General features: G+C 37.4%; 2 protein-coding genes across 7 annotated transcripts; both read left to right on the forward strand.

The window, feature by feature from the left end:
- Positions 1-36,697: 36,697 nt before the first annotated feature.
- Positions 36,698-74,413, forward strand: Tbx20 (T-box transcription factor 20). The gene is made up of 8 exons (XM_020155566.2): positions 36,698-37,310; positions 40,556-40,808; positions 41,838-42,002; positions 45,617-45,725; positions 50,017-50,175; positions 58,724-58,800; positions 73,089-73,201; positions 74,016-74,413. The coding sequence occupies exons 1-8, from the start codon at positions 37,184-37,186 to the stop codon at positions 74,354-74,356; spliced, it is 1,344 nt and encodes a 447-aa protein (XP_020011155.1). The 5' UTR covers positions 36,698-37,183; the 3' UTR covers positions 74,357-74,413.
- Positions 74,414-93,012: 18,599 nt separating this feature from the next.
- On the forward strand, positions 93,013-232,538 carry Dpy19l2 (dpy-19 like 2). Of its 6 annotated transcripts, XM_074065298.1 has the most exons (22): positions 93,013-93,543; positions 99,201-99,225; positions 100,417-100,504; positions 102,054-102,195; positions 113,793-113,909; positions 119,587-119,680; positions 125,134-125,191; positions 127,096-127,187; positions 129,327-129,426; positions 162,761-162,838; positions 163,471-163,557; positions 164,975-165,034; positions 170,591-170,671; positions 172,538-172,639; positions 174,314-174,385; positions 176,998-177,044; positions 190,371-190,395; positions 191,773-191,892; positions 193,105-193,279; positions 196,042-196,141; positions 197,473-197,598; positions 229,683-232,537. In XM_074065298.1, exons 1-22 carry the CDS (start codon positions 93,054-93,056, stop codon positions 229,831-229,833), a joined length of 2,430 nt encoding a protein of 809 aa, XP_073921399.1. In that variant the 5' UTR covers positions 93,013-93,053; the 3' UTR covers positions 229,834-232,537. The 6 variants fall into 6 exon arrangements, with proteins under 6 accessions (XP_073921399.1, XP_073921401.1, XP_073921400.1 ...); XM_074065300.1 differs by lacking the exon at positions 197,473-197,598; XM_074065299.1 differs by lacking the exon at positions 174,314-174,385 and having other exon boundaries at positions 229,683-232,536.
- Positions 232,539-271,243: the final 38,705 nt, after the last annotated feature.

Genomic DNA, 271,243 nt, shown 5'->3' on the forward strand with positions numbered 1-271,243 from the left:
AGATAATGTAACTCTCTCTGAAATGAAAAGGAAGGCCTCAGAGGACACACAGTTTGTCTTCTGAGTTGTTTAGGTACCATCCAGAGATACGGGAAGAACTTTGCCGTCCAATAGCTTGAACAAGTCTTACTGCCTACAAACCCAAGCCAAGCTGCTAAATTAGTTCTAAATCTTTTTTTTCACAAATTTAGCCATATCATTCTATTAAAATACTTATCACTGTTTAAATGGGTGAAATGCTCTAAATTAATAGAAAAAGATGGAATCTGGGGATGGTGGGGTTACATGCCTGTAATCCCAGCTACTCAGAGACAGAGACAGGAGGATCAAAAATTCCAGGCCAGCCTGGATGAAGTTATTGAGACCCTATCTCAGAAACAAAATATGAGCAAAAAGCCTGGAGGTGTGCCTCAAGAGGTAGAGCACTTATCTGGCACATGAGAGACCCTGGGTCAATCCTCAGTACAACTAGAAAGAAAAAAAAAAGATATTCTGGGTTTAAGAAAAAAATGTGTATGTGTATGTGTAATTTATAAGACACATATCTAAAATATAAGGAAATAAGAAAGGTAGAAAGTAAAATATAATTTGTATAATATCCATATTATATATAAGATTCAATATATTCTATGGAAACAATAGCCACATGAATGCGTGTGGCTATGTCAGTTTTAAACTCGGTGCACATTTTTAGGTGTACCTCAATAAAGGTAAAGAGAGATTCTGACAGAGCAAAGAGGAAACCTAAACAAATCTATAGTCATCTCTCTCAGGAACGGATAGTTATTTGTAATGCTGTTGAAATCTTCTGCAACCTTTCTTTTTTTTTTTTTTATTTTTTGGCTGAACTGGTGTTTGAACTCAGGGCCACACAGTTGCTAGGCAGGCACTCTACCACTTGAGCCACTCCACAAGCCTTTCTGCAGCCTTTCTGACAGAAGAACATCAGGAACAACATAAAAGACATTAATAGCAGGACTATATACTTTAGCAACTAGCATATAAAGAATATCACAAAATCCACATCTTCATTTTTTTCTTTTTTGGCAGACATTCTACTTCTTGAGTCATGACTCCAGCCCTTTTTAGCTTTAGTTACTTTTTAGATAGTATCTCATGCTTTTTTCCCCAGGCCAGTCTTGGACTGTGATCTTACTACTCACACCTCCTTTGTAGCTGGAATTACAGGCATGCACCACCACACCCAACTCCCAAATCCACATCTTTTAAGCACAAATGAAATTTTTACAAAAGAAAGGAACACTTACTAGGTCAAAAACAAAGGCTCGTCAAGTTTCAATCTGAAATTATACAGAAAATTAGAAAATATCCATTGGTTGGAAATCAAGAAGCATATTCCTTAATCATCTGTAAATAAAAGAAGTCATAATGGGATTACAAATTTAGTATGAATATAGTAATTACAGAATAAAAACTACTGTTGGAATTTGTGGCTACAACCAACAGTTTCAAAGAGGGAAAGTGATAAGCTTAAATGAATATATTAGAAAATGAGAGAAGCCTCTCCTGTTTCTCTTATCAACTTTTCAAATTGATTTCTTGATCAATTTTATAAGTCTTTTAGAGAACAAGTTTTTTGTTTCATTGGTCCTCTTTATTGTACATGTGTTTCCTAATCAATTAATTTCTACTCTCGTCTTTATTTATTTTTTCCTTCTATTTTATTTGGGTTTGTTTTCTTGTTCTTTTCCTGTTTGATGTGGATTTGGGTTTAGGCAAAACTGCTTCCTACTCACCCTGATAGTTTTGCTGGAAGAAGCTGATTCCAGCTCAGCTATCTGGATAGTGATACTCAGTTAGCACAAGCTAAAAGTACTCATCAAGAGTATTCTTTCCAAAAAATTTTATCTTTCTATCAAAAGCAGTATGAAACAAGTGACATGAGAAGGCTAAAACTATATCACCCTTCATCCCGGGCTGAAAAATTTTATATCAGAAAGAAATAACAAGGACAAAAAAAAATCACACTGGAAACATCACTAAAAAGCTCAGTATTCACAACTAACTAGAACTGCCTCTTTCCGGCACCATGAGCTATATCAGTGAGTGTACCACAGTGGCAAGAAGGAGCAAACATTCTCTAGACCTCCTCATAAACATGAAAGGAAGATGAGTGCTGGGCTCACTTGTGAATTTGTAGAGACATCCAGAACTTGATGTGAGATCGACGTTCATTCAGAAGGCCAGAGCATCAAGTGGAATGTTCCCCTCTCTGGGCTTCTTAGTCATTTTCCTCCATAATAATAATATACAAAGGAATCACTTGATCCCCATGAAACTATCTTCCCTAAGCAGACTGAGTCATTCCCTTACTCCTGAGAAATTTCTAGAGGTACCTAAGCATTGCTAAGTTCTTCCATGTCTTGTAAACAATCAAAATCACAAACAGTGATTTATTTTAGCTTTGCAAAAGATAAATGTGCCTGGAAATGAAAAACATTTATTGGAGTATGTGGAGATAAATAATTCTGTCTGTACACAATTGAGACCAAGACTAGGATGTTAGAAGCCTTGGTTTCATCTCTGTCACCACCAAATTATGTGACCACCAGTGTACTTAATGGTCAGGTAATTTCACTAACTGCTGTCACATTCAAACCTCACCCTTTCCAAAGCTTCATGGCCTAAAACTACAAAGGTATTTACTCATTCATGGGTCCTGCCTTCCATGTGCTAATTCTTTCCATCTTGTCCTCCTGCCATCTTCCAGGATTTCCTGAGTTCCCCACATTGAATGTTCTTTGCACTCAACTCAAGAAAGAAGAGGCTTGTCAGGCATTGAATGGCTGATATCACCTTTGCCCATATCCCAAGGGTAGTCACCTAACTCTAATCTCAACACGAGTTTGGGAAATGCATGAGAAATGAGACAGTCTGCCATAGCAAGGAAGCACATCATTCCAGCACCCTGGCACTCAGTTTACTACGTATAAGCTAGCTGAAGTTCACCCCGAATTCTGGCATTCTGCCATTCTCACAGAATACCCGTGGTCCCAAATTTACAATGGATTTAGGATTTTTCAACTTGAGGATAGTGCAAAAGCAATATACATTCGTTAGAAACCACATTCTGAATTCTGAATTTGAATCTTTTCTTGGGCTAGTGATACAGGAGCTGATCCTCTTTTCAAATGCTATGAGATCTCCAGGGGAAACAATGGAAACTACAGGATATTTTGTTGCTAACCTAGGATGTTTGGCAAGGTAGGTGGATCAAATCCATTTTCAACTTAAAATATTTTCAATGTACAGTGGATCTACAAGGATGCAACCTTCCATAATTCCAGGTGCATTTGTATCTATCCCTAGCTTGGGTTCACAGGGAGAAAAGAAAAAGGTGTATTACTCCGCTATTATCTGAGACTTTTAAAAACTTCTTGATTTGACATTTATCTTCATTGCTTTCACTGACACTCAAAAAGGTCATCATAGAAAACCAGAAGAAGTATCAGAGAATACTGGAGATGAAGCCAGCTGAGCTGTCAACAACAAATCATGGTCCCTTCCCAACCCTGACATTCTTTGACCCACTGAGTCATGCTCCTCATTTAGCAGAGATGTGAACAAAGAATCTTGGGATTGGAAAAACCGTGCATGTGTTTCCATGGACTCAGTAGCAGTGATTTTGCACAGGCTGAGCTGCATGGTTATTGCTGCAGTTGTAAGAAATTTAAAAGTTAATGATGTTACTGGACTAGATCGCCAAAGCTTGATTGTTTCTATGGCTTATAAACATTTCTGAGATGAGCATAAATTAATAATCTGTCATTGGTGTGTATCTAAGTATTACTATCAAGATTTGAATAAGCATTTAAATCAATAACAAATGCAAAATAAACTGGTTAACTGCCAAATAAATCAGCCCAATGCAATTTCCCTGGTGTCTTATTTTCTTTCTTTGTTTTTGCATTATTAAGATAACAGATATAGAATATCAGCCCTGATGATGTTTCTACTTTGTTATAAAAATTTGTCAAGCTCTATTGTTTATATATTCTAACAATCAATCTGAGAAAAAGTTTAGATATCACATTTTTTAGCTAGGAACATGTGACAAGAAACAGGAAGGTGCATTTCTTAGTAGATATTAGATGTGGTGTTTTCACAACTAGAACTGTAATTATGTATCAGAAAAAGATTTTTATACATCAGTGTTTTAAGAGTGGGGCTAAGAAAGTAGAATTTGCGAACAATAATTGTCAACATCACTTATTTAAAAAAAAAACAACCCTTTCATTGTCTCATTTTGTAACTGAACTTTAAGTTTTACCTTTTTCCATAATACTTATTGCTACAACTGACGTGCACCAACTGAGATTTATATGACAGAAGTTTCCTTAGACGTCTTCCTGGAGCCTGCTCCCCGCCTTTTTTGGTTCAATTCTATGCATACACTGTTGAATATTAAAGTAGATTACCAGTTGACTGAAATCACCTTGACCAGAGCTGGGCGGTTTGATTATCTAATGGGAACTAAAGCACCCTGAGAGAATTTGGTGAAATGCTCATCTGCACAAATCTGTTTTCTTTTAAGTGTTTTATGACAATACATCTAATTATAATCATCTGCAAGTCAGCAATTACATTAGCTTGAAATTCTGAAACCAATTAAGGTATCACATCAAGGTATCATGACCAAGATACTATTATCCTAAGAATGTCATGGTCAACATAAATTGTTGAATTAATAATTCAAAGGATTAAATAAATCATGATTATCCCTATAGAAATCAAAAAGGATTTTGTTAAAAATCAACAGTCATCTCTGTTAACACTTTAAAAATTAGAAATAAAATGTTGTTCTTAACATAATAAAGGATGACTTTCTCAGATCAAAGCTCAACATCAAATTAGAAGTGAAACACCACAGTATTTAAGTCAAAAGAGCCAAGGATCCCCATACCGTGACCATATTTACTTAATATGGCCAGTGAATTTTTGCTAAAGAACTAGGTTAAAAAAAGAAAAATTAGGTTTAAATATTGAAAATGAAAAAAATAATTATCACACTAGAGAACATAGGCACCATTAATGCCACCTTCTTTCCATTTATCCCTGGTGTTAGAACTACTTCTCCTAATTAGTGATTTAAGTCATGAGTCCTAATCTCTGAAGATTTTTTTACTTGGGATTTAAAATTGGTTTTATTTTTATGTTTTCTAAGTTTCTAAATATTGGGCTTAGAAAATAAAAATATAAGCATCTTGGGCCTGAATATCCCAACATAGATTCTTTGGAACATGAATATTGAGTATGCTATGGAAATGGATTTTGTGATTAAATTAAGTGGATGAGTTCTACATAAAACAGAACTTTTCTCATGCAGGACTTTTCAGAACCTATCGTGAACAACTCTGTGTTCTGAATATCTAAGAGGGAGTCACTGTACAAATGTTCCCAAATGTATTTGGCCATAGAGGCCCTCCCACTGCCTCCTTTTCTGAGAAGTGTCTCCAAGAGTCAATGTTCATGAGACATACTTTGGGAAGCCTGCTCCTGGCCTTATCCCTATGTCACAGAATACTGAAGCCTGGAGAGAAGCAACTTGCAGAGGGGCCTTGGGTGAATTAACAGGCTGGCAGGGATTCACAGCCTGTCCCCTTCTTATTGGCTCTGCTACAGTTCCTGCCTCTGTCTGACATGCTTCCCCCAGTTGCTGTCTCCCTGCCCCCACCCAGTGGGGTCAGTGCTTTGTTAGCCAGTTTAGGATGCCACAGCAAAAACGCCACTGGCTAGGGTGACTAAAGCAACAGAAGTTTATTTTCTCACAGTTCTGAAGACCAGAAGTCCAAACAAGGTGCAGCTGGGTTGGTTTCTCCTGAGGCTTTTCCCTTGTCTCATAGATAGCTGCCTGCTTATTGCATCCAACATCCCTGTCCTACTCTCCTCTTCCACAGGACACCTGCCATTTTGGATTAGGACCCAACCATATGACCTCATTTTACCTTAATCACGGCTTTGAAGGCCCTAGCTCCAAATAGTCACATTCTAAGGTACCAGGGGTTTGGGCTCCATCATACATATTGTAGTAGGGAGAAGAGACACAATTTAACCCATAAACAGGAGCCATTTCTCAGTGTCCAGTGTGCTGTGCTTCTCTCAAACACAGCATACATCTCATACATGATTATGATAACTGTCTATTTACTAATGTGTGAGCAATTTGAGAGCAGATTGTATTGATATGACTATCAAATAGTTCAGCTCCTAGAATTTACCAGATCCTCAATGATTGTCTTTTGAGTGCATGAATTGTGAACTCAGAGGTCCTGACTCCAATCTGTATTCTACAATAATAGTGTGATCGCTGAAACAAATAGAGATAGTACTGCCCATGGTTTTGGTAAGAAATCAATGAATACATCCCTGAAAAAGTGCCTAGCACATAAACAGAGATCCATAAATGTTAATTGAATCTGAGGTTGTATCCTCTTCCTAGATATCTATAAAAAGCTAATTAATAATAGTGATTGCAAATGCTTAATAATTAAATTGCTTTATGAGAACAATACTAATGAGGCATGCTAATCTAGGCCACATAGATGCATAAAGGATTTGCCATTAACAACATTTCATAAGTTTTACCTCACAGGTTGAAGCCAATTTCAAATCTAGGTAATTGCAAGACTCTTAGGCAAGGACTTGATTTGTTCCTGGCATGTCATAGAGGGTACCATGTAGCCCTTCTTAGGCAAAATGATAAATAACTTACATATTCCTTTGTCCTCTAGGGAAGTGGAAGGTTGGATTTGTTGAGGTTTTTTTTTAAGAACATTTCCCATTTATGTGCTGCAATCATCAAAGAACACTTAAACTCATATGAGAGGGGCAGGGTATAAGAAAGTGAGTATGGTTGATGTATTCTCTATACAAGAATGGATATAGAATTTTTAAAGTGGTTGAAGCCACCATAAGAAAGGGACTAAGGTAGAATGAAGAAAAATAGAAGAGATGAAGCAATCGGGGTTATAATACATATATACATGGAAATGTCACAAGGAAAATCCCTATATAGCTACTTTTATCTTAAACAAGCAAAAATGTCATTTTTTTTTCTTCTACAACATTGGAGTACAGGAGGGCAGAATAGGTCCTGCAAGGGAAGGAGATACCAGTGGTAGGAGGGAGGTGGCAGGGAAAGGGTGTGGGAGGGTGAACATGGTGCAAATACTGTGTACACATGTATGTAAGTGCAAAAATGATACCTGTTGAAACTATTCCAGGAATGGGGGGAGAGGAGGATAAAGAAGAGCAGTGTAGGAGGTAAATTCAACTATGCTATATTATATATTGTAAGAACTTTTGCAAATGCCACAATGTACCCTCAGCCAGAACAAGAATTTTTTTTTAAAGTAGGCTGTGAAGAGGAGAGGCTCACAGTTGCATGTAAAGGACTTTTTTAAAGTAAAAGATGGCAATGCAAAATACAGGGAGAGGACACCCTGATATAAGCTGGTGAGCTTGGACCATCCATGCCCACAGCTGAACAGTATGAAATGAGGTTTGCTCTTGCTTGATAAGGCATTCAATGGGCCATAGAGAGCAATCTACTAGATCATTCTAGATTCAAACATGGCTGAATCTTCTTCTTCCTTATCACAGACAGAAGAGAAAAACTTTACAGTATTTTTACCTTGATAAAGTACTTTTGCCAAGCCTATATTTTGTCAAGCCATATTCTTTATAGTATGTCTATGTATGTGAAAAATAAAAAAAGAACCACTGTTGTCAATTTATTGATAATAAATTAATTTGGGAATAAAAAAACTCTGATGTTATTCAAAGGAAAGATTTTTAATTTTTAATAAAGCAGCAATTAAGATGAAGAGAGGCCAAGCTCAGGTCACAACATAGATCTCTGGAGGCCCAGAGCCTTTCCACCCCACATATCGGTTATCTACTGCCCCAATATTGCAGAATGGCAAGCCACCTTGTGCTGCTGGATATCCTGCTTAGGGACTAATGACTCCAGTTGTTGCCCTTCTGGATCCATCCCCAAGTTCATAGTGGGGCCACACTTCCCCAGTCTTCTCCTAGTCTGTGATTGAGCACAGTGATGTTACTAATGCAGATTCACTTATAACAGGTTCCTTGAACAGTGACCTTGGCTCAAGGCCAACCCATGAGGTTGGCTAGAACTTTCTTGAAACTGCTGCAGTCTGAGACTCTTCTTCCTAATACTACTTTCCCTCAGAGATATCAGACTTGTATCTGAGTTTGAAGGTTCACCTCTCCTTGCTATCCTCCCCTTTACCCATCACAGGCATTCCTTCTAATCACATCTTGCACATCTTATTCCATCTTCACGCCTACTGCTCAGAGGATCAAAATTAATACGTATCTCACAGTTTACTCATTTAAACCAATCAGCATTTCTTTTGTTTATAAGCCCATGGGTTGGCTGGGTCATACTTACAACTCCATCTTCTGGTTTTTGAGTCAAGCTTAGTTGATGCTGGCTGGGGTTGTTCATGCATCACAGTCAGATGGTGGGTCAGCTTGGCACAGCATGGTCTAGAACGGGCTCAACTTGGAAGCTCCAGCCTTGATTCACGGGACCTCCTATCCTTGACTTGTACACACAGCCTTTTCTCAAGAGGTAGAGTCCAAGTGCTCAAGGCCTCTCAAGATTTGGGCTTGGAACTGACATAAAATTACTTCCACTGCATTTAACTGGTGCTTACAAGTCAAAAAGCCAGGCTAGATGTAAGGGTGAAGAAACAGATCCCACCTCTTCAAAGGACGAGCTGCAAAGCCACATGACAAAGGATATGGTGAGAGGAGTAAGGAACTGCATGCAGCCCTTCTTGCTACCAGTCCCTCACACTCTGTTTCCCAGAACTGTCCCCTTATACATGAACCACATCTGGTGGGAATAACTGCCTTGGCCTGACCAATCAGCTTCTCTGGTCTCTTTTGCTAGGTTTGGCTGTCTATCACAGAAGCCTATGATCTCCTGGGCAGAGCTCCTGCCTCGTGTGAACCATGGGAAGTGAAAAGTAACACAGCCCCTAGGACCTGCTGCTCCTGGTCCAGTCTTCCTCATGGGGAACTTGAAAAGGTTTACTCTGAGTGCAATGAGTCTCTTTCCTGGATGTTCCCTGTCACCCCACATCAGTTTCAGGTTAGAAATCTAAGAGAAAACAAACCACATTAGCATTTGAACTCAATCTTACTTTCCAGAGGAGCAAACTGACAATTAGGACTGGTCCTGCTTCAAAAAAGAGCAACCCAGCATGAAGTCCGTCTAATTAGTCATATGAACGGAGAACTTCCCCTCCACTTCCTCAACAGCATACGCTTGTCAGATCCCATAAAGAGGGCTTTGCTCCCTGATATACTATTGACAAGAGATTGGGAACAGGTAGGTTCACATTAATGCCATGAGCCTCCCTCTCTGGGCCTCAAAATGTTCCTCTAAAAATCACATCTACATTCAGATTTGGCCTCTTGAATAGCCAGTGAATCTGTGAAGTGAGCTTTTTAGTTACGCTGCAAAAAAAAAAAAAAGACCTGTAAGGAACACCCAGAACACTGTGGTTCAAAACTCTGGCCTCTTTACTACCTTGTCTTGCATAAATGTGAAACTGAGCAAGGCGAAGGATTCAAGATGAAGGCTAGACATGGGCTGCTAATCCTGGGGACTGGATTGTTTAGGCTTCTGTACTTGGTGATTTTTTTTTAACCTTAAAAAATCTGAGTGCTACAAAAGGTCACCAAGCCTGTCCTCAGAAAAGATTAGGGAAGATAGCCACCAAGCACCTTGATGAGGCTCTGGGCATTGCAAAAACAACTCTCCTACCTTTCATGGCTCATTGAGATCCAGATGTGGAGGAAGACAAGACCTGAACGCAGATGCCATCCTGCTACTACCCACATTCTCACCGTGGGACAGCTAGGCTTCCACTGTGTGTCTGTGTTTTATTCATTTTAATGCTCAGCTTTTGGGCAGGCCATGTCTCTCAGACAGCTCCTGACCCAAGCCTATTGTGGCCATATGACGATTAATGTGATATTAATCACTTATTTTCTAACTTGGAGTTTATGCCTGTCATGTATAAAATGACTCTTTACTGTAACCACAAGCACACTTTTATTTTCTCATTAAATTGTTAAGGGAAGACACATAAAGAGCATATGCTGTAACATGGAGAATGAGAAGCAGAACACAGCACCACCTCTTCTGGCCTCTTTTCACTTTCCTACTCTCTCTTTCCTAGTTGGATAAAGCAATCTGATAAAGAAGCTCTTGCTTCATCAATTCAAACTGCCTTTTAGCTAACTGGATTGCAAATACCTAGCCACCTTTCAAGATTTTCTCTAGGAAGTGTTCCCAGGCAACATTTCCACATCTTCCTCATGTTTCTAGTACATAATATCTTGTTATGACTGTTTCCTTTTACACCTAACTCATCTGTGGGGCCCAGAATACAAAGCCTATGTTGTACCAGTTATGCAGTCTGGGACACTTACAAGCTGTCACTATACATGTGTGCAAGGAAGGAAGAGACATACTGCAACACACATATGACAACTAATTATGCTGAAAAGGATCAGAAATCATATAGTTGGAAGCTGTCCATAGCACTGCCCAACAGTTAGTAAAATGTAGACTGCCATGGACCTGCCCATAGATACTGTGTCACCCAAGAGCTAAAAGATGGTCATCATAAAGTCACCTGGCAGTAGAGGCTCTCAGAACATGTCAGTGGAGCTCTGAAGTATCAGTATGGCTATCTACATTCCAACTTTGATGTCATACAGTGCCCAGAGTGATTCATTTTCGGGATGGAACGTCTCAAAGATGAGGTTCACACCTGCCACTCCCATTTGCTCACCAGCCACTCAGCCTCACACTCTGCTGCAACGTGACTTCAGCCCCAACTACTCTCACAACTGTTTTCTCAAAGGTCACTAATTACTTCCCTAATCTCCAAATCCAATGACCCCTTTCTTTGAAGCACTTGCCACTGTTGGGCACCCTTTACTGTCTGGAAAATGCTCTCTGGGTCACCCTCTCATGTGGGTTTAGCTTTTGTCTCCTTGGAATTGCCTCTCTGTGCAGGTATATGTGACACTAGCAGTTAAAATTAGGAATTTGTACCTCTGTTAAGAGGGATGGGTTGTATATGTGTGTCTGTGAGATAATCACTTCTAATATTGTCATATAAATCTACAATGGAGGGAGTTGTTATTTTGTATAATAGCTGTTAAAAATCATTTTTAAATCTGTGAAAAGAGTGGCACACAAGGTATGTGGTGGCTACAGAGATTATATGGTCTCTATTGGTCTGAGAAGTAAGAAATACAATGAGCTCTTTGATCCTTAGTTTACCTCTTCTCCCACTCTGCATCTACCCCCACATACATTAAAAAGTGACTTTGTTCCCTGATTTGACCAGAAAAGTGATGGCTCCTGGCATCAGAAAAATTGCCTCTACCTTAAAAAGAATCTTTCAGGCAAAGATTGTTAAAATATGTAAGGACAGAATAAGGCTTTTCCAAGCTTATAAAAACAGCTGCTTGATATAAATATGTGAATCTGCTAGAGGTTTGGCTTTCATTGTCCATACTGTTACAGTTTGTATCAAAAATGTTCCCCAAAGGTCTATGAGTTGGTCCCCAGTCTATAGTGCTATTGGGAGATGATGGAACCTTTAGGAGGTGGGCTTAGTTAGAGGAAGTTAGATCACTGGTGATATGTTTTTGAAGAGAATATTGGTTCCTCTCATTGAGGAAAGTGCGTGCCGTGAGATGAACAGCCACATGTTCCTTACCATGACATACTGTTCTGCCACAGGCCCAAAGCAGCAAAAACAAGTAACTGTGGATTAACACTTCTAAAATTGTGAGCCAAAATAGATTTTTCCTCCTTCTAAGTTGATTGTTTCAGGGTTTTTATTTATTTGTTTGATTTTTGGTGGTACTGAGTTTGACTTCAGAGCTTCACATGTGGGTGCTCTGCACTTGAGCCACTCCACCAATCTTTCTTTGTGTTGGTTATTTTCAAGATAGGGACTCCAAAACTATTCACTCTGGCTGACTTCAAACTGCTTTCCTTCTGATCTTTTCCTCCTGAGTAGCTAGGATTATAGGCATGAGCTACTGACTCCTGACTTGATTCAGGTTTTTTTCACAGTGATGGAAAACTGACTAACACTTGTACCATCTTTTAGACAGTTGTGAGGAGAAGGAAGAAACTGCACTTCACTAGCCACTAATCCCCAGAGATTATTCCCCCAAACACTAACAACTGTTGTTTCTGTTCCTGTTCACAAGTTCTTGCTCATTCCTACTATGGCCTATGTTTCATTTGCATGCAGATATTATGAGAAACATAAACTCAAACCAACTCACCATCTTTTCCACAAATGGCCTTCTACCCTGAGTTTCATGGTTCTAGACTTAGGAAAGTCATTTTTCTGTCCTACTAGGTATAAGCATGGGGAATCATCTGGACTTCCATTACTTCCATAAAAGCAACAGTAGCCTTTTGTCTGACTTTTCATCAGAAACTATACATACCAGAAGATAATGGAATGATATTATTATTGACATGTTTACTTCCAATTTCATGTAACATTCCAATGCCAATGGAATTTTGAATTTACAAAAAGAAATCCTAGAATTCTGTACCAAGAGAGATAAATCTTCAAAACAAGAATGAAACTGTCAAGACCAAGTGAAAACAAAGGAGAATGATGATTAAATGTAATGTGACATTGTAGATGGGATCATGAAACAGAAAAAGGACATTAGACAAAAACTAAGGAAACCTGGGTTGGGATATAGGGCAGTGGTAGAGAGTTTGCCTAGCTTGATCTCAAGGTTTAATCCCCAGGATGAAGAGGAAAAAAAGAACACTAGCAAATCAGAATAAAGCATAGGCTCTAGTTAATAATAATAAAGCCATAATAATAATGTATTAAATGGTTAATTATCTGTTACAAATGTACCATAGGTGTTAATAATAGAAGAAACAGGAAACTGAGTGTGGTTGTATTAGTTGTTTTTTTTTATCACTATGAACAAATACCCAAGAAAAATAAGTTCAAAGGGGAAAGATTTAACTTGGTTCACAGTTTCAGAGGTTTCCAGGCAAGGTTGGCTGAACCCAATGCCTTAAGCCTGAGGCAGAGCAGAATGTCATGGCAATGGGGTATATGGCACAGGCTGCTTACTTAATTCATGACAACCAGGAAACAAAGAGAGAGAGGAAGGGGGCTGGGGAATAGGGGCAACCTTCAAAGTCATGCTCCCAGTGACTTCCTCTATGTAGGCTCCACTTCCTAAAGTTTCTACTGCCTCCCAAAATAGTACCACCAGTTGTGGACCAACCATTGAGCACATGAACCTGAGGGGGACATTTCATATTTAAACCATAACATGTCTCTTCTGGCTCCCAAAGGCTCATGGCCATCTCATAATTCAAAATACATCTAGTCCGTTTCTAAGAGTCCCATAGTCTTAACATTTTCAATATCATTCAAAAATCCGAGTTAAAAGTCTCCTCTGAGACTTAAGGCAAACTCTTAGCTATGAGTACATGTAAAATAAATAACAAGTTACATACTTCCAAGTTATAATAGGACAAAGTGAGCACTCCCATTCCAAAAGAGAGGAATGAAGACACAGAAAGTAGGACTGGGACCAAAGCAAGACCAAAATCCAGCAGGTAAGGCACTAAGTCCTGTAGCCTGTGTCTGAGATCTGGGGCACATGGTGTTGTAATGTGAGCTCCAAAGGGCTTGTACCACTCCTATGGATTTGCCAGTTGCAGCAATCATGGCTTCTCTCTTGGGCTGGCTCTGCTCACTGCCTCCAGCTTTCCTTGGCAGAATTCTACGTTTCTGGCATGTCTAACTTCCTGGTGTCTCCACTGTGACTCTGGCTTTACCCTCACAACTTCAGGCATTGCGCTCTTAGAAGCTGTCTGTAGGAATCCTGACCCTGCCACACATTGCCAGGATCTTCCTTTGAAATCTGGGTGGAAGCCTCCATGACTCCTTAACTCTTGCATTCTGCATGGTTACAAATCAGGCATCATGAGGATGATAACAAAGCCTTCAACTCAAACAGTAGCCAGTCCTCTTTGAACCAAATTTGCAGAAGCCTTGGAGTACCCATATGGCTGAATGCAGGGAAACAATTCCCAAGGAGGAGACGCTTAAGCATAGTTCTCTGGAGCTCTCTTCTCAAAGCAGAGTCTTCCAAGTGAGTTAAAACCTTTAGGCCTGTGCACCTGCAATGGGGTAGGGGTCAAGTCAATTCCTAAGATGCCTCAAGGACGTCTTGTCTTGATGGAAAGGATTTTTTAATGGCAGCAATCACACCCTCCTTTGTGCTTTTCTCTGGGCAAACTGCAAGTTTAAAAAACTTCCCTGCTCTGCATTTTGCTCAAAATTTTCACTCCAATTTTGGCTAAAAGCAGTCAGCAAAGCCCATGCCACAGCTGGTATGCCTTGAAATTTCTTCCACTAAATTAATTAGTCCATTATTTTAAAACTCAAACTCACTCAAAGTCTTGGGGCATTGAAAAAATGTAGATAATCTCTTTATAAAACATAACACATGGTCTGTAGTCCAATTCCCAAATAGCATCCCTATTTTCATCTGAAACCTCAGGAACACAGTCTTCACTGTCCATATTTCTTCAGCATTTTGGTCTTTTGAGCCCTCCGCAGAATTGCCCATAAAGCTCTGCTTGCAACATTCTAGGCTTTTTCTAACCCATTTCTCTAAACTTTTCTAAGTTCTTCTATCAAACCATTTCCAAAGGCTTAAGAAACAGCAGGTCAGGTGCACACCTATGTTTATTTCAGCATTACTCACAATAGCTAGGCTAAAGAAACAGCAAAGATGCCTTGCTACTGATGAGTGGATCAAGAAAATGTGGAATTTATATACAATGTAATTTTATTCAGCCACAGAGAATGAAATTTTGTCTTTTGCAGCTAAATGGATGGAACTGGAGAACATCATCTTAAGTGAAGTTAGTTGGGTGCAGAATGCCAAGTCACATGTTTTCTCTCACATGTGGAATATAGACCTAATACAAATATAGCAATACTATGAAAAACAGGTCATTCTAAGGGAGGTCACATACTAGAGGGTAGGGTAAAAGAAGGAAGTTAAGAAGGTGAATATGGTTGATATACTCTATATACAAGAATGAGTAAAGATTTTTTTAAACCTGTTGAAATCACCATAAGAAGGGGACTAAAGCAGAAAGAAGAAAAATAGAGGAGATGAGTCAAATACATATTAACATGGAAGGGCCACAAGGACACTCCCTGTGTAGCTATCTTAACCAAAAATATGATTTTTTTTCCTTCTTCTTTTCTTATACAAAATTGGAGAATAGGAGGGCTGAACAGGTCCTGCCTGGGAGGGTTGGTACCAGTGGGAGGGGGTAGGAGGTAGGGAAATGGTAAAAGAGGATGAATATGGTACAAATACTGTGTACACGTGTATGTAAATAAAAAAGTGATATCTGTTAAAACTATCCTGAGGGGGAAAGGGGGATGAAGGAAAATGGTAAATAGGGTGAATTCAAGTATGATATATTTGATATATTATAGGAAGTTTTATAAATGTCACAATGTACCCCCACCCAGCACAATAATAAACAATGTTTTAAAAAAAAGGCCATCAATAAACTTTTTTCTAGTAAATGAAAAACAAAACACCTGGTCAGGTGGTGAAACAACAAGGCCACTTCTTGGTACCAATTTTTTAGGTAGTTAGCTTTTTGTTATGATGAACAAATACCTGAGAGAAACAATTTTAAAATTTCAGAGGTTTCAGTCCAAGGTTGGCTGATTCCATTTCCTTGAGACAGAAGTGAGGCAGAATATCATGACCATGGGAGCATGTGACAGAGACTACTCACCTCATGGTGGCCAGGAAGCAGAGAAAGAAGAAGGAACTGGGGAATAGGAACAACCCTCAAACTCACAGCCATAGCAGTCTACTTCCTCTATATAGGCTTTACCTCCTAAAGCTTCTGCCACCTCTCACAACAGTGCCACCAACTGGGACCAAGCATTGAACACATTTGATGTTCAGACCATAACAGCGGTGTATTTGTGAATTGTATACTATGTTCTCAATTTTTCTGTAAATCTAAAAACTGTTCTGAAAACTAAAGTTTACTTAAAATGCAGACATTTTCAGACAAAAGAAAGCTGAGAAATTTAATGTCATCAGATCTGAACCACAAAACGTGCTCAAGAAAGTTCTTCAGATGAGATGCAAGAATGAAAACTCAGGGAAGAATTTAGAGTACCATAAAAAGCAAATGTGTAGGTAAATATAAAAAATATTGTTTTGAGACAACAATGATATTTTTATTGTGGGGTCTACATCATGTGTAAAGTGAAATATATGATAGCAATGGCACAGGAGTTTAAATCTCAACCCAAGGCATGGTCAGAGAATCAGAGATATTCTACAACAGCCTTAAGTGTTTTATTGCTCATAGCCAAGGAGGACATGTCTGTATGTCTGGTAACTTGACAAATCCAGAGTCTTTGATCTGAGGGGCAAACAGTAAATCTTTGATCTGACTTGAATTCAAGTGTGCTGGGTTGTTGCTAAAAGTTGACTGTATAGCCTAGCAAATCGCTTAAGGTTAAGCCCATCCTTCCCTTGTTTAAAGTTGTTTTGCAAGGAGGTATCTATTTTCCTCAAGACCATCCCCTGATTCTTTCATTGCCTCCAGATCTATAGATAAAGTCAGATCCCAACATACCACAGAAGGAGAATTATAAAGGCTATTCTGGGAAGATAACGCTTATCCACCCTCAAAATTTTAAGTCATCAGTGATTTATACTGGTTAAGAACATGATGAATACTATGAGAATGAATAATCATTGAACCAATACAGTATAGACTCATGTATTAATAGGAATGCATTTATCTAACTTTCAAAATTTAATGTGTTAGTTTTCCTGACTGCAATGGCTCTGACACTTTCTTGTTGGATGACTGAATAGCCTGATGGCCTATGTCCAAAGAGATCAAGATGCCAGAAATGCTCTGGTACAATGTGGAAGAAGGAATCCAGAAACTCAGGGAGATGTAAATATCTTAGTAAATTTATTGTAAGCAACTCTCCCTGTGTACCCTGGGAGATGTTAAAGGGTAGTCCATTATGGAATTTTAAAATGCTTTGGGGAGAGGAGAACCAGCATCCTTGGAAAGTTCAGTGGTAGCTGTCCCTTACAGTCTAGGGAGATATTGCAACTGAAATAAGCACACTAATTTCTGTGGAATGAAGAAAAGCAGTGGCCAAGTGGCAACATAGTGTGTGCAGTTACCATAATGAGCAGTAGGGCTGAGTGGTAATCAGAGGGCTTAGACACATCAGGATCTATAATGGTGATTAATGATGATGGTTAATTGATTGTGGCACTCCTAGGAAAGAAATGGGCTGCCTACCAAAGTATTACCTGATCTGTATTATCAGAAAAGTTGTAGTCAGGTGCCGGTGGCTCTTGCCTATAATCCTAGTTACTCAGGAGGCAAAGATCAGGAGGATCACAGTTTGAAGTCAGCTGGGACAAACAGTTTGAGAGACCCTATCTCAAAAAAAGAACACATCACAAAAAGGGCTGATGGAGAGGCTCAAGGTGTAGATCCTAAATTCAAACCCCGTACCACAAAAGAAAAGAAAAGTTGTAGGTTAAGTGAGCATAATCCTATGCTACCACAATAGGAAAGAGAAAGGCCTCTTACCTACTTTGCAGACCTAAGCAAGTTGGCAGACCCAGACTCTTTGATTTGAGGGAAAAGCAAGTCCCATTGCTATAAAAACATTGTAAGTCTTTCTCCACACCTTTCTAAAAGAAATCATCCCCGTTTAATTAAGTGACAATGTACCAAGAACAGGAAAAAAACAATAATACCAAAAGCTTGCAAAAGTTATTACATACTGGCTTTGAGTTTACATTACTTTCAGAGAGCCCAAAATTTCTTTGAGGTCCACTGGTCAGCATGAAAGTTTCGTGAAAGTCTCAAGTGGTAATAGAGTTTGGGTCCTAGTCAATCTTAGAATAGTCTTAGAGAGACTGTTGTCCCAGCCATGTGTTTCTTTTGCCAGTTATGGCATAGTTGGAGAACAAATAATACCAGGAAACTGATGGACATCTTCATTGGCTCCCAGACCTAACATAAGAGCTACTGTAGCGGGAAGAATTGAAGATCTTATGACTATCCTTTTCTGGCAAAATAGTAAAGCAAAATAATACTAACTATGTGAAGGAATTGCAGAGATTAATGTCAGCATCCAAAACTTGAAATAAGCAGGGGGACCAGAGGCTTACACCTGTAATCCTAGCTACTTAGGAAGCTGAGATTGGGAGGATCACAGTTCAAAGCCAGCCCAAGCAAATAGTTCATGAGACTCCATCTCCAAAATAATGAGAGCAAAATGGACTGGAGGTGTGGCACAAGTGGTAGGGCTTTCTTGCAAGGGAGAAACTCTGAGTTCAAATCCTAGTCCCACCAAAACAAACAAACAAACAAACAACAACAAAAAAACCTTGGAATACACATAGATTGTAATTCCTCTACATGCCCATTTTAACCCTTGTTTTTTCTTTTCTTTGTTCTTTTTGGCCTGAGAAAAATCCCTGTAGAGAATGACTCAATTCAGAGAATGAGATTATTATTAAATTAATAAAGTGACTATGAATTACAATGGTATCTTCAAGGTGAATGTGTATTTATTGAAAAATTGTAACAGAGCACCTGGCTTATTATGCACCTAATGAGTTGACAAATTTTTTTTTCTTCTGTATCAATTAGAAAATTAAATCAGAAGCATTTAGCTTTCACTTGGTAGGAATAGCAGTATACCTTCACTGTCTTCACTCAGGGCTCTGACAGCTGTCCTGCTCTTTGTCATAATATTGTGCTCTAAAGTCCCTGATCATTTTGACATTCCAAAGGGCACCATGCTGGTCTACCACACTGATAACAGCATTGCTGAACCTGGTGTGCAATAACCACAAGTGTCTTAGATGCCTTAGTAAACCGTGTGAATTCCATCCATAGAAGGCAATTCCCATGAAACTTCATGGGCCTGCTACTCCATAACATTTTAAAACATTCATGTATAGAATGGTGAAAGACAGTGAAACATTTTGGTGAGGATGAAAGACAAGTTGGCTCACCTCACTTGGTGGTACCATGCTTAGTGAACCTCTACATTTTGAGAACAATAGATCTTTCATTAAAATTGCTGCCTCAAGTTATCGGCTGAGCTACCCATAAGACTATTAGTTTTGTTAGGGCTCTTTCGTTTGTCAAAACTACAGTACAAGTTACTAATACAGCTCACATTTTCTGAACTTGCAGATAAAATAGTGCTGCAGAGTCTGTTGCAAATTAGGATGGTGTATGGGCCCTTTGACAAGCCACAGTAGAATGATCCTGTACACACCCTAAGTTTTGCAATATAACCACATGAGATTCTGCCAATAATTCTTTTCCTTCTGAAAATAGCTTCCAGCTCACTACTAGGTCTAGAAAACACTGAACACTTAAGTATATGGCACCAAATGACTGTGCCAGAGTCACTCAAAATGAACTGTGTTATGTGACCCACGAAGCCATATATTGGGGTGGACAAAAAAGTAACACATGTCTGTTTCTCACTCCTGGGACAAAGACCTGAGAGAAACAGTCTAAAAGAAGAAAAGCTTTACCTTAGCTCATAGTTGCAGTCAATGGTCAGCCAGCTCTATTGTTTTTGGGCAATGGTGAGGCAGAACATCATGGCAGAAGAGCATGGGGGAGCAAAGATGCTTACCTCATGGTAGCCAGGAAGTAGAGAGAAGTAACACAAAAGGGCAAGGCCAAGATACACCCTTGATCCAAGATACATCCACTTCCTCCAACTAGGCCCCACCTTTCACATTTCTACCACTTAACTATTATCTATTCAGATTTTGAATCCATCAGTGAATGAAACCATTGATTCAGTCAGAGCCCTCATAACTTAATAGTCTCTGGAAATACCCTCACAGACACACCCAGAGGTGTACTTTACTGCTCTCCTAGGGTTCTCTCAATTCAATCAAATTGACAATCAAGATGAACCATCCACATAGGTTTGGACTCAAGCAGTCCTGGAAGGCACAAAGAAAATGCCTGAACAGGCAGGAGTTTTGGACCTCCTGGGCACTTTCTTCAATGCATCACTACCTCTCCCACAGTCTATTCTTACAGCCTCATGAATACTTCCTTATAATCAGTCATTGAAGGAAGAAAATGGGCCTGGTTTACCTATACATCTGCATAATCAGCTGTTTCCAGCTTGGAGCTTCAGCTGCCACCCTTAAGTTCTATTCCAGGGTGACCTTAATAGAAAGTGGAGAAGGAAACTTTCAGAAAAAAAAAATTAAGTAGTACATTTGGTTGTCCAGGCTAGAAGAAGAGATGTTCTTAGTTATGGATCTCTCCTTATTCACAGGCAGTGGCTAAGTTGCCAAGCTGAACAAAGGTTTGGAAAGAATAAGGTTAACAATAAGAAGGTATATAGAAGAGTTGCCTAGAAGAACTAAAGAGTGTATCTATTACCTGGTGTTTTTGACTTTTAAGTGGGTAGAAATGGACTTTGAGGTATCACCACAAAGTTGATAGTTAGGGAAATGAACACAGGTACGTATGTGAGAGCAGATTCTGAGTAACAGCAAAAGAGGTGAACTGTGCTAGTCTTTTGCTTGCTCTCTGACCCATTACCAATCCTTCTCCTGCTCTGTTTCACAAATAGATGACTCTTGAAAATTATACTCCCAAGGTTCTCTTTATAAGTAGATTCCAGTTAGGTTGGCCAATAGTGGAACTGGTGGAAGATTAAGGCCGCCCAAGAGAGCAGAGACTCAGCATTAGTCCCCATCAGTCTTTACTTACAGCAGCATCTCCAGCAGGGCCTGTTTCTCTGTGGATTCATTTCTAGCCTCATGGTTTTCATTGTCAATCCAGTCCCTGCCACATGGCCCAGCTCTTATATTCGCCAATCATAGAAACAACATCAACTTCTTTTATTACTAGTTTGGATTTCCTGCCATTCCCTGCTTGGCTTTAGGGCTCCTTTAATCTCTAAAGCGGGGGTCTCCATATTAAATTCTCTCTACTGAGCATGGGTTCTATTTTTCTGGCTAAGCCATGTTGCTTCAGAGTGTGCATAGTTATCTCACCTGTATGCTATAATTCATTAAGAGAAATGTCAACATTAAAATGTGTTTTTAGATTCAATGTCTCTATGTTGTCTGTTTGCTTCTCAAATTCTTATCAAAGCCAAACTTATTAAGTAAGGAAATGTGTTTCCAACAGACTATTTTGGTCAAGTTCTCTCTGGTTAAAAGTCTTCATCACCTGCATCTCCACCATTTGATCTCCCTGACAGAAACTATATAAGCCATTGATTGCTGCATAACAAATTATGCCAAACTTAGCAACTCAAAATAGTAAACATTTACTATTTCACACTGTGTCCAAGATTCAAGATTCTGAGAGCAGCTTGCCTGGGTGGGAACAACACAGCATCTCTCATGGACTTACTGTAGAACTGAGTGGGAAGACTGAATTCATTGAAAAGCTTCACTTGTGCTGCAGGACCTGCTTGTAAACTCAGTTATTGGCAGGAGACTTCAGAGTCTAGCCACCTGAACTTCTGCATGTAACTGTTACATGGCAGATTGCTTCCTTCAGGGAGAGAGAGGGACTGCAGCAGTTTATAATCTATTCTTGGAATTGGTACAACATCACGTCTAGTGCATTTTTTTGGTCACACGGACCAACCCTGGTCCAATATAGGTATGTAAGGAACTACACAAGAATGTCATACCAGGAACTGGTTCCTTAGGGGCCACTTGGGAGACCCCAGAACTTATGATCAATCAAGAAAGATCAGTTTCATTCTTCATATATCATTTTTTATAGCAAGAATGCTGAGGCCAGGAGGGGAAAAAGGAAAATGGAATGTGACTTAATGGTAAAATACTCACATCAATGCTATTAATTAAAGTCTCTATCTGCCTATTTCAACTTTCTAAATATCTTTTGCTAGATTTTATAATTTTTTAAGGAAAATTTTTTATCCATTATTTTATTTGTGCCACACAAAAGTACAATTACCATGATTAATTTTTTAAAAATCTCATGAAGAAGGCCAAGAGGGTACTCAGAAGGAGCCAGGAGAATTCTGGGTTTCTGACTCCTAGTCTGACAGTCTCTTTACTGCACTTTGTTACTTATCTCTGAAATGTAAACAGATTCCAAATTCATTTGGTTTTTGTTTTAAAACAACTCCCCTTGAAGGATCTGAGGTGGTTATTTTTACTGGTGTAAAATCACTAATGTAAAATAAGACTTGTAATTGACCTTATGGATTCCCTTTCCAAGGTAGTAGTTAAAGTGGTTATCTCCCTTTTAAGAGCGCCAGTCTGTGTACTTAGCCAATTCACATAATTTATTCTAAGAGGTCTAAGGGGATTTTCATTTTCAGGTTTCTTTTACTCTGTGGCCTTTTAAGTTAGGAGGCTAATCATTCTGCATTGCGGTAAGCATCAAGTCAAGAATGGAAGGCTTTCTGTAACTCACCATTCCCATCCTGACAAGTAAGGGGTGTGTGTGTGTGTGTGTGTGTGTGTGTGTGTGTGTTCATTGTTTTGCTTGGTAGAATATTGCTTTTTCCCTGTTACCATGACTTGGTTAAATAAGAGTTTAATTATTTGAGAACATTCAAGATTGTCCTCCTTTTCAAAACAAAAACTATCATCATAAATTTCATCTACTTGGTTTTGTCTTTCCCTAAGAAGTTCTACTAATTTAAATGAAAATCAAAATGCCCATCAAGGTCCATCTGAAGCAAGCAGAACCTAGATTAACACTAAGTTAGTAGTTCCTTGCAATATCCTAGTCCTCTGTGTAGACTCTAAATGTACAGACCTACCTCTCCATTCCCTAGTCATCCATCTTGGCACCATAGAAGTAGATAGTTCTGTAGTGACAGGATTGTAGTAGCAATCCTGGCTCAGATGACCAAGTGTGTAGGTAGAATTTGAATGCCAGCTTGGAATCATTGGTAAGTACATAAAAATTTGGAAGCACAGGTGGTGTTTGTTCCATTTGCAGGGCCCATTGTTGTGAATGTGGTTTGAACAGGATGTCTGACACATCACACATCAAAATGCAGAGTCCTGGTCAGTGAGGAACAACAGTATTCTGTTTCCCCAGCAGCTTGGTCTCCATCCTTCTGGTCTCCCAGGTTATTTGGTTCTGGCTAGAACTGGAACCACAGTTGATTATTTTTCTCCAAGCTCCCAAATACATGTCTGCCAAAGGCTTTCCATTTCTCTCTCTCTCCCTCCCTCCCTCTCTCTCTCTCTTTCTCTTTCTCTCTCTTTTCCTCTCTTTCTCTCTCTTTTAGCTCTAATATAAAAATCACATTAAAGTTGATTCTTCAGAAGTTTACTAAAGTTGGAAAAAAACTTCCTCAAGAAAGGAAGGAAGAGAGGCAGGAGGGAAACAGAAAGAACACAATAAAAGTGTTAATAGGATTTTATAGAAAGTTGGTTTGCTACTATATGGAGAATGTATAGCCCAATCCCTGCTATCTGAAGCTATCTGTGCATTAATTGTGTGCACATAAACACACAACTGAATTAGGAAAGACAGAGGGGGGACTAGTTAGCTAACAATCAATATGCTTAGGTTACTGCCTTCATGTAAAATCAAGAGACTACAAGCAGCATTCACTCCCTGGAGATTAACCAACAAATAGGTAATACTTCCGCTATAATCATTAGATGATTAATAACTTTAAAATATATGCTAATAATCCTTTGTTGAACCAAAAGACACTAAAATCCCATCAGTGCTAAGGGTAATTGTCTGGCTGAAACCCAGTCCTTAATGAATTTGTCATTAAATCTCTGTTAAAGCATCTAGATCAATGGTTCAACTGTTCTCCAAATAGTTAAATATCTTGGAGGTGGGGTAAGAGAGGAGTTCCTCTGAGACTTGATATAAAAGACTGAAAAATCCTCTAAATGTGGAGGAATTTTCCACAAACAACACCAGTGTTATATCAGAACTTACTGAAATGTAGAATCTCTGGACACATCTAGACTACATAGTTTACATGTAGATTACAGAATCACACTCAGCATTTTAACAAGATCCCCAGGTGCCTTGCTTTACATGCAATTTAAACCTAGAGAAATACCGTTCTGTAGTAAGGCCAGCAAATTTTTGTAGAAGGCCAACTGATAAAAAACTTTAGTCTCAATGAGCCATGTGGTCTCTGTCACTCCATCACAACTACTCAGCTCTGCCACTGTAGTGCAAAGGCAGCCAATAAAACAGAGATTTGCAAAGTATGGTCTATGGGCTAAATCTGTCCGGTCACCTGTTTTTATGCAGCCCATTATCCAAGAATGGTGTTTGCATTCTTAAATGGTTGAACAAAGATCTAAAAAATAAAACACCTTATGGCATTTAAAAATTATCAGACATGCAAATTTCAGTGTTCACAAATGAAATTCTATCAGAACGCAGCTATGTTAATTTGTTTACATGTTGTCTATGTTACTTTTATCCTATGAAGGGAGAGTGGAATAGTTGTGAGAGAAACCATGTGGCCTGAAAAACCTAAATATTTACCATTTGGACCTTTACAGAGAAAGCTTGCCAACTCCTACAATAAACCTTATTTGTAGGCACTGAAATTTGATTTTCATATAATTTCCATATCACAAAAAATTATTATTTTCCTTTTCCTAACTACTTGATGCCAGTTTTAACTCCCAGAATGTACAAAACTAGGCAACATTTGAAGCAACCTGTGCTCTGTAAAACCTCATTAGGAAAATGCTATCCAAGTTTCCAGAGTGGGGAAACATCTTAAGGAAGATTTTGCAAGTTCAAATATGATTATGACCTCCCAGAGTGTCAGACACCCCTAAAATGAAACTTTTTACATGAGATGATTCTTATGATCCCCCCTTATTTTCCTTTTTTTGTTTTGAGATGTGCTCTCACTATGTAGTCCAGGCTGGCCTTGAACACAGTGATCCTCCTGTCCCAGTCTCCTGATTGCAGGAATTATAGGCATGCACCATTGTCCCTTTTTAGCATAGACATTTCATATTCTTGCTACCTCCTCTACCTTTTGTGGAACTGGGAATTGAACTCAGGGTCTCAACCCTCCTCTACTTTTATTTATTCCCAGCCTTTGTGACTTTTCTCCCATTAACATAGGGCCACTTAAACTATTCCAGAAGGAGATGAGGTTTGGAGGATAGGATCCTCTTGTGGCCAGTCTTTATTGACTGCTATTTATGATCATTGTAGAGAGTTTTGAAGGAATGTTTTGAAAGATTGTTACTCCAATCTTTTCAACAGCCCAAGAATAATTATATTGGCGGCTAAAGATGTTCCATTCTGTCTTTTCAATCTTCTTTCTGGAGCACTAGCATAGCGATGGTCTTTCGTGGTCATATTCCCCTCTTAACAATAGATATCTCATTTCTTTTTAATGAATTCACCCTCGCCTGCTTTCCATCACATAGCTTTGGAGGACTTCTTTGGCCCCAAATTCTAGAGGTGGGGGATTGATTTGATTTGATCCCAAATCAATGTCAATGAGATATAGAGATATTTCCTGGACTCCTTTCTCTGCAGGTCTACTGAAGAAGAAAGATTTTCTTAATGGGTACAAATAAGGAAGAATATTAGTTGTATTGAGGCCATCTGGAGGAAAGCCTGTCTAAAAATAGCACCAATACCAAGCAATGAGATGGAGAGAAGATTCTGTCTGAGCTTTGGGTCACACTTCAGTGAAGCTATCTCTAAACTATGTAAGTTGATGAGCCAAAAATCTTCTGTTATTATTCAGAGCATATTGAAAAGAATTTTTCATTGTTCACAATATAGAGTCCTAATGGTTGCACATATTAACTCAAACTACCCCTATCCTTTAAAATTTTGTTTCATATAAGGCCCCTGCATTTTATCTTGTTATATGAAATGTTGCCCCTCCCCAAAAAGAGTGACTCCATCCTGACAATCTGTCAACCTTAAAACCCAAAAAAATCACTGTTGTGCAACTCAGATAACAATGTGCTTCTCCAGCAGTCAAGTCCTTGAAGGCAAGCAAGGACAATGCTCCAAATTTTCTCTAAGCTCAAGGCCAAATGAGCCCATTACACAAAATTCACTTTCAGTTCTCAGAGCAATTGGGAGGTCTACATGATCATTACTATAAAGTCCAATATATATGGACCACTTCACAGGAGAGGGGTAATCGCAAAAAAGTAGGAAACCAAAGGTAAAGAATAAAGGGCTTTCTAATGAAAAGAGTCAACCATAAATTCAAAGTCAAGTTTCAGAGGACCTGCAGTGCAACTCTTTGGGCATGACCCAGGCTTCAACATTGAATTCCATCATCCATAAGATGGGAGGTAGGGTGGAGTTTAGTGACCCTTCTGGTCTTTTCCATCATTCTCGAATGACATGGTCTCTGTTCTATAGTAATCCAAACTAAAGCTGGTCACCTCCAACTAGCAGTACCTTCTACATATGTGCATGTGGTGGTGATGGGGGGTGGCTTTTTTTTTTTTTCTCAAGTTTCACAGGGCCAGTCATGTTCTTTCAGTATCCCACTCAAACAACAATCATGTCAGATCCAGGAGCCACCCTTTGGGGTGAAAGGTGTGTCAGGAAATTATGAAGGTAATAGGTTAGGTTTCAATGTAAGACTTTTGACTCATCACAGAAGGCCTCTCAGAGAAGGTGGGAAGTTTTTCTTCTTTCTAGTCAAATTGAAAGCTAAATGCACCCAATACAAAGACTGTATTGTCATGAGGAACACTAGGAGTTCAGTAGCCTAATGGGGATACTTATTCCAAATGCAGATTCCCCTTCTTACCTTAATCTCAGGGATCCCAAGACAAGTGGCTCTGGGTAGAGCCAAGAAATGCACAAAATTCTTAAGTGCTTTGGATTCAGAAAAACCTTGAACAACACATTAAAAAGTCACTGTCTGGGCCAGGCATGGTGGTACATGCCTAAAATATCAGCTACTCAGGAGGCAGAGATAGGAAGATTGTGGTCCAAGGCCAGCTGAGCAAAATCAGAGACTCTACCTGAAAAAACAAAACAAAACAAAACAAAACCCTAAAGTGAAAGGACTAGGTGTGTGGCTCAAGTGGTAGAGCACTTGTGAGGCTCCTGAGTTCAATCCCCAATACTGGGGGGGAAAAAAAAGTCATGGTTCTAAGAAACGTATTTTATCAGCATGTTTAAAATAAATAATGGTAATTTCTAATAAACTCTTTTAATATTTCCAAATAATTTGTTTATTGGATCATCACAAAAGTCCTGCAAAGTAGACCACATTTATTAAAAAGTAAAATTTATGAACTCTATTATAAAATCAAATAATATCTAGCAATATATATTAAAACACCTACAGAGACTTTGACATGCATTAAGTCTCACCAAATGATATGACAGTTATACAACATAAATAATAGATATACAATCTAAGAAGTACATAGTCACTTTACAAAGGTAGGTGGTGGCACAAAGGTGAGAAGTCAAGAAGACTAGTGAAGGTCCTCAGAACCCCCCAACCACTATTGCAGACCCTTGGTGCCTCCTAGAAGGAGAGGAGTTCTGAGGTTGGTTGGCCGTTTTTCTCCTGAGTTACCATTTCTTTCAAAGTGTTTTCAAAGATGCAGTAGAGTAGGGGCTAATAATGCTTAAGAGCTTTAGGACAAAGGCCAACCTGAGTTTTAGCCAATGCTCCAGCACCTCTCAGCTGTGTGGTTGTATGTAGTAAATTTCATCTTCTCTCTGAACCTAGTGTCTTCATCTGTAAGATGGGGAAAATCAAATCAGATGGTACAGGTAAGGTCCTATGCTGTTTCCTGGGACATACAAGCACTTGAAACACATTGACCATGATTATGAAACATTGTTTTTTATAGCAGAGGGACAGAGTAGATTCAAAACCAGGGCTATGATTTGGGGGAAGCTGGAGAATCCGCCAGGAACTGGCTGAAGCTGAGCACAGGATGAAAGAATCCTGGAGCAGTTCCTGGGGTTGGGCTGTGTGCCCAGCACGTCCCACTTAAGGACCATTCGCTAGTTAGAAGGTCACTTTAATAATTAGCCCTGTTTTGCTAATTATACTTTGCTGATTAGAAACTATGCTGACAATACTGGGTTTGCTGTGAGTGAATTTTTTTTTTTTTAAGCAGCCATCTGATAATAATGGTGACTGATTTTGATGCTGGGCTTTAAAATGAACCATCAATAGAGCATTGTGCTAGAAATGTTAACAAGGGTGATTCACCTCCCCTGTCCCCTAAGCCGGAAGCTGAGCACCCTCCACACGGAGAAATACCCTTTGGGATCAGAAGATTGCTGGCTGCTACTGAGGGAGATTTTAAAGAGTCTAAAGTTTGTAAAAATCTTTTGCTAATAACGATTTCTTTCATTAAGAGTGCCTGTTCAGTGCTCAGCATTTCTCAAGCATCATTTCACTTAATGTGCACAAGGGTCCAATGACATAGGTGCTAGTACTTCATCCATTTTACACCTAAGACAGATATAAGCACAGAGAGAAGTGATTTGCCCCAAGTTACACAAGTTTGCAGGTGGCAAACTTGAACCCAGTCAGTACTGGTGAAAACCAGCAAGTCCATAATCACTGAAATTCTTCCAAACATTTAACCTTGGTTCTTCTCTCCTCTTCATTTATAAATAAAAAAGGAACTTTTTGAAACGCCAAATTCTAGAGTAATAGTAGTAGTAACACCACTGATACCGGACAGGTCCCACATCTAACACTGAAGATGTCTCAGTCTTATTTGATCTTTACAACCTTATCCAGACCCATATTTTCAGATGAGGAAACTGAGGTTCAGTTCAGAAAAGTTCAGTGATGGACCCCAACTGCACGGAGCTAGTAAACATCGGATGGAGAGCTGGGATATAAAATTCTAATAAAATGTCAACCTGAAAAGAGGTGAATTGAGAGGATCCACGCCACCGCCAGACCCCAAAGCGTCCTCCTTTCTCACAACACCCCCGACGCGCTGCAGCTGCGGCCACGACCCAACCCCCCACTCTGCCCTGTGCTAATGGGGGTAAAGCTCGGCCGGCGCCATCCGGCAAGCCGACTCTGATAATAGCCCTGATTAAATGGCGGGGCAGCCAAAGGAAGGCCCCCGCCGCCGCCAGCGCCACCGTCACCGCGCCGACCAAGCAGGGACCCGCAAAGGCGGGGGCTCTAACTCGGCGTCTGTCACCAGCACAGGGCCGCGGCAGCTGGGGTCCCGGACACAGTCTTTGGCCACCGGTCAACCGATCGGAGGGGGACCCGGGGACAGATCAGAGAAAAGAGTTGGGTCTGCCGCTCCACTATTCCGTCGCTTCCAAGGGATCCCCAACAGCCGCAGCCTGGGGAGGTCTTTAGAGGGCAGAGACCACCTTTGAGCCGCCTTGTCCGGTCGCAGTTGGAGGTCTGGACCCCAGGACCGATGCTAAGGATGGAGTGTGTTGGTGGGAGGGAGAACCAGCGGATCCCAGCCTCCAGAGGTGGGAGCGCGCCTTGTATGGCCGGGTACTGTCCGCGCTTTTCCAATGCCCTGGAAAGCCGGGGTCTGAGATGGCCCGCGCAGACCCCCAACCAGCACAGCCTTTCCCCGAGGGTTCAGACCGCGCTCGGTTCTTTGAAACGCGCAGCCTTTTGATGAACTCCAGGCCATGGTTCCTTCCTTCCCCTTCACAGATAGACAAGCTAAGGCTCAGTGTAGTACAGACAGCTCAGAGTCACAACCCAGCAAAGGACAAAGTTGGTTTGCAGAGACCTCAGAGTGCTGCGCAAAAGGGTGCCTGACTAGCACACAGGCCACGCGGTAGCGAGCACCACCCGCTGTAAGCCCGCACCTACCTGCAGACCTGCTCTGAATAGTACGGGATCCCCACCTCCCAACCCCTTGGTTTTTGCTGCCTCAGCGGAACCTTCAGATTTCTAGGTAATAACCCCCAGAGAAGAAAAATAATTACAAAGTCTGCCTGGGTCGGTGGTGCACGCGTGGCAGCGGAGACCCTTGGCTCTCCTTCTTGCGCTCTGGGAAGGTGTACTCTGGACATGCCTGTCACAGCTGCCCACATTCAGCCAGTCTCATCTCAGTGGGTAGACAACAAAGACATGCGCTTGTGTCTGGGTTCTGAGACGACCACTTACAGGCAAGGCAAGAAAATTCAGCCCCCTCTTCCTAACAGTTCTTTCTCCCACAACAGCAAACCTTTAAAAGTGGGAGAAATCGATATGTACTGGAAGTTAAGATTGAGGAGTGACCAGATCTATGTCACATGGAAGAAGGTCGCATCCTGCTCCCTCCTTAGAAGTCATCTGCAGCTTCAAAATGCACATAAAAATGCTATCCGACTTACATTACTATTAACGTTATATTTTTTTCACTGCAAGTCTCTAAGGCAAAGCCTGGGAATACTAAGTGTGCAATAGATGCTCTCTGGAACGCATCGAAAAGCTGGCATCCAGGATTTGAAATGTACTCAGATACTTTGAAGTATGAGTTAACAGATGAAAACTCAGTGATCCAGCAGATTGTGGGTCTCCAGCCATTCTACTGTGGACGTTCACAGCAAAAGCCCCCCCCCCCCCCACCCGCTGTCTGCACCTCTGCAGGAAGCTTCCTCCTTCCTCTCCTCAACACCGGGGTTTCTTCCCCACCCAAAGCTCCAGAGACCCACCACATAGATTCCAGAGAGGAGACCATTTCTCAAACTTCTTTAGTCCATGGTTGAGATTTTGGCTTTTGAAAAAACCTTTTGGTCAGATATACTTTTATTTTATCCCTAAGTCAAAAAGGAGCCCTCTTCTCGGGTCCAGGGTTGGCCAGTAGGATGCTTATGAAGTTCTTTGCTGTTGCCATATTTTATAAACAGATATGGAAACAGAGGTAGCTCAGCCTGGTGCCAGACCCCAACACCTTCCTCTGCTAGGGATTTATTAAAGTTGTTTTATCTGTCTTTTCTGTATATTTAACATTATACCCCTACAGCCTAAGCCTAAGAGTTCTCTTAACAAAACATCCAGGAATGTTAATAGTACGTTCCATATTGATTTCTATTCTCTCTCTCTCTCTCTCTCTCTCTCTCTCTCTCTCTCTCTCTCTCTCTCATATTAGACTTTGAACCCCTGAATAGGCAGGAATCATATGCAAATTTTTGCACCCCAAGCCACCTCAACAAGCCATTGCCATTGTCTGGCTAGAATGCATGGATGCCACAGATTAAATTCTCTAAATCCTCTCCAAGTTTCCTCAAATCTTTGTCACAATTTCTATATCTTATATCCATTTGCATGTTTACTATCAGTGTCTCTGTGAGTTGTGCCGGGAAGGGAATTCAGGGTTCTGATCACTGTTTCATTTCTAAGCCTGGCACAGTACCCACCCCAGAGTAAGTAGTAGGTAATATTGGTCAAGTAACAAATACTCCATATTCTTTATTTTTTATTAGATGCGTAGGTCTTTGTTCTCCTATGAAATACATGCTTCGCATTGCCTGAAGCCTGTTGACATTTGGGAATTGCCATCAAGCCCTTAATGGATGATGCTGATTGTTGAGAATAGGAAGAGTCTTAAGCCTAGATTTCTGGAATGAGTTGCTATGGGGGTTACTGCCAGGTTTTCCCCACCTCAGCTTCCCACATCTCCTGATAAAGACATGGGTGGATTGCCCCCCAAACAGCTGATTCTGGCTTCTGAAAAGGAAAGCTGGGAAAGGGACTGGAAAATGTATGAAGCTTCTCCAGCAGTCACCAGATAGGACACTGCACACAGTTGCTGGTGGCAGCTTGGATCATCTGAAATACACGATTGCTGTAAGTTTAACTGGGTGACAGTTTTTCCTTTGCTAGGGAAAAGAAGAGATCAACAGGACAGCCCTGGTTGCTTCTTTACAGAAGGTGTGTCATTTAGTTTGAGTTTGTTTAGTTTTAAACACCTAAGAAACCGCAGCTTAGAGAGGGCCCTCCAAGTCGCAAGTCGTCCACGCAGGTCTCATGCGTCTACCGGAGGCACCAGGGAACCTGACTCGTGGGACCTTCACGGAAGACTCCCCCGCGTGTCCTTTGCCCACTTTTCTTCCGCTGGTGGGGGTTCCTGCTTGATTATCCAGCGCGTGCTATAATAGCAAGAGCCACGCTTTCAAAACTACAGATTTGCGTTGGAGTTCTCGTTAATTATCAGGATAGTTTCCATCAAATTCTAAGGCCTGGACACAGGGTGAGAACCCAAAATTTAGAATGGCATCAGAACAAAACAACAACAACTAAACAGTCAGTAAACAAGAAAACATTTTAATGTAAGAATCTTAAAAATCGAAATTCGTACGCAAAACCCTGATGTATAAAATACCTAAATTTTAAATAGCAGCGGACATCAACCAAGCAGTTGGAAACAGGAAGGCAACCAAGGCCTGAGAGGAGAGGAGGAGAGGAGAGAGCGCGAGTGGGTTGGGGACCAGGAAGAAGGAGGGTACAGGGGCGGGAGGAGAGGAGTTCTGGATTCCATGTCCACATGAGAACAAGAACCCTAGAAATGGAGGAGAACTGACTTGGCTCTGTCCTTGGTTCCACAGCAGGACGCATGAGGGGTCCAGTACCGCAAGCATGCGCTCACACACATCACTGGGGCCACAGGGTGACAACTCCTGGAGGTGACTTTCTGTTTTGGCTTTAAAGAGAGAACTGGGCAAGGTGGCCTCCAGGGGAAACGCCCAGGGGCCACCGAGGTTCTCTGGAGAGGTCTGGGTGTTCCATGTCACTTCTTGAAACCAGGGCTGGGATCCAGGAGTTTGCTTCCCCGGGCCCACTTGCGTTCCAGAAAACTTAACCCAGCCAAGACTAAACCCCCCGCTCCTGGGAGAAAAGGCTCAGATCCGCAGGGTAGCCTCACTGTGCAATCCCGCGCCGCGCGCTCCCACCCGGCACGGGGGCGGCGTGCTGCTCCTGGGCGCCTGGGGCGCACTCGGCTGCCTGGGGAGAGCTGCTGCCACTCTCTGCACAAGTCTGGGACATCCTCCTCTTCTGGAAAGAGAATTTATGAATCCAGAGGCACCAGAGGCACCAGAGGCCCGTTACTGTCGCTTTCAAAACTGTCTACCAGAAAAAAGCTGGAAGGGGGATGGGGGCGGTGCTACGTTCGGGAGTAACTGCCCGGGTGCTGAGAAGTGGGTCTCCTTTCTGCACCCAGGTGCAGCTCTTGCCCCCGGCGCCAGCATTTGGTCCGTCAGATATACCGGGATCGGGTCTCTGCAGCTCCGGGCAAAGGGTTCTGAGATAGCATTCGTTAAAGCGAGGGACCGTCAGTCAAAAGCGAGAAGCCGAGTACTTTCTGGACTGCCGAGGGAGCTGACTAAACTTCTGAATTGAATTGGAAGACACAATCCAATCCTCCACATAATGAAACTCAGACGGATAACAAAATCTTAACATTCCTAGGTTAAAACGTTTAACAAGTCCAATATCACCACGTGGTCCCAATTCCTTCTGCACACATTCCAAAACTACACAGTTGTACAGCGGCTCACAAGGAACGTCTCTGCGATCAAGAATTTGCAGTTCAAGGGCGGGAGGATTGCCTCAAGCGGTAAGAGAGACTGCCTAGCAAGTGTGAGGCCCGAGTTTAAACCCCAGTGCTGCCAAAAACCAAAACAAACAAAGAAAAAAACCAAATGCAGTTCAAAAATTAAATATAATGATTAAAATCCTGTATTATGTTTTACGGATACAGGGGTAACTTTGGTGTTACTTATGGGTTACTTTGTGCACGTTACACATTTTCTTATTCACTACCAGGTAGGAGTGAATTAATATAGATGACGAAACTGAAACTTTGGAAGATTTAGGGAACCTATAAAACCAGAGCGTTAATGCGTGTTAACGTCAGGATTCAAAGCCCTTTCCAAGTCCAATGCATACCTGTATTCCAAAGCAACCCCTGCTGCAGGTCATCAACCAGGAAAGGGTCTAAGGAATGGAAGGAACGGGTTAGTGCGATTGCTTTTTTCCAAACTCCAGGGTGGTTTCACCTGTTAATCCTTACCTTAGGGTTTTGAAGAGACCTCAGAACTAGGCACTCTGCTTGGAAGAGAACTTTGACAGTATCTCTCTGCAGTGCACCATTTTTTTTTTAAATAGCACCACATTGATTTTCAAAGGCAATAAATCTAAGAGGAGGGACAGTGTGCTCCTGATAATAATGTTGCAGCATATGTTTTACTGCTGTGGTTTCAACACCAGCAAGATGCATAGCTTAGGGACACCCAAATGGCTCACCTCTGGCACTAGGATTTGTTTCAAATGGCCTTTTCCGATTCTTCTGGCTTACCACCTGCCTCCTCCTGGTGGATTAGCCTTTCTTGTTTGTATGTTACCTTTACTAGGATGTTCACTTGGGATTTACTGCCCAAAGGAGTCCCATAGGCACTTGGAAATTAGATGGAAACTGATCTGTGGCAGTCAGTTTTCCCCTGCTCCATCAGTTTTTCTTAAAATATCCCTCTGGCGATATCATTCAACCTTCAGTCTGAACCATTAAGATAATTAAGAAAAGACACTTTTTCCCCTCTACATGACATGCAATGGCAAGCTTTCCAAAAATTCAAGTTTAATTCCATGGCAAGTTATTGAAAACTAAGTTCAGTGACCAAAATATGTGACATTCTGTTGAAGTATATGTCAAGATCTAACCCCCCCCCCCCACCTTCCACCCAAACCACACCCATTTACTGAGGGAAATCCTCCTTCCCTGACAAACCCTAAGCATTTGAAGCAGGAAAGAAATCCCTGGGCACATTACTTTCAAAAGAAGGAAATACAATATGTTGTATGTGGGAAGGTGTGGCTTTAAGACCAAAAGGCTTCAGATTAGGTCTGGGTTGTCCAAAACTAGCAAAAGCTTCAAGAATGGAAACTGATTCTCAGATGCACCTAGGTTTAGCCTCTGTTCTTAACTATGGGTTAATCTGAAGGCTTGAAATCCTCACAGCAGGAGTTGGCTCTGCTACAGAAACTCCAGGGCCTGGAGTGGGAGTCCAAAGCTAGGCAGTGGGATGAACTGGAGGGGAGATGAGCTGCTCCACTAAGCCCTGTTAGTTTTTATTCTCTTAAAAGGAAACGGGTTGTAATGTATGAAAATGTCACAATGAAACTCATTATTTTATGCAATAAGAATAATCTTATTTGGGGAAAAAAGCACATGGAGACCAGCTAGACAATGGTGTAAACCCCTTTCCAGCAGGAAAGTGTATAGTTTTATGAATTTCCTCTCACTGACATATAGATATTTTGAACATAGGTAGAGATATCAGAAAAAGCATGTTAGTCACCTTCATGCAGCACTTTGTTAGAAAGTATCAGCACACTGGATGGCCCAGACAGTCCATTGAACTCTCCCCAATGTCATCGTTTTGTTTTACATGAATGCTCTCAACAGCTATTTTGACTTTCAGTTTTCTCCCATAACTTTATTTCAGGAGTTGAGGGGGGGAGCTGGAAATAGAAGCTGTTTGTCTGTCATTTTTTAAAAAGATCTATCCAGAGGCTCCTAATCGCCAGACCAACTGACTGGAGAGGAGAGCAAATATTTACATGTATAGCCTGAGTGTGTGTGTCAGCCTGAGTTTACACGGCTCTGAGCGAAGCGGATTACCCTGCGAATTCGGAGAATTTAAGTTATTCGGACTGAGCAAGGCCACTGGACGCCCCCCACAAGGCCGTGGGAAGTCTTGGCCACAGCGGAGTTTGCAAAGGCTGAAGGTTCGGAGTCCGCTAGGCCAGCACGCTATAAAGGTCACACTCTCCCGCTACATGTCCTGTGGCCCCGGCCGGGCTGCGCGCGCCCTCACCCCGAACTTCCCTTAGACGGTCTCCCCACTTTATAGAGTCCCTGTCAGGAATAGATACCCCAGTCTAGAAACTGGTTTTAAAGAGCAGCATCCTTCTCCATAGAATTTCTTTTTCAGGGCTGTGTTTCCCCAGTCCCATTGTCAAGGAGATAGAATTTGTGGGGGGGGGTCTTAGCCTGGGAGCCCTGTAGAATTTGAGACCTGGACGGCTAGCGTCAGCTTGGTGGCATGGGTTTCCGCTCTATTTAGCACTTCTCAGCAACTTTCTGTAGGAACTTGGAGCGCCAGTAACAGAAAGAACGAAGAAGCTAGAACTCCCCGAGGCCTCTTCAGGTTTAGGTTCCCTAATTGCGCCACGCCCGGATCCCAGGTCCCGGGCCGCGATAAGCGCGCTCTCCATACAGTGCGCCCGGGCCTTCCCGCCCCAGGACGGCGAGGCCAGGAGCGGGTGTCGGTGGGGGCACCCACACCCTGATGGTGGCACCAATTACGGTGAACGGGTGTCAGGCTTCGGGCCCGCCCGAGCTCACCGCCACGAGGGCGCCGCGCCCTGGGCGCGCCCTCCCCGCCCGGCCCGCGGCCCCGCCCCCGGCGGCACACTCAGGAAGCGGTGACGTGAGACGGCTCTGACTGGCTGCGGGCCTCCGGGACCGCCACTGCCAGCAAATTAAGGCGCAGGGCAGCGAGTGCCCGGGAGCAGTGTCGGTCGCGCCTCGCCGCTCTCTGCACCCCAGCGATCTGGCTCCCAGGTGCCCGCACCCTCGCAGTGGCGCACGGCAGGTTGCCACCTCCCGGCAGCCTGGGCCGCTCGGGCTGTCCCCAGGAGGGGGAGGGAGGAAGAACTCGGAGGAGGGCCGTGAACTCTCAGCCTTGCGCGGTTGATGCGGATTCCGGGTCTTGGGCAGCCGGTGGTCCTGCCGCGCTTCTCCAGGCTCACGCACCTTCTTGGGTCCTTGGGTCCTCTCCCTTCTTCTCCCTCTGGTTCCAAGTCTCTGCGGTTCCCGGGCTTTGCGGTAGGGGCGAGCCGAGGCCAGTGTGGAGCTCTGGGGAGGTTGGGGCTGACTCTACTGGAGTCCCGACTCCGCAGTGACTGCACTTGGGAACTTTGCGCTGTGTTTCGGGTTTTTATCTCCCTTGGGGAAACTGGACGGCAGTTCGGCAGGCCCTGTCCCTGATCAGGACCGCGCGCTGGGGGCCATGGAGTTTACAGCGTCGCCCAAGCCCCAGCTGTCCTCTCGGGCCAACGCTTTCTCCATCGCCGCGCTCATGTCGAGCGGCGGCTCCAAGGAGAAGGACGCGGCGGAGAACACCATCAAACCCCTGGGTAAGTCCGGCTGCCTGACTGTCGGGGGAAGACGGAGATGCGAGTGCTGCGCATCTGTTTCCATCCCTATGTCTGTCCCTCTGTCCACTGGCCCCGGGCGGCTTCAAGGCTGACCGGGAGAGCAGTGAGTTTTCCTGGCTCGCGGCTTTTCTGTCTCCCAGGCCATAAGCCAAATATTGGGAGGGAGTTCTTTTTGTTTTTGTTTTTTTTCCTTCATGGCCCACGTTTTTTGGGGGGCTTCAGAGTCTGTTAAACACCACGGGGATCAGGTATTGAGTCTCCTGTTCAAGTCAGTTGCTCTTCCTTGCCTGCTATCAGTGGATGTGTGTGTGTGTGTGTGTGTAAATTTGTTGGGATAAAATAAAAATCAAGGGCAAAAACTAAACCCCTTTAAGACAACAGGATTTTTGGCGCGTGTAATAAATACCTACTTCTGCTTTCGAAACTACGGAGCGCGACTTTACAAAAAATCAAGTTTAATTTTGTTTTCCCTGTGACTTGAGTAGTCTGAACACCATTGAAAAGTGCTATAGAATTAAGGCGCTTCTCCCCCCACCAGGAGTCATTTCCTTCACAACAGCTCCAGACTTACCAGTAAAATCCATTTTATAATTGTCGTCGATAAGGTTGGCAAAAGCATTGGCTGGTAACCATTTCCTAAATTCCTCAACTTTTAGTTTTATTGTTTATTTAACAATCTTTGCTATTTATAGAAGACGCAAGGCTTATTTATAAAGGGAGAATAGCGATTATGTTCTCCTTAGTATGAGTGAATTGCGTGTTTAAAATATTTAAAAATCCCTTTCCAAATGAAGGACAAGGTTATGTTCTCATCGTCCACTCTTGTTCCTCAGAAATGATTATTACACATCCTGATCATTTGATGTTCCTCAAACAATGACAATTATCATACAGCAAACTTAAGGTAATTTTCCGTTTTTTTTTTAACCTCCCCTAGTTTTCCTTTCCTCTTGGCTTCCTGCCCAAAATCTTTAAACCATCACATCCAGAATAGTATTAATATGAAAGAGGAAATATTAGAGATGAAAAATATTTTCTGCATGGGCAGAGAAAAGAGAACTAAAATCGTAAAGCAACGTGGAACAAGGAAAAGGAACAGGAAGATCCTCAGAAAACCAAATATCAAAAAGTCTGTCTCCTGAGGGCTTTGTCCCCCACTCCCTGGTTCTTCTCACCTACCTTCCAAGGAAATCTATACCTGTCAAAGAAACTAGAGCAAGTCATCAAACCACAATTGTTTAGGGAAAAAACAAAACAACTATACTCATTCAACGTTATATATGTGAGACTTCCGAAATGATCTGCTCTTATTTAGGAGGCCCCTGAATTGTTTTCTCTTGTTCTTTATGAACACTTTCATCTCGTTTTGGTACCTAGAAGGAAAAGAGGATTTGGGGTTAAAATTCCTGACAGATATGTGTGCTGTGGATTGGGAAACATGCCAGTCTGCCCTCATTGTGGTTTCTACATTAGTTCTTTATGTGTTTATTTTTCTGAGAAAACTCACCTTCCATCTACATTTCTAAATTCTAAACTATAAAGGTATTCCCATCTCTCAGCTATGCTGCACCATCACCTGTCCCCATCTAACCTACAAAATGAGCATCCTTCTCCTGGCTTTTGAAAAGGTCCTTGAAAGAACTAGCAGGTGCTCTCTTCCCTTACACTGACTGACCAGTCCTATGGAGCCCAGTGAGGGTGAATGACTGACTATAAGCAAGGACTGCAACAAGAAGCACCTGGACTTACTGTTAAGAGCCAACATAGTATCTTTGTTGAAGCAAACTTTGAAAGAGGGATCTAATTTGTCCCATGCTTGCCTGGTTAAACATAGCTATTTAAAAGAACCATTTGTATTTCTTTTTCTCAGCTTTGATGCACTGGTTAATCTGGGACATAAGGGGTTGTCTATCAGTTGTTGGTCACTTCCTAAGTCCTTTCAAAGACATGTGAATGTGACTGAAAACATTATAAGAAAATAAAATTTTGTAATTGTCTGGCCCCCTTTTTGATTTTGAAACAATTAGCATGACAGTTAGATTTGATTATTCTTAATTTAAAACATTTCCATTATTTGAATTATCATTGTATGAAAAGAAACAGTAAAACTTCATTATTTTCTGCTTGCCCCACATCAAGAAGAATAAGAAATAACAAAACATTTTATAATATAAACAGGTCACACATACACACATACATCACGAACACACACATTTAGAACTGGCTTGCTTTCCTTGTGGACACTTGGAATAAAGTTGTTTGGAGATCAGCTTCACATTGCAAATTCAAGTAGTTTCTTTTTTAAAGGGATGGAAGGTATTTGGGACAGTTAACACAAGTTCCTCTGTCCCATGAAACGGACTAGTGGAGTCCTAGCCCTTATCAGCAGGGTACGTGAATGCTTGGTTCATTGGCAGTGGTATTCCAACCTGATGGTGGGTGGCAAAACACTCTTTCCACTCTAATTCCTGCTAGCCTGGGGTTGAAGTTCTCATTTCCAGGACCTTTCTGGGAGAGAGAAAAAAAATTGCATCTATCACCTATTCCAAAAAATAGTCCAGAGAGCCTGCTACCAGATTTAGCAAGCTGTATGCTGTGGTTTTGCAAAAGATTCCATGTTGGGAGGGAGTATAGGCTCCAAAAGTGTAAAAAATGAACAGCCAGGCACAGAAATGAAGTGACTGCTCCACCTCATCTACTGCTGTTATATCACATCCACAGCTTTCTCCCATTCCTGTCTTCTTTTCTTTTTCTTTTATGGAGAAGAGGGTTGTGGGAAGGAGAGGAAAATTCCTCTTAACATGGGAAGGTATTGATTGATCTCTTCACTCCCTTGGTCTCCATAGAGAAAAGTGTTGTGTTTGTCAAAGAAGTGGAACTAGTAAAGATTTTGGAGGGATAACCATAGGAATATTTGCATGTTATCCTTCATAACCACAGCTTTTCTCTTCGTCATTGCTCACATTTTTATTTCACAAAGCAGGTGGCTTTAATATTGATAACAAGCCATGGTTCTTAAACTCCCTCATTTGGTGTAGTAAGCAGGCACTTAGTAAGTCTCTCCATGGGGGAACCCAGGTACATTTTGTACAGTATAGGTCCTCCCTAGAGGTGGAGTTTCTAAACTTACCTTTCACAGAATCAAATTCAGGTGTCTATTTCAACATGCTGTTCTTCCTGAATCTTTCTGTTTGACAGTCTTTCTCCATTTTCTTTGCCTCCAGAACAATTTGTGGAGAAGTCGTCCTGTCCCCAGCCCCTGGGCGAACTGACCAGCCTGGATGCTCACGGAGAGTTCAGGGGTGGAGGCAGCAGCAGCCCATCCTCCTCCTCTCTGTGCACAGAACCCTTGATCCCCACCACCCCCATCATCCCCAGCGAAGAAATGGCCAAAATCGCCTGCAGCCTGGAAACCAAGGAACTGTGGGACAAATTCCATGAGCTAGGCACTGAGATGATCATCACTAAGTCGGGCAGGTAGCTGGGGCCTTGGCGGGTAGGGGTGGGTAAAGGAGGAGATGCCCGAGTTCTTAGGGCTTCTGGAAGAGGTGAGGGCTGGCTGGTCTTGGAGCACAGAGGCAACTGCGCTCACAGACCGCAGCTTCCCACCAACTTGCATTTGGAAAGACCTGTGGGAACTCAAGCTCACGTTTGGACCATCTGGCTGGGTGAAGCCTCAGCAGGGCTATGATGAGAAGGGCACAAGGGCTAGTGACCGTTCTGCCCACCGCCCCCTTCCCCCAAGGTACAGTCTTTGCTCCTGCACCCTGAAGCTTTGGGGTGCTGGATCAGCATCTGGAGGGAGACCTGGGTGGGCGACTGGGTTCTGCTGCAAGGGAGGGGTTAGACTCCCTTTTATCATCCTGGATTTGCAGAAGCTACCAAGCTCCCATTAGAAACTAAAATGAAAACCTAGACAAAAGAATAAAATTCGAGAGAGAAAATTTCCGGTAGGAAGGAGCTGGGGCGGTGGCCCCTTGGCGCCGCAGCCAGGCGGGCTTGCTGCCTCCATGAAGCCGCTAGGGTGCAGAGGACCCTAGAAAGAAAACAGGATTCGTGTCTCCAGCTCGCTGCAGCTCTCAGGACCCTGCGTCATCAATACACCAGGGTCTCCAAAATTTACTGGGCGAGTCCTGGCTCTCGACTTCCCCCGCCCCCGCCCGACTTTGGGTGGGTTGCACCACCGGGTCAACTCTGGGGATTTTCCAGAACCTGATGTGTTTGATAATGAAAACACATAGGGTTTTCCCTTATGTGTTTTTTTTTTTTTTCGATGTTGGAAAAAAAATGATAAAAAGCACAAAACTTTAATGGAGCAATGAGCATCCACTTAAAGCTATTCTTTGGGGGAAGTCAGGTCTATTTCCATCCCTGCGGCTTTAGGGGAAACCAAAGGGAAGTTTCTGGGCTGGATGAAGGGGGGAAACCAATCCTTTCTCTCCCTCCTTAGTTTGGGTCAGTTCCTTAGCAAATGTGAACCAGGCTGGTTGTCTGCCTCTCTGTCAGGAGGATGTTTCCTACCATCCGGGTGTCGTTTTCGGGAGTGGATCCTGAGGCCAAATACATAGTCCTAATGGACATCGTCCCCGTGGACAACAAGAGGTATCGCTACGCCTACCACCGGTCCTCCTGGCTGGTGGCCGGCAAGGCTGACCCTCCGCTACCAGCAAGGTTTGTGCTTCTGGATTTTTTTTTTTTTCAGAGCAAAATACATATTAATCCTTCTGGCAGAGTGTCTCTGGTTGTGTGAGGTTTAAGCGGGTCTGTTTTTAAGCCACGGGCTCTGGCTCATGAGAGATTTTCAAGCCTTAGTATTTCAGGATTGAATACAAAAATGTATGGGCTGGTCTCTAAGAAAGGCAGAGTTTGTGAACAGAGGAAACACTGTCTTTAATTCTTTCGCTATAATTCATTTCAAAGTTTTTGTTAAATTTTGATTTGAAGATTCATTACACATGTGACCCATTTGATATGTATTAAATTTCTGACAGGCTACTTAAAACCAGACTAAATAAATCTGCTGAAAAAATGGTTGACTTAAAATCCCTTTTTTCCCTCCAAGGAATGTGTTTTAACACAATGTTGTTAACAGTGTGCCTGCATCTGCACATGACAAACATTATTTAAGTAAAATTTGTTTGTTTTTAGCCAGGAAAGGGATCAGCGATTTTTAAGTGAGAAAAGCAACTTTTTTCCCTCCACATTTTTAATGGCTGAATGTAATTCAGCAAGTTATTATTCATTTACATGAAATGTAAGAAATACTTTAAAGATTACAACTTGTTTTTAATTGAGGAAAAGGTACCAGCTTGCAATAGATATTAAGATTGATATAATTAGTGTTCTGTACTATTTACTACTTAACAGCCAGTTTACTCTTACTCTTGAGCTTCCTTCCAAACATTTTGTATAAAAATTTTCTGAGACAGGGTCTCACTATGTAGCTCAGGCACCAGACTCAAACTTCGGATCCTCTAGTTTCATCCTCACAGTGCTGGGATACAGGCATGTGCCACCATTTGTGGCTCCCAAACTTTTCAATACTATTTTGACAGAAGAGAGAGAGAGAGAGAGAAAAGATGGAATTTATTTTTAGCAGATTTGTAATTATTTTTTATAAGCAAATGTTTTTATTTTCCCAGTCTTCCTCTAAGAAGTTAATTACTCTTATTTCACATACATTTTCTTCCTATCTGAAGGTATGGGGGAAATGGTGCAGACCAACAGGACTTTGGAAATATGACATGTCTTGTTTATGTTACTAATCTGTTCTGGTGAGAGGAAGAAAGCGAGTACCAATACACTATCTTAACTGAAACATGCTTAAGCTATTGCTGGAATTTTAAGTCCAGGGTGGGGGCAACTGGGGAGCAGAGGGGCTTGCTTCCTGTATGGTTTTTTTCCCATTTGTTCCACTTGAGCTTATTTATATTAATATTAGATTAAAATGTGCAGTGCATTATGGAATAGAAGTATTCTAGATAATTCAAGTAACTATTCTTTATTATTATTTACAGTGCTGGGAATTGAACTCAGAGTTTCATGCTCACTAGGAATTATTACCACGACTAAAAGAAATAGTCTGCTATATTTTCTACCTCCATTAAGGAAAGGGGAAGAACTTGGGAAGTAAGAATTTTTCCCCTGGTGGTAGAAATTCCTAGTGGTTCTGGGTCTTTGAAGTACTTTATCTCAAACTGAACTTCATTGGTCAAATCATTTCTTTTTCTTTCTGTCTTCTTTTTTTTTTTTTTGTGGTTCTGGGGTTTGAACTCTGGGTCTACACCATGAGCCACTCCATAGCCCTTTTCTGTGAAGGTTTACTTTTCTGAGATAGGGTCTCAGGAACTATTTGCTGAGGCTGCCTTTGAGCCAAGATCCTCTTGATCCCTGCCTCCTGAGTAGCTAGGATTACAGGTGTGAGCCATTGGCGTTCAGCGGTCAGTCATTTCTATTCAAAAGAAATAAAACATTTTTATTTGAATATCAAAGTATTTGTGTCAATGTGATTACATATAGTCAATGTGACCAAGAGGAAACATTTCATCACCTATAGGCCTTTTTGAGGGGGAAGTACGATGTGATACTTATCAACAAAATAACTGCACCTACAAAAAGGTAAAACTTGAAATGCTATCATGTTCGTGCCATCAAAGAACACTAATTGAAAGGCAGTTATGAGCACCCCTCCTAAAAACCATCAAACAGACAAACTCCCAAGGTCTTTTAAGTTCTTCTGTGCATCTGGTAAGAATCTTTGGTGCTGTCACTTTTTCTGTGCTTTTTTCCTGGTGGGTTTTGTGAGTTTCAGCCCAGATAAAGGATTCTTCTTGTGTAATATATCATGACACAGACTGCTTTTTCTTTACATGAATATTGCTAGGAAAGATTTTTGTAACTTTTTTTTGCTTTGTATAAAGCAAGAAATATTTATGTTTAATTATAGTTATAAGGTACACACACACACTGTTATATGGGTAAAGGACTTTGTCAGGGCCAGGAATGTAATTCAGTTGTAGAGAGCATGTTTAGTATGTGCCAGATCTTGAGTTCAATCCCTAGGACCAATGAAAAAAAGCAGGGGAGGAGGGAATTGTCCCATTGAAATACGGATTTCAAATCAGGTGTGATGTTATATGCCTGTAATTCCAGCTACCCAGGAGTCAGGGGGATTATGTGTTTGAGGCCGACCTGCCTTGACAAAGCTAGCAGCAAGATCTGGCTCAAGAATAAAACATTTATTAAAAAGGGGCTGAGCCTTTGCTACCTCAAGAGGCAGAGCCAGCCGTTGCTACCATATGCAAGGCCCTGGGTTCAACCCCTAATGCAGCACAAAACAACAACAAACAAACAAGGATTTCATTTTGCCCCTCATTAGTTTTGTCATCTCAACCTGATTTTGGAAAGATGGTGCCGGGACTGGGAGTTAGAGCTAACTGTAACAGTCATAGGTTTAGTGAATTGTGCTGTGAATATTGCCTTGCACGTAGCAACTGGTCAATAAATGACAAAGTTTTTTTTTTTCTTAAGCTGTTTAGAAATGAATCAATTGAATACTTCAGAGCTTATCCAGATTGTTTAAACTCTCATTTGGAGAGCATGTAAACAAATGATGATAGTATATGGTACCATTTGAAGTAGGAGGAATGACTCTCAGTCTGATCTGTGGACTATGAAACATTCTCCATGCCCCTGTATTAAAATTGCTTTGTTCTGTATTTGCAAAGGACACAAACTTTAAATGGAGTCATTTTAGGTTTAAATAAATGGATTCCCTAAAATTGTTTCCAGTGCTCTTTAGTGATGATTATACAAGCATCTCTCTTTTGAAAATACCACAACAGTAAGATTCTGTATTTGATAGATGCAGACATAGCTGACTTAGGTGAAAAAACAACCCATCTTTTAAAAAATGGCTTGCACAGCAGTTAATGGAAAATTTACTAAGTATACATTTAGATCATTGACATGTGAAAAAAATACATGAGATGTTTTAGAGTTATTTTGGTATTGTTGTATTAAAATTTTGAGGTGTGTGGAGCAAACAAATGGGTCACTTATATGACATTTTTGTGTTCCTTTAGAATCAGAACATTTTATAACCCACAAAGACAGATTTGTTTGTTTTTTGAGACATGGTCTCTCCCTCTAGCCCAGGCTGACTTTGAAATCTTGATCCTCCTCCCTCAGCCTACTGAGTGTTGGGATTACAGGTGTGACACCAATCATGACTCAAATCAGATTTTAAAAGGTGTCTCAATAAAGCTCTCTCATACTTTTCTTAGGCTCTACGTGCACCCAGACTCTCCCTTTACTGGTGAGCAGCTATTGAAACAGATGGTATCTTTTGAAAAGGTGAAACTCACTAACAATGAGCTGGATCAGCATGGCCATGTGAGTATAATGCTTTGGACTGTGCAGGTCCCCTGGACGCAGTGTACCAGTCACACAAAACGCCCTTTCTCTGAGTTGCTTTCCCCTTTCTTTATCCACTTCCTCTTTTATGTCTCTGAACTATTGTATGCACCATCCCTGTGTTCTTCAGGAACCCTTGACTGCTATTGTCAAGATGTCATTTACAGGGACTCTGTTTGCCACTTCCATGAGGGAGAGTCAGGGGGTCTTCTTGCCATGACTTTCCCAATACTTCTGCAACTGCTTTACCACCTTTGCTGACAAATGTTAAAACAGAGAATACCTGTAGTTAAAACCAAAGCAGGGATTAGGGTGTGGCTCAGTGGTAGAGCACTTTCCTAGCAAGCATGAGGCCCTGGGTTCAATTCCTAATACCACAAAACAAAATAAAACAAATAAGCAAAAAAAAAAAAAAAAAAGTTTGATTTTTGCATAAACAAAGAGTTCATAAAAATGTAAAAGAAAGAGAAATGACAAAATTCTGAGCTCTTAACAATAGTTAGTAGAACCAATAGCCATTACTGGAGGCCCTTTCAGATTTGCTAAAATTATTTTATTATTATTGTTTAATTTTGTATTCATTAATAGTACAAGGGGCTTTCATGTGAAAATTCCATATATGCCTGCAGTGTATTTAGAGCAAATTCACTCCCTCTATAATATTCCCTTAGCCCCTCTCCCTTTTAAAAACAGTATTTGTTTGTTTTTTGTTTTTTTTAATTTTTATTTTTTTATTATTCATATGTGCATACAATGCTTGGGTCATTTCTCCCCCCGCCCCCACCCCCTCCCTTACCACCCACTCCGCCCCCTCCCTCTCCCCCCCACCCCCTGGATACCCGGCAGAAACTATTTTGCCCTTATCTCTAATTTTAAAACAGTATTTGTTGAGTTTCTTTATGCTATCTCCAAACATACATAAGAAACATAATTTGATCTTCTTTACTGGGGGAACCCTCTCCATTTCCCCTTCTCCTCCCACAGAACTCCCTCTCCTCAAAAATTTCCTTTTAAAAGTGTTATCTGTGATGTGACTTAATACTCAAATAAAATTTTACATATAAATTCTGTTTCAGATTTAATGCTATAAGAAAACTTTGTATAGACCACAAAATTCCTTTTGATGAGTAGAATATTTATTTTTGCCTCCATTGTCAGAAACTATGGGTATTTTCATAGTTTCTTTCTTAGGCTTAGATATTTTGGTATAATTATTCTCTCTCATACCCTGTTTAAGCAAGGCTCATGTTACTTAAGGTTTTAGTTTTACTGGATCTGTGTAATTTGGAGGAAGTATTTCAAAATCTTTCTCTGAGAAGATGGCTTTACATAGCTAATGAATTAGAGAGTTCTAGATATGGTTTCAAATGGTTGGGTTGATCCTGAAACCAAACAAATCACTTCAGGCCTAAGGGCCATCCATTTACCACAAGGACTTTATTATGATAGCCATATCAAAGTAACCAGGGTAACTGATGACTATTGGGGCACTGTTGAGATGTTGGCAGTAGGTTAATAAGTTTTTATTTTACCTATTAGAAAAGATAATTGACCTTTTTGGATATTGGCATAATTTCCATCATTTTTTTTCTTTTTTTAATTTTTAAGATGCTTCTCCTCTAAAGATTTTTCAGGTTAAAATTTATGAGATATCTGAGTGATATTTTTTGAAGGTCAGTGATCATTCTTAATGTAATTCATAGTAAAATATTTTGGGCTCCAATTGAAATCTTTGCAAGGGAGAAAAATTATTTTGTGGTTCTGGTATTTTCCATATGAGAAGGTTTTAGAAGTATTATTTGGGTCTTTCCAGAAAGACTTGGGATTCATTTTGAGATGAGCTATTCAGAATTTAAATGTTTTTCTTTCATCATCAGCTTTATGAGTAGGAATAGCACTAAACTGCACTGTAGGAGCTCTGGCTTTTAGCCTGATCATGCCATCATTAGATATTGACAGATTATTTAGTCTTATATGGTTCTTATATCCATTTTAACTTGAAAACTTTTCTGACTTAATATAACCATTTATCACAAAAATGAATGTGTTCTGAAAACTATGAGGAAATATTTTTAAATACTGTACTTTTTTGTTTGTTTTATTTTTGGCAGTACTAGGATTTGAACTCAAGCCCTTGTACTTACTAGGCAAGTACTCCACACTTGAGCCACTCTTCCCCGACCTTGCTTTAGTTATTTTTCAGATAAGATCTCAGGTTTTTGCCCTAGCCAGCTTCATACCTGGATTCTCTCATTTTATCTCCCTTGAAGCTGGGATTATAGCTGTACTGTTTTGCCAACTTTAGACCGTTTTTTTTTTTTTTTTTTGGCTTTTTCTTTTTGGTGGGACAGGAGTTTGAACTCAGGGCTTCGCACTTGCAAAACAGGTGTTTTATAGCTTGAGCCACACCTCCAGGCCTGTTTTGCCAAGTTTAAGGCTTAGAGTTGTTTCATTTTGGTATGTGTATGTGAGGGTTGGGTGGATATAGGATTTGAAAATTATTCTTCTTAGTAGAACCTATAAGGAATGTTGAAGTTCTTTTCTTATACTGGCATTAGGAGACAAATGCTTGCTTTTGTTGCTTCAAGTTTATTTCAGATTTGTGATTAAGTATCAATATCTTGAACTCCTTGGAATAAATGCATTATACAAAGAGGTAAACTTGTATTTTAAAAGTTTATTTTGATTCATTTGAATAGCTCACTTCTTTAAGTTGTTGCTATTCTAGGATGGAATCATAAAAAGTGGCAGGTGCAAAGTCCAGTCCCCTCTTTAACTTTAGGTTGTGATACAGGTTAAAGAGGTAGGCAGTGAGATATTGGTTATTTAGTTGTTCCCTCCACATCCGTGGGGTTTTGGTTACAGGATACCCTGTGGATGGTGAAATTCAGAGATGCTTGCATCCCTTATATAAAGTGGAACCATATTTGCATATAACCTCCTGTATCCTATAAATCACTTCTAGATTACTCATAGCACCTTACCCAATGTAAGTGTTATATAAATGGTTGTTATACTGCATTGCTTAGGGTACAACGTCAAGAAAAATAGTCTACATATTCAGTACAGATGCAATTTTTAAAAAAAAATTTGATCTGAGGTTGGTCAAATATGCAGAGGTACAAAACACAGATACAAATGTGCACTGTATCAATTATCTCACAGTAACCAGTACTTAATCTGTTAAACCAATCAACAGAAACACTCATCCAGTTCATCCATTTAAGACACCATCAGTGGTTCTGCCACCCTGCTGGCTATGGAATGTTGCCTGAGAACCAGGCTCTCTGCTGGTTGAAGAAGAGCATACAATGTGAGCTCCCAGTCCTGGAAAGACCAAGGACTTAAGTCTCTGTCTTCATAGCACTGGGGAAGATGTGGGAACATTTTTAAACCTAAAAGTTACTTTTGTTGCTCAGATTTCATAATGGGAAATTTTGATATTTAAAAGATAAATGAAAAATACTATCTCTTAGCTGCCATGTTAACCAGAGTATACTTGCAGAATCTAAGAATTTGGCAAATGTATTAGCTATAGAATGGAAGATGGCCATCATTGTGATTCAGGTTTAGTTTTATAACTGTATGAATCAAAGAAGTTGTCATAAGACATAACGATAATGTAATTCACATATTTACCGGTCACGTCCTGTTTCATGTGTGCCTTACAAGAGTTATATCCTGTAATTCTCACTACAGCCCTATGAGGTTGGTACTGGTCTTGCACTTGAGAAAACCAACAGTTGGCTCAAGATTAAAGAGTAATCAAGTAGATTACTTGATTACAGATTTGGGATTTAACCTTGTCTATCTGATACAACACTGCCTTTCTAAATCATTTTTATTCTCCATAAACAGCAATATGGCTGCCTAGAATGTTATAAATTTTTTATTTTAGAAAATTTAGACCTACATTTTTTGGCCTAACTAGACTAACAAAAAAGAAAAAAACATTTTAAAGACTTGATTTTAGAAAATAAAGAAAACTTATCCTCCTGATGATTCTTCTCCTCCCACCCCAACCCATTTCAGAAAGGACCCTTGAAACAATCTGTATTATTTGCAGTTGTTTTGGTAAAATGTGATTCACAACACTGAGTCTGTAGTATTCAATGAAAATGATTTGCCAGAAGAATGGAAAGGGTGGGTCCTAACCTTCAAACTGAACTTGAAGTTGAAGATTTTGTGGTTCTTGCTTTGCCTCACTATACTTTGGCCTGTTCAGTAGAGTGACCATGTACATTGAGGACTCCTCATCTCTTCACTGTAGATAATTTTGAACTCAATGCATAAGTACCAGCCACGGGTGCACATCATTAAGAAGAAAGACCACACAGCCTCATTACTCAATCTGAAGTCTGAAGAGTTCAGAACGTTCGTCTTTCCAGAGACAGTTTTCACGGCAGTCACAGCCTACCAGAATCAACTGGTGAGTGTGCAATTCATTCCCAGTTCCTGCACAACATAGGGACATAGGAGGTTCTTACATTTTCCTGAAGAGAAAGGACATCCTATACTCAAAACGGATGTTCTCAGAAGAGAGAGCTGTAGAATATCATCCCCAGGACATCCAAGAGTATATTGAGTTACCCTCTAATACACTGTTTTATTTTCTATGGTCTTTATACTCAAGGTCAGGTTGTGAGGTACTGGTACCCACTTCTTGACTCAAACCTGCCCCAATCTGTCTTCTCAAAGTTTCTCCTCCAGAAAATTTCCTGTTGCCTTTTCCTCCTCCTGGTAACATGCAGAGCCATATTCTCATTGCTTCATAGAATTATACATTTTCTAGACAACTACCCAAACTACTGATACTTTAGATATTTTGTGAAGCATATTCAGTTGTAATTTATGATAATTCTATTAAAATGATCATAAGTGTCCCTTTAGATAATAAACTACAACTGTGTATTTAATTTACATCAAGATATTCAGTTTATAATCTTGGGTTATACATTTTCTGTTCTTTGTTGTACAAATGTATGCATGGTTTTCACAGAGGAGATTTAGTCTAACTTCATAAATATTTATCAAGGTCCCACTAAGGGGTTAGTATTATTAGATACTTGTCGATACATTTTCTTCTTTTGTGGTCAGCAGAAGCTTGAAGGATTTATAGTAATAGTACCACTTTGTAGGTGAGGAAGCCAAGAGAGAACGGGTAACTTTTCTACAGTGAGGAAAAAACAGAAGTAGAATTCCTTTTGCTATACTTCAGTAAAAGAAACTCACAATCTCAGCTTATTTAACAAATTCATTAAGTCTCTCTAGGACTTCATGTCTTTCTTTTATTTGATTAGTTGTAGGTAGCCAGGGTGATTGCTCTGCTTTTGTTGTCATGTTGTTGTATTTTCGGTTTTGAGTGAATAACCATTAGGTGCTGCCTGATAGCTGGCTCAGGGTTCATCATGGGATGGCCAGCAGAGGAGTTACCGTGTTGTGTCTCAGGAAAGCCAGATGAAGTTGAGAGCATAGGTAGCCCTATGCAAATGAAGTAGAAGCCCAGAGAAGGGATGTGGATGCATAAAGCTTAAGCACCTATAGTTTCTGTAGAACTTTGAGAAGATTTCGAAATATTTCACCACTGTGACTGCCATTTGCCTTTCCGGTAAACTAGGTTAAGAATTGACCAGGCCATCTTCGGGTATAATGGTGAAGATTAAATGTGATGTCATGAGTAAACATGGCTTTGGAAACTCTAAGGTTGGGCTATCTCTGGAATGTCAAAAGAGAATTTGTCACCATTTAGAGTTTAAATTTTTAGTGGTGTGTTTTTTTATGTCAATAAATAGATGTTACTATGCAAATCATGTTATTGAAAAGTAAAGTGTTGTAGCTTTTGAACTATCTCCACAATGAAAACATGGGAGAGAAACTTTGAGGGAATGCCCAAGCTGAAACTTTGTGCATAGACTTAAGTTCACAAAAGCCTACAGCCCTAATGCTGTTTCCCTGGAGATCTGGAACATTGAAACCAACGGTCCCATTTTTATTTAAAGGCACACAGATTGCAGATGTTACAGTCTTAGAAAAGATTCCTGAAACAGTTAATTCATTTTATATTAACTGAATTAATAACTTTTCTAATATAGATACTGAATTTATAAAAATCCAAGAAACTCTGTTGATGTTTAGAATGAAGTAAAAACTTATTGTATGGAAATTTCAGTGCTTTTATCAGAAATCTCTATAAAGAGGAAAAAATTTCAAATGTACAAAAAATAAAGCAAATGGTAAAATGAACCCATATACCCTCCACTTATATTCAACAATCAACATTTTGCCTTATTTGCTTCACCTCTCGTCTTCCCTCTCTCTGTGTGTATGCATACTTTTCTCTCCCCTTAGTCATTTGAGACTAAGGTGCATGCGTCATGACGCTTCACTTCTAAGGACTTCGACAAGCAGATCCCAACAGTAAGGATATTATTTTTGTAACCATAATGTCTTTATAGCAGCTAAGAAAGTTAATTAGAATTATTCCTTAAGATCAGGTGATATTTAGTTTAATTAGCAATTTTACAATGGGCCTACAATGTTTTTTATTTGTTACCTTTCGTTCTTTCTCTATACTTGAATTCACCTAAAGTCCATGGTTTGGATTTATTACTTTTATTCCATATTGTTTCTTAATAATCTTATTTGATTCTGATGCTAATATCCAAAGGAAGCCCTATGAGTGCCATTTTCTAGATGAAGAAACTGAGGTTCAAAGTGGATAAGATACTCCACCCAAGGCCACAGACTTGATATACGACAGACCAATGGCATGGTTTTGATTTTCTAGATATTATTTCTTTCTTTTTGGTGGCATCAAGATAGATTGCAAGGTCGAGGAAGTAACTACTGCCAGTGTCAAAGGTTTGATAGCTGAAATTGAAAATGTTGGTAAATTAAAATAGATTAAGATACAAATTAATACATCTTGCAACCCTAATTGCTTCTCTTACTAATGTTTATTTCTAATTGCTATTATAAATGGGCTCAAAATCCAGCCACAAGAATGCAGCTATTCTTCATAAAGAGTAATATGATTAGCATGTCATCTCATTGAATAACCCATAATAGAAGCAACTACATTCATAATTAATTTCCCAGAGACCCCTCTATGTCTGAGTTTGTCTCTATATCTACCTTTAAAACCATAGTCCTTAGCATAAAACCATATATAAATTTGGTTTGGCATACTAACAGGCCAGTTTTGTAAATGGTTTATAATCCCACAAGCTGAATCAAAACTCATATAGCAGATGCTCAAAAATATGCATAATGAATAAACCAGTGTGGGAGCATTTTTATTAGGTCTATACTATTTTTTGAACTCACTCTTAATTCTTCCTGGCCTTCCTACCATTGATTGCTCTGTTTGTTTGGTTGTTTTTTTTTTTTAATCATTATACTATTTGTGTATTAGTTTTCCTGAAGTAAACATGTAATAAAATAAATATATGTAAGATATAAGCAAAGTAAATATAAACTATATATAGTATAAATGTTAGAATTTTTTCCATACACAAAGAACAAAAGGAAAAGAGGGGAGGATTTAAAAGTTCATATTTAGGGCCACTTTCATATTTAGGTCATTTTGGCTAGGACTGTTATTTTTATGTGTATTAAAATTCAAATCAAAGTTTCCAATAGAATTTGTGAAAAATACTTTATTATGGCAATTTATTTATTTATAAGCAATAAAAATGCTTTTTTTTGCTACTTCTTTCTCTGCTTTTTGCAAGAGGATGATTGCATTTCTTTACATTATTAGATAAAAGCTAAATACATTACACTTTCAACAAACTATTTCATAATTTAAGATTTAAAGGTCATGCATTGTTTTTGAGCAGGCAGATCATTGCTGTAGAGTTGAAGTGTAGGTCAGGTTTCATTTTTAAATGCCTTTGGTCAGATCTTTTTCTGATAATTGGAGAAATGGTCTCTGAGGGCCAATTTAACCTTGTGGCTGGGAACCCCAGCTGGGTTCAGAGTCCAGGAATATTCACGGGAAATAAGAATGGCTGTAGAAGCTCACTTTTCTTCAGCACAACTGGTGGTGTCAAAATTGCCTTCCAATCATGTATGTATTTATTTACAGATAATAGAGATGTTAAAAAAGTGAATTTTCTGACTAGGAATGCATGACATTCTATATTATTGCAATTGTGCATGAAAAAACACAGCTGTATTTTAGCCTGAATTAGTCAGTAATTTGAATATATTTTGAAACACTCAAGTGCAGGATTTCTTAAGCTCATTCTACTGTTCTTCTTTGTTAATATTTTTTCTTTGCTGCTTTTAATTCTCTTTCTCTCTCTTTTTATTTTGTTTTTTTTTGGGGCAGGGTCTTGCTATGTAGCCCAGCTGGCCTCAAACTCCTGATCTTCCCGTCTCAGTTTCTTGAGTGCTGGAATTATAAATGGTTAAAAATTATTTTCAAATGATAAGAAGCCATACCTTCAATTTCTCAACAAATGATATTTGGTGGTTGATTCTTTTTCAGTACTTTTTTTAGTATTACCTTTGACAAGCGTAACGTAAGGTAGCATTACAAGCTACAGGTGTGGTATGTTAGAGCAGCAGCGAACTGACATTCACCTGCAGTCACTGTCTGCAATTCAGCTACTTTGTCTGATCAGTTCTCAAGCGTGCTACTTTTCAGATTTCCCAGATTTCATTAAGAGATGTCAAATATACCTTTAGAAGTCAACTTCTTTCTAATTGCTGCCAGTTTTTATTTAAATATCATGAAATTCATGCCTGACCTTTTAATGTATGTGATTAACCTAGTGTGTTAAAAGTTTGCTTTCTTAAATAATTTTACCATAAAATTAGAAAGCAAAATAAAATCCTTTTTAAGTAAACTTATAGTTTCACTTGGTCTGTAACTGACAGAAAGATGAAGTCATATTTTTGGCCGCTTGTTCTTAAAGTAAAGCTCAGCCAATGCTGGTGGGTTAGTCATTGTGGATGCCTGGGTCAATTCAAAGTCTAGTTGAGACAGCGAGCATGGTAGGCTCACTTTGATGCTTAACACATAGTCCCTGTGCAGTCTGCAAGACAGCTCAGGAATGGACATCTACTCAGAGATCCCATGCAATCTTAGTGAGACTCACTTTCCCCTCTAACTTCCCAAAGTAGTTATTTTCTCTGAAATTAGATAAAGTGGTCCATAGGGAAAGTAAGTACCTGATAATTGTCTTATGTTCCTTTTCTAATGAATAGTCTAAAATTAAATAATTGTTGTGCCTAATTAGTAAATCTGGGTGTACAGAGCACCATGTACTATTCTTGCAACTTTTCTGAAGTTTGAAATTATATTGAAATGTAAAGAAATAAAAGCTACCATTGGTACTTCTTGGGACTATGAAAGTAAGGTTTAAAAGATAGCAGATGTAGATAATTTTAATAATGAAAGAAAACTCAAATCTGAAAACTAGGGTGTGTTTAACTCACTTCCTTGGTCAAAATTATGGCAGTAATATTAGACTTGTGACACATTGAACAGTATGCTTTCTCTATGTGGTATCAGGACACTGAAGGATTTAATATAACTCCATACTCATCACATTAATCTTTGCCTTTTGTAAACTTGAACAACAACAAATACAGATTTCAAAATCCCATCATCCTTTCAGTTGATAAGGCCCAAATAAAGCTTGGTATGGTTTACATTTAAGAGGGATGGCCATAAAAGAACTTCTTTGAATATTAGCTTTCTTATCAGATATGTTATCTGCTATTATCTCCAGAAAATTTTAACTATTGGCCAAGTCATTACTTTTCAATTTTATAAATGTACTACTTGAAGGAAGATTTTCTATGTTGTTATATCCCATAGTTTGAGTTTGAAGGTTTCAATAGGGTTTGAGTTGCCCTTTAATGTTACTAACCTTGCAGTGGCTGCACTTGGTGCTACTTTCCTGTTCTGTTCATGGTACTCCATGGGATTTTAGGCTCCATTAGAATATAGGCCCTGTGTTCTTTATTTTTGTATTATCCAACATCCAGCACAGTGCATGTACAAGGTAATCAATCCTCATTAAAGTTGTTTTTTGTTTTTTATTTATTTATTTATTTATTATTCATATGTGCATACAATGCTTGGGTCATTTCTCCCCCCTGCCCCCACCCCCTCCCTTATTCCCCACCCCGCCCCTTCCCTCTCCTTCCTACCCCCTCAATACCCGGCAGAAACTATTTTGCCCTTATCCCTAATTTTGTTGAAGAGAGGGTATAAGCAATAATAGGAAGGAACAAGGGTTTTTGCTGGTTGAGATAAGGATAGCTATACAGGGAGTTGACTCACATTAATTTCATGTGCATGTGTGTTACCTTCTAGGTTAATTCTTCTTGATCTAACCTTTTCTCTAGTTCCTGGTCCCTTTCTCCTATTGGCCTCAGTTGCTTTTAAGGTATCTGCTTTAGTTTCTCTGTGTTGAGGGCAACAAATGCTAACTAATTTTTTAGGTGTCTTACCTATCCTCATATCTCCCTTGTGTGCTCTCACTTATATCTTGTGATCAAAGTTCAATCTCCTTGTTGTGTTTGCCCTTGATCTAATGTCCGCATATGAGGGAGAACATACGATTTTTGGTCTTTTGGGCAGGCTAACCTCACTCAGAATGATGTTCTCCAATTCCATCCATTTACCAGCAAATGATAACATTTCGTTCTTCTTCATGGCTGCATAAAATTCCATTGTGTATAGATACCACATTTTCTTAATCCATTCGTCAGTGGTGGGGCATCTTGGCTGTTTCCATAACTTGGCTATTGTGAATAGTGCCGCAATAAACATAAAGTTGTTGATGAATTATTATGAAAGCTGTATCATGAACTATAAAGTACTTTAGAACTAGGAAATATTTTAAGTTATAATTATTCAGTAGAAAGAGACAAAGCTCTTGTCCTTAAAGTCTTTAAAATCTTCTTGGTACTTACAATCTTCAAAATAAGTCCTAGCTGAATGAATGGCTGAGACAGTCAACTCTTCAGAAAGTGGCAGCCCTGTGAGAAAAAGGTCCCTAGAAACTGTGGATGGGTACTTTGTAGAGGCCACCTCAGACCTTCCTGATGTACTTGTTGCTCACCCTTGCAAACAGGTTTCTTATTTGTCTGGTTTATTTCCTTCCCTCCTTACCACTTTCCATAACTAGGCCGAAAAGGAAATTCGTCATTTTCTTTAGCTGCTCTACACAGTGAATGCTCATAGATTAATGGTCAGCATTTCTAAGACAGTTTCAAATGTCCTTAAAGGTTGATATTATCAGTCCATCGCAGGGTTTGCTAGTGTCACTGATAAAAGAAGAGCAGTGAGTTTGGTGGGATTGTGGGGGAGGGGTTTCCATTTTAAAGGTGGTGAAATGCTTCTTTGGAGCTTTGTAAGTTTAGCTCACATTAAGAAAACTTGAAAAAGAAAAAAGGCATCTTTCTTTTATAGTGAAAAAATTCTTTAGGTGTTATAGTTTAAAATAAATAGTTCCTTTTTGGCAAAGTAGTATTTCAAACTGTATATTTTAATTGTTTGCTCCTTATGTGGAAAGAAAAGGGCATGCTTCAATCCATAACTTTTTTTCCCCTGTTAAGAATATTTTGTGCTGGGTATGTGATGGTACATACTTGTATCCCAGCTACTTGGGAGGTGGAGATAGGAAGATTGTGGTTCCAGGATAATCTGGGAAAAAAGTTAGAAAGACCCTATCTCAAAAACAGTGCTGGCTGGTGGCATATGCCTGTGGTTCCAGCTACTTGGAAAACAGAGGAAGGAGGATTGTGGTCCAAGGCCTGCCCTGGGCAAAAACAGCACAAGACTCTATCTGAAAAAAAACCTTAAAAAGCAAAAGAACTGTGCGCAAGGCTCAAATGGTAGATCTCTTGCCTAGCAAACATGAGGTTCTGAATTCTAGTTCTGCCAAAAAGAGAGAAAGAGGGCGCTGGAGAAGGAGAGGGAGAGGGGGAGAGAATATTTTGTATGTGTCTCCTTTAAAGATTAATGCGATTAACACACTATGACACTCTAGAAAGTTTTCATTTGTTGTAATTGAATTCTGACTAGCAATGTCTTGGTTCTTACTCTCTTTGTGTCTTAGTATGACCATCTGTTAGATGAGGGCATGGGCTTGCTGATTTCTAAGGTTCCTTTCAGTTTTAACAGGGATTTTCCATTTTGGGTATCTTTTAATCAGTGTTTCCTTTATTTTTTGCTCTACATTCTAATTTATTTTGCTCTAAAGGCATGGTACCCAAAGTTTAATGGATTTATACATTAATATTAATATGATAAGAACTACAAGTACCCTGGCACAGACACTTAATACTCAAGACTGTGGTTCTCGTTAGAAAGTATTTGTTTCTATATAAGCATATAGTACTATAAATAAAACTGTATGGAAGGATGACAAAAGAGGGACTAATCTGACTCTAATTTAGTCAAATGAAAAGGGGAATGGGTATAACTTTATATTCTGAAGGCTTTATATCCTGGTTTTATGTCATGTGTATTAATATTAATATAATAGGGAACATGTAGCAATTATTGCCCACCTAATCTTTTTATCTATTATGATATATATATATAATTATTATTACTTATAGCAATTAACTGTGAGAAGTTGCCAAGTCAGAATGAGACAGCATCTTGCTTTTATTCCTTACTCTCCATCAGTGTGGGACTTCTGGCCAGCTCTCACATTTAGGTCGTTCCTCTTTCCCATGTAAGCCCTTGCATTTCACTACTCTGTTAATATTTCACACCCCAGTTCATGTCTACCCTTGCCTGAAAGTTCCCCTCCAAACCTACTTTTGTTTATCTTGGCTGTTCTCCTTCCCTTCTTTGTACTTGTGTAGCACTTAAAACTCTTCTCACGATGCTTAGAGACATTACGATATTCTTGGGGTGCTATGGAAAATAAGCAAACTATTTCTGACTTTACTTCCTTGACCTCAGAAATGAGATTGTTTTGTACCCATTCTTTCCTTTTCAGATAACCAAGCTGAAAATAGACAGCAATCCTTTTGCCAAAGGATTTCGGGACTCCTCCAGGCTCACTGACATTGAGAGGTAATGAGAATTTTGTTTACTTTTTTTTTTTGTCCAGATAAGAGTAAGTTTGTAAGAATGCATGCATCTGCAGGCCAAAGAACTGTAACTTTACTGCATCTAGTCTCCAACTCTGTGCCCTTTCCCTCCAGCTATAAACCCTCTAGATATGTGGCTGCTTAAGTCTTGACAGCTGCTGCAGCTGAGTCTCATATGCTCATTTCTGAGTGAAGAGATTTCTTTGGTCAGAACATGTACTCCACTGTAAAAAAAATGGCTTTTTTTTTTTAAATCAAAGACTTAGATATCACATGTTATTAAGTTTCATGTCTTAATGAGTGACAAACTGCAGAAAATGGAACCTTGATAGCCTTTTGTCTTCTGAAGTAGATATATTTGCTAACACAAAGAGTGCAAGAGTAATTTGGTATTTGAAAGAAGGCAAGGTCACATTGTTTTACCTATAGAGTAGACTGCTTATCTTTATAGGAGAAGCATCAGGGTTCAGGACCTATAAGAACAAGTGAAATCAGGTATCTGCAACTTATCCCACTTCTCAATTAAAATGGTTCATGCAGTTTGAGGCCATTTAGGTGATGGGTAATAAATAACTATTGAGGTCTGTCGTTTGCCTAGCGTGAATGTCAGTGTTTTTCAAAGAGATTTGCAACCTGATTATTTGTATTTCTTAAACACACTAACTTTTTATGAGGCCTGCTATTTTTACTGACAGGTTGAGTTACTCTAGCTACCAACCTTCTAGTTTATTATATTTCCACATCTCTGTGTAACTTCCCTTCCAACTACTACACATTTCTGTCACACTGTATTACCTGCCACATGGCCACATTTTACTTCAGCACTTCTGGGAAACCTGTCTTGGCAGCTCAAACTAAGGGATAATTACAGTTTTAGCAACCTCTGTCTGATTCTTCCTAAGCTTTCCCAAGTGGCAGAGCATAGGGAGATGGTTTGATTAGAGGGACTGAATATAGATGCTGGCTGGGGAGGCAGAGAAGCCAGAAGGACAGGAATTGTAGGGCTTAAGTCAAAAAGAAATTAATTCATTGGAGAGCTCCACAAATGGTTGGATCAGGGAAAGACACTTGGACTTTTGGTTGAAAATCCATTGCAAAATGCACAGGGAATCAAGTAGGTGATTCTCCAAATAGAGGGGACATGAGTCAGTGAGAATGTGTAACAGCAGACTGAATGACAAAGGAGTCTCCTGGCAAAGACTACTTCCTTCCGGCATGACTTTTCCATTTCCTTTTTCTGAGCGCCAGGCTCACTGATGCAGATGAGCCTGTGCAGCTGACATGATTTGAGAGAACTTGTCCTCAGTTTTATTTCAATGTCCAGTAGGAACGAAGTCGGTGACTCTGGGGCAGTAGTGATGTTGTTTTCAAAGTGAACATCTTATCGCCTGTCTCAGATAAAGGGGTAAACATGAGCAAAAGTTATGGGGTAAGGAGCAGCTTAGCCTTTACCTGGTTTACCTGAGTGATCCTGGGGAAGTTGCTGAACCTGGAAGTCTGTTTCTGTGTCTAGAAAATGGAGACAATAACTGCTCGCTTCAAAGGTTTATTGGAGAATCAAGCAAGACAACATTTATGAAAGTACTTTATAAATCTAAAAATGCAAGACACTAATTAGATGAGCATTGCATCTAACAGTTTGTACCCCATCTAAATTACTTTTAATGGTCTTAATGAACTGCTTCTAGAGTAAAAATAGCCCTGCAGTTGCACACGTGTCCATGAGATAGGAGTACCGGCCTGACTGCTCTTTGGAACGGTAGATTTGATAATGCACGTGGCCACATTTTCCACTTATTGAATAAGCATCCTGATGTGGGAACACTCACATGTACATGAGGTAAGTAGCTTTCAGTGGTCTGAAGGCCAAAAGAGCACTCTGATGTGACTAGCTGAAAGTTTGCAAGATGACCTAAGTAGTGTGAAACTGGCCAAGGTTTTGGATTTCATTTCCAGGTATTTAAGTCTGAATTTTTCCTAAACAGCCTTTGGGGATGGGACAAATCAGATCAATTGATCTTTAGAGACCTAAAGAAATTAAATTAGTCTGGAGTCAGTTACTGCACTAAACCATCTAGTAATTGAATTGCTCCTTGTAACTGATTGAAAACAGCCCTATCTATAACAATATTGGGAGCTTTTCTTTATAAGAGATCTGAGAGGAAAACACATCTTTTTATGACATGATGACAGATATTGCACTTTTCTAACCTAATTGAATACAATGTTATAAATATGTGACCTTAATGATTTCAAGTTTCCTGTTCCAGATTTACAACTTACTGTGTGGGACAACCAAACAAAAATGCCTTTAGGACTGGATCTGATTGCCTATGCCTTGAAACTCACACTATTATTCCTTCTAGAACCCCATAAGCTTTGGGGTACTCTCAAAGGCACTAGAGTTTTCTTGCTCTGTTTTCACTAGGTTTCATTACAAAAGGTGAACTTCTCACATATTTCATATGCAGCCTTATTCTAGAGGGACAGCATCCTTCTCACTTGTAAAAGAAATCCATCTTTTTATCAAGAATAGAAAGTATACTTACTATGGCCCAATAAGAAGCAGACTCAAAAGTCCAAAGAGATGTCTTAATATAATCGAATTTCTGGTTATTTAGATCAGGGGGAGAATTATCTTCTGATTCCATACCATAAATAACCTACAGACAGTCTGCCAGTTACGATTTTTTTTCTCTCTCTCGTTTTTTTTTTTTTTATTTTGGTGGGGGAGGGAGGAGTTTCATAGAGAAAATAAAGTCACAGTGTTACATCTGAGAAAGGAAAAATAACTGGGAGTTTTTTATGTTTTCTTCAAAAATACCTCTTTACTAGTTTTTTCTCTTTTACAAAAAGAACTCATGCTCACTGAAAAAAATCAGAAAATATTGACAAGCCAGAAAAAAAAAACATAAAAAGTAACATAAAAGCATGAGAAATCCTATTTGCTCAGAGGTAATAACCTTTGACAAATCCTGTTATCTATTCATTCCTCTAGAAACTTAACTATGCATGTGGGAAACATGTACTTTCTTTAACATTTAACATACTGCCCATAAGCCATTCCTCCTGCATACCTGTACATGTATGTCTGCACTATACTTTTTAATGACTACCTAATTCTTCATTATGTACCATAATTTATTTTACCAAACCCATATGTTAGTTATTTAGGTTCCTTATTTTTTGCCATTACAAACAGTGCCAGGAAGAAAATTGTTTTTCTTAATTACAAACATAGGCTAAATACACACAAATAAAAATGCTTGTTATCAAATAAAGATGCTAGTCAAGCATCTATTTTTTGTTTTTGCCACAGTGCTTTTTAATGTTAAAAATTTAGGAAAGAACCTATTCAATACTAGAAGATTAAGATTTAATAGCCTTTTAGTCATGTGATTGAATATTTAATAATAGTGGTACAAGGCTGGGCATAGTGAGGCATACCATAATCTCAGCTACTCAGGAGGTGGATATCAGGAGTATTGTGGTTCTAAGCCAGCCAGGCAAAATTTAGTGAGGATTCCCCAGTTTTCTACTGGCTCTTAAAGCTGCTTAGAGTTCTCTGTGTTTCCCTTCTCCAGTTCCTTGCTTCCCTCTCTTCTACTCTGCCTTTTGACTTTCACCCCTATTCCCCAACCAGACTACCTTTGTCAAGGTCAGCAGTGACCTCCCCATTGTTAAACCCACAACATACAGGTCAATTCTCAATGCTTATCTTACTTGGTCTATCCCAGCATTAAGCCTAGCTGTTCCTTCCCTTCCTTTTTCTCCCTATCTTTCCAGACTTCTCACTTTTGGCTGTTCTTTCTTCATCTCTCTTGCAGATTCCTCCTTACCTCTCCTTTTGTGAATGGTGATGTCTCTCAGGCTTTAGTTCTTTGTGCTTCTCTTCTCAGTCTGCCACTGAGGCAGCACTGGGGCATCTGACTCAGTTTCATACCATTATAGCGGACACTATAATTTACATGTCTAGTTTACATGTCTTGTTTGGTCCCATCTACATTCAGATATCTGACTGGCTATTTCTTTGACTTTCCCTTCCCCACTTAGAGCACCTCAGATTTTACACACCTCAAACTGAGCTCCCAGCCACCTTCCTCCACTCCTGCTCTTCCCTTACTGCTTGCATCTCCGCTGTCAGCTGCATCCTTTCCATGTGCTGGCAGAACAACTAAGGGTCACCTTGACTCCTTTTTTTCTCTCCACATTTAAACAATTGATAAGCCTAGTCAACTAATCACTCAAAATATGTCCAGAGGAGTCCATTTTCCGGGCTACCATTCTGTTCTAACCACTGCCATCTCTTTTCTACATTATTACATTAATTTTCTGATTGATCTGTCTACCTCCACTCTTACTGCCCTTCGGTCTGTTCTCAATATAGCAGTCAGAATGACCTTGCCAAAGAAAGGAAGTTGGATCACATCACTCATGCTCATAGCTCTCCATTTAGTCACCTTCTCATTTAGGGTAAATTCAAAGGCCCTGCAATTTTCAGCACCCTGCCCCCATCTCCTAATTCACTTCTCCTCTCCCTTGCATACTTCAGCCATACTCCTCCCCTTGCCTTTCCTAGAACGTGCCAGGCCCCCCCCCCAGGCCTTTTATCCTTACCTTCCACCAGCATTGTGCTGTCCTGATATCTAATTACATTCATAATTTGTTTCTGACTAGATCCTCAGGACTTAGAAGACTGTCTGGTACTATTAAGCCCTCAAATATTTGTTAAGTGAATGAATGATGTGTCTTTTTAAAAATATCATTAAAAATATCCATATTTTAAAAATTCTTATTTGAGGGTCTTCATTTTTTAGTACAAAATTTTAACCTATCTCCAAGCGTTATGATATGTTTGATGTTTCTTTGAACTGTGTCTGCTTTCTGTTTAATACAGCTATTTGTGTTACACCTTTAAATTAATACACCTTTAAATTTCTCTTCTAGTTTTTGTTATATTTACCAAGTTTTTCCTTTTGTTATTTCTCATGGTGAATGCTCCATATTTGTCATGCATCAGATAATGAACTATATTTTATATCAGGTCATCTTCAAACTTATCACATAAAAAGAGTTATTATCATCTCTATTTTATAGATAACCAAAGTTTACAGACAGTGAGCCTCAAGCCCTGTTTAATTTGTCAGTAAGTAAAGTTGTGAGCAAGTTATGCCATCAACATAGACACATGTCTTTCCATGGTTTCAGGATTTATTAACAATACATTCATGAACTACATCAGTTTCATTGGCTGAATAGTCACTGAATACTCACTGGGAGGTAATGACCACCAAATTCTGTGTTCCATTCTGATCTTAGTTACTAGTAACAATACCATTCAGGGCACACTTCCCATAAGGATATATGTTTAGCTATAGCATTGGTTATTATGATACAGAATGGCTAAGGTTGGCAGGCTCCATTGCTTTGGGTCTGAAGTGAGGTGGAAGAGTGAGGCAGCAGGAGTGTAGCAGAAGGAGGCTACTCACCTCATTGTGATCAGAAAGCAGAGAGAGTTAGAGAGAGAAAGGAGCCAGAGTCAAGATATACTCTTCAAAGGCATGTTCCTAATGACCTGCTGTGCCAATATCTGTCAAGTTGAAGATTATTTTCATTAGTATTTAGATATGATTGAAGCTTTTGCGCTGACAGCTCAAGTCTCTTAATTGAGCTTAGGAAAATTTTCTTTTGTCTTTTTCCCCTGCCTCCTGTGTCTTCTAGCTTCCAATTAGCCTGCTCTATTCGGACCTTCTAAAACTCTTGTATCGCCATATCTTGTATCTCTCAAGTCTTTTCCCTATTTCTCTGAATTTTAGGAGAATTTCTTTTTTCAGTCTTAATTTCTTGATTCTGTTTTCTTCAGCAATAGTATTCAGTCTCTACTGAGTTCCTATAAAATGTGACAGTTTTTAGTTTGTCATTTACAATTGGCTTTCAGCATGTTCAGAATGTTTCAATGACTCACTCCCTGTCTTAAGTGCCAGAAAGTTTGAAAACACAAGGTAGACATTGTAAACTGTGTCTTCCTGTTTCTTGCAACAAATTTGTTTCAAAAGAAATCATCTGTTATGCCTTACGAATTAACTTTTTGTCTTTTGAATTGCTGTATGTTTTGTGCTAGCCAATTATTTTTCTTCAGATCATCTATAGAATGGAACATCTTTGTTTAATATTAGAAACTAAGATTAATTCTGAATAAAAACATGTAACACATTGTAAGGTCTTCAAATGCAGACTGAAGAAAGGAAAATAAGTTTATTGCCATCTCACCAATGTGGAAATAAGAGAACTTCCATGTAGGTTAGAGATTTATTGCAGATAGATGGAAGCAGCCTCTGGAAATGGATCATTACCTTTGCACTGATGTAGCCACTTTTGGTCTGCCTTGGCAGCTACAAACCAGTTGGCACAAAGCTCCATTCCATGACCAGCACAGTGACCTTATGCTTTTCTCCAGACCTATTCCTGGTTATGGCCATGGACCACACCCATCAGTATACCAGGTACACTGTAAGCTGAGAGTGGTTTGATGGGATGTCTTCTTCCTAGACTCTAGCGTTGTGAGAATCTGCTCCCCATCAACTAATCAAAGATCTGACTTCATCTTTAATCTCTGTTGCTTCAAGTTGGAGTGCAGGTTAAGCTCAGACAGAAGGCTTCTGCTTTATCCATCCCTCTCACTGCTTGACAGCTTCCCTCCTTACCTACTGATGAAGGGCATGCTGGTGGATGCATCTGTCCCCATTCCTTACCTGTTTGTGACTGAAATATCTTAAGTATGTAGATTTTCTGGGTTTCTCTTGTTTTCTTAGTCATGTCAGTGGGACAGGAAATTAAATACATAAGCTTATGTCACCCTGTTGATTTGGAATTGATTTTGAGAGTCTACGAAAAGTGGTTTGAAAACCCCTTGCATTGAATAAAACTTTCAGACACACGAAGTTTGGACTCAAGCCCAGTATGATACAGGCGTTTTTGCTCAGAACTCAGACACTCTATTAGTTTAGATATGGAAGAAGACTTCGGAAATCAAGTCGCAAATCTAATATTCTGGGAATTTATAGAAGTTTTATCTATATCAGGGCAATAAAGCAGCAAGTGTTTTGGCAGATTTGATAAAGAGGCTCACAGCTTGTAGATATTTTCCAGGTCTTTCTTTCATAATGATTTACAGGGCTAGAAAGAAAGTAGCATTTAGTCTAATAACAGAACAAGGCTGGTTTGTAGTTTTTGATACAGGAAGGTTTTCTTTAGGAGTTGTACAGAGTCAGTGGAAATGAGGCAAACACCTGTGAGAAGGGATTGGCAAACTACAACCTGCCACCTGCTTCATATGATCCATGAATTAAGGATGGCTTTTGCATTTTTAATGATTGAAAAAACATTTAAAGTAATATTCCCTGACATGAAAAAATAATGTGAAAGTAAATTTTGTTGTCTATTGATAAAATTTCATTGGAACACAGTCATGTTTTTCTTTTACATATTGAATATGGCTTCTTTCCTGCTATAATGATAGAGTTGAGTGTGGGTGAAAGGGACCATATGGCCTGCAAAGATTAACATATTTACTATCTGGCTCTTAACACAAAAAGTGTGCTGATCTCTGGCTTACAGCTTTAAGAGGCTGAGAAATGTTGGCAGCAAAGGAAACCTCCTACCTAGAAATTTTACCTGCTTAGGGTGAGTTTTCTCTTTCTGGGTCAAAATGAAGAAAATTGTAACGTCATTATGAGGCTCATCTGGTGATGCTAGTTGACAAAGCTGGATATAACTGATCCCTGCTAATACCTGTTCTCCCCGTCTTCACGCTGGTAGTTGAGACATTGTTATTAGAGACGTTTTAGCAGGTGTACATCAAGCCATAACGAAGATGTCAGAATGGGATGGAAAACTAACCACTTGGAAGTGCGTATTTTCAAAAGATTTCCTATTGAAATCGTCACAGATGATTTCAATCATCTATGTTACTTTTGTCCATTTTTTTAAATCTTGGGCTTCAGTTCTTTTCTCTAGTACCTGTTCCCCTTTTCCTATTGGCCTCAGTTGCTTTAAGGTATCTGCTTTAGTTTCTCTGCGTTAAGGGCAACAAATGCTAGCTAGTTTTTTAGGTGTCTTACTTATCCTCACCCCTCCCTTGTGTGGTCTCGCTTTTATCATGTGCTCAAAGTCCAATCCCCTTGTTGTGTTTGCCCTTGATCTAATGTCCACATATGAGGGAGAACATATGATTTTTGGTTTTTTGAGCCAAAACATAGAGTTTTTAGATGGGATTATCTACACTTGTTGCCTCTCTGTTTCTGTCACCCATAGATGATGGTAAATGACATAGAGAAGATAGCTTCAGTCCTCTGAAAAATTATTTTTTCTTTCCTTCACACCTGTGCTTCCTTAGAATGAATAGACAATCCAGGACTCTCCTCCCACACAGAATTCTGTTGAGCTTCCCCATGAAATTCCTGTTATATTGTCAAAAGCCTGCTGATAACTTCAGAAGTGAAGAGGACAAAATTCGTGAATGACATGAAATGTGAAGAGTAGGCAGATTTCCGTTCTCTACATTTTGGATCTCATCCAGTCTTCTGTCACTTGAGCCACTTCGGTGGGCTCAGTGGGATTGCTAAATGCTCACCCATGTCTCTGGCTGTCCTGCAGTAGAGATATTTCTTTGAAAATCCTCATCCACCTTGGAATTTTGGATGGATTAGACATCTTTCTCTGCGGTTTGGTACAGAATGAGACTCTCTGCAGTACAGTTTTGTACATTTAGTTCATCTCTCATGTCTTCACCTTCTCCCACTCAGGATATCTGCTTTTATTTGGGCTTTCTTCCAAGCACTCAGTCTAGTTCTGAAAGACGAGAACTCTGCAACTCTGGGCTTCTGAAGAGGTCAGGCATGTTGTGAACTAATTAGTTCAACCTAATAGTTGTTACCTGAGTAGCCAACAAAATAAGTTCCCATATCATTCATATCTCTTTCAAGGAAAACCAGTAGAATAGATTTGGGCCCAAAGATGGCTTATATTTTTTAGGGGGTGGATGGATGGGTAGGGAGCAACATAACTGCACTGGCTGAGAAAAAAACAGATTAATCTTAGCCCAGTGAATAGTAAAACTGCTATGGTTTGTGCCTTGGTTTGCTAATTCCCTTAATCTTTCATAAATGCAACTATATTTGGGTATTAAAAAGACTTTTACAAAATAGATAATGAAATGTCTGCAATAAAGTAAAAGTAAAGTATCATTTCAATGAATAGCACCAGCAACAGCCCCTATGTAAGAGACAAGCTACTTGAATGTAAAAATATTAAAAATGGTGGTCTAGTACCAATGGACTACGCCCTTTAGCTCTTTCCCCTGCTCCTCCTGACCTAGTGCTCTCCTGGGACCCACATTCTGTAACAGAAGCCATAGACCAGACTAGAGCTCTGAGATAGGAGAGGACAGAGGACATCTGTATCACCTCTGTTGGAGGGATGGGATGCAGAGTACAATGTTGTTTGCTTATGTCTTAGTCCATTTGTGCTGCTGTACTTAGAGATCATAAACTGGGTAGCCTACAAACTACCGTTAATTTCTCACAGTTCTGCAATTTGGGAAGCCCAAGATCAAAGTGCTGGCAGATTTGGTGTCTGGTTTATACCTCTCTCTCTGGTTCATAGTACCCTCTTGATGGAAGCAAACAAGTTCCTTCAGGGCTCTCTTATAAGGAACTAACTTCATACATGGGGGCTCTACCATCATGACATAGTCCCTCTAGAAGCCACACCTTTTAATATCATCACATTGGGGGATGAGGCTCCAATGTATGAATTTGAGGGAAACATAACCATTCAGACCATAGCCAGTGTCTGAACAAACAGACAGAAATTGAGGAGTTTAAAATTGAATGTTATCTCTGGGACTATAGAACAACACTTAATATTCTAATCTTGTAGGAATGAAAATAACTTTATTCTTAATTATTATTATAGTTAACTCTCAAATAAAGACTAAAAAGTAAGAAATTATTTTAAACTATATTATGTGTATTACAGTATGCCCTGGCACTGTACTTTTAACATGGAACTTTAAAAAGAAGCGTTTATTTTGAAGTTAGAATGAAATTTAGGAGTTATTCAGTTTATCCCTGTCATTATGCCAATGAAGCAGCTGGGGCACAGATAGCTCAAGCAATGTGCCTAGGGCTAACCACACAAATAGTAGGAGATTTGGGATTAGAAGCCAAGGTTCTTTGCATCTAATACTGGACTTTTACAAAACAGCTATTGAAAAAGTTTTATTTTCGTTTATATACAATCATGCCTAATGACAGAGATATATTCTGAGAATTGCATTGTTAGACAATCAAACAGTTGTTCAAACATCACATAATGTACTTACACAAACCTAGGCGATATGACTGACTACACACGTAGGCTATCACACATAACCATCCTCATGTATGTGGTCTGGCATGGATGGAAATGTCATGCAGTGCAGCCTGTATTTAGAGATTCATAAACCATTAGAGCCACAATGATCCTTCAGGATCCCCTAATTCATCCCACCAATTCTCCACCACACCCTCATTTTATAGAAGAAATCGGAATCTGGTTGTACAGTTTCTTATGAAAGAAACAATTTCTAAAAAAATCTCCAATGAAGGTAAACTTAGTATGAAAGTCTTCATGCATAAAATAAAGGCATTTTGTTTGGTAATTAGGCTAAATGTTGCTTTTTAATACAATCTATTAATTTAATAAAAAGAAAATAATTTGTTAAAACAACAGAGCTAATTTCTTTTTTTTTTCAAATTATGAAAATGGTCACTACAGAAATCTTTGAATTAGCAAGATGTGTGTCTGCATTTAAAGGGTTACTTATTTATCCACAACTTCTAAGAGGAAACATTTATTTTACAAAACTTAACTGGAAGTGCCAAACAAACCAGTGAGTCTCAGAATGAAATTTAGGGGTCTGAGAATGAAATTGACTTACAGTCGTAAATTATCCTACTCTGTTCTTGCTTGTGTCTGTCTGGGTATAAAGAATGTTTGTTCCCTGTTTCACAACTTACTGAAGTTTGTTTATGTGTTGAGTAGTCTGTACTTTGCAGAAGACCTTTTTAGTAGTTGGCATAGCCATGAGACATAGGAAACTATGCATAATAGTTTTGGGGGTTTTCCCCAGTGGTATGTTGTATTTCTTTAAGTTGCTAATGATAATATAAAACTAGAAATATATATTACTACCAAAAAGAAAAATCAATAGGATTTAGTTAAGTAATAAAATAATAAAGTCTAAAAGCTTTTAAAAAGATTAATTTGAGGTTATTTTATTTCTCCAGAATGGATTGCATAATATATTTCAGTTCTCAAGTTAAAATTAATGATTTATAATACATGTCAAATTGAATTATCTAAAAGTTTTCATTTATTAAGAATTTGGTGGACTCGACAAGTATTGATGTATTGTAACTTATAATATATCTACATGAATCTTTAGCAAAATATTGTGACAAGGAGTTATTTATAAAGACCCAGTGAGACATGATATAATCATGAGCAAATTGAAGGGCAAGAACAACTTTAAGTATTTTGCTCCCTATAAATTAAATTTTAATGGATTTGACATCTCCTTGAACGGAATTTCTGCCAGGTTCAAATCTGGAAAGAAAAAGATAGAATTTAAATTGGTACATTTAATTTTTATTTAATTTCCTTTCCGATGTATGTATTGGAAGGAAGGCTTAAATGAATCATGGAGAGATGTAGGTAACAGAAGTTTCAATTTCATCTGAAACAAATATGATTATATAGCCAGCCAGCTTTCAGAACACGTAATCTTGATACTACCAGTTTTGTTACCCGTAAGTATTTATTGAGCACCCTTGTGTCACCTACTAAGTAAGCTCCCTATGTAAATTAATTCACTAATCTTAATAATAACCTTAAGAGTGAGATCATATTAAAACCCTCATTATACAGGAGAAAAACTAGAGACATAGAGAGGTAAGGTACTTTGTCCTCGGGCACACAGCTCACATGTGGCCAAGTTAGGATTTAAGTCATTCTAGCATAAATGCTCCTAACTTCCCCATTGGTCCTCTGAGTGTGGCCTCTAGGCCAGTGGCATTAGGATCACCTGGAAATCCATCAGACATCACATTCTCAGGCCACTCCTCACCTGCTAAAGCTATAGGGTGGGACTGGATAGTCTTTGTTTTGAGGAACCTTGTAGGTGATTCTGCTGCATGCTGACATCTGAGAACCACTGCCTAGAAAGCATTGTTCTTTTCCTGACCATGGCCCCATAGGCTCATAGTGGAGACAATCATGCAAGCACATAATTGCCATAAATATAGTAAGTGCAGTACAAGGGGAATATGTTCAGAACTGTGGTAATACAAAGGAGAATGTGAAGGGAAGGGGAAAGTTTTGCTTTTTTGAGCATTGAGAAGTTTGCACTTTAGTTTCAAAGATAGTGGAAGGGCAACCAATTCTAATACTGGTAGAATATGCTGGCTTTGCTTGTCTAGAGTTTGAACAAATAGTCTGACTTTAAGTGGTTCTAAGCATTTTGGGAGGAGAAATAAAATTATTACTGTTACCCTCTGTTTTGTCCTTCGTCTGGTTATGATAGTGCCTCTGGATATTTTATTCCTAGAATGGATGGTTACAAAGAAGTCGAAAGGGATCCTTTGACGATCACCTAAAGCAATGATATACTCTTTTTTGCTTAGACAAATAATTTAGAATTAGGTGCTAGAAAGACTAACTTTCAATAGTGATACCATTTTATTTACAACTTAAACACAAAGATTAGTCTACCAAAACTACTGGGACATAACAGAACTGAGCATTACAAGATACTGTCAGAGTTTTTAATACCTAAATCACTCAACCCATTAGGTGAGTCATCCCTCATTTTTCAAGGTACAGCATTTAGAAATCCTTGCAATAGGCTTCCAGGCTAAAGAAAATTTTTGCACTTTCCACTCTGCTGCAAACAGGGATTAGATACAAAGTAAACAACATAGGCTGGCTACTCTTTGTAATGTCTTTGAAGAGATGGCTCTGATATGCACCACTGTGTTCAATCACTTAAAAGACAATAATGCAATTATGCCATCCTTTATATAAGAACTGCCATTGCTTTCAGTTCACTTCCAGGTCTAACACAAGTAAATCACTTTGATAAAATCCCTCCTCCTAGAGACTAGCATAAGTAATGATACCAGCAATCTAGCAAGGACAAAATGAATATAATGTACTTTTTATAGAAAAGCAAGCTGTTTCACAAAGCAGTGATTCATTGTGTTATTTGGAAAATGAGTTTTCTTTTGTGTGTATATGAAAGATGTTTAAATGATCTTCAATAAAGGCACTTTTGGAGAGGCAAATATTACACTCTTTTTGAATTTAGATGCTTGGATTTAGTATTTCACATACAAATTATGGAAAGAGGAATATACCATTCATAATTTGGGCCCATCTATGGCTATCCCTTTATAACGATCCAAAAAGAAAATATTTTCTAGACTATTGAAGCAAATTCTTTCCTTATGTGAAAACAACCTCCTAATTATTTTCTAACTTTATTTGAAATACTAACAATATCACCTGTGGCTCAGACTTGAAGGACATCAGCTTGAATGTATAATTGTCATTTTATTCTGGATCATTCAGGTCATTGACTTCCTTTCTAATAACTCAGGTTACTAATATTGTAGTAAATTAAGTCTTTGAGTACATGATATTAGCTGTTAAGGCTGCTAGATTCAACATTACCAGATTAAATAATGATTGAAATTTATTGCTGTCAGTAGTAGATTAATTAGGGCCCATGTTATGCTAAGTTATCCTTCTTTTTTTAATTAACATATACCAATCATAAACGCTGTTCTACTAATTGTACATATTAGTGAGTTTCAGTGTGATATTTCAATACATATATACCACATGCACTAATCAAATCCAGCCTCTTTTATTATCTACCCTCCCACCCCTACTTCCTAACCTCTAGTAATCAATATTCTACATTCAGTTCTACTTTTTTGACTCCCATGCATGAGAGAAACCCCTGTCCAGTTATGTTTGCTTGCATTGATGAGCCTGAGGTGCATAATAGAATAAGTTTAAATGTTTGAATGTCATCTTTCCCTGAAGTGGCTTCCTTTTTGCTGAGAAAACAAATTCCTTGAGTAGTGAATTGTCCTTAAGACTCCTTCTCTATCTCTGAGTTTTAAACTTTGCAATGAACTCATGATTTGCCATTCTGTAACCTAGGGAAAGTGTGGAGAGCCTGATCCAGAAGCATTCCTATGCCCGCTCACCTATCCGTACCTATGGAGGAGAAGAGGATGTCCTGGGGGATGAAAGTCAGACAACCCAAAATCGAGGTAAGGCAGCTCCAGGGCTATGGAGCTGCTGGGAGCCTGAGCACCTAAAGGAGAACGAAGGGAGGCAGTTGAGATGTTTGACCCTCAACTTCAGGCCTTTTCAGGAGGGCTAGCATCCATTGCCAATCCTCATACACTACATTATTTTGCCTGAGTTGTAAATGATTATGCTGCCTGAGATCTGGTTTTCTAGTAAAAGAAAACTGAGCATTTGAGCCACAGATCAGCAGATACTTGCCTGCAGTTTACTACAAAGAGCTATTGAAACTTGGGGGGACGGGTCCTTAGTCTTCCTGAAACTCAAGTTTATAATTTGAAAATTAGGGAATATATCTGTTCAGCCCAAATTAGAATATCTTAGTAGAATCAAAGACCAAAATGGAAAACACTTTTAAAAGAGGAGTGTCCTGATAAAGGGTATCATATGAGAGTCAGAACCAAACAAACTTTCTCTATTAGGAAGGCTCAGAGAAAAGAACAAATATCAGATATTTGGAGCTCCTTTAAGGAGAATCAATCAGGCTGTTACCTGCAGGCAAGGTATTAGTGTTTTGCCATTCTGTGTGATTATACAGGTCATCTAATGACTTAAGTCTTTTTCTGTAAAGTAAATTCTTCCTTCCATGCATGGTGTAAATGATTTCTTCTTATCTAGAAAGGTGGGTTTTCCCTATGACAAATCTCATGTAGGTTTGTCTTTTAAAATTAGATCTATTAGATATGTTTGAAAATAAATAGATCTTTACAGATAATTTAGTTCTTGATCTGTACATTGACATAGCATTTCCTGTCTAATGAATGTTTTTCTTTACAGGGTCAGCCTTTACAACATCTGACAATTTGTCTCTCAGCTCCTGGGTGTCATCTTCTTCCAGTTTTCCTGGATTTCAGCACCCACAGTCCCTGACTGCTCTTGGCACCAGCACAGCGTCCATAGCAACACCCATTCCTCACCCCATTCAGGGTTCTCTGCCACCATATAGCCGACTGGGAATGCCTTTGACCCCATCAGCCATTGCCAGCTCCATGCAAGGGAGTGGTCCCACATTCCCTTCATTCCACATGCCACGATACCATCATTACTTCCAGCAGGGGCCCTATGCTGCCATCCAAGGACTACGCCATTCCTCTGCTGTGATGACACCATTTGTATGACTCTTCTGGGACTGGAAGAACCTAGATCCAGAATGTGCAAATGGGTATGAAAATATAAGGCAGGGTTGGGTGGGTGGGATGTGGGATATCAGAGCTGGGGCTCTCAAGGAAACATATGATCTATTGAAGACGAGAGCTGGACTCACAATGAAGCCTACAGTTAAGGGAATGCATCATGGACCAGGATTCATCTTTAGTTGGGAGATAGCGCTTGGGTTTTATACAGAATCAATGTAAAGTTCTTACTAGCCTAAGTCCTGCAACTAACAAGATATCAGTTTATCCAGAAAGCTTAATAATATAAGGAAGGTGAATCTTAAGGTGCGTTATTCCTAGTAGTTAATAATGCTGTTGATGCAGTAATGTATAAAATCAATGTGTATAGGTTTTATTTCTGCTTTCCACAGGTTTAAAGAATCTTCAAAGAGGCAATACTATATAGCATACTGATCATATTTCTCCCTGTACAAAATGGGAGCCAATAGAGAAATGTTTGTAGTGCTAGAACTTAAGCATGTTTAGTTTTCCTTTGTTAGTTTGCTGGGGAAGGAGCTGAGATAATGCTAATGCATCCTGTTTTGTGGATGATTTGTGGTAATGCCACCACCAAGTTCTTCTTTCTCTATCGAAGGGCCAGTACTCCAGTACTCAGCAAGCTTGGTCTTTAGTCTTCTTTCTTCCCAATTCTCCTTCTTATAATTACTTGCTAGTGATGTAAGAAAAAACCTTCTGTATACACCTTTGAAGAAAAAGCTCTTTGTTTTACATTATAAAACTGAGGTTGATTTTTTTTTTCTGGGCTGCATTCTAGACATGCTATTGATTTACTCACTGAGCTACACTCCAGATCCTCTGCATGATATGTGAGGCTTTCTTTCACTTATAGCTGCAATACAAAGATGGGTGTCCTATTCTGAAGGGAATTTCTCTAACATGGGAGCCAAAAGCCCCTTCATTTTCACTTCAGCTTTGGGAGACCTTATGAATGTTAAAATGCTTTGGGCCAAATTCTCATTTTTTGATAAGTCTGCTTTGTTGTTGCCACTCTTGATTGACATGAATTTGAGTACAACCACTCAAAATGCTTGGATGGACATGACTTAATGTGTGCACATAAGAAGCAATGTGCTTACACATCGGGTTAATTCTTTTCTCTTACTATGTTGTGCTTTCAGACATCTTTACCATTTTTATCAGCCCCCAGTATGAAATTGCATGTTAACTCAATGACTCCCTGACTGAAACACTGGCAGTTCTATAAGCAAATTAAAGCTTCATCCACTTTATTTTCAACCCTTGCTATCTTATGAAGCCTTTCTCTTATGTGAAGAATAATAATTAATTATATTTTAGTTCTATGTAACCTATGTTATTTTTGAGTAACACATATCTTAGTAGTCAGTAATGCAATTGGCATTTTGCAATAGTACATTTCCTAATAATAGAGATTTTATGAAGTTAATCATCTTTCAACTTTGGATATAATGCATTCTAGCTACAGAATATAAACTGTCTTCTTAGCAAATTTCTCTCCAAACTCTATTTTAATTTAATTTTTGTATCTAATTTTCATTATACTCTGTTCTTATTGCAAAAGTATTGAATCTGTTAGAAGAAATGGGAACTATTGCCACTGATAGTAGAATTGTATTTGGGGGTAAATCACATCTAACTCCCATGGGATTTTATTTGGTTGTCTCAAAGTTAGGCTTTTGCACATCAAATGCCTTTCTTGATCATGTCCAGTCGAGGAAACAAGGCATATGGCACATCCTGACTATGTGATGCTGTTGTTGGGTTTTTAACTTGCCATCATCCACCCAGTCACAAAGTTTACTCACAAAGAAGTATGGACTGTGTAAACAAAAACATTTTAAAGTCCCATGGCAGACATTGCTGGTTAATTTTTGATCTTCTTGCATGCTATGCTGTAGTATCCATAGGTAGCTCCTTTTCAAAGTACAGATGTGCATTTCTTTTAAAAAACAGTTATGAATAATGTTTAAAATAAATATCCGTAGAGTTAGGATAGGGCTTTGAAATTTAATAGCTGGCCTGTTGCCAGTGCTCCTTTGAATAGAGTGTCATTGCTTAAAGCAGGAAAAACAAAAGTCATTTTTTTGTATGCTACTCATTACCCTGATAAATTACTGGTATACAAAAGTGAATTTGTATCTGAATTTTCTTTCCAAAGAGAATGAAAAGATTATTTTAATACTATTTTGGCCATTCTCCCAATCTGCGTCTCTCAAAGTAGGTTTGTGTGGGTTTTTTTGTTAACTATGTATGGTTTTACACCACTATTTCCTACTTTATAACTTTGTTTTGTTATAAATCACTATGAAACTAAAAATAAGTAGAGTGCTTAGAGAAATACAAAGCAAACTCCTGGAAGAACCATCCATGAAATTTTAAATTGGATATATTTTTCAAGTATTGGAGTTACTTGAACCAGATACAAGCCACACAAGTGAAATGGAGCTCACCTGAATCAATCACTCTGGCTAGGAGAATAAGGAGTAGAAATTTACCCCACTTAGGCTTTCTGAGCTGTTCTGTTTGTTGACTGTTATTAATCTTTGGGACTTTACTATTTAAAATTCCAAGGCCTGTTCTGCCAAAAGTGATTTCAAGAACTAGATATTTAATGAGAAAACCAATTGATTAATAATGACCATGAATTATAATATATTTGGGACAAATTCACCGTTTTCTCTCTATGTATATTATAGTTTCAGAAAGCAATGTTGCTAGAAAGAGTTCCTTTCAGACTTGTTTTATAAAACTCTAAGGAATTAAATCATATGATGCTACATCATAATGTAGCATCTGCATTTGTGACTTGTTTTTAAAGCATTCATTAGTAATTCTAAGTTAGTTATTCTTTTTACTTATTTAGTAAAACTCCCCCCACTTCTTCTGCCTATCCTTAGAAGTTCATAGGTAAATATATCCAGATTATGAGTTTAACATACCACAAATTATTAGGTAAGAGGTCTAGATGAATAACTTTGAATTCAATTGTTAGTCCCTTGTCAGGGCTATTGGCACTCCTAGTGGGTGGGCACAGAATAGGTGGCATTAGGAAGCTTCCTGATAGAGATTATGTAGCAAAAAACTTTTGAGTAAGGCTTTGCTATAAGAGTCACTCTAACTTTTGGGGTATTCCAGGATCTTCCCTTTTCCATATCACTATCATTTTGTTTCTCCAACTGCAAAATCCCATTCCCAAACCAAAAAAAAAAAAAAAAAAGAGGAAACCCTTTAAAAGTCCAAGAAATATTTGGAGAAGTGAAGTGTCCTTATCCCATACTGCTCATAATTTTTTCAGGCAGATGTTAGAATATTTATCCCATTTCCATATTTCACATTAGCTTTTCAGTCTGTCTTGCTTATATAAAGCTGAAACATATCAAGAAAAATCACCTTCAAATAAAATGGATGGTATAACTTCACACCCCATTAAATACACAGACAAGCTTAGTGGTGACTCAGTAAATAAACTCCAAAAATTCAGTATGTAATCTGCCAGTTAACCTATTGGAAGAAAACTAGTGTTTTTATTCAATATTCTATTGATTAAATAAGGAAAACTGTTTTCATTATCAAATGGGGAGGGAATTGATAATTATTACAAATAAAGCAATACTATGCCCTAAATCTAGACAAAGCAATAGACAGCTTGCTCCTCTACAGAGCTGTGCCTGGCCGATGATGGGTTTTATGTAAATTTTAAAATTATTTTAGAATGAAAAAATGTTTTTTTAGAAGCAAGCAAAGGGAAAGTTAGACTTCTAAAACTCTATAAAATCATAAAACCCTTTCTTCACTATTTACTAGTCTATGCCAGTTATAAAATATCCCAATACTTATTTTTTGCCTGCAGGTTTAAATATAGAAAGATTTGTTTATAAATATTTGATGGGTAAATAATTCATAAGTACTTTCTAGCCTTCTTTTATTGTCCCTCCCTCAAATAATTTCAGTCCTTTCCCCTTAAATAAAAATATCCTGATAATAAGAAAATAAAAAAATTGTGTGTGACATTTGGACAAAAAATACAATTTGTTGTATTTTACTTCTGGTACATTAACATATTGTATTTAGATTTTAAATATTTTTTCAGAAACCTAAAAGTTCTTTTATTTGCTAAAGAATGAAATTGGGTATAGCCTCTTTAGTAGACTCTATCACAGTTTTGTTGTTTGCTGTGTCTTCATTTGCTTAATGAATTGTGTGAGAACAGTCACTGTCATGAAGTGTGTGTGTGTGTGTGTGTGTGCGCGCGTGTGTGTCTGTGTGTGTGTTGGGGAGGGGGGCAGGGCATGGGAAATGTTTTATGGAAAAAAAGAATACTATGAAGTAACATCTAATGAAGTTCTTTTTAAGTGCAATATATTTATTTCTGCTAGAAATGTATTATCAACCTTATGTAATATTTGAAGCATAATATGTTATTTGTAAACAGCTTAAAATTATATATTACCCTAAATTGTACAGAAGTACAAATGTGTGGATATTTCTTTCATTAAAAATGGTGTGGTTTTGATACATATGCACACATTTACACCTTTCATTATCTTGCACACTATGACTTTTAGACCCGTTTCCTCACCTGAAAGAAAGACTAGGATTGGATGAGATTGTGGGTCACAACTGGCCACTCCTGGACATAGTCACTGGATTATGACACAATGCTGTGGCTTTCTTTTTATCACATTTTAAAACCATTATTGAAAATTGCTCTCATATCCCCACCCATTTTCCTGCACCCAGTCCCTTTCACTCATTTGTGCTACCTAATGAACCTTCACAATCCCTTGATTTTGCACTTCTTGAACTGAATTTTCCTGAAGACTCCATAAAGCTTAAAAACTCCCTCTTACAATTCTAGCCACAAGCACTGGGATATGCTGCAGGATGTTACACAAAGCAGGATGACCTACAATAACATCAACTGCATTCAAAGTCTTAATCCTTCTTCCACACGACAGACAGCCTGCTTTAAGATCCTTAATTTTTGTGCATGTTAAACACTGACACTTTTAAAAATAATTTGGAAGGATTTCAAGCTACAGAAATGTTGTGAATACAGTATTAGAAACTTAGTACATTCTTTGCCCAGATTCACTAATTATTAACTTTTTGCCCCATTTGTGTGCACAGGTAGCTTTCATATATATATGTGTATATATATATATCTTTTTGAACTATTGGAGAGTAAGTTGAACATACACCTCATTTCCCCTAAATAATTCAAAGTGTATTTTTTTGAAAAAAATTCCACAAAATAACCAAAGTAGCATTAGCAAATTCAGAACACTTAACAATTATCTATTCAAATTTCATTTTTTAGCACTTCTTCAATTTCTGGCATAGTAAGATATTTCAAGCCATCTTGTGCATTCCTTGCCACAGTCCTGGGATCAGCCATTTCTCTGAGGAACCTATGTTGTCTTTAGTGGGCAAGGGTATTAGAAACCATGATTTGGGTGCCAGGTGTGCTCCTTGGGATATGTTTGTCCCTAGGCCCTTTCAGCTATCAGGGTTAGAAATATATTTTTATGTACACACATATGTTTGTATGCTGTAAGTGTGCATGGGTATAAAATATTTTGGAAAGCAACCCAATGCACCCCATAGGGTCTTTTTGCCTTGTTCTGTGCCATTCCATCTCTATCTACCTTCTTCCACAGTGAGCATTTTGGCTCCCAACCACATCAGCATATTTATTTACTTAATTCTATCACACACTTAAACTAATTTCAATCATTTCACCTTTATAACTACCATTAACATACCTAGAAGAGAAGTCAGTATGTGTTCACTGTTGTTTCCTTATTACTTAACTGAGAGAATATAGCCAAAGACATTTTCAGCAGTTTTAGATTAGTTTTTTTGTCCTCCTTGGTGGTTATGTGGTTCATTTGTACTACAGTCAGTTTGTTTACTGTTTTAATAGATTTTTCTTCCTACTCTTACTGATTTAAAATATACATAAAATTAATGTTTCCGACAAAATCTTACAGAACAAATAAGAGAATATAGCAAGGTTGTAGAGTACCAGATTAATATAAAAAGTCAATTATTTTCCTATATACCAGCAATGAACAATTGGAATTTGAAATAGAAATAAAACATAATTTGAATCAGCATCAAGAAAAAGAGAAGAACTTAGGTAGAAATAAACAAAATACACATAAGATCTCTATGAGGAAAACTACAAATGCTGAAGAAAGAAGCAAAAGTCTAAATAAAGAGATATTCCATTCTTATGAGCAGGAAGACTCAATATTGTCAAGATGTCAAATCTCAACTTAATCTGTAGGATTCAATACAATCCCAATCAAAGTTGCAGCAAGTTATTTTGTGGCTATGAAAAAAGGTATTTTAAAGTCTATTTGGAAAGGCAAACTCAATATTGAAGAATAAAGTCAGAGGACTGGCACCAACTTCAAAACTTACTACAAAGCTACAATAATAAAGCCCATGTGACACTGTTGACAAAATAGACAAATAGACTGATGGAACAGAATGGCCCAGAAATAGATTCACAGGAATATAACTAACTGATCTTCGACAAAGGATCAAAAGCAATTTAGTGGAGAAACAGTAATCTCTTCAAAAGATGGTACTGGGACAACTGAGCAAAATAAAAAAAGTTTATACATAGAAATTTCAACTTCTGCAAAACTTAAATCAAAATGTATTATAGTCCAAAATGTAAAATGTAAAACCATAAAACTTTTATAAGATAACAAAAGAAAATTTAGGTAACCCTGTTTTTTCTGGGTTTTTTTTAAGGTGTAATGTCAAAAGCATGATTCATTATCAAAAAAGTTAATATGATAGACTACATTAAAATAAAAAGCTTTTGTTCTTTGGTAGATACTATTAAGAGAATGAAAAGACTAGCCACAAATAAGAGGATATATTTTCAACATATATATCTGAATAAGAGCTTTGACTTAAAATTCAAAAGACTTCTTAAAACTCAATAAAAAACAAACAACCTAATTAAATGAGGGTAAAAGATCTGAATATATCACCTAAAGTCATATAGATGAAAATCAGTATATGAAAAGATGCTCAACATCACATGATTATAAATTAAAACAATTCCAGATACCACTACACATCCATTAGAATGGTTAAAATCCAAAACACTGGTAACACAAATGTTGGTGAGGATAAAGAACAACAGTAACTCTTAATCATTGCTTGTGGGATACAAAATGGTACAGTCAGATTCTTGCAAAGTGAACATAGCCTTATAAACATAATCCAGCAATTGTATTCCTAGGTATTTACCCAAGTGAGTTGCAACTTTGCCACATGAAAGCTTGCACATGAAGGTTTATAGCAGCTCTATTCATAATTGCCAAAACTTGGGAGCAACCAAGATGTCTCTCAACAGGTGAATGGATGAACAGACTGTGGTACATTCATCACCTATACAATGGAATATTATTCAGTGATAAAAAGAAATGTGCAGAGCTGGGGACATAGCTCAGTAGTAGAGCACTTACACAGCATACATAAGGCCCTGGGTTTGATCCTCAGCACTGTGGAAAACAAAGAAGGCATTTACTATCAAGATGTGAAAAGACTTGGAGGTATCTTAAATGCATATTGCTAAGTGTAAAAGCCTGTGTGAAAGTGCTATGTACTGTATGACTCCACCTATAAGACATTGTGGAAAAGGTGAAATTACTGAGACTATAGAAACATCAGTAATTTCCAGGCTTTGGAAAGAGGGAGAGAGGAATGAATGGATGGAGCTCAGGGGATGTTTATGTAATAATACAATAATAGTGGATACATAAAATTAAGCACTTGTCAAAACTCCATGGTACCATTTAACTCAAAGAGTGAATTATAATGTAAAAAATGGATTTTAATTAATAATGATTCATCAGTAATGGTTCATTAATTGTAACAAATGTACTGCAATAATGCAAGTTGTTAATAATATGGGAAACTGTGTGCAAGAAACTGGCAGAAAGGGAAAAAACGAGAATTGTCGTTCTGCAAAACTTTTCTGTAAACCTAAAACTGCTCTCAAAAATAAAGCCTATTTGTGAGACAACAGTTGCAAAATATCATTTCATTCACTAGGATGGCTAAAGCCATAATGATGGACAGTAATAGGTATTGGTAAGTGTGTGGAAAATTGGGCTACCACCTTGTAGATTCGTGCTGGGAATACAGAATGGTGCAGCTACTTAGGAAAATATCTGGCAGTTCACTAAAAAGATAAACAGAGTTACCACATGACCAAGAAATACCACTCATAGGTACATACTCAGTATGAGTTCATACTCGGGAGGTTCATACTCATAGGTTCATCCTCAGGAGAAATGAAAATATATATCAAAATAAAAATTTCTACATGAATGTGTACAGGAAAACTCGATACTGTCAAGATGTCAATTCTTCTCAACTTACTCTACAGAATTCAAGACATTCCCACTCAGAATTCCAGCAATTTATTTGTGGCCATGAAAAAGGTATTCTAAAGTTGTAATTCATAATAGGCAAAAATGGAAAAATTCAGCTGGCAAATGGATTAATAAAATGGTGTACATCCATACAATGGAATCAGTAGAATGTTACAGGATGGGTGGACTTTGAAAAAATTATTTTAACAGAAAGAAGCAAGTCGCAAAGGACCACAAATTGTATGACTCTATTTATATGGGATGTCCAGCACAGGAATATCCATACGGAAGATAGATTAGTGCTTGCCAAAGGATGGAAGGAAGGAGAAGTGGAAACAATTGTTAATGGGTATTGGCTTTCTTATAGGAATAGTGAAAATGTGAAATAAGATAATAGTGATGGTTGTACAATTTTGTGACTATACTAAAGTCACTAAATCACACATGATTTAAATGCATGAATTTTATGTTATGTGAATTCTATGTCATGAACGCTATGATTTAAAACCTAAAAAAATCCCCAAACTCCTAAGTTACCCAGCAAATCTTTTAATTCAATTCTTTGGGCTCAACTTCTTAACTTTTTAAAATTATTGTTGTGCTGGATGTGGGTACATTGTAGCATTTACAAAGTTTCTTACAATGTATGAAATATATCATACTTGAATTCACCCCCTCCACTGCTCTCTTTCTTCCCCCCTCAACTTCTTAACTTTGAAGATTTCCAGTGGGGTAAGTTTTATCTACTTAGAATTGAGAGTGGCTGCTTAGCGTTGGTGTTATAGTGGTGAGCATAGCTGCCTTCCAAGAGTGGCTGCTTAGAATCTCCTCCATCTCACATTTTGTATCTGTGAAAAGAAGATATTTCTCCCTATTTCATAGCTTTGTGTGGGAGTTAGTGCCTCCATTTATATTATTTTATTATTATCTCCTCTTTTTTTTTCCTCCTAGGAAAAATCATAGCCGGTTCTTTGGTCTACTATTTAAAAAAGAAAAAAATCTATAAAGAACTGCTTTTCCACTCTGAGCCTCAATATGGTGATGATTGTTGCTATCTTGTATAAAGCATTTGTTATGCATATGTACTTTATATATATATATATATATATCATGGTAATCTTTGTAACGACTCTATGAGGTAGGTACTATTATTTTTCCCACTTGAGGTATGAAAGGACTGAGTCTTAGAGAGATGAGGTGCCTAGAAACCCATGTGATAAATGATATAGCAGGACTCAACTCCCATCTGTATTCATAACTGAAACACATATATGTGTATTTTCAATAACTTTCTTATAACTTGCCCTTAAGGGAACTAATCCATTCCTACCACATGACCCACATTAATTCAGTCATGGAAGTAGAGCTCCATGACTACCTGATGACCTGACTACCTTCCAGTAGGCCCCATCAGGTTCCACCACCTCAAAACTGCCATGCTAGAGACCAAGTTCCTGCACATGAACCTTTGAGGAACAAACCATATACAAATCATAGCATTTACCTTGCTTTTTCTGAACCCAGGTATACATCCTTAATTCAGTAACATAAAAGTCAACAATTTTTCTTCTAATGTATTATAAATTGTTGCTGGTAAGTATCTCAACAAGGATTTCAACAGATCATGGCAAAGATAAGAGCATTTTTAAAGTTTTAAACTTTAAATAACTCTGCTGCCTAAAACAAAGGTCTGATAGTCTTGGTGTAAACATTTATCATTTATTCAGGGATGTTTTTTCCCTCTTTCTTATATTTCAGTTGATGGTTAGGCTGCTAGTGGATAGAAGTAATTAGAAAATAGTAACAAAGCAGCCCACTACAGCAAGTGAACATATAAAAGAACTGGAGGGACAGAAACCAGGAAAAGTTGGAGGCCAAGTTTGGGCTGGGCTGAAGAGGCAGGGGGAGGCTCTCAATGAGAAGTATAGAAACTGGACAACAGTATGGAGGACACTCTTCCAGGCAGGTAGACTGCAGACACCCAGGTTAGAGCAAGAACATGTAGCTGGAAGCAGAAGAGAGAAGGGAAGCATTGGTAAGAAGAGAGGGTACAAGGTGGTCCGCATGACTCAGTATCAACTGTGCAGCTATCCAAATGTGTGTACAAACACCAGTTTGAATCAAGTAAGTTTAAGAAACCTTCTTAAGGACATGCAATTCAAGGTCTTTATTCATAGTTGAGTGCATCAGAGCTGAAGAAGCAAATTGCCCAAAGCATATTGGGCCTAGTTTAGTGACATTTCTAGGTCACTATATATAATGAAAGTCAAGTCTTAAATTAAATCAATCTTAATATGATGTTATACAATACACAGTACACAGAATCATTATGTATCATTGATATTTTTGCTGTTTTATATTTAATCCGCCCATAGATATTCTAAAATTTATGCTTTAATATACTGAAGTTTTGCTTGTTAATATTGAATATAGTTTTATACTAGTTACTTTGGCAGTAAGTAAAAATAAACTCAATATGATGGAGTTGTGTACAGCACTATTACCACGGGATTCATGGAAAATGGATTTTTGGAGTGTGGTATATGTAATATATATATGTATATATGTATGTGTATATATATGTATATATATATATATATATATATACTCAGTGATCATTTTTAAATGATTACTGTTCAAGTCTATATGTACATAGTAAGCCATTATAAATATCTCCACTTAGGGATGAAGGAATTTTTCCAATTAATTCATGAATCACCTCCTCCCCTTTGAATGAAACATGCCTTTATATGGCTGGCTGTTCAAGGTCCAGGAGATCCTTCTTTCATTGGAAATAGACTAGGAAACTACAATGACCAGAGCACATATGGCTTACAGACTCCTAATATTTTTCTTTTTTGGGGGGTTTGTACACCCTCATAGACACAAGAAACAGACTGAAACTCTTATTACATATATATTTTTTCCTATGGTCCAAAAGGCAGTGTCATGTAAAGTATCACAAAAAGATGCATTTAAACTTGCTGCTTGCTTCACTGCATGGTGCCTTTCCATTTTATTCTTTGAAGAATACCTGGATACAAATAGGAATTTAAAAGGCTGTATTAAACAATTCAATACCAGCAATATACTATCTAAAATGAATCAAATGGACTTAACAGACAGCTACAGAATATTCTATCCAACAGCTGCAGAATGCATATTCGACTTTATCCAAAGTAGACCACATTTTAGGCCTTAAGCCAAGTCTTAACAAATACAAAAAATTGAAATTATTTCCTGTATCTTATCAGATTATAATGGAAAAATTTGAAATCAATACCACGAGAAACTACAGAGAATATACAAACACACACCATTGAAGAAATCAGGAAGGAAATTTAAATACTTGTTTAAAGAAATGAAAAAAAACCACATATACTAGAACTTATGAGATGCTAAGAGGGAACTTTATAGCTATGATTGTATACATTAAAAAACTAGGCAGATCTGAAATAAAATACCTAATGATGCATCTCAAGATCTTGGAAAACAAAGAAGAAGCCAAATTCTAAATTAGTAGACGGAAAGAAATAATAAAGATCAGGGTGATAACTAATGAAATAGAGACTAAGAATAAAAAGGATTAATGAAACAAAGAGTTGGTTCTTTGAAAAGGTAAGCAAAATCCACAAACCCCTAGCCAAATTAGCCAAAAGAAAGAGAGAAAAGACCCCAATTAATAACATTAGAGATATAAAAGAGAATGTTACAACATATATCAGAGGTTCATTAGGGAATATTTCACAAATTTATATCTAATAAATTGGAAAATCTAGAAGAAAAATTTCTAGATGTATATGATCTACCAAAATTGAGCCAAGAGGATATAAAGAACCTAAACAAATCTATAACAAGCAGTGAGATTGAAGCAGTAATAAAGAGTCTGTCAACAAAGAAAAGCCAAGGACTGGATAGATTCACTGCTAATTTTTACCAGACCATTAAAGAGGAACTAACACCAACACTCCTCAAACTATCCTATGAAATAATAGAAAAGGAATGCTACCAAACTCATTCTACAAAGCCAGTATTAGCCTGATACCAAAACCAGGTAAGGGAACAAAAACAACAACAAAAGAAAACTGTAGATGAATTTCCTTGATGAGAATACACACAAAAATTCTCAATAAAATAGCTGCAAAATGAATTCAACATCATACACCATGATCAAGTTGGTTTCATTCCAGGCATGCAAGGATGGTTCAACATATGCAAAGCAACAAATGTAATGCAGCACCTAAATAGAATCAAGAGCAAAAATGACATGATTATGTCAATAGCTGGAGAAAAAGTGACAAAATTTGACACCTCTCCATGATAAAAGCTATGAAAAAACTAGGAAGAGAAGAAACATAACTCAATATAATAAAGGCTGTATATGACAAGCCTACAGCCAACATCATACTAAGTGGGGAAAAACTGAAAGCATTTCCTCTAAAGTCAGGAATAAGACAAGGATTTATACTCTTTCCACTGTTATTCAATATAGTGTTTGAATTCTTACACAGAGCACTAAGGTAAGAAAAAGAAATAAAAGGGATACAAATAGAAGTTAAATTATCCCTATTTGCAGATGATATGTTAAAAGATACAAAATCAACATATAAAAATCAGTATCTTTTAAAATATTCTAATAATGAACAACCCAAGAAAGAACAATCCCATTCACAATAATCTCATTTTTTAAAAGTGGGAATAAATCTAACCAAGAAGGTGAAAGACCTCTACAATGCAAATTAAAAAGTATGGAAGAAAGAAACTGAAGAAAACCCTAGAAGATGGAAAGACTTCACATGTTCATTGATGGGCAGAACCAACATTGTAAAGATGGTTATGCTCCTGAAATCAATCTACAGATTCAATGCAATCCCCATCAGAATCCAATGTCATCTTCTCATATATATGGAAAACTAATCCTGAAATTCATGTGGAAGTATTTAAGATCCTGAATAGCAAAGCAATCCCCAGCAAAAAGAGCAATGCTGGAGGTAGCACAATACTTAATTTCAAATTATATTATGGAGCTACAGCCTGTTTTTGGTAGGGCACAAAAACAGAAATGTAGGCCAACAGAAGAGAACAAAGAACCCAGAAATAAACTCATGTAGGTACAGCCATCCGATTCTTGACAAAGGTGCCAAAAATACATGCTGCAGAAAAAGCTTCTTTAACAAATAGTACTAGGAAAACTGGATAACCATTTAGAAGATCATTATCTCTCATCTTGCGCAAACATGAATTCAAAATGAATCAAAGATCTTAATGTAATATGTGAAATTTTGAAACCAGTACACAAAAAAATAGGAATACACTTGAAGATATAGGCATAAGCAATCACTTTCTGAATAGGACTCTAATTCCTCAGGAAATAACAGCAAGAACTAACAAATGGATTGCATCACATTAAAAAGCCTCTGCACACCAAAGGAAACAATTACCACAATGAAGAGACAAAGCCTATAGAATGAGAGAAAATCTTCATTAGCTATTCATTATTTGACAAAGGATTAATATAAGGAGCTAAAAATTAAACATCAAAAGAATAATCCAATTTGTAAATGGGAATGAATAGTTCTCAAAAGAAGAAACACAAGTGGCCAATAAACGCATGAAGAAAATGATCAACATCCGTAGCCATCAGGAAAATGCAAATCAAAATTATACTGAGAGTCTTAATCATGCCTGTCAGAATGGCAATCATCAAGAAAATGAACAACAACAAATACTGACGAGGATTCAGGGGAAATGGAACCCTTATTCACACTGGTGTGATTGTACATTAGTCCAGCTACTATGGAATTCAGTATAGAGATCCCTCAAAAAACTAAAAGTATAACTACTATATGATTCTGCTATACCACTCCTGGGTATGTACCCAAATAATCTATGGTAACAGAAATGGATCAATCCAAGCTCTGTAATAATTTTATTTTATTTTTAAATTTAATATAAGTATTATCTTTTTTGTCTTTTTTTAAAAGGCAAGGTCTTGGTATATATAATCCAGGATGGCCTTGAACTTGTGATCCTACTGCCTCAGCTTCCTGAGTGCTGGGATACAGGCATAGACATCATGCCTGGCTTGTAATGATTTTAAACTGGAGCAGGCTGTAGTGTCCAATGCTAGGGCATAGAACTAAGTTGCCCAGAGATAGAAGAAAACACTGGGAGGTGGCTGGTGAGATATAAGGTTTATTGAAACTTACTAATAGGGAAGCTAATAAGAGAGATAAACTTATTCACACTGGAGTTTGACAATGCTACATGACAGGGAAGGTCCATGAGGAGCATGTCCAGGAACAACAGTGCTGTTCAGAAGGTCCAGTGACTGCCAGCTGGACTAGTAGCACTTGTTCTTTTCATAGTTCATCATACTGCTTACTGCAGGGAAAGGGGAATCTATAGCTTACTTTACATATCCAATGGCATCATTGCCTTTTCTTTGCATGACCCATATCCCAAGGAATTGCTGCCTTAGCATATGTGCAGAAAAGCATTTTCTATTTACAGATAATACTAGTTTGTGTGGTTCCCAGTACACATGGGGGGGATTTAACATTCATTCTTCAGATAGTGGTCACAGCCTACCCTCACTGTTCTTTTTACCTGGTGGGAGCCTTGGGAACAAAACAGAGCATTTTAGAGACATGGCATCTGATGTCCTACTTAGCTTAGGGATTATACACAGGTGTTTTATATAATCCACAAAGTGCAAACACATCTTTTAGTAGAGGCAGAAGAATCTGAAAGAATCTTTCAATGCATAAAACCTGATTAATTTAAAATTACTAGAAAACAAATAGACTTTAAGAAGCAAAAACTTGCTGGGAATGGTGGCACATGCTCTGTAATCCCAACACTCGGGAGACTGAGGCAGGAGGCTCTTGAATTTAAGGCCAGCCTGGGCTACAAAGTGAGAACCTTCTAAAAAAATGAAATAAAATTAATAAAGTAAAATAGAAGCACATTCCTATGGTTATCCTTATTTTTGGAGACAAAAATAGATAAAATAATAAAAAAGATTTTTTAATATTTGAATTTGTAGGAAATCTCACAAAATGATAATTGAAATTAATAAGATTACTAATTTAAGTTGTTCTAAAATTTGAAATGTGGTTCAATTACAGTTAACATAATTGTGATATCCTAAGAATTTTGTCACTATCTTTGGGAATAACTAATTCTGATATACTAGAGATAAGCATATTGATTGTCAATCCTAACTCCTTGTGCTGTAAAAAAAAAAACAAAACAAAAGAAAAAGTACCTTAACATAGAACAAACCATGAAATAAAAACCCACCTTTTATGCAGAAGAGTATCAACTAAAGTGAAATTAGTATTTTGAGCAATCAAATTGTAAGTGGATAAGTTTATAACATTTTCAAAGTGGTGTTTTCTGAGCTACCTCCTTCTACCTTGATCCATATAACCACACTAGACATAGATATAACTTAACTACCCACAAATTTATATCTGTGTATTTGTGCAAAGTTAAAACATTGAAATTCAGTAGATACATTATCTGAACCAAATAAAACAAAGTCATTATTATTTGGAAAACTAAATATTGGCTATGATGAATATCATAATTATTTCCATATAAAATATTCAGTGTGGTTGTTTTTATGTGGGGTTATATGTGGAATTTCCCTTTGTTTCAAATTTAGTGAAGTGATCCATTATAAGAACAATAATTTTTTTAAACTGAATTTTAAATTTTTATGTAGTTTTAAAATTCTGATTTACAGGTCATTATTGCCACCTGCTGGTTATGTTGTTCAGTTGCGTTTTTTGGTAAAAATTACTGATTGTCTTACTAAAAGACAAAGGGAAAAATACAGGGAAGTTTTAGGTACATATGACTGAATTAGAAACTTTTATGCAAGAAAATCTTGAGGCATCTCCATTTTAAAGAAGGTAATGCAAAAATATGTTGGATTATATTAATTATATTGCATTATTTTAATTGTCACTTCATTATAGAATAAAATATCATCCATACTGGTTTGTTAGGGTTGTTAATACAAATATAGCTAAAATGCGACTCAAATAACTATTTAAAATAACTAGGTCAAAATAAGAAACCCCATTAGAGAATTTATAAAAAGTTGAAAGCATCTGTGATTCTATGCCACTGTGAATAAAGCTAAATGTCAGGATTTTCTTTCATATACAGATGTACACTTCTTGTAGTAACAGAACACAAAATTATTTAGGCATCTTTCAAGTTTTCTCAGTTAATAAACCTAGAAATTGTATTACTACCTAAAAACAGAGCTAACATATAACTTGATGACAGAGAATCCAGGTGAACAAAGTATTAATTGGAAGTAATACTCACCAGTGTCCAATAAAATCATCCATCTAGAACAAAGTAACATTTGTTTATTAAGCCTGTGTCATGTGTCAGTTGCTTTACAATCATTACTTATTAAATAATGCCATCCAGTAAAACAAATGTAACTTTATTCATCTTTCAGATGCAGAAATGTATCCTAGAATGGAAAGTTATAGAGTCAACTAACTCAAGGTCCCACACCAGTAATTTTTCTATGTGAATCCTCTATGTAAAAGATTTAGAGCAGTGCCTGACACATACTCAAGCCTGTGTTTGCTATATATCTGATTCAAAAAAATGTCTTGCTTCTTTTCCCTTTAACATTGTATCATGGCTATTTTCCTATATCATTGAATATTCATTCAAAATGACTTCATGACTCTAATACTGCATTGTATGAGTGTTTATAATGTTAATGTTTGATGTTGAGGCTACTTCTGAATTTCCCTAATAAAAATAGCAGCACAGTTGATATTCATGTAAATATTTTTTAATGATAAAAATGATTAGATTTATACTTTCAAGGATTATGCCACAGGTAAGAACATATTCACAGGCAGTGAAACTGAGGAAAAACAAAACAGGAAACATAACTACTGCACTCACTGCAGTGTCTCAAGATACAGAATTAAAATACTCATATTAAAAATGAGCTTTATTTTGACTTTGTGTTTTCATTTAAGAATATATTTTTGCCACTTGGGCACAGTGACACATGCCTTGCAATTAAGCACTAGGGAAGCTGAGGATCTCAACTTTGAAACCCTGTCTCAAAAATCCAAAAAAGAAAATAATAATAAAACACGTGTGTCTTTGTCAACCCTCTATTTTAAAGTCAGTATTGAAGAGAGAGAATTTACTAGCTGTTGAAATTTGGGCAAATTACCATATTCTGTATCCTCTATTTCCTCTGAATTAAGTAATAAAACACCTTAAGCGCCAAACATAGTGCTAAGAACGTAGAAATGCGCCTTGGTGGTGGTCGGGGGGAGACTTAGGAAACAACAAATTAAGTTACAGCACTTACTGATTTTTGCACTTCCTGAAGTTAACTTAGTGACCAGGTGAACAGTACTGTCAGTAAATGCTTTGGACTTTAAGAAGAAGGCATAATCAATGTGGGCTGAGGCTCAGAATGCAGAGGCCCAGGAAGACAAGGATGTAAGAGGAGATAGACGGCTTTTCAGCATGAGTGATGACATAATTATGGACTCTCCTGTTGTGGACTTCACTTGGAATGACTTGGATGGAAGATCTGTGTTCGGGAAGTGGGTAAGTGAAGTTGAAAAGGTAAGACTGGGTCAGATTATTGGAAGTGTTGATGGGCAAACTAAGCAGTTTACCTTTTGGGGTGATGAGAAGCCATTGACATTTCTGAACGCATTTGCCTTGGGGAGACTAACCTGAGGTCATGAAGAGCCATGGTTTACATGGGGGAAATGGGGGTTAGGGAGTTCAATTCGGCCCACCAGAAAGTGGATGGGAGATGGAAGGATATGGGCTGCTGTGTTGTGGTTTGTGACAGGGGACACGAAGCATGTCAGCGCCCGTGTCCATCTGTGGACAGTGGCCTCTCTAGGACTGTGTAATAACTGAGGACACTTGGGATCTGGCATAGCAAGGTGTTGGCTGCACGGAGCCCGACCCTTCCAGGACTGAGAAACATGAGAAACTCTGTAGAAACAGCTGGTGTGGCTTCCAGAGTGGATCGGGTCCTCCATGGAAAGCCGCGGGGACGCTCTGCGAGGGGAGCTCCTAGACACACTTGGGGTAGCCGGCAGGGGCCGCGCCAGCACTGCGCACGTACGCACGCACGCACGCCGCAAGGCACCCTGGGACGCACGCCCTGCTCCAAGCATCGCGGTCGCCATGACGACCAGGCCGCCCGCAACGGCGGCGGGAATGAGTCGTTGATGTTGCAAGGCGAGCCAGGCACCTCGGAAGCTCGCCGGAGTCGGCTGGGCCCGCACCGGAGAGTCCCCAGCTCCATCCACCCGAGCACAGATTATGAGAAGATGGTCGGGCGAGCGAGGCACAAGCTCACGGAAGCCGGCCCTGAGTCGCCGCAGTCTGCCCGCGCCGCGCCGTCGAAGCGGCGACGCCGGGCCACCGGAGCCGGAGAGCCAGAGATGGAGTTGGAACCACCGGCCCAGATGGAGAAGTCTGGACCGCCTGGGCAGTCTTTTCTCATGGGCGGCAGGAATCTGCCTGGAGGCGCCCGGGACTTCTCGCCACGCAGGATCCGGAGCCTGAACGCGCAGAACTGCCTGCAGCTCGAAGCGGTCGCCCGCAGCCTCCTCGTCGGCCGCTTCCAGTTTCTGCACTGTATCCTGGAGCAGCTCCGCGAGAAGATGCAGGGGCTGCAGGTGCACCGCTTCTCCAGCAAGACCACCCTTGGCATAGGTGAGCCCAGGGGCGGGCCGAACCCTCTCTGCCACAGGGGTTGGGGGCGTGCAGGGAGCAGTCAGGATGACATCCAGTCGCTTGCTTGCAGGAATTCTCAGTTTTAGTTCTAGTGTAAACATATTTTGCAGCCACTTACCACAGTGCTAGCTCTAGGACAGACACTATGTTTCTGTGCATTTTAAGCAAAACAAGATGAAAGTTTTTTAAGTTGGTATCTTTTAAAAAATGAGTCGAGATCCTTAATTTTGGAAGTAGGGTCAAAGTAGACAATATAGTACCTAGTTTTGATACCCATTTACTTCTATCTTGGTGTGGAATTTCGATGTCTAAGATTGGGGAGCCTTTCTTATGAAAGCACTTGAAAGGTTTTCTTGCTCTTTTTACACCCCCTCATTTTTCTGTAGCTTAAGAGGTACCTTAAATGCTGTTTTTGTCTCAGTAAAATCAATTTTTGGCTTAGTCCTTGGTCACATTGGTTACTGATGTAAACTGATATATATATATATATATATCTCAATGCAGTTTATTGTAGTTTCTTTCCAACATATGCTAGCTGACTGTGTATGTCAAAGTATAAATCTCCACCCGTGTTAACAATACCTATACTTGAGGAATAATTGAATTTCACACTTAGATTTTATCATCTGCCTAATTGTGCCAACAGACACATTCCACATCCCCAAATCAACACTGGCTTGGAAATCAGCCATTTTCCAAAATCCAAGTTCCAGAGCACTGACATCTGGCATATTTGCACCATCTGACACACGCCAGTGAACTAATGAGTGGTTGTATTAAGTGTATGGGAGCTCAGAAGAGGGAGTATTCATGTTTTAGGGGATGAGGGGATGGGAACAAGATGAGGGACGACTTTTAGGAAGGGGTTAATTTGAATTGTGACTAAAGTATACTGCTTGTAAGTGTGGTGATGAGAACAAGTATTAGAGGCTGATAGAACAGCAGGATCAAAGTCATGGAAATGAGACATCATGTTGTGAAAGGATCTAAGGCTGAAAGGATTTTTTAAGTTGAAGAGTAACTTGATTAGAAATGCGCTTCAGAGAAATTAACTCAGCAGCAGTATATATCATGGATTAGTAAAGGACTGAAAAAGGAAGCAGAAAGATTAGTTGGAAAACTATTACTATAATCCACACTGTAATGGTCTAAAGGATATCAATGATAGGAATGGAGAGGAAAGATCAGAGGTGAAAGTTGATGAAACAGATTGCCAGTGTGAGGTAGAAGAGAAGAGAGAAAGTTAGTTCAGGGATGAAGATTATGGATTTGGGAATTAACTGTGTAGAAATGATAGTTGAAACTTTAAGATCAAGTGAGATTTCCAGATGATACCAATGTAAAGATGGGGGAGCAAAATAAAGACACCTGGGCAAAAATTTTAAACTTAGTTTTAAGAAATGAGAGGAAAAAGGAAAAATGAGATAAATGTATAAAAAGAAAATCCTTAGAAAAATAGAGCTGGGAGAGTTCAATTGGTGTTGACAGAACACTAGAGAGGGGAAAAAAATCCAAGAATCTGATCAAATGCTACTGGAAGACTTAAAAGCATAAGAATTGAAGGCCACTGATTTTGATAACTAAAATGTTATTGGTCACTTAAAATAGTTATGGGAACTTTGAAGAAAGACATTGACCAAGAATCTTGTCATTGAATGGGAGACACTGAGAGGCAAAAGGGTAGTGGGTAGTAGATCACAGTTTGAGGGGCGGGTCATAAGTTCTAGTGGAATTAGAGAATTGAAAGGAAGGATGAATGAGAGAGGGGGAGATGGAGGATACAAGAAAGGGAAGAATCTATAAAGCAAAATCTTAGAGTATTTGGGAAGAGGGAATTAAAAGCACAAACTTGAGAATCTAAATGTAGAAAGATCTTCTTCTGAGGTGGTAGAAAATAGAAAAGCAAGGATTACTATATAAAGAAATGTTGATTTAGATGTAAAAGAAGTTGGGAGTGCTTCATTGGTCTTTGTTTCAGTAAAGTGTAAGGCTGTGCCACCTTTAGAAGTGACACTGATAGAGACAGGATGTGAGAGCCCAGGGGATGTGCTTTTCATCACAACTGTAAGGGCTTTCATATATTGGATATGTTGACATAATTACACCATATCATTTGGGAGGAGGGGTATAGGGTGAGAGGAGGAGTAGGAGAGGCAGGTGTTTGAAAAGGTAGGTGGATTAGAAGCATACTTCATCTTTTCCATTTCCTTAAATACCATTTTAAACATTTTTGTCTATATATTTGATTTTCAGGAGAATAAGAATATAAGAACATAGGATATAAATATAGTTGAATAAGCCAGTCTCCAGGTGTTAATGAAGCCCTATTAGAGGGGTATTTCTTTCAAGTTGAGAGAGAGGGTTATAAAGTTTCATTTCAGAGTGGTTTATATGTAGTAAACAGTATTCTTTTCTGTAAAGAGCCAGTGAGCAAATGCTTTTCAGGCCAAAGACAGTCTCTGTTGCATCTTCATCCCCGTTTTCTTTTTTATTGTAGAAAACCTTTTAAAGCTTTTAAAATCCTTTTTTAATCCTCTAAAAACAATAACTGTGTTTCGCTTGTGGAAAGCAAGAAAGCAGACCATGGACTACAGTTTGTCCATCCTAGTATAACACAGTAAGTCCAAGAGAAGTATTTAAATGAGCCCACCGTATGTGCTAAGTAATATAGGCAAAAAGCTGGAGAGAAGGATTGAAAATTTCAACATTGCAGTTTAAAATTTATTTATTGAATTAATTTGCATTTATTTTGTCAGTCAAGCCGAGTAATTTTTGAATTTTTAAAGAGGTTAATGGTGGTTTATAAGATGACTTGCCAAGTATGTTTGCGACGACCATAAGAAATACCATACAGAAAGATGTCCCATGCTCATGGATTGGCAGAATCAACATTATGAAAATGGCTATACTGCTAAAAGTGATTTTTTTTACATGTTCAGTGCAATTCCTATCAAGATCCCAATGACATTCTTCACAGAGATAGAAAAAAAATCAATCCTAAAATTCATATGGAAATACAAAAGACGTGTAATAGGCAAAGCAATTCTGAGCAAAAAGTCCAATGCTTGAGGTATCACAATTCCTGACTTCAAACTGCACTACAGAGCCATAAAAATAAAAACAGCATGGTATTGGCACAAAAACAGACCAATAGATTAGAATAGAAAACCCAAACATAAACCCACACAGCTACAGCCAACTGATTTTTTGACAAAGAAGTCCAACGCACATGATGGACAAAAGACAGCCTCTTCAACAAATGTTGCTGGGGAAACTGGATCTCCACATGTAGAAAACTGAAACTAGATCTCACTCTGTACCAAAGAGTACAGCTCAAAGTGGATCAAAGACTTTAATATAAGGCATGAAATTTTGAAACAACTACAGGAAGGAGTAGGAAATACACAGAATAGATAGGCATAGGAAACAGATTCCTGAATAGAACTCAAAAGGCTTAGCACCTAAGCAAAAGAATGAACAAATGGGACTGCATTAAACTTAAAAGGTTCTGCACAGCAAAAGAAACAGTCACTAGACTTAAGAGACTGCCCACAGAATGGAAGAAAATCTTTGCCAGCTATTCATCCAATAAGGAACTAATATCCATAATCTATAGGGAACTCAAAAAACTCAGTCCCCTAACAATCAACATCCCAGTGAAGAAATGGGCACATGAATTGAATAGGAAATTTTCAAAGGAAGAGGTACAAATGCCGATGAATACATGAAGAAGTGTTCAACATCTCTGGGTATAAAAGACATGCAAAGCTAAACTAAGGACCCAGTTAGAATGGCCATATTCAAGAGCAAAAACAACAAGAAATAATGCTGAGGATGTGGTGAAACAGGAACCCTTATACACTGTTGGAGGGAATGCAAATTTAGGAGACACTTGCACACTGATGTTTATCGAAGCACTGTTCACAATAACCAAGCTATGAAAACAACTCAGATGCCCTACAACTAATGAATGGATCAAAAAAAAATGTGGTATATACACACAATGGAGTTTTACTCAGCCATAAGAAAGAATGAAACCATTAGTTTGAAGGTAAATGGATGCAATTGGAGGACTTCATGTTACATGAAGTAAGTCAGGTTCTGAAAGATCCAAAAGAAAAGCATATACACTAAAACAAATATGATTTACAAATATATATATGTAGAACATGTTTGTAATAGTGGAACTACTCTATGGAACTGGGGGAAGGAGGGAAAGGAAAAGGGAATGATAGAGCCTCAACAATATCATAAAACATGTTATCTGTGAAGGTAGAGGATATAAGGATATGTATTGAAAGCTGTTGAAAAATGAGGGGTGGGAGGAAAGGGATAAGGGAGAGTAATGGAAGGGGTTGAATGGACCAAAGTAAAGTGTACTCAGAGTGGGGATACAGTGAGAAACCCTTTGAACATCGACTTAGAAATTAATAATGAAAGGCAGAACTATAAAATAGATACTTGTGGGAGGGGGAAGGTGAACAAAGATGAAGGTGAGGGAATATGGTTGATGGATTTCATGTACATATATGAAACAGAACAGTGAATCCTCTTGCAATTGCTTTAAGTGAGGCAGGAGGGAGTTGAGGGATGGTGGGGGTGATCTAATGAGTATATAATGTAAGCCTATTTGGAATTGTCACAATGAATCCACCCTGTACAACAAATATATCCTAATATACTTTTTTAAAAAAGAAATACCATTACAAAATCTTGGAGGGAAGGCGGACTTCTGAAACAGTGAAGTAAATTCACTCTTCCGTGACAAATAAGGTTGATACTTGGAAAATACCAAAATCAACTTTTTCACAACTGGAAATTGACCAAATTCTGAAGAGCATTAATTCAAGAGGAGCTATGGAACCTCTCTAAGAACAGTGGAGTTTGAACTTGTTCTAGCCCCATCCCTTCTCCCCAGCAACATGGTATCCTTGAATGCATGCAACTTTTCAGTCATCATAGAGCAAATTATGCTTACATCTCTTCAAAAAGCCCCATCCCCAGAGTGTGTCACTATTGCACCTGTCTCACAGACCCCTGGTAAAGTGCAGAAAAGCCTCATGCATGGTGCATGTCCTGTGCCATCTAGGAGTGCCTACATCCAGAAGCTTGCAAAGAACTAACAATTCATCAAGATTTGCATTACACAGTGAAGCTTGCAGATGTGCTGCCAAGGAGTGACGCTCTGCATTTAATCATCTTCTGATGAGCACAAGGGACAGTGTTGTATGGTAGCTCCTTTTTTGTTAGTCTTCTGAAAGAATCTAGTGGAGCAATGTGTATAGAGTTGCTTCTTTTTAAAATTGTATATGAAGGAATAGAGAATAAGAAACAGAATGCTGAAAAATTACAGAAAGGTCAAGGTGATCCATTTCGTACAAATTATCTACAAGGTAATGTGTAAACCTTTCAAGCCTCTCCCTTTGCTCAAGTGTCAAGTTCTGAAGAGTTCAGCATTGTTCATGATTTGCTTTTTGTTCCAGAGTTTTTCTTGTGCTGGTTTTGACCTGAATAGCTGCTCATTTGGCTTTGTGTGCTATCCCTAAATATGTAATGAGTGCATTTGATATGCTTGTTTTACAGGTATTTTATAATAAAGCAGCTTTTAATAACTGTTTCTTTTTCTCTTTTTCCAGCTGCCTTTGTAGGAATTTTGCACTGGTAAGGACTTAGTTTCAGTTGGAAATACATTAAAAATTGGATTAAAATTTGTTATCACTGTTTGCATGCAACGAGACAAAAATTTCTGGCTCTGTGTGTAGAACATCTACATGTGCACCAGTTCACACACATGTATTACTTTTTCTTTTTTTGCAAACTTTGTGTGTAAAGCAGCATTTACAAAATAGATGCATTGGGGGAAATAGTAACTTATGGGTTAAAATATTTTTACCTTACCAAAGAATTCACTATGGCATTTCCTTAAATATCTAGTCTTCTTAGTGAGTTTTGCAGTTTATTTAATCTGAAACATGTCTATTTTATGGTATTTTTATGCTGTAGTGATATAAGTTTAGAGAGAATATTATGTTAATACCTACAATTGGAAAGCAGATAAAAATGAAAAATAAAGATTGTTTTTGAGGTGAGACACCTCTGTAATCTCAGCACTCAGAAGGTGGGAGACTGAAGCAGGAGAATTGTTGCCTGGGTTGCATAGTGAGACCTTGTCACACACAAAAAAAGATTCTCTTTGCAGTAATGAAGCATACTTTAATGCCTCTGAACCTTTCTGTGCAGTCATAGGTACTTTACTTACAAAAGAAGTAATCTCTTTGTAAAAATCATATATAAAATAATAGTGCTTTTCCTCTGGAATATTTTCATTTCTACCTGAGCTCAAGGGTTTCTACTCTTGGGAAATAGAGGATCTGCCCCATATTTGGTACATAAGTTGATACTTCCTATGACATTATACTTATTTTTAAACATATTTAATCTTAAGTAATTTTACTTAAAATTATATTCTAGTGCTTTTCAACAGTTAACAGAGCTGTTTCCCAAAACTGTTATATTTGAATAACTTGTTAAACTTAAAAAAAGAAACAAAACAGCTTGTGTTCTGATTTAGAGGTCTGGGGTAGAAGGAAAGATGAAGAGAACCATAGGAATTTTAGATACATAAATATAAGTTTAAGAATGGATTTAGGGAATTTGAGATGTATGCTACATTGAATTATAAATGCCCCAAACATAAAAGTTAATAAGTTATAACATTACTTCAATATTTATTGTACAATTAGTATTTTCCTTTTTATGGTTTTCTGACTCTGCTTATGTAAACCTTAAATTGTTTTGGTACTGGTTTGAAACCTGTTCTTATTATAATGTGGTATTTCATTTTTTTCCTAGGATACATTTAATAACACTTTTTGAAAATGACCGTCATTTTTCTCACCTCTCATCTTTGGAACGGGAAATGACTTTTCGCACTGAAATGGTTAGGTTTCTTTAATGGTTTAATTTGTGGTCTAAGAATAGTTAAGTCTATAATGTAGAAATTTAATAGGAACTGATGTGAATTTTTAGTGAATGGCATTGTTTTTACTTCCTGTCTCTGAATTTACCAGAATACCAGCCACCCCTACCACAGGCTACTACTTTTTGATTTTCATCCCTATAACCCTTATAAAGCTTTAAAGAATTGTGTAGGTTAACCTTTGTGTGGCATTTGAATACTTAAAGGTATTATTTCCAATGACGGCAGATAAGGATTTATTTAATGATAAAATTAGTCCAGCTATGGCAATCTGGACTTCGGTGACAGATCACCAGATTCGGATAGAAGTTCTGTGCTTCATTGTCTGAAGGCTAGTCAGTTATCTTTTTGAATCTCTGTCATCTTATCCAATAAATAGAAAAAATGGCAACATTACAAGGTTTTACTGAAAATGAAGGTAGATAATGAATGGAAGCATATTGCTTAGTACTTGGCATTAAACGATAGCTTTTATTAATAAGAACTTATGTATTTCTATTCCCCTAAATATAGGCTTTTGCATATTCAATATCTCTTAGTTGTTGTATCGCCTTGCCCTTAGAAGCTGAAAGGAAAGTCCTTCTATGAACTCATTTTGTCATTGAAGGCTATGAGAAAATGCTCCATCAGACACCAGCTAAAACGTCTTCAATTTAGAAGCTACTAGTGTTGCTTAGTCTATAAAAATAAAGCAGTTGGGTGAAAGAGGAGTGGATGTAGAGTTGCAGATGGTTCCTGATTTTTTTTAGAGAGTGCATTATAAACAATGTGGCTCTGAATTTGCTTCTATAAACAATTCAGTCCTTTATTTTCTATTTTACTTGAAAGAAGCAAATTGATGAGGAAAGTGATTTGAAACAGCCCAGCTTCTAAAAATCCTTGAGTTTAATTTAAAATTGACAATATTCTTACTCCCCTAAGAAGGGCATTACTTCATGTGCTGGTCATTATAGGAGGACAGTCCCCTTCTCAGTACCTGCATTAGTGAGCATCAAACGTCAGTTGACATTTAGCTTTCACTTTGTGCAGACAGCAGATAGAGCTGTGAAAGAAGTTGAAAGCATGGGTGTTTACAATCACCCATATTCTCCTGATATTTATGAGCATTGGATGATATTGCTTAAGAGCATGGAAGGAAGTGATTTCCTACATGAAAAGTTGCATTGGGTTGTGAAGGTATATGCTAACCTCCAAGCAAATGGGGAAATACTAGATTTGGTAAAATTAATAGTATTTGTCTACATATTTTAAGGCACTATTAGTAAAGTTTCTTATAATATATGGCCATCCTTCTAACTTTTTTGTCGAAAATTTTCAAATCTATAGAAAATCGAAGTAACAGTACAGTGATAACCTAAAAATATATGTTGTTTGGGCCCAAGAATGTGAGTATAAGGAGTAATTATGAAATCTTCTTAGTGACCTTTTTATCAGAAGAAAATGTTCTAAAAAGAGTATTGCCATTTTAAAGTTTTGCTTACATTGACAATGTGTGACTTTTTTTTTAAAGGGACTTTATTTTTCCTACTTCAAGACCATTGTTGAAGCCCCTTCATTTTTGGAAGGACTGTGGATGATTATGAATGACAGGCACACTGAATATCCCCTTGTAATTAATACAGTAAAACGCTTCCATCTTTATCCAGAGGCAAGTACTATTTTGAGGCAAATAATACTCAGACTACTCTTTTTATTAGATAAAAATAGTAAGTTTGGGCTAGAAGTATGAATCAAGTGATAGAGTTCCTGCCTAGCAAGTGCAAAGCCCTGACTGAGTTTAAACCCCAATGCCACACATATACACACACACTCAGCATACACACAGTATTTAAGCATAATGATGCTAAAGAAAAAAGAGGAGGGGACTTTAGGTTTACTGATTTAAGATGTTCTTATAGTTGAGCACATTATCAAAAGTTCCTCTCATAAATTTTTCCTTTTTTTAATTAGGATGTATTTGTTGTACAGGGGGGATTTATTGTGACAATTCTGAATAGGCTTAACATTGTATATTGGTTAGATCACCCCCACCATCTCTCTCCTTCAGCCCCCTCCCTCCTCACTTAAAGCATTTGCAAGAGGTTTCTTTGTTCTTTTTCATATATGAAGTCCACAACGATATTCCCTCACCTTCATCTACTTCATTCACCTTCCCCCTTCCCACAAGATGCCCCCCCCAACTGTACCTATTTTACAGTTCTGTCTTTCCTTATTAATTTCTAAGTTTATGTTCAAAGGGGTTTTTTGATGTGTCCCTGCTCTGAGTATACTTTTCTTTGGTCATTTCAGCCCCTTCCATTGATCTCCATTATTCTTCCTTCCCACCCCTTATTTTTCAACAGCTTTCAATACATATTGTTGTATCCTCTACCTTCACGATGTTATGTACTATGGTGTTATTGATGCTCTATCATTGCTTTTTCCTTTCCTTCTTTCCCCAAGTTCCACTATTACAAACATACCCTACACATGAATTTGTATATGATTGTGTTTGTTTTCATGTACATATCTTTTGGATCTGTCTTCCACATATGAGAGAAAATATACGATCTTTATCTTTCTGAACCTGTACAAAAATAAGGAAACATAGGGAATAATGGTCACATATGTGTGATCAACCATCTAGAATAAATAAATGCTATTATTTTGTCATTTTTGCTTCATATATATAAAAATAACTAACTTATAAATATTATTAAAATTGTCTTTGTTCTGCTTCTAGTCCAATTTGTTCTTTTCTTCACACAAGACCCCCTTGTTATAAATTTGATGTACATATTCATCTAATCCATGTTATCAAGGATTGTTTTATGTGTTTTTAAATCCACATAAATGCTCTCATACCTAATGTGTCACTTTACAACTTTTTCTTTAATGTTATAGTTTTGAAGTCTATGTATGTAGGTGTATTTATTTCTTTAATTTTAACCATGATATAATTGCAAATTTTATTTATACACTTTCCTGTATGTACATGTTAAATTATTTACAGTCTATTACAAACATTTCTAAAATATGTATTTTTGTATTCTTCCTATATATGTGCAATATTTTCTCTAGGATATACTTAGAAGTACAGTTGCTAGAGTGTGTACTCTTTGTTAGTTTTACTAAGTAATGCTAAATTGGTATTTTCATCAAATGTAGCAGTTCATACTGCTATTAGAATTTGCTTCTCATATCCTTATTAGATCTCAGAGTATCAGATTGTATTAGTTTTGGTCTTCTCATTACTATGATATGCTTTTGGTTTTGTATTTCTTTTATTATAGGTAAGGTTAAATATACCATCATGTTTAGTAGATATTGAATTTTTTTCTTCTATCAATAACTTGTATAAATCCTTTTTATCTATTTAGTGGTGGTTTTCTTATTGACTTGTTAGCATAATTAACATATTTTGTTTAGTTATTTTAAGTACTATGTGCTGAGCCTATCTGTTCTCATTCTGACTTCTTTTTATTTAATGAGCTTTGAGGTATAACTTACATGCAATAAAATGCATTCATTTTGAGTATGCAAATCTTCAAGTTTTGACAAATATATGAAGCTATATAACCATCACTAGTCTAATTACAAAACATTTTCCTAATGCCAAGAAGTTCCTTTGTACTCCTTTGTGGTAATTATCTTTTCTTCATTGAATTGTTTTGGCACATTTGTTGAAAATTGATGGATCAGATTATGTGTGGATTCATTTGAATATATATTTCTGCCAGTCTCACACTTTCTCCATTACTATAGCTTTTTAGTAAATTTTGAAAGAAAGTAGTTCTTCAACTTTGTTTTTCCTTCTCAGAATTGCACTTTTATATAAATACTAGATTCAACTGGTCAGTTTCTCCAAAAAATTTGGATATGTATTGGGAAGAATTGGCATCTTAGTAATATTGAATTTTATAATCCATGATATTGGTATAAATCTTTAGTTAATTGTTTTTGTCTCATCAATGTTTTATATTTTTCAGTGTATAGTTATCCTTAAATACTACTTTTTAAAAACTATTGCAAATGCTATTATTTAAAACTTTTATCTATTTTTGTTGCTTTTATATATTGATTTTGAATATTGACTTTGTATCTTCATCTTGATGAAGCCACTTAGTGGTTTTAGTAACACTTTTGTAAATTCCTTTGTATTTTCCTATGTACTATGATGTTGTACATGAATATAGACAATTTTACTTCTTACTTTCTAATACATAAACCTTAAAATATTTTTAAAACATTTATTGAGGAATAATTAGTCATACATAAAGTATACAATTTGATAACTTTGGGCACATATGCCACCCATAAAACCATGACCACAGTCAAGAAAATAATCCTATCCATCATCCCAGGACTTTCTTTGTTTCTTGGTAATCTGGCCTTCCTGTACTTCTCTGCCCAATCTCATCCCCAGGGACCTGCCAGTATGCTGCCATTGTAGCTGAGTTTGCATTTTCTAGAATTTCGTATAAATAGAATCATAGAATTGTTCTGTGCCCAGGTCTTGTTTATACAGTTTATTGTGGAATAGCACAGAGAGATCATCAAAAGACATTTTTATTTACATATTCCCAGAGAAAGGGACACACATGTCACATAGGGCCATAGGGAAAAACTAGTCTGATCAGGCAAAAGCTGGAGTGAGGGGAGAGCCTAGGCTAGAGATTTCCATGGGAAAGGCAAAGCCTGACAGAGTTAGAAACCCATCAGCAAAATCAAAACACAGCTGAAAAGTGGGAGAAAGTATTTGTAATATATATCACAGAAAAAGGACTAGTGAATTTAATATATAAAGAACTTTTAATTCTGTATATATTAAGCTTCTGGAGGCTTCTGGATTCAGTTTGGAGATGAAGAAAGCTGGAAAGAATGATACTGCCATCTCTAGAACAAGAAGAAATCTGGACAGACTGCAAGTTAATAATGTCTTTTTTCAGTCCATCAGAAAACAGGTCACAGAGCAAACAACCAACACAAAATTTGGAGAGGAACAGTTGTCTGCGGAGAGAAATAGTACCTGAGCACTTGCTTGCTGTCAAGCCATAGAAACCAGTAGGAAGATTAAAGTAGAAACTTTAATGAACTACTAAAGGCTCAGGGTGAGCTAGGACCTCAGGGTCAGCAGGCTGCCTCTGGAAAGACTGGCGAAATTCTAGAGAAAGCTTTCCCCCTGCTGCCAGCGAGGGGAGCTGCAGCACTATTCATACTCCATACCCGTGTTCCCAGTCTCCCTCCCTTATTAAAAAAAAAGAAAATAGGCATAATATTCAGGGAGGAAGGCCATAATCTGAGGATGTTGGTGAGTATTCAGTGCAGCAGGCAGAAGAGAGCTGGCAGGAGAAAATTAAAAAGCAGCTATATTCCTGGAGGAGGAGTAGAATACTTGTAAAGCGACTTCTACAGGCCAGAAAACCTCTTGGCTTCCCCTACACTGTATTAACAAGCCTTGTTATGAATGAAAAAAAAAAAAATCTGAGTGGAATAGTATTGGGCAAGAGTGGGTTTTTAAAAACTGCTTTGTTTTCTTCTCAGTACTGGGATCACACCTAGGGCCTTGTGCATAGTGGGCAAATACTTTATCATGGGCTTTTCTTCCAGCCCATGGTCGGAGAGCTTTGAGGGTAAGTCCTTTCTTTCTAGGATGATCTTCCAAAGGGAAAACCCAATACCAGGCTAAAGACAAGGCACCACTAGAGGAATTTGAAATCCCTAATGTCATAGCAACAACAAACTCCAACTCTGATAATCACAACAACAATGAACTTTAAATTATAATCATGGCAACAACAAACTTCAAAACCATCCTAGGTCCTGACTGATTACTGTTGGAATTAAAGACCCTCCGGGGCTGAAAACAGACACACAAGAGACAGAAAATCTTGACAAGGCAATTTCTTTTGATCAAAAGGGTGCAAGCATGTGCTCACTACAGCTAAGCGCAAACACAAGCACAAAATGGCTAACAGTGGCTCTTCCTTATATCCCTGATGCAGTTGTACCTGCCCTTAACCTGGGATTTGTTCAAGTCAAATGTTTATAATCTTTTCCGATTGGCTAAGAGGCTTGGGACATGGGTTAGGGCATACAGTTTGGCAGGCATTGGAGTTGTACAGGAATCTGGAAGAAGCAGCAAGGGCCCTTTAAATATGCAAGTTGTCTAAGATGGCAATCTGAGGAATTTTTAAGTAATCTAAGAGAGAAATACTTTAATAGAAAAGATCATTTTTCTTACAATTTCCCCCTTATAACTTAAATTCTTTTCTTCAAACTCATTTAGGAGCCATTGACTCTCATGTTCCTGCATTTCTAATAGAAACAAGTTATTTTGGTAGGGTGGGGGTGATTGTTTTTGTGAGAGTTGTCTCATTTAGCCACTGTATTAATCCTTGAACACAAGGAATTATGCAGCCTCCTACTAAAATTAAAACTCTGGCCACTACGATCAAGGAGGTTAAGATTGAGGTCAGCCAGCCCTTCCATCTTCCAAACCATTTTCCATTAAGTCAGTGAAAGGATCATTTATACCTGAGTTTTCAGCTAGCTCATTAGATAGCGTAGTTAATCCCTGTAGGGCCTTAGTAACAGTTCCATCAGGGGCTGTATTATTTGGTATATACATGCAACACAAAGCTCCAATCATTATGCAAACTCCTCCCTTTTTGGGCAACATCATGTCTAATGCTAGCCTGTTCTTCCAAGCCATCTGGCTAGTTGGTCCCAATTGCTCTACTATTCCTTTAATAGCATCCCTGGTATAATTAACAAACCTTTGTTGGTTATAATAAATACAATTAATCCAATTGAAATTTTTATTTATAGTGGACCACCAAAAGAGTCCTGATTCAAATCCTGCTTCAATTTGGTTTCTGGCTTTAAATTCTTTTGGCACCCTCTAGGAACCCCAGTGTCATCAATGTAAGCATGAGGATCAAAGGAGCCTCTGCTGTTAGCTGCAGTGTCTGTGTCTATGGCTCTCTTTTTTATACATATTGTGGCACGGGCTGGGGATCTAAGTGCTAGGGTGAAAGGGATTGCCAACTGCACCAAAGCACAGGTGCCTGCCCAGTTACCTGGGAGATTCTCAAGTAAAGGTCCTCCGCCACACCAACAGACATCAGCTCTGCCCAGTGAGAGTGTGGCCTGGTTTGTGAGGCTGTTGAAGGACTGGCTTTCACTGCATCCTGTCAGGTTTCCTCCATTTGCCAATTGTACCCCTGTCTGGTGAGACATGAGGTATAATTGATGTCTAGGGTGGGTGGCCTAATAGTCTTCAGGGGCTGACCTGCAGGACCTCTGACCTCTGGGAACAGTAGTGATAGCATCTAGCGGGATTTGTTTTCCCAAGTCTTGGCATCCTGAAACAGAGCCCACATGCAATACATTCCATCTGGGTCCGAGGACCATCCTAATGAAAATGGGACCACTTGAGACTCTGGTCTTCCAGTAGTACAAACATATCAATCACTCTTATTTGATGATGTGTGGACAGAGTATTTATCCATTCCATCCAGGCATTTGCATCCCCGTACCTGATTTCAATAGCCACAGTTTGTCTTAGGTCCTTGACTTCTATTGTGGTTGCCTGAGTTCAACTCTTATATAAACATGGAGGTAACATTGGAGCAGAGGTAGAACTGAGTATCCCCTGAGAGGGTTTGGGAGCTAGATGGAGCTCAAGGCACCTTAAAGGGTCTGTTCCTGAGACATCTGCCCTCAACCCATATTTACAAAATATGAATGGTTCTTTTGTCATACTCCAAGAGCTTTCTATGATCAATCTAAGTGGGTCACACTGTTTAACTTTGCAAGAAGGAGAGGGGTGTGTCCAAAACAGCTGTAATTTTGGCTGTAGTGTGTTAAAAGATTGTTGATTATTTTGTATGGTGGAAATCAGAATCTTTCCAGTGCCTAAGATCTAGTCCAGCTCTTAGGATTTTCATAAAAGGGGGAAGTGTATCCTTTATACCCAGTGTTCCACCCCACATCCATCTGCTCTGGACAGATACCAGGGTTCCCTGTGGGGCCCAGGATGGGACACATATAAAGGAAGTATCCTTGGAGTTGAAGTTGGGATGTAAGGTCTCCACAGGGAAGGACCTGACATGCATTGGATTCAATAATTAAGGGAAAATTACTCTTGAGTTACATTAATAATAAGTATACCATTTCCCAAATGAAAGAGAAAGAATATTTTTACTATAGTCTTTTTAAAGTCACTTTAGTGTTGCCTGGATATGAGCGCACAGCCCATTGTTCCTTCTGGTGGGGTAGGGGCACCTTCTTTACCCATGTGTAGTGACTCCACCCCTGCTCTCCGGTCCAGACAGCTGTGTCCCTGGTCAGCAGGACCAGGAAGGGTCCTTCCCAAGCTGGCTCAAGCTTATTTTCTTTCCAGGTCTTGATCAGCACATAATTGCCAGGCTGGTATGGGTGAACAGGAAAGTCAGGTGGAGGAGCCTGTGCTAACAACCCCTTTTTCCTAAGAGCAAGTAAGGTAGAGGACAATCCAAGTATATAATTTTTGAAGAAACAGTCTTTGGTTTCAAAGGTAGGCACATCAGTAACAGAGCTAAGGTGAGGAAGACCAGAAATCGCCTCATAAGGGGAGAGGCCAATGTCCTTCTGAGGGGTCTTCCTTATCCTGAATAGTGCTATGGGAAGGCATTTAATCCAAGGTAATCTGGTTTCTAAGACTAATTTAGTGGGCTGATTTTTAAGAGTCTGATTTAGAGCAAACAATTTGCAAGCCTGTGCTGACAAATTGTTATGGAGTCAGACGGATTCTATTATAGTCAAGGCCTACCCATTATGTCTTTTTCCCTCAATTACCCAAGAGGATTCACCCACAAAGAAATGGAACCCAGTCTGGAAATGAGTTTCTCCAAGGTCTGGCCTTACTTTCATTTGGTATTCAATAATACCTAAACATTTATGTGTGGGGCTCCTCCTTCCTGCTTCCCCTTCCAAGAAACTGGCTGGCTGGACTTAGGGCCTTGTCAGTAGTTAGAGTCAGGTCATCCTTTTTTAGCAAGATAGACTTACACTTTAGGATCCTAGAATCCATCAGCCATCTACCCACCTTCTGGTTTAAGATTGTTCTAACTTGATGGGGAGTGCTAATAATTAGGTTTACCCCAAAGGTGGTTTTTCTATTTTCTTCAGTTAGAAGGGCTGTAGCTACTACTGCCTGAATGTACTCAGGCCAGCCTCAGGTGACAGGATCTAGGAATTTAGATAAGAAGGCCACACATTGATGTTAGCCACCCCCCCCCCCAATATTTTTGGGTTAGCACCCCGAGGGCAACTCCCTGGTTCACATTTAGAAAGAGATGAGAAGGCTGTTCAAGAGAGGGCAAGGCTGGCATCGGGGCTGTGATAAGGGCTTGTTTTAGCTCATTGACTTGTTTTATCTTCTTGGGGGTCCAAAGAAGGGTATCTGGTCCCTCTTGGGTCAATTGAGATATAAAGATTTAGTTTTAAGGGCATATGAGTTTATCCACAAATGGCAATATCCCACTAAGCCAAGGAACTTTCTCAGTTCTTGTTTTGTTCCTGGGAGAGGGAGACCAGTGATTCCTTTTATTCTTTCTGGACCCAGACTTTGTTGGCCCTTACTGATTAAATGTCCCAGATATTTTACTTCAGTCTCAGCAGATTGTAACTTATTCTTTGAAATATGAAGTTTCTGGCTTCCCAGGAAATTTATAAAGCTAATGGTTGTGTTAACCACCTCCCCCTGACTATCCCCTCATTATTAAATCTCTCAAGTCTCTTATATTTTCTCAGTGCCCTGGGGTGCTGTTATCCCATCAGGGATCTTGATTAAGAGACTTTTTGTCCCTAGGGGTGTTCACACTCCCAGATAGCCATTCCTCCCCTGAGAAGAGAATTCCCAAGATAGACATTAACTCAGCACAGGTATATATCTGTGGTCCCAGAAATTGATCAACCTGTTCTGAGACCCCCGAAGGGATCCTCGAGAAGAGGTCAAAACTTTTAAAAATTTTGGACCTCAGAGCTGGTAAAAGGGGTATTTACTAACCCAATTTCACCTCCTCCGAGGGGAACCTCCTGAGAGGAAAGAGGGAATAAGGTTTTTCTTCTTCAGACTGAGGAAAAGGTAGATTCTCAATGTCTTTATGACATTGTTCTAACTACCTTTGGAGTCATGGTGGGGAGGGGGTTCGGGTAGGGAGGGAAGGGGGAGATGGAGAGGTGGAAGCCTGGGGTGGCGGCATGCCGGCTCTGGCACCTGAGCTGAGGAACAGCAGGGTTATAAGGGAGGGGGAAGAGAGGAGAATAAATCCCAGTTAGAAGGGGTTTGGGGGTCTTTTTAATCTTTTTTTTTTCCTTTCCTTTAAGTGGAAACAGGACTACAGGACTCTGTCTCCAAAAGAGGGCATATTCCATCTCCTCTGAGTGACTGGGCTCTTGTCATTTACATGTTCAATTAATAGTTGACAGACCCAGTCCTTGTCAGACCCAAATTTTGGCCAAAAAACCAAAGGCTTTTTTGGCTTATTGCTTCTTGGGTCCAGATAAAACAGTATTTAACCATTCTTTGTTTCTCTTTCCTTTAGTACAGGGGCTATCATCCTAATATTTTATCATCTGAATTGCCAACCTTTTTCACTCGAAATATGAGAAAATGAGACAAAATCACAGGGGTCTCACAACCCTGTTATTATTTGGGTTCCTAGTCTGCTTTCTTCTCTCTACCTTTCAAGAGTCTTCTTATGTTGCTTTATGTATAATTCAAAGGATTTTTAGTTGTACTTGGAGGGAATAACAGGCAAAAGCACATGTATTCCATCTTCTTAAAGCAAATAGTTGTATTGCACACACACACACACACACACACACACACATAAATTATTTTCTGATTTCCCATGTGATTTCTTCTTTTATCCATTGGGTATTTAGAATTGTGTTGTGTTGTTTAATTTTCAAATATTTAGAGGTTCCCCAGATCTTTATGTTTTTGATTTCTATAGATTTTTAAATGTAATTTGTAATAGTAACAATTATATAGCATAGTCCTGCTAAGATGACAGGAACATTTTTCTACACCACCTTTCTCTGAATCTCAGCTTACTCCTCAGCACTACTCTTCGGCTTTTTTGTTGTTGTTTATGACTTTTTTAAAATTTATTTTTTATTGGTGTGCTGGGTGGGGGTACATTTGTGGCATTTACACAAGTTCTTACAATAGATCAAATATATCATATTACTCTTCTGTTCTTATTTGCTCCAAAGTTTATCTCTGTAACTCTAGTATAAGTACAAAAGTCAAAGAGACAAGAAACCCATTTCATGTGTTTTCAACCTCAGTTAATGTTGACTTCCTCTGCATTTGTAAGACGAAGGTTTAACTTATGCTAGCCCTATATCTTCCACTTGATAGTTACTACTTTTAGTTTTGTGGGTTTGGGCTGTCTTGATTATATAATAAAACCTGTATTTCTTGTTCCACTAGTTTCCAACAGTATAGTCTTAGAGATTTTATTGTTTTCTTTTTACTTATTCAACACTGGTTATTTTAAATAAGCACATTATTGATTTCTTTGATGTTATTAAAAGACAATTATAATAATATAGTAAATATGTTTTTAAATCTTGATAGCACTGTGAAGGACAAACAGGTTGTTCTGGTGTATTTTTGCATTGCGTAAATGCAAAATTAAGAAGGCCTGGATTTACTGCCAACTCTGTGTAGTATGAGAATGTTAAGTTGTATGTTCATACTTTTTGTGTTCATGAGATTAATGTATCATTTTAAGCCAAAAAAGTTTAGAGCAATATGTTTTGAAAGGTAAAAATGTTTAATGCTTACTATATGCCAGCACTTTACATATAAGCTCTCATCTCATCTCATCTCTCTTGCAAAATGGCTATCATTAAACTCGCTTAAAAGATGAGCTGAGGGTCAGAGGCTGAAGGATCATGTGAGCCCATGGACACCATAACTTTCAGAGTCAGAATTTTGAGTTCAATCCTGATTTCAAAGCCATGCTTTCCCTACCATGTTAAAGTGCATTCTTGAGAGGACTATAATTCTAGATTTAGCACATACATGTAATGTAGTAATTTTCTGTATGTGTATGACAGCAATAGAAATGACAAATTTTAGCAGAATGCTAGTTTTGAAAAATAAAATGATAAAATAGTAAATCTACACTTTCTGGACATGGAAAGATGTTTATGATGTTTAGTATGTATGACCCTAGTGCCTAAAATATGATGGCATTCTATAATATTGAGTAACTAGCTATGTGCTTTAATTGCCCAGGGAGATGATGGGAATGATGACCACCCAAATGTTGAAAGTGTTAGCCATTAGGTGGTTCTTACTTTCTCTTTTCAATTCTTTGTATTTTGACTCTCCCCACAATGATCTCAGATTATTTTTTCAAACTTTAGGTCTTTTTTTTTTAAAGAACTCTCCCAGCTATGAACATTTTCTCTGTAATTTCTTCTTCTTTTTTTAACCCCCTGTCTTTGAGTTTTTAAAAGTGGATTGACATGGTGGCTCACACCTATAATCCTGGCTACTCTGGAGGTGGAGAACAGGAGGATCTCAGTTTGATGCTAGTCCTGAAAAACAGTTAGCAAGACCACATCTCAACAAATAAACTGAGTGTGGTGGCACACACTCTGTCATCCCAGATCTGCAGGAAGTGTAAATAGGAGATTTGTGGTGCTGGCCATCCCAAACATAAAAGTGAGACCCTTTTAGAAAAATGACTAAAGCAAAAAAGGGGTGGCAGAGCACCTGCCTAGCAAGCACAAGACCCTAGTTTGACCCTCAAGTACCATAAAAAGAAAAATAATAGATTGAAGATTGCTAGGAATTATAGTTAAATCTTCTGCTTGGTCAAAGTTTCCATGGGTATAGGGGGTGTTATTCTACTTCATTCCCGTTTTTCAAATAATATACTTCATATATTTTAATGAAGAAAGCAAAAAATTTAAATGAAATGCCATTAATTATTTCTGTAAATATTTATATTTTTCAGTAAATGCCATCATATTTTAATTGCATACTTTTATATTTGGTTTTTGCAGTTATAGAATTGGTTAGTGTGTGTGTGTGTATATATATATCCTAGAATATATATATGTATAAAATTTTAAGAGTAATCCTTTAAAAAGTTTGTCAGTGTTTATAATACTATGATAAAATAGTATTTTGAGAAAAATTATTATTTGGAAGGGAACATATTCTGTTTTGTCTTTCTATTTTTATCTTTGTAGGTAGTCATAGCCTACTGGTATCGCATGTTCATGGGAACAATGAATTTATTGGGGGTAGAAACGAAGACCTGCTGGAATGTCACCAGAATAGAACCTCTCAATGAAGTTCAAAGCTGTGAAGGCATGTCTTCCCCAAACACTGCTGATCTGCCACCTGCATTTCCATAAACCTTGCTATGGCATAACTCATCTTAACAATCATTGAAAACTACCGAGATTAACTTTTGTCTTTAAAACACCGTAGAAATGATTCATCTCAATAAGTATTTTACACTTTAAAGGAGTTTTCTGAGACGTCTATGTACTTAATAATTTGAATATAAGTTTGGAATTTGAGTACTAACATACTCCAGTGTAAAGCAATTTTGAGTAAAAGTCTTCCATTTCAGAATGAGATAATACAAAAAAAAGTGTTCTGGATGACTTAAATATATAAATTTTGAGGCTAGATTAATCAGTCAAATATATCCTTGAAATAGTTAATGAATTCATTTGGTAAGTACTTAATCACGTATATAAAAATAGATTGTATTAGAAATATTATTTTACTACTTGCTCACAGCCCATGGATAATTTTAAACAAACTTTTCTTCTGTATCTTCTACATTGGTGTCTTGGTGAAGAAACTACTTTTGGAATTATGTAACAGTTTTCCAGGACATATAATGGTTAGTCACTTCTGTTTAAGGTTTTGTAGTCCAGTGCTTTTACAATTCATGTATGATGCTGTCTTTTGAGACTCCTATTCAGTGCTACATGTCTACTTGCATAATATTTACACAGTTGTTTTTATTTCTTCAAAGTTTCCACTATCTGACTATTTACTATATTTTATAAACATATCTTATTTATAGTAATATAAATAAGAAATTTGTATTTATTACATTTTTATTGATTCCTTTAGATCATCTTTATAAGATGTAAAATAACATTGATAGATGTTTAAGGAACATAAAGGAATGGACATAATGCCACATAAAATTAGAGTATTGATAGCTATGTAGAAAGTATAATTTTTTTTGAGGGAAGAAAAACCTCACTTTCTATAGGAGTACATAGAGTATTAAGTTCCCAATGAATGATAAGTTAGTGTTTGGCACTTGGGACATAATGAAAGATGGGTGGATGTGGTCTTCTCCTCAGAGTTTACATTATATGAGGCCTGTAAGCACTTATAACTGTGATGGATAGTGCAAATGACAAACTAAGGCTGCTGATGTTAGAAGTAAGAAGTATTTCAAGAATGGGGACCAACATATTTTAAAATTCTGAGACAAAAGGAAGCTGAGAGACTAGACATCCTGAATAGAGAACAGGGAAGAAAACTGTTGGAAAATGATGCTGGAATGGAAGCAAGGGTGAGATCATGACAGGTCATATGCTGGTGAAGGATTTTTTTGTATTGAAGAACTTCAACACATTCACACCTTGAAACACTATTTTAGCAGTTCTATAGAGAGGGTATTAATAAAGGATGGAGATGAGTTCCGTGAGGCCAGATAGAAGACTGTTGTGCTCTCAACAAGTGAGTGTAGGAAAGATAACTGTGAAAACCTGGATTTGAGAGGCATTTTGGAAATAAGATATTTGGGAGAGAGAAAGGAAAGTGAAGAGTTGTGTGTAACTCTCTGCTTGGTTTCTAGCTTGAGTCATTGAGTCCCTTTGGATGGTAGGAAATGTGAAAGGTACCAGTTAGAATTGCTATTTCATTGTGAATGTTTTAGTTTGAAGTACTTGTAAGACATCAGCTATTTCATTGTGAATGGTTTAGTTTGAGGTACTTGTAAGATATCAAAGTGGAGATGTTAAATGGTTACCTGAATATATAGTTTGGGAATAAGAAGAAAGTTCCAATCTGAATACAGACTTAGTGTCATCTTTATAAAGATGGTAACTGGAGCTATGAAAGTGGAAGAATTTTCTTTCTCCTTTTATTTTATCATTTTTACATTTACTTACATGTGTATATATTGTTTGTGCCACCTCTCCACCAACCCCCCCACACCCCTAACCATCTGACACCCCCAAGCCGCCCCCTTCCCCTCCCCTCCCCGCTTCCAGGCAGAACCTGTTCTGCCCTCTTCATCTCTGATTTTGTTAAAGAGAAAACATAAGAGATAATAAGAAAGACATAGCATTTTTGCTAGTTTGGGATAAAGATAGCTATATAGAGAGATTCCTAGTGTTGCTTCCATGCACTTGTGTATTGCAACCCACATTGGTTCATCTCTACCAGACCTCTTTGCTACTTCTTGTTCCCCTTCTCATAGTGGCCTCTGCTAATTTAAGATTACTTTATTCCCTCCTTAACAGGGAGCACATCAACTACATTCAAGTTTTAGGTTTCCTTCTCTTTCCCTATTCCTCCCATGCACATACTCCCCTTTGCATGTGACCCGTTTCCAAAAATACTACTGCATTTGTTTTATAATCTGCATATAAAGAGAAAATTTTTGGCCTTCTGAGCCTGAATAACTTCACTTAAGAGGATGTTCTCCAGTTCCATCCATTTACTTGCGAATGATAAAATTTCATTCTTCTTTGTGGCTGAGTAAAAGTCCATTGTGTATAAATACCACATTTTGTTGATCCATTCATGAGTTGTGGGGCATCTTGGCTGTTTCCATAGCTTAGCTATTGTAAATAGTGCTGCAATATACATAGGTGTGCAGGTGCCTCTGTAATAACTTGAGTTGCACTCCTTTGGGTATATCCCTAGGAGTGGTATTGCTGGATCATATGTCAGATCTACGTTTAGTTTTTTAAGGAGCATCCGTAATGTTTTCCATAATGGTTCTACTAGTTTACAGTCCCACCAGCAATGTATAAGGGTTCCTTTTCCCCTGTATCCTCGCCAGCATTTGTTGTTGGTTGTATTCTTGATGATAGCCCTTCTAACAGGAGTGAGGTGGGATCTTGGTGTGGTTTTGATTTGCATTTCCTTTATGGCCAGGGATGGTTTGTATTTGTTCATGTGTTTTTGGCCATTTAGGTTTCTTCCTTAGAAAAAGTTCTGTTTAGTTCAGTTGCCCACTTCTTTATTGGTTCATTGATTTTGGGGGAGTTTAGTTTTTTGAGCTCTCTATATATTCTAGTTATCAGTGCTTTGTCTGATGTATAGCTAGCAAATATTTTCTTCCACTCTGTGGGTGGTCTCTTCAATTTAGAGACCATTTCTGTTGTTGTGCAGAAGATTTTAATTTCATGTAGTCCCATTTGTCCATCCTTTCTCTTAGTTGCTGGGGTGATGGAGTTCTACTGAGGAAGTCCTTGACTATATCTATTGTTTCCAGGGTATTCTCCACTCTTTTGTGCACTAACTGCAAGGTTTTGGGTCTGATATTAACATTTTTAATCCACTTTGATTTGATACTAGTACATGGTGACAGGCATGGATCTAGTTTCAGTTTTCTGCAGGCAGATAGTCACTTTTCCTAGCACCATTTGTTGAAGAGGCTGTCTTTTCTCTTTTTTGGGGCCTTTGTCAAGAATAAGTTGGGCATAGCTGCATGGATTCATAGCTGGGTCCTCTATTCTGTTCCACTGGTCTTCATACCTGTTTTTGTGCCAGTACTGTGCTGTTTTTATTGCTGTGGCTCTGTAGTACAGTTTGAAGTTGGGTATTGAGATACCTCCAAAGTTGCTTTTTTTGGCTCAGTATTGCCTTGGCTATTCACAGTCTTTTGTGTTTCCAAATGAACTTTAGGGTAGATTTTTCAATCTCTGTGATGAATGTTATTGGGATTTTGATGTGAATTGTGTTGAACAGGTAGATTACTTTTCGTAGTATCCCATTTTTACTATGTTGATTCTACCAATCCATAAGTATGGGTGAGCTTTCCATCTTCCGTAGTCTTCCTTGATCTCTTTCTTCAAAGGTTTGTAGTTCTCCTTGTAGAGGTCATTCACATCCTTTGTTAAGTTTTACTTAGGTATTTGATTTTTTTGAGGCTATTGTAAGTGGAATTGTTTTCCTGTATTCTTTCTCAATTTGTTTATTGTTCATGTATAAAAAGGCTACTGATTTTTGTAAGTTGATTTTGTATACTGCTGCATTGCTGAAGCTGTTTATGGTGTCTAGAACTTTGTGGGTAGAGCTTTTTGGGTCTTTGAGGTATAGGATAATGTGTCTGCAAATAGGTATACTTTGACTGTTTCTTTACCTATTTTTATTCCTTTTATTTCTTCTTGCCTTATCACTCTGGCTAGGAATTCCAGGACTATGTTGAATAGGAATAGAGACAGTGGGCACCCTTGTTTCATTCCTGACTTTAGGGGAAGTGGTTTCAGTTTTTCCCCTTTAAGTATGATGTTGGCTATAGGTTTGTCATATATAGCCTTTATAATGTTGAGGTACATTCCTTCTATTCCTAGTTTTCTTAGAACTTTTATCATGAAGTGGTGTTGAATATTATCAAAGGCTTTTTCTGCATCTATTGAAATTATCAAGTGGTTTTTATCTTTGCTTCTATTAATGTGCTGTATTACATTTATTGATTTGCATATGTTGAATCATCCCTGCATCTCTGGGATGAAGCCGACTTGGTTGTGGTGAGTGATCTTTCTGATATGTTGTTGGATTCGGCTTATTAAGGATTTTTGCATCGATGTTCATTGTGGAGATTGGCATGTAGTTCTCCTTTTTGGGTATGTCCTTGTTTGGTTTTGGGAGGAATGTAAAACTGGCTTCATAGAATGAGAAGCAGCTGGGGACTTTTCTCCCAGGGCCAGAGCTGGATGTGCCTTGCTGGCTGTGCCAGGAGGGATTTTCGTGGCTGTTAGGTGCAATTAAAGGTTATTTAAGGGTTAGTCTTTGAATTTTTATCTGCACCTAATGTGTTGGTGGTTATTATTTTGGCTTGGAGCAATCAGAATTACCCAAGTGTGGCTCCATCATCTCAAGCTTTGGAGATCTGATTTCCCCACCGTAGCTGCCAATTTTTTCCCAAGAATTTTCTTAAGGAGAATATGCAAACTGAGAGAACAGAGCAAGTCACAGGGTTAAGGTGATCCAGTGTTGAGGAGGAGGTTTTTAGAACACATTGAAAGGAGTTGTCAGAGAGGGAGAAGGAATCATAAGAGCTAGCTTGCAGAGTTGACTCCAGTGTGGAGCCAAGTACCCTTTGGTGAGTTTTCTATGCTGTGTTTCCTCAGCCATAAAAAATACTTTCATACCAACTCACCGCATTAATTTCATCTGAGAATTACGTGAAATGGTGATTATAAAACATAGGAAGTGCTACACATACAAACACAGTCTTATATATGGGATACATTAAGATTTTGTCTATACACAATAATAGATCAAATAACTGACCATCTCATATAGACTGAAGTACTACTTGAGGTCAAGAATTATGTTTTAGTCATCCAAGAACTTGTCAAAAGATAAAAATACTACATTGGCTTTTCTCTGGGACTTCACTACATGGCTCAACAGATGGTTCCAGACACTGAACAATTGCAGAACCACCTAAATCACTGCAGTCTAAAAATACTTCATTAAGGGAAAGTATAAATATAACTAAATGTATATTGTAGGGGGTTGGGGGTGTGGTTCAGTGGTAGAGCACTCAACTGGAGTATGTGAGGCCCTGGGTTTTATCCTCAGCACTGTTAAAAAAAAAGCTGTAGAAAGATGAAGATTATTATAACTATTCAAGCAGCAATCAGGAAAGCAAATAATTTCAGCAAATTCATGCTCTTGATTGCAAAGCACTGAAACAATTATGCTCAATTGCTTTATAGCCATTTGTTCATTGAATACTGAATACTGAATCATGTGTATCTTTTTAAAGGATTGGGAGACCCTGCTTGCTTTTACATCGGTGTGATTTTTATTTTAAATGGACTAATGATGGGATTGTTCTTCATATATGGTACATATCTGAGGTAAGACTGCCAAATTAAAAGATCTTAACAGTGAGTTTATAGGGACCAACACATATTTGTTGATCAAATGAAAAGGAGAACAAATGAGATGAATTCATTCATAGGAAAGTTTGTAGAATTACTTGATTTTTCAGGAGTTTAATACCATATAGTCAGAAACTGGAGCTGCTGCTTTAAGAATGTCTTAAAGACCTCCCTCCCTTTATCCTTGTAGGGATATTTTTAAAAACTAAAGAAGATTTTAAAGCAAAGGTTTTAATGAAAATACCTCTAGTTTGTGTATAAAATCATTACAACACCAGATGTCATCTCTGGTTGGCATTAGTAGTATATTATTTCTAATTTTATTCTATTTATGAGATTAAGTCACCTATTTAAAAAACCATGCATCACCTGTGGTAGACACTTGAATTTGCTAGCCTATCTTTCTTGATAGTAGTGCCACAATTTTGGAGTATCAATGTACTTAGTCTCAGATGACAATTGTGTTTTCTCCTACTTTTCATTGCTCCTTTGGAGAGCCATAAAAACCAGCTTTTGTCAGTGAAAAATAAGGCATAGTCAGCCTTGGTTACACCTAGGAAAGCATTTACCTTTGCAAAAGGGCAAATTCAAAACGCCCCTTCTCTATTTCTTCATGCTTTTATTTGGATATACTACCTGGAGTTACATCTTGTGACCATGAGAGAAAATTCATAAAAGTAGCAAATATATATGGCATAACTGCTGAACAATTATGCCAATAGACACTTATTTTTTGTTGAATGACATATTGTTAAGCCACTGTTATCATTTTTTTGGTTTCTTCAGTGGAACTGCTAACATTCTGAAGTTAAAAATGTAGATGTATTTTTTTCAACAAGTATTTATTGAGTTTTACAGGATTTATGTTAATATAGACATTAGTGTTTATACAAACCCCTTGTTTGAAGAAGTTTTCAGCATAAAATCAATGAAAATTAGTAACACATTCAGCACTGTGTCAGATATCCTACCCAGCACAGTAAGTTAAGAAAAAGTAATAATAAGTATAAGGATTGAAGGCCAGATATGGTGGTACATAGCTGTAATCCCTGCTACTGAGGAGGTGGACATCAAGATGGTTCGAGACCATCTGGGCAAAAAAAGTTAATAAGCCCCACCTCAATCAGTAAGCTGGGCCTGGTGGTGTATGTCTGTAGTCCAGCTACATGAGTTGTACAGGTGGGAGGGTTTTGGTCCAAGGGTAGCTCCTGACAAAACATGAGACCCTATCTTAAAAAGTAACTAAAGCCAAAAGGGTTGGGTGTATGGCTCAAGTGGTAGAATGCTTGCCTATCAAGTGTGAGGACCTGAGTTCAAAGCCCTGTTTCACCAAAACAAAAAAAAAAGGATAAGGATTGGAAAGAGAAATAATTGTTCTGAAAAGCATGTTCACATAATTGTGAATGTAGAAAAAATTTTAATTTATACATTAAGTATTTGAAACAAGACAATTTATAATGTTACTGGGTACAAAAATTAATACAAAACATTATAAATTCTATACTCTATTATCAAACAAATTTTAAATGGATGCTATTTATTTTTTGAAGTAAGTAATTTTCATTTAGTTTCATTATTACCTATTTATATGTGTACAAACACATATACACATATTTTTACATAGTTTTAATCATAGTACAGTCCAACTTTTACATTCCTCCTTAATTTTTGCTCACATACTTTTAAGCATTTTCCATGTTGTTTCAGAGATTAGGTATTTTTACAGAAACAGAAATAAAATTTTGATGGACAGTAGTTTATATCTAGTCTGTTTTAGGCAGATACTTTGCTTTCCGTCATTTATTAATATCATTATTACTAAGCACAATGCCTTTATAAATAAAGTTAATATATTCTTCTGAGCTATGCAAGTTATACTTTGCAGTTTCTTTCTAAATATTCCCATCTACAAATTACATTTAGTCTTACTCTACTTTTTCCTTTTATAAACTTTCCCTAGAAAATCTCATCAGTTTTCCGGATTTTAAATGCTAAATATTCACCAGAAGCTCCCAAAACTTAGTCTGTATCCTGCATCTGTCTAAAATTATTCATTTGTGTGTTTGTTTGCTTTTATTTGAGACAGGATGTGGCTATGTAACTTAGAATGGCCTTGAACTCAAAATCCTCCTGCTTTGACATCCTGAGTGCTGGGATTCACTAAATGTTTTGTTTTTTTTTTAAACTCAGGGCTTTCTCACTAGCAAAGCAGATGCTGTACCACTCAAGTCACGCCTCCAGTCCATTTTGCTTTGGCTATTTTGGAAATGAGGTTTAGTGAACTATTTGCCCAGGCTGACCTTAAACCACGAAAGGATGCTATTTACATTAGCAGTAAAAGCATGAAGTTCCTAAGAATAAATCCAGCAAAAGATATATATGACCTTTGTGGGAAAATGGTTAAAACTTTATTGAGATGTATTTAGGAAAATCTAAAATGGATAGAGATGCTCTTTTCTGGGGTCAGAAGACTCAATATTGAATAATATTAAACATTTTACTGTTAAATGTAATGCTAGGTATAAACCAAATAGAAACATGCACATATGTTCCCCAAACACATGTACATTTTGTAAAAGCTTCATTCCACACAAATATCCATCAACAGCAGAACTGATCAATAAATTTATACAGACAAACACCATATAAGCAAGAAGAATGAACATACTAAAACTACAGACAACAATGTGAATATATCTTCAAACGTAATGTTTATGATCTCATTTATGGAAGCCAATAAGTCATCCTTGCAGAAGTACAGAATGGAATATTAGACACTAGAGACAAGAAAGGGTAATGGGGATGGAGAGACACAAAGAAATCAAGAGGGAACTCTAGACACTGGGAAGGGTCCCAACGGGGAGGAACTGGGATTGAGAGTAGAAGAAAGGTAGATGGACATGACCACTGCACAGTGTATGCATGTATGGAAATACCACAGTGAACCTCATAAATTTGTACAATTAATGTCTTAATAGTTATAATAATAAAATAAGTTCAAAACATAATGTTGAGTGAAAAAGGAAAAGAATATACACTCTATGTTCCCCCCAAATATCAAAAAGATGGCAATTATCCCCAAATTGATTTAAAGATTTGGTGCTGTACCAGTCATCATCCCATCTCCATAACATTTTTCACTTACCTTTATGAACTGTTTTAAGAAGTTACTCAGAGCCCCAGCCCTATAAAAAAGTTACTCAGAAATGCAAAAGGTCAAATACAGTTGATGCATTCTTAAGATTAGAGTTCTTACTTTAACAATTATTGCTGTATTATAAAGCTAATGTAAATAAGACTGTGATATTGGCAAAGGGATAGGCAAATGGATCATAAGGAAGAGTAGAGCACAGAAGCAGAAAAACATATTTAAAGACACTTGATAGCCGAGTGCAGTGCCTCTCACCTGTAATTCCCCTCTATTTGGGAGGTGTCCATAGGAAGATAGCAGTCTCAGGCTGGCTTTGGTCAAAAACATGAAACCGTAGTTGAAAAAAATAAATTAAAGCAAAAAGGGCTCATTTGGTAGAGCACTTGCCCAGCAAGTGTGAAGCCCTGAGTTTAAACCCTAGTACCTTAAAAAAAAAAACCAAGACAATATATTGACGGAGCAGATACTGCAAATTGGTGGGTACAAATAGTGCTAGATATGTACATTGATGGTTCTACAGATAATCTCAAAAGTCAGGTAATTGTCTCAGGAAAGTCAGGTGAGGACTTGGTGAAACCATTTCTCTTTTTCAGCTACTTAGATGGTGGCAACCTGCATGTTCATGTTTTTAAGTATAAACAGGAGACTTTATATGTTTTACTACATGCTTTATAGGAAAGTTTATATGCATGCATGTATGCACACACACTCATGCTAATCAAAGTTTTTTTGGGGAAAGGATTACTTTGAGATTATTTTGTCAGACTTAAATGTTCTATTTTTGAAAATAGGGTTTTTTTTTCAGTATAGAAAATGTTAAACAGCAATGACTAAAACTTCTAAAAATTAGTATTTTTCACTGGAAGGGTTGCCCAAGAAGTAATAGTCTCTCAAAATTGGTTGCATAGTTCTGAAATACCAAATCCATCATTAGTCTCCAGTCTCCGCATCCAGAAGGATGCATAGATATAATCGATACTGGCTATAACAATGTCACCCAAACTATGAAGAGACAGGAAACCTTAGATATAAGAAACAAATGAAACAGAAATTTGGAGGAATTTTTTTTGTATTTCTTACCCTGGCCACTTTCCTTTACTGGCACTAACTAGGAATATAGATAATCTGTTTCTGTTCCCTTAGTGACTAACCATAAAATGCTAACATGCACCTCTAACTTCTAACTTGATCTAATCTGAAACAAAACCTAAAATAAACTGACATCTTTCCCCTTCTTCTGACCAATACAAGGAATTTTAGAATGCTTTACTCCACAACATCCCCTCACATCTGACATGTTAGTAACATAGTTTAGTACTGCTATTACTCTCCACACCAGTCAATATTATTATTACTTTGTCATCAGATGTTTAGGTTCATCCACATGTGCCCAGTTCCCATATTTACAATTTGTTCTTAATTCTCACATCTTCCTTCTTCCAATTTCTTCTTTCTTAAAGTACATCACTTGAATTCCTTTACTTAAAGGCTTTTTATGGTAAATCACTTCTCATTAACTTTTCTCTGCTTGTTTTTTTTTGCACTCCTTCCTTTTTACATTCATTCAACCAATATTTATTGTCTTCCAAGTATGAAGTTGGAGATACAGTGAACAAAACATGTGAAGCATCTGTTGGCATGGTACTTAGAACGTGGGGCCTGGAAGGGTGTGTGAGGAGACATGAAAACACTACACAACTTTGGGTGTGAGCATCCTCTGTTCTCCCTCTCACACACAGCAACAAAATGGGAACATGAGAAATAGTTCTTACTCTTCCATGACTAGTTGCCATCTGATTTTTGTATTGTAAATTGTTGCTTCCTGAAGACTTAAAAAGCATATTTGTAGTCATTTGTACAGTTCTAAATTGCTGTTAAATGAAACCGTTAGCCTCTTGTCTCCATCTCTTAATTGCTTAATTACAATTTCATAAGAAAAATTTGCCTCCACTGAGATTATTACAAATTGTGATTCAAATTCCTAAGTGCTGGTTTGTTGTTAAAAATATTTTGTATTCACAGCTTACATGTTTTATTCTGAAAATATTTTAAAGGTAGTAAGTTTTAAAATTTAGATTACCTTATACCTGTACTTTGCATGCTTGTACATTTAAGATTGAAACACCAACCACATGGATACTTTTAAAATATTTACTAGTACATGATTAGGTACTACTATGTTTTAAATATAGAAAACTATGATTTTAATTTCTGAGATAATTTTGTGAAAAATTCAACATATTTTACATGAATTAAGATTGCATATTTGTTTTTACAGTGGGACTCAATTAGGAGGTCTAATTACCGTGCTATGCTACTTTTTCAACCATGGAGAGGTTTGTTTTCTAGAAAATAATATTTAAGAAATAGAGGGACTACATAGGAATGAGGAAACATAGCCATTAAATAATATATACTTGAATATTATTTATGATTTTGCAGTATTTTAAAGAACCTTATGTTGTAAGCTGATATTTTAGTTGTGTTGATCTAAAATTTTAAATCATTAGAATTTAAAATATATGAAATACCTAGTTTTTAGTAAATGTTTGCATATACATATATTCTATAGGAAAAGGAAATGCTATACTCAATGAGTCAGGTACTTTGCATACATTATTTCATTTATTCCTAACAAACTTTTTGGGAGGTGTTTATAATCCTCATCATAAAAATTATGAAATTGAAATTTAGAGAGGTTAGGTTACTTACATGATATTCCACATTCATTATGTGATGAAGCTGGGTTTCCCATTCTATATCTGTCTGGCTCTAAATACCTTTTCTCTCTTTTAAAAATTATATGCTTAACTTTTCTTAAGGTAGGAACACTTAACATGAGGTCTTCCCTCTTAATAGATTTTTAATTGTGTAATAGAGTCTTAACAAAATTTTGTGCAGCTGATCTTTAAAACTTAATCATTTTGCATAACTGAAAGCTTATGCCATTTCACTTTCCAAGGGATGGTAGTGGGCCCAAGCTAACCACATACATATAGTTAAGGCTTGGCCACCTACTGCCTCACTTCTGTCTATCACATGTGCTTCCTTGTCAGTAACACAAAATGATTAATTCAAAATAGAAATTAACTCACCATTTCATTCCAAAGGGACAAAGTCTGTCTAAAAAGAGTTTATAGAAACTTGTTTATCATAGATTCATTCTACAATATAGTCTGCCATGTGCCATACTCTGTGTTAGATGTTGAGGGTACAGCAATGAAAAAAAGAAGTGAGACTGAGCTTTGCAAAGCAACATACATCCTTTGTAATGGCACAGGTTATACAGGGCAGAAGCCTTTCATCTATTGCTTATGGATTAATTTTTAAATCATATAAGGGAATAATAAAAATTCTTTGCAAAAGGCTTTAGATATATTATTTTAACTTAAAGCAAATGAATGTCTTATCATCCAACAGTCTGTTGACATAAAAGAAAAAAAAACCCTTTCATTTCATTATGCCAGATACTGGAGGGCTGAGTTGCCTTATTAATACACATCATAGCTCATCTTCCAAGGTTTACAATTGTGGTTTCTTAGAAGAGATGTAGCTTTTAAAACTCTTGGAAAGTAATGAAGAATTTAAATCCTTTCCAGAATTTTAGATTTTTTGATATAGAATTTTATAATATGCTTACCCATGTCTTTGAAATAAAGTATATATGAAAATTTTATACTTTCATTATGTGTATCACATAGTGATTTTAATGCTTCCAGTTGTTTTTTAAATTTATAGTCAACTCTTTTAAAGGTGTAGTTCATAAATTCATAGGAAATATTAATAACTTATAATGTTTATATATATACTAACTTGAACTTGTTATGTATAAACTCTTGGTGTTTGCAAATACCTTAGGTGACATTTGTTTAGATATGTTTTGGGACAGGTGTACATCTAAAAGTCTTGAGATGCCAGGATCATACCTGCAGGATTGGGATGTGGCTCTGGCCCAGGAATCTTCACAGCTCCTATTCCTACCATCTTGTTTTTCCCTTGGGCTTCCTTATGCTTGGTGTGATAGATCTTTCCTTTGTTTCTGGGTGTGGCAGTTGATTGCTCTATACTCAATGGCCCTGTGTGAGAGAGCTCCAAAAACTGAGAAGCTATGCTAGGCATTCAGAAATGGGATCTAATGAGCTTAGTGTTAATTTTAAAGTAAGTCAACCCCTGATTTGTTAAATTGACAATGTTTGTTGTAATGGAACATGATATGAGTTGAGCATTTTATTGATTTTAGGCCACCCGTGTGATGTGGACACCACCTCTCCGTGAAAGTTTTTCATATCCTTTCCTTGTACTTCAGATGTATGTTTTAACTGTAATTCTCAGGTAATTTTGATTTATAAAACAAATATAAATATTTTAAGTAGTTTTTCTTAAAATTTGCTTCAACCCATTAAGTTACAATTGCCAGATTTAAGCCGTTAATTTTAGTTATTTAAAAAATAAATTATAGGGTTAAGAAGATTATCTAAAACTTACTATGTAAAATTAAACTTCATTGAAGACTTTAGGCTATAGGTTTTAAGCAAGAATATTATGTTTTAATAAATCAAAATATGTGCTCATGTATAGTTTGCAAGGCTTTTGAGAAACAATTTTTTCTTAAAGCTTATGTTTTCCAAACAGAGATTTTGATGGAACATTAATATATGTGTCATATAGAAGGGTTCTATGTGCAAATGAATATATAAGTGTGTGTATTCTTTTGTGAATGATGTTTCTATCAATCCAGCCAGTTTCATCTCACCTTACTTGTTTTTCTTGGGCAGATTTCTTGTTAGGATTAAGTTTATAAGCCTTTCAGAAATGTAAGAGGTCAGAGAAACAAATAGTAGAATATTACGAATAACTGTAGCATAGAAATAAATTTCATAGAATGTTAGTGAGATCTGTCACTGAGTGAAATAATAATCACTATCTTCTCCACACTTCCAGGGAGCTTCACATACTGATCTCCTGGTGATTCCACCTTATATGAAAATCATTTGTGTACATGTCTCATTTCTCTTTCTTTCTCTTTCCTTCCTCTTAAAACTGTAAATTTGCAAATCATATTGCTGGAGCTGGGTATGGGTGATGCACATCTGTAACCTTAACAAATGGAAGACTGAGGCGGGAGGATTGAAAGTACAAGGCCAGTCTGGGCTACGTAATGAGGACCTATCTAAAAAAAAAAAAGTACTACTGGAAGTAGGGACCATGCCACATTTATCTTTTTAACCACAGAGCGCCTGGCACATGCCCATGCAAGTATTTAAGGCACTCATATATGACTAAATGAAGGTAAATGGTGCATCCTGGAGTAGCTACAAATCTCATGGAATGAAAGCATGCACTATCTATCCTCTCTATCTTAGCCAAAAGTAATTTTGTTTGATAAAATACAAGATTACCAGTTGTTTAATGAATATTCTAAACAATATGCACATTAAAATTTTTGCTTTTAAAAACGTATCTACCCTTATACAAGGATTTATCAAAACCCAGTATAACCTTTACAAAAAGAACAGTTGCTGTTTTATTATTTACATTTTTTTGCATATTTTAAAGGATACTAAGCACTTCTGTGGTAAAAGGTGGAATCCAATATGTTTTGATATTGCATATTGGACAATTTAAACTGCAGTAATCCAACTGTGTTTAAAATTATTTTTTGTTGTTTTAAAATATTCTCCTTAATTATTTGCATAATTGTTAACTTTGTCAGCACTTGTAATTTTCTTTGCTGTTTTCTGAACTATAAAAGCAGTGGTATATGAAAACTCTTGTTAGGCCTACTGGATGAACATCTTGGGGCATGCTGGGTCATGATTGTGTCTTCTTTTCTGACCATCTGTTAGGACATTAAATTTTGAGTAGCATGTATATTTACAGGGAGATAAACTTTATATTTAAAATATTTAAAGACCCCTTGTAAGGGCTTATGCCTGTAATCATAGCTTCTCAGGAGGCAGAGAGCTGGAGGCTTATAATTTGATCCAGCCCAGCAAAAAGTTCGTGAGGCCCCCAAGAACCAATAAGAAAGCTGGATATGGTAGCATATGCCTGTCATCCCAGCTACACAGGAAGCATAAATAGTAGGATCGCAGTCCAGTCTGGTCTGGGCATAAATGCAAGAACCTTTTAGATCAATAATTAAAGCAAAAAGAGCTAGAAGTGTGGCTGAAGTGGTGGAATGCCTGTCTAGCAAGTGCAAGGCCCTGAAATTCAAACCCTAGTACTTCCAAAAAATTTAATGATAAATCATACAATCATTGTTTCTAAAGCTCTAGTTTTGATTGCTTTAAGATAGATATTTATAAAAATTTAAAAAGGTCCAAACTTTCAAAGTTAATTATGTTTTATTGTGTTATTTGAATGGAAAGGGATCATTCAGATTTTGTCATTTTGTAAGTACTTTTTTTTTTTCAGTGATTGGTTTATCTTCATGACAAAAACTTACTCATATTATTTCTTTCCATTAAGGACTTGGAACAATCATAGCAGACATTACATTGCACTCTGCCTTTCCAATGTTGCTTTTATGCTTCCCTGGCAATTTGCTCAGTTTATCCTTTTTACACAGGTAAGATGGTTTTAAACTAACTTAAGTTGAATAAATGATGTACTTAGTTGTTTCTCTAAAAGTTTTAAAATGTTATTACATTTATGCCCTAAAAGATTTTCAAAATAAGGAATAATTATAAAATCTGCATAAATGTATTATTTAAAAAGTAATAGTATTCCGCATTCTGTTAGTTTGATGAATATTAATGATCAACATGTAAAAAAGTTTTTCTCAGTTGTTTTTATTTACCAATAGTCTTGTGAGCAGTTGAAGTAATGTCTGCGTATCTGTCTACCAGTAGGTTTCCTTTTGCTTTAGGACATGCTCTGGTTGCTATGCTGCACAGACTGCTTCATTATCAGGGGTTTCTACTCCAGTCTAGCTAATTGTAGACTGTTTGGTGTGGCAGGCAGAATTTTATAAGGAAACATATCTCAGAGCTTTAATCATGGTAGTGATCTAAGTCATAGCTTATGTGAATCAAAGTCATATTCTATTTCCTGTAACAACCAAGTAACTACTGGCAAAACTGAACTGTGGAAGTGCAGAGTAAAAACACAATGTTGGTGGAATTTTGTGATAGTAACTAAGACTTCCCAGTAGGGCTCCTTTCTCTTACCTAACACACACCAAGACTAGTAAGTAATATTCTGTGTCAGAAGTGAGTTCTGCCAAGAGAACTCATGCTGCCAGCTACCCACAAAGAATGAAACTATAACCTCAACTTGATTACTGCTGCATGTTTAAAGTATTTCCATTGCTTTACTTCTTAAGTTGGCCCCTTTCAGGTAGTAACACAAAATAGTCTATGGTTTTCATTATTTGCACATGCCAACACAGTAGAATGTATTTTTATGAGCATCACCTCATTGCAAGCAAATTTATTGATCCCATGCTGCTGATGAAATTAAGGAGCGCTTTGGGTAAGTTAAATATTGCCTTAGTGGTTTTCTAGTCATTCAAGGACATAGTAGGCTTTTATTTTTCTTAACTAATGTATAGAGTTTTTTTTTTATTATTGTTGTGCTGGGTGTGGGTATATTGTAGCATTTAAAAAGGTTCTTACAATGTATCAAATACATTATACCTAAATTCCCTACCTCCACTTCTCTTCCCCATCTCTGCTCCCCTGATTCCTGGAACAGTTTCAACAGGTATCATTTTCACATTTACAAACATGTGTATACATTGCTTGTACAATATTCATCCTCCTACCCCTTTCCTGCCACCTCCCCCCCTCCCACCGGTGCCAACTCCCCCCACCCCAGAACCTGTTCTCTGATTTTGTAGAAGAAAAAACATAATACATAAACAAGAAACGTTAAGTTTTGCTAGTTTGAGAGAAAGATAGCTACACAGGGAAATTCCTGTGTTGTTCCCATACATATATGTATTACAGCTCTAATTGATTTGCCTCTTCCAGTCCTCTTTACTCCTCTCTAGTCTGCTTCCTCCCATGGTGGCCCCAGACAGTTTAAAATTTCTGTATTCATTCCTGTACTGTGAGCACATCAAACTCATTCAAATTTTTGGTTTCCTTCCTTTGCCCATACCTCTCTTGCACAGCCTCTCATTAGTGTGACCTGTGTCCCATAATATTGCTGCATTTGTTTTAGGTCTAGAGTCCGCGTATGAGGGAGAACATGAGGCTTTTGGCCTTCTGAGCCTGGCTAACTTCACTTAAGATGATGTTCTCCAGTTCCACCCATTTACCTGTGAATGACAAAATTTCATTCTTCTTCATGGCTGAGTATAAAGTTCCGTTTTGTATAAATACCACATTTTCTTTCTTTTATTTTGTGATTTTTACATTTACTTACATGTGTATGCATTGTTTTGGACCACCCCCACTATCCCCACCCCTGTTTCTGTTCGGCCCTCTTGTTCTCCAGTTTTGTTGAAGAGAAAACATAGGAGATAATAAGAAAGGCACAGCATTTTTGCTACTTTGAGATAGAAATAGCTATACAGAGAGATTCCTAGCGTTGCTTCCATACACTTGTGTATTGCAACCCAAATTGGTTCATCCCTGCCAGACCTATTTACTACTTCCTGTTCCCCTTCCCATAGTGGCCTCTTGTCAGTTTAAGATCATTTTATTTGCTCCTCTACAATGGGCACATAAACCACATTCAAGTTTGAGGTTTCCTCCCCTTTCCTTATTCCTCCCATGCGCAGTCTCCCCTTAGCAAGAGACCCATTTCCAATAATATTACTGCACTTGTTTTAGGTCTATAATCTGAATACAAATGAGAGCATATGATTTTTTGGCCTTCTGAGCCTGAATAACTTCGCTTAAGATGGTGTTCTCCAGTTACATGACAAAATTTCATTCTTCTTCATGGTTGAGTAAAATTCCGTTGTGTATAAATACCACATTTTCTTGTCCCATTTGTCAGTAGTGAGGCATCTTGACTGTTTCCATAGTTTGGCTATTGTCAATAGCACTGCAATAAACATGGGTGTGCAGGTGCCTCTGGAGTAACCTAAGTTGCATTTCTTTGGGTATATCCGTAGGAGTAGGATTGCTGGGTCATATGACAGATCTATTTTTAAGGAACCTCCATATTATTTTCATAAGTGGTTGTACTAGCTTACATTCCCACCAGCAGTGTATGAGGGTTCCTTTTCCCCCACATCCTCACCAACATTTGTTGTTGCTTGTGTTCTTGATGCTAGCTATTCTAACAGGAGTGAGATGGAATCATAGTGTGGTTTTGATTTGCATTTCCTTTATGGCCAGGGCTGGTGAGCATTTTTTCATGTGTTTTGTTGACCATGTGGACTTCTTCCTTTGAAAAAATTCTGTTCAGTTTAGTTGCCCACTTCTTTATTGGTTCATTAATTTTGGGGGAGTTTAGGTTTTTGAGCTTTCTGTATATTCTGGTTATCAGTCCTTTGATGTATATGTATAGCTAGCAAATATTTTCTACCACTTTGAGAGTCATCTCTTTCAGTTTTCAGACCATTTCTTTTGTTGCAAAAGCAATTTAATTTCATGTAGTCCCATTTGTGCATCCTTTCTCTTAGTTGCTGGGCTGCTGGAGTTCTGCTGAGGAAGTCCTTGCCTATACCTATTGTTTCCAGGGTATTCTTTAGTACTAACTGCAAGATATCAGGACTGATATTAAGGTCATTAATCCACTTTGAGTTGATACTAGTGCAGGGTGACAGGCATGTATCTAGTTTCAGTTTTTGCTGATAGATAACCACTCTTCCTAGCACCATTTGTTGAAGAGGCTGTCTTTTCTCCATTGTATGTTTTTGGTGTCTTTAAAAAAAATAAGGTGGGCATAGACACATGGATTCATATCTGGGTCTTCTATTCTGTTCAACTGGTCTTTATATCTGTTTGTGCCAGTACCGTGCTGTTTTTATTGCTATGGCTCTATAGTATAGTTTGAAGTCGGGTATTGTGATACCTCCAGCATTCTGGTTTTGTTCAGTATTGCCTTGACTATTTGTGGTCTTTTGTGTTTCCAAATGAACTTCAGGGTAGATTTTTCAATCTCTGTGATGAATGTCACTGGGATTTTGATGGGAATGGTGTTGAACATGTAGACTGCTTTTGGTAGTATAGCCATTTTTACTATATTGATTTTACCAATCCATGAGCATGGGAGATCTTTCCACCTTCTGTAGTCTTCCTTCGTCTCTTTCTTCAGTGGTTTGTAGTTCTCCTTATAGAGGTCATTTACATCCTTTGTTAAGTTTATTCCTAGGTATTTTTTTTAGGCTATTGGAAATGGAATTGTTTTCCTGTATTCTTTCTCAATTTGTTCATTGTTAGTGTATAGAAAGGCTACTGATTTTTGTAAGTTGATTTTGTATCCTGCTACATTGCTGAGGTTGTTTATGGTGTCTAGAGCTTTTTGGGTGGAGTTTTTTGGGTCTTTGAGGTATAGGATCATGTCGTCTGCAAATAGGGATATTCTCATAGTTTCTTTACCTATTTATATTCCTTTTATTTCTTCTGCTTGCCTTATTGCTCTGGCTAGGAATTCTAGGACTATGTTGAATAGGAGTGGAGATAGTGGGCACCCTTGTCTCATCCTGATTTTAGGGGGAATGGTTTCAGTTTTTCTCCATTAAATATTGTCAGCTATAGGTTTGTCATATATAGTCTTTACAATGTTGAGGTACATTCCTTCTGTTCCTCGTTTTCTTAGAGCTTTTATCATGAAGTGGTGTTGGAGCTTGTCGAAGGCTTTTTCTGCATCTGTTGAGATGATCAAGTGGTTTTTAATCTTTGCTTCTATTAATGTGCTGAATTACATTTATTGATTTGCATATGTTGAACCATCCCTGCATCCCTGGGATGAAGCCACTTGGTTATGGTGAATGATCTTTCTGATATGTTGTTGGATTTGGTTTGCTATTATTTTATTGAGGATTTTTGTATTGATGTTGGAGATTACCCTGTTCTCCTTTTTGGATGTGTCCTTATCCAGTTTTGGAAGAGTGCAGTGCTGGCTTCATAGAATGAGTTAGGCAGTGTTCCTTCCCTTTATATTTTATGAAAAAGTTTAAGGAGTGTTTGTATTAGTACTTCTTTGTATGTCTGATAGAATTCATCTGAGAATCTGTCAGGCCATGGACTTTTCTGTTTTGGGAGACTCTGTTGCTGCTTCAATTTCATTACATGTTATAGATCTGTTTAGGTGGTTAATATCATCTTGATTCAGTTTTGGATGATCATAAATATCTAGAAATTTGTCCATTTCTTCAAGATTTTCCAATTTATTGAAATATAGGTTTTCAAAGTAGTCTCTGTTGGTTGTCTGGATTTCCTTAGTGTTTGTTGTTATCTCTCCTTTTTCATTTCTGATTTTATTAATTTGGGTTTTGTCCCTCCTCATTTTAGTCAGATTTTCCAGGTGCTTGTCAATCTTGTTTATTTTTTCAAAGAACCAGCTCTTTGTTTCACTGATTCTTTGTATTTTTTTTTTTTTTTGGTCTCTATTTCATTAATTTCGGCTCCTATGTTTATTATTTCTCTCTGCTTCTTTTGTGTTTTGCTTGTTCTTGTTTTTCTAGGAGTTTGAGATGTAGCATTAGGTCATTCATTTGATATTGTTCTGTCCTTTTAATAAATGTAATCATGGGTATAAACTTTCCTCTCAGGACTACCTTTACTGTGTCCCATAGATTTTGATAGGTGGTATTTTCATTTTCATAAGATTCCAGGAACCTTTTGAATTTCTGCTTTTATTTCTTCTATGACCCACTGATCATTGAGCAATGTGCTATTCAGCCACCAGTTATTTGCCTATTTTATGCTGTTGCTTTTGTTGTTGAGTCTAGTTTTATTACATTGTGGTCAGATAGAATGCAGGGGTTATTTCTATTTTTTATATTCATGGATTCTTGCTTTGTGCCCTAAAATATGATTGATTTTGAAGAAAGTTCCATGGACTTCTGAGAAGATGGTATATTGTGCTTTTACTGGATGAAATATTCTGTAGACACCAGTAAATTCCATTTGATCTCTGGCATCATTTATGTATAGGATTTCTTGATTGATTTTTTGTCTGGATGATCTATCTGTTGGTGCTAGATGGGTATTAAAGTATCCCACTGCCACCATGTTGGAATCCATACATGCTTTTAAGTCCTTTAGTGTATGTTTGATGAAATTGGATGCACTGACATTGGGTGCATATAGGTTGATAGTTGTTATTTTCTTTTGATTCATTGCTCCTTTTATTAGTATTAAGTGCCCTTCTTTTTCTCATTTGACCAATGTAAGTTTAAAGTCTACTTTGTCTGATATAAATTTTTTTTCTTTGTGGTATGAGGGATTTAACTCAGGATCTCACACTTGCTAAGCAGGCACTCTACCACTTGAGCCACTCCACCAGCACATACTTTGTCTGATTTAAGTATTGCTATTCCTGCCTGTTTCTGGGGGCCGTTAGCTAGGTAAATTGTCTTTCAGCCTTTCACCCTAAGCCAGTGTTTATTTCTGTCAATAAGATGGGTCTCTTGTAAACAACAGATTGTCGGATCTTTATTTTTAATCCAGATTTCCAGATGGTGTCTTTTGATGGGGGAGTTGAATCCATTGACATTTAGTGTTAATATTAATAGGTATGTGTTGATTCCTGTGATTTAGTTTTTGTTTGTTGTTTAAGGATTTGCGTGTGTGCAGATGAATCACTGCTACTCCCTGATTACTTGTCTTCTTCTCCTGTGGTTTAATACTTCCCATTCTCTCTTGGTAATGTTTAATTTCATCTTTTGTGTGTATAGTTCCTTGTAGAATCTTCTGTTGTGGTGGCTTGGTGGTCACATACTGTTTTAGATTCTGTTTATCATGGAAGACTTTCATTCCTCCATCAATTGACAGTTTTGCTGGGTAGAGTATCCTAGGGTTGAAATTATTTTCATTCAGTGCCTGAAATACCTCACTCCATGCCCTTCTTGCTTTTAAGGTTTCCATTGAGAAATCTGTTATTTTAATGTGTTTACCTTTATATGTTATTTGGTTGCTCTCTCTTAAAGCCTTCAATATTCTTTCTCTGCTCCCTGCTTGTTTTAACAATAATTAGCTGTGGGCAGGTTCCATTTTTGTCGAGTCTGTTTGTTGTCCTGGAGGCTTCCTGTACCTGAATGGGCAAAGCTTTCTCAAGATTTAGGAAATTTTCTGTTATTATTTTATAGAATATATTATGTATCCCTTTGGCTTGTACCTCTTCTCCTTCTTTAATGCCCATGATTCTCAGGTTTGGTATTTTGATGGAGTCGCTAAGTTCTTGCATATTCCTTTCACAGTTCTTGAGTTGTTTGACTAAGATTTCTTCTGTTTTTTCTTTAATTTTTATTTTGTCTTCAAGCTCTAAGATTCTGTCTCTTACTTGTTCTAGTCTGCAGGAGTGGCCACTGTGTTTTTTATTTGACTACAGGGACTTTTAATTTCCTGGATTTCTGTTTGATTCATTCTTCTGAGGTTTTCCAAATCTGTGATCAACTCTTCTTTTATAATTTGTGTGTTCCTCTTTAATTCATGTATCTCTCTTTTTGTAATGTCCTTTGTTTCACTTTGGTGTTTGTTGAGGTCCTCTCTAAGTTCCCTTATTTGTTTCTGTGTCATCTCATGTTCTTTGTTTTTGGTGTCTTGAAACTTCTTGAGTGCATCTTGTATGTCTAGTTAACTATGTCTAATATCTTCTCCATGAATTTCTCAGAGATTTCTTTCCAGGTTTTTTCTTTGAAGGTATTGCTGAGTTCCTTAGTCATATTTATTGTTATTTTTTTGAGGTCAGGTACTGGGTATCCATTTTCTTCATTTCCTACCAAATCCTCTATTGAATTATTTTTTTGCAGAGTGTTGTTTCCATCCCTACTTCTCCACATTACTCCACTTGGTATTGAACAACTGTGTTCTTGATAAGCTAGTTGGTGGTTTCAATTGCCTGTTTTCTTTTCCTTGATTTAATTTTTGTCTTGTGACTGACTTAGTTGTTAGCTAGGTTGATGTGCTCTTTCTGTCCCTAGCCTGGAGGTGTAAATTAGCAAAAACAAATTCACAGGTTCAATGCCAGACCAGTTGCTTATATATCATATAGGAGACCCCTTGTTGATAATATCTATCAACAGTGGGAGTTAAGGGGGGGTAATGGTTATTAGGCTGGAGATAGAACCTTGGGTAATTAGTAAAGGTGGCAATAAATTGGGGGTGAGGAAGAGGTATGGGGGCTGCTTGGTTTTGTTTCCCTTATGTATGTTAGGATGTATTTCCACTGTTGTAGCGGAGGGTGCTTGTGTTAGGGATTGCCAGGTATGTTCAGTTGGTATAGTAGGCTCATTTGCAAGTGGTGTGTGTGTAGGTGGGAGGAATAGTGTGATGACAGCTTGGGGAAGGATGGGGGGGAAGACAGGGGGAAAGAGGATGTGAGAGGAGCAGAAAGAGTAGTTGGGAGGGAGAACAATGGATTGTAGCACAAGAAAAGGAGGGAAAGTGAAGGAGGTAAGAAGAGGGATAAGAAAATAGTGATGGTAAAGTTTATAATACAGAAAAAAAAACACATCAGTTATAGCAACAACAAAAAGTTCAATCTGCTAAGTAAAAGTTCTGAACTTATTCTTTGGTGTCCAGTCCTGGTATTGGTGCTTGATATTCTGGGCTTTGTGGGGAAGGTTGCTGCCCCTCTTGTTGGACAGCTTATAGTGGAGATGGCTGGAGGGTTTTTTCTCTTTTTTTATTTTTTACTTTTTTTCCATTTTCCTTGTTCTTTTGGGCCTTCTGTTACAAACAGGAACTCTGATGTGGTATTACCAGGTGGCTGGCTTGTGAGTAGCATTTGGTTCCTTCTGTCCATAGGCAGGTTGCTGTTAGGCCTGAGGTAACAGACTGCTAGTTCATGCAAGGTGTTCAGATCTGTTCTCCTATAGCTACAACTCTGTCTGGTTGGCCCCTCCTCCAGCAAGGTAGGGCAATTCAGTTTTGAGTACTGCACTCAGTCTTATGAGACCAGTCAAGGATCTACCACTGCCTAGCTTTGAGAGGTTGGCACAAAGGGTTCTCAGCCTTTGTGCCTCCCCCCACCTTTTCTTGCTGCTAGTTTTCCTCTGGGCTGTTGGCTTGTCGTCCCACCTCCACTCTCACCTTTTGTTACTTTTCCTGCCTTTGTTCACTGAGAGTTCAGCTCCTTGCTCCACCACTGTTCACTGGGGCAAGTACAGCATTCCACCCCTCCCTCAGTGTTAGATTGCAATTCACTGTTTATACTTTTCAGTTTTGTTGGGGGGATGGATTGAATCTGCCCAGGGGCTGCACTGGATTATGTACCCTGGGGTAGGTAGTGGAATCACAGGTAGTGCATGTTGCTCATCTGTTCATTCTGCAGGTTTACACAAGCAGATTTGGCCAGTGGGGAAAAATTTTAGCACTCTGTTTTTTGCAGTGCAGTGGGGCATATGGAGGCTTTCTACAGGTTAGGTGTCCAGGATATCACAGATTTGATTCTGACTGATACCCTGTCCTCTGCTTATTGAGAGAAGAAAAAAAAAAAAAACAAAGAAACGAAGAAAACTGAGAACCTGCCAGGGGGCTTTTTTTTATCAGGGCAGACATGCCCTGCTGGCAGTGCTGCACTGGGTTATTCTAGGCTATTAGGTGCAATTAAAAGCTGTTTTAAGGATCAGTCCTTGAATTTTATGTGGACCTAATGTGATTGTGGGTAGTGTTTTGGCTAGAAGCAATCAGAATTACCCAAGTGTATTTCCCAGGTCTAAAGGTAGTTTCTAGGGTCACAGAGCTCAGAAATCCTGATTTCCCACTTCAACCACCATCTTGGATCTCTCCAAGAATAACTGGGTGCCAGTTCTCACACCCATAATCCTAGCAACTTGGGAGGCAGAGTCAGGAGGTTTGAGGTTCAAGGTCAGTCCAGGCAGATAGTTTGTGAGACCACCCCCATCTCCAAAATAAATAGATCAAAATGGGCTGGAGGTATGGCTCAAACTGTAGAATACCTGCTTTGCAAGCGTGAAGCCCTGAGTTCAAATCCCAGTCCCACATACAGAAAATGTATTTTCAAAAATAAGAACTGTGTGCTGGGGTTTGGATCTTATTTTTTTAACTCAGCATCCATTTTATAGTTCATTATTTGCAATTTTAATGTACAAGTTGGAAATATCATCATTGTCATAATATAAAGTCAAGTATTTTATTTTTATTATTTTTTTATTAGGATATGTTCATTATAGTGGACATTCATAATGACAATTCTGATTAGACTTATATTGTACATAGGTTATATCACCTCTACTGTCTCTCCCCCTCCATCCACTCCCCGCCCAATTTAAAGCAATTGTAAGAAGTTTCCTTGCTCTGTTTCATGTAAGTATATGAAGTCCTTCAACCATATATCCTCACCTTAATCTCCTTCATTCAACCACCCACATCCCATTAATTCCTCCCACACACTGTACCTATTTTACAGTCCTGTCTTTCATCATTAATATTTAAGTTGATGTTCAAAGGGGTCTCTCAAGGTATTCCCGCTGTGGGTGTACTTTACTTTGGTTCATTCATCCCCTTCCATTAATCTCCTTTACCCCTTTAACTCTCACCACCCCCATTTTTCAACAGCTTTCAACGCACATCCCTATATCCTCTGTTTCCACAGATGTCATGTTTTACGATATTACTGATACTCTATCATTCTCCTTTCCTTTCCGTCTTTCCCAGAGTTCCATAGAGTAGTTCCACTATTACGAACATGTTCTACATCTGAATTTGTATATGGTCATGCCTGTTTTTGTGTGTATGTTTATCTTTTAGATCTGTCTTCCACATAGGAGAGATAACATGTGGCCTTTGTGTTTCTGAGTCTGGCTAACTTCACTTAACATAATGTCCTCCAATTGCGTCCATTTACATTCAAACCACAAGTCATTATTCCTTATGGCTGTGTAAAATTCTGTTGTGTATATATACCACATTTTCTTGATTCATTCATCAGTTGTAGGGCATCTGGGTTGTTTCTTTAGCTTGGATATTATGAATAGTGCTGTGGTGAACATCAGTGTACATGTGTCTCTATTGTATCCTGACTTCTGTTCCTTTGGGTAGATGCTCAGGAGCAGAATTACTGGCTCATAAGGTAGTTCTATCCTTAGCTTTTAGAAGAATCTCCATACTGCTTTCCGTAATGGTTGTACTAATTTGTATTCCCACCAACAGTGTATAAGGGTTCCCGTTTCGTCACATCCTCTCCAGCATTTATTGTTGTCATTACCCTTGAATATGGCCATTCTAAATGGGGTGAAATGAAATCTAAGTGTAGTTTTGAATTGCATCTCTTTTACGACCAGTGAAGTTGACCACTTCTTCATGTATTTACTGGACATTTGTACCTCTTCCTTTGAGAATTCCCTGTTTAATTCATGTACCCATTTCTTCATTGGGGTGTCAATTCCTTGGGGACTGAGTTTTTTTGAGTTCCCTGTAGATTCTGGATATTTGTTCCTTATCAGATGAATAGCTGGCAAAGATTTTCTTCCATTCTGTGGGCAGTCTCTTAAGTCTAGTGACAGTTTTGTTGTGCAGAAGCTCTTTAGTGTGATGCAGTCCCATTTGTTCATTCTTTTTCTTAGATGCTGGGCCTTTTGAGTTCTGGTTAGGAAGTTGTTCCCTATGCCTGTCTGTTCCATTGTATTTCCTACTACTCCCTGGAGTTATTTCAAAGTTTCAGGCCTTATATTTAGGTCTTTGATCCACTTTGAGTTGATTTTTGGACAGGATGAAAGACAGAGATCAAGTTTCAGTCTTCTGCATATGAATATTGTGGTTTGGGTCTTAAATTTCCCCAACATGGCATTAAGGTTGAAGGTTTGGTCCTTGGAGTGTAGCACTAGAGAGAGGTTGTGGAACCTTTAGGAGATGGGGCCTGGTGGGGGGAAGATTTCCATGGCTGTTAAGTGCAGTTAAAGGCTGACTTAAGGGTTAGTGTTTGAATTGTATCTGCATCTAATGATACCACATTTTCTTAATACATTCATCAGTAGTGGAGCATCTTGTCTGTTTCCATAGTTTGGCTCTTGTGAATAATGCTGCAACAAACGTGGGCGTGCATGTGCCTTTGTAGTAACCTGACTCACATTCCTTCAAGTATATCTCTAGGAGTCATATTGCTTGATCATATGGAAGATATATTTCTAGTTTTTTAAGGAGCCTCCATATTGTTTTCCATAGTGGTTGTACCAGCTTGCATTCCCATCAGCAGTGTATGAGGGTTCCTTTTTCCCCACATTCTCACCAATATTTGTTTTTGGTGGTATTCTTTATGATAGCCATTCTAACAGGGGTGAGATGGAATCTTAGTGTGGTTTTGATCTGCATTTCCTTTATGGTCAGGGATGGGGATCATTTTTCATGTGTTTTTTATTTTAGCCATTTGGATTTCTTCTGTTGAAAAAGTTCTGTTCAGTTCAGTTGTCCATTTCTTTATTGGGTCATTCATTTTGTGGGAGTTTAGTTTCTTGAGCTCCCTAAATATTCTTGTTATTAGTCCCTTATGTGATGTATAGCTAGCAAAGATTTTCTCCCATTCTGTGGGTGGCCTCTTCAATATAGAGACCATTTCTTTTGTTATGTAGAAGCAGTTTAATTTCATTTAGTCCCATTTGTCAATACTTTTCCTTAGTTGCTAGCTGCTTGTGATGTACTGAGGAAGTTCTTGCCTATGCCTATTGCTTCCACTGTATTCCCTGCTTTTTCCTGTCCCAAATTCAAGGTTTCAGGTCTTATATTAAGATCCTTAACCCACTTTGAGTCAATACTTATACAGGGTGACAAACATGGATCTACTTTCAGTTTTTTGCATTCAGATATCCAGTTTTCCCACCACCGTTTGTTGAAGAGGCTGTCTTTTCTCCATAATATGTCTTTGGCACCTTTGTCAAAAATTAGGTGAATGTGGAGTCTTATCTGGGTCCTCTACTGTATCCCACTGATCTTCATGTCTATTTTTGTGCCAGTACCATGCTGTTTTTATTGCTATGACTCTGTAGTATAATCTGAAGTCAGGTATTGTGATACTTACAGCATTGCTCTTTTTGTTGAATATTTCCTTAGCTATCCAGTGTCTTTTGTGAAGGGTTTTATGAGATAGGTTCTCATGAACCATTTGCCTGGGCTAGCTTCAAACTGTAATTTTCCTGATCTCTGCCTCCTGAGTGGCAAGGATTACAGGCGTGAGACAACAGTACCCGGCTGGTGATTTTTTGTTTACTTTTTGTCTGGATGACTTATCTATTGGTGATACAAGGGTATTAAAGTCTCCCACTACCGCTGTATTGTAATCTATATATGATTTTAAGTCCTTTAGTGTATGTTTGATGAAGTTGGGTGCACTGACATTGCTTGCATATAAGTTGATAACTGTTATTTCCTCTTGATGTATTGCCCCTTTTATTACCATGAAGTGACCTTCTTTGTCTCATTTGACTAATATATGTTTGAAGTCTACTTTGTCTGATACAAGTCTAACTTCTCCTGCCTGTTTGGGGGGGTTGGGCATCAACTTAGTAAATCTTCTTCCAGCTTTTCTCCCTAAGGTAGTATTTATTTCTGTCAATAAGGTGGTTCTCTTGCTAACTACAGGTTGTCAGAGCTTTCTTTTTAATCCAGTTTGCCAAAAGGTGTCTTTTGATGGGGGAGTTGAGTGTTAAGGTTGACAGGTATGTGGTGATTCCTGCCATTTAGTTGTTTTTGTTGTTTATGGATTTGAGTGTGTGCAGCCGAATCAATGCTACTCTCTGATTACTTGTCTTTTCTTCTCCTATGGTTCAGTACTTCTCCTGTTTTTGTTTGCTTTCATCTTCTATGTGTAGAATTCCTTGCAGAATCTTCTGTAGCGGTGGCTTGGTGGTCATATATTGTTTTAGTTTCTATTTATCTCAGAAGACTTTTATTCCTCCATCAATTTGGAATGATAGTTTTGCTGGGTGAAATATTCTAGGGCTGATATTGTTTTCTTTCAGTACCCGAAATACCTTACTCCATGCCTTCTTGCTTTTAAGGTTTCTGTTGAGAAATCTGTTATTTTGATGGGTTTACCTTTATACATCATTCATTTTTCTCTGTTATAGCCTTCAATATCCTTTCTCTGTGCTAGTTGTTTTAATGATAATATGCCGCAGAGAGGTTGTATTTGTCAAGTCTTTTTGGCGTTCTGGAGGTTTCTTGTACCTTAATGAGCAACTTTTTCTTGAGATTTGGGAAATTTTATGCTATTATTTTGTTGAATATGTAATGTATCCCTTTGGCTGCACTTCTTCTTCAATGCCCATGATTCTTGGTTTTGGTCTTTTGATGGAGTCACTGAGTTCTTGCATGTTCTTTTCACAACTCTTGAGTTGTATGACTAAGAGTTATTCTGTTTTTCTTTAATATCTGTTTTTTTCTTTGAGCCCTACGATTCTGTCTTCCACTTGTTCTAGTTTGCTGGAGTTGCCTTCCACTGTGTTTTTTGTTTGACTACAGGGACTTTTAATTCCCAGGATTTCTTTTTGATTCTTTTTTCTGAGATTTTCTATATCTCTGTTCAAATCCTCTTTCATATCTTCTGTTGTCTTCTTTACTTCATATATCTCATTTTTTATAGTCTCATTTGTTTCACTTTGGTGCTTTTTGAAGTCCTCTCTGAGTTCACTTAGTTGTTTCTGTGTCATCTCAAGTTTTTTTATTTGTGGTGTCTTCATATTTTTTGAGGGCATATTGTGTTTTCTGGTTAAGCATGTCTTGTAGCTTCTCCATGAGTTTCTCAATGATCTCGTCCATGATTTCCTCTTTGAGAGATTTTTGTGGGTACCATTGAGCTCATTGGTGATACTTATCCTTGTTCTGTTGAGGTCAGGAACTGGGTATTCATTTTCTTTATTTCCCATCAAATCCTCTATTGAATTGTTCTTTTGAACAGTGCAGTCTCCTTGCCTTCTTCTTCTCTCCATTCTTCTAAGTGGTGCTGTACAACTATGTTCTTGATTGGCTAGTTGGCAGTTTTAATTGTCTGCTTTGTTTCCCTTGATTTAATTTTTGTGTTGTGACTGGGTTAGTTGTTAGCTAGGCTGATGTGCTCTTTCTGTCCCAGCCTGGAACTGTAAATTAGCAATAACAAAATCACATGTTCAATGCCGGACTAGTTGTTTACATATTATATAGAAGACCCCTTGGTGGTAATATCTATAAACAGTGGCATTTGGGAGGGGTAATCTTTGTTTGGCTAGATATAGAAACTTGGGGATTTAGTGAAGGTGGTGCTAAAAGGGGGAATAGATAGGGGGCACGGGTGAGTAGGGGAAGAGGTATGTGGGCTGTTGGGTTTGGTTCCTTTGTGTGTGTTTGGGTGTATTTCTGCTCCTGTTGTGAAGGGTGCTTCTGTAGGGATTGCAGAGGGCTGCAGGTGCGTATGATTGGTACAGTAGGCTAATCAGTGGGTGGTAAATGTAGCAGGGAGGGGTCATGTGGTGACAGGTTGGGGAAGGCAAGTTGGGGGAGGTGAATACAGGGGCAGACAGTGGATGAGAAGGGGACAGAAAGAATAGTTGAAGGAGAGAACAATGGATTGTAGCACAAGATAAGGAGAGAACGTGAAGGAGGTAAGAATGGGGATACAAAAATAGTAACAGTAAAATTAATAATACTAAAAAAAAGAGGATGGGGAAATTAAGGAAAAAAACCCCACCTACAACAACAAAACCAAAAAAGTTGTCAGTTCAGCAAAAGTTCTGGACTTACTCCTTAGTTGTCCAATCCTGGTATTGGCAGTTGGTATTCTGGGCTATGTAGGGAAGGGTGCTGCCCCACTTGTCAGATAGTTTGCGGGGGAGATGGCTGAAGGATATTGTTTTCCCTGCTTTCCTTGGTCTTATGGGCTATAAGTGGGAGTTCTGAGGTGGTCTCATCAGATGGCTGGGTTGTGAGCAGTATTTGGTTCCTTCCGTCCACAGGGCAGGTTGCAACTGGGACCTGTGGTAACTCACTACCAATTTGTGCAAGATGGTCTGATCTGTTGTTATTTCCGCCAGGCAGCAGCTGCATTGCCCTGCTGCTACAACTCTGGCTGGTCAGCTCCCTCCTCAGCAAGGTGGTACAGTTCAGTTTTGTGCATTGCTGTCCATCCCACCACACCCCTGCTTTGGAAGGTTGGCTTGTTGCCCCACCCCTGTTTTCAGCCTTTTTACCTTGCCCTGCCTCCTCTCACTGAGATTTCAGCTCCTGGGAGGTCGGCTTGTTGCCCCACACCCACTCTCAGTGCTTGTTGCTTGCCTCACCTCCACTTGCTGAGAGTTCAGCTCCTAGCTGCACCCTTGTTCTCTGAGGTTGATTCAGTGTTCTACCCCATCCTCACTGTCAGTGATAGATTACAATTCACTGTTTATGTTTCTCAGTTTTGTTGGGGAGTGGTTCAGTTGCCCCATGAGCTGCACTGGATTATGTTCCTGGGGTGTGGATAGGGGAGTTGCCTGTGGTAAATGGTGCTCACCATTTGGGTCTGCAGATTTATGCAGGCAGGTTTGAAACCATCCGGTGGGTAGAAATGGCATGGCATTTTTCTCAAGGCAAACTATTACTGGGACTGGGTTCAGCCTGGTGTGGTGTAAGTAGGCTTTCTACAGGTTATGGATCCAGTATGTTGCAGGGTTCAGTTCTGTTTGATGCTCTATCTTCTGCTTTTTGAAAAAAGGAGGAAGGGAGGGAGGGAGGGAGGGAAGGAGGGAAGGAAAGAAGGAAGGAAGGAAGATGGGGAAAGAAAAAGGGAAAGAAGAAAAGGGGAAAAGGAAAGGAAAGGAAAGGGGAGGGGAGGGAAGGGAAGGGAAGGGAAGGGAAGAGATGGGAGAATTGGCCGGGGGCTTTTTCCCAGGGCAGGCACACCCTAGTGGCTATGCCAGGAACTTCTTTGGCTGTTAGGTGCAATTAAAAGCTGTTTTAAGGGTCAGTCCCTTGAATTTTATATGCACCTAATGTGTTGGTGGTTATTAAGTTGGCAAGAAACAATCAGAGTTACCCAAATATAGCTTCCACTTTTCAAAGTGGTTTCTGAAATCATGGAGCTCAGGAATTTTGATTCCCTATCCTATCTGCCATCTTGGATTTCCTTTGCACCACTTTTAAATTGAACACTTCATGTGTTTATCGGCAATTGTACTTCTTCCTTTGAGAATTGCCTATTTAATTCATGTGCCCATTTCTTCATTGATATGTTGATTCTTTGGTGGTTGAGTTTTCTGAATTCCCTGTAGATTCTGGATATTAGTCCTCTATCAGATGAATAGCTGGCAAAAGTTTTCTCTCATTCTGTGGCAGTCTTTTTAATCTAGTGACCATTTCTTTTGCTGTGCAGAACCTTTTAAGTTTGATGCATTTTTTTTCATTCTTTCTCTTACATGCTGAGCCTTTTGAGTTCTAGTTACGAAGCAGTGCCCTATGCCTATCTGTTCCAGTGTATTTCCTACTACACCCTGTAGTTGTTTCAGAATTTCAGGCCTTATAGTAAGGCCTTTGATTCACTTTGAGTGATATTGGTACAGGATTAGAGACAAGGATCTAGTTTCAGTGTTTTGCATGTAGACATCCAGTTTTTCCAGCAACATTTGTAGAAGAAGCTTTTTGTCCATTCTGTGCTTTGGGCTTTTTTGGCAAAATTTAGTTGGCTGTGGTTGTGTGGGTTTATGTTTGGGTCTTCTATTCTAATCCATTGGTCTTCATGCTGTTTTTGTGCCAGTACCATGCTGTTTTTATTTTTATGGCTTTGTGGTATAGTTTGAAGTCATGAATTGTGATAACTCCAGTATTAGACTTTTTGCTCAGAATTGCTTTGGCTATTTGAGGTCTTTTATGTTTCCATATAAATTTTAGGATTGACTTTTCTATGTCTGTGAAGAATGTCATTGGGATTTTGATAAGGATTGCTTTGAACATGTAGATTTCTTTTGGTACTATTACCATTTTCATAATGCTGATTCTACCAGTCCATGAGCATGGGAGATCTTTCTATCTTCTGATGACTTCTTTGATTTCACTCTTCAGTGGTTTATAGTTTTCATTGAAAAGATCTTTAGTTTCCTTTATTAAATTTTTTCCAAGGTATTTTTTTTGAGGCTTTTGTAAATGGAATTGTTTCCCTGATTTCTTTCTCAGTTTGTTCATTGTTGGTATATAGGAAGGCTACTGATTTCTGAATATTAATTTTGTATCCTGCTACTTTGACATAAGAGTTTATTGTTTTTAAGAGTTTTTTAGTGGCATTTTTTAGGGTCTTTTATGTATAGGATCATATCGTCTGCAAATAGTGTTAGTTTGACTTCTTCTTTCCCTATTTGAAACCCTTTTATTTCTTGCTCTTGTCTTATTGCTCTGGCTACAAATTCCAAAATTATATTGACTAGAAGTGGGGAAAATGGGCATCCCTGTTTCATTCTGACTTTAGTGGGAATGATTTCAGTTGTTCTCCATTTAGTATAGTGTTGACTATAGGGTTGTTGCATGTAGCCTTTAATAGGTTGAGGAAAATTCCATCCTTTCCTAGTTTCTTCAGAACTTATATCATGAAAGGGTGCTGAATTTTGTCAAAGGCTTTTTCTGCATCTATTGAGAAGATCATGAGTTTTTTTTGTCCTTTCTATTGTTTATATCACTGTATTAAATGTATAGATTTATGTATGTTGAACCATCCTTGCATCCCTGGAATGAAACCGACTTGGTCATGGTGTATGATCTTTTTGATGTATTGTTGAATTTGCCAGTGTTTTGTTGAAGTTTTGCTAGTATAGTCATTAAAATGTTGGTCTTTTTTTTTTTTTGGTTGCATCTCTATTGAGTTTGGAATGAGTGTAATACTTGTTCTTCCTAGAATGAGTTTGATTGTGTCTCTCCCCTTCCTACTTCCTGGAAATTTTTGAGGAATATTGATTAGTTACTCTTTAAAGGTCTGGTAGAATTCAGCCATGAATCCATCAGGTCCTGAGTTCTTTGTAGGGAGGCTCTTTATTACTGCTTCAAATCTCATTACTTGTTATAGGTCTATTTAGGTGTTTAATATCTTCTTGGTTCAATTATGGTTGGTTATATACATCTAGAAATTTATCCATTTTTTCTAGATTTTCCAGCTTAATTAAATATAAGTTTTCATAGTATTCCTTAATGATCCTCTGGATTTCATTAGCATTTGGGGTTTTGTAACCCTTTTTCATTTTTGATTTTATTGATTTGGGTCTTTTCCCTCTTTCATCTTGTCATATTGGCTAAGGGTTTGTTGATCTTGTTAATCTTTCAAACTACCAACTTTTTGTTTCATTGGTTCTTTGTATAGTTTCTTTTTGGTCTCAATATTATTGATCTTGGCCTTAGTATTTCTCTCCATCTGCTAGTTTTGGGTTTGGTTCTTGTTTTTCTAGAAGCTTATTGTGCATCATTACATTGTTGTTTTTTTTTAAGATGTCTTTGTTTTTAATGTAGGTACTTTAAAACTATGAACTTTCCCCTTAGTGCAGCATTTTCTGTGTCCCATAGATTCTGGTAGATTGCCTTTTTTTTTTTCCATTAGGTTCTAGCAGGTCTCCCATTATCACTGTATTGTGGTCCATCTGTGTTTTTAAGTCCATTAGTGTTTTTTAATGTAGTTGTGTGCCCCTATAAACATAGGGTGCATATGTGCATATATGTTAAGAATTGATTTTACCTCTTGATGAATTGCTTCTTAAATTCATATGAAGTTCCCCTCATTGTCTTTTCTGAATGATTTTAGTATGAAGTGTACTTTGTCAGATATAAGTGTAGCTAATCCTGCCTGTTTATGGGTTCCATTTGCTTGGAAACCTTTTTCTGTCTTTTGACTCTAATACAGCTTTGTTTTTCTCTCAGTGAGATGTGTTTCTTTTAAGCAACATATGTTTGAATCTTGTTTTTTAATCCAATTTGCTATTCTATATCTTTTGATTGGGGCATTGAGGCCATTAACATGCAGTGTTAGTATTGAGAGGTATGTAGTGTTTCTAGTCATTTTTATTCCCCTGATGTTTACTTTCCCCCTAGTCCTTGTTTACTAGTCTGCTTGGTCAAAAGGGTCTATTCTTTCTTGCATATTTCTGTCTTACTCTAATTTCTTCTTCTGTATGTAAGAGTTAAGTATTTTTTGTAGTGCTGGTTTGATGGTCATGAATTCCTTTAGTTCTTGCTTATTGTGGATGGTTTTAATTTCTTCTTTAATTAGGAAGGATAGCTTTGTTGGATAGACTAGTCTCAGTTGACAGGTGTTTAGTTTCAGGGCCTGAAATATGTCTTTCCATTTTATTGTACACAGCCTTTATTTTGCTGAGGTATATTCTTTCTATTCCTAGTTTCTTTCAGGCTTTTATAACCAAGGGATATTAAATTTCATCAAAGGTTTTGTTTGTATCTATTGAGATGATTATGTGGTTTTTTTGTCCTGTATTTTGTTTATGTGTTGTATTGCAGCTATTGATTACTTATGCTGAGCCATCCTTCATACCTAAATGAAACCACCTTGATCAGAGTGTATGATATTATAAATGCATTGTTGAATTCAGTTTGTAAGTATTTTATCGAGAATTTTTACATACATGTTCATCAAGGAAATTGGTTTGTATTTTCTTGCTGTATACTTAAGTGTTTTTGGTATCAGGGTAATACTGGCTTCAAAGAATGAGTTTGGTAGTGTTCCCTTTCTGTTTTGTGTAATAGCTTGCAGGGCATTGGACTTTCTTTAAAGGTATGGTAGAAATCAGCAGTGAATTCATCTGGTCCCAGACTTTCTTTGTTGGGAGAGTCTCTATCACTGCTTCAATCTCATTGCTCATTATCGATCTATTATTGTGACTTAAATCCTTGGTTCAATTAGGGAAGGTCATGTGTGTCTAGAAACTTATGTTAGAATACAAATTTATCATCTAATAATTATCCTTAATGATCCTCTGAATTTCATTTGTATTTGTTGTAGTGTAATCTTTTTCATCTCTAATGTTGTTAATTTGAGTCTTTTCCCTCTTTCTTTTGGTTAATTTGGCTAAGGATTTATCAATTATGTGTATCTTTTCAAAGAATGAACTTTTTGTTTTTACTGATTATACTGTTCTTTTAGTCTCAATTTCATTAGTTTCTGCTCTCATTTTTATTACTTCTTTCTGCCTCCTGTTTTTGGGTTGGGCTTGTTCTTATTTTCGTCTTTCATATTTTACTATAGGCATTCAGAGCTATAAATTTTCTTCTTACAACTGCCTTTGTTATATCACAAAGATTCTGGTAAGTTATGTTTTCATTTTCATTTGATTCTAGGAATTTTTTAATTTTCCGCTTATTTCTTTAAAGACCTACTGATTGTTCAAAAAAGTATGGTTCAGTCTCCATGTATTTAGATATTTTCTGTAGCTTCTCTTGCTGTTAATTTCTAGTTTTATTCCATTATAGTAAGATTATTTCAATTTTCTTCAATTTGCTGAGTCTGTGGCAAGGCAAAACATTATGGAAAAAGGGCATGGCAGAGAAAAAGTGCTCACTCATGGGATCCAGAAGCAGATATATTTTTATGTCCTAAAATATTATTTTGTTTTTGATAAAGTTCTATGGGCTGATGAGAAGAATATGTATTCTGTAGCTGTTGGGTGGATGTTCTGTAGATTTCTGTTTACACTATTTGATCTATAGTATTGTTTAATTTTGAAGTTTCCATGTTGAGTTTTTGACTGGATAACCTTTGTATTGGTGAGAATGAGGTACTAAGTCTCTTTCTATTACTATTTTGGAGTCTTATTTATTATTTTATGTCCAGTCATGTTTGCTTTATGAAATAGGTTATGATGATCTTCAGTGCATATAAACAACTATCTCCTCTCTTCTCTGTCTTCCCCCCTTCCCTCTCACCTCTTTTCTCTCTTGTGATACTGAGGGATAGACTCAAGGCCTCAAGCTTCTTAGGCAGGTGCCCTACCACTTGAACTATTTTGGCAGCCATTTTTGTATTGATTATTTTTGAGATAGGGTCTCCCTTTATGACCAGGCTGGCCTAGACTATGATCCTCCTATTTGTGTTTCCCTATGATGCTCAGGATGGGATCTCATGGACTTTTTGCCCAGGCTATCCTTGAACTACAATCCTCCCAGTCTCCACTTACAAGTAGCTGGATTACAGGCTTGAACTACCATACCCAGAAACAATTATTATATTCTCTTGATAGTCTGTTCCCTTTATCAAAATGAAGTGTCCTTTTTAGTTTCTTTTAACTGATTTTGCTTTGAAGTCTGCTTTGTAATATATGAGTATAGCTACTCGCTTTCTGGCTCCATTTGTTTAGACTATCTTTTTCCTTCCCCACTAATCCTGTGTTTGTCTTTGCCAAGGAAATATGTTCTTGTAGGCAACAAATGGTTTGGGTTTGTTTTTAATCCAGTACATCAATCTGTGTCTTTTGATTGGAGTATTGAGACCAACAATATTTAGTGTTTTACTGAAAAGTATGTAGTAATTCCAGTCATGTTGTTGGTTTTGTAGTGACCGATTCTCCCCAAATCCTCATTTATTCATCTAGTGAGACTTATTTTTTCTGGTATTTTCATGATTGCATTTATTTTCTTCTTCTGTGTTTAGGATTCCTGTAAGTTTTCTCTGCAGTGTTGGCATAGTGGACATGAGTTCCTTTAAATTTTGTTTATCATAGATGGTTTTTATGTTTCCTTTAAATATGAAGAATAGTTTTGCTGGATACAGTAATCTAGGATGGCAGTTATTTTCTTTCAAGGCTTGAAATACATCATTCCATGCCATCCTTGCCTTTAGAGTTTCTGCTGAGAAATTTGTTGTTTTGTTAGGTTTGCCATTACATATGACTTGGAGCATCATTCTTGCACCTTTCAATATTCTTTCCTTTTCTGTATACTTAATGTTTTAACTAGCATGTGCTGTGCTCTGAGGTTCTTTTTCTGGACTTGTCTGTTTGTTTTCTTGAAAGCTTCCTGTACCTATATGAACATCTGGTTTTCAAAACATGAGACTTTTTCTACTATTATTAAATATGTTTTCCCACACATATTTTCCTTCTTCTATCCCTGTGATCCATGCATTTGCTCTTCTAATTGTGTCCCAGGGGTCTTGCATGTTCTATTTATACCTTATTATTTTTTCTTTGCCTTTATCTGAATGTTCTAATGCATCTACCATGTCTTCTAGCCCTGATATATGGCCTTCAATTGATACACTGTATTGATAAGCTTTCAGCTAAGTTTTTCTTTCTTTCCCTTTTTTCCTTTTGTGGCACTGTAATTTGAACTCAGGATTTCATGCTCACAAAGCAGGCACTTTACTGCTTGAGACACACTACTAACCCTCAGCAGGGTTCTCATTGAGTTTTTCATTTCCAGAATTTTGCATTCATTTTTTTCAGGATTGCTATGTCTTTATGAAATCTTCTTATATATTTTGCATTATCTTCCTTATTTCATTTAGCTGTTTATTTTTATTACCATGTAATTCATTCAGACATTGTCCTCTTCAATTTCATTGAGCATTCTTACAATCATTCTTTTGAATTCTTTTTCTTGATTTCATCATTTCTCTATCATTAGTGTCTCCTATTGTGGGGTTGTTGACTTTTGATGACATCATATTGCCTTGTTTTTTTGTATTACTTGTATCAGTATTGAAGTTTGTGCATCTGTTAAGTTGAATATTTCTTTTACTACCACTTTAGAGGAGAAGAAGCAAATACAAATGGCAAAAACAATTATTTAAAACCGAACCTGATATTTTAAAAACTATTGTAGCATTAATTCCCCCAATAATGTTATAAAGGAAAGGAACTAAACTACTTATAGAAAAATCTAGTTATTAAAAAAAATTTAAAGGTATAGGTATTAGTAAGTAATGAAAAGAAGGAGGAGTCAGGAAATGGAAAAGGAAGAGGAAATATATGGATTAAAGGAAAAGTATACCCTGTGAAGGTATTATAAATATGGCTCATGCCTGCAATCCTAGATACTCAGAAGGCAGAGATCAGGACTATCACAGTTTGAAGCCAGCCCCAGGCAAATAATTCAGGAGACCCTATCTCAAAAGAATCCATGACAAAGAAAGGGTTGGCTGAGTGACTCAAGTGGTAAGAGCACTTGTCTAGCAAGTGTGAGGCCCTGAGTTCAAACCACAGTGCCAGCAAAAAAATTAATTTGTGAGAGAGAACACAGTAGAATAAATACAGAGAAAGACAAAACAGGGAAGAAGATAAAGGCACAATGGCAGTAATTACTGCAAAGAAAAAAATAGACAACAAGAAAGAAAAACGTGGGGAAATGGAAGATGGCAACTAGAGGGAGGAAGCAGACAGCATGAACTCCATAAATCAAAAATGTTGCTGAGATACTGGAGCCACCCTCGGCAGAAAAAAAACCACCAAGAAGAAGCAAAACTCTGACACCCTGAACCCCCAGCCCACACAAAGCTTCTCCACGCTATGTTACACTGAGAAACCAGGAGGGCTCCCACACTGCCAGATGCCAGCTCCAAACCTGCTTGGGAGACGCAGACCAACAGGTGAGCAAATATGCGGCCAAAAACACATGAAAAAATGGTTACCATCTCTGGCCTTAAGGGAAATGCAAATCAAAACCACACTAAGATTCCACACACTAGAATAGCTATCATCAAAAACATCACCAACAACAGATGTTGGCAAGGATGTAGGGAAAAAGGAAACCTCATACACTGCTGGTGGGAATGCAAACTAGTACAACCACTCTGGAAAAAAATTTGGAGGCTTCTTAAAAATCTAAACATTGATCTACCATATGATCCAGCAATACCACTCTTGGGGATATACCCAAAAGAATGTGACTCAGGTTACTCCAGAGGCACCTGCACACCCATGTTTATTGTGGCACTATTCACCATAGCCAAGTTATGGAAACAGCCAAGATGCCCCACCACTGATGAATGGATTAAGAAAATTTTCATTGTGAAAATGAAATTTTACTCAGCCACGAAGAAGAATGAAATCTTATCATTTACAAGTAAATGGATGGAACTGGAGAACATCATTCTGAGTGGGGTTAGCCAGGCTCAGAAAACCAAAAATCATGTGTTCTCCCTCATATGTGTACTTTAGATCTAGAGCAAATACAGCAATGTGGTTGAACTTGGGTCACATGATAAGGGGAGAGCACACACGGGAGGTATGGGGATAGGTAAGAAACCCAAAACATGATAGTATTTGATGTCCCCACTGCAGAGGAACTAATACAGAAACCTTAAAATTGGCAGAGGTCAATATGAGAACAGGATCAGGAACTAGTGAAAAGGTCAGTTAGAGATGACCCAACTTGGTGATGTAACACATTTGTACATGGAAGCAATACTAGGAATCTCTCTGCGTAGCTATCCTTATCTCAACTAGCAAAAATGCTATGTCTTTCTTATTATTGCTTATACTTTCTCTTCAACAAAATTAGAGATAAGGGCAGAATAGATTCTGCCTGGAAGTGGGGCGGAGGGGGGTTGAGAGGGAGAGGGAGGGGGTAGGGGGGAGAAATGGCCCAAACAATGTATGCACATATGAATAAACGAATTTTAAAAAAGAAAGAAAAAAGCAAAACAAAAAGTAAGAACAGTATTTCTTTATTATTTGGGAAGAGGTAGGCTTCCTCTTATCACTAGAGCAGTTTTCTTATTTTGAACTCTGAACAGGTTAGGCCAAAGGTAGTTGTCTGGTTTGGGAATTTAACTGTGAGCCAGAACCACAACCTGGTATATAGATAGAAAATGCCATGTGAATGTTCTTGTCCTGGCTGTCAGGGACTGGAACTCCTAATCTCCCAGTTCACTGCACATTCACTGCCACCAACTCCTGTTTTTCTCCTTACTTGGCCCATGACAACTTCCATGTCACCTAGCCCCCTGACAACTCTCACATCACTGTTTGTTCAACCTGCATGATTTCTATGTTGCTGACACTGTGCAAGCTCTGCATTTGCTATCACTGTCTGTTCAATGGCTTTTTACTTTTGTGGTTCCCATGAACCTTAGGTTCAACTCTTCTCAAATAATACATGTAATTTAAAGGACTTCATTTATTCTCTTTCTGGCTCAAATGCCAGTGTGTATGTGTAAATATACACATATATACTTGAATGTATTTATATTATATGTGTTTATATGTATATACATATTTATTTCTATTTATATTATTTAATATTTTGAATTTGCACACATTAATAATATAGGGACTTTCATTGTGACAATTTTATGCATGTGTACAGTATATGTTGAACAAGTTCACCTCCTCCATTATATTATCATTTCCACTTCCCCACCTTTTCAAGCATCGTTTAGTGGGTTTCACTGTACTGTCTTTATATATGTAGTACATATGAAGTACCATAGTATGTATTATACTATGATCTTCTTCACCCTCAGTATCCTTTCCTTCCTCCCCTCACTACTCCTGCTGATTCTTCTTCGTCTCCCTTTTACATGATTTTATAATAATAATTTCCCATTATTGTGATGATCATCACCACCATTGTCATCATTTTAGATCTAGGTTCCACAAATAAGTGAAAATATGCAGTATTTGGCTTACCTTGCTGAACATGATGATCTCCAGTTAAGTCTATTTTCCTAAAAATGACATAAATTTATTTTTAAAATCAATTTACTGGGTGTTGGGCACCTTGGCTGATCTCACAATTTAGTTTTGTGAACAGAACTCCAATAACAGAGTTTGCAGGTACATCTCTTATACATTGATTTACACTTCTTTGGGTATATGCCAAAGAGAGGTATGATGGGGTCATAATCTAGGGCTATTTTTATTTTTTTGAGGAACCTCCATACTGATTTCCATAGTGGTTGCACTAGTTTACATTTCTACCAAGAGTATATGAAGGTTCCTTCTCTTCCCCTTCCTTGCCAGCACTTGTTGTTTCTTATGTTGATGACTGCCATTCTGCCTAGGGTGAAATGGGTCAAATGTAGTTTTGAATTGCATTTCCTTTATGACTAAGGATGTGGGGACTTTCTTCATATATTTGCTAGCCATTTGTACTTCTTCTTCTGAGACCTGTCTGTTCATTTGCCCATTTATTAATAGGATTATTTGTTCTTTGGCTGCTTAGTTTTTTGAGCTCTTTGTATATTCTGTATCTTAATCCTTATCTGTTGAATAGCTGGTGAAGAGCTCCCATTCTGGGGGTTGTCGCTTGATCCTGATAATTGTGCAGAAACCTTTAAATTTGATACAGTCACATTTGTCAATTCTTGCTTTTTATTTCCTGAGCACTTGGTGTCCTAATCAGAAAATAATTACAATTGCCTGTATTTTCCAGGGTTTTCCCTGTAAGAGTTTCAAGGGTTCAGGTCTGAATTAAAATCATTGAACCATTTGGTGTTGAATTTTGTACAGGATGAGAGATAGGAGTCTAGTTCAGTTTTCTGCATGTATATAACCAGTTTTCCCAGCATCATTTGTTGAAAAGGCTGTCTTTTTTCCATTGTATGTTTTTGGCTCCTTTGTCAAAGATCAGATGGCTGTAGCTGTGTGGTTTTATTTCTAGGTCTTCTGTTCTGTTCCACTGGTCTTCATGTCTGTTTTTGTGCCCATACTATGTTTCTTTTATTACTGTGGCTTGTAGTATAATTTGAAGTCCAGTATTCTGATACCTCCAATATGACTTTTTTTTGCTTAGGATTACTTTTGCTATTCAAGAATTTTCTATTTCTGCAAAGGATTACATTGGAATTTTTGGTGGGTATTGCATTGAATCTGTAGATTGCTTTCAGTAGTATAGCCATTTTCACTATATTTACTCTACCAGTTCATGAACGTGGGGAGGTCTTTCCATCTTCTGGTGTCTTCAATTTCTTTCTTCAAGGTTTTACAGTTTTCATTATAGAGGTCCTTCACCTACTTGGTGAAAATTTGTGCGTGTATATTTTCTTTTCTTTTTTTTTTTTTTGAGGCTATTGCTAGTGGAATTGTTTTACTGTTTCTTTCACATCATCATTGGTGTAGAGAAAAACTACTGATTTTTGTATGTTGATTTTATATCCTGCTATGTTGCCAAAAGTGTTTATCAGATCTTGGAGTTTTTGGTGGAATCATTAGGGTCTTTTAAGTATAGAATTACATCATCTGCAAATAGGGATAATTTGGCTTCTTTCCCTATTTGAACCCCTTTTATTTATTTCTCTTGCCTTATTGCTCTGGTGAGAAGTTCCACTGCTATAGTCAATAAGAGTAGAGAGAGTAGATGTCCTTGTCTTGTTCCTGACTTTAGAGGAAATGATTTCACTTTTTTTTCCCATTTAGCATGACGTTGGCTATAGGTTTATTTTATATATATATACTTTATTATGTTGAGATAGATTTCATCTATCCCTAGCTTCTTCAAAGCTTTTATCATGAAATGATGTTGAATTTTGTCAAAGCTTTTTCTGCATCAATTGAGATGATTATGTGATTTTTATACTTGATTCTGTTGTGTATTGTATTACATTTATTGATTTAGATATGTTGACCCATCCTTATATCCCTGGAATGAAACCAGCTTGTTCAAGGCATATAATCTTTGTAATGTGTTCTTGAATTCAGTTTGCAGTTATTTTAGTGAGAATGTTTCCATCGATGTTCAATCACATAAATTGGTCTTTAACTTTCTTTTTTGTTGTGTACTTTTCCAGTCTTGATATAGGGTAATACTAGCTTCTTAGGAAGAGTTTGGTAGTGTTTTTGCCCTTTCTAGCTCATGAAAAAGTTTGAGGAATATTGGTGTTAGTTCTTTAAAGGCCTGGTATAATTTGGCAGTTAATCCATTATATCCAGGACTTTTTTCTTTGTTACTGCTTCACTCTTATTGCTTGTTATAGATCTAATTAAGTAGTTTTTATCCTCTTGGTTCAATTTTGGTAGGCCAAAATTGAATAAACTAGAAAATCTACTTTTTCTAGTTTATTCAAATATAGGTTTTCAAACCATTCCCTCATGATCTTCTGTATTTCATTGGCATTTATTGTGATATCCCTTTTTTTAATCTCCAATTTTATTAATTTTGGTCATTTACCTCCTTTTTAAAATCTGGTTGTCCAAGTGTTTATCAATCCTATTTATCTTTTGGAAGAGCCAACTTGGGTTTCATTCATTTTTCAATGTACTTTTTGTCTTTATTTCATCAATTTCTGCCATAATCTTTATATCTTTCCATTTGCTGACTTTGGGTTTGCCTTATATTTGTTTTTCTAGGAACTTTAGATAGATCATTACTTTTTGAGATAGATAATTACTTGAATAGATCATTATTGTTTGTTTAATGAAATTGTGTGTATAGACATTTGATGCAAATATGTTAACAATTGTTATTTCTTCTTGATGGATTTTTTTTTATTAACGTGACATGATTTTCTTTGTCTCTTCTAACTAGTTTTGATTTGAAGTCTACTTAGTTAGATATGAGTGTAGCTACTCCTGCCTGATTTTGGGGTCCGTTTGCTTAGAAAACCTTTTTCCAGTCTTTCACTCCCTAAGCCAACATGTGCCAATGTTTGTTTTTTCAGTGAGATTTGTTTCTTGTAAGCAACAAGTGATCAGGGCTTGGTTTTTAATCCAACTCACCATTCTGTGTCTTTTGAGACCATTAATATTCAGTGTTAATATTGAAAGGTATGTAGTAATTCCTGTCATTTTGTTTCTTTTTTAAAAAAATATTTGATTTTTTCCTACTTTTCATTTGCTATCTACTCCTCTGGTGAGATTAAATTTTTCCTATATTTTCATTGTTACATTTATCTTCCTCTTCTGTGTGTGATTCCTTTGAATATCTTCTGCAGTGCTTGTTTAGTGCTGTTATTCTTGAATATTTTCTGTGTCTCAAAGGTTCCATATAGGATCTTTGTTTTCCCAGAGACATGAAACTGCTTGCAACAGTTTTTGATTAATTATCTGAAAATGTTCAGACTTCTAGGTAAAGAATCCAAAGTTGGAAAAAATTTACATTTGTTTTTCTCAGTATTGTGAAAATGTCATTCCATTATCTTTTGACTCTGTTTAGAAGTTAATTGTAAATCTCATTGTTGCCTTTTGAGGACATTTTGCTTTTTTCTTCTAGCTTTTCCCCACCATCTCTCTTCACACCACTCTACCCCCACACAGCATCTGCAATAATTTGCTACATGTGTTATATTAGCAAAGCAATATCGATACCTTATTATTAAAGTCCACAGTTTATATGTAAGTCACTCTCTGTGTTGTACAGTTCTGTGGGTTTTGACAAATGGATAATGGTGTGTATCCACAATTATAATACTGTGCAGGGTAGTTTCAGCATTCTAAAGAAATCCTGAATGCTTCACCTATTCATCCACATCCACAGCAACTGGTAACTACTGTTCTTTTACTGTATGTGTACAGTTTTGCTTTTTATAAAATGCCATATAATTGAAATCATATAATATGTAGTCTTATATACTTGTAGATAATTTCATTTAGCAATATGCATTTAAGATTCCTCAAAGTCTTTTCATGACTCAATAACTCATTCCTTATTAATGCTGAATAATATTTAATTATATGATTGTACCAGTCTGATTATCCATTTACCTTTGAAGGATATTATGGTTGCTTTCAGTCTTTGGAGATTATGAATGAAGCTACCATAAACACTCGTGTTCAAATTTTTGTTTGGATATAAGTTTTCAACTCATTTGTATAAATACATAGGAGTGTGATTGCTGATTGCATGGTAAGACTGTTTAGTTTTGTAAGAAACTGCCAGTTATGTCAGTTTTGGGGATTTGTAGGTCTTCTGTGTGAGCAGTGGTATCTCTTTGTTGTTTTAGTTTGCAGTTTACTAATGGTATAGAATGTTGAGCATCTTGTGCTTACTTGCCATCTTCATTGGTGAGGTGTTTGTTCAGTCTTTTGCCTACTTTCTTTTTTTTTTTCTTTCTTTCTTTATTTTTTCTTTTTTAATTTTTTAATTTTTATTTTTTTTTAATTCATATATGCATACAATGTTTGGGTCATTTCTCCCCTCTTCCCCCATCCCCTCTCTCTCCCCGCCCACCCCCTCAGTACCCAGCAGAAACTATTTTGCCCTTATCTCTAATTTTGTTGAAGAGAGAGTATAAGCAATAATAGGAAGGACCAAGGGCTTTTGCTAGTTGAGATAAGGATAGCTATACAGGGAGTTGACTCGCCTTGATTTCCTGTGCATGTGTGTTACCTTCTAGGTTAATTCTTCTTGATCTAACCTTTTCTCTAGTTCCTGGTCCCCTTCTCCTATTAGCTTCAGTTGCTTTAAAGTATCTGCTTTAGTTTCTCTGCATTGAGGGCAACAAATGCTATCTAGTTTTTTAGGTGTCTTACCTATCCTCATACCTCCCTTGTGTGCTCTCTCTCTCGCTTTATCATGTGATCAAAGTCCAATTCCCTTGTTGTGTTTGCCCTTGATCTAATGTCCGCATATGAGGGAAAACATACGATTTTTGGTCTTTTGGGCCAGGCTAACCTCACTCAGAATGATGTTCTCCAATTCCATCCATTTACCAGTGAATGATAACATTTTGTTCTTCTTCATGGCTGCGTAAAATTCCATTGTGTATAAATACCACATTTTCTTAATCCATTAATCAGTAGTGATTAACAGCATCTTGGCTGTTTCCATAAGTTGGCTATTGTGAATAGTGCTGCAATAATCATGGGTGTGCAGGTGCATGGGTGTGTAAAAGACTGTGTCATAGTCTTTTGGGTATATCCCCAAGAGTGGTATTGCTGGATCATATGTTTAGCTTTTTAAGAAGCCTCCAAATTTTTTTCCAGAGTGGTTGTACTAGTTTACATTCCCACCAGCATTGTAAGAGGGTTCCTTTTTCCCCTTTTGCCCACTTTCAGTTGAATGGTTTGTTTTCTTATTGTTGAGTTTTAAGACTTCTTTATATATTTATTATATAAGTCCTTTATAAGGTATATGTTTTGCAAATGTTTTCTCCCTGTGTCTTTTGCATGTCTTAACAATGTCTTTCACAGAGAAGAACTTTTGATTTTTACTAACCACAGCCTTTTCTTTTATACATTGTGCTTTTATTTTATATCTAAAACCTAGTCACTAAACCCAAGGTCACTAGATCCTCTCTGATATTATCTTTTCAAAGTTTTAGTTTTACACTTTACCTTTGGGTCTAAGATCTGGTTTGTGTTCATTGTTTTGGTGTAAGTTCTGTGGTAGACTCCTTTTCTTTTTACTTATGGGTGTCCAGTTGTTTTAGCACCATTAGTTTTAAAGACTGTCCTTTCTCAATGGAATTGCCTTTGCTCCTTTGTCAAAGTTCAGTTGCATACATTTGTTTGGGTTTATATCTAAGCTCTCTATTCTGTTCCATTGATCACTTTGATTATTCTTTCTCTGGTACTATACCATCTTAATTACTACAGCTTTACAATAAATCTTAAAGTCCATTAGTATCCAGCTATTTTAAAGAATTTTTCTGTTTGCCTTTGGTGTACAGTTTTTCCAATGATGTGAAGAGGTGTTTGGTAGAGTTTTAAAAAAATTTTTTTCCTCCTTGAAGACTTGTAATACTTCATGAATCACTGCTGGATTTTGCTTATAAATTTTGAGGAGCTCATAGCCATAATTCCCTTGAATACAGCTTCTACCTAACTTCCTCCTCCCTTCATGAAATGTAAAATATAACATAACTGGTCTTTCCACTATGTGCTCTACATCTTTTGTGAGCTTTCACATAATTTTCATTTTGTGCTTTCTTCTAGATATTTTCTCTGACCTGTCTTCTATTTTATGATTTCTTTGTTTGGCTATGTTTATTCTGCTTTTAAACTCATCTGTTTATTTAATCCCAATTATTGTAAGATTTAGTTAGAAAATTTCAATTGGTTTTTTACTGACTCCTGGTGCTGTCCTGGAGTTTTCAATCCTATTATTTTCCTGACCATGTCAATGGTAGTTTAAGTTTATGTCTGATGATGCCAGACATGTTTTTGAATGGTCTGCAAGCTACAAATGGTTTTTACATTTCTAAAGAGTTGTAAAAAACAAGAAAAAGAAAAATATTACAACAGAGACTGTATGTGGTCCACAAAGCATAACATATTTACAATCTGGTCGTTTATGTTGCAAGCATGCTGATTCCAGGTCTACATTCTTTGTAGATCTGTTTCTATAGATAACCTTAGTGATAATGTCTTATTTCTTCCCAATAGTTGTTTATTTTTAAGGCTAAATTGTTATTTATCTTTCTCCAGAGAAGTTTAAATTTGTTTGTATCAGGCAATTAAAGGCACTAACACATCTAGAATTATCTTCTTGAAATTTGATTGAGAGAATTCAAAATTGTTTTCAGTCTTTCTAAGGGCTGTTTGATTTCTGGTTCATTCATAGTGTAGTCCTTTGAAGCCCTACGCCAAAGTCTGGGAATGTGCCAGACTTCCCCTTCTTGGTGTGCCCTCACTGCTGAATCTGTTGAGATGCTTGCTCAGGTTGTTGGTCTCTCAATTGCCTGTCAACCAGAGCAGGTATCTGCTTCTGTTGGAATTGGCAGATACTTCCTGGAGAAAGTATAATACAGTGTGATCTTTTTCCTAGTTTTATTTTCTTAATTCATGCTGATAATCTGTTTTCATACAGATGTATTTTATACTTTTATACTTTTATTTATGTATTTATATTTTTCCTAGAGCTAGAAAGTTTTCCCTTGGAAGATTGGTTCAAATTTTCCCTACCACTATTAGTAATATAACTTTCCTTTTTATATTTACTTTATCTATGAATAGTGAATTATTTGTTTTCAACAGTTTTTTTAACTCTTAAATTTTCATATCTTTATTTCAGATAGCCTCATTATTTCCTATGTATGTTGTGGGATATATTGAGCCAAGCAAGTTTCAGAAGATTATTTATATGAACATGGTAACATTTTGATATTTATAAGTCAAATATTAAAACATACCCTCAGTTTGTAAAACATAACTAATTCTGTTTTATGGAGCATTTCCCTTTTGGTGGCATCCAGAAGAAAAACTGAAAAGTACGTTACAGATGCTGTACTACAGCACATTATGTCTTCAAATAGAGTGCAGATGTATCATAATCTTTCAGACTTCTATGTTTTTGTCTTTGTTTTATTATTATCATTAACTTGAAGCTGTTGTTACTCCTTTAGAACTGATTTTTTAACATTTTGCATAAATTTGACACTCTATAACTGAAATTATATATTGTTGCATTTTTGTTTTACCTCAGTTTCCAAACATATCTTTTTGAAAAATAAAAAATATAATGAAATAGAGCTTCATAAATTATGGAAATCTTGAAGTAAACCAACAAAAATATGATTAGGGAAGCTAATATTTATAATCAAGTTTTATCATATTATTCCACTATGGAAACTATAGAAATAATGGAGTTTTAAAAAACTCTTCTTTGTCTAAGTAGCAGGTCTGGATAGAAATTAAATTCTGTTAACATGGAATTTGTGTTCTTGAGTTTTAGTGCTCTATATAATAATAACTATCAAATGTGTCATATTTTTCATTTTTCAGGTTTCAGTTATCCTTTGCTTCATTCTGATGTTTGGAAATCCAATGTACTTATCCTCATATTACTCTTCATCTTTGTTAATGACATGGGTAAGTGTTTGTTAAGTTTGTGAAGATTGTTTTGCCTGTCAGTAGCAGGTTTATCTGTATAATGGAAGTGTAGAAAAATAAATAGGGCCCTTTCTTGATTATCATTCATGTGAAAAACTTTCATTGTTGAAAAATGGTACAGTAGAAAGTTTTCCTTTTTATGGTAAATATTTAAAAGCAATCATAAGCTAAGGAGATTTATTTAAAAAGTATCCTGTAATTTATGGTAAAATGGCTTATTTTCTCTTAACTCATTTGTTACAGTAATACTGTGATTGCTCACAATACTTTTGGAACTCCTTGAATTGCCTTCACAGACTTTGGCACATTCTTTTGAATATCCTCAGTGATGTCAGATCTTTATCTCTGAAGGTTGGATTTGGCTTTGGGAAATGACCAAAGTCTTTAAATAAAGTATAGAATTTGACTGGATAGTCCAGATGTTGGTCAAAATATGACATAGCAATGAAGTAGCAGGACTAATTTTCTTAGCCTATAACTAATTTTCTTATACCCATAAGCGAAGTTTAAAAAGTGTAGTTCCAAAATGTTTTGAACAATGGCAAAATAATTAGAATAAATGTATAGTTTATTACAAATCTTTTGTTTGTTTGTTTGAGCTCAGGGCCTATAACTTGAGCCACTCCACCAGCCCTTTTTCTGTAAGGGTGTTTTCGAAATAGGGTCTCTTAAACTGCTTGCCTGAGCTGGCTTCGAACCACGATCCTCCTGATTTGTGCCTCCTAAGTAGCTAGGATTATAGGCATGAGCCACCAGTGCCTGGCTACGTATCTTGGATATGTATTTGGAATTGTAGTTCAGGAAGCCAGTTTTATTACTTTTAGCCACACTTCTGATATCCTAAACTAGAATTTGGAATATTCTGTACAATTTCCACCCTGATCAGAGAGGATCCCACCCACAGTAATGCCAAAATACAGTAATTTTCCTCGTGTGAAGCACTATTGAAGATTGTGCTTGGATTTGAACCTTTTTTGCTTCCTACACCCTTTTTTTTGCCTCGTAGTAATGAATCCCTTCACTTTCTCCTCCCCGCCCCCAAACATATGCTGCTCTTTTCAACATTGAATTTTTTTTTCAGCATTACAAGCTGGTAGTGCTCACATACCATCTACCTTATCAGAGTAGTTAACCTGCAGAAAACACCCAGTATAGCTCAGTGTTAATTTAATTCAGTTAATATTCAATTAAATTTAATGCAGAAGCATTTAGCTCTCACTTCAAAGAATTATATCATGTCCAAAATTTGAAAAGTTAGCAGCTAAAGAGGAAAATGACTGGTGAGAGTTAATATGGAAGGGCATGGCTCAACCATTTGAAATGTTGTATTAATATAAAACATGTAATACATATAAAATATATATGTTAATTTCATTTACTGTCATATGTATTATAGGCAATAATTCTAAAGAAAAATAAAATTCAAAGATTGGGAGTATCTGAACTCAACTTTTGGGTAAGAATCAATGTTTTTAACACTATTTTATTGGCGTATATTAATTGTACAAATTAATGGGCTTACCATAAGAAGGGTAATGGGGAAGGAGGGAGAATAATGGAGGGAATAAACCAATTCAGGATATAATACATGTGAATATGGAAATATCACAGTGAAACCATTGTAAAATTAATGTAAACTATTAATATTTTAAAACAAAGAAGGACAGAAGGTAAAACAGGTCCTGTCTGTCCAGGGCTGGGTGCTAGTGAGTGGGGGGACAATAATGAAAGCAAGGAGAATGAATATGGTGGAAGCATTTGTATTCATGTATGAAAATAGAACAATGAAAGCTGTTGAAATTGTTCTAAGAAGGGGAAGGGGATAAAGGAGAGCATGAAGGGGGTGAATCTAATTAAGATATATTTATTATACACACTATGTAAATATTATAATGTGCACCCTGTACAACTATAATATAATAGGAAGGGAGGGAGGGAGGAAGGAAGGAAGGAAGGAAGGAAGGAAGGAAGGAAGGATGGAAGGAAGGAAAGAAAGAAAGAAGTAGTGAGCTTCATTGTGGCATTTGCACACATGCACAATGCACTTTGGTCATATTCATCCTTCTAGTGCCTTTTTTACCCTCCCTCCTCCTCCCTTTCTCCCCTTCCACATCTCTAATACTTTCTGTTTTACTTTTTGTGTCTTTCCCCCTTAATTCTATAAGTGAGAGGAAGCACATGGTATCTATCTTTCTGAGACATCCTCACCGACATTTTTTTGTGTTTTTGTTTTCTTCTCTGTCTCTTTCAATTTTTTTGCAGTATTGAGTATTGAACTCAAGGCTCACATATGCTAAGCAAGAACAATACCACACACACACACACACACACACACACACACACACATGAATACATATGTTTATATTAGGTCTAGTTTTCTCATGAGAGAAAACATGTGACCTTTGTGTCTCTGAACCTGGATTACTTTGCTTAGTGTGATGATCTCCAGTTCCATCCATTTACCTGGAAATTTGTAATTTCATTCTTTTTATGGCTGAATAATACTCCATTTGTAAAGAAACTCTATTTTCTTAATCATTCCAATTGCAGGGCACCTGGCTGTTTCCATGAATTGGCTATTGTGAATAGTGCTGCAATAAATGTGGTCGTGCAAGTGTCTCTATTGTATTCTGACTTACATTACTTTGGGAATGGTACTGTTGGATCCTGTGGTAGGTCTATTTTTAGTTTTTTGAGGAATCTCCTATGGTTTTTCATAGGTTGCACTAGGTTTATGTTCCCACCAATAGTGGATAATGTTCTTTTCCCCCACATCCTTGCTAGCATTTGTTTTTGTTTGTGTTCTTGATGGTGGCTATTCTGACTAGCGTGAGCTGGATGGAAGCTCATCGCCATTTCAATTTGCATTTCCTTTATGGACAACAAGTTGAGCTTTTCACATGTACTTACTGGCCATTTGTACTTCTCCTTTTGAGACCTGTCTATTCAGTTCATTTTGTTAATTGCATAGTTTGTTCTTTTGGTGTTTAATATTTTGAGTTTTTTGTGCATTCTGGATACTAATCCTTCATCCATTGAATAGCTGGCAGAGATTTTATCCCACTCCGAGGATTGTCTCTTCATTCTGGTAATTTTCTTCCTTTCATGTGCAGAAGCTTTTAATTTGATGCAGTCCAAGAATTTGTCAATTCTTGCTCACATTTATTCAGAAATTAGAGTCCTATTCAGAAAATAATTGCCTGTGCCTAAATGTTCAAGTGTTTTTCCAATGTTTTCCTATAGTAGTTTCAGAGTTTCAAGTCTTACATTAATATCTTTGATCTATTTTTAGGTGATTTTTGTGCAGAGTGAGAGATAGGATCTAGTTTAAGTTAAGATGCTGTCTTTTCTCTAATGTATATATTTGACTCGTTTGTCAAAAGTCAGAAGGCTATAGCTATAGCATGGTCTTGTTTTTGGGTCTCCTATATCATAGGTCTATATGCCTGTTTTTATGCCAGTACCAGGCTGTTTTTGTTACTGTGCTTCTGTAATATAATTTGAAATCCAGTATTGTGATACCTCTAGCGTTGATCTTTTTGCTAAGGATTGCTTTGGCTATTTGGGGTCTTTAGCAGTTTGTGTGTGTGTGTGTGTGTGTGTGTGTGTGTGTGTGTGTGTGTGTATGCTAGGGATCTTAACAAAGTTTCCAGAATGTCATAGGAAGTTAGAGTCAATCATACTCAATCATACATGCAGTATATTGCCTTTTCAGATTGGCTTGTTTCCCTTGGAAATGAGAGGAGACCTATAAAGCTATACAGAAGACAGAATAAGGTTCTTCCATGTCTTTTTATGGTTTGATAGCTCTTTTGCTGTTAGTGTTGAATAATACTCATTGAAACAGTTTCTTTTATGTACTAATGGACATCTTGGTTACTTTCAAGGTTTGGTAATTGTGTACAGATCTATAAATAAATAAAAGAAAAAATCCTGAAAGCAGGTAGAGCAAAATGACACATTACCTATCAGTGCAAAGCTGACTTCTTTAAAACCATGGATACCAGCAAGAGGTGGTATAATAATACTTGTTAAATACTGAGGAAATGGCAGCCAGGAATCATGCACCTGGTGAAAGTATTCTTTAGGAGTGAAATGGGAATGAAGTCATCCTTTATTAAGGAGAACTAAGAGAATTTGTTGTCATCAGAGAACCTCTTAAAGAATGGTTAATTAAAATTCTTTTTTTTTTTTCATTTTTCTTTTATTATTCATATGTGCATACAAGGCTTGGTTTATTTCTCCCCTCTGCCCCCACCCCCTCCCTTACCACCCACTCCACCCCCTCCCGCTCCCCCCCTCAATACCCAGCAGAAACTATTTTGCCCTTATCTCTAATTTTGTTGTAGAGAGAGTATAAGCAATAATAGGAAGGAACAAGGGGTTTTGCTGGTTGAGATAAGGATAGCTATACAGGGCATTGACTCACATTGATTTCCTGTGCGTGGGTGTTACCTTCTAGGTTAATTCTTTTTAATCTAAAATTCTTGAAACAAAGGATCAATGAGAAAGGGGATCTAAGGAAAGTAGGGAGAAATAAAGGGCAGAAAATGTACATTTATGGAGAGAAATAGAATAGACTTCTATTCATGAGGGTTTCATGTGCATTCTTTTGGTCTGTTATTTCTTAATGTAGCATTTTGAATCAAGGAATTAGTTAAGTAATTTTCCCAAATTCATATTTATTGACACAAATTTTTTGGCCATGAATTTTTTTTTCTGATCATTGCTCTAAATGTATCCCTTAGTTTCTAAAATAGAACTCTTACCTTCCTGGTACACTCTTGCGACCCTTTTGTTTTTCTCCAGTTTTAATATGTCTTCTTAAGCATGTATTAGCACAGTTTGGGTCTTGCCTTGCTTTTTCAGATCATTTGAAAATCTTTGTTATAAATTTTATGTGCCTTTTATTGTATTTACTTTTTTTCTATAGGATTTTTATTTTTGACTATCTTTTCATATTAGGGAAGTTATTTCCTCAATTATTGCATATTTGAAATGGTTTTTCTATAACTTTATAGCTGATGACAGATTGTATGGATATAAGGTGTTGGTTCATAAACTTTATTGAGTTTCTTAAAAATGGTTCTGTTGCTTTGTTTTGTAAGTTTCTTTTAACAAGTGTGATGCTAGCCAACTTTTCTTGCCTGTAAGTTCTGAGAAAATTTTCTTCACTTTGAATAGTTCACTAGACTATGTCTTGAGTTAGGTTACTATACCTAGATCTATTTTTGCCAGTACCTACTGGGACCTTTCCAAATGTGAACTCATGTCATCTTTTATTTATAGAAAAGTTCCTTGTATTATAATTTAAATACTAGCTAATAGTCATTGCTTTGCTTTGCTTTTTCAGAGACTCCAGTTATAAGTATGTGCTTATCTTCCAGTTGTATTTCTTCTTCTGATCCTTTCTACTTAGCTCTGACCTCCTTTTCATTATTTATGGTTATTTTATTAAAATTTATTTTAAAATCTCCTTTAGGCATTTTGCGATTTAGTATTCAGTTTTCAATGATATTTTCTTTTCTGTGTTTCATATACTTTTTATTTCTTTCTAATTTTTTCCCATTCTGTTCTTAGATTTTTGAATTCCTTATACAAGCAGCTTTTGGACATATTATACTTTTAAAATACCTATCTGTTCTCTTATTTGAGGATATTTAATTCAGCTTTTATTCTGCATAATATATCTGTCCTACTTTATGAGTTCTTTGTTGTTTGGCGGTGTGAATTTCATCAGCTGAAATATTTGAATCCTATGTTTGTTATCTTCTTAGGAAGCTTTGTATAGATATAGAGGCATGTTTCATCTAATTGTTTTGTGTGCCAGAATGGTGTTTTCAAGTCCAAGTGCAATCTTCTTTTATCCATGTAGTATAGTGTTGCTTTTTTTCAATGAACATACTTTTTTTCCCCTTCCTCCCCCATCCTTCTTTCTGTTTCTAACTTCCTTGCTTCTTTTCTTTTTCTGTGTTTTTGTGATGGCAGCTGTCCTTTAGCATGTTTTGATTTTTTTTTTTTTTTTGCTTCTCATTTGTCCTGCTGGACACCAAAATTTCCCTTGCATCTTCTTATTTCCTTTATCACCTTTTTTCAGGGCATGCCTCTTCCTTTTTACCCTCCTTTCTTTTCAGAAGAAATTTCTGAGATCTCCATCTTTTAATCCCTGCTCTGTGGTCCATTCTCAGTCTACCAGGACTCTTTTTCACACTTACAGTGGGCTTTCTCTTTCTCATAGTACTTGAGTTCAGTCTTGGGCCCTTTACTTCCCTCTTCTGTCTTCTTAATAGCTTTACAGGTCTCCCCTCATTCTCTGCAAAGGCTTGAGTCAGGAACTTGAGGTATAACTCCAATGTGTTTGTTTTCTTTTCTACTTATAGTTAATGTGAAGTTTATACTATTACCTGTTTTCTGTTTTTGTGATTGTATTGTTCTCCTTGTTGGATGATATGTAAAGAGATCTGGGTTTAGACTGCTAGAATTTTCCTGAGGCACTAGTCAGTAGTCTGCATTTCTTCCTTTTAAAATCATTGGTAGCCAAGAAATGAACAACAAACTTCAGCTTTAGGGCATATTTCTCATTTAAAGAGGAAAACTTAAATTTTCAAATTTTAAAATTTTCCTTTCTTGGAAGAAAAATGCATATAACTGGATTTCTATGAGTGGTAGAAGAACCTTTAATGTATTGTTTTGTAAAAAAAGGTTTTCAGCTGAGAAATAATATTTGGAAATGCATAACCCCTATCTATTCATAACAGAAGTTGAAAAAAAATGTTCCAACAAGCTCCTTTGGATTTAGCCCTAAAGTTATGTATTTTATGTTAGCATCATCTATTTCAGTTCATTGCTATTAAATAGGATTTTTGAAAGGAGCATCCTTTTTTTGTGCTCACCATATATACCCCTTAACATACCTCATATTAAAATCTTTCTATGTCACTTATGGTATAATTGAAAAATTTAGCTTGTTAATTGGTAATTTTTAATACTGGACTTCTATTTTATTTTCTAGCTAATTCAAGGTTGTGCTTGGTGGTGTGGAACAATCATTTTGAAATTTTTGTCATCTAAAATCTTAGGAGTTTCAGACCATGTAAGTACTTCCTTGTTAAAACATAAATCTTTCTAAAAATATGGATTAAAAACTTTGAAACAATTATTCCTAACTCTTCCATTTAACAGAGTTTCCCATTTCTTCAAAGTCCCCAAGCTAGTTAGTGTCAGAATCACTAATAAAATCCTGTACTGCAATGATCTTTGCAGCCTTTAGAAAAAAATGTGTCCATGAATATTTACTTAATCTTCTAGGGAAAAAGCTCAAACTTTGTTTTGTACTTACTTGTACTATTTCAGGTAAAATTTAAAGAGTTTGTTTAATAATTTTTCCATTTACTACTTATGTAATATATGAGATATCCATATTCAACTTTAAAATATAGAACTCTTAACTCAATAGTTATTATTAATTAATTAATATTAATAGTTATGTTTATTTATTATTATGGACTAAAATTAAGATGTGATTAGATATTTTAAGAAGAGAATATTAAAAGTTCTCTGTCTTTGTATCTTCTTGAAAATATATATGGAGCCCTTACCTATATTGTAGCATTTTTGTTTATTTTAAGACTAATATCTTAAACAATGGCCCTTTTCAAGGCCTCAAAAACTAGTTTAGGAACAGAAAATAATTCATGAATTTACATTTTACTTCTAGCATACTTGTGTATATCCATACAGTAATGTAGTGTGAAATTTACTAAGCAGTACTGTCCAATCATTCAATCAGGGCCTTGTCTGGTACTGAAATTATGTTAGCAAGTGATTATAGTACTTCCTTTAAAAAAAACTTAGGTAGTGTTCCTGCCCAACACATCATGCGTACATGTTCATGTTAAATACATTTTAAAATATAAGCATTTATTTGCTATTTATTGCTAGATTTGAATGGTGGCTTATTAGGTTGATTAGTTGCTATTGTTGTCTAGTATGTCTGACATATTTCCCCGTTTCCTTCCTTTTTTTAATCATTCTTAACTGTTTATTTCGTAGGGTATATATTTTGTGATAAGCTTTATTTAGACCTTCTGAGTTTTTATTCATTGATGAAGTTGGCCTGTGATTTTGTTTCTTGTCTTGCTCTATATTGTCACCCAGCTATTTGCAAATATTAAAAAGAAACACACATAACCCTCTTAGAAGTTCTAAGTGACTTTTTCTGGGTGACAGTTATGAGAGACACTTGAATTCTAGTGTTATCTTGGTATTAGTTAATAAGAGGAGCTGTGGATGAGTGACAAATACTACTAACCAACAAACTTGTTTTAAATTTATGTCCCTATAAATAATTTGAATTAAGAGTTTACATGGCAAATATTGTCTCACTGACAGTAGGTAGTAAGTCATCAGTAGAAAGAGTAGTTCCACCTTGGGTTTCACTGGTGGTGTGAAGTTTTAAGGCCTTGAAAATCAAGTGAGTAAATAAAGTATTGTGTATAATTGTTGTGATGGCTATGAGGAATACTCTCATATTTAATGGCTTGAATGTATGAGAAATGCCAAGAAGAAAAAAATGTAAACATTACATGAAGCATTGTGAAAATGACAATGCACAGAAAGTTGTTTATGATTTACAATGTGTGGTGATAGTGAAATGAAATTGGCTTTTTCATGACAAGTTAGCTGATTATAAAATCTCATGATTAATTGCATGGTGGTTTCTTCCCAGAAAGCATTGATTTTAGCTTTATCATTATCTCTGCTAATTTTTTCTGACCTTTCTACTTTTCTTTTGTCTTGGTATCTCTTTATTTTGATAAATAAGCACATAAAATATTTGGTTCACTGTATTTTTGTTTGTTTTGGATTAATCTGTGGTCTTCATCACTCTTATGCCAAATCAATTATTATTGACTATAATTGGTGTAAATTTGATTCATTTTTCTTTATTTCCTTCCAGATTCGCCTGAGTGACCTTATAGCAGCCAGAATCTTACGGTATACAGATTTTGATACCTTAATATACACCTGTGCTCCTGAATTTGACTTCATGGAACAAGCGGTATAAATGACTTTTTTCTTCTTTATAAGCATGATGATTTTTTACTCTTTGGTTTTCCTTTTACTCTGAATCTGAATATTTTTGGTCGGAAAAACCCAAGTTATTTACATTATCATCTTTTACAATAACATTTCTCCAACTGTTTATCTGTAAAATCAGTAAGTAATAGCCCCCATGTTAAAGAATTATTAATGATAGTTAAATAAGATAATCAAGAAAAAGTGCTTAACATACTATATGACCCATAATAATCATTATTATTACAAATCAATTACTTTTAATAATCTAGACACCTTGGAGTTGTGGGGCCATTCAGAAAAGTAAAATCCAAATTCTTAATTTTCCTTTAAAGAAATACAGTTTTGTTGCATTTAATACTCCAAATATTACAAAAGTCTTTGACAGGGTATTGCTAAGAAAGGTGTACTGCTAACAAGTTTTAATGAATATATAAAACTCATTGTAAGTCATAGAAATGCATGGCATTATCCTTTAAAAATGTTCCAAGTAGTTAAGCTTAAAAATACTTGCCTCCTTATAGGATCATGGGATATAAGAGTGGAAGGCATCTTAGTGATCATGTAATATAATTCACTTGTTTGCAGATTAAGAAAACAAAGCTTGAAAGAGTTGCCTAAAGAATATAGTAGAGCCCAAATTAGCAATGTGTTCTAACGAAATCTAGCATTTCCAATCCAGCACCGTTTCCTCAATCTGAGGCTTAATTTTATTTTTTTCCTTTATTGTTGTGCTGAGTGGGGATACATTGTGGCATTTACATTTCCAAAAGTTCTTACAGTGTATCAAATATATCATACTTGAATTCACCCTCTCTACCACTCTCCCTCATCTCTCCTTCCCCCAATTCTTGGAACAGTTTCAACAGGTACCATTTTTGCAATTACTTACAGGTGTATACATTTGTACTCTATTCATCCTCCTATCCCCTTTCCCCACACCTCTCCCCTTGAGGCTTTATTTTTTATTTGTAGAACATGAAAAGGTTGTCAGTGGATCAGTCCTAGTCTAATAATTCTGAATTAGTTGTAAATATAATAATAATAATGAACTCTTACATTATTCTCTTATCTGATCAGGCAATCATTCATTCATTCAAAAGCTGTAATTGACCATTAATTAATTACCTGTGAAGGCAGTTGCTGTAAGACTGCAAAGAGGAAAATGACTTGGTTCCTACTTTTAAGAAACTTATAATTTAGTTACATGGCAGGTTACTCACTGTCACAATAATCAGTCATGAGAAATACTTACCTGATACTTTCATCCTTTCAGTAATTAGTTTGATAAGCTTTCTTCCTTGTTAGCTGTAGTTTCACTAATGAATTCATTCCCACAATGCAGGAAATGGCACTGTAGGCCCAGGGTTCAGTAAATGCACGTTAAAACTTAATATTACATAAATAAAGAACAAAAGAAAGGAACAAATAATGGACATGACTAATTATAGGTTTATAGTTTTTATCATTAAAATTCTGAATTCCTTTTATAAATATTTTTATAATTTTGATCTTGCATTAGAAAGTGAAAGTTGATAATGATAAAGACATTTTGCTGTTAAGAAATACTCTGGCACTCAGATGGACATAGATTTTATTAAAACTCAATAAAAATACAATTCAATAAATAACTTTTGCACAATTTGCTACATTTCAGACTCCTCTGAGATACACAAAGACATTATTGCTTCCAGTTGTTTTGGTGATTACTTATTATATCTTTAAAAAGGTATTTAAAAATTTTTTATCACTTGCCTTTGGGTTCAAGATAAGGACTTAATAGATTAGAGCTAGTTGCTCAGCATTTCTTTCTCACTTTTAGGATGAATTCTTTCTCTAAAATTTTTCTATTCACATATTTATGTAGTATTATACTTGCTTTTTTTTTATAGAAAGCAACATTATTAAAGCTGTTTGCATTTACTACTTCAAAAGACTTTATCTCTTACCTACTGTATGAGAAAATTAAATTAGCATTAAAGGTATGCTGGGAAGGAGAGTAGTCCTGTCTTGGACAGCCCTGGGAAATGGGGCTGTGCAAACATTAAACAAATAATCCTGCAGATAACTGAAGAACTGCAGTTGTGATTGGCGCTGGGAAAGAAAAGAACAGTGACACCCTCAGTAACTTTTGACATAAAGCACATTCGAAGAAGTCCATCTATTTTGAGTAGACAGGCACAGGAGAAATTTGTAGAGCTCTTAAAAAATCTTTTGCTATGCATTCATGTTTTCACAGTAAAAGAAAGTAATAAATAATTTTTACAATGCCACTTTCACATTTTCTCTAAAAGCCTATTGAATCTGGGCTAGAAAGAGAGACCCTGACTCAAAAACAAACAGACAAAAAGAAAAGAAAAGGGGAAAAATCTATTTAAGTGGCAGTAGTCCTCAAGGTTATTTTTTATAATTTTGAATCATCTTTATTTATATTGATATTGCCTTAAGTCAACATGTATACTTTACTTTTCAGAGATAGCAATAGCATGATTTCCCTGCCACCATGCCCATTGTGGTCCTGGTGAAGTAGTTTCCTATATTTAAAGTCAGATTGCATGTCTTCAGTTCTCATGCCCATGTGCTCACTCCTTTGTTACCACTAGAATATGAATGATTCCTAAGTGAGGAAGGCCTCTCCTCTACTTCCTGTGGTTTCCTCTTGGTCCAGGTCTGTCCAGGATTGGACAGAGTCAGGGCAGAGGAAACGACGAGTGGACAGGGTCAAAGGAGCCCAGGGCTCTCCATTCTCTTGGCTCCCCCTAGCGCAGGGTGAACGTTCTTGTTCTGTTCCATCAAGGAAAACGTCTTACAGGCCTCCGCTTCCAGTAGCGTGAAGAGACAGCAAGTACGGGAGAAAATAGTTAGATCTACAGTTGCTATATATACTTTTAAAATAAGAACCAAGAATCATAAAGACATTACTAGTCCCCCAAAACACTGCAGCCCCAGGTGTGCATGTGTACTAGTACCTGTGTGCAGAAAAACATTTTTCTGTCCTATTGTCTTATTTTTCACTTTAAGCACAATACTGATGCTCACTTAAATTTCCACATGTGTAAAATCACATCTTAGAAGGAAAGAAGGAAGGCATATATAATAGGAATTTCCTGTGACAATATTGAATCTTAAACTCCTATAAATCACTGTTTTCATTATACATACCATTGAATTGGCATTTGCTTGTGTATATGACCATAATATCATGTTACTTGTAAAATAAATTTCTTTTGTCTTTTGTTTTTGTTTTTTGGCAGTATTGAGGTTTGAACTGAGAGCCTTTTGCTTGCTAGGCAGGTGCTCTACTACTTGATCTACATCTCTAGCTCTTTTTTGCTTTGGTTATTTTTTTAGATAGGGTCTTAAGGTTTTGCCTGAGTTGGCCTTGGACCTCGATCCTCCTTACTATACCTCATGCAAAGCTGGGGTAACAGGTGGAGCCACATGCCCAGCTTTTTGGTTAAGATGGGATCTCACTCACTTTTTTTGGCTGGCCTCAAATCGTGATCCTCCCAGTCTTTGCCTCCTGAGTAGCTAGTATTATAAGCACAAGTCATCATGCCTAGCCTAAATTATGATATTAAAATTTCATTTATGTTTCTATGGAACTTGAAACATTTTTCTATGAAGGATGCTCTTGATTCAGTAAGAAAGTTACAATTTCTTAACTTAGATTTCATTTTCAATTAGAGTCCAAATACATGTTTATCATTGAGTTATAAATCATATACCCTTGGAGTGCAAAATTTTAAGTTATCCACAAATTTCTGTTTACCTACTAAAGCCTGGCTAAATTTAGCCTCCACATTTCCTTTTCTTCCAGCTTCTTCACCATCTGGTTCATTTTGATGAGTACTCTTAAGACTTCTGTAGCAGACATTTTGGGTTGAGAGAGAAATCAGGGAAACAGATATGTCCATAGCTGTTTCTGTAATAATAACCCAGAGGTTTGAATGAAATAGTAATATGGCAGGGGGAGAGAGAGAGAGATTTGAAGTCTAAGTTAGTCTTTTAAAACATTAGTAGCCTTTGTGGACCCCTGCCACTCTCTTGGCCAGTAAAAATAAAAGCTTACAACACTGTTAAGTACCTAGCCACATTATCAAAGCTTAGAATTTTAGACCAGAAATGAACCTTTACATGTATTCCTACTCCAACACTTTTTAATAGAACAGGAAGCCATAGTTCAAAAAATTACTTACCTGAGTCATAGGTGGGATTAAACTATTCCTGAGAGCTCATGTTTCCATTAGAAAAAAATACTAATGTATAGGGCATTTATATTAAAGATCAAAGCATTCACCATTCCTTTGAAAAGACTCATTGGTTTCATTCTGTTCACAGACTATTCGTGATATTTCATGTGCCTTATCTATAAACACTTATCTAAGGTAATTATAGTTTTTAAAAAATATTAATTATTAAGTAACTTACTGAAATATTAATTTTTCAAATGAATGTACCACAAGTTTCAGCATTAAGATTAAGAAAGGAGATAGGAACAAAATTTAAATGTTTTCTTTAAAAAGACTATTGTTATTATGGAGTTCTTTTATATATTTGAACTTATAAAATATCTCAAAGTTTAAATTGATCTAGCATTAGAACTTAAATTCAGTAAACAAAAATAAGCTAAAGTTTTATTTGGGCCATGCTTATTTTTCTTTAATTTTCAGAGAAGGGATAATTTGTTTTGCCTAGTATTTATGAAATGTTTTCTACACTTACTGTTAAAACTATTTGTTGTATCACATTTTAGTAGTTTAATTATATTTATGAATTAGCATAATTAACTATTCAAGAGGGTTTCATTGTGGTAATTCCTACATGTGTCCAGTGTATACTGAACAAGTTCACTCCTCTAGTATATTCCTATTCCTCCTCCCTCTCTTTTCAAACAATGACTTATATTTCATCATGCTGTCCATGTGTATGTGTGTGAGTGTGTGTAGCACACTCTGATCTTCTTTACCCCTCAGTATGCTTTCTTCTCCCTTCTCCATCAGTTCCCTGCTCCAGATTGTCCCCCTTTTACACTCATGTCCCATTATTATTATTATCATCATAATCATCTCCATAATCATTTTAAGTCTAGGATCCACAAATGAGTGAGAACATGAGATATTTGGCTCTTTGAACTTGACTTCTCTCATTCAACCAGGTGATCTCCATTTTCCTGCAAATGACATAGTTTCATTTTTCTATATGGCTGAGTAATATTTCATTGTGTATATATACACAATGTATATATGTGTATATGTATGTATACACACACATATATATGCTTATATATATATTTGTTCAAATATAAACCCAAGAGTGGTATGATGGGGTCATAAGGTAGTGTTATGTTTAGTTTATTTTGAGGAACCTCCATCCTGATTTCCATAGTGGTTACACTAGTTTACATTCCCACCAATAGTGTATAAGCATTCCTTTTTTTCCCCCCTCATTCTTGCCAGCATTTATTGTTGTTTGTTCTCATGATGGTTGCCAGTCTGGGGCAAGATGGTATATCTCCATGTACTTTTGATTTGCATTTCCTTTATGGCTAAGGATATTGAACATTTCTTCATGTATTTATTAGTCATTTGTATTGCCTCTTCTGAGAACTCTGTTCAATTCGTTTACCAATCTGTTAATTGGATTATTTGTTCTTTTGCTGCTTAGTTTTTAAAAATCTTTTTGTATATTCTGGTTATTAATCCTTTATCTGTCGACAGAGATTCTCTTCCCTTGGTGAAGATTTTCTCCCATTCTGTGTGTTGTCTCTTGAATCTGATAGTTGTTTCTTTGGATGTGCAGAAAGTTTTTAATTTGATGCAATTCCATTTGCCAATTCTTGCTCTTATTTCCTGGAGTCGTGTAATCATCATGCCTGTATATTCCGGAGTTTTCCCTATTTTTCCCCTCTGGAACCCACATACCTGAAGTTTTATTTCTGGTTTGCAGAGACACCGGACTGTGGTATGTGCAATCTACCATCTTGCTATACCATACTTTTTAGTGGTTTTATTAAAGTTATTAGGATCAAGACAAACTGATGTCACAAAAATATAACATGATTCCTATTACACATGAATATGTTGCTACAGGACAAAAGGCACTTGTGAAGAAAACTTTCTTCTGAGGAAAATGTCTCAATTTTTATATTTGTAGTTATGTCTTTTAATTTAATGGCCTTTATTTTTCAGAACAGTTTTAGATTCACAGAAAAATTCTGAAAACAGTTCAGAGAATTTTCTGAACCTCATACCTCATGTTTGTATTTTTAATTAGTAGTGTCTTGTGTTGTCAGAAAAGCTAATTAGGAACTTAACTGCATTTGTTGAAATCATTTCCAAAAAAAGGTCGGTAAAAGACACATTCTATGTTGTTTTGGTCAGACAGACAGAGGCCAGGGAAATGTGTATTGAAGATCTTGATAACTCTCCCATAAAGAATGCATGGAGGGACTTGGGTTAGTTAATTGGATAATGTAAAACTGAGGGGTGCATGGTAACTGTATTCAGAGTTGAGAGAGTGTAATGTGGCAGAAGACAAGTTTTAGGTGACCAGTAGGTGAAAGATACTTAAGTGGTGGGCCTGTGTATGTCGGGGGTAGGGGGAACAGAGGGGTCCTTTAAACAACAAATACAATATGCACTTGTAATCATTTGGAGAAAGCAGTCTATCAAGAAAAGTGAGACTATTCCCTTTCTTAGTTCTACTCCTCAGAGGTATTGATTTAAGCATCTTTGTATGTGTCAGTTCATAAAATACATATAGAAATATTTATTATTCTGCAACTGTTACTTTTATGTAACAATGTGTCATGGGTATCTCCCTAGATCTTGCTTATATTCTATAATAGTCTTTATATTTTATTCTTTACTGTCATGATCGGCTACCATGTATTTAGCTATTCCGTATCTGTGGACATTTAGATTATATTTAACTTTTGTCATCCAACCAACGTTAGGAGTAGGGAACAGCCTCATATGCATCTTTGCACACTGAGTATTTCTGTAGCACAGAATATTTGAAATGAGACTGCTGGATTACAAGGTATGCATTTTGCAATTTGGTGAATACTGAGCCATTACAATGGAGAAAGGGCCCTTTTCCCTGCATCTCCATGACAACATTATTACACTTTTAACATTTTTAGGCTTTGAAAAAAGTAACCCATCTTATTTTGTACTTTTTAACCAGTGATGTTTTATGTGTTTTCATAAGCCCATTCACTGTATTTCTTCTTAAAGTAGAATTTGTAGTAATTCATGGTTTTTTAATAAAAGGTAACTTTTGTCTATTATTCATACCACATTGTTTCCAGCAGGATATCAGTTTATAGTTTATATATAGTCTTTGCTTTGTAAACTAACATTTTTATACAATCACAACTATACATTTCTGTTTTCTGTGTTCATTTGTTGCTTAAAGCCATTTTCCACACCAAAACATTAAACATTCTTCAATGTTTTATAATTTTTATATTATATACATAGATTAATTTTGTAGTGTCTTAACACAAGACTGCTTAATCTTTTTCTGGTCTTTTGAAACAGCTTTTTGGTGGTACTTGGGTTTGAACTCAAGGCCTGTGCTTGCTAGGCATGCACTCTCCACTTGAATTACTCCTCCAGCCCTAAGACATCAGCCTTTATCATTTACCAAATAATATATATACATATATATTAATAACATACAATATATGTCATATTGTATCGTCCATTTTAGATTCTATTTGTATCTGAATGAAAACAACACAGTTTTAGATATCCCCTCCCCATTTATTGTTACTACTTTTCACATTTGCTTACAAAGTTTTTCCAGATAAACTTTGCAATAAATATCTTCAGGACCCTCTCCTCCTCTGGGTACCCACCCATCATCCATTACACTGGCTTTAGATACACTGAAAAGAATTTCATCTCTGTAAGACTGAATCTCCAACCCAGGATTATGGTGTGAATCTCCTTATTAGGGTGGGCAGGTCACTTCACCCCTTTGTGCCCCAGTTTCATTATATTTAAAAGTGGAGATAGTAAACACTGACCTCACAAGGTTATTGTGCCTATTAGAGTTAATCCCTATAAAGTGCATAAAGTTGTTGACAGAACAAACCCTCAAGTGTTAGTTACTGTTGTTCTGATTCTTATACTTTCATAAAACTTCATGGTTTTTTGCACGTGTCATATTTTTTAATATGGATTTTTTATGTGTTTTCCCTCTTTTTTGTGTTAAGTATAATAATTTTATATATTGGCTAATTTGTCATTAATGGCTTATAGAAAAACTAATACATATTTTTATCACTTTTGTATCTACTCACATTACCTATCTTTCTTTTTGGTTCTCATCATTTTTCAATTATGATTCAAATTGTTTACAGATGAGAAAACTGTGACATAGTCAAGGTAGTTTTCTCAAAGGCACTATATTAGTCAGGTTTGCATTGCTACCGTTCAGTACCCAAGGAAGCTAACTTTATAATGAGAAAAGATATTTTAGGTCACAGTTTGGGGGCAGCCCTGTTGGTTTAATCTCATGGCAGGAGTGAGTATAAGAGCAAACAGTTGCATTTTGAGTCAGGGAATAGGATGAGGAAAAGGGGAGAGGGATGCAAACTCAGACTTTTATAACAATCTTCTGAGAACGACCAATGAGTCCTACGAGAACTCCTTCTGAAGGCATGCCCCCATCAGGACCTCCCGCTAGACCCTACCTCCCACAAGTTCCACCACACTTCCCAACAGCATCTTTACCCATGGTCCTTTCAGGGGAATTTACCTGTATTCAAGGCTAGCAGGCACAGAGTTGGAAGTAGTGAAATCAGTATTTCTACAAAGGCTTTCTGCTTTAGAAACCTGTTTGCTGCATGGCTGAACTATTTAGGACACTTTTTGCCTACACAACTTCATCTCCCAAATCATGCTAAAACAATCTAGATTATTTTTCTAGATAATGTAATCTACAATCTAGATTCCATTTTAAGAAGTCTCTGAACACTTAAAGACACTAGCAATTTTTGGACTTGACTTCAACGTTTACCAATTTTTTTTATCCTTTTTAGAGACATAGGGCACATTGTTAATAGATAATTTTTAGAAAAATGTGGAGATGGCATAATTCTTGAGTGTTTTCTTATCTGAACTATGTGCTTATTTTGGTTTTTATTTGATTGATAGATTGTTTAGTAGATCTCGTTGGGTTTAAAGCATTTTGTAGGTAATGCTTATTTCTTTTCTAGCGTTGAGCATTACAAGTGAAGAAACTTACATTAAGATTTTCTTTCTGAATTGTGTCAGATTTAGAGATGGTGTGTGTGTGTGAGAGAGAGAGAGATGTTTATTAAGTCACAGCTATTTTAATATAAACATCTAAATATTTCTTTTTTTTGGTTTCTTCTTTTTTTTATTATTTATATGTGCATACAATGTTTGGGTCATTTCTCCCCCCTCCTCCCACCCCCTCCCTTACCACCCACCACTTCCCCTCCCTCTTCCCCCAACCCCCTCAATACCCAGCAGAAACTATTTTGCCCTTATCCCTAATTTTGTTGAAGAGAGAGTATAAGCAATAATAGGAAGGAACAAGGGTTTTTGCTAGTTGAGATAAGGATAGCTATACAGGGAGTTGACTCGCATTAATTTCCTGTGCATGTGTGTTACCTTCTAGGTTAATTCTTCTTGATCTAACCTTTTCTCTAGTTCCTGGTCCCCTTCTCCTATTGGCCTCAGTTGCTTTTAAGGTATCTGCTTTAGTTTCTCTGCGTTGAGAGCAACAAATGTTAGCTAATTTTTAGTTGTCTTACCTATTCTCATCTCTCCCTTGTGTGCAATCACCTTGATCTAATGTCCGCATATGAGGGAGAACATATGGTTTTTGGTCTTTTGGGCCAAGCTAACCTCACTCAGAATGATGTTCTCCAATTCCATCCATTTACCTGTGAATGGTAACATTTCATTCTTTTTCATGGCTGCATAAAATTCCATTCTGTATAGATACCACATTTTCTTGATCCATTCATCAGTAGTGGTTCATCTTGGCTGTTTCCATAACTTGGCTATTGTGAATAGTGCCGCAATAAACATGGGTGTGCAGATGTCCCTGGAGTAACCTGTGTCACAGTCTTTTGGGTATATCCCCAACAGTGGTATTGCTGGATCAAATGGTAGATCAATGTCTAGCTTTTTAAGTAGTCTCCAAATTTTTTTCCAGAGTGGTTGTACTAGTTTACATTCCCACCAACAGTGTAAGAGGGTTCATTTTTCCCTGCCTCCTCACCAACACCTGTTGGTGGTGGTGTTGCTAATGATGGCTATTCTAACAGGGGTGAGGTGGAATCTTAGTGTGGCTTTAATTTACATTACCTTTATTGCTAGAGATGGTGAGCATTTTTTTCATGTGTTTTTGGCCATTTGAATTTCTTCTTTTGAGAAAGTTCTGTTTAGTTCACTTGCCCATTTCTTTATTGGTTCATTAGTTTTGGGAAAATTTAGTTTTTAAGTTCCCTATATATTCTGGTTATCAGTCCTTTGTCTGATGTGTAGCTGGCAAATATTTTCTCCCACTCTGTGGATGTTCTCTTCAGTTTACAGACCATTTCTTTTGTTGAGCAGAAGCTTTTTAGCTTTACGAGGTCCCATTTATCTATGCTATCTCTTAGTTGCTGTGCTGCTGGGGTTCCATTGAGAAACTTCTTACCTATACCTACTAACTCCAGAGTATTTCCTACTCTTTCCTGTATCACCTTTAGAGTTTGTGGTCTGATATTAAGATCCTTGATCCATTTTGAGTTAATATTGGTATAGGGTGATATACATGGATCTAGTTTCAGTTTACATCTAAATATTTCTTTTTTTTTTCATTTTTCTTTTATTATTCATATGTGCATACAAGGCTTGGTTCATTTCTCCCCCCTGCCCCTACCCCCTCCCTTACCACCCACTCCACCCCCTCCCGCTCCCCCCCATCAATACCCAGCAGAAACTATTTTGCCCTTATTTCTAATTTTGTTGTAGAGAGAATATAAGCAATAATAGGAAGGAACAAGGGGTTTTGCTGGTTGAGATAAGGATAGCTATACAGGGCATTGACTCACATTGATTTCCTGTGCGTGGGTGTTACCTTCTAGGTTAATTCTTTTTGATCTAACCTTTTCTCTAGTTCCTGGTCCCCTTTTCCTATTGGCCTCAGTTGCTTTAAGGTATCTGCTTTAGTTTCTCTGCATTAAGGGCAACAAATGCTAGCTAGTTTTTTAGGTGTCTTACCTATCCTCACCCCTCCCTTGTGTGCTCTCGCTTTTATCATGTGCTCATAGTCCAATCCCCTTGTTGTGTTTGCCCTTGATCTAATGTCCACATATGAGGGAGAACATACGATTTTTGGTCTTTTGAGCCAGGCTAACCTCACTCAGAATGATGTTCTCCAATTCCATCCATTTACCAGCAAATGATAACATTTCGTTCTTCTTCATGGCTGCATAAAATTCCATTGTGTATAGATACCACATTTTCTTAATCCATTCATCAGTGCTGGGGCATCTTGGCTTTTTCCATAACTTGGCTATTGTGAATAGTGCCGCAATAAACATGGATGTGCAGGTGCCTCTGGAGTAACAGTCTTTTGGGTATATCCCCAAGAGTGGTATTGCTGGATCAAATGGTAGATCGATGTCCAGCTTTTTAAGTAGCCTCCAAATTTTTTTCCAGAGTGGTTGTACTAGTCTACATTCCCACCAACAGTGTAAGAGGGTTCCTTTTTCCCCGCATCCTCGCCAACACCTGTTGTTGGTGGTGTTGCTGATGATGGCTATTCTAACAAGGGTGAGGTGGAATCTTAGTGTGGTTTTAATTTTCATTTCCTTTATTGCTAGAGATGTTGAGCATTTTTTCATGTGTTTTCTGGCCATTTGAATTTCTTCTTTTGAGAAAGTTCTGTTTAGTTCACATGCCCATTTCTTTATTGGTTCATTAGTTTTGGGAGAATTTAGTTTTTTAAGTTCCCTGTATATTCTGGTTATCAGTCCTTTGTCTGATGTATAATTGGCAAATATTTTCTCCCACTCTGTGGGTGTTCTCTTCAGTTTAGAGACCATTTCTTTTGATGAACAGAAGCTTTTTAGTTTTATGAGGTCCCATTTATCTATGCTATCTCTTAGTTGCTGTGCTGCTGGGGTTTCATTGAGAAAGTTCTTACCTATACCTACTAACTCCAGAGTATTTCCTACTCTTTCTTGTATCAACTTAAGAGTTTGGGGTCTGATATTAAGATCCTTGATCCATTTTGAGTTAATCTTGGTATACGGTGATATACATGGATCTAGTTTCAGTTTTTTGCAGACTGCTAACCAGTTTTCCCAGCAGTTTTTGTTGAAGAGGCTGCTATTTCTCCATCGTATATTTTTAGCTCCTTTGTCAAAGATAAGTTGCTCATAGTTGTGTGGCTTCATATCTGGATCCTCTATTCTGTTCCACTGGTCTTCATGTCTGTTTTTGTGCCAGTACCATGCTGTTTTTATTGTTATTGCTTTGTAATATAGTTTGAAGTCAGGTATTGTGATACCTCCTGCATTGTTCTTTTGACTGAGTATTGCCTTGGCTATTCGTGGCCTCTTGTGTTTCCATATAAATTTAACAGTAGATTTTTCAATATCTTTAAAGAATGTCATTGGAATTTTGATGGGAATTGCATTAAACATATAGATTACTTTTGGGAGTATCGACATTTTTACTATGTTGATTCTACCAATCCATGAGCATGGGAGATCTCTCCACTTTCTATAGTCTTCCTCAATCTCTTTCCTCAGAAGGTTATAGTTTTCCTTGTAGAGGTCATTCACATCTTTTGTTAGGTTTACACCTAGGTATTTGATTTTGTTTGAGGCTATTGTAAATGGAATTGTTTTCATACATTCTTTTTCCATTTGCTCATTGTTAGTGTATAGAAATGCTAATGATTTTTCTATGTTGATTTTATATCCTGCTACCTTGCTATAGCTATTGATGATGTCTAGAAGCTTCTGAGTAGAGTTTTTTGGGTCTTTAAGGTATAGGATCATGTCGTCTGCAAATAGGGATATTTTGACAGTTTCTTTACCTATTTGTACTCCTTTTATTCCTTCTTCTTGCCTAATTGCTCTGGCTAGGAATTCCAGTACTATGTTGAATAGGAGTGGAGATAGTGGGCATCCTTGTCTGGTTCCTGATTTTAGAGGGAATGGTTTTAATTTTTCTCCGTTAAGTATAATGCTGGCTGTAGGTTTGTCATATATAGCTTTTATAATGTTGAGGTACTTTCCTTCTATTCCTAGTTTTCTTAGAGCTTTTATCATGAAATGATGTTGGATCTTATCAAAGGCTTTTTCTGCATCTATTGAGATGATCAAGTGGTTTTTGTCTTTGCTTCTGTTAATGTGGTTTATTACGTTTATTGATTTTCGTATGTTGAACCACCCCTGCATCCCTGGGATGAAGCCTACCTGGTCGTGGTGAATAATCTTTTTGATGTGTTGCTGAATTCGATTTGCCATTATTTTGTTGAGGATTTTTGCATCAATGTTCATTAAGGAGATTGGCCTATAGTTCTCCTTTTTGGAGGTGTCTTTGCCTGGTTTGGGGATAAGTGTAATACTGGCTTCATAAAATGTGTTTGGCAGTTTTCCTTCCCTTTCTATTTCATGGAACAGTTTAAGGAGGGTTGGTATCAGTTCTTCTTTAAAGGTCTGATAGAATTCAGCAGAGAATCCATCAGGTCCTGGACTTTTCTTTTTGGGGAGACTCTTGATTGCTGCTTCAATTTCATTTTGTGTTATAGGTCTATTCAGGTGATTAATTTCCTCTTGGTTCAGTTTTGGATGATCATATGTATCTAGAAATCTGTCCATTTCTTTAAGATTTTCAAATTTATTTGAATATAGGTTCTTGAAGTAGTCTCTGATGATTTCCTGGACTTCCATGGTGTTTGTTGTTACCTCCCCTTTTGCATTCCTAATTCTACTAATTTGGGTTTTTTCTCTCCCATTTTAGTCAGGTTTGCCAGGGGTCTATCGATCTTGTTTATTTTTTCAAAGAACCAACTTTTTGTTTCATTAATTCTTTGTATGGTTTTTTTGGTTTCTATTTCGTTGATTTCAGCTCTTATTTTTATTATTTCTCTCCTTCTATTTGTTTTGGGATTGCTTGTTCTTGTTTTTCTAGGAGTTTGAGATGTATCATTAGGTCATTGATTTGGGATCTTTCAATCTTTTTAATATATGCACTCATGGCTATAAACTTTCCTTTCAAGACTGCCTTAGCTGTGTCCCATAGGTTCCGGTAGGTTGTGTTTTCATTTTCATTGACTTCTAGGAACTTTTTAATTTCCTCTTTTATTGCATCGATGATCCATTCTTCATTAAGTAATGAGTTATTTAGTTTCCAGCTGTTTGCATGGTTTTTGTCTTTACTTTTGTTGTTGAGTTCTACTTTTACTGCATTGTGATCAGATAGTATGCACAGTATAATTTCTATTTGCTTATATTTGCTGAGGCTTGCTTTGTGCCCTAGGATATGATCTATTTTGGAGAAGGTTCCATGGGCTGCTGAGAAGAATGTATATTGTGTATAAGTTGGATGAAATGTTCTGTAGACATCTACTAGGTCCATTTGATCTATTGCATATTTTAGATCTTGGATTTCTTTATTGATTTTTTTGTTTGGATGACCTATCTATTGATGATAATGGAGTGTTAAAGTCTCCCACAACCACTGTGTTGGCGTTTATATATGCTTTTAGGTCTTTCAGGGTATGTTTGATGAAATTGGATGCGTTGACATTGGGTGCGTACAGATTGATGATTATTATTTCCTTTTGGTCTAGTTCCCTTTTTATTAGTATGGAATGTCCTTCTTTATCTCGTTTGATCAATGTAGGTTTGAAGTCTACATTGTCAGAGATAAGTATTGCTATTCCTGCTTGTTTTCGGGGGCCATTGGCTTGGTAAATCTTCTTCCAGCCTTTCATCCTAAGCATATGCTTATTTCTGTTGGGGAGATGAATCTCCTGTAAGCAACAAATTGTTGGATCTTCTTTTTTAATCCATTTTGTCAAACGGTGTCTTTTGACGGGTGAATTAAGTCCATTAACATTAAGTGTTAGTACTAATAGGTATGTGGTGATTCCTGCCATTTAGTTATCTTAGTTGTTTGAAGGTTTGATTGTGTGTACCTAACTTGATGTTACTCTCTACTGTCTTGCTTTTTCTTATCCTGTGATTTGGTGCTGCCTGCCTTTTCATGGTTAAGTTGGGTGTCACTTTCTGTGTGCAGGATCCCTTGCAGAATCTTTTGTAATGGTGGCTTTGTGGTCACATATTGTTTTAGTTTCTGCTTATCATGGAAGACTTTTATTGCTCCATCTACTTTGAATGATAGCTTTGCTGGGTAGAGAGTATCCTGGGGTTGAAGTTATTTTCATTCAGTGCCCGGAAGATCTCACCCCACGCTCTTCTTGCTTTTAATGTTTCTGTTGAGAAGTCTGCTGTTATTTTGATGGGTTTACCTTTGTATGTTACTTGTTTTTTCTCTCTTACAGCCTTCAATATTCTTTCCTTAGTTTCTGAACTTGTTGTTTTAGTGATGGTATGTCGTGGAGTAGTTCTATTTTGATCTGGTCTGTTTGGTGTCCTGGAGGCCTCTTGCATTTGCATATTTGGGAATATCTTTCTCTAGATTTGGGAAATTTTCTGTTATTATTTTGTTGAATGTATTACGCATTCCCTTCGCTTGCACCTCTTCTCCTTCTTCGATGCCCATGATTCTCAAGTTTGGTCTTTTGATGGAGTCAGTGAGTTCTTGCATTTTCTTTTCACAGGTCTTGAGTTGTTTAATTAATAGTTCTTCAGTTTTTCCTTTAATTACCATTTCATCTTCAAGTTCTGAGATTCTGTCTTCTGTTTGTTCTATTCTGCTGGATTGGCCTTCTGTTTTGTTTTGCAGTTCTGTTTCGTTCTTTTTTCTGAGGTTTTCCATATCCTGGCTGTTTTCTTCTTTATTGTTGTCTATTTTTGTCCTGAGTTCATTTATCCATTTATTCATTGTGTTCTCTCTTTCACTTTGGTGTTTATACAGTGCTTCTATGGTTTCCTTTATTTCTTCTTTTGCTTTTTCAAATTCTCTATTTTTATTGTCTTGGAATTTCTTGAGTGTCTCCTGTACATTTTGGTTGACCCTATCCAGTATCATCTCTATAAAATTCTCATTGAGTACTTGTAGTATGTCTTCTTTTAAATTATTCTTGTGGGCTTCATTGGGTCCTTTGGCATAGTTTATCTTCATTTTGTTGGAGTCTGGCTCTGAGTTTCTGTTCTCTTCATTCCCCTCTGGTTCCTGTACTAATTTTTTGCTGTGGGGAAACTGGTTTCCTTGTTTTTTCTGTCTTCCTGTCATTGTCCTTGGTGTTGTTACTGTCCCTGTACTGTGTGTAATTAAGTATTTTCTAGCTTGTAATAATAACAATGGTAATATTGAGAATGGAAGAGTGAGCTGAGATGGAAAGCAAGAAGTTAAAGAAAAGGGGAAAACAAATATACAGACAAGAGGGAGAAAGCAGAACAAGATATCAGACAAGAGAGTTTCAAAGGTATAAACAGGGAGTGTTAGTGTACTAATCGACAGTAAGCTGAACAGACAATAGAGAGACAGAGAGAGGATTGAAAATCAAAGATAAAAAAAATAAAAAATAAGTATATGAAAGTAATATCTATATATAAAAATGAATTAAAATAAAATGGAAAATAGAAAATAAAAAAAAAACTTCCAAGTTTATATGCAATGCAATTTCAATCTTAATAATTTGGATGTCCGTCTCAATCTCCAGTCCTGGAGTTGGTGCCTCAGATGTTGTTCTGTAGTTGTCTCATCAAAGGGGATGCATAAAGTAGAACAAAACTACATTCACACACACACAGATGAAAAAAAAAAAGCCCCACCAAGTGTCCCCAGTTCAAACGCAATACAGTTTCAGTAAGTTTTTCGGCTTGCAGGTGTAATTCGGTTGTTCTTTCATCGACTCCTGCATTTCCTTTGAACACTGTCTTATTTTTCTCTGCTGTCCCCAAATCCATGTTAGAAGATCCCTGCATCTTGTAAAGCCTTTTATAATATACCCAATCTTTTCAGGAGCAATAAGGTAGGCAGTCTTTTATTTCTTGTATGAAACTAACACAAGGTCAGTGAGGAAGAAATGACATCTGTACTATTCCTGTGCATCTACTGCCCAGAGCCTAGAACAGAGTACGTGTGCTGTAAGTATCTGGGACAAAATATTTAAATGCTTTACCCAGGAACTTGTCTTTCAGACATGCAAAGATTTACGTACAAAGATGTTCATGTGAACAAGTCACAATCTAAGCAGAGAGTATCTAAAATATTGTGTTTATTGTACAAAGTTTGAATATTTAATAGAAATTTGTCTGTTCATTTATCCTTCCAAAAGTACCATCTCCAGATTCTATTTTATCTTAACAAAAGAAGGACATTTTTCACATATCTTAAATAGGATGACTGTAAACTATGCCTTTTAAATTATTAGAACTTTTAGTAGTATTATCTAATCTTTTTATTTATGCTCTTAAGTAGTTTAGAAAGGATCAAATTTCAAAAAAATCTTAAGAATAAATGAAGCTATTCTTGCATTATCATCCTATAATGGACATTCAGTAAGTAAGTGGTATTTTTGTTTTATTCCAGAAAACAGCTCCTTCCACATGGTGAGGTAAAACTTGCATTTTATTCTCTTATAGACATGCATATTAAATTCTAGTTCAAGGGCAATTCACAAAGCTGTAGCCTTGCAGCTGAAGCACCTCAGTACTACTCAGGCCACTCAACATTGGTGGTGATTTCTGTGGTGCCCTCTTTCTCAAATCTGCTTTCACAATTAAATAGTAATAAGGATTTGGAAGCATGGATGTTTGTATGCTTTTTATAGAATTAGTATTCTATATGTATGCAGTTTTTTATACTGGGAACTTTTCTATGCACTTAAAAATCTCTTAACTTGTGATTTTAATGACCATATAACAGTAATGTAGTAATTTGTTACTTCTCTGCATTTATAAATTAGGTTGTTTACCATTTTTGCTGTTAAAAATATTCTGAAGTAATCATCTTTGTAGCACATATTTGTGTTTTGATTATTCCCTTAGTTAAATTCCTAGAATGAATGTTTGAGTCATAGGAATTGACTCTTTCCTAAACCTCTGACAAACACTTTACTATTTCAGAAATGTATCAGTTTATTTTTTCAGTGTTTATTTCATTTCATTCTAACACTCAGTATTAATATTTGTCAATTGCATATATGAAAAGACCTCCTTATCTTTAACACTTAACTTGTTTGATATTAATAAATTAGAACATAAATATTGAGTTGCCATTTACCTTTTGTTGCATTATCTGCCCATTTTTCTAGTGAGAAGTTGATATTTTACAAAAAAAGTTAGAAAAGTTTTGTTTAAAAACTTTGCTCAGCAGAACCCCATCGTAATCAAAATTGGGCATCCTACTAATTAGTACAAATACTTAGATAATTCTGCTACTTTTTAAATAACCTAGCTTACGTGTTACTATGATTTCTGGAATGAGCTGAGTGACACACACATGTGAAACATTCCATAAATATTTTTGTTCTTGTTGCTCACCTCTCACTTGGTGCAAATCCTTGCTCAAATGTCACTTTTTCAATGAGACCCACTGTGATGATGGTACTTAAAAAAGCCTCACAACACATCCTGCAGACTGCGGCTCTTCTCCCCACTCCACTCTTCTGCCCACTGCACTTAGCACTTTCTAATGGGCTATGATGGATTTCCTTATTTATTTGCTATGTCTATTTACTGTCAGTCTGTGCTTACTGAATGAACAAATATGTAAACCTCTCAGGGCAGGCATTGCTCAAGGGTTGAATCTGAAGTACCCAGAATAGTTTCTGGCAAACTTTAGTTGAATGACTGAATATATATTAAGAGACTTATTTTCATGCTAGAAGACCTCTGTCCTAATATATAATAGTAGTTTCTATGTATTTTATAGTTATTGATTTAAAAATGTGAATAAACTGCAAATGTCATTTTGTTTTGTGTTTTTATAGCTGGTTTTTCACACATTGCAGTTGCTAGCATTTACAGCCCTTGCTATTTTGATTATGAGATTAAAGCTGTTTTTGACGCCACACTTGTGTGTTATGGCTTCCTTGCTATGTTCCCGACAGGTAAGGTGTTCATTCTTGTGTAACTACACAATAGTAGCAAACTGCAGTTTAATTGCCATGACTTATCAAAGTAATCTAAAACATATTTATCTAACTTAAATAATTTAAACAGTTTGTTAACCATTCACTATTTAGTAAGAAAAGTGACTTCAAGTGGCTTTCAAAGTTTAGCCTCAGTTGTAACTGATTTTTTTGGGGGAGGGTACTGGGTGTTGAACTCAGAGCTTCTGCTTGCTAGGCAGGTGCTGTGCCCATTGAGTTACTCCCTCCATCCCTTTTTACTTTAGCTATTTTTCGGATAGTATCTGTTTTTTATGCCCAGTCTGGTCTAGACCGCATCCTCCGATTTATGCTTCCTGTGTAGCTCGGATGACAGGCATGCTCTTTTTATTGGTAGAGATGAGGCTATCATGAACTTTTTTGACTAGGCTGGGCTTGAACCACTATCCTACTGAGTTCTGCCTCCTGAGTAGCTGGGATTACAGGCATGAGCCATTATGCCTTTCCTGTAAGTGATATTTCTATGATTCTGCTAGTATCACATCCATAAACATAGTCTTTTGGAGTTGAAGTTTATGCAAGAGTTTCCTAACCCACAAAAACCTCCCGATAGTACCTATCCAATACTGAGTAGATGCAGAGTTAATTCCACCAGTATAGTCCTGTTGGGTCAGAGAAATCCTAAGAAAAGTTGTCAATTTTAGGATTCCCTTACTATGTCTAATATACAAAATAGCTACTTAAATTAACTAGAATTTTGGTACTTCTAGAAATGCCTTACTTAGTTTTGGTTATTGAATCTGGTGTCTGAAAATACCTTAATACCTGTTTTCCAGAGAGGAATATACATATCAATACTAATTTGGTTTCTCTAGTATCCAAGATATTCATAAACAGCAACCAGACATTAAATGATTTGCTTCAAAATTGTAATTTACTGTCTTAACCCTAATTTTAAATCAATTTTAGAGGGATCAGGTTTTCCTTCCTTAATTATTTTGAAAGGAGAGAAAGCTCATTTTTAACTGGGTTCAGTAATTCTAACATACTTGTGGGTTTTAAGCAATAGGTAATGGTAATTCTGTGTATTTGTGTACCAATATCAGAATGTAATCACCTTGATTTAAGTGTTAGGTGATAATTTCATTTTGACCCTATATATAGCACTCCTCATACAAGAATTATAAATAAATGGGTTTTTTTTCATTTCAGCTCTTTGGCTGGCTTTTTTGCAGAGTTAATTTTGACAATGTTATCTTTGGCATTCTAACATTGATGTCATTACAAGGTTGTATAAACCTCCATAATCAATGGAACATAATAGGAGAATTTACTAATTTGCCTCAGGAAGAACTTATACAATGGATCAAATACAATACCAGGCCAGGTATGTAGCTCTTTAGTTATGTGTGTAGTTAGTTTTACACACATAATATACACATACACACAGAGCTACCATTTCATATGTGTGTATATGTATGTATGTTTGTATACGGATGTTCTCTGGCTTACACAGTTTGACTGACAATTTTTTTTTTACTTTACAATGATGTGGAAGCAATATACATTCAGCAATAAGAAACTGTGCTTGGACTTTTGAAGTACCATCTTTTCCCAGGCTAGCCATGATACTCGTATGTGATGCTGGGCTGCTATAGAGAGCTACAGCTCCTAATCAGCTGTGCATCTCAAGGGAAAATGACCGACACCCTACAGAGTACTATGGGTTATTAGCATTTTATAGATGTTGTGTTTTCATTCAAAGTTATATTTAGACTAATGAACCAATAAAGAAATGGGCATGTGAACTAAACAGAACTTTCTCAAAAGAAGAAATTCAAATGGCCACAAAACACATGAAAAAATGCTCACCATCTCTAGCAATAAAGGAAATGCAAATTAAAACCACACTAAGATTCCACCTCACCCCTGTTAGAATAGCCATCATCAGCAACACCACCAACAACAGGTGTTGGCGAGGATGCGGGGAAAAAGGAACCCTTTTACACTGTTGGTGGGAATGTAAACTAGTACAAACACTCTGGAAAAAAATTTGGAGGCTACTTAAAAAGCTGGACATCGATCTACCATTTGATCCAGCAATACCACTCTTGGGGATATACCCAAAAGACTGTTACTCCAGAGGCACCTGCACATCCATGTTTATTGCGGCACTATTCACAATAGCCAAGTTATGGAAACAGCCAAGATGTCCCAGCACTGACGAATGGATTAAGAAAATGTGGTATCTATACACAATGGAATTTTATGCAGCCATGAAGAAGAACGAAATGTTATCATTCGCTGGTAAATGGATGGAATTGGAGAACATCATTCTGAGTGAGGTTAGCCTGGCTCAAAAGACCAAAAATTGTATGTTCTCCCTCATATGTGGACATTAGATCAAGGGCAAACACAACAAGGGGATTGGACTATGAGCACATGATAAAAGCGAGAGCACACAGGGAGGGGTGAGGATAGGTAAGACACCTAAAAAACTAGCTAGCATTTGTTGCCCTTAATGCAGAGAAACTAAAGCAGATACCTTAAAGCAACTGAGGCCAATAGGAAAAGGGGACCAGGAACTAGAGAAAAGGTTAGATCAAAAAGAATTAACCTAGAAGGTAACACCCACGCACAGGAAATCAATGTGAGTCAATGCCCTGTATAGCTATCCTTATCTCAACCAGCAAAACCCCTTGTTCCTTCCTATTATTGCTTATACTCTCTCTACAACAAAATTAGAGATAAGGGCAAAATAGTTTCTGCTGGGTATTGAGGGGGGGAGCGGGAGGGGGTGGAGTGGGTGGTAAGGGAGGGGGTGGGGGCAGGGGGGAGAAATGAACCAAGCCTTGTATGCACATATGAATAATAAAAGAAAAATGAAAAATAAATAAATAAATAAATAAAATGAAGCATTTTATGTGCTTAAAAAAAATCAAAGTTATATTTAGAATGCTTAGTTATATTTGGAAGAAAATATTCAGTTATTTCAGTAGATATAAATAAGTTACCTTATGTTTATTACTGATTTTATTGTGCTGATTAAAAATGATAATAATCTTCACAATTATAGAAACATTTACCATACAAAAGTGTCATTTGGTTTTTTGGCCTCCAAAGAGACAAAACAGAAACTGAAACCAGACAGTAGATTTGATGTATTCTTAGTTATGACTGAAGTTATACCTGCCATTACTCTAAAATTACTACTAACAAGTAACGAAATGATTTGATGAAATGTATAAATGATATAAACTCAAATAGCAGCCAGGAGAACTAAACCATGAATATTTAAAGATGATCCGAAGAAAGGCAATTTTCTTCTGTTACATTCACATGACTGCAATTCACAACACACAAAAATCATTTTAAAAAATGTACCATAATACTTGCCTGCTTTTGTGGTACTGGGGATTGAACTCAGACTGCATGTGCTAGGCAAACCCTCAACCACTTGAGCCATGACCCAAGTCTTTTGGAGTTTTAGGTTTTTTGTGTGTGTTAACTTGATTTTTCAGATTGATTTCCTGTTGGGCCTTGGACTATGATCTTCCTACCTCCATCTCCCTAGTAGGTAGGATTACTGGCATGAGCCACCATGCCCAGCTGAGACTTGACTTATAACAATCTCAAAGTCCCTAGCACTTTAAATTCTTTAATTTTGTAACAGCGTATGGATTTTACATTCTCTCTAGTCCTGCATGTTTTTATAACACTGGCCTTAGCATAGTGCTCAAGTATGGCAGGCAGCTATAATGTAGTGGCCAAGAGGGTGAGCACTGAAACTTTGCACTTCTGCAATCTTGGGCAAGGTATTTCACTTCTGGGTCTCTGCCTCTTCATCTACAAAATAAGAAAAACCTGGAACCTACCTCATAAAGTTGTGTAAATTCAATCACTTACTTCTTGTAAAAATAAAATATTGAGTATAGGTCCTAGCACCATTATAACAAAAAATAGCTATTATTATAATAGTACACAACAAATAAATATTGAATAGATAAAAAGAATGATGTCAATAGTTATTATTTAAATCTGCTTCATTTTTCTTAATTTGAACTTAAATACTATAGATAAATTTAACTTTGGTTTTCTTTTATTAAACTTTAGTTTCATTTTATTAAAAAATGTAATCTTATTTTTCAGATGCTGTTTTTGCAGGTGCCATGCCTACAATGGCAAGCATCAAACTATCTACCCTTCATCCCATTGTGAATCACCCACACTATGAGGACGCAGACCTGAGGTGAACAGCTCTGGAATCTGTCACCCAGATTCATGTGCTGCTTGCTAGTAGTTTTTAGGAATAGGGAAAAATTTACACACACACACACACACACACACATGCTTTCACCCTCATATCCATGCTTTAAAATTTTAATAATTATTTAGAAATGAAACATGTACTTGTTTCCTCCCTACCAATCTTAATAAACCTCTGAAGAATGAAAAAAAAACAAATATGTGTGTGTGTGTGTGTGTGTGTGTGTGTGTGTGTGACTGTGAGAGAGAGAGTTGACTCTAATAAAACTGCTAAGTGGAAGGAAGCAGGACACATGTTACTCATAGGCATAGTTTGCTCTAAACTTCGAAAGCCTCTCTGCCTGTTTTAACAAACTTTCTAGATCTTTTTGGTAGCAATGACTAGTCTTTTTTAATAGGTAGGAAAAGTACATGAAATTTGCCATATTATATACTTTTATGAAAATTTCAGGTATTTTGATAGCTGATTATAAAAACTCTAGTCCACTGAGATCTAAAAGTTTTGTTTTCCTTATTTGGTTTTAAAAATTATTTTGATCCATCTATTGTCAAGGTCACCTCCTGTTCTTAATGGGTTATTGGCCTTTTGTTAAAAGTAAAATTTTAAATTTTTTAAAGTTTTATGTCTAGGCATTTATGCATGGGCATCCCAATATGCTCCAAATCCTAAGTAATATTTAATGCATAAATGGTAATTTGTTCATAATTTCATAAGAACCCAGTTTAAGGCCACATCTCTTGTACCATAATTTGGTGATCACTGCTGCTTCTCAAGTTCTGGAAGGCACTTCTACCTGCTCTGATACCCTAAATGCCTATTGTCTAAATATCCTATTTGTTATATTCAGCTTCAGTTCATATATTTAACAAGACATATATGCAAAATTCAAACTGTTGCAAGCTTTTAGCACATTCAAAATACATGCAGGGATGTAAAAACTCTTATATCAAAAATAATTTATGAGCCATGTGCTGGTGTCTCATGTCTATAATCCTAGCTATTGGGAAGCTGAGACCAGGAAACTTGAGGTTTGAGACCAGCCCTGACAAGTAACTTGTGAGACTCCCATCTCTAAAATAACAAGAATAAATGAACTGGAGGTGAGGCTTAAGTGGTAGAGCACCTACTTTGAAAGCATGAAGCCCTGATTTCAAACCCCAGTCTTAGCAAAGAAAAAGTGATAACTTTTGTTCCTTTGGATCATCTATATCAATATACCATCCAGTGAGGTTTAGATTTAAAATTGCTAGAAATTTTTATTCCATTCTCATTTATTTAAAAATGTTTATAATCCTTGTTGTTTACATTTAAAGGGCCCGAACAAAAATAGTTTATTCTACATATAGTCGAAAATCTGCAAAAGAAGTGAGAGATAAATTGTTGGAATTACACGTGAATTATTATGTTTTGGAAGAAGCATGGTGTGTTGTGAGAACTAAGTGAGTAATAATACTATGCCATATGATGCAGTATATTTTAAGACACAAATATTTCACTTTATTGCAGTAGTTCTGATTTCTTTTTACTATTTTTCTTAGCATACATTAATAGCATAAGGGGCTTTCATTGTGGTAATTCCACAGATATGTACAGTGTACTTTGAACAATTTATCCCCTCTGTTACATTCCCTTCACCCCCCCATACCTCCTCCTCCTTTTTCAAACAATGTTTGATGAGTTTCATTATGTTGTCTTTATATAGATAACATACTTCAGTGTCCTGATTCTTTAATACTTTTTATTTTAAATAAATTCCATTAAAATATTACCCTGGCATTTTAGTTAAAATCATATTATCTATAAAAGTAAAGTTATCATTTAAATAGAATCTAATTTCAAAAAATTATCATTTTTAATCATGATTTTTAAAATTTAATTTAACATCTTTTTTTCTTTTCTTTTTGTGACAGTACTTCTACCCTTACCCTTGCTAGGCCAGTGTTTTGCCATTTGAGCCATGCCTCCAGCCCTAATATCTTTTTTATTAAATTTATTTTTTACATAAAAACATAAAACTTATGTATCTTAATGAGGTAGCATGTTTTGGTATGTGTCTACATTGTGTAATGTTTAAATCGTTTTTCATAATTTTTCAATGTTTCTGAGAACTTCTGTTGTCTGAAATACAGAATATAATATTCTAAGTGAAGTATTAACATTCTGCTACTACAGTTGAATAATATTGGATTTATAAGACTTAAGATAAACATTTCTCATAATTCAAAGTGACATGATAAGAAACAAACATTACTCAGGTAAAATTTTTGAACTTTGAATCTTTAAAATAAAAAAAATTAGGGTATTTAACGGGTCTCTTGAGGCTTTTGTTTAGACCCCTGAGTAGAGATATCAGCTGCTACACATGACAGCAGTCACTGACAACAAGTCAGTTGCCAAGTACAACAGCAATGAGAAATTGACAATCAGAAGAACAAAACAGATTCCAGAGTCACTACAGTGCATTATCTAGTGTCCAGTTATCAGATGTGCAAAACCTGGGAAAGCATTACCACCTCTCTGAAATAAAACTTAGGAGAAACTGATTAAACAGGCCCAGATGTAGCTGCCAGACTATAAATAAATAAAGCATTAAGAGAAACATTTTATAATGTTCTAAGAATTAAAGGAAAACAGGATATCAATGAGTGAAGTATACAAAAATGTAACAGACATAAGAACACCCTCCCCAAGAGAAATTCTAGAGCTGAAATAATTGAAATGAAAATTCTCTAAATGTGCTCAACAACAGATTTTAGATGAAAACAGAAAAAAATAATGGGTTTTAAAATAGATTAAGAAAAAGCAGCCAATTCAAAGAACAGGGACAAAAAAAGATTGAAGAAAAATTGCAGAGACCTGTGTTACATTGTTAAGTAGTTCAATACATCAGAAGTTCTATACCCAAAGAAATGAAAAGAAAAAATGACAGAAAAATACCTAAAGAAATGTTGGCCAAAAATTTCTTAAGTTTGGCAAATGCCATTCAAATAGACATCAACTGAGCTTAGCAAATTCAACTCAGATAAGCGCCCCCCAAACCAGAACAAGGTACATCCTAGACTGGTAAAAGCAAAGATAAGGAGAAAATGTTGAAAATAACAAGAGAAAAAAAAAAAAAAACCATGGTAAGCATCTGACTTCTTATTAGAAATAGTGGATATCAACAAACATTGGAATGATGATTTAAAGTGCTAACAGAAAATGTCTAAATTACTGTAAATTAAATAATATGCTCAAACTCATAGATCAAAGATAAAAATAACAGAGGAAATTACAAAATACTTGAATGAAAATAAAAACATGGCATATCAAAGTATGTAGAATACAGCCAAAGCAGTACTTAGAAAGAAATTTATAATTTTATTTATGTGACACAAGTAAACTGGGTGTGGTAGTACATGCCTATATCCCCAGTTAGCAGCAATTATTAAATTGATCTCAACTATAATTTGAAAGCATAAGCCACCAAGACCATCAAATGGGTTTTAATTCAGGGATGCAAGAATGGTTTAATAGGTCATGTTAAGGAGAGGGCACTAGTGAGAAGGGGAGGGTAAGTGAAGAAAGTAAAGAGGGTGAATATGGTGGATGTACTTTCTATACAAGTATGAATATGAACCATTGAAACCTATTGTTACCATAAGAAGGAGAATTGGGTAGGAGGGAGAATAATGGAGGGAATGAACCAATTCAGGGTAGAATACATGTATATATGGAAATGTCACAGTGAAACCCCCTGTATAACTATCACAAACTAACAAAAATGTTTTTTAATAAAAGAAGGACAGGGAGTTAAAATGATAAAACAAGTCCTGTCCAGGGGTGGATACAGTGGAATGGGGGAGGGCACAAGGAAAGGATGAAGGAAGACAAATATGATAGTATTTTGTATTTTATGAAAATAAAACAAACCTGTTGAAATTTTCTAAGAAAAGGGGAAGAAGGGATAAAGGAGAAAGATAGAGGGGGTGAATTAAGATATATTGTAAGCACTTAAATATGTGTTCAATGCACTCTGTACAACTACTATAATAGGCCGATAAAAAATAAAATAAATTTTTGCAAAAAGTCAATGACTGTGTTATAAACTTTTAGAATATGTTATTGGTATGTTTTATGTATTAACTTCATATAAATGTATCTATGAACAACTTAAATTTTATATGAAACTTGTGATGTTTTCCCTAAAAAAAAAAAAGAATGATTTAAGCTCACCATATCAATATAATAAAGACAAAATCTATGTGGCCATCTCAATAAACACAGAAAAAAATTAGATGAAATTAAAATCCCACTTACGATAAAGCTCCCAGAAAGTAATAAATAGAAAAATATTTATTCAATGTGATAAAGGATATCTATGAAAAACCTGTAACTATCATCATACTTAATGGGGAAGGATAGAATGCTTTCTTTCAGTGATCTGGATCAAAGCAATGATATCTTTGCTTCCCACTTCTATTAAACATGGTATTGGAAATGATCAATGTAAGAAGCCAAGGAAAAAATAAAAAGCATACAGATTGAAAGGATAGGAAAAACACTGAATTTGTTTATAGTTAACATGTTCATGTAAATTAAAAAGTATAATTAATTCATTTTAAAAATTGATAAAACCTAGCAAGTTTTACCACTATCTCAGAAGAAACTATCAATACTTAAAAATAATTGTATTCCTATATATAAGCAGTAAAAAAAGGAAAATCAAATTAAAACTAAGTTCCATTTCTATTATTATTTAAAATATCAGGAATATACTTAATGAAACCTAAACAAGATCTGTACACTAAAAACTATAGAATATTGCTGAGAGAAATTTAATTTATTAAAAGAATACTGTTAATATGTTCTCCCTACTTGACCTATTGATCATATTTTGTAGGCTTTGTCTCAGAAATTCCAAACTGATTCTGAAATTTATATGGAAATGCAACAGATGTAGAACAGCCAAGCAATTTTATAGAAGAATAACGGCAAGGGCTGTTAAGATGTGATTAAGCTACAGAAAACACAGCAGTGTGGCATTGCCATAAAATAGATGAATACAACAAAAAAGGCACTCTTATATGCCTATATGATATGCTTGTATGCATAATTGACTTTTAACAAAGAGGCAGAGTAATTATTAAGGAAGCTAGAATGTTTTCCAACAAACTGTGCTAGAAAAATTAGACTTTTATATGTACATGCCAAAATAAAATCTTCACATCTTTAGGTTTTAAGTAGGTTACAGACCTAAACAGAAAAGTTAAAAGCATAGACTAGTTGGAGAAGAACCAGAAGAAAATCCTTGTGATCTTAGTTTAGGAAAGAATTTCCTTGTTAGAATGCAAACAAGGATGCATTCTTGGATGGTAGAGGACATGATTGCGATTTGAACCTCATCAAAAATCAAAACATCTCCCTCACTTTCATTAGGAGAATCACAGAATAAGCCACAGACTGAGGAAATAACTGCAGACTCGAAACTTCTACTTTCATACAAGATGGATTTACCCTCCCACCTAAGAACAATAACAACAAAACAAAACAGACAAAATATGTGACAATGCAGTTTTGAAGACTGGACATCAGGTGATGGAAACAGAAACCAAATTGTGTTAAAACATGTGTTTACAATTGCTAACTGTCTTCAGAGTGTCCAGGTCAGAGCAAAATGGGAAAATCTGTGAAACTTAGCGGGAAACCAAGAAGCTGTTAGGACAGCAGACCACAGAGAGAGACCAAATGCAGGAAAGAACTTGTCCCATGTGTGATATTTGCCTCCTGAGCATTCAGCAGAATAATTGTCAGTTCGTGTATCTGAGGAAGCCACCTGAGTCTATGGAAAGAGCCACAGGGCTGGCAAACCTCATAGTTCATGGGCACTGGAGATGGCACTAAGAAAGGTGTTACTCAGTAGGAAGAGTGATTAGCTCTAGAGGAAGCGTTTCTCTGATTCCACTTAACAAATCTTAAAAGTAAAACTCAAAAGCACCAAAGTATTTCTAAAGAGAAGAAAACTGTAGAGTATCTACAGAAATGCAAAAATATCCAGTAACGCTGTGCCAACAACAAAAATGCAGTAACAAATGGCAAAACTCACAACATCTGATACTTAATGACTGTCAGTTATGTAAAATAGCAGGAAAAGAGCTCCATAATGTGGGAGAAAAAATCATCAAATCAAAACTGGGATACATGTTAGAATTATTCCATATGTCCAGAAAGTTAAAGACATGGAAGACATTTTCAAATTTCATCTAATGAAAATTATAGGTCTGAGATGAAAAATGCATTGGACAGAATTAATGACAGATAAATGGAATAAGAAAAGATTGATGAACCTGAAGATGTAGCAGTAGCAACGATAAAGAGCATCAGCATCTATGGTATAACTTCAAGTAATTTAATATACATACAATGGGAGTGCCCATAAAGCAAGGGGAGGAGAATATTTGAGGCAATAATGGTATAGATTTTTCTAAAGTTCATGAAAACTATAAACAAAAAAACTATAAAACAAAAAAGATCATAGACCCCAACGAAGAAGAACGTGGAAAAAACCACACCAAAGAACATCATAATTTTCTTCAGTCTGTGATCAAGAAGTCTTAATGGCTGAGTAAAACTTCATTGTGTGTGTGTGTGTATATATATATATATATACCACATTTTTCTTTGTCCAATCATCTGTTGATGGCATACTCAGCCATTAAGAAAGATGAAATTCTGTCATTTGCTGGAAGATGGATGAAACTAAAGATCATCATATTAAGTGAAATAAGGTGGACATAGACAAGTACTGCATGTTTTCTCATCTGTGGAAGGTAGGAGTAAACAAAACAAACGAAAAACCCGAGGTCATGAAAGTAAAATGGAGAAAACTGTTGAGGTGATGAGGGGGGAAGAGGTAATGGGGTGGATATGATTAAAGTCCATTAGATACAAGTATGGAAATATGATAAAACCCCTTACTATGTACAATTTAATATATGCCAATTTAAAAAGCAGCCAGAAAAAGAATATGTGTAGTAGAACAGATATGGAGTTGTCAACACATTTCTGCTCAAAAACAATGCAAAAAAAAAAGACAGTGGAGCAAATCTAGTTTATTCAAAAAGTAATTTTAAAAAATATGCACCTTTTTTAAAGCAGTACTAGGTGTTGAACTCAGGGCTTTGAGCCTGTTAGGCACAATCTCTACTGCTTGAACCACACCTCCAGCCCTTTGTAGTTCTGGTTATTTTAGACATAGGGTCTCACATTTTGTCCAGGTCAGTCTGGACCATGATCCTCCTATTTAAAGCTCCTCCCCATCCCTGGGATGATGGGCACACAACACCACCCTTACCTTTTTGATTTCAGACTCCCAGCTGTTCGTTAAGATGGGGTCTTATAAACTTTTTCCCCGGGCTGGCCTTGAATTGTGATCCTTCTGATCTCAGCCTAGTTTACAGGCATGAGCCACCAGCACCCAGTTTGCATTTCTTATTAGTGTATATTAATTGTGAAAAGGGATTACATCATGGTGTTTTGTAATGTATATCTTGTACATTGATCAGACTAACCTCATTTGTTGCTCTCACTTTTCCCCATCCACCCTACCCCCCCTCATTTTTCCAGAGCTTTCAGTAAGTTGCCTTGTGCCTCCTTGATACATAGACATAATGTATTTCAGTATTGTTCACCCTACCATCAATCTTTTTCCCTCTCCCCTCCCCCCTAAACTCCCTCCCCACACTGTACCTCTGTTATACTCATGTTTTTGCGTATATGTATGTGGATAGATGATATATAGATAGATTGATAGATAATTTTTTTCAGTGTAGATTCTGCATATGAGGGAGAACATGGGACTTTTTTTATTGTTTTATTATTCATATGTGCATACAAGGCTTGGGTCATTTCTCCCCCCTGCCCCCACCGCCTCGCTTACCACCCACTCCACCCCTCCCTCTCCCCCCAACCCCCTCAATACTCGGCAGAAACTATTTTGCCCTTATCTCTAATTTTGTTGAAGAGAGAGTAACAGCAATAATAGGAAGGAACAAGGGTTTTTGCTGGTTGAGATAAGGATAGCTATACAGGGCATTGACTCACATTAATTTCCTGTGCGTGTGTGTTACCTTCTAGCTTAATTCTATTTGATCTAACCATTTCTCTAGTTCCTGGTCCCCTTTTCCTATTGGCCTCAGTTGCTTTTAAACTATCTGCTTTGATTTCTCTGCATTAAGGGCAACAAATGCCATCTAGTTTTTTAGGTGTCTTACCTATCCTCACCCCTCCCTTGTGTGCTAAAGCTTTTATCGTGTGCTCAAAGTCCAATCCCCTTGTTGTGCTTGCCCTTGATCTAATGTCCACATATGAGGGAGAACATATGATTTTTGGTCTTTTGAGCCAGGCTAACTCACTCAGAATGATGTTCTCCAATTCCATCCATTTACCAGCAAATGATAACATTTCGTTCTTCTTCATGGCTGCATAAAATTCCATTGTGTATAGATACCACATTTTCTTAATCCATTCATCAGTAGTGGGGCATCTTGGCTGTTTCCATTACTTGGCTATTGTGAATAGTGCCGCAATAAACATGGGTGTGCAGGTGCCTCTGGAGTAACCTGTGTCACAGTCTTTTGGGTGTATCCCCAAGAGTGGTATTGCTGGATCATATGGTAGATCAATGTTTAGCTTTTTAAGTAGCCTCCAAATTTTTTTCCAGAGTGGTTGTACTAGTTTACATTCCCACCAACAGTGTAAGAGGGTTCCTTTTTCCCCCGCATCCTCGCCAACACCTGTTGTTGGTGGTGTTGCTAATGATGGCTATTCTAACGGGTGAGGTGGAATCTTAGTGTGGTTTTGATTTGCATTTCCTTTTGCTAGAGATGGTGAGCATTTTTTCATGTGTTTTTTGACCATTTCAAGTTCTTCTATTGAGAAAGTTCTGTTTAGTTCACTTGCCCATTTCTTTATTGGTTCATTAGTTTTGGGAGAATTTAGTTTTTTAAGTTCCCTATATATTCTGGTTATCAGCTGATGTGTAGCTGGCAAATATTTTCTCCCACTCTGTGGGTGTTCTCTTCAGTTTAGAGACCATTTCCTTTGATGAACAGAAGCTTTTTAGTTTTATGAGGTCCCATTTATCTATGCTATCTCTTAGTTGCTGTGCTGCTGGGGTTCCATTGAGAAACTTCTTACCTATACCTACTAACTCCAGAGTATTTCCTACTCTTTCCTGTATCAACTTTAGAGTTTGTGGTCTGATATTAAGATCTTTGATCCATTTTGAGTTAATACTGGTATAGGGTGATATACATTGATCTAGTTTCAGTTTTTTGCAGACTGCTAACCAGTTTTCCCAGCAGTTTTTGTTGAAGAGGCTACTATTTCTCCATCGTATATTTTTAGCTCCATTGTCAAAGACAAGTTGGTTATAGCTGTGTGGCTTCATATCTGGGTCCTCTATTCTGTTCCACTGGTCTTCATGTCTGTTTTTGTGCCAGTACCATGCTGTTTTTATTGTTATTGCTTTGTAATATAGTTTGAAGTCTGGTATTGTGATACCTCCTGCATTGTTCTTTTGACTGAGTATTGCCTTGGCTGTTCGTGGCCTCTTGTGTTTCCATATAAATTTAACGGTAGATTTTTCAATCTCTTTAACGAATGTCATTGGAATTTTGATGGGAATTGCATTAAACATATAGATTACTTTTGGGAGTATCGACATTTTTACTATGTTGATTCTACCAATCCATGAGCATGGGAGATCTCTCCACTTTCTATAGTCTTCCTCAATCTCTTTCCTCAGAAGGTTATAGTTTTCCTTGTAGAGGTCATTCACATCTTTTGTTAGATTTACACCTAGGTATTTGATTTTTTTTGATGCTCTTGTAAATGGAATTGTTTACATACATTCTTTTTCAGTTTGCTCATTGTTAGTGTATAGAAATGCTAATGATTTTTCTACATTGATTTTATATCCTACTACCTTGCTGTAGCTATTGATGATGTCTAGGAGCTTCTGAGTAGAGTTTTTTGGGTCTTTAAGGTATAGGATCATGTCGTCTGGAAATAGGGATATTTTCACAGTTTCTTTACCTATTTATATTCCTTTTATTCCTTCTTCATGCCTAATTGCTCTGGCTAGGAATTCCAGTACTATGTTAATAGGAGTGGAGATAGTGGGCATCCTTGTCTGGTTCCTGATTTTAGAGGGAATGGTTTCAGTTTTTCTCCATTAAGTATAATGCTGGCTGTAGGTTTGTCATATATAGGTTTTATAATGTTGAGGTACTTTCCTTCTATTCCTAGTTTTCTTAGAGCTTTTATCATGAAATGATGTTGGATCTTATCAAAGACTTTTTCTGCATCTATTGAGATGATCAAGTGGTTTTTGTCTTTGCTTCTGTTAATATGGTTTATTACGTTTATTGATTTTTGTATGTTGAACCACCCCTGCATCCCTGGGATGAAGCCTACCTGGTCGTGGTGAATAATCTTTTTGATGTGTTGCTGAATTCGATTTGCCATTATTTTGTTGAGGATTTTTGCGTCAATGTTCATTAAGGAGATTGGCCTATAGTTCTCCTTTTTGGAGGTGTCTTTACCTGGTTTTGGGATAAGTGTAATACTGGCTTCATAAAATGTGTTTGGCAGTTTTCCTTCCCTTTCTATTTCGTGGAACAGTTTAAGGAGGGTATCAGTTCTTCTTTAAAGGTCTCATAGAATTCAGCAGGGAATCCATCAGGTCCTGGACTTTTCTTTTTGGGGAGACTCTTGATTGCTGTTTCAATTTCATTTTGTGTTATAGATCTATTCAGGTGATTAATTTCCTCTTGGTTCAGTTTTGGATGATCATATGTATCTAGAAATCTGTCCATTTCTTTAAGATTTTCAAATTTATTTGAATATAGGTTCTTGAAGTAGTCCCTGATGATTTCCTGGACTTCCGTGGTGTTTGCTGTTATCTCCCTGTTTGCATTCCCGATTCTACTAATTTGGGTTTTTTTCTCTCCTCATTTTAGTCAGGTTTGCCAGGGGTCTATTGATCTTGTTTATTTTTTCAAAGAACCGACTTTTTGTTTCATTAATTCTTTGTTTGGTTTTTTTAGCTTCTATTTCGTTGATTTCAGCTCTTATTTTTATTATATCTCTTCTTCTATTTGTTTTGGGATTTGCTTGTTCTTGTTTTTCTAGGAGTTTGAGATGTATCATTAGGTCATTGATTTGGGATCTTGCAGTCTTTTTAATATATGCACTCATGGCTATAAACTTTCCTCTCAGGACTGCCTTTGCTATGTCCCATAGGTTCCAGTAGGCTGTGTTTTCATTTTCATTGACTTCCAGGAACTTTTTAATTTCCTCTTTGATTTCATCGATGAGTTATTAAGTAATTAAGTAATGAGTTATTTAGTTTCCAGCTGTTTGCATGTTTTTTGTCTTTACTTTTGTTGTTGAGTTCTACTTTTACTGCATTGTGATCAGATAGTATGCACGGTATAATTTCTATTTTCTTATATTTGCTGAGGCTTGCTTTGTGCCCTAGGATATGATCTATTTTGGAGAAGGTTCCATGGGCTGCTGAGAAGAATGTATATTGTGTATAAGTTGGATGAAATGTTCTGTAGACATCTACTAGGTCCATTTGATCTATTGCATATTTTAGATCTTGGATTTCTTTATTGATTTTTTGTTTGGATGACCTATCTATTGATGATAATGGGATGTTAAAGTCTCCCACAACCACTGTATTGGCGTTAATATATGGTTTTAGGTCTTTGAGGGTATGTTTGATGAAATTGGGTGCATTGACATTGGGTGCATGCAGGTTGATGATTATTATTTCCATTGGTCTATTTCCCCTTTTATTAGTATGGAATGTCCTTCTTTATCTCGTTTGATCAATGTAGATTTGAAGTCTGCTTTGTCAGAGATAAGTATTGCTACTCCTGCCTGTTTTCGGGGGCCATTGGCTTGGTAAATCTCTTTCCAGCCTTTCATCCTAAGCCTAAGCTTATTTCTGTCGGTGAGATGGGTCTCCTGTAAGCAACAAATTGTTGGATCTTCCTTTTTAATCCGTTTCATCAAGCGGTGCCTTTTGACGGGTGAATTAAGTCCATTAACATTAAGCGTTAGTACTGATAGGTATGTGGTGATTCCTGTCATTTAGTTGTCTTAGTTGTTTGAAGGTTTAGTTGTATGTACCTAAGTTGAGGTTACTCTCTATTGTCTTGCTTTTTCTTTTCCTGTGGTTTGGTACTGCCTGTCTTTTCATGGTTAAGTTGAGTTTCACTTTCTGTGTGCAGGATCCCTTGCAGAATCTTTTGTAGTGGTGGCTTTGTGGTCACATATTGTTTTAGTTTCTGCTTATCATGGAAGACTTTTATTGCTCCATCTATTTTGAATGATAGTTTTGCTGGGTAGAGTATCCTGGGGTTGAAGTTATTTTCATTCAGTGCCCGAAAGATTTCACCCCAAGCTCTTCTTGCTTTTAATGTTTCTGTTGAGAAATCTGCTGTGATTTTGATGGGTTTACCTTTGTATGTTACTTATTTTTTCTCTCTTACAGCCTTCAATATTCTTTCCCTGGTTTCTGAACTTGTTGTTTTAATGATGATATGTCATGGGGTAGTTCTAATTTGATCTGGTCTGTTTGGTGTCCTGGAGGCCTCTTGCATCTGTATGGGAATATCTTTCTCTAGATTTGGAAAATTTTCTGTTATTTTGTTGAATATATTATGCATTCCCTTCGCTTGCACCTCTTCTCCTTCTTCGATGCCCATGATTCTCAAATTTGGTCTTTTGATGGAGTCAGTGAGTTCTTGCACTTTCTTTTCACAGGTCTTGAGTTGTTTAATTAATAGTTCTTTGGTTTTTCCTTTAATTACCATTTCATCTTCAAGTTCTGAGATTCTGTCTTCTGTTTGTTCTATTCTGCTGGATTGGCCTTCCGTTTTGTTTTGCAGTTCTGTTTCGTTCTTTTTTCTGAGGTTTTCCATATCCTTGGTGGTTTCCTCTTTAATGTTATCTGTTTTTGTCCTGAATTCATTTATCTGTTTATTAATCATGTTCTCTGTTTCACTTTGGTGTTTACAGTGCTTCTATGGTTTCCTTTATTTCTTCTTTTGCTTTTTCAAGTTCTCTATTTTTGTTGTCTTGGAATTTCTTGAGTGTCTCCTGTACATTTTGGTTGACCATATCCGGTATCATCTCTATAAAATTCTCATTGAGTACTTGTAGTATGTCTTCTTTTAAATTATTCTTGTGGGCTTCATTGGGTTCTTTGGCATAGTTTGTCTTCATTTTGTTGGAGTCTGGATCTGAGTATCTGTTTTCTTCATTCCCCTCTGGTTCCTGTACTAATTTTTTGCTATGGGGAATCTGGTTTTCCTGTTTTTTCTGTCTTCCCATCATTGTCCTTGGTGTTGTTACTGTCCCTGTACTGTGTGCAATTAAGTAATTTCTAGCTTGTAATTATAACAATGGTAATATTTAGAATGGAAGGGTGAGAAGAGATGGAAAGCAAGAAGTTAAAGAAAGGGGAAAAACAAATACACTGACAAGTAGGAAAAAACAAAACAAGGAATCAAACAAAAAAGTTTCAAAGGCATAAACAGAGCGTTAGTGTACTAATCGACAGTAAGCTGAACAGGCATTAGAGAGACAGAGGATTGAAAATAAAAAATAAAAAGAATAAACATAAAATATAAGTAAATGAAAGAAATATATATATGTATATATAAAAATAAAATAAAACAAAATGAAAAATAGAAAATAAAACAAAAACCTCCAAGTTCAAATGCAATGAAGTTTCACTCTTAATAATTTTGGTGTCCATCTCAGTCTCCAGTCCTGGAGATGGTGCCTCAGATGTTGTTCTGTAGTTGCCTCATCAAAGGGATGCATAAAGTAGAACAAAACTGCACAAAAAAAAAAAACACAAAGTGTCCCAAGTTCAAATGCAATACAGTTTCAGTAAGTTTTTCAGCATACAGGTGTAGTTCGGTTGTTTTCTCATCAAAGGCAGGAAGAGAGAAAAAAAAAAAAAGAGTCTGGAGACAGGTCTGTGAATGGTATCTGCGGCTGTGGCTTACCTGTCCGCTGATGTCAGCCTGCTGTTGCTAGAGGCGTTATTTATGCAGATCTCAGGGGTGAGCTTAACATGGGACTTTCGAACCTGGTTTCTGAACCTGTCTTATTTTGCTTTAACATGATGATCTCCATCAGGATAATCTTCCTACAGGAAGAATTTCATTCTTTTATAGTAGAATAATACTCCATTGTGTATATATACACCACATTTTCTTTATCCACTCATCAGTTTAAGGGCACCTCTGTTGATTCCAAAGCTTGGCTGTTGTGAATAATACTGCATTAAACATGGGTGTGCAAATGTCTCTATTGTATCCTGATTATGTTCCTTTGGATATATAACCAAAAGTGGTATTTCCAAGTCATATGACAGCTCAGTTTTTAGTTTTTTTAGAACCTGCATACTCTTCCATACTGACTGCACTCATTTGCAGTGTATGAGGGTTCCTTATTTCCCTAATTCTCACCAGCATTTGTTATTGTTTGAATTCTTGATGATAGCCGTTCTGACTGGTGTGAGGTGAAATCTCAGTGTCATTCTAATTTGCATTTCCTTGGTGACCAGGGATGTTGAATATTTCTTCATGTATTTATTGGCCATTTGTGCTTCTGGGATTGTCTGTTCAGTTCATTTGCCCATTTACTAATTGGGTTGTTAAAACTTGTGGAATGTAGTTCTTGGGTTCCTTGTATATTCTAGTTATTAATCCCTTGTTAGATGTAGAGCTGGCAAAGATGTTTCTTCCATTATGTGGGCTATCTGTTTATTCTAGTGACTGTTTCTTTTGCTGTACAGAAACCTTTTAGTTTGATGCAATCTCACTTTTCAATACTTTCTCTTAATTACTGATCTATTGGAATTCTATTGCCTATGCCAGTGTCTTCCAGTTTTTCCCTGTGTTTTCCTGGAATAGTTTCAAGGTTTTAGGTCATAACATTAAGATCTTTGACCCATTTTGAATTGATTTTAGTACAGGATGAGAGACAGGGATCTAGTTTCAGTCTTCTATATGTGGATATCCTGTTTTCCTAGTACCATTTCTCTTTTCTCCTATGTATGTTTTGGGCTCCTTTGTCAAAAATCAACCAGCTATTACTGTGTAGGCTTATTTCTGGATCTTCTATTCCGTTGGTCTACATGTGTGTTTTTCTGCCAGTACCATGATGTTTTTATTATTATGATTCTGCAGCATTATTTGAAGTCAGATACTGTAATCACTCCAGCATTGCTCTTTTTGCTCAGGATTGTGACTATTGACGTCTTTTATGCCTCTATATAAACATTAGGATTGATTTTTCTACCTCTGAAGAATTTCATGGCAGTTTTGATGGGACTACATTGAATACATAAATTACTCAGTAGTACAGCCATTTTCACAATGTTAATTCTACGGATCCATGAACATGGGAGGTCTTTTCATCTTCTAGAGTCTTCTTTAATCTCTTTCTTCAATGTTTTATAGTTTTCATTGTAGAGGTCTTTTACCTCCTTAGTTAAATTTATTCCTACATACGTACTTTTTTTTAGGTGCTATTGCAAATGAAATTGTTTTCCTGATTTCCTTCTCTATAGAAAATGTATAGAAATGCCAACTGATTTTTCTTTTATTATTCGTATGTGCATACAAGGCTTGGGTCATTTCTCCCCCCTGCCCCCACCCCCTCCCTTACCACCCACTCCGCCCCCTCCCTCTTCCTCCCCCACCCCGACCCCCTCAATACCCAGCAGAAACTATTTTGCCCTTATTTCTAATTTTGTTGTAGAGAGAGTATAAGAATAATAGGAAGGAACAGGGTTTTTGCTGGTTGAAATAAGGATAGCTATACAGGGAGTTGACTCACATTGATTTCCTGTGCGTGTGTGTTACCTTCTAGGTTAATTCTTTTTGATCTCACCTTTTCTCTAGTTCCTGGTCCCCTTTTCCTATTAGCCTCAGTTGCTTTTAAGGTATCTGCTTTAGTTTCTCTGCATTAAGGGTAACAAATGCTAGCTAATTTTTTAGGTGTCTTACCTATCCTCACCCCTCCCTTGTGTGCTCACGCTTTTATCATGTGCTCAAAGTCCAATCCCCTTGTTGTGTTTGCCCTTGATCTAATGTCCACATATGAGGGAGAACATACGATTTTTGGTCTTTTGGGCCAGGCTAACCTCACTCAGAATGATGTTCTCCAATTCCATCCATTTACCAGCAAATGATAACATTTCGTTCTTCTTCATGGCTGCATAAAATTCCATTGTGTATAGATACCACATTTTCTTAATCCATTCGTCAGTGGTGGGGCATCTTGGCTGTTTCCATAACTTGGCTATTGTGAATAGTGCCGCAATAAACATGGGTGTGCAGGTGCCTCTGGAGTAACCTGTGTCACAGTCTTTTGGGTATATCCCCAAGAGTGGTATTGCTGGATCAAATGGCAGATCAATGTTTAGCTTTTTAAGTAGCCTCCAAATTTTTTTCCAGAGTGGCCAACCAATTTTTGTATATTGGTTTTTAAAATCCTGCTACATTGCTAAAATGTTTATGAGATTCAGACATTTTTGATGGAGTTTTTAGGATCTTTCTTTCTCCTGCTTGCTGCTCTTGGTAGTAATTCCAGTACTATATTGAATCATAGTAGGAAGAGTGGACATCCTTATCTCATTCTTGAATTCTAAGGAAATAGTTTCAGCTTACCCATGTTTAGTATGATGTTGGCTATAGGTTTGTCATATACAGCCTTTATTATGTTTATATATGTTCCTTCTATTCCTAGTTTCTTTAGAGTTTTTAATCATGAAACAGTGTTGAATTTTGTCAGGCTTTGTCTGCATTTATTGAGATGATCATATGGAGTTTGTTCCTTACTTCTGTTTATGTACTGATTACATTTATTGATTTATGTATGTTGAACCATCCTTACCTCTCAGAATGAAATAAACCTGACTATGGTGTATGATCTTTTTAATGAGTTGTTATATTCTGTTTCCCAGTATTGTATTGATAGATTTTGCAACTATGTTCAAAAAATTGTTCTATAACAATTTTCTTTTTTGTTGTTTTGTTACTGGTTTCAGTATTAGGGTAATACTGGCTTTGTAGAATGACTTTGATAGTATTCCTTTACTTTATAGTTTTGAAATGGTTTGAGGAGTATTGGTGTTAGCTTTTCTTTATAGGTCTGGTAGAATTCAGCAGTGAATCCATCCAGTCCTGGGCTTTTCTTTTTTTTGGGAATTTCTTCTTTACTATTTCAATTTCAATATCCATTATTGATCTATTTAAGTTGTTTATATTCTCTTGATAGTTTTGGTAGAACATAGTGGCAAGGAATTTATCCATTTCTTCTTGATTTTCCTGTTTGTTGGAGTATGAGCTTTCAAAATATTCCCTAATCATCTGAATTCCATTGCTATCCCCTTTACATCACTGATTTTTAAAATTTGGGTCTTCTCCATTCTTCTTTTGGTTTGTTTAGATGACGGTTTGTCAATATTATCTTTTCAAAGAACCAACTCTTTATTTTGTTGAGTTATGCCCTAATTTAACATTTTTCTTCTGTATACTAGATTTGGGATTGACTTGTTTTTGTTTTTCTAATTACTTAAGGCCTATCATTTGGCCATTTGTTTGAGATCACTCTGATTTTCTGATGTAGGCACTCCTAGATATAAGCTTTCCTTTTGGCATTGCCTTTGCTGTGTCCCTCAGGTTCTGTTAGGTTGTATTTTCATTTTCATTTGAATCTAGGTATTTTTAAAATTTCTTTCCTAATTTCTTCAATGACCCACTGGTCATTCAAACATATGTTATTCAATATCCATGTGTTTGAATGGTTTTTGTAGTTTTCCTTGCTATTAACTTACAGTTTTACTCCATTATAATCTGTTAGGATACTTCATTTAAAATGTTTGTATTCAAGCCTTGTATGCACATATGAATAATAAAAGAAAAATGAAAATAAAAAATAAAAAATAAAAATAAATAAATAAAATGTTTGTATTCATTAAGACTTGTTTTATGAAATAAGATAGACTCTCTTTTGGAGCCTGTTCCATGGGCTGCTGAGAAGAATGTGTACTCTGTTGTAGGGTAAAATACTCTGGATATCTGTTAAGTCCATTTCATCAATGTTTTTATTTAGTTCTAGGATATCTTTGCTAATTTTTTGTCTGGGCATTCTATCTACTGATGATCGTGTAGTGTTGAGGTTACCCACTACTATGGTATCAGACCCAACTGTCCCTTCATGTTCAGTAATGTTTGTTTTATGAACTTAAGGACATCGTCACTTGGTCCATATGTGTTTAGAATCATTATATCTACTTGATATATTATTCCCTTTATTAACATATAGTGACCTCCTTTATTTCTTTGGATTAGTTTTTGCTTGAAATATGCTTTGTCCAATATGAGTATAGCTACTCCTGCTTGTTTTCGATTTCCACCTGCTTGGTATATCTTTTTCTAGTGTTTTACTTTTAGTCTGTGAGTGTCTTTGGTGGTAAGTTATGTTTCCTGTAGACAATAAATTATTGGATCCTACTATTTGATCCAACCAGACAGCTTTGTCTTTTGTTTAGAGTGTTAATCTCACTTACATTTAGGGTTATGATGGAGAGATATTTATTGTTTCCTCTGATTCTATTGGGGGTTTTTTCCAGGTTAATTCTAGTGTTGCTTATTCTTTTCTTTTGTCATTATTCATTTTCAAGGTTTCCTGGTTTGCTGCATTGAGCATGTTTGATAATTTCCTAATTCTCTTGTGTTCATAAATTCTTCTTTTGATCTTTATTGTTTCATGGACTTGTGTATGTCACTGTCTTTCTTCCTCTTCTGTGTATAGTATTCCCTTAAATATCTCAATGCAGGCTTTATGGACATGAATTGATTTACCTTATTCTTATCCTATAAGGTTTTCATTTCACCATCAAAGTTGAATGATGGCTTTGCTGGATATAATATTCTTGGTTGGCAGTTATTTTCTTTCAGTGCTTGAAATATAATTTTTTCATGCTTTCCTAGTTTGTAGAGTTTGTGATGAGGGGTTTGAAGTGATTTTTTGTGTTTACCTTTGTATGTAAGCTGACATTTTTCTCTTGCAGCTTTTACTATCCTTTTTTTGTTCTCAAATCTTGAAATTTTAAGTATGATGTGATATGGAGATGTTCTTGTCTGGTTATGTCTACTTGTAGTTCAAAATGCCTCCTGTACAAGGGTGTCCATATCTTCCCAACATTAGGGAAATTTTCTTGCTATGATTTTGTTGAATATGTTTCTATGTCTTTCATTTGTATTTCAGCTCCTTCTGCCCCTTCGATTCTTAAGTTTTGTCTTTTGACCATATCCCAGAGTTCTTGAAGATTGGAATTGTAGTTTTTTCATTTTTTACTTTGTTATTATTTGAATGTAGCATTTCCTTGATCTTATCTTCCATCCATAATAGTCTTTCTTCTTCTTGATCTTGTCTGGTAATAACATTAGCCACTCTGGTTTTTATTTGATTTACTAAGCTTTTAATTTCTGACATTTCTCCTTTTTTTTTCACAATTTCCATTTCCCTACTGAATTTCTAGTCCATGTTGCTGACCTTCTTATTTACTTCTTCAATTAATTGATCATTTTTAAAAGTAGAATTATGAATTCATTATCTGATATTTCAGCCAATTGGTTGTCTCTGGACTCAATTATTGAGTTTTTGTGAGGTTTTTAAGGTGTGGTGTTGCCTTGCTTATTCATATTTGTGTTTTTATGCTGTGATTCACACATCTTTTGGAGTGAATTTCTCTTTTACTTTCTCTGATGGGAGAGAGCAGACTTATGGTCATGTCTTCAATTCCCCTTCCTACTTCGAAGATGCTTTGGGTCTGATTGGAACTTTTTTATCTCTGGTATCTTTGCTTCTCCTTTCTATTTTTTTGTTGTGCCACCTGTCTTATGGTTCCAAAAGCTCTTCCTCACTTTCTTTTTTAGGATATCGTTTCTTTTGCGTTATCAGGCTTTTCTCATTCACAGAGTCAAAATGATGGATATTTCTAATCCTCCATCATATCCTGCCTCTCCATTGGGGCATCTTTAAAGTACTGAAAGAAAAATAAGCCATCAACCTGTAATTCTGTATTCAGTTGAAATATATTTCAGCAATGAAAGTGAAACACTTTATACAAGCATTTTCATACACATGCTGAAAGAATTCATCACCAACAGACCCACCACACTATAGGTGATATAAACTAATGTCATTTAGGCAGAAGGAAAATGACACATGATGAAAATATATAGAACACAAAGGAGTGAATAACATTGCAGATAGTAACTGTAGAGGTATTAAGGGTTTAAATAGTATGAAATATAATTAACTGATTAAGGGAAAGATAACTGTACAGTGGAGCTAATAAAATGTTTAATTTAAATATGTTGCAAGAATATCGTATGTATGGGAGAAGAAAATAGAAGTATACTAATGTAAGCTTTTTATTACATAAGTGCAAGTGCTTCTTAACCTACAGTAAGGTTACATCCAGATAAACTGATCATTAGTTAGAAATATTACAAGTCAGAATGCATCTAATACACTTAAACTCCTAAGTATCATAGCTTAGCCTAGCCTACCTTAAACATGCTTAGAACACTTACATATCCAAAAGTTAGGCACAATTATCTAATGTAAAGCCTATTTTATAATTTGAATCTCTCTCTCTCTCTCTCTCTCTCTCCCTCTCTCTCTCTCTCTCTCTCTCTCACACACACACACACACACACACACACACACACACACAGATGTTTTGTAGACATGGTGGGAGGCAAAAAAGACAAAACACAATATCCCTAAAGTGCTCTCAGCACAGTAGAGATGCTTCTCAAATTAAGACAGAGTTTTGTCCCAGTAAATCCCCTCTAAGTTGAAACTATCATAAGTGGAAAGTGTATCTAATATATCTACCAAATATCATAACATCATGACTGAGCTACATAGGACACCATGTATTGGAGTATAGAGTACCCATTATTGTACCCTTATCATCCATAGCTGACTGGGAGCTGTGGCTTGCTTCCCTCACCCAGTACTTCAGAAAAGTATTATGCCACATATTCCTATTCCAGGGGGGGAAACCCTAAAATCCATGCCTGGTTTCTTCTGAATGCCTATTTCATCCCACCATCAAATCACAAAATCATAAAGGAATCACCTGTTTATCCTATAAACTCTAACACAATCCATGAAATGACAAAACAAATTATAGTTAATAAGGCAACAAACAAGATTAAGGTGGATTCACAAAAATTATTCAACCTAAAAGAAGTCTATTTGATCTAATGAATCAAATAGAAAACAGCAAGATGATAGACTTAGACCTAAAAACATCAACAATCACAGTATATGTAAGTGACCTTTTTTGCTGAATCATGAATTCTCCAAGATGTTTATGTTCTAATATATTCACACAGAAATTGTGAATGTTATTAAGATGAAAAAGGGAAATTTATAAATGTGATTAAGTTTGTGCTCTTGAGATATGAAGATTATCTAGTTCAGGTAGGCCCAATTTAAGTATAGGGTCCTTATAGGAAGAGGTAGGAAAGTTAGAGGTGAAGGTGATGCTACTATGGAGGCAAGAAGTCAGAGTATTATGGGGCCAGAAGCCAAAGAATAAGACCAGCTTCTAGCTGGAAAGGCAAGGAAGTTAATTCTCTCCTAGGACCTTTAGACTGATGGGAGCCCTGCAAATATCTTGATTTTAAACTTCCTACATCTGGAATTGAAAGAGAAAAACACATGCTGCTTTAAATTACTAAATTTCTGGACATTTGTTGCAACAGCAATAGGAAGCTGATAAAAACCAAAATATCACAAACAAAAAGCAAGAATTGGCAGATTGCATAACAAAGTAAGATCCTATTATATGCTATCTTCAAGAAATTTACTTAAATATAAAAAATGAGTAGGTTAAAAGTTAGCATATAAAAAGAAAGTAGGTTACTACCTATAATCAAAATAAAGGTGGAATGGCTAGATGAGACATTTGAGTGCAAAGAACATTATCAAGGTTAAGGAAAGTTAAGCTTATTACAAGAGGATGTAGCAACCCTAAACATTTATGCACCAAACAGCAGAGTTTCTAAATATGTGACTCAAAAACCTATAGAACTATAAGTAAAAAGACAAATCCATGATGTGGTTAGAAATTTTAATGGCCCTTTCAGTAATTTTCAGGACAAGTTGAAAGAAATTTAGCATGTCTACAGAATACCAGAATAGCACTGTTAACAAATTTGGCCTATAGAACACTCCACCCCAAAACAGCAAAAGAGACATTCTTTTCAAGTGCAAAAATTCTGTTTACCAAAAAGACCATGTTGTATGCCATAATACAAGCATCAATACATTTAAAATGATTCAGATCATACAAATTATCTTCTGTGACTAAAATGGAATTAAGGTAGTAGTCAATACCAGAAATATTTGTGAACCCTTCCCCTTACTGTGTTTAGAAACTGATAAAATGTAACTTGCAAAACCTGATTAAAAAAAATTTATGAAGAAACTACAATTTCTTGATGGTTTTTTTTGCTTTAATGGTAAAAGACAATGCACTTAGATCAGGAACAAGAAGAGGCAGTCCATCCTTACTACTTCCATTAAACATTGTATTGATTATTTTAGCCAAAGGAATAAAGCAAGAAAAAGAAATTAAAGTCATACAGATTGGAAAAGAAGAAATAAAACCATCTTTTTCATAGAAAATCATCTATAGAGGTAATCTGATAGAAGTACAAAAAAGCTGTTAGAAACATAGATAACTTTAGCAAAGATACAAAAGCAATATAACAATTATAATTATCATTAGCAACAATCACTATTTGAAACTTAAGATAACATTTGCAACCATATGAAAATATAAAGTGCAAAGTGTATATAAGATCTGCACATTAATAATTATGAAACATTACTGACAGCAATAAGCTACCTAAATAAATGGAGAGATGAGTCTTTTTCTTGGGTCAGAATAGTCAATATTAGCTGTGTGCTGATTGCTCACACCTGTAATCCTAGCTACTTGGGAGACTGAGATCAGGAGGGATCATGATCATGGTTTGAGGCCAGCCTGGGCAAACAGTTCAAGAGACCCCCATTGCCAAAATAACAGTCACAACAAAATGGCCCAAGCAATAGAACAACTGCTTTGCAAGCATAAAGCCCTGAGTGCAGACCCCAGTCACACAAAAAAGTCAATATTATTAAGTTGGCAGCTTGCCTCAGACTGGTCCACAGATGTTCAGTTGAAGTCAATGTCCCAGGGGGTAATGAATCTTGAAAAGCTGATTCTTCAATGTGTGAGAAGTGCATGAAAAGTGCAAAAGTCTCCAAAAACACTGAAAGAGAAGGACAAGTTTGTAAAGCTAACATTAACTGATTTCAAGACTTATTATATAGCTACTGTAATCAAGACAGTGTGCTTTTGGAATCACTGTGGACAAATCAGTTTTGGGGGGGTAGAGAGCCATCCCCCAAAAACGTCATGCTCATATGAAGAACCGACAAAGGTGTGAAAACAATTCTTTGGAGAAATGAGCCTCTTGAAAAAAAAAAAAAAGTAGTTCTTGAATAATTAATTAATTAAATATCTTTATGCAAAAAATGAACTTCAATATGTTCCTGACACCATATATATATATATATTTATAAATTCACACTGGATCACAGACCTAACTGTAAAACTAAGAATTTAAAAGTGATAGAAGAAAGCATGGAGGAGAATTGATGTGACCTTGTGTTAGGTAAATATTTCTTAGATCCAGTACAATAAGCATGGTCTATGAGTGAGCACATTGATAAATAGGATGTCATCAGAAAGATAAACTTCTGGTTGTTTATAACACTGTTAAAAATAGTAAAAGATAAACCACAGTTGGGAGAAAAATATTTTCAAAGCCTATGTCTGATAAAAGGACTTTATCTAGATATATAAAGAGCTCTCAAAACTAAGAAAACAAACAACCCAATTTTAAAAAGTCAGAACACTTGAAAATATACATTTCAGCAAAGAAAATATTGGAATTGCAAAGGATCACATGAGAAAAATGGCTGTCATTACTAGTCAGTCATGAAGTGCAAATTAAAACTAGAATGTGGCATCCTTAAATATCTAACACGATGTCTAGACTGAGAAGGAACTCATCATGCCAAGTGTTGCTGTCACTGTAGAGAACCTACAATCCTCATACACTGGTTGTGTGAAGGTAATGTGGCACAACCACTTGCAAGAAGTAGCAATTTCATAACAAATCAAACGTACCCGTTATGTGTATAACAAAATAAGGCATCCATCCATACCAACAACTGTGCATGAATGTTCATAGCAACTTATAATAGCCCCAAACTGCAAACAACCTAAATATCAAAATGAATGGGTAAACACATTATCAAAATGTTATATATTCTGGATATTAATTTCTTGCCTGATGAACAGCTGGCAAAGATTTTCTCCCATTCTGTAGGTTTTTCTCTTCACTGTAGTAGTTGCTTCCTTTGCTGTGCAGAAGCTTTTTAATTTGACATAATTCCTTTTGTCAGTTTTTGCTGTTATTTCCTGAAGTATTAGAATCCTACTCACATAGTTGATCCCTATACCTATATCTTGAAGTGTTTTCCTCTAATAGTCTGAAAGTTTCAGATCTTACATTAGGATCATTGATCCATTTTGAATTGATTTTTATATAGGGTGAGAGATAAAGGTCTAGTTTTACTTTCTATATCTGGAAAGCCAATTTTCCCAGCATCATTTGAAAAGACTATTTTTTCTCCAAGGCAGTTTTTGGCCCCTTTGTCAAGTATCAGATAGCTGTAATTGTATGGATTTCTTATGTGGTCCTCTTATTCTATTCCATTGGTTTATGTGTCTTTGTGTTGGTGCCATGCTGTTTTCATTACTATAGCTTTGTAGTATGATTTGAAATCAACTGTTGTGATACCACAAGCATTTCTCTTTTTGATCGATTTGGCTATTCAGGGGCTTTCACATGAAATTTAGAATTTTTTTCTGGTTCTGCAAAGAATGTCATTGGAATTTTGATGGGAATCATATTTAATCTGTAGATTGATTTTGGTACTGTGGCCATTTTCACAGTATTTATTCTTCCAATCTGTGAACATGGGATGTTGTCCTGTATTCTAGTGTCTTCTTCAATTTCTTTGGTGTTTTATATATTTCATTTTCCTAGACATTTTTTTGACAGTACTGGGTTTGGAAATCAGGGGCTTATGCTTGTTAACAGTGTTGAGCCATGCCCCCAGCCCTTTTTTGAGGCTATTTTTTTTTCAGAGAGCGTCTCAGTTTTTTCCCAGGGCAACCTTAGACCACAATCTTCCTACGTATGGCCTTCTGTATAGATGGGATCACATGGGTATACCACAACACACAGCTTAGTGATTGAGAATGTGTTCTTGCTAATATTTTTTGCCTAGTCTGGCTTTGACCCATGATTCCTCCAGATCTCTACCTCTTGAGTAGCTGGGACTTTAGAGGTGAGCCACTGTACTTGGCTATTCCTAGGTATTCATTTAGGCTACTATGAATGGGACTTTCTTCCTGATTTCTTTCTCAGCATGTTTAGTATTACTCTATAGAAAATCTGCTGACTTTTGCATGTTGATTTTGTATCATTCTACTTTGCTAAAAGGGTCAGATCTAAGAGTTTTCTGGTTGATTCTTTAGCATCTTTTTAAATATAAAATCACATCATCTGAAGACAGGAATAATGTGACTTCATTCTCTCCTATTTGTATCTTTTATTTCTTTTGACTTATTGCTCTGGGTAAGAATTCAAGGAGTATATTGAATAAGAGTAGAGAGAATAGACACCCTTGTCTTTTTCCTTCTTTTAGAGGAAATACTTTGTTCTTCTCCATTTCATATACTTTGGCTAAAAATTTGTCATATATGGCCTCAATGTTGAGATATGAACATTTTATTGCTTCTTTCTTCTGGGCTTTTATTATGATGGGGTATTGAATTTTGTCAAGGGTTTTTTCTGTACCTATTGAGATGATCATGTGATTTTTGTTCTCAATTATATTTACAGGCTATATTCCCTTTATTGATTTATATATGTTGAACCACTCCTGATTCTCTAGAATGAAACCAATTTGATTATGGTGTATGATTTTTCTTAATATGCTGTCAAATTCAGTTTGTAAGTATTTTATTATGGATTTTAGCACCTTTGTATCAAGGAAATTAGTTTATAATTTTCTTTTTTGTTCTATTATCCAATTTGGGCATTAGGGTAACACCACTGGCTTCATAGAATGAGTTTGCAAGCATTCCTTCCCTTTTTGTTTCATGAAGTAGTTTAAGGAGCATTGGTAATTTTCTTAAAGGTCTGGAAGAATTTGGCAGTGAATCTCTTCAGTCCTGGATTTTGTTGGAAGAATCTGCTACTGGTTCAATCTCATTGTGTGTTACAGAACTGTTTATGTTGTTTATATTTTGGTAGGTCGTATGAATCTAGAACTTTTTTTAGGTGTGCACCATCATGCTTGGATATATATAGTGGAGATACACACACACACACACACACACACACACACACACACACACATCTTTCTCTCCTGTGTATAATATTCCTTTAACTATCTTTTCCATTATGGGCTTAGTGGTAATGAATTGCGTTAGTTTATACTTATTGTGGAAGTTCTTTACTTTTTCTATGATTTTTTTTTTTTGTTTTTTGGTGGTACTGAGGAGTTGAACTCAGGACCTCTCATTTGCTAGACCAACAGTCTACCACTTGAGCCATATCCCCAGCACTTGTTGCTTTAGTTATTTTTGAGAGTAATGTCTTGCATTCTTACCTGGGCCAGCCAGGACTGTAGTCCTCCTATTTATGCTTCCTGAAAGCTGGGATAATAGGTGCACACCACAATGCCCAAGAACTATTGCCTGAGAATGGAGTATTACTAACTTTTTTGCCCAGGCTACCTCAAACCACGAACCTCCCAATCTCTGCCTCCTGAGATCTGGGATTACAGTCATGCACTGTGCCTAGAATTCTCCTATGACTTTAAAGGATAGCTTTGCTGCACATAGTGTAGTTTGTTGGCAATTATTTGTTGCAGGGTTTGAAACACATCAGTCCATGCTTTCTTGGCCTTTAGGGTTTCTTCTGAGAAAACTGCTCTTATTCTGATAGGTTTGCATTTGTGAATAATTTGGCGCTTCTCTCTTGAAGCTTTCAGTATCCTTTCTTTGTTCTGTACCTCTAGCATTTTAACCATAACATAACATGGAAAGAACATACTTTTGTGGTCATGTGTATTTGGAGTTCTTAATACTTTCTATACTTGGATGTCCATTTCTTTTCCTAGCTTCCAAAAAATTTTTGCTATACTTTCATTGATTAAATTTTCTATACCTTTAGACTGTATCTCAGTCCTTTGTTTCCCCTATGGTCTTTGTTTCTACATTTTTAGCATTTTGATTAGCATGCTTAGTTATACAAGGGAGTTTCATTGTGACATTTACATGTGTACTTATAATGTATCTTGATTACAGTCAGCTCTCTATCATTCCCTTCATCCTCTCTCATCCCCTTCTAAAACATTTCCAACTGGGTTCATTGTTCTGTTTTCATACAAGTATATAAAATACACCAACCATATTCACTTTCCGTCACCCTTTCTGTTCACTCTCCCCTCTTCCCACTGGTTCTCAGCACCAAACAGGACCTGTTTTACTTTCCAGTCCTTCATTTTCATTCTTTAAGTCTATACTAATTGTTCAAAGGACTTTGAACACTTGTGGTATTTCATATATACCTGTGCTATATTTTAATAAGATTAACCCCTTCTATTATTCTCCCTTTCTCTATCCCCATACTCACATATTATTCAAGAGTTTGTGCCATCTTCAGGCACAGGTGCAATGTATTTCTATATTAGTCATTCTCTATCATTCTCTTTTCCTTTTCCACCTCCCCCAGTCCCATCAAGCAGTCCCACTATTATAAACATGTTATGTATAAAATATGTATCTATATACACATATAGATGATTGTGTACTTATGTATATACTTTTTTAGATCTAGCTTCTGCATATGAGGGAAAACATGTGGCCTTTGTCCTTCTGAACCTGGATTACTTGACTTATCATAATGATCTCCCAATTCCATCCATTTACCTACACAACATAATTTCATTCATTTTTATGGCTGGGTAAAACTCCATTATTTATATATATATATACATATATATATATATATATATATATATATATATTCTTACATATGTATATATTCATATATATACACATATATGAATATATATGTATATATATAATGAGAATATATATATGTATGTATATATATATATTCTCATATAATATATATATACATATATATATTCTCATATAGTCCATTCATCAGTTATAGGACATCTGAGGTATTTCCATTGCTGGGCTGTTGAGAATAGTGTGGCAATAAACAGGGGCTTACAAGTGTTTGTATTGTATCCTGGCTGAATTCCTTTGGTTATATGCCCAGGGGTGGTATCTGGATCGTATGGTAGTTCTATTTTTAGTTTTTTGAGGAAACTTCATACTGCTTTCCAAAGTGGTTGCACTAGTTTACATTTCCGCTAACTGTTCCATTTACCCTGCATCCTCACCAGCATTTGTTATTGTTTATGTTTTTGATGCTAACCATTCTAACTGGAATGAAGTGAAATCTCAGTGTCATTTTGATTTCCATTTCCTTTATGTTGAAATTTTCCTCATGTATTTATTGACCATTTGTACTTCTTCATTTGAGAATTGTCTGTTCAGTTCATTTGCCCATTATCCATTGCGTTGTTGATTCTTTGTGTGATTAGTTTTTTGAGCTCCCTGTATATTCTAGTTATTAATTCCTTGTCAAGTACATAGCTGACAGATTTTTCTCCCATTCTGTAGGCTGTCTCTTCAGTCTAGTGACTGTTTCCTTTGCTGTGCAGAATATTTTTAGTTTGATGCAGTCCTGTTCATCAACTTTCTCTTAATTGCTGAGCTATTGAAGTTCTGTTCAGGAAGCTGTTGCCTATGCCTATATTTTCCAGTGTTTTTGGTCTTAAGATCTTTTAAGGTCTTTGATTCACTTTGACTTGTTTTTGTACAGAGTGAGAGATAGGAATCTATTTTCAGTGTTCTACATGTAGATACTCAGTTTCCTCAGCACCACTTGTTGAAGAGGCTATCTTTTGTACAATGTATGTTTTGAGCTTCTTTGTCAAAAATCAAATGGCCATAGTTGCATGGATTTGTATCTGGGTCTTCTGTTCCATTGGTCTTCATGTCTATTTTTGTGCCAGAAACATGCTGTTTTTATTACTACAGCTTTGCAGTAAAGTTTAAAGTCAGGTGTTGTAACACCACAGTGTTGTTCTTTTTGCCTAGGATTGATTTGTCTATTTGAAGTCTTCTGTGTTTCTATATGAATTTAGGATTGAGTTTTCTATCTCTGTGAAGAATGTCATTGGAATTTTGATAGGAATTGCATTGAAAATATAGATTGCTTTCAGTATAGTCATTTTCATAATATTGATTCTGCTGAGGCATGAATATGAGAAGTAAGAAGTCTTTCCATCTTCTACCATCTTCTTCAATTTCTTTCTTCAGTGAGTTATAGTTTTTGTTGTAGTGTTCTTTCACTTCCTTTGTTAAATTTATTGCTAGATATTTTTGAGGCTATTGTAAATGGGATTGTTTTGTATTCAGCCTGTTTATTGTTGGTGTATGGAAAAGCTACTGATTTTTCTACAATTGATTTTTTTTTCCTGGTACTTTGCTAAAAGTGTTGATGAGATATAAAAGTTTTTGATGGGTCTTTCAGGTATAAGATCATAATATCTACAAATAGAGATAGTTTGGTTTCTTCCTTCCCTATTTGAATTCCTTTTATTTCTTTTTCCTGTCTTATTGCCCTGGCTAGGAATTCCAATATTATATTGAATAAAAGTGGTGAGAGTGAATACCCTTGTCTCATTCCTGTCTTGTCTCGTTCCTGTCTTTAGAAGAAATGCTTTTAGTTTTTCTTCATTTAGTATGTTATTGGCTATAAGTTTGTCATACATAGCCTTTACATTGCTGAGGTGTGGTCCTTCTATTCCTAGTTTCTTCAGAGCTTTTATCATGAAAGGATGTTGAATTTTTTAAGACTTTCTCTGTATCTATTGAGACGATCATGTGGGTTTTGTCCTTGATTCTGTTTATGTGTTGTATTACGTTTATTAATTTGCATATTGAACCATCCCTGCTTTCCTGTATGAAATCTACTTGATCATGTGTATGATTTTTTAAATATGTTTGTGGGTTTGATTGGCAAGTATTTTATAGTCACTTTTTGTGTTTAAGTTTTGGAAATTGGCCTATAACTTCTTATTTTGATGTGTCCTTACCTTGTTTTGATATTAGGGTAATACTGATAATATTCTTTCCTGTTGTATTTTTTGTAATAGTTTACTTTTTGGAATAATTCTTATAGAATTCAGCAGTGAATCCATCTAGGCCTGGGCTTTTCTTTGTTGGGTTCTAAATGCCTCCTGTACTTGTATGTCCATTTATTTTCCTAGATATGGAAAATTTTCTGCTATAATTTCATTGAATACTTTTTCTGTGCCTTTAACTTGTATCTTAGTCCCTTCTTCCAGACTCCAGATTTATAGGTTTGGTCTTTTAATTATGACCCAGAGTCTTGAATATTGTGGTCATGGTTGCTTTTTTCTTTTCTTAATTATGCGCTGAATGTAATAATTCCTCTATCTTGTCTTCATTCCCTGATATTCTTTCTTCAACTTGGTCTAATCTGTTGGTGATACTTTTCATTTAGTTTTTTAATTAGATTTATTAAGTTTTTAAATTTCCAGTATTTCCATTTTCCCCCAGAATCTTCATCTCTTTGTTAAATTTCCAAGTTGTTGACTTTCTTATCCAGTTCTTGAGCTGACTTCTTTACTTTGTGTTTATTTGAATACTCTTTGAGATCATTGATAATTTTTAAAACTAGACAGTTTGAATTTTTTTGTCCAGCCTTTCAACCTTTTTTTGTGAGCTAAAGGCCCAGTACCACTGTAATAGCAACAACAATGTTCAGGCTGTCTCAGTATTCAGGTTAAACATGTCCGGTCAATGTTCAGTTGTCAGATTCAGGTCTGCATTTACTTTAGAAGTTTCCCTTCTTTGTACCTGGACTGCTCCTTGTTGGCTGTTGACTGGGCAGGTTCCCACTTGTTCCAGAGGACCTCCAGTTTCTGTGTCAAGGGGCAGCAAATGTCCAAACCTAGCGGTGTCCCCTAAATGTGTTGTAGAGTAGAGGAAACAAACATATCACTGAGATCTTTACTAGAGGGGGAGAACTGAGGTGACCTGGCACTCTGCCTGCCAGTCTCAGCATTTTCAGATCCTGCCCAGCAATTACCCACCCTTTATGAGGTAGCAGATAGAGAAATTGAGTGATCCATAGGACCTCAGGCCTGCCCAGCACTCAATTCTGCCCAGCAGCAAATCACATGCAGCAGGAAGGCAGCTCCAGAGGCAGAGCAATCTGCTAGTCATGGGTTTAGGCTCAGAGCTGTTAATCTGTGAGGTCATCCACAGCAGTGGGGCTCTCTCCTTGCCACAGAGGTGGGGGCTATTTACCACCAAATCCAAGTTCTCCACTGCTTAAATTTCTCAGCAGTTTCATGTCCAACCTTACTCTTCTCCACAACTGTGTCTTATGGCTGTCCCCCACCCACACACTGTAGAAGGGTGTCTCCAGGCTCCCTGACTTGCAACTGTTCCTTGATTTTAGGTCCCCAGAGTAGCTTAGTCTCAAACAATAGGCCCCCTCTCAAGTTGGTGCCTGACTATAGCTCTACAAGATATTAAGTGCAATAAAATGGATTTCTTCTCTAATGTCAGCCTGCCCCACAGCAATAGTCATTGTCACAGCAAATCCCTACATTGGATTTAGGGATTGTAAAATCTGTGGGCTTATTCTGTGACTAGGACTGTCACCATTCTGTTGTCCCCAGAGCTTCTTGGCTTACCTTTTGTTGTAGTTTTGGCTTCCCCTCTCCTTGGGAGCCAGGGTTGGAGCTAGGAGGCTGTTTCCTACTTTTCTGTGCATCACCTTTCTCTTGTTTCTCCATGATAGTCAGCTGTCTTGTCTCTTTCATGATTCCTGATGCTCTTCTCTCTCTCTGAATGGAATATAATACCTACTTTACTACCATGTCTCTTCTCATTCATGGAGTTGTATGGAAGAAAACTCTAATCTACCATCTTACTCTGGAAGCCCTAGAAAACAATTTTTTTGAAGTTATTTGTAGAATTCAGTGTATACTTATCATACAACCCAGCAATTCCACTACCAGATTTCTTTCTGAAATAAGTTATAACACATGTCCACACAAAGAATTGTCCATAGCAACATTGTTCATTATCTAAATCTCAGACTACCTCAGATGTTCACTGACTTACAAATGGATAAATAAATTGTAGCATCTCCATATAATGAAATACTATTTAGTGGTGAAAACAAAGGGACAACTGAATTACAATGGTAGTTGTAGGAGCTATAACATAAAAGGTATGAATATCAAAAACATGAAAAGGTAAAGAAGCCAGAAATGAAAGCCTGTGTGATGTATTTGTACAGAATTCTGAATTTTACAGTCCATACAGAAGACCCGTGCTTGCTTGGTGTCATGCTTTGGGATGGAGATTGATTACAGAAGGACACAGGGGAACTAGTTAGGTGATGGGATTTTCCAGGTTATTATTGTAGTTTTGCTTTACACATCTATGTACATTTGGCCATGCTTAAACATTACACAAAAATGGGTGAATTTTATTGTACATGCATTATAACTCAATAAAGATGTTAAAAATAAGAGACCAAATTTGCTGCCTCATTCCCTTTAATGACTCTCATGCAGGATGATTCTCTAGTGCGAGATGCCTTATTTAGCTCATTTGCTAGGGCACTCAAAACAAGAAAATGTTGAAGAAAACAAACTTATAAGAACCTCCTGTGTCTGCCTTGGGGTATATGATTTTCTTGCTGATTCAAGGCAATTTATGCTTAGAAATACGGAATTCATCAGGAATTCAACTAGCTTTCCTTTAATTCATCTAATTCCACTACAAATATGCCTTATAGTTAGAATTTACATGGTGATAGTGCTTTGGAAATACATTTATTTATATTTCATTTTGGAAGTGAGGTTTTAAATCAGTGTATATGGCCCTAATTATTAAGACATGTCACAATATTTGGTTAACTGAATTGTGAAAATGCAGCAAACATTTTTATTTCTAAATGTTGAACTTGTTTTTTGAAGTGATGCTTTAAAATCGTCACCAAACAAAGCAGTCTCTGGAAATTTAAAAGATACTTTATAATAATTTATGTATATGAATCTATTTTTAGTGAGTATCTTTATGTTCTGTTTCTTCCAGGCCTGGTTGCAGTATGCTTGAAATCTGGGATGTGGAAGATCCTTCCAATGCAGCTAACCCTCCCCTCTGTAGCATCCTGCTCAAGGATGCAAGGCCTTTCTTCACCACAGTATTCCAAAATAGCATGTACAGAGTACTGAAGGTGAACTGAGAACGAGACTATCCGCTGCTCTGTGGTGCAGAGAGGTGCATCAAAAACCAACAGCCTAGGCCTGTTTACATTAATAAAAGTGAGGCTTTAATAAGAGACACTTAAAAGAAGATAATAAAATAATTTAAAGGTTTTTTTGATTATTAAACATGCTCACGTTACTTTATTGTTTTCCCTTGAATGTCAGCTTTATTAAGCTTGTCTTATAAAAGATTAAATCATTTCATACTGTATAAACAAATGTTCATTTTAGAGTTTTAAAGAAACATGTATGTGAATTTAATAAATCAAGGCTATATAAAGTCCTTTTAAATCCAACTGGGTGAATTGCTATAGAGTTTCTCTAGCATTGGGTGTATAAGCTCAGACTCCCCAAACCACTTAGAATCCAGAATGTGTCTTTAGAATCCAATGGTTTTTCTTTGAATATCTAGGTAGAATAACAGTCCTATGGTACCCAATCAGATTTTGGTGTTAAACATGATCATTAAGGAAAATCCAGTTAAATTTATCAAAAAGATTTCCATATACTACATCTTGAATGAAGCAAAGGTCTTTTCATCTTGATGGCCCTGTGGCTTAGTAGACATAGTCTTTGTTTCTAGTCACCATCTTTTTAAATTCATATTTTAAGTTCTCATCTGTTATTTTTGATGAGGAAAATTGTATTTTATAAATCCTCTCTTCCAATAAAGTCTGTTCATCAATGCTCCATCTTGCAGATGGAGTTGCTAAATGCAAAGAGTAGCATTCTTTTGTCTGCTTGATAAATATTAAATATACCACATCTACAGAATTCTGTCGTGCATCTACTGCATTCATTTTGGAGTATCTGTACTCATTCTTTCCTTATATTCTTGGCCCTTTATACCTACTACAACAATTGCTTAATTCCATATATTACTTTACTTACTGTAGTTAATCCTATAAAGAAAAAATATTTTTCAACTTTTGTAGTTGTAAAATGTTTTAATATAGGACACAAAACAGCTAAGACAGCATATTATGTTTTATTTCTTTTAGCATTTTACAATAATTTATTCTGATGTGTGTAGTAAAGAAGGAAATGGGATACAATACCTAACATTCACAAACCAACATGACACATTTTGGATGATGTATTCATAGGGAATATTTTAACATAACTGACAGAATTCAATAAAAAAGAGACAAATCATATTAACTAATAAATATTCTATACACATATAATTTTATATTGGCTTTTGTTATTTCCTGTACTATATCTATTAAATAATTTTAGAAGCTCTTGAAGATCCTCTCTTTTCTCATTCTTGCCAAGCATACATTTTGAAATCAAAAGGTAGAAATCATAGGTTGCTAGAGTTGGGTTTTTTTTTTTTTTTTTTTTTACTTATAGTGATCTTTTTTTACCCATTTGAAGCAACTCTGCATAGTCTCACACAGGAGGGAAAGTACTGTGGTGAAAATAATGTGGGCTTTGTAACAATGTAGATCTAAATTTGAATCCTGGCACTTCCATGTTCAGTGTACCACCTACCATCCATTCAAAAGATACTTATTAAGCACTACATGTCAGGCCTTGTGCTAAGCTTGATCATATTTTATGAGCCTTAGTTTCTACATCTATAAATCATAATTGTACCTACTTTGCAGGGTCATCATGAGATTAGTGAAGTTATAGATACTGAGCAAATGTTAGTTCTCTCCCTTAGCTCACTAAATGACCATTTCAGTAATACAAATCACAGGATGAGGTTAGATAATCTTAGAATTCTGAGTATTCCTATGTTCATTTTGTATCAACAAATAGGACTGTTAGACTTCAGCTTATTTTTATACAAATTAAGCTATAGTTTCTTGTCTGAATATAATTTATTTTTATTCTTTTGAAATAGGAAGGCAATATCTGAATGCTATGGTTGAGTGATGGGCAGGTCTTCCCTCAATGTAATGAAACTTTCCCCGCTAGTTTCCCATAATCCTACTTTGCATGTTGCTCTGAAACCATGGCTAGAAGTGAGCTGCAGCAATCCCTGTCATCCAGCCATCAGGAGTTGATGTATGGTTTCAACAAGTAATTTGATAGACACCACACCCCCAAATTAATTTTAATTCCTATAAAATTATATGTTGATTTTTTTCTATGTCTTTATAATACAGGCAATATAAACTCTATTCAAAATTAGCTGTGAAAAAATTAAGAAATTTGAAATAAAGAGAAATATATTCAATAGGTTCTATGGACAGCTCATTGTTTTCTTCTAGTTTTTCTTTAACCAAACATTTTTTTTTTGCTTATTTTCTTCTTTTAACATAGTTTTACATTGACCAGTGTTAGTAATTGAACCCAGGATTTTGCACATTTTCAACTATTTTATGCTTTGCTTTTCACAAAATACAAATGGAAATGTACATGTATTTACAGTCATGTTTTGTTTAACGATGGATTTATGTTTTGAGAAATAAGTCTTGAGTGATTTTTGTCATCATGTGAACATCAGAGAGTATACTGACACAAACTAAATTGCATCATTAAGCTGCGTGGGAACACTGTTTTACATGTGACCCATTGTTCATTCAAATGTCACGCAGAATACGACTCTACGTGTATGTGTGCATATCTTAACCATTTTGGGATACTTTCATTTTTGATAATGCTGTATGTACATTCATACATAACTATGTGGATACATACTAAGGAATGCATCATTAGCAATTTCCTTGTGTGAAAATCATAATAAACTATTTAGACAAACCTAGTTGGTATAGCTTACTACACATCAAGGCTATTTGGTATGGCCTATTGCTTTAAGGCTAAAACCTGTACAGCATGTTACTGTACTGAATGCTTTTAGTAGTTTATAACACAACAGTAAATATATTTCTAAACATATCTAAATCTAGTAAAGATACAATATAAAATATAAAAAGCATATACTTGTTGCATTTACCATGAATAGTGCTTGCAGGACTGGAAATTGCTCTGAGTGAGTTGGTGAGTGAATATGAAGACCTAGGATATTACAGTACTGTAATATCTAAGCCCTGAACACTTAGGGTATGTTCAATTTATGAGAAAATATTTTTCTTCAATAATAACCTTACCTTACTATATCATTATTGCTTTATAAACTTTTAAAAATTATTTTTAACTTTCTGCCTCTTATAATAACATTTACCTCAAAACATTTTGCATGACTGTACAAAACCATTTTCTTTGTGTGTGTGTGTGTGTGTGTGTGTGTGTGTGTGTGTGTATGTGTGTGTGGTGCTGAGGATGACATTTGGGCCTTGACATGCTAGGCAAGTGCTCTACCACAGAGATACATCCCAGCCCCCTCAAAACATTTTTTATACTCATTTTCCATAAGGTTTTTTCTACTTAATTTTTTTTACCTTCTGAACTTTGTTAAAAACAAAGGCACAAACACACATTAGTCCATCCCTGACAGAGTCAGGATCACCTATATTACTGTCTCCCACCTCCACAAATTGTCCCCCTGGAAGGTCTCCAAGGAAATTCGAAGCGTGCAGCTGTCACCTCCTATGACAACAGTGCCTTCTGAATCCCTCTATTACCTGGGGCTCCTCTTGGGGGAAATCCCATCTTTTGTGTGGTAGTTTGTTAGCTTGGTCATAGATTTGCTTGTTAGCAGACAATGCACCATGGATATTCTTCTCTATTTCTGAAAACCTTTCATGGACCTTGAGGTCCATGTTTTCACACTTTTTAAGGAGCTTGTGGCAGTCTGCAAAAGATTCTACCAAACCCTTCACTTTGAATTTTCTTTTTTCTTTCTCTCCCCCTGCAGAGTCTTTTTAATTCTCTTGCCCCTTCAGCTGTGTCTCTCTTCCAGCAAATCCCCACCAGTGGTTCCTCAGGAATGTACAGGGCTCTTCAGTGACTTCCCCATCCAACCTCAGCCACCACCCTGCTGGTTTCTGTAACCACCTCACTTTGGCAAGTCCTTTGAAGTGAGGGACATAATTCTCGAGTGTTTTCTCCCACATGCTCTCGATGCACTCCTTGGCAACAATACCCAAGCCCAGGCAAGGTTCCTGGTCACAGGTGTAATCCTTCCAGGACAGCACTAGTGTCCTTGAAAGCCTTGAAACCTAGTGTTGAGTTGGTCTCCATATGGATGAAAGTCTTTTCATGCATCTCTTTCCAGAATAGGAAGGTTTCATAGTATGCAAGATTTTCCCTGGCAAGTAATTTTCCTCCACATCACCTTACCTAGAGTTCCCCAAAATTCCTCAGCTGCCTTCACATCAGGAATCACAGACTCACCACTCACTTTGACATCACCTAATGAATAATGATTCTTGAATTAAACCACCCAGATATCAACATCACAGGTGGGTCCAGCCTCTTCTTTCAACAGCACAAACTGTTTGCTTTGGCCATGATTGTCATGGTGCCAAGATACACTCTGTGTCTGGTCTTCAGTGCAGGGTATTAGAACCTTCCCTGGATCTTATGGAGACCCTTCTTGAATTTGTGTCAGTCTATCTGCCTTTGATGATGCAGACAGATTCTTTTAAGTTTCTGTTGCATTGCTCTTGTTCTTCCAGATTATAGCTATGATGGAACCAGACATGCCTAACTGGCAAGCAATTGCCATTATTAATTTTCCATATCCATAATCCTTAATCATTTTTTTCCTGGTCAGTCAATGTGGCCTTTTACTAGTAATATTAGCAATGGATTTTGCATACGTGGGGTGATAATGAGCAAAACAAGAAGAGAACAGTAAATCAAGCACAAGAAAAAAATGATGGAATCAAGAAACTCAATAAACAGCTGTAAGGGCATTCTATTGTACAATAAACATGGGGTTTTTTTGTTTTGTTTTTTGGCTTTATTTTTTTGCAGTGCTGGGGATTGAACCCAGGGCTGCATGCGTGTCAGGCAAATGTTCTATCACCAACCCATCTGCAGCCCTTTTTTGTTTTTATTTCTCACTAAATTGCCCAGGCTGGCCTCAGACTTGCCCTTCTGTCTCTGCCTCCTGAATACCTTGGGTTTCAGGTCTAGATACTTCTTTTTTAAGGAGCAAAAGGAGAATACTCTAAAATAACAAAAGCATAGTATTATAAATACATAAGGCAGCAATAGTTGTTTATTATTATCAGTATTATCTACTTGATCATATGCACTATATGTTAGAGGACTGGCAGTATAGTAGATTTGTTTATACCAGCGTCACCGCAGAGGTGAGTAATGTGTTGTGTTACATTACAGTGCTACTATGTCACTAGGCAACAGAAAATTTTCAACCAGTTATCTTCACGGGATCACAATCCTGTATCCAGACACATGTTTGCATAAAACATTGGAATGCATATCTTAGTGCAATAAGATTTTTTCCTGACTTGAAAATTGTATCCATAGGATAGATTCTCTAAAGTTAAATAAAAGAAAGTCGATACTTTTAAAGACTTTAACGCGGTTTGCCTTAAATTACCTTTGCAACAGGACTGTGTTTACCATCAAAAATTAGAATGTGTGTGACAATGCTCATTTCACTTACTCTAGCATTGGTTAGCCTGGTTAATATTTTGCTAATTTGTAAGACCCAAAATGATATTATTATTTTTGTTTGAATTTAGCCTATGTTCAGTAAAAAATCATTTTCTCATTTTTTGTAAGGGTGCTTTTCTGGATTGTATTCCTTGATAATCCGTTGTGTTTCCTCAGAACAGAAGAAGAGGGTAGAGAAAAAGGAGAAAAAAATTTTTTCTTGGAAATTTCTTTTTAACTCTGAGAAATATAAGGAAGCGTTCAAAAGAACAGAGAGGCATATAACCTCAAGCACAAAAATTAAGATGAATCATGAACTTAAATGAGAAAGGCAGAACTTTAAAACTTAGAAGAAAATATAGAAATGCAAAATAAAGCTACATGGCAAAATGTACAAGACAGTGACTAATTGCCAAGGACAGAGCAGCAGGGATTCTCATGTCATGGTAGAAGGACCAATAGGTACAACCACCTTGGAAAATTACTGTTACGAGCTAATAAATTTTAAGGTATGTGGTCTCTGCAACTAACAGTGCCACCGTAGTGAAATGTTTGTGCAATTATATCAGGAAAAGTAATTACAGGAATGCTCAGGGAAGCATTATTTGTGCATGTAAAAACTCTGAAAACTCAAAAGCTCCCAATAGGATGGATAAAATGAGGTATTTTGATACAATGAAATAATTGTTCAGGAGTGAAAGTGATCTATGTTCAAAAGCACCAACAGAGACAAATCTCAAATACAGTGTTAAAGAAGTCACCAAGGACATTTGTGTGTGTGTAAATATAGGTACCATTTATATATAGCCTAAAAGCAATCAAAACAGTATTATGAGGAGGTTCAGTGTAGCAAAATCATGAATGCATTAGGCATAATTGATTAGAAAAAAACTGGGGTTATTGCTCACTTTTAGGAGAGAATGCGGTCCAAAAGGGGCACTGGATATTTCCTGACTGTTCATTTTATAATTCTCTAATATGTACCTGTTACACTTTATAGATAACACGAAGCTTAAATTTTTATACAATGAATCAAACCTTATAATGTAGGATATATTTCATACCCATCTGAGTAGGGCTTTGATACACAGCAGTGGTTCTGAAACCTCAGACTTTCCTTCAGTGTCTTTGCTCTGAGTGCTTAAGGAAGCATGAGGGTTGTTCTAATGACTTAGGTCTAGCTGTTCAAACAAATTTTCAGGTTGTAGATTTAGGTTGAACATTTTATTGAGTTTTCATTTGTGCAATATATGGTTTTGTTTTTTCAAATCACAGATGATGTGACTGTGTTTTTATTAAGTGACATAAAAGGAATAGACTATTTTGTTATTTGGCATTTTTGTTTTCTTATTTTAAATTTTATGAAATTAATTCATATTCATTAAAGGAAAGTTGGAAAATCCAAGGCAATAAAAAAAATATATGGCCTTTCAGGAGAGTAGAGCTTCTTATAAGAATCACCAGCACATGATCATAGACTTTGGGGAAGACATCATTCACAGAAATTTCATTAGAATTCATAATAGTTACTTGATCCTTATTTTATTGGTCAATATACACAATGTTATATATACAGCTTCTTCATAACCTTAAAATATCCCCATAGGGTGAGAATTCTGTCTTGCAATCCACCCTGTCAGTGTGTTTGTTAGGCTTGGTATACTAAGCACCCATGTTCTATCATACATAGGAAAATGCAAATTTAATGTGTTTTAATTATTTAAAAGATCGTGATTTTTATTACCCAACTTGCAGCAATACAAGTTAGTCTGTTTCTCCTGAGTTGTGATAAATTGCTATTCTTCATTTCTTCCTGTCTCTACCTACAAGGATTAGAAAAAAATTAAAAATGTACCTACTTAACACATGAACCAAAAAGAGATTTTGTCTCCTCCCCTCAAAAACTCCCCCAAAACCTCTCTAGCCTAGGTTTCAGTAATATACAATAGGAAGCACTGCTTTTTTTGAAACTAAATCTAATCAAGTATTTGATATTTATATACTTGTGTACATAAGTATATATTTGCATGTGTTTGAAATGTACTACCTCGGGTATGCCCACAATTCTTAGAGCCCTTCTTTTGCTCTATTCAACTTGCTTTGCCAGCTGTATGGATACAATATGAAAGCAATCCATCATGTTCTGCTTACAGGCAGTCTATCATGGTAGGCAAGCCCAAGTCACACCTTTCCCAGGCAGTGCATTCCTTCCCCATGCTGGACTTAACCAGGGAAGCTTTGCTCACACGTCCTCAGTGAGTAAGCCAAGATTTGGTCAGATGCCTTCTGCTTGCTCCTCTTCTCAGATATCAGATTTGCCTCACAGTCCAAAAGCTCTCCCCATCCCATCCTGTCTCCTGCTACTTCTGAGCAGCTGTTATCCCTTCCTAGTTTGATACTTTCATCCTTTCTTATGTCCCATGAATTTCCCTGACCACCAAGAGATAGTTCCACCAGGAAATTTTCACTTTATAATCTTATTGTTACACCTCCTTCCCCTAGAGGGAATCCCTTTGACCCCCCCATGTCAGGAGAGGGGACTTTGCATCTATGAGAAGCTCACTTATCTCATGGTTCCAGCCCCTCATCAAATTGTAGATCCAATATCATAATGACCAGGTCTATTCCTCCAACTGGGAAAATATAAGACTAAGAGATGAGGACCACCATTTTGAGTCTTTATTCCCATTTCCTTCCAGGGGAGTAGGAAATGTTTCTTCCTTTCTCCCCATCTCTCCCCACCTTTATCCTGTTATACTAAATTCTTTTCCCATAAATTTTACTATTACTTTTATAAGGGTTTTTTTGGCGGCACTAGGTTTGAACTCAGGGCCTCATGTTTGCTATGCATGCACTCTACCACTTGAGCCACTCTGCCAGCCCTACTATTGCTTTTACTATGAAAATGTTTTTGGTTTCTGGAATGGAGAAATGTTCCTGAGAATAGTGGAGAATGAGTGTTCAAGCCTTTGAGGAATCATATGCAACACAGTGTGCACATCTGTGGAAAGTTAAACATCCCAGTTAAAATTACTCTCACCATTTCAGACAATTTTTAAATAAATACCAGCTATATTAGATAATCTTTACAATATTGTGAAAAGTAAAACAATCTTACTCTAAACTATAGCTCTAGTTTATTAACCATATTTAACTAAATGATTTACTGCATTATAAGAACTGGTTTAATTTTTTCAAATAGGAAGAAAAAATGTTAAATGTACAAAATGTTCTTTTAAAATATTCCTGGTGCCATCTGCTGGCTGTGACGCATGATAACATTTGTCATGAAATTGCCCATGTTGGGTGCTAGTTTGCTTGTGTCTTAGTAGGAAATGGGAAACAGCACACAGCGACATGAACTCCACTTTTTGTTTCGCTGTGATGATCTCAGTGGGTGGCACTGTCCCTGGCCCTCTGGCCCTCACATACCCATCTCTACTTTTTTTTTTTTGGCAGCAGTCCTAGAGTTTGATTCAGGGCCTCACTTTTGCTAGTCAGGGGCCCTAGGGTTTGAGCCATGCCCCCAGCCCTTTTTTCTTTAATACATTTCAAATAGGGTCTTGCATTTATGCTCGGACAGCCTAGAATGCAGTCCTTCTATTTATGCTTTCCACATAGCTGGGATGACAGGCACACACCTTCGTGGCCAGCTTTTTTCATTGGGTGAGATGGGGGTCTCACTAACTTTTTTTCTCTTTATTGGCCTTGAATGGTGATCTTATCTCCACCTTCTAAATATCGTGAGGATTATAGGCGTAAGCGACCCCACCCAGCCATCTCCACTATTTCTTCAATTTATCTCCTTCCTCCAGTGCCAAAGGAAGCTTTTTATACACAGGTCCTGCCTCTTGTCCCAAACCACCAACATTCCCAACATCACAGTCTCACCTCCACAAGGAACAGCTTGACATTTTCTGCCTGTTCTCACACTGTCCCTTCAGTCAGTTAAAGTCTGACCAGTCTCTTTCCTCATCTCTGTCTCCTTGTCCTTCACAACTGCCCATTCTCTGGGAAGCCAGCCCTGATCATCTCCCAGTCATCCATCATCCACTAATGCCACTGTACCTGTCACACTGTTTGGTCACTAAGAAGTTATCTGTTTATCTTTTGGGCTCTCTTAACTGAGCTGTAAACTACTTAATTGATATGTGTTTCATTTATTTGTTATCCACCCAACATGACAATGTGGCCCACAGCAGATGCTCAGAATTGTCCATGAAGGAATAATGTAGAAGGGTAAAATGTGGGAAAGTCTTAAAGATGGGGGAGTTTGTGATCCCTTGGGGATACTTTTATTGTTTGTTGTCCCTACAGCAAATTATCCTCAAAGTGGATCAACATTTTCTTAATGCTTTCTTAAGTAGCTAACACTGTATGGTTGCCCTGGGGGATGAAATTCAAAAATTAGTACATAAATTGAGACTGAATTTGAATCCCCACTCTACTACTTACAAACCTAGCAATTTATTTGACATTTTAAATTCTCATCACCTGCAAAATGGAAATACTAAAGGAATCTGCCTCAAAATGATGCCTTAAAAAAACCCTAAATATAGCAAAGCATAGAAAAGAGAATAAGCACCAAGTGAGCTGTTTGTTGTTGGTTTTGCTGTTATTGCTAAAGTCTACAAACTGATTGAGGATCAGCAAACAACAGTTGCTTACTGGGTAGGATCCTAGCCTTTACTCAATAGTTGACTTACCCTTTTGGGACTGTCTATTCCCTCTAAAGACTATTATCAATATTTTCTGTATCAACTTGGGGGAGTTCTGCTACTGTGCTATTTGCCTAATAAGGGTTGGTTTGTCTATTTAATTTTTGAAATGTTATACTGGAATCAGAAAATGCACACAACCTAAAAGTGCAAATATATAGCTGATACTGCAAAGTAGCAGGTTGCTATAATGCAGTGGTATCATAGGATTTTAAGCTTTGAAATAACCTTATATCTACTATAATGGGCTTGCCTTACAATAAAATAGAAAACCCAACAACTTCAGACCCCCAGAGTCTTAGCTTCTGACTAACTTCTCACCAGGGAAGGCAAAGTAAATTAAAAAAGATAAATAATTACTGCTCAACTGGAAAATAATTCAAAGGCTACAAGGGAGTTCTAGGCACAAAACTTTATCTTGTGTCACATCCTAGAAGCATGGAGGAGGAGTTGCATGGTGGATTCTTTACTTGTAGAGGAAGTTTGTAAATGCTGCTTGAAACTCCTAGTTTTTTGTAGTAGGCATTTTACCTTAACAGAGTCAGAAAACAAAGAAGTAAGCACAACAAAGGCTGCAGCTTGGCTCTTTAATAGTGTTTCTGTTGCTGTTCCCTATTTCTGACTGCAAGGTGAATAAAAGAAGGATGGTGAAAGACAGGGAGTTATGGAACCAAAGGGAAGAAGTGGTGCTTGGGTAGAGGACAGACAGCAGTTGTTTCTCCTGCTCTCTGTTGAACAGCTTACCAGACCCTGTGTTCATGTGATTTGGTTGAGCCATGAAGGGATAGGAGTAGGAAACCTGGATTGCAAAACCAAGATCCCAGATTATCCACCCAGGTGGGGAGCTCAATCCCACTCTACCAAGCCTGTCCCTATGCTACCCGCTGTGTTGGCCAGAGCTTTCACTCAACATACAGGTGATTTCCTCTAGGCATTATTTTCCCACCATCACTACCACCCGGAAAAGAGAAACTTAAATTTTGATTTCAGAATAATTTACCCAATGCCATTTATCTCATCTTGGAGGATTTATGCTTGGGGACTCACATGCTCATGTGAAATAATATTCTTTGTAAAATGCCTTCATATTTTTAAGTCTCCTGACACATACACAAAAACCTATACTCACATTCAGTATGTTCAAGTCCTCCTGGCCAGACCTAGGCCATCATACACTATCACACCCTGTCACATCATATCTCATCATACACTGAGATGAAAAGACTCACCGTAAAGAGACATTCTTTCCTTCAGAACCATCCTTCTCTGCTAATATTAGGAAAACTAATATATTCAGCATAGATATCTTTTAATGACAGGTGAGAAACGTGTCATTGTAACAACTTTCCTAACTCTCTTAGATACAGTGACGTCAGGCATTACAAGATAAACATGGGCATACAGCAAAAGTGCACAAAGCAAGCTGGGCCTGGCAGTCCATGCCTGTAATCCCAGCTATTCAGGAGGTAGAGGCAGAAGGATCTTGAGATCAAGGCCAGCAAAGGTACCTGTGAGACCCTGCCTTAAAAACAAAATAAAAAATAATAAAAGGACTGGGGGCATAGCTTAAGAAGTAGGGAGCCTGCTTAATGTGTATAAGGCCTTAAATTCAATCCCCAACTTGAAGGAGAAAAAAGACACAAAGACTTTTTACAAAGCCAACCATTTTGTTCGCCAGATCAGAAAAATAAGTAGCAGTGAAATTTCTTCTGCTGCTTTTTTTTTTTTTTTTTTGTCTCCACTCTCCCCATACAGGCTCCCATTCCAGGATCCACAGCATATTTAAGTGCTTTTCATTCTCCACAATTTCCTTCTAGGTAAAAAAAATATGCCTTAATGGGGAAACAATTTCTTTGTAAGTTCAAGACCTAGCTCTATACCCAGCTTGACAGAGGTACTTGGTAAATGATTTCAGGACGAATTTGTATACACAGACCTCCATGTACATGGTTTCCATTAAGAACCAGAATTAAGCAAATAAAGGAGATCTGTGGGGGGGTCTTGCAATTAAAAGAAAAAAAGTGATGGGACATCTCACAATATTGCGTTAACGACTCATGAAATCTGTTCCTTCAAGAACAGCGTCTTTCTTTTCTACCTTGTCTCATCAATGGATCACTTGTCTTGCAGGCAGTTCACTCTACTTCAGATATCTATAAGGGATCCTTAACTCTAAAAAGTCTGTGATGAGTGTATGACTCATGGACACTGACATTTTTAATTTCAGAAGAAGGGATTTAAAAACAGAAGAAAAAAATCAAACCAACTAAAGCTTTTCTGTCTAGGTGGAAAATCTGTGGGCTATGAAGTTTTAGAGAAGTCTATTCCTACAGGTACATTTAGAAGATAGATGAAATAATGAAAACATTTCTTATTGAAAATGAACAGTCTGGGCTGGAAGTGTGGCTCAAGCAGTAGAGTGCCTGCCTTGCAAGCACAAAACCCTGAGTTCAAACCCCAGTACCACCAAAAAAAAAAAAAAGAAAATGAACAGTCTGTGTATATGGCAACATATACCTCTTTTCAGAAGTAAGAAGTGTCCACTGATGCCCTTTCAAGGTAAGCCTTTCTGAAGTTTAAGCTGAGAATTTTTTTAATAACACATTTAGATCCCAATTTGCTCCAGCTGAGCTCAGGTAAGTACTGCGTAAGCACTTCCTCTGTGACTGGTGAGAGAAAGGAGTGGTATTAGGGGGAAATGGCAGAAACAGAGAAGAACCATCCTAAGGACCGTGGCATGGTTGCTGTGGTCCTGATGTCTATTGGCAGCAGCAATTGAGAAAAGCATGGATTTACACTCAGGTGCACCTGGATGGGAGCCCTGGTGCTGCCTCTCACCAGTTATGTGACCTCAGGCAATTTATTTGTATGAACTTCAGTTCAATCATGTACAAAATGAAAATAGTACTAACTATCCCATAAGCTGCTGTGGGCATTAAGTGCTATGTTATGTTCAAGAGAGCCTGATTTACAGCATGTGCTTAATAAATAGCTACTTTGTAGTGGCTTCATAGGGCATGACTTCTCCCAGAAGAATCCTCACCCCTCCATATGTCTCTGATAATCTGGAAAACAGATGTGATGGCTTGAAGGTAAAGGATCCAATTAGAATTTATGAGTAAACATATAAATAGATTGGAAAATTAAAGAAATTATGTAGACTTATATAAGCAGAGAAATTTTAATGATAATTTCCCTACCTTATTTCCTCCCTGTCTCTACTCCTACCTCTCTGACATTGCATTGTGGCAGTAGGAAATGTGACAAAGGGTACCAGCCAAATGAGGAGACATAAGAATGAACTTTTGTTTTCATTAGCCATAAGTGAATCTATGCTTTAATGCTACCATCTGAAATATGGAAATAATTACCACTAATCTTTCCTTTGTAATCAAAATTTGAAAGGTCATTCACCTCACTCTCCTCCTCCCCTACTGGCAACAATCTCTTGCTGACACCTTCTTTAGTATTTCCTGGATTGTCCTTTTCTTTCCCATAAGACACACAGGCTTCAATCACTTCCCAGTACTATATGCAAGGTCAACGTAAGTGACCTCATCTTTGCAACCCTGCCTCACACTCCTTCCCTTTGCAGCATCTTTCATCCCATCACAGATTAATCTTCTTAAATTCTGGCTGCTGTACATTCAGGCCACTGTCCTTGTCAGAACATTCCATGGCTTCCTAGGTAACATGGTTGCCTAAAACTGTAGGCCTTTTAAGAAGTATTCTCAGTCTACTTTTCTAGTCTCATCTCCCACTGCTCATCTAGACAAATGAAATCTGAATACTTTTGTTCAATCTTTTTGACATATACTTTCTCTCCCCTTTTTCTTCAAACTCTCCATGTTTCTCCAAAATCCTGCCACATTTTAAGATCTAGCTCAAATCTTCCCACTTTGAAATTTTCCTAACCACTTAATGCAAAATCTCCCCCTACATTGTTTCCATCAGGCACTTTACTTCTGTACTTTACATTAATTTTATGTGCATTATTTTATCACTTTATTTTGTTGCAAGTAAATCACCAAAGACCATGGATCATAGTAGTTTCTTAGTATTGACTAGGTTTTTGCCCACTGGGGACTAATTAGAGAGAGATGACAGACACAAATGCCCAGAATTAGAGCACTGAAGTGAAGCACAAAGGCTATCCCTGGGGAATACCTATTATACTAGTTTTGCAGGGCTTCCATAACAAAGAACCATAATCTGGAGCCTTCTGGAAGCCTTCTAGGAGTTGAAGGGTTAATAGGGTTGGCTTCTTCTGAGGCTTTTCCCCTTAACCTGCACATAGCTGTCTTCTCCCTGTACATGGTTTTTCCTTTGTGACTGTCTGTGTCTTAAGCTTCTTTTCACATAAGGACACCAGACATAATGGATTAGGGACCTTCCCAATGAACTTATTTAACATTAATTACCCCTTCTAAAGACTCTGTGTTTAAAAACAGTCACATTTGAGTTATTAGGAGTTAGAACTTCAAAATATGAATTTGGATAGTGGCTATGATTCAGCCCACAATGCCTAGTTAACTTGTATGAAGGAGGAGAAGGAAGAGGAAGAAGAGAAGGAGGAGGAAGAAGACAAGGAGAGGAAGAGGAGGAGGAACAGCCTTATGGCAGCACACATGACAGAAATTATATTCTTTAAAATTTAGTTTGATCATTTTCAGTAACTGAAAATATGCCTGACATAATGAATACCATCCAGCTTGGACCTACATGGGGCATAAATGACATGAGGCATACAGAAGAAAGAGAAGTGGACAATTCATATCTGAAATGAGAGCATCCTGTCCTATAGTGGAAGAGCAAATGACAGTCTAATGCTCATAGTTGGTTGCAAATACTTTTGCTCAAGTTAATACTGTAATGAAATTCACACAATTATTGTTCTATGATGCATGTCCAATAATGCTTAGCTTTAACTTTATTACCATTATAAAGCTGAATTAAAGAGCCTTTTGGTGATCATTCCATCCCAAATGTAGTCACAGTTCTAGAGGCTAAGTAAAGAGCCTTTCTCTTAAAAGAAGGAAGATAGAGAGTGAATAATATCCAAATACACCACATCTGTGTAGGAACAAGACACAATGAAATGCACTGAAAACTACTGAGTAATACAGGGTAGGAGGAAGGGTAAAGAAGAGTAATGGAGGAAGTTAGATTGATTAAAGTACAATATATCTACAGGTAAAATATTAAGGCAAAAACCTACTAAAATGAACAAATACTCAGACAATGAAGGACAGGAATATAAAACAGGTCATGTTAAGGGGAGTCTACCATTGGGAGGGAGTTAAAGAAGAGGGTAAAGGAGGGTGAATATTGTTGATGTACTTTCTATGTATGAATATGGAACATTGAAACCTGTTGAAGTCATTTTAAGAAGGAGAGTGTGGGAAGAGGGAAAATAATAGAAGGGTGGGGTACAAAATATGTATATATGGAAATGTCACAGTGAAACCCTCTGTATGACTATCACATACTAACATAAACATTTTAAAAAGGGTGCTGGAGTCTTCCTCTTGAGACTCATTGTATGTAATCTCTATTCGATACTTCCCATAGAAGCACTACTAATGACCTTTCCATCCCAGACAGTAGATATGAACTAACTCAGATCCAAAGACAGTAAGTACCTTATCACTGGTTATATTCACAAAACTATTCACTAAATGTTGATAGTGTGATTATCTGTCCTGATAAAAAGAGGTCTTTGGTGAAACTGAGAAAAAATGGAACAAAGCATCCCCTGAGTGTCTGCATTATTTATTCCACTCTTGTCATAGATGATATCCATAACTGTCAACATCCATTCATTAAGTGATACAAGATATCACAATTTGCTTTTGAGTGAAGCTGTCCTTGCATATTTATGTGGCACAATTTTGCTTCTTCCCATGAATAAATCAGGACCTGGAAAAGTAGAAGAAAGAAAGGCAAATGGAAAAATTCAGGAAAAGTAATTCAAGAGTATAAGTAATCAATAGATGACCATAAGTTTAGATGAAAGCATGGAATAAATCTGAATGTGAAAGTTGGAGCAGGGAGGGGACTGACTTTTGCAGTCATGACTTGAGTAACTGTGATCAAATAAAGTAATTCTGAAGAGCACTGGGAACCAGCCAACAGTCGCAGAGGAAACAGATAGGCAGATATTGCTAAAAGTAATAACAGAAATCTATCATTTATAGGCCTGTTGTGTGCTAGGCTCTTTATACATTATGTAATTCAATCCTCAGAACATCTTAGTAAAGATGTTTTACAGATGAGAAAATCAGAGGCCTTTCCTAAATCACCCTAGAAAAGGGAAAGGCTTGCAATTTGATTTTGGTCTGTCTGATCCAATGATGCCAATCAAGCAAAACCCAAAGTGCCCTGGATGAAAGTCACTTATCTAAGGGGACATCTAGAAAGTAAGGGATCTGGGATGTATCATTTTACATTTGAAGCCATATGGAGGAGGACACAAATGACAAGGACTTGCTGGCTGAGAATAAAAGTGCTGGCACTCCATGAGGGAACCATGAGACAGGACCCCTGCAGCCAAGCTTGAACTCCAAAGGTCATCTCAAGAATTGTGTCAAAAGTTACTGATCAACCAAATAACTAAGCTGTCCTCATTACATACCTTCTCAGGCATGCTGCAGAAGTCTCACACATGCCTTTGAAACAGGTCCCATTTCCTTGATCACTAGTACCCATTTGCTGGAATTTCAAATGGTCTGGAGGAAATCACATTCCCTCTGAGTCAGTTTTGTGACAGTGTGAAGTGCGTGTAAGCTGTTTCTAGCAATACCATAAATGAAACGTTTAATCTTTGGACTGGTTGTTCAATTTCAAATCTGCAGGTAAATTACTGATGGGATGTCTTGCTGTAACTTGGATGCATTTTTCCACATTTACCAAGTAAGAAAAAGCCCTGGAAAATAACGCAAAACTGTCTTGACTGCCCTCATATACCAGCTGAATGGAAATGCCTTTGTCCTTTTGATACTGTGTAGCTCAAGGAAACTGAGATCAGCACTGCCACTCTGAGAAAGGGTTGGCTTGGTCTCTCCATTTCAGTTTCTTCTTAGTGGTTAACAACTTTAGGCTGAAGGGAAAGATGTCTCACTTCCTATACCTTTTCTCACTTGCTGCTGAAAGAGAAGAGGCTCCTGCCCACTCCATGATGTAATCAATGCTCCTAAAGTGTCACCTCTCTCATGCCTGAGAGTGCTGTGATCAGGATAGTTCTCTAAGATATGTGATGTGCTGCATGTGCATATGTTTATCACACTTGAAAAATGCTACCCCTCATGCCAAGGATCTGAAAGTCAATTTTGAAGCAAGGTCAGATAGGATTTTTTAAGTTATCATATTCTTGGTATATGCCAGAAACTGTGCTACTTAGGAGGTAGAGATCAGGAGATCATGGTTCAAAGTCAGCCTGGACAAATAATTCTCCACACCTGATCTCGAAAATGCACAACACAAAAAAGGGCTGGCAGAGTGGCTCAAGTGGTAGAGTGACTGCCCAGTAAGCATGAGGCCCTAAGTTCAAACCACAGTACCAGCATATATATATATATATGTATGTATGTCACTGTTCCATGGAACTTGTTATCTAATTAGCTGCTAAACAAACAAAAAGTCAACATGCTCCAGAGGATTTTAACAGGGCTGAGAGAGTCACAACACAATATCGAATTGTCAAGAATACATCTTCAATCTTCAAATTATTTGATATACAAACAACCAGGAAAATGTAAACAGGTTTCAAGAGGTGACAACCCTAAAACAGAAACATGCATATCCTTTTCAAGTGCCCACTGAGGCATATTTTAAGTCTTTAAATAAACCTTAAAATTTTAATATAATTGAAAGCACAACAAGTATGTTAGCAATAATAGGTATGTGTGAACACACATACTTAGAGAGAAAAATAAAAAATGGAATGATATCTGGACAATACCAAAATGTTTGGAATGAAAAAATTTATTAGCATATACTAATTGTAAAAGCAAGAAGAGCATGGGGTGAGATCTTCTGGGCACTGAATGAAAATAACTTCAACCCCAGGATACTCTACCCAGCAAAACTATCATTCAAAATAGATGGAGCAATAAAAGTCTTCCATGATAAGCAGAAACTAAAACAATATGTGACCACAAAGCCACCACTACAAAAGATTCTGCAAGGGATCCTGCACACAGAAAGTGAAACTCAACTTAACCATGAAAAGACAAGCAGTACCAAACCACAGGAAAAGAAAAAGCAAGACAATAGAGAGTAACCTCAACTTAGGTACATACAACCAAACCTTCAAACAACTAAGACAACTAAATGACAGGAATCACCACATACCTATCAGTACTAACACTTAATGTTAACGGACTTAATTCACCCATCAAAAGGCACTGCTTGATGAAATGGATTAAAAAGGAAGATCCAACAATTTGTTGCTTACAGGAGACCCATCTCACCGACAGAAATAAGCATAGGCTTAGGATGAAAGGCTGGAAAGAGATTTACCAAGCCAATGGCCCCCGAAAACAGGCAGGAGTAGCAATATTTATCTCTGACAAAGTAGCTTCAAACCTACATTGATCAAATGAGATAAAGAAGGACATTCCATACTAATAAAAGGGGAAATAGACCAAAAGGAAATAATAATTATCAACCTGTATGCACCCAATGTCAATGCACCCAATTTCATCAAACATACCCTGAAAGACCTAAAAGCATATATTAATGGCCACACAGTGGTTGTGGGAGACTTTAACACCCCATTATCATCAATAGATAGGTCATCCAAACAAAAAACCAATAAAGAAATCCAAGATCTAAAATATACCATAGATCAAATGGACCTAGCTGATGTCTACAGAACTTTTCATCCAACCTCTACACAATATACATTCTTCTCAGCAGCCCATGGAACCTTCTCCAAAATAGATCATATCCTAGGGCACAAAGCAAGCCTCAGCAAATATAAGAAAATAGAAATTATACCGTGCATACTATCTGATCACAATGCAGTAAAAGTAGAACTCAACAACAAAAGTAAAGACAAAAAACATGCAAACAGCTGGAAACTAAATAACTCATTACTTAATGAACAATGGATCATCGATGAAATCAAAGAGGAAATTAAAAAGTTCCTGGAAGTCAATGAAAATGAAAACACAACCTACCGGAACCTATGGGACACAGCTAAGGCAGTCCTGAGAGGAAAGTTTATAGCCATGAGTGCATATATTAAAAAGACTGCAAGATCCCAAATCAATGACCTAATGATACATCTCAAACTCCTAGAAAAACAAGAACAAGCAAATCCCAAAACAAATAGAAGGAGAGAAATAATAAAAATAAGAGCTGAAATCAACGAAATAGAAACCAAAAAAACCATACAAAGAATTAATGAAACAAAAAGTTGGTTCTTTGAAAAAATAAACAAGATCGATAGACCCCTGGCAAACCTGACTAAAATGAGGAGAGAAAAAACCCAAATTAGTAGAATCAGGACTGCAAATGGGGAGATAACAACAAACACCATGGAAGTCCAGGAAATCATCAGAGACTACTTTGAGAACCTACATTCAAATAAATTTGAAAATCTTAAAGAAATGGACAGATTTCTAGATACATATGACCATCCAAAACTGAACCAAGAGGACATTAATCACCTGAATAGATCTATAACACAAAATGAAATTGAAACAGCAATCAAGAGTCCCCCCAAAAAGAAAAGTCCAGGACCTGATGGATTCTCTGCTGAATTCTATCAGACCTTTAAAGAAGAACTGATACCAACCCTCCTTAAACTGTTCCATGAAATAGAAAGGGAAGGAAAACTGCCAAACACATTTTATGAAGCCTGTATTACACTTATCCCAAAACCAGGCAAAGACACCTCCAAAAAGGAGAACTATAGGCCAATCTCCTTAATGAACATTGACGCAAAAATCCTCAACAAAATAATGGCAAACGGAATTCAACAACACATCAAAAAGATTATTCACCACGACCAAGTAGGCTTCATCCCAGGAATGCAGGGGTGGTTCAACATACGAAAATCAATAAACGTAATAAACCACATTAACAGAAGCAAAGACAAAAACCACTTGATCATCTCAATAGATGCAGAAAAAGCCTTTGATAAGATCCAACATCATTTCATGATAAAAGCTCTAAGAAAACTAGGAATAGAAGGAAAGTACCTCAACATTATAAAACCTATATATGACAAACCTACAGCCAGCATTATACTTAATGGAGAAAAACTGAAACCATTCCCTCTAAAATCAGGAACCAGACAAGGATGCCCACTATCTCCACTCCTATTTAACATAGTACTGGAATTCCTAGCCAGAGCAATTAGGCAAGAAGAAGGAATAAAAGGAATAAAAATAGGTAAAGAAACTGTCAAAAAATCCCTATTTGCAGATGACATGATCCTATACCTTAAAGACCCAAAAAACTCTACTCAGAAGCTCCTAGACATCATCAATAGCTACAGCAAGGTAGTAGGATATAAAATCAATGTAGAAAAATCATTAGCATTTCTATACACTAACAATGAGCAAATGGAAAAAGAATGTATGAAAACAATTCCATTTACAATAGCCTCAAAAAAAATCAACCTAACAAAAAATGTGAAAGACCTCTACAAGGAAAACTATACACTTCTGAAAAAAGAGATTGAGGAAGACTATAGAAAGTGGAGAGATCTCCCATGCTCATGGATTGGTAGAATCAACATAGTAAAAATGTCGATACTCCCAAAAGTAATCTACATGTTTAATGCAATTCCCATCAAAATTCCAATGACATTCATTAAAGAGATTGAAAAATCTACAGTGAAATTTATATGGAAACACAAGAGGCCATGAATAGCCAAGGCAATACTCAGTCAAAAGAACAATGCTGGAGGTATCACGATACCTGACTTCAAACTATATTACAAAGCAATAACAATAAAAACAGCATGGTACTGGTACAAAAACAGACATGAAGACCAGTGGAACAGAATAGAGGATCCAGATATGAAGCCACACAACTATAACCAACTTGTCTTTGACAAAGGAGCTAAAAATATATGATGGAGAAATAGCAGCCTCTTCAACAAAAACTGTTGGGAAAACTGGTTAGCAGTCTGCAAAAAACTGAAACTAGATCCATGTATATCACCCTATACCAATATTAACTCAAAATGGATCAAAGATCTTAATATCAGACCACAAACTCTAAAGTTGATACAGGAAAGAGTAGGAAATACTCTGGAGTTAGTAGGTACAGGCAAGAACTTTCTCAGCAGCACAGCAACTAAGAGATAGCATAGGTAAATGGGACCTCATAAAACTAAAAAGCTTCTGTTCATCAAAAGAAATGGTCTCTAAACTGAAGAGAACACCCACAGGGTGGGAGAAAATATTTGCCAACTATACATCAGACAAAGGACTGATAACCAGAATATATAGGGAACTTAAAAAACTAAATTCTCCCAAAACTAATGAACCAATAAAGAAATGGGCAAGTGAACTAAAGAGAACTTTCTCAAAAGAAGAAATTCAAATGGCCAAAAAACACATGAAAAAATGCTCACCATCTCTAGCAATAAAGGAAACGCAAATTAAAACCACACTAAGATTCCACCTCACCCCTGTTAGAATAGCCATCATTAGCAACACCACCAACAACAGGTGTTGGCGAGGATGCGGGGAAAAAGAAACCCACTTACACTGCTGGTGGGAATGTAAACTAGTACAACCACTCTGGAATAAAATTTGGAGGTTACTTAAAAAGCTAGACATTGATCTACCATTTGATCCAGCAATACCACTCTTGGGGATATACCCAAAAGACTGTGACACAGGTTACTCCAGAGGCATCTGCACACCCATGTTTATTGTGGCACTATTCACAATAGCCAAGTAATAGAAACAGCCAAGATGCCCCACTACTGATGAATGGATTAAGAAAATGTGGTATCTATACACAATGGAATTTTATGCAGTCATGAAGAAGAATGAAATGTTATCATTCGCTGGTAAATGGATGGAATTGGAGAACATCATTCTGAGTGAGGTTAGCCTGGCCCAAAGACCAAAAATCGTATGTTCTCCCTCATATGTGGACATTATATCAAGGGTAAACACAACAAAGGGATTGGACTTTGAGCACATGATAAAAGCGAGAGCACACAAGGGAGGGGTGAGGATAGGTAAGACACCTAAAAATATTAGATAGCATTTGTTGCCCTTAACGCACAGAAACTAAAGCAGATACCTTAAAAGCAACTGAGGCCAATAGGAAAAGGAGAGCAGGAGCTAGAGAAAAGGTGAGATCAAAAAGAATTAACCTAGAAGGTAACACACACGCACAGGAAAATAATGTGAGTCAACTCCCTGTGTAGCTATTCTTATCTCAACCAGCAAAAACCCTTGTTCCTTCCTATTATGGCTTATACTCTCTCTACAACAAAGTTAGAAATAAGGGCAAAATAGTTTCTGCTGGGTATTGAGGGGGTAGGGGGGAGAGGGAGGGGGCGGAGTGGGTGGTAAGGGAGGGGGTGGGGGCAGGGGGGAGAAATGACCCAAGCCTTGTATGCACATATGAATAATAAAAAAAATTTATTAGCATATACTAATTGTACAAAATAGTGGGTTCATTATGATGATTTTAAAGTATATAATGTACCTTGACTATATTCATGCCCTATTACTCTCTCTTAACCAACACAATTCTAAATAGCTCACTGGCCAAAAAGAGTTTCAAAAAAAATTTTTAAATGAACAACAATTAAAAATACAACTTACAAAAATTGTGGGAAGTTTAGAAAACTATAGCACTAAAATTAAAGCACTAAACAAGAAACTCGTAAGTCAATAATCCAAGCTTCCACATTAAGAAATCAGAAAACTATGAAACCAAGAAACCATAGTGATACACACCTGTAATCCTAGCATTCGAGGTGTTGAGGGAAGTGGACTGACCTGGGCTACATAATGAGACCTGATAGAAGGGGGAGAAGAATAAGGGGAAAGAAAAGGGGAGGCAAAAGAGAAAGGAGAGGGAGAGGGAGAAGGAGAAGGGGAGAGATAGAAGAGAAAGAAGAAGGAGGAGAGGAAAAGGAAGAAGGAAGAAGAACAGAAGGAGAAGAAAAAGATGAGGAGGAAGAACCCCCAAGAAAATAGAAAAGAATAACAAACAAAACCCACAACAATCAGAAAGAAAGAGATAATACAAATAAGAACAAAGTCAGTGGGGGTGAAAACAAAAAAGCAATAGACATAGACAAAAAACTTGGTAAAAAAAGTAAATAAGCTAAAAAAGAGAGAGAGAGACAAAAGATACAGAAATATTCATTATACGAGGGAATTCATAATGGCAAATCTGACTAGATTTATATTGTATATTGGTTAAATCACCCCCATCGTCCCTCCCCCAAACCCGCTCCCACTTAAAGCAATTGAAAGAGGTTTCTCTGTACCTTCCTATCTTATGGTATGCGATATTACTGATGCTCTACCATTCTCTTTTCCTTTCCCTCTTTCCCCAAGTTCCATAAAGTAGTTTCACTATTAAAAATATGCACACATTTGGGATAAAAATCAACAGGCTTAGCAATTAGAAATGTACTTTTATCTCTACTTCTCCCCTAATTACCAATTTCCCCAGATGCAAAATTAAAAGATCTGATCAGAATCTATAATCTTTCACATAGTGTACCATGACTGTTTTTAGTAACATGTTTCTCAACACCCATTGGCTAGTTCTGTTTGTGTTGATCTCTCAGTCCTGACCTGGGTTTTCACTGCACAGTGCAGCATCCCTGTTGGCTGTTTCCGTGATGTTCTGTAGCTAAACTGGGAAGACTACTGCTAATGGAAGGGCAGTGAGAGAGCCGGGCTGTCTGAGGGAGTGAGTGGGAGATGGGCTGTGAGTGGCATGTGGGACAGGAGAAGACCTGGAGCCGGGTTCAGGAAGCCATGAGGTGAGGGTTGGGAAGTCAGGTGAGCAGAAGCACTGACGTGGGAGTGTGGGCATGTTCATGGGCAGATGTGAGTGTGAGTGTGTGTGTGTGTGTGTGTGAGTGTGTGTGTGTGTGTGTGTGTGTGTGTGTGTGTGTGTGTTAGAGGGGACAGGAACAGAGCTGAGGAAAAATCAGCCCGGCTAGGTTATTAGTGCTCCTAGCTCTGGACCACTGTACCTTCTGTAAGACAAGCTGTCAGATGTCCTGGGCCAGTTTGGAAAGTGTAATTTGAGACATTGAGGAAACAGGTCAAGTTAAGTCTACATTCTGGCCTCTCTGAGATCCAATGAAGTCAGATTCAATATGGTTCCCCAAAGACATGCACATCAGCTCACCCTTCTTCAGTAAACAAATGCAGATGCTCAGGCTAAACAGGAGATGTTTCTTCAGGGATTCTTTTTTTTTTTTCTCATATCACATATCCAGTATAAAATTACATCTGGTTAAATCTATCTGAAAAATTATCTTCCCTTTTAGTATTCCCACTGTCAACCATGCCAGCCAATTCACTCTTCTAGACTATTCACTGTATTCCTGAATGACTTCTCTGATTCCACTCTTTGTCTTCTGCAATCCATTCTACTCATGGTAGGCAGAGAGAACATTTAAAAATTAAGTCTCATGATGTCACTTCCTGAGAAAACCACTCACAGGCCAGCCAGAGCACATAGAAGAAACTCCATGTGCTGTATCTTGCCTTGCAAAGCCCTCTGGAGGCTCTGCAGTCATCCTCTCCACACTGTGTCTAAGCTTTCCACAGGACAGCCACCCTTGCCTCCTGCTGCTCTGACTCTGGCAGGCTCCTTATTGTCTTTGGACATTTTAACTAATGGTGCCCTCTCTATGAAATGATCCATTTCCTTTTTCATTTTGTAGATTCTGCTAGCCTATCAGGCCAGTGTCAGTTTAGACTCCATTGTTCTATTACACTGTTTTGGTCTGTTCTCTGCCAGGCACTCATTTTCTTATTTGTCATTTCTCTCACCTTGTGAAAACATAAGCTCTATGAGGAAAGCAGATGCTTTGTTTTCTACCATATTTTCTATACCTCAAACAGTGCCTGGCACTCAGTAGGTGCTCCACAGATATTTAGCTATGGACAAACACCATGACAGTGGTGAGTGGCTGCATTAAACTAGGGGCTGGTTAGCAGTAAGAACTCTTAACTCAGGAGCTGTTTAAGGAAAGTCATGGGAGGTGGTGAGACAAGGAGGAAAGAGCTCTCCTGAGGGAAACTAATGAAGAAATAACAGAAGACTTGCTGAAATGCTGATTTTATCACCACAGTATCCAAAGACGATGCCAAGGTGTCCAATGATGAAATACAGAATATCCCTTATTTGAAATGCATAGGACCAGAAGTGGTATGGGTTTTGGAATTTTTGAATGTCTACATAAGAGATATTGGGGAAATGTGTGCCTGGGAAGTGAACAGAGGTAGTTGGGGGTCGCAGTGCCAGGAGGAGTTGCCCTGAGGACAGGAGAGAATGCCTTGATCCTCAGACTATTCTGAGTGGGAGTTGCTAGTGGGAATAGGGGCAGGCTAAGAAGCCCTCAGCACAGGGCCCTGGACTTTGCTTATTATACCCCTCACAATGCTTCAGGGTGTCATCAGTGGAGCCATCCCCTTCCTGGGAACATTCCTAAATATCATGGCCAGGGTGGAGAGCAGTATGGAAGAATACATCCATGTGAGTGACCACGGGTTTGGGGAACTAGGGCTGGGTGGTGACGGCCCCTCGGTGACCGCTGAGTTGTCACAACTCACAAGACACAAGGGCCTCACAGCTGCCCAGTTTATACCCACTGCACCAATGGTGATTCTCTGGAGCTGCTTGACCTTACAATCGTAGGTGGGATGGCAAGTCCATTGGGTGGTGACCATGGGAGTGTGACACCAGGTCCTCCAAGGTCAGGGGGCATGTGGGACAAGCAGGGCTTTTTCACCTGAAGACTCACTCTCTGATGTCCTCAGAGAGTGTTGGGGAAAAAGGGCCCTGAACCCAGAAGCCCACCTAGCCCTGTCCAGGACTGAAAGCTGGCCTTAGTTCAGGTGTGGTGTGCCCCTGGTGGCCACTTTGGAAGCTAAGTAGGAGGCTGGGAGGTCTGAGTGGTGGAGGGGCTGTTTTCTAAGCACCTTGGCTTTGTCTTCTAGGGTGGGCAAGTAAATCTGGATAAATGGAGGAAGGTAAGTCCATGCTTCCCCCCTGTGAGGGGTTGGACCTGGAGACTTGGTTGGGTGGTACACTTAGCTCTGTCTTTGCTTCTTGATATCTGGAACATTTGGTGCAGAGAATATGGGCTATCCACAGGTGTAACTCTGAGGTAGGAGCTAGGTCTGCTTTCCTGGGAGTGGATGTTTGAAGCCTGCTGTGAGAACATGGAGGAGCCTGGGTAGTAGTAAGAGGAGTGACAGTGAGTCAGGCCGGTCACCATCCTTTCCTCTCCCTGGCCCAGGAATTTGAAGTCATCACAAACATAACTATGCTCCAGTCGGCCTGTGAAAACTACTCTTTCCGACCTCATGAGTATTTTCTGGAGTGGTTTAGGGACACGGAAGTGCTCACCATGGATGAGAGGTGAGTTTGGGCAGGCACTGGGGGAATACAGGAGTTGCACATCTGGGACCGGCTCCTGAGAGCCTGCAGCTGTGGCCCTGTAAGCATGTCACATTGCTGCCTAGCAATGCCTGGGATTTGGGCTCAAACTTCCAAGAGAGGCACTGGGTTGGAGCCAGGGTGTGGCTCCTGGTAGCCTGATAGCCACCACTGCCACAGCTACAAACTGGCTTGTGACTTGGAGCCACACACAAAGAAAACATTTTTCTCCATGAAGACCAAGAGGACCAGAGCCAGAGCTTCAGCGAGTAAGTGCCTGATCCCAGGTAGACAAGGGAAAGAGAAGGTCCTGGCAGTGGGAAAGGGAGCCTGACAAGCTGGCTTTGGCATCCCACCTCAGCTCTGGCCTTTTCTTGACTAGGTGGTGTAACCTCAGTTCTCTTGGCCTGTGTTTTCTCATCTGAGAAATGGGTGATGTCTCAGAAGGCCAGGTGAATGGGATCCTGGTCACTGACCAAGCATCAAGAACAGTGCTTCAAGCAGAGTTTGGTTAGGTACTGGGGCTGGATGTGTACTTGGGGAGGCTCCTGAAATAAGTCAGCCCTTCCATCCAGCCACCAGGCCTCCAACACAACTGTGAACAGGAGCAGCAGTTTCCAGGGAGAACCCTGGAATGAGGTCAGGTGCAGCCCTGATCTCAGCACTGAGGACACCGGGGACCCATGCAGCCTGCACTTGGCGGGCTCTTCCAGCATTGACATGAAGGACATCCACAAGACTGTTACCCTGGAGGCTTCTGTTGACCTGGAAGACAAGGTGATCACCTGATCATCCCCCTCCTCTCCTGGTGACAGCTTTCTACACTCTCTGCCCACACAAGGGTCCAGAAGCTTGGGTTCCTGAACATACCTTTCCAAATCCCCCAGGGCTGGGTGCCCTGAGGGCTGGGAACCCTGCTGGGTCTGGGCTTCTGCTGATCTTGCTGTCTCCCACAGTTTTTGCAGTGAGCCTCCCAGTCATCCCTCAGAGACTCCTCCACATCATTTCAACCTCCAGCTGCCCCTGCCCAGCCTGACAGCAACAATGTCCTGGGAAGTCTTGATGAGCCAGCAGGAAGGCCATTCCTTCTGTGTCCTAGCTGAACCAGCTGAAGCACAGACAGGGTAGCAGGAGAGAGTGCCTAAGGCTCAGAGCCTGACCAGTGAGGGGGGATGGAGCAGAGTTCCCAGGCTGCAGGACTACAGAGAGGCCCCAAGTGAAGGAGCAAGGTTGGGGAACATGCTTTTGGGAATTGTAAGGGCCAGTGGCCCTGGAGGACCTGACTTTCTTTGGAAGAAGATGGAGAACCCAGTAGTTAAAACAGAGCAGGTCAGCAGTGGCTTTTTGGCCTATCCATGTCCTATTGCCCAACATGGATGGAGGCTGCCTACAAAGCTGCCTTTGCAGTCCAACATGGGACAATGGGGGCCACAGCAGGCAGGTGGCCATGGAGGTGACCAGCAGTGTCAGCATCTGGTTATCATGTGAACCTGGGGTCTACAGGATCTGTTCACATATAATTGGGCATCCTGGGGACAACTCTTCTCATGTGCTGATTTCCAGCTGTCGATGAGTCGTGTGTAGCCTTGCCCTCCCTGTAATGGGCCAGTGCCCCACTGCACACCACCATGACTGAATTTGTGCTGCGAGAAGGTCTGATGGCTGTAGGTAACAGCCTCCTGACCAACCCCGTGTCTGATTCGCACCTGTGTTGTGACCATCAGGGGTGAGGCAGCCAGGAGTCCAGCTGCACTGCTCACTGCTGCAGCTTCTGGCTCACATGGGGCCTGGCATATAGAAGGCTACTTGGCACTGGTCTGTCTCCTTCTCTCTTGTTGTTGGACTAAGTCCATTTGCTGATCGAGCTCATTCATCTGGTCACCCCTGTGAGCTTTACAAGGTGTTCCTGGGAGGAGGTGAAAGGTTGTTAGGGTGACTTGGGAAGTGAGCATTTTTAAAATGCCCACCTCTTTATGTGGGACCACTCTCAGGATTCAGGAGAAAGTGGGCCCTCTCATCCCAGGGGTGAGCCCTGGGCTCTGGCTGAGTCATCCCTAGAGGGTTCCAGGGCATTGAAAATTGGTATCCACTCTAGGGCCCTTGACTTGTCCTCTGTTCTGATCCAGGTCAGCATCCAGAATCGTGCTCCAGGTATGCAAAAACATACTAGATATCACAAGGAATCCACAGATTCTAAACTGCTGGAGGTCTTCACAGTCTTTTCCAGTAAGTTGGAGAATTAGATGCTACCAAGGCCCTTGGCTCCAGAACACATGGCTGCAGGTTGAGGGTGGGCAATGAAAACCGAGTGGCCTGATCAAGGAAAGCTTTGGTGTTCCTGGGATTCCACACTGCCTCAGTGGCTGCTGGAACTCCCTGTCATTGCTAGGCTTAGGGTATGAAAAGGCAGAAGTGAGAAATGAAGACAAAAGTCTTGTTTCATGGGCAGTGTCCTGACAGCCCAGTGTGAGAGATGTTTTCTGGCTCTGATGGAAAAATTATGCTTCAGAAAGAATCAGGAGCTGGGAATGGATGGAACTGAGGGGTAACTTGGTTTCCTATCATGCACATGATCCCGTTCTAAAATTTTAGCACAGCTAAGAAAAGAAAAATCACCAAATAATGGGGATTGTGGGATCTCAAGAGTCACAGTGAAAATGATGCATGGGGTACAAACATGCACATTCTAAGCAGCCGAGTCAGGGTCTACATGGCAGTAGAAGAGCAGAATCCAGGAGCAGCCCAGGGCTCAGAGTCCGCAGCCTGGGCTCAGTGACCTTGGGCACATTCCAAATCCTTTGCATCTGTGTCCTCAGTCCCATGAGAATGGAGGGTGCTCAGGTACCTAGGTGCAGGTCACCTAGAAAGATCCAGGGATCCACTTCCCAGGGGATCCACTCAACCTCAACCAGCATGGATGACTATAAAAGTCCTCTCTTTGTGCTCTCGGGTGGGGATCTTGTGATCTTTGCAGGAATCCATGGCCCTTCTTCCTCTTCTCCAGTCTTTCTCATGCTGCACCTGATTCCTCTGTCATGGCTGACCTAGAGTAAGGGAGTCTTGCCCACAATGAGCCTCCCCACTCCACAAGAGCAGAGAGAAGCCCTCCGGGACCTCACTATTCACCCCTGGCTTGCAGACAATCATATTATACTTCCCCTGGGCTGCACTGCACTGATGAATCTGACAGAGGGGTGGTGCTTACAGAAAAATCCATCAGAACTAAATGGACCACAAAGGTCCACTGTCCATGTCATCCATACATTGCTTTCTTTCCAATGCACTGAGCAACCCAGTCCTGCCGTTAGACTAGACAATCACCAGTGACATCCACTACCACTAGAAGTTGCATCATAAACCCTCCTGTAGCTTATTGCAACATTGAGGTTATAGGGATAGGACTGGAGACACTGCAACCATACAGAAAAAAGAGAAGGCCTAGGGAGGACAAGAAACTAGAATTAGAGGTGACAATGCCCACAGGAACAGGAGCCTTGTTGAGGAAAGACTCTAGGCCAAGTTCACTGGTGAGAAAGAAGACCCCAGTGGAAAGACTTATTGGGTTCCTGGAGCCCACTGGATGTGGAGTTCTCCCTGGAACACAGTTCTGGAGACCTAGGGCAAAGATTGTCCTTTTCAAATCCTTGAAACCTTCACCTTTTGTAGGGCAGCATTCAGCAAAAGTGGCTAGAGTCTAGAAATCCTGCTTTGGTGTGAAATCCAAACTGGCCTGTCACTAGTGAGGGGTTATGTGAAGACCTTTTGCCAACTCCAGGTCAAGCTAGGATATGTGAGAGTCCTTTCTGAGTAAGTGTAATTAGGTTTCCTCAGGGCCAATGTACAGTCCACCCCTAGCGAGGAATCACAGAGGGAGGCCCTTCGTGGCCCTTGAGCTGATCTGGAGGTATGTCAGGGCTATGGCCCAGACCTGGTTGGGGAGAGGCTCTCAAGTGGTGGGGGTGTCCCAGTTCCTGAGACCATCTCTGCCCCTCTGCCACCTGAACTCAGAAAGGAAGAATCATCCAATGTGAAAACTTCCCTGCACACCTTCATTGAGAGTCCTAAAGTCAAACATGGAACCAGTTGGACCGTCCCTCTTAGGAGGCGTAAGAGAGAGACACTGCGCTAGGCATCACATGAAAACCCAATCCCAGGCTCTGTCACCTGCGCCCCAGATTGTCTTGGGTAACTTGTACATAATGTAAATACCTAATCTACATTTCAGTTTTAGGATTAAAATGAATTTCCAAAAATAGCATAGTCGTCTGTCATTTTGTTCCTGTCATTTCCCGTGTTAATACTGAGACAGAGAATCACACATTTCATGTTGAAAAGAGGACACACGTTGTTCCCTCAAGACCTTCTTCCCCATCCAGCTCTCTGGTTTGGGATCCCTTGCTTTGTCCGAGGCGATCCCCACCACCTAGTGGTCATCTGGGGCATTACTGTTTCTTTAGGTTTGGAACTGAAAGAGATTAATCAAATCACTCAGTGGTCCACTGGGCAGCAGCTTTAACTAAGATGCATAGTGGGCAGAGGAGGATTTAAAGTGGCTTGCTTTGTCCTAGGTTTTCTTGGGGCAGGGCAGAGGTGCCACCTTTCATGTTCAGGGTGAGTCACTTTCTGGTGTGTGGTTTGAGACTTTTTTTTAGAAAACACTACTTCCCTTCTAAACACTACTTCCCTTCTATGGTATCTTTTCATTTTGACCACTCCTGTGCTGAGTGTTCTCTGTGGTCAGTGAACAAACTCCAACTCTTCACCAAAGTTTGAGATGCATCCTCAACTTCCCAAGTTCTCACTCCTTCCTCTATGACAAGAATGGCAAGGGATGTCTTGCACTCACCATCCATGCCACAATCAGTTCAACCCAGTGCCACCTGTGTCATCACATTGTGCCTTGGTGACCAGCTAACAAAGGCTGAAGACAGGGCCATGGTGATGGAGCACTGGATCAAGGTGGCCTGGTAATGCAGCACGAGTGGCCTGGTACACCCTCTTCTCTTTTCTCTGCTCTCAAGATATGGGCTATGGTGAGATCCCCTGCATAAATGTCAGGCCTGTCCTTCCCAGGGCCACGCTGTCTGGACAGAGTACACAGCTACAGCTCTGAGTGTCTCCTCTCGCTCTGCCCTTGGGGCGAGCTGACATTCCACTCTGCTCTGCTTACTCCTCAGTCTCTTGCATGAGCCTGGAGCTCCCCACCATCTGTCTCCTCAGGAGAGCCTCAGACCCAGGGCTTGAGGCCAAAGTAGGCATGAACTCCACCCATGCCTCACTGCGTCACCATCCCCAGGAATGTCAGGTTCTGAAGAACTTTGCCTCCCTCTGTACCATCCTATCTGCTCTGCAGAACAAGGCCATCCACTACCTGAAGAAGATGTGGAATATGGCAAGAAAAAGGAGTTAAAGTCATTCTGATTGGAAAGGAAGAAACAAAATTCTTTCCATTTGATAACATTATCTATGTAGAGAATCCCAAGGAACCTATAGGAAAATGTCTTAGAACTAATAAGTACAATTGAGTAAAATTTCAATATACAAAATTTATTTCTGCATGCTACAGAAATTATTTAATGCTGACATTTTATGAATATGCTGTTTTTAATGGCACCATAAAATAAACTATTAAAATAATGTATAATGAGGCCTATTAAATGTCAAAGGAAGGACTAAGTGGAATACAATGAAATCTGTGTCCAGAAATCTATGAACTCTGATTTTTAAAACTAGCTCAATGAAGGCCTAAGTAAATGGAGACATACATATATATATATATAATATACATATATATACTATTTATAGAATAGTAAAATATCAATTTTACCCACACACATCTATATATTCAATGTAATGAAGTACAGAAAGAATAGGCTTTTCAACAATATGAGTCAAAATGAATCATAGAGCTAAATATAAATTATAAAGTATGAACTTTTAGAAGCGCATATAGAGCAAAATTATTACATCCTTGGCTGGGCAAAAAAGTCCTTGCATATAACACCAAAAACGCAGTACATATAAGAAAAAATTGAGAATTTGCCCTGTAGAGATATTGTCCAAAATGGCAAAACAAAAGCCACAGACTTGGACCAAAACATTATGCAGATGACATAATATTGCAAAATTTTGTATCCAGAATTTCTAAGGAACTCTAAAATGCAATAATAAAACACTGGATTTCAAAGAAGGACCAAAGATTTGAGCAGATACTTTGGTGAAATATATATAAGCACATAGCAAATAGGCAGTCAACATTATTAGTCATTAGAGAAGTACAAATTAAATACCCAATGAGATACCTCTACCTTCTTCTTAAGAACGCTAACTTTGCCCAGTGCCAGTGGTTCGCGCCACTCAGGAGGGAAAGATCAGGAGAATCATGGTTCAAGCCAGACCGGGCAAATAGTTCCTGAGACCCTATCTTGAAAATACCCAACACAAAAAAGGGCTGGTGGAGTGGCTCAAGGTGAAGACACTGAGTTCAAGCCCCAGTGCTGCCAAAAAAAAGAAAAAAATCGCAACCTTTACACAAAATAGAGTCACTGAAGTAGTTTAGAAAAATAGTTGGGGAGTTGCTTGTCAAGTTAAACATCCTCTTACTATATGACCCAGAAATCTCACTTCATAGTGTTTACCCTAAAGAAACGTTCATACAAGACCGTTATGCAATTGTAAGCTCGCCACTTTGTCTATGATCATCGAAAGCTGGGAAGAACTTGAGTGTTCTTTAAGTAGTGATAGATAAACAACAATTAAGCAAAGCCAGCCATGAAAAGGAACAACTGTCGATAGGTGGAACATGCATGAATCTCAAATTCATTACGCTGAATTTAAAATGAAAGGCAAAAACTGCATATGGTGAATGCATTAACATGACGTGTTGGAAAAGGCGAGACTACAGGGAGGAAGAAGCACCCGTGGTTGGAAGGAGTTGGGAATGGCAGAAGTTGTAACAAATATGGTGGCTAGAGGAATCATTTAGGAGTCATAAAACTTGATTATGGCATGACTTACACAATTAGGTGTTTTGCAAAAGTCACTGGGCTATACACCAAGATGAGTGATTACCAGTCTGTGTAATTAAAAATTTTTAAACTAAAAGAAATATACATACCAAAACCCACATTTAAAAATATTTTTCATTTTTAAGTATACATTTATATGCATATTTGCATATATATTCATATATGTACATATATACATATATTGTTTCAAGTATATTGGCTCATTCCATCTTATAACAAACCTGTGAAAGAGGTACATTTATCCACACATGACAATTGAACCCAAATTCAGAAAAGCAGAGAAACAAATTTATTATCAGATATTTAGCAAGCAAAAGAATAGAAGTATGAAGTAAGATTTGTCTGGCTACAAGGTCTGAGTTCTTTCATCTACACAATGATCAATTGATGTACTGATCAACTGACCTGTGGTAATGGTTCCCCAGGTCCACAAAGAGAGCACAGCAAAACTGGATGTACACATACGCACCTACAAACACACATCACACACACAGCACACAAACACCTACACAAGCAAACTCAAATGAACATATGGGTCTTTGAAATCCACAGTGATATGCAAATAAAAAGTTGTGTTATTTTTATCATTATCTTCATTAGTATATGTTACCTACCCTCAGGTCATCCATTTCCTCATTTCCTCCCTCCTCCTCTTGGTCAGGAAATAGTGGGGATACTGCAGCCAGTGAAACAAGCATCAGCCCTGCTCTGTGGACCTCCTTAACAAATGAGGGGAGCCAGTCAGTGAACAATAAACAAATATCAAGTGGGGTATTAGATAATGTGCTAAGAAGAGAGTAAGAGAAGGAGCTATTTAAATGCACAAGTCTCTGAGATGGTGACATAGAGGCAGACTTGACTGAAGTGAGAGAAGGATCACTGGGAAGGTCTGGGAGAGATTTCCAAGCTAGGTGGTACCCAGGAGAAGCCCCTGAGGCAAGAGTACACTTGGCTTGTTTGAAGTACAGCCAGTGTGCCATGTGGCTGGATGGGTGGGCAGGGCTGAGAAAAGGAGGAAGTGAGTGATGCCACAGGTATTTCTTGCTTATGGTATATACTTGTGGCTTGTCTGTAATTCCCCTGTGAGTAGAATTATCTCTCCCTGGTTAAGTGAAAATTCTTTACTAGGTTGTGCCTCATATTTCTTGTGTTTAACCTCACCGTGTACCTGGCATTTCATTGGGCACATAGCAGATTCTGAATAAACCATGAAGGCGGAGGGTGTCCCAGTGGTTCTACACACAGAGAAGGCTGCTATGGTCAATAAATAAGTTGCTAGGAGAGTGAGGATTTCCCAGGAATGCTTCATACTGTCACTCTTGGGACCAGTTTTTTTTTTTTTTTTTTTGAGGTTGCTGTGAATAGAATCGTTTTCCCATATTCTTTCTCAATTTGTACATTTTTCATGTATAGAAAGGCTAATGATTTTTGTAAGTTGATTTTGTATCCTGCTATATTGCTGAAGCTGTTTTTGGTGTCTAGGTGTTTGGGGTGGAGTTTTTTGGATCTTGAAACTATAAGATCATGTTATCTGCAAATAGGGATAGTTTGACTATTTCTTTACCTATTTGTATTCCTTTTATTTCTTCTTCTTGCCTTATTTCTCCAGCTGGGAATTCCAGAACCATGTTGAATAGGAGTGGGAAGAGTGGGCACCCTTATTTCCTTCCCGACTTTAGGGGAAATGGTTTCAGGTTTTCTCCATTAAGTATGATGTTGGCTATAGGTTTGTCATATACAGCCTTTATAATGCTCAAGTATGTAACTTCTACTCCTAGTTACATCAGAGATTCTATCATGAAGTGGTGTTGAATCTTATCAGTCTTTCTCTGCATCTATTGAGATGATCAAGTGGATTTTGTCTTTGCTTCTATTAATGTGCTGTATTACATTTATTGATTTGCATATTTTGAACCATCCCTGCATCGCTGGGTTGCAGCCGACTTGGTCATGGTGAATGATCTTTCTTATATGTTGTTGGATTTGGTTTGCCATTATTTTATTGAGGAGTTTTGCATCAGTGTTCATTAAGGAAATTGGCTTATAGTTCTCCTTTTTGGATGTGTCCTTGCCTGGTTTGGGATGAGTGTAATACTGGCTTCATAGGATGAGTTACGCAGTGTTCCTTCCCTTTCTATTTTATGGAAGAGTTTATGGAGTGCTGATATTCTGGTAGAATTCAGCAGAGAATGTGTTTGTCCTAGACTTTTCTTGGTTGGGAGACTCTTTATTGTTGCTTCAATATCATATGTATTACAGATCTGTTTAGGTGGTTAAGATCCTCTTGGTTCAGTTTTGGATGGTCATAAGTATCTAGAAATTTGTTCATTTCTTCAAGATTTTCCAATTTGTTGGAATATAGGTTCTCAAAGTAGTCTCTCATGATTCCCTGGATTTCCTTAGTGTTTGTTTTCATCTCTCCTTTTCATTTCTGATTTTACTAATTTGGGTCTTTTCCCTCCTCATTTTAGTCAAATTTGCCAGGGGAATGTCAACTTGTTTATTTTTTCAAAGACCAGGTTTTTGTTTGTTGTGTTGATTCTTTGTACATTTTTTGTTGTTGTTGTTCTCTATTTCATTAATTTCTGCCCTCATTTTTATCATCTCACTCCTTCTGCTTGGTTTGTGTTCTGCTTGTGCTTGTTTTTCTAGGAGTTTGAGATGTAACATTACATCATTTATTTGAGATCTTTTTGTCCTTTTACTATATGCAGTCCTGGCTATAAACTTTCCTTTTGGACTGCCTTTGCTGTGTCCCAAAGGTAGTGATGGGCTGTGTTTTCATTTTCGTTAACTTCCAGGAGCCTTTTTTTTTCCTCTCTTATTTCTTCTCTGACCCACTGATCATTGAGCAATGTGTAATTCAGCCTCCATTTGTTTGCCTACTTTCTGTTGTTGGTTTTGTTGTTGGGTTCTAGTTTTATTGCATTGTGATCAGATAGAATGGAGGGGGTTATTTCTAGTTTTTCATATTTGTGGAGGGTTGCCTTGTGCCCTAAGATATGATCTATTTTAGAGAAAGTCCCATGAGTTTCTGAGAAAATGTACATTGTGTTGGTGTTGGATGAAATATTCTGTAGATTTCAGTTAATTGTGTTTGATCTATGGTGTCATTTATATAGGATTTCTTTCTTGATTTTTGTTTGGATAACCTATCTATTGGTGATAGAGCGGTATTAAAGTCTCCCACTAACACTGTGTTGGAATCTATATGTGCTTTTAAGTTCTTTAGTGTAGATTTGAAAAAATTGCGTGCACTGAGAATGGATGCATATAGGTTGATAATTGTTATTTCCTATTGATATATTGCTACTTTTATTAGTATTAAAAGTCCTTTGTCTTACTTGACCAATGTATGTTTGATGTCTACTTTGTCGGACATAAGCTTTGCTATTGTTATCAAAAAGTTCAGTTTGCTTCATAAAAGTCTGGACTTATTCCTTTGACATCCAATCCTGGTTTGGCGTTTGGTATTCTGGGGTTCATGGAGAATGGTGCCGCCCATCTTGTTTGACAGCTTGGGAGGAGACACCTAGAGGTTTTGTTCTTTTTTTTTCCTGCTTTCCTTCATCTTATGGGCCTTCCATTACAAGGAGGAGCTCTGATGTGGTCCCACCAGGTGGCTGGCTTGTGAGTAGTGTTTTGTTCCTTCTGTTCACAGGCAGGTTGCTGTTAGGGCCTGAGGTAACTCACTGCTAGTTCATGCAAGGTGTTCAGAGCTGTTGCCCTGTACCTGCAACTCTGTCTTATTGGCCCCTTCTCCAGTAAGGTGGGGCAATTCAGTTTTGAGTACTGTACTCAGTCTTATGAGACCAGATTCAGGGATCCACCACTGGCCCTGCTTTGGGAGGTTGGCTTATTTTCCCACCCCCATTCTCTACCTCTGTGTATCACCTCACATCTGTTTGGTGCTAGTTCCACTCCTCTTGGAGGTTGGCTTCTCACCCCACCCCTGTTCTCAGCCTTTGTTACTTTTCTTGCCTTTGTTCGGTGAGGGTTGGGCTCCTTGCCCACCACAGTTCTCTTGGACAGGTTCAGTGTTCCACCCCACACCTGCTGTGAGTGTTAGATTGCAATTCTCTGTTTATGTTTTCTTTTCTGTGAGGGGGATATTCAATCTGCCCAAGGGCTGCACTGGATTATGTTCCCAGGTGGTAGGTAGTGCAGTCACTCAGAGTGCTTCTTGCTCACCTGTTTGTTCTGCAGTTTTCCATAAGCAGCTGTAGAAAGGATCAGTGCTATGGGGGTACAGGGAGGCATTCCACAGTTTAGGGGTCCAGGATGTCCCAGATTTGATTGAACTCTGTGTTCTGCTTATTGAGAGAAGAAATAAAAAAGAAATATAAAAAAAAAGAGAGAGAGAGAGAGAGAGAGAAATGGCCATGGGGCTTTTTTCCAAGGGCAGCCCTGCCCTGTTGGCAGTGTTGCATTGGGGTATTCTTGGCTGTTAGGTGCATTTAAAAGCTGTTTCAAGGATCAGTCCTTGAATTTTATGTGGACCTAATGTGATTGTGGGTAGTGTTTTGGCTAAAAGCAATCAGAATTACCCAAGTGTATTTCCCAGGTCTAAAGGTAGTTTCTAGGTTCACAGAGCTCAGAAATCCTGATTTCCCACTTCAAATGCCATCTTGGATCTCTCCAAGAATAACTGGGTGCCAGTACTCACAGCCATAATCCTAGCAACTTGGGAGGCAGAGTCAGGATGTTTGAGGTTCAAGGTCACTCTAGGCAAATAGCCACCCCCATCTCCATAATAAATAGAGCAAAATGGGCTGGAGGTGTGGCTCAAGCTGTAGAATACCTGCTTTGCAAGCATGAAACCCTGAGTTCAAATCCCAGTCCCACATACAGAATATGTATTTTCAAAAATAAGAACTGTGTGCTGGGGTTTGGATCTTATTTTTTTAACTCAGCATCCACTTTATAGTTCATTATTTGCAACTTTAATGTACAAGTTGGAAATATCATCATTGTCATAATATAAAGTCAAGTATTTTATTTTTATTATGAATTTTTTTAGGATATGTTCATTATAGATTCACAATGACAATTCTGATTAGACTTATATTGTACATAGGTTTATCACCCCCACTGTCTTTCCCCCTTCATCCCCTCCCCGCCCAACTTAAAGCAATTGCCTTAGGTTTCTTTGCTCTATTTCATATAAGTATATGAACCTTCAGCCATTTATCCTCACTTTAATCTCCTTCATTCAACTACCCACATCCCATTAATTGCCCTATTCACACACTGTACCTATTTTACAGTCCTGTCTTTCATTATTAATATTTAAGGTGATGTTCAAAGGGGTTTCTCAATGTATTCCCGCTGTGGGTGTACTTTACTTTGATTCATTCATCCCTTTCCATTAATCTCCTTTACCCCTCTAACTTCCAACCCTCATTTTTCTTTCTTTTTTTTTTAATTCACATGTGCATACAATGTTTGGGTCATTTCGCCCCCCTTCCCCCGGCCCCTTCCATTACCATCTTCCCCGCACCCCCTGCTCCCTCCCTTACCCCCCTTACCCCTCTCTACCTGGCAGAAACTATTTTGCCCTTATCTCTGATTTTGTTGTAGAGAGAGTATAAGCAATAATAGGAAGGAACAAGTGTTTTTGCTAGTTGAGGTAAGGATAACTATACAGGGCATTGACTCACATTGATTTCCTGTGCGTGTGTGTTACCTTCTAAGTTAATTCTTCTTGAACTAACCTTTTCTCTAGTTCCTGGTCCCTTTCTCCTATTGGCTTCAGTTGCTTTAAAGTATCTGCTTTAGTTTCTCTGCATTGAGGGCAACAAATGCTATCTAGTTTTTTAGGTGTCTTACCTATCCTCATACCTCCTTTGTGTGCTCTCGCTTTATCATGTGATCAAAGTCCAGTCCCCGTGTTGTGTTTGCCCTTGATCTAATGTCCACATATGAGGGAGAACATACGATTTTTGGTCTTTGGAGCCAGGCTAACTTTGCTTAGAATGATGTTTTCCAATTCCATCCATTTACCTGTGAATGATAACATTTCGTTCTTCTTCATGACTGCATAAAATTCCATTGTGTATAAATACCACATTTTCTTCATCCATTCATCAATGGTGGGGCATCTTGGCTGTTTCCATAACTTGGCTATTGTGAATAGTGCTGCAATAAACATTGGTGTGCAGGTGCCTCTGGAGTAACCTGTGTCACATTCTTTTGGGTATATCCCCAAGAGTGGTATTGCTGGATCAACCAGAGTGGTTGTACTAATTTACATTCCCACCAGCAGTGTAAGAGGGTTCCTTTTTCCCCACATCCTCGCCAACACCTGTTGTTAGTGGTGTTGTTAATGATGGTTATTCTGACAGGGGTGAGGTGGAATCTTAGTGTGCCAACCCTCATTTTTCAACAGCTTTCAATGCACATCCTTATGTCCTCTATTTCCACAGATGTCATATTTTATGATATTACTGATGCTCTATTATACTCTTTTCCTTTCCCTCTTTCTTAGAGCTCCATAGAGTAGTTCCACTACTACAAACATGTTCTACATCTAAGTTTGTATTTGCCTGTTTTTGTGTATATGTTTATCATTTAGATCAATCTTCCACATAAGAGAGACAACATGTGGCCTTGGTGTTTCTGAGTCAGGTTTACTTCACTTAACATGATGTCCTCCAATTGCATCCATTTACCTTCAAACCACATGTTGTTATTCCTTATGAGTGCGTAAAACTCTCTTGTGTATATATACCACATTGTCTTGATTCATTCATGAGTTGAAGGGCATCTGGGCTGATTCCCTAGCTTGGCTGTTGTGAATAGTGCTGCAGTGATCATCACTGTAAAGGTGTCTATATTGTATCCTGACTTAGGTTTCTTTGGGTAGATGCCCAGGAGTGGTATCACTGGATCATATGGCAGTTCTATCCTTAGTTTTTTGAAGAATCTCCATACTGCTTTCCATAATGCTTGCACTAATTTGTATTCCCACCAGCAGTGTGCAATGGTTCCTCTTTGGTCACATCCTCGCCAGTATTTGTTGTTGTTTTTACCCTGGGATATGGCCATTTTAACTGGGGTGAGATGAAATCTAAGTGTAGTTTTGAATTGCATCTCTCTCACGGCCAGGGAAGTTGGATCCTTCTTCATGTATTTACTGGACATTTTTACCTCTTCCTTTGAGAATTCACTGTTTATTTTGTGTGCCCAGTTCTTCACTGGGGAGACGATTCTTTGGGGACTGAGTTTTTTGAGTTCCCTGTAGATTCTGGATGTTTGACCCTTATCATATAAATAGTTGGCAAAGATTTTCTCCCATTCTGTGGGGAGTCTCTTAATTCTAGTAGCTGTTTTATTGTGCAGAAGCTCTTTAGTGTGATCCAGTCCCAATTGTTAATTTTTGCCTTAGATGCTGAGCCTTTTGAGTTTTACTTAGGAAGTTGTTCCCTATACTTAAAAAAGCATTTCAATGTATTTCCTACTGCTTCTGGGGTGGTTTCAAGGTTTCAAGCCTTATATTTAGGTCTTTGATCCACTTTGAGTTGATTTTGCACAGGGTG

This window comes from Castor canadensis, chromosome 2, assembly GCF_047511655.1.
Source record: "Castor canadensis chromosome 2, mCasCan1.hap1v2, whole genome shotgun sequence".
Taxonomy (NCBI): Eukaryota; Metazoa; Chordata; class Mammalia; order Rodentia; family Castoridae; genus Castor; species Castor canadensis.

What these genes read in the sequence shown, in the direction of transcription:
- Tbx20 (XM_020155566.2), top strand. Translation starts at nt 37,184, where the DNA reads ATGGAGTTTACAGCGTCGCCCAAGCCCCAGCTGTCCTCTCGGGCCAAC. An exon ending in AGCTGGATCAGCATGGCCAT is followed by an intron (nt 45,726 to 50,016) that starts GTGAGTATAATG and finishes TCTTCACTGTAG; the next exon opens with ATAATTTTGAACTCAATGCA. An exon ending in AGGCTCACTGACATTGAGAG is followed by an intron (nt 58,801 to 73,088) that starts GTAATGAGAATT and finishes TCTGTAACCTAG; the next exon opens with GGAAAGTGTGGAGAGCCTGA.
- Dpy19l2 (XM_074065298.1), top strand. Translation starts at nt 93,054, where the DNA reads ATGTTGCAAGGCGAGCCAGGCACCTCGGAAGCTCGCCGGAGTCGGCTG. An exon ending in ACTTTTTCAACCATGGAGAG is followed by an intron (nt 125,192 to 127,095) that starts GTTTGTTTTCTA and finishes TATTGATTTTAG; the next exon opens with GCCACCCGTGTGATGTGGAC. An exon ending in TGGTGTGTTGTGAGAACTAA is followed by an intron (nt 197,599 to 229,682) that starts GTGAGTAATAAT and finishes TGTTTCTTCCAG; the next exon opens with GCCTGGTTGCAGTATGCTTG.